The sequence below is a fragment of the Triturus cristatus genome, chromosome 12 (genome assembly GCF_964204655.1).
Source record: "Triturus cristatus chromosome 12, aTriCri1.1, whole genome shotgun sequence".
In the NCBI taxonomy this organism is placed as follows: domain Eukaryota; kingdom Metazoa; phylum Chordata; class Amphibia; order Caudata; family Salamandridae; genus Triturus; species Triturus cristatus.
This window is the reverse complement of record NC_140595.1, coordinates 16,821,737-17,110,094: the sequence shown is the minus strand read 5'-3', so window position 1 is coordinate 17,110,094 and position 288,358 is coordinate 16,821,737. Positions and strand designations below refer to the sequence as shown.

The following is a 288,358-nucleotide window of genomic DNA, read 5'->3' as shown; positions in this document are numbered from 1 at the left end:
ATCCCAGCCTGTGGTGGTCCCAGTGCGATAGCACCACCATCAAATTGATCAGCACAACGTGGCCTTGCTTTTCTTGTCAACTTCCAGGTCCTCACCCTAAGTTGCGGGGGAGCTCAAAATCATCACCTTCCCTGCCTCCAGTTCTCGCTTGTATTGATCCACAAATTGGAGTGGTTTGTTCTTTATAAACGGTCTGCTTGGTAATATTGTTCAAGACAGGAAAATACATAATGTATTGTTCATGTAATTATGCTCTTTCACAGTGCAGTTTTATTGTCAAGTTTTGTTTCCCTTGATTTCTCTTCATTGTGTTTGAATGTATCTTAAGTTATCCACTTCTCAAATTTAAAGGTGTAGTACAGTTATTTCTGCAGAACACAATATTTACATGATGAGGTAAAACAGGATGTCATTGTGTTACTTTCTAATACATGATTAGAGTTGACCACTTTGCTACACAAAGCTATCAACAAGTCAATATCAACATTATCCAGCTCTCCAGGCACAGAACCGCCACTATGAATTCACTGCTTGCTGCAAACTTGCCCCATAATGCTTTGCAGGGCCTTTGGCTTTAAAATGCAGTTTCATCCATATCTCAGCCTGTGGTGGTCCCAGGGTGATGGGACCACCGCCAAATGGTTCAGCATGACATAGCCTTGCGTTTCTGGTCACCTTCCAGGTCCTCACCCTAAGCTGGTAGGGGGGACCTCAAAACTATCACCTTCACTGCCGTCCAATCCATTTATAAGTTTTATCTTGGTTGTATTTTTTGTTTTACAGTGGTTAGTTCTTTATTGACTTTGTATATAGTATGGTTGTTACAAACCTGGATGACCAAAAAAATATAAATTGAATTGGTCAGGTGGTTATTTTTTCTCTGCACTGATTATATGGTGGCAAATTACTGTTCTTTCTCAATGCAGATTTTTTTGTGATTTCTTGCCAAGCTTGATCTATCTTGAGTGTGTTTCAACCTATTATCTTTATTTATCCATTCCCCAAAATTAAAGTTGAAGTACAGTTATTTCTGTAGAACTCAGTATTTATATTGTGAGATAGAAGAGGGTGTCATGTTGCTACTTTCTAATACAGTACTAACAGCTAGGCCTCAGTTAAAAAAAAAACAAAGATATATCACAGGGGCTCTCTCCATCACAGCAGGAAAGCTGCTACGATAAAATTCACTGCTAGCTGCAAACTCGGCCCATAATGCTTTGCAGGGCCTTGGATTTAAATTGTCTTTTCACCCATATCTCAGCAGGGGCGGTACCAAGGCAACAGGACTAACTCCAAATTGTTCAGCATGAAGGGTCCTTGCTTTGTTTGTCAACTTCCAGGTCATCGTCCTAAGTTGGAGAGGTCGTCAAAATCATCACTTTCCCCACCTTCCACTACTCATTTAAGTTGTTCCAAGAGTGATAATATTGAGCTACAGTTATAATGTTATGTTTTTTTTGGTTAGAGTACTTGTGTATAGCCACAATGTAAATAGTTTAGAAAGTAACAAAAATTATAATGTAGTGTTTATGTTGTTATGTTTTCCAGAGACTGGCTGGATGCCTATAAATCATTAAGCTTTGGCAAAGCAATTTTAATGGTAAGTCTTATTTCTTTTAATCTAAACTTATTTATCCATTCTCTACAATGGCAGTGCCAGGTATTTCTGTAGTATACAATTTTTATGTGGGCGATGGTGGTATTTTCGAGTATAGAACTAGCAGCCTGGCCTCATTCTCAAAAAAACAAAAAAACAGCAAAGATATATCGCAGGGGCTCTCTCCAGCACAGCAGGAAAGCTGCTGCTATTAAAACTCTGCCTGCTGCAAACTCGGCCCATAATGCTTTGCAGGGCCTTACCTTTAAAATGCCTTTTCATCTATATCTCAGCCTGTGGTGGTACCAGGGTGACGGGACCACCACCAAACTGTTCAACATGACGTAGCCTTGCTTTTCCTGTCAACTTTCAGGTCACCGCCCTAAGTTGGAGGGGATGTCAAAATCATCACCCTCCCCACCTGACAGTGCATTTTTCTATTTGTTTGAATCTTGGACTTTTTGTTTTGCAACTGAGAGTTGTTTGTTTGTGAGGAGCTTTGTGTATAAACATATTGTAGATAGTCTGGAAGTTTAAAATCAATATAATGCTTTGTTCCTGTGGTTTATTTTCTTTAGGGTGTGAGTAAATGGTTATAGTTCAATGATCTTTCACAAAGCAGTTTAACTGTGATGCATTCATTTTGTTTGAATCGATTTTTAGTTATTCACTCTCCGAAGCTGAAGTACAGTTATTTGTATGGAACACAATATTTATATGGTGAGATAGAACAGGATGTCAAGATGTTACCCTATGATATAGAACTAGTAGCCAGGCCCCATGCTAAAAAACACAACAACAAAGCAACAAAAATATATCACAGGGGCTCTTATTATATTCCATATAGGTACTATAATATAAGCCTCAGTAAACTCGTAACCCCTCACCTATATTCTCTCCCTACATTACACTTGTCACGGTTTACAGGGACTGACCTTTTAGCTAGATATTACACTGCATTCTGCACGGGGGTTTCCCTAAGTTTGAAATCTCATACATTATGCATGAGGGTTCTTGGAAGCACAGCAGGACTGCCATCTCCTGTATAAAATCTATGTACAAAGTTCATGCCCAACGTCATCCTTAGGCCGACACAGTAATACAGCAAGTTAGGACCCCTGGGTAGACCTACGTTTATACATACATCACATCTATCTAAAATGGTTAGAGGAGACCGAGACTTTCCGGCCGACACACTGACCAGAGACGCTGAGGTTTCTGCACGCAGACACTCCAGTTCACAGTGGTCTAACATCCCTCGCGGGGTGTACAGCTCAAGACCAGGGCGGGGTCCCACAGTCTCACTTAAGGTAATGGGGTTGACTAGATCCTAGAGGAATTCTTGGCTGAACACCTACACGCATGATAGGTACACTTAGGTACATCTAGATAGGGAGGCAGCGTAGGAGTACGCATCTTTTATCATGTATTTTATATACTCGAATGTATTTATGATTTTAGTAAGATGGTAGAACTATACCATTCTTTTACATTTATAGTACTGCTGATCATTTATATCTTATACTGTATAACGGTCGTTGCAGCACATCTATTTGACACCAGTATAACAACTGTTCAATAAATGATTTTTGAAAGCACCCAGCTTGTTTCATTCGGTGTATCTCTCTGAGACAAGCTACGTAAGCACGAGTGACCGAGCGAAAAGTAGTATATTGTTTCCACGGTCCTGAGGGATCAGGGTTGTCATATTCAATGGTTGCCAAGAACTACTCTCTCCTTGGTAAGAGGAGATTCTATTGGCACTGTGAGCTAGTTGGTACCAAAGGGCCAGCATACCCGGTGGGGGTGATCAGAATTCGTCTGACACCAAACCTACAGTGTATGTTGTCTAAACGCGCAGATCCTGTCTATTTTCAATAGGAACTACACAACACTCTATACAGCACAGCAGGAGAGATGCTACTATAAAACTCACTGCTTGCTATAAATTCGTCTCACACAGCTCTGCATGGCCTCGCCTTTAAATTGCCTTTTCACCCATATCTCAGCCTGTCATGGTACCAGGGCGAAGGGACCACCAAATTGTTCAGCACTACCTGGCCTTGCTTTTACTGTCAACGTCTGAATCATCACCCTAGATTGGGGGGGTGACAAGGGAATCTGAAAATAATCACCTTCTCTGCTTTTCAAAGTCTCTTTAAGCTTTTCTGTGGTAGGAGTGTTTGTTCTATAGCTGGGAGAACTTTGGGGCCTATCATCAAGGCGAAGCGATAAAATTATCGCCGCTTTAGCGTTCGTTTTTGGGCGAAAAGCGGCGATAATTTTATCGCACCATCAGCAAGGACACGCTAACGCGTGTTCCTATGCCTTAAGCTGGTTTCCTTAACGACTACCATAGTAACGCTAATGATATGCAAAGTGGGCGTACCCGAGTATAGTAACATGGGAAAGGGCGCTAACTGACCTATCCTCTATCAACAATCTCGTTGATAACCTTCCTAGCGACGAGAGAAGTAGCGCTAACCGCGCTTATCGCTGGTTACATTACGCCTGCTATTATTCTTACTGTGGAAATATGGATTTCTATGATCAGTTATGTCCCCTATCTTGGACCCCAACGGTTTCATGTATAAGTCACAAGTACATGTATGTTCCCTCCAGTTCCAGTTATGAAGACGCAAACACATGTGCGTCCACCGTCAACATGTCCTCTTTCAGATCCGCCATGAATGGGCCGGATATTCTATTCCTAAGTATGAAAGGCCACCGGCTTTATATGGTTCATTTATCCCATTTTACAGTCCAGGCGAGTAGGCCCTGATTCTGCCATTAAGCCTTTTCCTGCCTTCTGCCTCTGAAAGCTCCAGTCTGAGCTCGCATCTGTATCCATGAACTTTGTCCTACTCCCTGCGCGGCTAACGGTGCCTGACTCGGCCTGTCTGCCTGCCAAAAACTGTATTTCACCTTCAAGATTATCTGCTCTGCTCCGCTCCTCATCCAATGCATTCCTGTCTAGCAGTTTAAGTAAACATTCCTCTAGCTACCGTGCAAAAGGGCCCGGCTTCTCTGTCTTTATGCAAGTAATTCATAGCCCTGTTACTATGGAAGATTTCTGCCCTCGCATCTAGTGTAGACACTTAGACGCTTGTACACGCACTAACAGTCAGTATAGTCAGTATAGAATAAGATTTTATCCTAAGAGACCTCTCTTTTTGGATAACACAGTTCTTTAAACATAGGATGTTAGATATGATTTGGGATTAGGTTGACTTGACCCCCAGACTTTTGTCTCCACATGTAGAGCTAAATGTCAAGTCCCCTTCACCCTCTAGTTGCACGTCAATCATACGTCATGCTGCTGCGCGCGCATCCTTGCCAAGTATTTTTGCTGACATTGCGAAATTCTTTCATGGAACCACCCATTTGTGACATCATACCTAATGACGTTCTTTAGTTACGCCTAGTTACACCCATTTTAGTTACGCATGTATGTTTTTATCTCTGTTATCAACTGTTACGCCCTCTGCATCTGTTTCACTGTAATGCCTCTTCTATAAAAATGATTACCTGTCAATAAAGTATTGTTCCTTCCTTCCTGAACTTTCGTGGTGATGGAATAGAAGGCCCATAATTCGAATTATGTTCCTTTGTATAGGAATAAAACCCGTTCCGAACCTCTAATACCACGGATTCTGCCTCTTATTTTACTGAGCTACTCTTATTAATTTTCCGCATCAAATTAAGTTCCGGTAATTAAATTATTTACCACATATATGGCGCCCGAACAGGGACACTTTCTCATCTCACGCGCCGGAGGTGCGTTGCAGGCCCGGTCTCCTGCCACAGCTGGACGGACAACAACGCGTACCCACAGGATTTCCTGTATCTCCCTCCTGCCGAGCGGGGGTAACTGAGGCTGCGATCAACACCCAGACGAGGCGGTGAGAAGTGCGAAGTATCCCGACCAGAGCCTAGCTGAGAGAGCAAGATCCGAGGTATACAGAGGCCCACCAGGTTCCGAATTTCCGAAGTTTCGAGTCGAGTCCAGTCTGGTCCAAGTCCAGTTCAGTTCAGTTCCGAGGCCTTCCGTTCCGAGCTACCCGGTGAGTACCATTGCCGGGGAGGCGTTCTGACGTGCACATAGGTTGTGCCGGTCAAGACGGGTTTGGGTACACAAATCCGGTCTGCACTGTTTCAGCAGTGTATCTGTACTGTTTAGCAGTATATCAAGTATGTCTAGTATATAATTCAGAATTACCTAGTTAGTGCCGAGTATTATGCTTAGTGACTAGTTCCCTAAATGGCCATCATTGTTGTTCATTAAATGTTAAATGTTAAATATTTTAAATACGTTCAGCATATTGTGGTATGAATGACTGTTCATTATTGTGTTTTGTTGTATTAAACGTGTTCAGAATTAGGTATCAGATCAGTTCTCAATATGCCGCTCTTTTCGAAATTAAGACAGATCAAAACTAGAAAAGGGGTACTCGAAGAAGCTGTTCCCATTCCTCCTAGGGACACTCCAGGGTACTTCATGTATCATAAACATGGCCTAGACGCCATATTATTTCTTGATTTATGGGTAGACTACACTAAGGAATTACCAGAAAGTCAGAGGTGGCCCGCAGCTGGGACCTGGGATGCAGATTGCATCATGAAAGTAGAGGAAGAATTATGGAAAAAGAAAGCTAGACAATCACAGAAAGATGCCATTGAATTATGGCGTAAAGAATCATATAGACGTACAGAAAAAGCACTCAGACAGGAAGAGAAAAGTAAGGAGAATTCAAATAAAATCCGAGAAAATCTATTAATTGAAGAAGGTACCCGAGTAAAATCAGAACAAGTAGACAGACAAAGAAATGCCCTTATGAATGGTATGTATCCTCTTCTGGCCGAAGGGTTACCTAAGGCTACTCCGGAGATACCAAAAGACTTGCCACCTCCATTGTTTCCGATAAAAGCACATCCCAAAGGGCATCCCAGAACCGCAGAAGATGTTTTCCTTTCCTCTTATTTAGACGACGCAGCTCCAGAGTATGCTAATACTGCACCACATAGACCGCCTGCCGAGGGGGTTCAACGCCAAGACCCTCCGTCGGTACCTCCGCAACAACAAACTCCGACACAAGTTCCGGCAAGCACATCTGTTTCTACAGCTGTACCCACACCTATGGTTGCTATATCACGTTCAACGAATCCTTTCACATCCAGCACCTCAGGCGGTGCTACAGGAGGTACAACAAACATTTTTTCCACGCCACCCAGAGTAAATAAACTTTCCTTTCAAGAATTAGCCCACCAACGTACGCCCAAACTAGTAACTCCCGACATGCTTAAGGAACTTCTAGTAGATTGTAGATATGATCCTGTGCCCGGCAAAGAGGACGAAATGCTGCTGGCATCATTACGTATCCGACGAGCTGCAATATATTTAGGGAGGCTACCAGGAATGACTACACATTTAGAAAATATATATCACTTTGTTCAGTCAGGGCGAGATTCTGAGAGTATTAATAGAGCCATGGAGTACCAGAAAGTGGACATACAGGGGGAACTGTTACGTTTCCTCATAAATTGTGTGATCAGAAATCAAGACCGACCAGGGGTAAATCCGGAAGAAATGCGAATTCTTACCACATGGAGTCGGAATATATCAGAGGGGAGACATGATAAACTATTAAGTATAGTAGCTATGTGCCGAAAGATCCGCAAAGAAGTAGAACGAATACACGAAGAAAGATTGGCGGTAGACCAGCTTGAACAAAACGAGGAGGAGGAAGAATTAGAACTGCCCACAAGACAGTTAGAAACCATGGCCTATGTAGGTAGAGGAAGATCTTGTAATAATACTAGATGCTTTACTGATCCGATACGTCCGATACGTCCAGATAATAACAGAAATTTCCAAAACCCTATAATAAATATAAGGTCCCCCGAACATTCGTTCCAAGCCGCTGACAAATTACTCCGAGAACGAAGGGGTTATCATATACTCGATTCTATGGATGAACAAGAATTAGCCAGGTCAGCCGTTCACTGGGTTGACAGTCCCGGAAAATATAGTGATGATACATTAGCACACACGTTTTTGAACCTCACCCCAGATGAACAGCGTTTAGCTGGTATCTACATGATTCAACAACTCCTTATATTATATAAAAGCCAACACTCCGATCCTGGTCCCTTACCTGATATATTGACTGAATTACTCACGAATAAATGGAGAAGTTCAGGTACTGAGTTAATTAGAGAAATACTAGAATCCAGAAAGCAGTACATTCTTTATGCATGCCCCGAACATGTCTCACTGCCCATCAAGGAAAGAACGACGTATTATATGGATAGACAGAATCCCTTACGCGAAGTGCACCCGATAAAAGGTGATGACAATCAGTTTAAACGTGTGTTTGTATACACACCCATATCTAAAATGGAACTATTAGAAATGAAGAAAGTGGTACCCAGTCATGACAAAGACCCAGCGGGTTTCCACCGTGAAATTAAAGACATGTTGCTCATGGGAGAGTATACCTATCCCGACATTATGAAAATATTAAAGGTATTAATGCCTGCGGGCATTTACGAAAAACTCAAGGAAAAGGATTGGGAGGTGGGAGACCAAAAGATAGATTGGACAGCATTAGAAAACGAAGAAACAGCTCGAGGCCCAGGTTTAGGGCTTGGGGAAAAGACCAAAACACTACCAGGTTTACTAGTACAGGTACTGCCACGTTTATTAACTACGAAAAAGGAAGACTGGGGTGCAATCTCAGCCTGTAAACAAAAGCAAGATGAAGACACTAGTGATTTCTATGCCCGATTCGAAAAATGTTTTGGTATAAATAGTGGAATAAAAGCAAGTAGCGAATCGTATCCACATCTGTTTGTGACAAAATTAGTTGAAAATGCCTTGCCCCAAGTTAAGAATAGAGTATTGAAATTCGAGAGTACCTGGCAAGGTAACACTCCGTCACAAATGTTACAAATGTTACAGTACCATCACAATAGAATTAGAGAGGAACAAGAACATGAACAAAGACGCATGAAAGACACGAAAATGAAAATGCTAGTTTCCCAGACAGTTCCAGCTGACGGTCATAAAAAGGGTATGACACAGTCCAGTGTTTCAGCAGGTTCTGTAAAAGGGACATGCAACTATTGTAAACAGCCAGGTCATTATGTACACGATTGTCCAGTTTTAAAACATAATATCGCCATAGGTAATACAAAAGAAAGACCACGGCCACTTAGACAGGATCAGAACCAACAAGGAGCCCCGCAGCATGCACAGTCCATGCCAGCTCCGCAACAGTCTATGCCAGCTCCACCACCGCAGCCTATTGCTGCCACACAAACAACGACACAACAGATGTACCAGACTGCACAGTATGACTATCCTGATTATCAACGATACTCATGAAACAGCCTAGAGAGGGAAGTTGGCTTACCCCTTATCGAGGTCCCTGTAGATCAAGAAGGACCTTATGTACACAGTGAACTATTAGGCCAAGATAGAAAATTTTTACTTGATACAGGGGCAAGCCGAACAACGATAAAACGTAGTGAAGTTCCAGGGGCACCCCTCTCAGGCTCACAGAATATTTCCCTTGGTTTTTCAGGAAAACCTATCATTAACGAAGTATCACAGCCTCTTCCACTTACGATTGGTCCCTTGACACGAACTACAGATTTATTACTTACTAAATCATGTCCAGAAAACCTGTTAGGTATAAAAACATTGAAAGCTCTAGGAGCTATAATATGTTGTTCTCCGGAAGGAGTAAGATTGTTTTTACGTGATTTCAAAGGGCACTATGTGTCCCGAGACATGGATCACCGACTGCAGACTTTACCCACACATTTATGGGCACAAGGCCCTACAGATGTTGGTTGCATGAACATTACACCATATCGAGTCACACTAAAGACAGGAGTGGTACTACCACGAATGCGACAATACAAGTTACCCCCAGATGCTGTAGTGGCTTTACTGCAAATCATTGACGAGCTTATTACCCAAGGAGTGGTTGTGGAAACCGACTCCAATGTATGTAATTCCCCGATAATTCCGATTCTTAAACGAACTGATCCAAAAGCCCCGCCAGTATATCGATTGGTTATTGACCTGCGCGAATTAAATAAATGTATTGTACCACAATACCCCGTAGTCCCAGACATTTCTTCATTACTGACAGCCATTGATTCCGAAGCAACATTCTTTACTGTAATTGATCTCAAGAATGCCTTTTTCAGCGTCCCAATAGATCCGGAAAGCCAATACTTGTTCGGATTTAGTTTAAATGGACGAAGCTTTAAATTCACACGCGCACCTCAAGGATTCACAGAAAGCCCCAGCATCTATAGCCAAGCACTGAAACGAGAACTTGACAGTATCCACATGCCAGTCAACACTGCCCTGCTTCAATATGTCGATGATCTGCTGATCACCGCTAGAAGCTAACCTGAATGTGAAAAAGCCTCACTGACGGTTTTACAATTTTTGGCCGAAAAGGGGCACAAGGTGTCCCCTTCTAAGCTGCAATTCTGTGTCCAGCGAGTTGTTTACCTTGGGCACTCGCTGTCCAAGGAGGGAAGGCAGCTTACGTCAGATCGCATCCAGTTAATTGCTAACATGCCAATACCCAAGACACAAAAGGAGGTACGGGCTTTCATAGGCCTCACTTCATATTGTAGGCAGTGGATCCCTCAGTATGCATTTCTAGCAAAACCACTCATTCAGTTGACAACACAGGAGGCAGCCACATCGACTGTCCTCCCTTGGACTCAGGAACATACACAAGCTTTTGAAAGCCTAAAGAAAGCTTTATGTCAAGCACCTGTTTTAGCAACACCATGTTACAATAAACAGTTTACACTCTTTGTTACAGAACGCGAAGGTACTGCCTTGTCAGTACTCACACAGGAACAAGCAGGATCACACAAACCATGTGCTTATTTTTCTAGTACATTAGATCCCGTAGCTCAGGCTCTGCCTGCGTGCCTGAAATCAGTGGCAGCGACAGCTTTAGCAATCAGACAAAGCGATGCCATAGTGTTAGGACATCCATTGACAGTACAAGTACCACACGCAGTAGAGGTTCTCTTGAACCGAACGCAAACACAACACTTGACTATAGCAAGACTCACCGGTTACGAATTAACATTGTTTCAGCCACACATAGAAATCAGACGTTGTAGTACATTGAATCCTGCCACACTTTTGCCAGTAGACGGAACAGACCCACTAGCACATGATTGTATTGAAGTTATTACTATCACGACGAAACCCAGACAAGACTTGACAGACGTCCCATTGTCAGACCCAGACCTGACGTTGTATGTAGATGGTTCATGTATGAGAACAAGTACAGGAGAGCTTGTGGCCGCGTATGCAGTCACAACAGTTACTGAAGTCATTGAAACAAATTGTATTAACACTTTGTCAGCTCAAGCAGCAGAGCTCATCGCTCTGACACAAGCCTGTATTCAAGCTACGAATAAGAAAGTCAACATATACACTGATTCACGTTATGCATTCGGAGTTGTACATGACTTCGGCGTGCTGTGGCGAGAGAGAGGTTATTTAACTTCTCACGGTGCCCACATTCAGCACGGACCCCTCATTCATGCCTTATTAGATGCAATACATCTACCCACTGCAATATCAATTATGAAATGTAAAGCTCATACGAAAGTTACTGATATCATTTCCCAAGGCAATGATCTAGCTGATAGAACAGCTAAACAGACTGCTCAAACTCAAACTCACACATCTGACATGACAAAGACAATAGTTCTGACACCAACACATTGCATGACGGTTAAGGATCCCGCTCTTGACGTAATTGACATACAGACACATGCTACACCAGAAGAAATAAAGAAATGGACTGAATTAGGAGGGATCCAAACAGATCAAGGATGGATGACGAAGGAAAAATCTATATGGTTTCTTCCCGACTCAATGGTTCAAGTTATCATTAATACAATACATAGTCCAGCACACCTAGGAGAAAAAGCTATGCTAGACAGCATTCAACACATTTGGTTCAACAAACATTTACGAGCAGCAGCTAAACAAAAAGTTCGTACCTGTATGATCTGTTGTCAGTTTAACCCAGGTAAAAGCATTCCCGTAGAACAGGGTGGATTTCAGCCTCCTGATCACCCTTTTGAAGTCCTCCAGATGGATTATATCCAGATGGAACGATGTCGAGGATTCAAATATGTTCTCGTAGTTGTCTGTGCTCTTTCCCGTTGGACAGAGGCATACCCGGTTTCAGATTACACTGCCCCGACTACTGCCAAACAGTTAGTTCGAGAATTCTTCCCACGGTACGGTTTACCACGTGTTGTCTACTCAGATAACAGCCAGCCGTTCTCATCCGAACTAATGAAACACGTTTCACTTTTGTTAGGCTATCAATGGAGATTTCACTGTGTCCGACACCCCGAGGCAGCAGGTCTCGTGGAACGACATAACCAAACTCTGAAAATAAGATTGTCCAAAATATGTAGGGAGAAAGGTGTCGATTGGGTAGTAGCCTTACCATGTTGCACTCTTTTACATGAGAATGGTGGCGCACTCTCGAACAGGGCTATCCCCTTATGAGGTGATCTTTGGCAGACCACCAAATATGTGGGGGACGCCTATACCACGCAAAATAACTGATGTTGACTGTAATATGCTGACAGATTACCTGGCTTCCTTGATGTCTGCACTACAATCTTGTCGTTCACAGGTAGCTGCAGCCTTTCCCGACAACACCGAGGTGAAACCCCATGACGTAGTTCCCGGGGACCTGGTGTTAGTGCGGAATTTCGACCGGAAGACTCAGCTGGATCCTAGGTGGAAATCGCCTCAACTTGTACTGCTCACCACGAGGACAGCCGTGAAGATCGAAGGTCGCAAAGGTTGGATACATTCAAGTCATATCAAGAAATTTCATGGACTACCGTCTGATGTAAACGTTACACCTCGCGTGTCTTCACCGATTGACTCAAAGCTTCCTTTGGTTGAACTAAGCGATAAGGAACTATACAAACTAAAATTACGGTCTAAGAAGTCAGACAATTTGATTGTTTAAGTCCTCTCCAAGGTGAATCGGTCGAATTTGTCTCTGACATGTATCCCCTCGACCTGAATAGAGAAAGAAACCGAACGATGCAGTTGAAAAAACATGCGTACTGTAAATCACTGCGTAGTCATTGCACAGTGACGTTATTAATTTTGTTTTTCTTAAGTCTTTTAATAATGACTGCAAGTATATTGTTGCACATATATTATCCTATTTCTAAACATGTTTACAATGTTACTGCTGAACATTCTTTTAGTGAATTACCCCCGCATGAGTTGTCCTATAGATTTGCGCTGCGCAATAACATTTTCATTAGTATGTTACATCATTCCCATCAGACTAGCAATGCTACAAATTGTTGGATATGTGGCCGACTCCCTCCCTATCAGAACTATAAGGGAATTCTGCCTCTCTTTCCATATCCATTCACACACAATGGCTCCTGTGGAGCATGGTTTAGTTTAATTAATTCCCTAGATTCGAATTCCGCAGTTTATCAAGACAACTGGGTATGGGGAAACCTGAACTTAGTTTTGCTTAAAGTCTGCTACCCTAACAAGGAAGGACTTCCCAAAAGAACAGGAACTGATCTAGAAAATGAAGTATATGGATTAGGTAATTTCACGCTTAATCTCATGATCCTGAATGTTGAATCCGAAGCTGCACCAATTTTGCCCGCCATGTCAGTATTTCCAGTTAAAGGTGAATTGTGTGTAAGAAAGAATGGTTCCATACATATGGGCCATAGTAGATGCACCACTGTAATAGAATTCAGTGATCAAGGCAAGTCTACATTTAGAGCTTCTCGCCATTCCTACTTCGTATGTGGTCAGACTGCATATATACGTTTGCCTCTAGATTGGGATGGTACCTGTTACATCGGATTCCTTTTGCCACCTGTTTTCCTAGCTCCTCCTGATTATCACAGAAATACTCATTTAGTACACAATAGACAGCAGAGAGATCTCCCAATTGTCGATTACACTGAAACAGCATGGGAAAAATACACAGATTTCAATAAAGGTTTCTTCCCCTATATAGGTACAGTCACTAATAGTAAGTTGATACGTAGATTAACCAGAACCCTTGAAGCAGTAGTGAACGAAACTATTTCCGCCTTAGGCAATTTAACAGAAGAGCAGTCTGCTATGCGGATTGTTGTGCTTCAAAATCGTCTTGTCCTTGACGTCATCCTGGCCGATAGGGGCGGAGCTTGTAGGGTCATCGGATCAAGTTGTTGCATTTTCATACCAGAAAATTCGCCGTCAGTATATAAAGCCATAACTCGCCTTCATAAGATTGTAAGCCAGATACACCAGAGTCCAGGCACCTGGACTTGGTCCGGTTGGTTCTGGGGCGTGTTGTCAGCCTGGGGATGGAGGGTCCTATCCTTCCTAGGTATTGGCTTTCTCATACTATTCAGTTGCTGCTTATGCCTACAATGTGGACCAGCGATTTGTGGTCTGTGTGCCACATCGTGTATTCCACCACCAAGATTTCATTCATCCCGGAAGAAGAAAGAAGAACAAATGATGCTATATGAACAGATCGACGGATTGATGAAGATTGATATCTCCTAAGGGCAAGTAGGGGACAAGGAGGGAATGTGGAAATATGGATTTCTATGATCAGTTATGTCCCCTATCTTGGACCCCAACGGTTTCATGTATAAGTCACAAGTACATGTATGTTCCCTCCAGTTCCAGTTATGAAGACGCAAACACATGTGCGTCCACCGTCAACATGTCCTCTTTCAGATCCGCCATGAATGGGCCGGATATTCTATTCCTAAGTATGAAAGGCCACCGGCTTTATATGGTTCATTTATCCCATTTTACAGTCCAGGCGAGTAGGCCCTGATTCTGCCATTAAGCCTTTTCCTGCCTTCTGCCTCTGAAAGCTCCAGTCTGAGCTCGCATCTGTATCCATGAACTTTGTCCTACTCCCTGCGCGGCTAACGGTGCCTGACTCGGCCTGTCTGCCTGCCAAAAACTGTATTTCACCTTCAAGATTATCTGCTCTGCTCCGCTCCTCATCCAATGCATTCCTGTCTAGCAGTTTAAGTAAACATTCCTCTAGCTACCGTGCAAAAGGGCCCGGCTTCTCTGTCTTTATGCAAGTAATTCATAGCCCTGTTACTATGGAAGATTTCTGCCCTCGCATCTAGTGTAGACACTTAGACGCTTGTACACGCACTAACAGTCAGTATAGTCAGTATAGAATAAGATTTTATGCTAAGAGACCTCTCTTTTTGGATAACACAGTTCTTTAAACATAGGATGTTAGATATGATTGGGATTAGGTTGACTTGACCCCCAGACTTTTGTCTCCACATGTAGAGCTAAATGTCAAGTCCCCTTCACCCTCTAGTTGCACGTCAATCATACGTCATGCTGCTGCGCGCGCATCTCTGCCAAGTATTTTTGCTGACATTGCGAAATTCTTTCATGGAACCACCCATTTGTGAAATCATACCTAATGACGTTCTTTAGTTACGCCTAGTTACACCCATTTTAGTTACGCATGTATGTTTTTATCTCTGTTATCAACTGTTACGCCCCCTGCATCTGTTTCACTGTAATGCCTCTTCTATAAAAATGATTATCTGTCAGTAAAGTATTGTTCCTTCCTTCCTGAACTTTCGTGGTGATGGAATAGAAGGCCCATAATTCGAATTATGTTCCTTTGTATAGGAATAAAACCCGTTCCGAACCTCTAATACCACGGATTCTGCCTCTTATTTTACTGAGCTACTCTTATTAATTTTCCGCATCAAATTAAGTTCCGGTAATTAAATTATTTACCACATTACTAAGCCATATAAACCTATGGTAGGTGGACTGTGGGCATAAGCACATCCTCCTCTATCAACAAGGAATCACCTATCACTGTGCGATTATCGCTGGATTTCCAGTGATAATTGCACATTTTGCAGCTATCGCTTGGATTTTTATCACTTTGGAGATAAGCGTTGCTGATAGCACGCTATCTCCGTGATAAAATCAAGTGATAGCCGGTGATAATTGTCCTCGCGCTAAGCGCGCTTAGCGATAATTATCGCCGGCTTTTGCTGATATGCCCCTTTGTTTTCTAGGGGTTGTGCATGGTAATGTTATAGAAAACCTGGACAACTGAAAACTGTATAAAGTATTGCATATGTGAGTATGTCCTTTAGGGGCCCATTGTATTTTAGCTAATTAATGGTTGTTTGCTATGCAGTTTTACTGTGATGTCTTATTTCTCTTAATTGTGTTTGAATCTAGTGTAAGTAGTCCACTCCCCAAAGTTCAAGTTGAAGTACAGTTATTTCTGTACAACCCAATATGTATATGTCGCGATAGAGCAGAATGTCGTGGTTTTACGTTCCAATATAGGACTGGCAGCAGCCAGGCCTCAGCCTGAAAGAAACAACACAACAACAAAGACATATCACAGGGGCCCTCTCCAGCACAGAGAAGAGCTGCTGCTGCTATAACATACACTGCTTGCTTCAACCTCGGCCCATAATGCCTTGCGGGCCTTGCCTTTAATTTGCCTTATCACCCATATCGCAGCCGGTGGTGGTACCAGGGCGACGGGACCGCCACCAAATTCTTCAGCACGACGTAGCCTTGCTTTTCCTGTCAACTTTCAGGTCATTGCCCTAAGTTAGAGGGGGTGTCAAAATCTTCACCTTCCCTGCCTTCCAATGCCCTTTTGAGTTGTTTCAAGGCTGGGATATTTGCTCTACAGCTAACGGTTGTTTTTTTGTGTAAGGGGCGTTGTGAATAATCACATTGTAGGTAGCTTTAAAGGCGGAAAAATATGTAATGTATTGTTTATGTTGTTATGGTTTAAGGGGGTTAATTCTTTGCTAATAATTCAATGGACAATGGCAAAACAATTTTTCTGTGCAGTTTTATTTCTTATAATCAATTTTTCTTTCTTCCCTCTCTAAAATTGCAGTACAGTTATTTCTGAAGAACACAATTTTATGTGGGGAGGTATTACAGGATGTTGTAGTGTTACCTTCTAATATATAAATTACAGCCAGGTCTCATTCTCAACAAAACAACAAAGATATATCACAGGGGCCCTCTCCAGCGCAGCAGGAAAGCTGCTGCTAGTATAACATTCCTTGCTTGTTGCAAACTCGGCCCATAATGCTTTGCAGGGCCTTGCCATTGAATTGCCTGTTCACACATATCTCAGCCGGTGGTGGTACCAGGGCGACGGGACCACCACCAAAATGTTCAGCACGACGTAGCGTTGCTTTTCTTGTCAACTTTCAGGTCATCGCCCTAAGTTAGAGGGGGGGTCAAAATCATCACCTTCCTTGCCTTCCAATGCTCTTTTGAGTTATTTCAAGCCTTGGATAGTTCATCTACAGCTCAGAGTTGTTGTTTGTGTAAGGGGCTTTGTGAATAATTCAATTGTAGGTAGTCTGAAAGGTGAATAAGTGTATCATGTATTGTTTGTGTTGTTATGATTTAAGGGGGTTGAATTTTTGCTTATAATGCAATGGTCATTGGCAAAGCAATTCGGCTCTGCAGTTTTATTTTTATAACTCATTTTTTTTTATTCACTCTCTAAAATTGCAGTACAGTTATTTCTGAAGAACACAATTTTTATGTGGGGAGATATTACAGGATGTTGTAGTGTTACTTTCTAATATAGAACTAACAGCCAGGCCTCATTCTCAATGAAACAACAAAGATATATCACAGGGGCCCTCTCCAGCACAGCAGGAAAGCTGCTGCTATAAAATTCCTTGCTTGTTGCAAACTCGGCCTATAATGCTTTGCAGGGCCTTGCCATTGAATTGCCTGTTCACACATATCTCAGCCGGTGGTGGTACCAGGGTGACGGGACCGCCACCAAAATATTCAGCACGGCGTAGCCTTGCCTTTCTTTTAAACTTTCAGGTCATCGCCCTAAGTTGGAGGTGGTGTCAAAATCATCACCATCCCCTCCTGCCAATGCATATTTATGTTGTTGCAAGTCTGGGAATTTTGTTCTACGGTTGAGAGTTGTTTTTTGGTCAGAGGGTTTGTGGGTGTTCTCATTGTAAGTAAATTAGGAAATGCAAAAGGAATTGTTTGTGTTGATTTGTTCTCCAGGGGTTGATTCTATGCCAATAATTCAATGTTTATTGGCAAAGTAATTTCATTGTAAAGTTTTATGTGGTGAGATAGAAAAGGGTGTTATAGTCTTGTTTTCCAATCTAGAACTAACAGCCAGGCCTCATTCTCAACAAAACAACAAAGGTATATCACAGGGGCTCTCTCCAGCACAGCAGGAAAGCTGATGCTATAAAACTCACTGCTTGCTGCAAACGCTGCCCATAATGCTTTGCAGGGCCTCGTCTTTAAATTGCCTTTTGACCCATATCTCACTTGGTGGTGGTACCAGGGTGATGAGACCACCCCCAAATTGTTCTGCACGATGTAGCCTTGCTGTTCCTGTCAACTTCCAGGTCATCGCCCTAAGTTGGAGGCGACGTCAGATTCATCACCTGCCAATGCATTTTTTTATTTTATTTTTAGTTTCAAGGCTGTAAATTTTGTTCTAGTGCTAAAAGTTGTTTGTTGGTGAGTTGCTGTGTGTATAATCACATCGTAGCTAGTCGGGAAGTTGAAAAACTATATAAGGCTTTGTTCATATGAATTTTCTTTTTAAGGGTTGATTAAATGATCTTTTGCAAAGCAGATTTATTGTGACGTCTTATTTTTCTTAATTTCGTTTTAATCTATTTTTAGTTATTCGTTTTCTAGAGCAGAAGTACAGTTATTTCTGTAGAACAAAATAATTTATATGATGAGATAGAACAGGATTTCAATGCGTTACTTTCTAATATAAAAGCAGCAGCCTGGCCCATTCTCAAAAACAACAAATATATATCATAGGGGTTCTCTTCAGCACAGCAGGAGAGATGCTATTATAAAACTTCCTGCTTGCTGCAAATTCGTCCAATAATGCTTTTCAGGGCCTCGCCTTTAAATTGCCTTATCGGCCATATGTCCGCCTGTCATGGTACCAGGGCGACGGGTCCACCATCAACTTGTTCAGCACGACTTGGCCTTCCTTTTACTGTCAACGTCCGAATCATCACCCTTAGTTGGGGGGTGACAAGGGAATCTGAAAATAATCACCTTCACTGCTTTTCTGTGGTAGGAGGTTTTGTTCTATAGCTGGGAGAATTCTTTTTAAAAAAAATGATTTGTGCATAGCAATGTTACAGAAGATCTGGAAAACTGAAAACTGTATAAAGTATTGCATATGTGAGTATGTCCTTTAGGGGCTCATTGCATTGTTGCTATTTAATGGTTGTTTGCTATGCAGTTTTACTGTGATGTCTTATTTCTCTTAATTGTGTTTGAATCTAGTGTAAGTAATCCACTCCCCAAAGTTCAAGTTGAAGTACAGTTATTTCTGCACAACCCAATATGTATATGTCGCGATAGAACAGAATGTCATGGATTTACTTTCCAATATAGGACTAGCAGCCAGGCCTCAGCCTGAAAGAAACAACACAACAACAAAGACATATCACAGGGGCCCTCTCCAGCACAGAGAAGAGCTGCTGCCGCTATAACATACACTGCTTGCTTCAACCTCGGCCCATAATGCCTTGCGGGCCTTGCCTTTAAATTGCCCTCTCATCCATATCTCAGCCGGTGGTGGTACCAGAGCGACAGGACCACCACCACATTCTTCAGCTCGACTGAGCCTTGCTTTTCTTGTCAACTTTCAGGTCATCGCCCTATGTAAGGGTGGGTGTCAAAATCATCCCCTTCCCTGCCTTCCAGTGCATTTTTTTTTTTTTTTTTTTGAAAGCTTTATTGAAGTTGACATAACATTACAAACAGTAACCAACAACACAAGCCAGCAGAATCACATTCTTATTACATCTGTGGTACATGTCAATGCATTCACTTATACGTATCCAAAGCGTTGGGTGCGTCAGACAGCGTGTTCAACGTCACCTCAAGAGCCTATCCCCGCGGGGTCAGATCTGACCTATTAATTCTCCCAGCCAGTTGTACATCCCAACAGACCCGGCCGTCCCCGTGTCTAAGTGTGCGACCGCCACCCGAAGTGCCCTCCCACGTCGCCTCCCCACTGCCCCCGGCAATCTCCCCTCCCCCGTCCTCCAAGCCCACCGGGCCCACCCCGCACCTCTCACACTCAGTCATCCAGTGCAGCCTCTCTCTCCCGTTGTTCCTGAGCCCACCGCAGAAATGGCTCCCAAATGTCTCGCGGGCGAGAGGTGGATGGCATCAAGTCCCAGAATACGCTAAGCTGCTCCTGACCGTAAGCGACATCCGCTAGCCATCCCTTCACCGAGGGCACCCGGCTTCTACCCCAGTGGATCGCCACCTGTCGTTTAGCAAACAATAGAAGCATGGCATGCAGTTTGCGCTCCTTAGGTGGCGTATGTTTGACATATCCCAATATCCCAACTTCAGGGGAAGGGGCATCAGTGCGACCCAGCATCTGGTTTACTATCGCGAACACCCGGGACCAAAATTCCCAAGGCTTGGGGCAGGACCACGCCATATGCAAGAACGAGGCAGGTTCACCCCCGCATCTCCAACAGCCTACCCCCTCACGCAAGCCCATCCTATGTAAAGCGATCGGTGTTCTGTAGAATCTATGCAAATACTTGAAATGTATTAGCCTCAATTTATAGTTGGGGGAAAGGTCAGCCAGCTGTCCACAGCAGAAGAGCCATTGCTCCTCCGATAGGGGAGAGTCAAGCTCCTCATTCCAATGCTGCAAGGACTGGGGCTGCACCGCCGGCGCCACACTCTGCATGGATCTATATAGTCTTGTGACCAATCTTCGAGGGGATGGGGATCCCACCACTCCCTCCAGTGCCTGGAACACCGGGGGGGCCGCCGGGAAGTCTACGCTCAGCGCCCGGCATGTCTCCCGTAGTTTGTGATATAGAAACAACTCAGAAAAAGGCACCGCCCGCCCCTCCTCCGCCGTCGGCGGTTCCAGGAATGTGTCATCCGGGAAAAGATCCGCAAATGTACGCAAGTGTAACCTACGCAAAAGCGGCGGGCTGAGTCCGTCTCCAAGACAGGGCAATAGCGGGTTGCGTTCTAGGGATAAAGACGGTGCATATAGAAGCGGCACACCCGCCCTGCGTCCGAGTTCCGCCCAGACCCATCGCAGCATCTCCGCAGTGTCCACGTCACCGCGGGGGCGGCGCGCCTTCGCGCAAATTGCTACATTCAGTGGGATCGGCGCTACAGCGTCCTGCTCCACCGCCACATGCGGCTGAAAGGGCGTCTGATGCACCCAAAAGTGCAAAAATTGGGCCTGCGCACATAGGGCGTATAAACGCATATCCGGCGCTCCCAGCCCTCCCTGTGCTAACGGTAATGTCAGCATGTTCCAGGATGCGCGCGCCTGGCCGCCAGCCCACACCAGCTCAATCAGATGCGACCGCAGCGTCATAAAAAACTGCGACGTCAACGGAATTGGTATATTCGCAAACAAATACAGGAATTTAGGCAAAACCACCATTTTGGCCAGAGCTATCCTACCCGTCAATGACAGGGGCAATCTCACCCATATCTTTATCCTCTCCTCCAGCCACGCGACCGCCCGCCCGAAATTTAGATTCCAAATGTCCTGAGGCACTCGACTCACCCAGATGCCGAGATATTTAACAGCTTCCATTTCCCACCGTAAGGGGTACTCCGACCGCATCCTCGGGGTGCTCTCCGTCAAGGGGAAGATCACCGATTTGGACCAATTAATTGCGATACCAGCAAGCCCCTCAAATCTAATGAATTCCCGCAGCACTACGTCCAAGTTGTCCTCGGGCCTAGTGAGATAGAGCGTGACGTCGTCCGCGTAGAGCGATATCAACAAACTCCGCGCGCTGAGGCCTATGCCACGTGCGGTATGGTGTTGGCGAATACGGGCTGCAAGCGGCTCCATCGCAATTGCGAAGAGGAGTGGGGACAGCGGGCATCCCTGGCGCGTTCCCCGCGAGATTGGAAACGGGTCAGAGATCATACCATTCACCCTAACTCTGGCACAAGGCATATTGTAAAGTAGGCGGATTTTGTTAATTAAGAGCTGACTAAACCCTATGCGAGTCAATATCGTGAACAAATATGGCCATTCCAGTGTATCTAAAGCTTTGGTGGCATCCAAGAATACCACTGCAGCATGCACATCCGGATGTAAGTAGTGCAGTATGGAAAAAATCGTACGGAGGTTATGCGACGTTGACCGCCCTGGGATGAACCCCGACTGGTCCGGCAAAGCTATCAGGGGCAGCATCGGCTGTATCCTGTTAGCAAGCAGTTTGGCCAGAATCTTTACATCCACATTAATTAAGGACAGAGGTCTGTAGGAGTCCAGCTCAGCCTCCGGTTTGTCCGGCTTTAACAGGGTGATGATCGACGCTTCACGCATTGTTTTGGGAAGCATGCCCACCTGCAAAGCCTCCTCGTACACTGCCAGCAGCCTGGGGGCCAGTTCCTCCGCGTACGCCTTATAAAAGGCCGTCGTCAGGCCATCTGGGCCAGGGGCCTTGTCAAGCGGCAGGCTTCTGATCACCTGGGCCACATCTGCGGCTGTGATCGGGAGGTCCATATATTCTCTATGTTTATTATTAAACCAGACCAACGCTATAGACTCTAGGAAGGAGTCCAGCCCCTCAGGGCATCCCCCCTGGGTGGTGGTGTATAGATCGGCGTAAAAGTCCGAGAAGGCATGTAAAATGTCCTCCCGACCTTTGATCACGTCCCCAGTCCGCGAGCGGAGCTCATGGACAAACGTCGCAGACCTGGACGGCCTCATCATATTCGCTAGGGTGCGACCCGGTCTATCTCCCTCCCCGTATCTCCTAGCCGTTGCATGTTTACCCAGGAACCTAACTTCCCGCTGCGCCTCCGCATCATACTCCAGCAACTTAGCCTTCAGCAAACCCAGTATGTCCGGGGTGTTCGCCTCGTAGAAGCGGCGCTCCAGATCTTTAATGTCGATTTCCAGCGATGCGAGCGTACCTCGTATAGCCTTCAACACCCCGGCCTGACGTGCAATACACTGTCCGCGGATCACCACTTTAAAGGCCTCCCATAGGGACGCCTCAGTGCCCACTGATCCCGCATTTAGCTCAAAATAATCAAGGATGTCCGCCCTTATCTCCTCCTTGAATGCCTCGTCCAGCAGGGCATGTCGCGGAAGGCGCCAGGAAAAGCCCCGCGGGGGCAAACTAGGCAGCGACAGTCGCAACAAGCAGGGCGCATGGTCTGAGAGCGAGCGTGTCATATGTTCGGCCTCCATCGTCCACAAAGCCGCGTCTCTGGACAGTAGCCAGTAGTCCAGTCGGGACCAGGCGCAGTGATGGTCTGTTATGCAAGTGCCCTCCCGCATCTCACCATGTCTAGCCCTCCACACATCGACCAGGCCCTCCTCCTCCACTATCGCCCGCAGGGCAGCGCCCGCCGCAGGGTGTAGGCTGCGGACAGTACCCTTCCTATCCAAATCATCATTTAACACTGCGTTGAAGTCCCCTCCCCAGAGAACGGTGTTGCAGCCAGCCGCCCCCACCCTCGCCCAGACATCCTGAAAAAACCCAGGGGCGTCAACATTCGGACCGTAGACGGTCACAAGCGTTACCAATATGCCACATAAAAGGCCTCGGACTAATACATATCGGCCCTCTGGGTCACAGTGCGTTAGTTCTTCCCTCCAATCCAACCCGCGGCGAACTAGAATGGCCACCCCTCGTGCATAAGTGGAGTACGTAGCAGAGTACACATGGCCCCAGCGAGCATGGCGAAGCCGGGGAGACGAGGATGAGCTCAGATGCGTCTCCTGTAGGAGGCAAATATCCACCTTATGCCGGACTAAATATGCATGCACTAACCTGGCCTTTCTGCAGTCATTCAGACCCCGCACATTCCACGTCACACAGCTTAAGACATTAGGCAGTTGTTGAGTCATGACCATAGCTGAACAGCGCCCCCAGTATTCTCCACATTTCTATGCATTCGGACAACCACAGAGCAAATGACATGTAGGCTTGAACCATGAACGAAACATGAACACCCCAACAGCCCCCCCCCACCCACTCCAACCCCCCAATTAGGTCGTGTATTACCCACCCCAGAGTCAAAAACCTCCAACATAATCGGGAACCTTCCCAGGGGGACATGCCCAAGCCAGCGTCTAACCCTGGTTGTAACAGGGCGGCCAGAAAATCTGCAGGCAGCCCGGCCCGCACGAGATCACATGTATAGAATAAGGGTGCATGGCAACATAGCAAAAGTTCCTATAATGGGAAGCGGACGTTTACAGACCCACATCAGACCTACCACCATGCGGCAGAGGCAGTTAAAGTTCTACCTAGCAATACGATACCCATATCAGTCATTGTCACTCAGGTGTCCAACAGCAAGCTCCGCTCCTTCCATCCGTCTTTTGGGCTTCTTTCCGCCCACATGCTTGGCAAACTTCATCGCCTCCTTAGCGTCCGCAAAGAAATGTGTGGTGCCTTCAAACGACACCTTGAGCTTTGCCGGGTACAGCAACGAGTACGGGATCTGCGCCTGGAGCAGAAGTCGTTTGGCCGGTGCGAATTCCCTCCGCACCGCTTGCACTGCAGGAGTGAAGTCTGGATAAAATGAAATTGCGTTACCCTGATGCGTGATCTTCCCTCTCTCTCTCGCAAGTCGAAGGATAACGTCTCTATCCTGGTAGTTAAGGAGTTTGGCAATAATGGGCCTCGGAGGTGCTCCAACCGGCGGTCTCTGGCCCAGCGACCTATGTGCCCTCTCCACCACGAAGACCGCAGAGAGATGCGGGTCAAACAGTTCGTGCAGCAGGTCGGTGATGTATTTCTCCATTTTGGTGATAGCTGTCGTCTCCGGGACCCCCGTGACTCGGAGGTTGCTGCGGCGCGATCGGGCCTCTAAATCGTCATTCTTGGCTCTGATTACGTTCAGCAACCGGTCCATGTGCAGGAGCTGCTCCTTAGTCTCGACTCGAAACTCATGGAGGTCCTCCACTCGCCCCTCCAACGTGTCCAGGCGCGCCTCGTGAGTCGTAACCTGCGTTTTGACCGACTCTAGCTGCGACGTCAGGGTGTCCAGCTTGGTGTCAATGTTGCGGAGGCTGGATCTCATCTCCAACATTAAGGTCCTCAAATCCTCCCCTCGATCTTCCACCACCAGGGCGGGCCCGCCCTCCGCCGGGGCCTCCGCTCCCGCGTCGACCTGTCGCGTCGCCCGCTTGCTGTCGAAGGTTAACTTCGATTGCTTGGCATCGTGCTTCCCCATGACAGCCGCCTCAGGGGCCCTGCCTGGACCCCCAGCACATGGGCGGCCCTCCCAGACAAAGCACAGGACCCCGCACTCCCCGCGGCGATATCCCAGGTAGGCTCTAGTCCGTGATAGGGCTCAAGACGGCAGGATAGGTGGCCAACTTCTCCCTCTCAGCCGCCAGCGGACCGCGGGCCTCCCGTCGCTCCTGCCTCCCCGCTTCACAGTTCAGACACAGCCCCACAGCTCCAGCCGCGACGGCTCCGGGCAATCTCAGCTGCAACACCCCGGGCCATACGACACTCCCCTCGCTAGGGCCACCGCTCACCTCCGTAAACCGCTCCGATGCGTCGTCGCAGTCCCGCGGCCCAGCCGCACAGGGTCGCAGTCCCTCCGCACAGTTCGCTCTGAGGTCACTTCGCCCGGGGGTCTCTCCGCATCCGCCACGACCTCTCGCCGCGCCAGCTGGGCAGGTCTTGGGCTCCGACGGAAGACAGCGCCTCGGCCAAACACTCCAGGGCCCCAGGGGTACAGCGCTCGCAGCCTCCTCCACCTCAAGTTCTCGTTCAGTTATGGCCGCTGAGCACCTCCCCCACTCGGAGCGCACACCAGCGCAGGTCCCAAGCCGTCACCGTCTCACCTCGCCAACAGGGCACTCCAATCATAAGGGTGTCTGGGCAGCAGTACCCCATCCAGCTTCTCAGCAGACAGCCAGGTCCCGAGCGATCCGCCGATCAGAGCCGACAGGCCTTCCGCCTCGTGGGCGCCCCGGTCTCAGTTTACTCTGTGCCGCCTCCCTGTCCCGGCAGCAGTGGTCTCGCGCTCCGCCTCAGCAGCCGCAGCGTTGCATCTTCGCCGTCTAAGCCTCCCGGCCGTCAAGATTGCACCGGCGGGTGCCTTGTTCCATGCGCTCACTTCGTCGCAGATCACGGCGGTCTCAGGGCGCCCAAACGTGCAGGATTGATTAAAGGATTAGGTTCCGGCCGGCGGAGCTCGCTTAGGCAGCGGCCATTCCGCAGCTCGGCAAGCCACGCCCCCCTTCCAGTGCATTTTTAAGTTATATTAAGGCTGGAGTTTTTGTTTTACAGTTGAGTTCTTTTTTTTGTCAGTGAATGTGTATATAATCACATTGATGGTAGTTTGGATGGTTGTTAAATAAATAATTGTATTGATTCTGTGGTTATTTTTTCCAGGACCTGATTTTATGCTTGTAATTCAAACATTTTTGGTAAAGTGAGTTTATTGTGAAGTCTTACTTCTTGTTATCTATCTTAATTTATTTATTCATTCTCTAAAGTTGCAGTACAGTTATTTCTGTAGAACACAATTTTTATGTGGGGAGAAATTACGGGATGTTGTGGTGTTACTTTCTGATATAGAACTAACAGCCAGGCCTCATTCTAAAAAAAACAAAAAAACAACAAAGATATTTCACTGTGGCTCTCTCCAGCACAGCAGGAAAGCTGCTAGAATAAAACTCATTACTAATTGCAAACTCGGCGCATAATGCTTTGCAGGGCCTTGCCATTGAAATGCCTATTCACACATATCTCAGCCGGTGGTGGTACCAGGGCGACGAGACCACCACCAAATTGTTCAGCACCAAATGGCCTTGCTTTCCTTTTCAACTTTCAGGTTTTCGTCCTAAGTTGGAGGGGGTGTCAAAATCTTCACCTTCCCCGCCTGCCAATGCATTGTTAAGTTGATTCACGGTTGATACTTTTGTTGTGCAGCTGAGCATTGTTTTTTTGTTAAAGGCTTAGTGAGTAATAATAAGCTAGATAAAGTTAAAGACTAAAAAATACTTTATGTATTGTTTGTGTTGTTATGATCTACAGGGTTTGATTTATGTCTATACTTAAATGTTCTTTGGCAAAGCAATTTTATTAGTAAGTTTTGTTTCTTTTAATCTATTTTTGTTTATCCACTTTTTAAAGTTGCAGTATAGTTATTTCTGAAGAACACTATTTTTATGTGGGGAGAACATGTTGTTGTAGTGGTGGTGCTTTCAATATAGAACTAACAGCCAGGCCTCATTCTCAACAAGACAACAAAGGTATATCACAAGGGCCCTCTCCAGCACAGCAGGAAAGCTGCTGCTATAAAACTCACTGCTTGCTGCAAACTCGGCCCATAATGCTTTGCAGGACCTCACCTTTAAATTGCCTTTTGGCCCATATCTCAGTTGGTGGTGGTACCATGGTGGCGGGACCACCACCAAATTCCTCAGCACGAAGTAGCCTTGCTTTTCTTGGCAACTTTCAGGTCATCGCCTTAAGTTGGAGGCGACATCAGAATCATCACTTTCCCCACCTGCCAATGTGTTTTGTTTAGTTGTTTAAAGGCTGGAACGTTTGTTCTATAGCTAAGAGTTGTTTGTTTGTGAGAAGTTTTGTGTATAAGCATATTGTAGGTAATCTGAAAGTTTATAAAAAATATAATCTTTTGTTCATGTTTTTTTTTTTAGAGGCTGCTTCAATGATCCTTTACGAAGCAGATTTCCTGTGATGTCTTAATTTGGTTTCAATCAATGTTTAGTGATTCATTTTCTATAGATGAAGTACAGTTATTTTTGTACAACACAATATTTATATGATGAGATAGAACAGGATGTCATGGCGTTACTTTATAATATAAAACGAGCAGCCTGGCCCATTCTCAAAAAACAACAAAGATACATCACAGGGGCTCTCTCCAGCACAGCAGGAGAGATGCTACTATAAAACTCACTGCTTGCTGGAAATTCCCCAATAATGCGTTTCAGGGCCTCGCCTTTAAATTGCCTTATCGCACATATCTCCGCCTGTCGTGGTACCAGGGCGACGGGTCCACCATCAACCTGTTCAGCACGACTTGTCCTTGCTTTTACTGTCAACGTCTGAACCATCACCCTTAGTTGGGGGGGGGTGACAAGGGAATCTGAAAATAATCACCTTCTTTGCTTTTCATTTTTTTTTTAAAGCTTTTCTGTGGTAGAAGTGTTTGTTCTATAGCTGGGAGAACTTTGGGGCATATCAGCAAGGGCCGGCGATAATTATCGCTCAGCGCTCTTAGCGTGAGGATAATTATCGCCAGCTAGCATGGATTTTTATCGCTGAGATAGCGTGCTATTGGCAACGCTTATCTCAAAAGCGATAAAAATCCTCACGCTAACTGCTTAACGTGAGATTATCACTGTAAACCCAGCGATAATTTCACGAAATGTGGCGTTAGCTTTATGATAGGGACTCACAAACTTAGCCATGATATCCACCCTCCATAGGATATCATGGCTAAGTCAGTCCTGAAGCAGGCGTAAGGAAAGTAGCGATAACAGGGGTTATCGCTACTTTTCCTGACGCTATGCTTCATAGCGTGGGGCTTGATGATAGGAGAAATGTCGCTTAGCGACATTTCTCCTGTCATGTTAGGTCAGGAACGCCCACTTTGCATCTCATTAGAGATGCAAAGCTGGGCGTTAGGAATCCCCACGCTAATGCAAGGTTTCACGCGTTAGCGTGACCTTCCTAATTAGGTGATAAAATTATCGCCGCTTTTTGGCCGAAAACAGCAGCAAAAGCGGCGATAATTTTCTATTGCCGCCTTGTAAATATGCCCCCAAGTTTTCTAGGGGTTGTGCATGGTAATGTTACAGAAGATCTAGAAAACTGAAAACTGTATAAAGTATTGCATATGTGAGTATGTCCTTTAGGGGCTCATTGCATTGTTGCTATTTAATGGTTGTTTGCTATGCAGTTTTACTGTGATGTCTTATTTCTCTTAATTATGTTTGAATCTATTGTAAGTAATCCACTCCCCAAAGTTCAAGTTCAAGTACAGTTATTTCTGTACAACCCAATATGTATATGTCGCGATAGAACAGAATGTCGTGGTTTTACGTTCCAATATAGGACTAGCAGCAGCCAGGCCTCAGCCTGAAAGAAACAACACAACAACAAAGACATATCACAGGGCTCTCTCCAGCACAGAGAAGAGCTGCTGCTGCTATAACATACACTGCTTGCTTCAACCTCGGCCCATAATGCCTTGCGGGCCTTGCCTTTAATTTGCCTTATCACCCATATCGCAGCCGATGGTGGTACCAGGGTGACGGGACCGCCACCAAATTCTTCAGCACGACGTAGCCTTGCTTTTCTTTTCAACTTTCAGATCCTCGCCCTAAGTTGGAGGGGATTTCAGTATCATCACCTTCCCCGTCTTCCAATGCATTTTCAAGTTGTTTCAAGGTTGGAATTTTTGTTGTACAGCTAAGAGTTGTTTTTATGTTATGGACTTTGTTTATAATTATATTGTATGTAGTTTGGAGTATTACGAAATATGTGATGTGTGGTTAATATTTCCAGGGGTTGATTTTATATTTTTGATTCAATGTTTATTGGCAAAGCAGTATTACTGTGAAGCCTTATTTCTTTTAATTTATCTTTATTTATCCACTTTTTACAGTTGCATTACAGTTAATTCTGTAGAGCACAATTTCTATGAGGTGATATAGAACAGGATGTTATGGTGTTACTTTGGAATATAGAACTAACAGCCAGGTCTCATTCTCAAAAAAACAACAAAGATATTTCACAGGGGCTCTCTCCAGCACAGCAGGAAAACTGCTGCTATAAAACTCACTGCTTGCTGCAAACTCTGCCCATAATGATTTGCCTTTTGGCCCATATCTCAGCCAGTGGTGGTACCAGGGTGGCGGGACCACCACCAAATTGTTTGGCACGACTTGGCCTTGGTTTTACTGCCATCTTCCAAATTATGACCCTAAGGTTGGGGGGTTGTGGGAAGGGATCGCAAAAATCATCACCTTCCATGCTTTTCTAAGTGTTTTTAATCTTTTTTTCTGGCTAGAACATTTGCTCTATATTTGGGAGTTAATTGTTTTATAGTGGTCTTGTACATGGTGATTTTGTAGTATTGTGTAGTTTCTACCAGTCTGTAGCATCTGCGGTTTGTTTCAACAACATACATTATGGGCTTGTTGTCAAGACCGATTCGGGGCACTCCTGCAGCATATGTTGTCCTGTGGACCAGCTATCTCTAAGTGTCAATGTAAGTTTTTCTAATCTACCAGAAAGCAAATGTTTTCTGGCATCTACTGAACATGACATCCCTGACTCCTCAGGGATCGTCGAAACAGTACAGAACCTTTCACTCAGTCACTCGTGCTCACTTATTATCAGAGAAATATATAGAGAATACACAGTGGGATGTTTTCAATAATATTTATTGAACCAATGTTATTCTTGCATAAAATAAATGTGATGCAATGATTAGTAGATAGAAGCACATAAACGTGATTACAAGCACCAAAAGCGTAAATAGTAGATATAGTTCTACCACGGTGCTAAAGCTGTGTATATATACAGGTCTATAGCACAAGACAGTAATCGAGGGTACTCCTACGACGCGAACCCTACGCTGAGTATATCTAGAGATGGTGAAGGTGTAGAGCAAAGAATTCCCCCAAGGGACAAACCAACTCCATTACCTGATGGGATAGAGTGCAGGACCCGGTCTTGGTCACGAACCGGACACCCCTCATGAGATGTCAAACTGCTGCTTGGTGGTTTCTCAGCATGCAAGGACCTCGGTGTCTGCAGAAGTGCCTCCTCTGCCAGTCTATCGGAATGCTCATCTTTTATAATGGAAGCAGCCTTGCGATGTTTGTATAGATTAGCGATGTTATGGATGTGTGGATAGCCATGTTGACCTGTGGATGAAGATAGTGATGACATTTGTACATAGTGTGAAACGAGACCTTGTACATGATGTTCAGGGCGTTGTGATTATGTTGTGTAAAGTTAGATGTGAAAACAAGTTTTGTTTCAGAGAAGCTAATCCAACATTGTCATGCATGCAAATATGTGTAAACGGTCACAGCTGAAAATGTTATTCGTGAGGTCAATGCCTGAAATAAGCTGCTTCGCTACATGAGCCTATCTTGGGAATATAACACCTAGTCCTAATACTAAGGGTCGATATCTAAAAAGCAATCTAATAAGTCAGCAGATGTTTTAAAAACCATTATAGGATGGCTCTAAGAATGCATTAATCATCAATGGAATACGCTGGAGACAGCAGTATGCATTGGCCTTTAAGGGGTACATCAGTACATCAATGTCCGGCGGCGCAACCAATTCTGATCCGAGACATATATCCAGGATGCATTCATGGCTGCAAAGCAGACAGTGGAAGACAGGTTGTATGCTGCCATGCCAGACCGGCCTGAACGATAAGATCCAATGCTTATTTCGTTCTTGAAGCTGAGGTGTGCCGAAGCAGTGTACCATGCTCTCACGGCAGCGCCGCACTAGCAGGGCTGTCTCCATTCTCAGTATTCCTGCCACAAGTAGCAGGACAAGTGGGAGCCCTCCAAAAAGCGCTTCTCAACACAGAGTGCATGAAAGATGGTATAACGCCGATTATTCTGCGATTATTGTCTGAAAGGTGCTAACCAAACCAGGGGGTATATTTACAAGGAAGTGGCAGAGCACGGCATTATCCTCCTTGGCTTAACGCCGCGCTCCGCCACTTCTGAAACGCTGGGCTGCACCGCATTAACAACAATACGGTGCAGCCCTGCGTTTCCCCCTGTGCTGGTGCTAATTTTGCTGCCTAGCGCCAACTCAGGCACCCTTGCACCATAGTGCAAGGGTGCCTGCATTTAGGGGCACCTTCCCGCACATAAACAATAGTGTTTTGCTGTTTCTATGTGTGCTGCGAACGAGGAGAAATTAAACATTTCTCCCCATTGTGCCAGGGTAAAACCAGGTTTTCCCTGGTCTTAATTTTGTTGCTGTCCCATATTTGCACCACCCTTGTAAATATGGGGCAGTTTAAAAAACAATGGGGTATATGTACCGGAACTGTCGCTAACTAGTGTTAGCGTTAGCAGCAGTTTTCTTAAAATCACCAAAAACAATACATCGCTAGTAACAGCTAGCCGCGGTGAAAACTGCCGCTAACACTAGCGTCAAGGCGATAAAAATGTTGAAATTAACAAGAGAAGAGTGACGAAAGGCCAATTAGCAGCAAAAAACTCGCATTAGTAAGCCCAACGTGACTTTTTTTGCCTGTGAAGGTAAAAATAGCCTATAAGTCCAACCTCCAATGAAAAATAGGAAATAAAACCAATGGAATGCAGAATGGAGCAGCCAGGGCCAAGTGCAACACAGATCAACAACCTCCCCCCCAACCCTCCAACTGCCGAGATGACCAGCCTGAGTCCCAGGGGAAGAAGAAATGCAGATTCAGGGCCACAGTTATGAAACGAGGCACATAGCTGGTGAAAAACGAGTGATACTTCACTTTTTATCGCGCCCTCCTTGCAACTCAATGGCAGACAAAACCTTGAAAGTGGCCCGGAAGCCTCGCTGGGCCCGTGCCTGTGACTCGGATTGGGAGGCAGAGGTGCTGTGGAGTTGCTGGGCAATGGTGGTAGACATTAAGGTGTCAGCGATCGCCCTTACCTGGTTGTGAAGTCTGGCAGGTCGCATGCAGACACTTTGCTGACCTGTGTGAGAAGACCGCCTGGTGGACCTTGGAGTTGTGAACAGTAGAGGCGCTCCTGCGCACCAAAGTAGGGAGGTCTGCATCGCATACCAGGCGCCACCACTACACCGGAGTGCAAGGAGGAGATTACCAATGGTGGGCAGTGACTCTCTGCATCCCAGGCCAGAGGATGCTGCACTGGCCGGACGCTGTGGAGGGTGAGGCCCATGACCTGCACCAAGCTTGTGTGCGTGAACGCTGCAACTTCACGCCTAAGGGGGCCCTGTTGCATCACCTGCATCGGGAGGTTCCCCTGCAAAATTAGCGGCGGCCGCTGTACCCAGACTTCTGAAATCCCACCTGGCTTAAGCTCCTGCTGTCTGAGTCACAGATATGGAGAGAGTGCAGCGCATTGAGCCCCGGTGCCAATGTCAAGGTGAGGAGAAGGTGGGACGCATAGCGGAGGAGGCCCGGGGGCGAGTCAGGCCCAGGCCTAGTGCCTGTGGGTGATGCACACCGTGCCCTGAGCAACCCCTGCTATGTGGCTGACCTACATCACAGAGGGCAATGCACAAGACTGGTGGGGGACTCCACTAACTAGCTCAAGTCACTGGGATCGGCAATTGGTGGCGGTGGGTGCTAGGGGCACTGGGGCCGGTTCTGGCTCAGGCCCTTAGGTATGCAGCTTGATCCGCCATTACTCACTAGGAAACTGGGGAACACGGAATCTGGTCACCACTGTCAGATCGGAAGAGGCAACCGGGTGGTGCTGCCTTTCCTTGCCCCTGTTAGTTTGCTTTTGGGTGTACAGAGGACTAACCCTCAGTGGACTTCCTCTTCCCACAGCGCTGCGCAGTCTGGTTGCTATTGATGCTGTCCCGATCTGCTGCATCTGGTTCCTCTGACCCGAAGGTCAGGTGTTCGAGTTCCTCCTTCACCGCAGGCTTCTGCCTTCGTCTCATCCCTGGTGGTCGAGTGGTAGAACTTCACTGCTCTGCAGCTTAACTGCCCTCCTGTCCCTCTTTTCTGCTGTTGCTGTTCATCTTTCTGCTCTTCTCCGTTGCTTGTCTACCTCTGTCTTTTTCTAATCTTGGCTTTGTTTTTCCTGTGCTTTTTTGCAGTTCCTTTTCCCCTATTCTCTCCCTTGTTGCCGCTGCGATCCCCAGCGCCCCTGCCCCCTCCAGTGTCCTTTTCCATGTTTCCTGTCTCCCAGCTGTCCAGCCCCCCTGCAGCACTACTTAATGGTGGATGCTGTGCAGCCATGCGCAGCAGGCATGCCACTGGTGAGCCGAAGGCAAGCCCATCTGTACCGCACCCAGCACCAGGGACCCTACCTCTCGGACATTCCACAGATACGACACCAGCATCCTCCTCGCCCTCAAACCTGGACGCCATGCCACCTGCCATCTAGCATAACCGAAGAATACCCTTGCACCCTGAATCTGCCATAACTGCAAAAGCACCAACTGCCACATCAGCACACCAGCACCTCTTGCTGCCCAGCCGACCAACAGCACACCCGATCAGCTCAACTGCATCCTCCTCAATGTGCAGTCCCTCAACAAATACGCCACAGAAGTCTGTGACCTCCTTAAAGCCACCTCTTCAGACATCGCCTTTTCCAATGAAACCTGGACCAACCTCTGCTCCGGACCGGACATCGCCAACCCCGACGGCTACAAAATCACCCGCAAAGACCCCTCTGACCGTGCAGGAGAGGCATTGCCATTGTCTAAAAAAAAGCACACTCGACTGACCATGCACTCTAATGACGCAACGGTGACCATGGAACACCTCCACTTCCAGATCCGGACCGACCCCAACAAAACCCTCTGTGGCACCCTCATCTACAGGCCCCCCGGGCCATGAGGCCCCATTCACCGATTCCATTGTAGACCTCATCGCAACCCAGGCTCTCCCATCCAACGACTACATCCTACTCGGATACCTCAAGTTCCATCTGGACAACCTCAGTGACAAGAACAACACCCCCCTTCTGGGGAACCTCGCCAACATCGGACTCAAGCAGCTAGTCACCGCACCAACCCACAAAGCCTGACACACACTCCAGTCCATCTTCGCCACACCACAGGACTCTCCTGTACCAACCATCATTGTTTACATCACGCCTTCACCACGCCCACTGTACACCATCGCCATCATTGCCCCTCCGTCGCAGCTGGATCAAGGCCACCGAAGAACTTTCCATCAACTCCCTCAGCATCACCACTCCGCCAACGCTTACAGACACCAACACCGCAATGCGCAAGCTCCACCGATGGATCTCCAACTGCGCTGACATCCTGGCACCCCTCAAGAAAAGACCAGGCAAACAACACTCCAAGAAGGCCAACTGGTTCACTCCCACCCTCCACTCGTCCAGCCCCACCTGCAGACGTCTCGAGAAGAGATGGAGCCACAACATCAATCAACTTCTCAACACAGTCACCCTTGCACCATGGTACAAGGGTGCCTGCGTTGGCGCATGGCAGCCACTGTGTGCCAAAGTAGTGGAAAAAGACAGGAGGGCTTATTTATGATCCCTTTCTGACAGTTTCACCCCACCGGTGAGTCATTCTCTTGACATACTTGCAGCGTGATTCTTGCACCTCATTGCGCCGTATTTGCAAAATGACGCATCTAGGCATATGTGTGACCTTGTGAAACCCTGTGCCACATTATACGTGCATCAGGTATGATGTATGCAGGGTGGGTGTTCCCACGCAACAAAGCCTCATAGGAGTGGTGCAGTGAAATCCATCAGGTTTTACTGCAACAATTGTAGAATGCCACTGAGTCAGTACCTTACGCCTGCCTCATGGCAGGCGTAAGGGTGACGCAGTGCCACAGGGATAGGCTGGCCCCATGCATTGCTGGAGTAGTGTCATGCTTGTGACACAACTGCAGCAATGCATGACTTTAGCGCTGACAGATAGGCCAGGATTCCAGACGTATCTGCCATGAATTGCGACATGGAGCGCCGTACAGTGAATACAGCGCATCCATTGTGTCGCAAGAAGGGCGTAGTGAAAAGTGTTGCAACACTGTTTTGTAGCAGCGATGCAACACTTTTCATGAATGAGGCCCAGGAATGCGCCCTATTTTATTGATGGTGCGCATTCCTGCCCTGTAGTTTTGTCACAGGGCAGCGCAGCAACATTCCTTGCAGCGCTGTCCAGCACCAAAACCTTCTGAAATTAGGCCCCAAGTGTTTGCACCATTTTTAAGACCAACTATTTACTGGTCTTAAAAAACTGCCTCTAACTGGAGTTAAAGGCAGTTTTTTCACCATACAAGGAATTCCTTGTAAATATCACAAAGTGGGGGGTTAGTGGCAGTATTTGCACGGGTACGCCTACCTTGCATCTCATTTTCGTTAAGTCTCACTAACAGAAGTGGTGATCCTAAAAATTCATGTCTATGCCTGAAAACTGCCGCTAACTGGAGTTAGTGGCAGCTTGTAAATACAGTGATTAAAAAAAAGCCGCGTAATGTCAAAAGTTGATGCTACGGCGGCGTTAACTCCTTGTACATATGCCCCCTGGTCTTACCCTGGCAAAACGAGGAGAAATGTTTAATTTCTCCTTATTTTTGCCGTTTCCATGTGGGCTGCGTTGTGCCACGCACATGGAAACAGCAAAATGCCAATGATTTTTTATGTGCAGGAGGGTGTCCCTTCCTGCACATAAACAAACATTTTAGAAAAATGACGTTTTGCAACTTCTATGTGTGCTGCATAGAGCAGCACACATAGAAGTTACAAAACACCATTTAAAGATTGTTTATATGCAGGAAGGGATACCTGCACATAAACAATCTTCCCCTGCAACACAGACACCCATGCGCGTTGGCGCTAGCGGCTAAATTTAGCACCAGCGCAGGGGGAAACGCAGGACTGCACCATATTCTTGTAAATATGGTGCAGCCCTGTGTTTCTAAATTGACGGAGCATGTTGTTAGCCTTCTTGGTTTAATGACACGCTTTGCCACGTTACTAGTAAATATGCCGCTAAATCTTTTTCAGCCAAAGGTAAAAAGCATACACTCGTAGCTTGAAAGGGAGAGGCAGTTTTGGCAATTCACGTTCACTTGGATCCGATGAAAAATCATCATAATGCACGAAGTAGCCATCTGGTCTATTCTTGGCAGCTCAGCAGGTTTTGTAAAACTGGTAGATGACTCGATCTTGTAGTTGTTTCACCTGGGAGAAGTATAATTTCAGCTTCTCTTTGGAAAGTGGAGTCTTCAGTCGTTAGTAATGCTTCCATCTGAACTTCCTGCACGGTAACGAGAGGAATGTGGTGGCTATCCAGGATCCCACGGGGCCTACTGTTGAGAATCGGCCACATAGTCTGGTATGATCAGATCAATTGAGACAAACCTCTTGTCTCGGCGACCGGCTAGTGGCGGAAGAAGTACAGTTCTAGTACCTTCGACAGCCAGGACAGGTACAGGCGCTCTGTAAGATGGCCCAAATTATTTCTTGTCCACAATTGTCTCTCTGACCAGGTACCCAATCTTCGGGACCCAGGCAGGTCTTGTCGATACTGTTTTCACTTCCCCATTGGGGTGCGTTTTACTTGGATGTTGCTTTGTAAATCTTGGTATTCTTTAAGGTCCCTTCAAACATCCAAACGGTCATTGATGTCAAATGAGGTTTCAGCCACCACCATGCTAACACTATCGAGGTCAGGTACCCACATCCTCACCCTAAACAAGAGTTCATAAGGTGCACGGCCCCCCAGGGATTTTCTTGGCATGTTATTAAGTGCCCTCTGGACCCCATATAGATGATTGACCCAACTACCAACTGAGCTTAATACTGTTGCCTGACAAGGATTGCTTTAACTCAGGGGTTTTCCTCTCAAAGACCGAATTTACCTCAGGATGGTATGGGGAGGAGTACCCCAAGGCCGCACTCAAACCTCCCATGGCTTTTTTGTAAGCCCGAGAGCTAAACGCCGGACCCTGGTTGAAATGTAGTGGGCAATTGCATACGTGCTGATAAAGACTTGCAAATCCTTTACAACAGTTTGAGCGTCAGGCGAGCGCTGGGGCCAAACCCACAGGAATCTGGAACATGAATCTACTGCCACCAAAATGTACTTGTAAGCCCTGTCTGAGTGTAAGGGGCCACAGTGATCAAAATATACATCTGTGAGAGGTTTGTCTGAGATCAATAAAGGTGTTTGTGGTGGACGTACTATGGTGGAGCCCTTCATCTGCTGGCAGATGTCGTATTTGAGGACAAAGTTCTTGGTCTGTTTACTAAGATCTGGCCACCAATAGCGTTGCTTTAGTAGGAAACTGCGGCCCTGATCCCTGCATGAGCGGAACCCAGATCCTCGTGTGCAGCTAGTATCAATTCCAATCTGCGATCCATGTTTGGCATTAAACCAGATTGGTCGCACACTGCTACACCTACCAGGCGTGTTCCCCCAATGAAAATGGTCCCTGAAGGTCAGCGTCGGCGGATACACCTATGCTCGAGTGTGAATGCAAGTATGCGTGGCGTGTGCCATCCCTGGACACGTGTTTCGAGGTAGTTGCCTCTCGTCAGCAGGGAGTAGGAAAATGTGTGGGGTTGCTGTGTAAGCTGCTAAAATCGTATCAGGTCTAGTACCTCTCGTAGCGCGCAGGTGCGTAACCATGAGTCCGTCGACTCCACCGGCTCAAGGGAGCCTGAATATAAAGTTAAACCAGATTGGTCGCACACTGCTACACCTACCAGGCGTGTTCCCCCAATGAAAATGGTCCCTGAAGGTCAGCGTCGGCGGATACACCTATGCTCGAGTGTGAATGCAAGTATGCGTGGCGTGTGCCATCCCTGGACACGTGTTTCGAGGTAGTTGCCTCTCGTCAGCAGGGAGTAGGAAAATGTGTGGGGTTGCTGTGTAAGCTGCTAAAATCGTATCAGGTCTAGTACCTCTCGTAGCGCGCAGGTGCGTAACCATGAGTCCGTCGACTCCACCGGCTCAAGGGAGCCTGAATATAAAGTTAAACCAGATTGGTCGCACACTGCTACACCTACCAGGCGTGTTCCCCCAATGAAAATGGTCCCTGAAGGTCAGCGTCGGCGGATACACCTATGCTCGAGTGTGAATGCAAGTATGCGTGGCGTGTGCCATCCCTGGACACGTGTTTCGAGGTAGTTGCCTCTCGTCAGCAGGGAGTAGGAAAATGTGTGGGGTTGCTGTGTAAGCTGCTAAAATCGTATCAGGTCTAGTACCTCTCGTAGCGCGCAGGTGCGTAACCATGAGTCCGTCGACTCCACCGGCTCAAGGGAGCCTGAATATAAAGTTAAACCAGATTGGTCGCACACTGCTACACCTACCAGGCGTGTTCCCCCAATGAAAATGGTCCCTGAAGGTCAGCGTCGGCGGATACACCTATGCTCGAGTGTGAATGCAAGTTTGCGTGGCGTGTGCCATCCCTGGACACGTGTTTCGAGGTAGTTGCCTCTCGTCAGCAGGGAGTAGGAAAATGTGTGGGGTTGCTGTGTAAGCTGCTAAAATCGTATCAGGTCTAGTACCTCTCGTAGCGCGCAGGTGCGTAACCATGAGTCCGTCGACTCCACCGGCTCAAGGGAGCCTGAATATAAAGTTAAACCAGATTGGTCGCACACTGCTACACCTACCAGGCGTGTTCCCCCAATGAAAATGGTCCCTGAAGGTCAGCGTCGGCGGATACACCTATGCTCGAGTGTGAATGCAAGTATGCGTGGCGTGTGCCATCCCTGGACACGTGTTTCGAGGTAGTTGCCTCTCGTCAGCAGGGAGTAGGAAAATGTGTGGGGTTGCTGTGTAAGCTGCTAAAATCGTATCAGGTCTAGTACCTCTCGTAGCGCGCAGGTGCGTAACCATGGTGATACATGTTTGGCATTACTCTAACCCCCCCTCCTGGAATCTGAGCATACGGAATTTTTTGTGCATCTAACTTGTAGGAGTACTTGAGTGGAAAGCCTTTCAGTAGGACTGAGCTGTTGCGCATGGCATTGACAGCTATCATAGTTGTTACGTCTATTCTCATACTAGAGCAAGTAATTGCAGCAAAGGCAGCAGTACAAACTGTTGCCATGGCGGCTTTATATGCCATTGAATTCCCTTCAACGTGGATACCAACACTTTGATGACTCAATATATGGTTAACATGAGCCTGTGGCAGGCCTTCTTTCAGCTTTGCCACTTGCTCCCAAAGCATCTTGGGGCAGATTTACAAGAACTGACGCATCTCGACATTTTAACAGAGATGCGTCAGTTCAATTGCGTCGCGCAAAAAACCCCTTGCGCCACCATGGATGCGTCGCATTTACAATGCGGCGCACTGTGGCGCAAGGATTGACAGATGTGTCACGCATCTGTTGGCGTAAAAGTAACGCATTGCTGGAGTCATGTCGCAAGCACGACGCAACTCCAGCAATGCTAGGAATGCCTATTCCCATTGTGCTGCGTCACTCCTTATGCCTGCTTCAAGCAGGCGTAAGGTTTTGACGCAGTGGCATCGTAGAACTGACGCAGTAAAATCTTGTAGATTACTGCGTCACTTTTACAAGTCTTTATTGCATCAGAACACCCACCCTGCATACATTATACCTGACGCAGGTATAATGTGACGCAGGGCTTTACAACGTGACGCATCTCCCTATATGCGTCATGTTGTAAATGTGTTGCAACATGGTGCATTGTTTACAACACCGCTGCATCACAAAAGTGACACAACGGTGGCATAAACATGTCGCAAGGGGCTTGTAACACTGCCCCCCTGTGCTTTACTGTGCATACTTTGGAATCCCTAAATCTATTTTGGCCCCAATAATGTAGACATTCATTATAGGACTGGACACAGTAAAATGAATCACACACAATGAGTGTGGGGAATTCACGATCCGTATTTTGTAGTGTCAGTACCAGAGCTTTTAGTTCCGCCAGCTGCGCCATACAGTCCCCTAGAGATGGAGTGTGTGTTTTCCCAGGCAGAGCCATCGGTGTAAATGATACATTCATATCGATCTAGAGACATTACTTCATTCGTCAGAGGATAATCTTATTTGTACTGCAAGAATGCCTGTGTTTGTAATGTAGAGTCACATCTCTAATCTACATCTGTTACAGTGAGAGACTTAGCCCATTGAATCCATCGTGGATGTAATGCTTTACCATTTGGGATACTTGCCTTCGCAAAGGCCTCTAGGGCCGGTACCGGGGTCATGACAATTATGCGTTTCCCCTGTGCTAGTGCTCTCTCTCTCACTACAGCAGTCTGTACCGCTGTGAGTATCTTCTCAGTTGGTGCAAAACGCATTTCAGTGTTCGTGTACAAATGTGATTTGTATGCAGTAGGGACTGTATCACCTTCATTGAACGTGATGTATGTGTACCCAGTTGGACCAGTGACTACGCGGATCACCTGGTTAGTTGTGTTGACACGTGTGTGTAAACGTTTGGAAGCTATCATGTCAGCTTGTACGGAACATAGAAAATCTGTATGCTCCTGTGTCCAATGATATACTGAAAAATACGGTCTAATTAACTCATAGAAAGGTTTCACCCTTTCTGAGTAATCCAAAATGTATGTCCTGCCAAAATGTAGAAATCCTAAAATGGATTGTAGTCTTTTGGAGGTTGGAGCAGTGCACATTTTTTTAAAAATTGTGCCGCCATACTTTTGCCTTCACTTGACAATTCGTACCCTAAACATAGGACACTGAGGTGGGTAATTTTTTTATTTTTTTTAATTGAATTTGCTTCCCAGGTGGGCGAATCCAAGAATTATGTGGTTCACGCTAGACAATGATTCATCATCCATCAGATAGATTTCATCTACATAGGACAATGCCTCCTTGTTCAAATTTTGAAGTAACTCTAATACTCTGGCTGAAAACAGTCCGGGATGTTCTTGCACCCTTGTGGTAATCAACAAAATTGGCATTAAGAGCCTAGCGCTGAGAATGCTGTCAAATATCTGCTCCCGGGCACTATATTTAGGCAGAAAAATCAATTTGAGAAGTCTAGTGTTGTTTTGTATTTCTTCCTCACAATATTATTCATTAGTGTGGCACTATGTGAATTTAGTTCTGCAAATGTGCATGTGGATGCATTTAAATGTCTATAATCTAAGACCAGACTCTATGAATTATCGGGTTTCATTATAGGAAACAAGGGATTATTCATAGGTGAGGTGCAATTCTCTATCACACCCTGGTATTCAAGTTGATCTAGCATCTCCCTGACTTGTTTCTTTGCCTCATGTTTAATCAGGTTTTGTCTCTGTAGTTGAGGAATTGATTTTAATGGGATTTCGTGATGAGGTGACGTGTTATCCCATCCAACATGATTGCAGTAAAGTGCAGGAGCTAACGTATTCATTTTTAACTGATTCTGGTACAAGGTCGGAGAAAGCAGGTAAAATAACTTCTTTTCCCCTTGGGCAGTCAAATTACGAACTCGTGGCCAATCCTTTTCGGCCAAAAGAATACCGTAACCATATGTCAAGTTGTCCCAAAAGAGTCACTATACTTGCCTGGGTATGTCCCCCTCCATTTTGAGCGTTATTTCGTATAAACAATGTGGGACACTTACCCTTGTATCAGTTGTTTCGACCGGGATATGCTCAATCAGCGCTACTACCCCCAGATAATCCATCAGGTTCTGGCAAGCTATTGTGACTTCTGCCGCACTGTCCAGCATTGTCACTGCCCATTCCCCATTCAGAAGCAGAGTCCTTAGTAGCCTGGAAATTTCTAAGTTTAATCCCCGCTAGCTTCTTCTTCTTAAATTGAGGTTTAGAAGTCTTTTGTTTATCTTCTTGTTTAATTATATAGTCCAAAGTGCGATGTGTCTCCCTCTTTGACTTGACTCGCTCTTCCGATCTGTACTCTGACAGTCATTATCTCTCAGAACGTTTTTCACATGACTCCTGAAAAGAACGAGTGGAACGTGTATCAGTATCCTGATACCTGTCAGGCTTTCTATCATTGTCATGGTTTCTCAAATTGTGTGCTCCTGTTGAGAAGACCCACCCCGTGACTGTGATTTGTTTTATTTATTTATTTGTTTATTATCCCATTTCTTCTTTGAAGAATCAGGTGCTTGCTTTGAGTTATTCTTTTCAGAATTGCTCTTAACTATTGATTTCCCAGGTCTGGCTCCCAGATTATCTCTACCAAGTGAAGCATATGTGTCTTCGATAATCTTAGGCAATTCTCCCTTAGGCGTTGGCATATAGCCACTGCTGCTGCCTCCCCTTTTATGTTACACAACATAATGGCCGATACCTGGGCAAAATTGCCCATTATTTTCATCCCCAGATCTAAGTCAGGCTCTGCCCCGTACTCATTCTGAATCTGTTTCAGTACATCTGGTATGACTGCTATTGAAGGGGTACCATGTGTTCTGGAATATACAGCAGCACAGATTGTACCCCAAGTGGCAAAATCTTCTATCGGGGGAGCCATCTCCATTGGCAAGTAAATTGTAAGTATTCTGTGTTTTTCCTGCGGACCCAAATGGGCAAAACCTACTTCAAGATGTGCCATTTTTTAGTGCTATCCAGAATGGGATTTGCTTCCGGCTGGTGGGAACCTTTCCCATAATGGCATTTGGGGTTTGTGGGCTAATACCTGTAGTAGCCATGTCTGGTTGTGTAGCCTGAGCAGCCCTTGCAGGTTGAACTGTTGATGTTCTCATTATGTGTTGTGGAAGATTTCTGTAGATTTTTACCAAATCTCTGTAGAGTGTACGCATTCCTGCTGCTGATAAAGCAGCAATGTCTGGATGCGGTGTATATGAGGCTGAGACCGTCCGGTCGCTCCTTCTCTGCTGAGCGGACTGAGTCTCACGTGTTCTGTGGTATGGGATAAGGCACCTTTAAACCAATTAATGTGCTCTTGGTAAGTTAATGGGACTTCTAAGTCCACGTATGGAAATACTCATCTGGTGGTTCTACTTCAATGTATTCATGAATTAACCGTGAGTGTGCATCTGCAGGCGGGAACTTAACCCAAGAGTAGAATAATTCTGTTCTGAATGCTTCAGGTGCCCCAACCACGAAGGTAATATCTCCACCCGTTGCCGGGAGGCCATGTTGTAATATTTTCATGGTAACTGCCTGTCTGCAATTTTCTGAAATATTTAGAGTCACTACCTGCTCTTCAATGTCCTCCGTTTTTTCGGTCACTGTCAGAGGGGTAGTATTTTGCTAAAATTAGAGATATGGCATGCACAATGTGGGAACTTCTAAACCTTCAAGCTTGATTAACCTACAGCCTATTCATAGGGTACACCTACTCAGCTGAGGCGGATTTTTCTCCCTTCCCACTACGGACGTCTCCTGTTAAAATGAGAGTAGGGGTCTCTGAGAAAGCACAACTGAACTACTCAGATTGTTCATTAAACAAAAACCCAACCAACATTGGTGGAGCCATCTCGTGTAGTTCCTGCCAATCTGTAGGATCTGCGCATTGTTTGGACAACATAAAGTAAGGGCTTGGTGTCTAGACTGATTTCTGACACCCCGCAGAATATGTTGGCCTGTAAAGCAGCTAGCTCACAGTGCCACCGTAAGCCCCCCTAACCTACAAGGGAGCAAATGGTTCCTGGCAACCACTGAACATGACAACCCTGACCCCTCAGGGATTGTGGAAACAGTACAGCACCTTTCGCTCGGTCACTCATGCTCACTTATTCTCAGAGAAATATACAGAGAATACACAGTGAGACGTTTTCAATAATATTTATTGAGCCAATGTTATTCTTGCATAAAATACAGAAGCAGATAAACATGATTACAAGCACCAAAAGTGTAAATAGTAGATATAGTTCTACCATGGTGCTAAAACAATATATATATGCAGGCATATAACACAAGGCAGTAATCGAGCGTACTCCTACGAAGCGGACCCTATTCTGAGTGTACCTAGAGTGTGTGAAAATGTAAAGCCAAAAATCCCCCCAAGGGACAAAACAACCCCATTAACTGATGGGACAGAGTGAAGGACCAAAAAGGGGAGGGTCCGAGGGAGAATTTAAAGACCAAGACAGACTCAATCCCCCATCCAATATACTAATACAACAAAGGAATCTGTCAGTCTGAAAAACAAGGGCACAGTCGCTGGGAAGTTTAGAATAAGCGAAGAGTTTGAAAAGGGAGCCTCAGAGTGCTGTAGGATTCATTAGGATTTCCATCAAAAACCAGTGATTGGTGTATATCATCATCTGGATATCCACTCCTTCCCACCACTGTGATTCACTCCATCTTGGAGTTTCATTCGTGGTTAGTTAGTAACCGGAGCACATTTTTATGAGGCCCATGGAAAGGGTAGGAGAGAAGGGGAGAAGGACAGCCAAGCCACTAGTCAGGGCAAGGTATGATATATATACCAAAAAATGATATATAAGTGGTGCAGTGCAGTAAGGTGAAATGTTAAAAAAGGATAAGGAGGAAAAAAGAAAGTTTATTGAAAAATATTCCTGCCAGTCCTTAACTAAAAATGGTGCAGAAACAGCTTCTAACAAATAGGCTGTTTGACAATAGGGTCGACATGTTTCAGCCTGCTTGCCTGGAGGGTCAAATGGCTTTCGTCAGGACCTTCATTTTATTATCGCTACTGCAGCAAAAGTGAGTGGGAAAATTATAAATTGTGAGACAGTGTTAAAAAATACAACCTTATTATGGTGTACAACTTCTTCGTATTGTCAGTGTGTTTATGAACATCTGTGGAAATACGAAAAGAGAATCACAAAAACAACACAGTCAGTGAAACTATCTGACAAATTTTCGCTTGAAACGCTGTGCCTTAATCTCAAGTGCTTACCTGATCAGCACGAGAAGTGAGCCTCACCTCACCCGGTAAAGACTCAGGGTAGAAGGAGGCCCCGCCCTACAAAATTGAATAAGATGTGGGGAAAATTCAGTACAATGAACCATGAGATACGATGGTTCAAAATCTATAATTTGAGACATTCTTCTGAAAGTCCGTTGTATGCTCAGCTTTGAACGCTGCGGTGACTTCACTCAAGAAAACAGAACCACAACTAAAATGATAGACTATGCAGACGCGCAAAAACTAGGGCACCGGTGGAACACGCAGTGCTCAATTGCGCCGCATCTGTTACAAAGAATAAGAGTTTCAAAGTTTTGAACTCTAGATCGCTCACCTCTCCGTCGGTACCTCGATGTGGAATCTGAGCCGTTTGGGAGGTAACCGGCAGCACAGGTGAGAGGTGTTAAAAAGCATGCCCTTTGGTTAAGCGACGACCTGATTCGTCAACGCTGGGCCAATGGGTTACTGTGTTTGATTTGGTATGGTCTCTGATTGGGCCCTGGAAAAGCCCGAGGTCACGCGGGATTTCGAGAAAAACTACAAAGTGATGTCAGCGTGTCAGGAAGGTGTAGTTCCAATGAGGTCGAGGAAAACTCGAGGTCACGCGAGACTAGAGAATGACTACTGAATGACATCAGCGTGTAAGGAAGGTGTAGTTCCATGTATCTGATAAAGCTTTATCAATCAGTGGGACGCAAACATACTTTCATATGAAGGATAGAAGGGGTTTAGCAATTAGTGCATATCTAGATGAGGTAGTCCCAATCTTTGATCACTATCTCTGGATGAACCTAGATCAGTGGAGAGTTATAATGAGCTCCACGGAATATCATCGTTCAATCCTGTTTGAAAAGTACCAATTTTAAACACCCAGCGTTGTTCCTTTAAAAACAAGAAGCGAGATGTGTCACTTACATGTGATGGAATAAAGGGTTTCTCTAAGACTGTCCACCAAAAATCATTGGCTTGGTGCTTCACTTCATGGAAGTGGCGTGTCAGTCTCGTATTGGTCTTGTTGCAGCGAAAGGTGCTCTTGTGTTCTAGCATTCGCTGTCTGACTTTCCGAGTGGTCATCCCTATATACCGGAGTTTACAGGGGCATTCAATCATATAGATTAAATCTTCACTGTTGCAGTTGGTAAAAGATCTTTGCTCCCATGGTTTGGGACTACCTCATCTAGATATGCACTAATTGCTAAACCCCTTCTATCCTTCATATGAAAGTATGTTTGCGTCCCACTGATTGATAAAGCTTTATCAGATACATGGAACTACACCTTCCTTACACGCTGATGTCATTCAGTAGTCATTCTCTAGTCTCGCGTGACCTCGAGTTTTCCTCGACCTCATTGGAACTACACCTTCCTGACACGCTGACATCACTTTGTAGTTTTTCTCGAAATCCCGCGTGACCTCGGGCTTTTCCAGGGCCCAATCAGAGACCATACCAAATCAAACACAGTAACCCATTGGCCCAGCGTTGACGAATCAGGTCGTCGCTTAACCAAAGGGCATGCTTTTTAACACCTCTCACCTGTGCTGCCGGTTACCTCCCAAACGGCTCAGATTCCACATCGAGGTACCGACGGAGAGGTGAGCGATCTAGAGTTCAAAACTTTGAAACTCTTATTCTTTGTAACAGATGCGGCGCAATTGAGCACTGCGTGTTCCACCGGTGCCCTAGTTTTTGCGCGTCTGCATAGTCTATCATTTTAGTTGTGGTTCTGTTTTCTTGAGTGAAGTCACCGCAGCGTTCAAAGCTGAGCATACAACGGACTTTCAGAAGAATGTCTCAAATTATAGATTTTGAACCATCGTATCTCATGGTTCATTGTACTGAATTTTCCCCACATCTTATTCAATTTTGTAGGGCGGGGCCTCCTTCTACCCTGAGTCTTTACCGGGTGAGGTGAGGCTCACTTCTCGTGCTGATCAGGTAAGCACTTGAGATTAAGGCACAGCGTTTCAAGCGAAAATTTGTCAGATAGTTTCACTGACTGTGTTGTTTTTGTGATTCTCTTTTCGTATTTCCACAGATGTTCATAAACACACTGACAATACGAAGAAGTTGTACACCATAATAAGGTTGTATTTTTTAACACTGTCTCACAATTTATAATTTTCCCACTCACTTTTGCTGCAGTAGCGATAATAAAATGAAGGTCCTGACGAAAGCCATTTGACCCTCCAGGCAAGCAGGCTGAAACATGTCGACCCTATTGTCAAACAGCCTATTTGTTAGAAGCTGTTTCTGCACCATTTTTAGTTAAGGACTGGCAGGAATATTTTTCAATAAACTTTCTTTTTTCCTCCTTATCCTTTTTTAACATTTCACCTTACTGCACTGCACCACTTATATATCATTTTTTGGTATATATATCATACCTTGCCCTGACTAGTGGCTTGGCTGTCCTTCTCCCCTTCTCTCCTACCCTTTCCATGGGCCTCATAAAAATGTGCTCCGGTTACTAACTAACCACGAATGAAACTCCAAGATGGAGTGAATCACAGTGGTGGGAAGGAGTGGATATCCAGATGATGATATACACCAATCACTGGTTTTTGATGGAAATCCTAATGAATCCTACAGCACTCTGAGGCTCCCTTTTCAAACTCTTCGCTTATTCTAAACTTCCCAGCGACTGTGCCCTTGTTTTTCAGACTGACAGATTCCTTTGTTGTATTAACAGAGTGAAGGACGCCATCTTGGTCACGAGCCGGACACCCCTCACTAGATGTCAGAGCGCTGCGTGGTGATTTCTCAGCAGGCAAGGCCATCGATGTCTCCGGAATCGCCTCCTCTGCAAATCTATTGGGGTGCTCATCTTTTATAATGGAAAGCAGCCTTGCGGTGTGCATGTAGGTTTGCGAAGTTATGGATAAGTAGATAGCCCTGTCGCCCAGTGGATGAAGATAGCGATGACAGTTCTACGTAGTGCAAAATGAGAATTCTTACATGATGTTCAGGGCGTTGTGATAATGTTGTGCAAAGCTAGATGTGAAAACAAGTTTTGTTTCAGAGAAGCTAATCCAACATTGTTGTGATGCAAATATGTGTAAAAGGTCACAGCTGAAAAGTTATTTGTGAGGAAAATGTATGAAATAAGCTGCTTCGCTACATGAGCCTATCTTGGGAATATAACAGTAGAAGATCTGGAGACCTGAAAAATGTATAATGTGTTGCATATGTGTCTACGCCCTTCAGGGGCTGATTGTTTTGTTGCTATTTAATGCTCCTTTGCTGTGCAGTTGTACTGTGATGTCTTGCCTTCCTTGATTTCTCTTAATTGTGTTTGAACCTATCCTTAGCTATCAACTCCCCAAAATTAAAGATACAGTACGGTACAGTTATTTCTTCAGAACACAAGGGCACAGGGGAGAGCTACATTAAAATTCACTGCTTGCTGCAAACTCGGGCCATAATGCTTTGCGGGGCCTCGCCTTTAAAATGCCTTTTCAGCTATATCTCACCCCGTGGTGGCACCAGGGCGAAGGGGACCACCATCGAACTGTTCGGCACGGCGTGGCCTTGCTTTTCTTGTCAGCTTCCAGGTCATCGCCCTAAGTTGGAGGGGACATCAAAATCAATCATTACATTCCAATGAATTTTCAAGTTTTCCCATGGTTGGGCTTTTTGTTCTAAACTTGTTTATTTCTCTAGTTGTTTTTTGTTTGACAGCTAATTAAAAATCCTGAAAAATGTATAATCAATTGTTCATGTGGCTGTAGTTGAATACTGTTTGACCATGCAATGTTAGGCAAATGTCTTTCCTCCCTTGATCTCTGTTAATTGTGTTTAACTTATTTTTAGTTATTCTCTCCCAAAATTAAGGATGCAGTACAGTTATTTATGTGGAATAAAAGAGCACAGGGTAAAGCTACTATAAATTTTACTGCTTATCGCACATGTGGCCCATAGTGCTTTGGAGGGCCTTGCCATGATGTAGCCTTCCCGGGCATCTCAAAGTCATCACCTTCCTGCCTTGCAATGCATTTTCATGATTTTTCATGGTTGGATCTTTTGTTCTTCACCCAGGAGTGGTTTGTTTTCTAGAGGCCTTGAGCATGGTTATATTGTAGGAGGTCTGGGATGCTGAAAAATGTATAATACAATAGGAATGCTATTTAGGGACCGATTGTATGGGTGCTATTTAATGCTCTTTCACTATACAGTTTTGCTGTGATGTCTCACCTTTCTTTATCTCTCTTAATTGTGTTTGAACCTCTCTTTAGTTATTCACTCCCAAAAATTAACAATGAAGTAGTTATTTTTGCAAAACAGAAGAGCACAGGGGAGAGCTACTATAAAAATTCACTACTTGCTGGAATCTCGCCCCACAATGCTTTGTGGTGCCTCGCCTTTAAAATGTTTTTTTCCCATATCGCAGTCTATGGTGGTCCCAGTGGGAGGGGGCCAGCCTATGGTGGTCCCAGAGTGACATGGCCTTGCTTTTCTTGTCAATTTCCAGCTCCTCACCCTAAGTTGGTGGGGGGGCCTCAATATCATCACCTTCCCTGCCTTACAATGTTTGTTCAAGCTATATCACGGTTTGATTTTTCCAGCTGATAATGTTTTTATTTATTTAAATGCTTTGTATTTAATAATATTGTTGCAGCTTTGGAAAGCCAAAAACTGTATAGTTTGTTGTTGAGGTCTATATAGGTTTATTATTGTATGTGTAACGCCCTGAACGTCTCAGGATCGTTTAACAGACACGATAATGAGAACGCAACCACTTGTGAAGGTTTAGTTATTTTAATGAAGGCAAAAATAATACAAGGAATAAACAAAGGTTATAGTCACTGGAATCCTCCAGGCTAAGTACGTTACCAGCCCACAGCACGGATGGTCCTAACCGTCCTCTGCATATACGCCGATCCCGGCGTATGCCAACAGAGGGCAGAAATGAAATGGCCGACAATGCCAATCGGTAGGCTGTGAGGGGCACCAAGAGTGTTGGGGAGAATCGAGGAGTCAGGGAAACACCCAGCCGGGGTCTCTACCTGAAGGGAGCAGCCGCTCAACCTCTTCCTCAGACTGCACCGGGAAGCGGAGTCACCTCCTGGTGATGCGTCACCGATACCCCAATCACAAGCAAAGAAGACTGAACCGAGAGCAGCCGCTCGATCGATCCTGTGGACTTCCGAGTCTGTAATGCGGCAAACACCTCCTGGTGTGCGTTACAGCTGGCAGTCCCTGTATCTCTGGTCGGGCTGGGAGTTACGACTCCAACCAGCAAAAGCGCCACTGCGCTTTGACTCAGCCGAGTCAAAAAGCGAAGCTCAATGGTTATCCGGTAGAGCTTCCGGGTCCTTCACAGGTGACGATGGGGCAAGACACGGCCCAGGGAGTAACGACTCGACCTACCTCCGTTCTTGCCTTACTGGAGCACCACTCCGGAACACTGCTTCTTCACTAAGCAGTTACGTCGGTGTAAACACAATATCCGACAGCGTTGTACCTCCCGGTTCCTCCCTTTATAGGGCGTGTTTTCCTTGAGTTATGTAACAGCTCTCCTGTTTACATAAGGGCGTGTTTTCCTTGAGTTATGTAACAGCTCTCCTGTTTACATAAGGGCGTGTTTTCCGTGAGTTATGTAACAGCTCTCCTGTTTACATAAGGGCGTGTTTTCCTTGAGTTATGTAACAGCTCTCCTGTTTACATAAGGGCGTGTTTTCCTTGAGTTATGTAACAGCTCTCCTGTTTACATAACCTCTCAACCGCTAAGCATCCTGGGAGATGTAGTCCGTTTTCGCTGGTTACCGTTTTCCTCCCCTCGCATGACAGGAATTCTTGACAGTACATCCTCCCTCTCAGCGGCTCCCCACGGGTCCAGCGCTGGCAGGAAAACGCCGATGGAACAAGGAGACCAAGCGCGGAGCATGAACCCCTTCAGCCGGTTCCCATGACTGCTCCTCCGGGCCATAGCCTTTCCACGCAACCAGGTACCACAGCTTCCCCCTGCGCCATTTGGACGCCCGTATGCCCGACACTTCATACTCCACCTCCGACTCCACGCATACCGGCCGAGGTGTCCCAGACGGCTTGGAGGGGGCTGGTTTGAGCAATGATACATGAAAGACAGGGTGTATCCGCAATGACTGGGGCAAGCACACCTTCACGTTCACGGGACCCATACACTTGGTAATTCGATAGGGGCCCATGTACTTGGGATGGAACACACTGTTCTTTCGAAACTTCATGTTTCTTGTGGATATCCAGACGTAGTCTCCAGTGCGGTACAGTGGCCCGGGCCATCTCTTCCTGTCTGCCGCAGCCTTGTATCTTCTCTTGGCCTCTATTAGGACAGCCCTTGAGCGCATCAACGTGTCTTTTATGTGTGCCACCCTGTCCGCTGTGGCGGGAATCCTGTCCTCTCTGAACGGATGTAGAAATGGCAAGAACCTGGGATGTTGGCCATAGTTGCTATAGAACGGAGATGACTGTGTGGAGCTGTGAGTGGCGTTGTTATAGGCTATCTCTGCAACCCATAGCAAGTCGACCCATTCTTCCCTGCCCTGGTCCACAAAACATCGCAGATACTGTTTGAGCGTTTGGTTCAGGCGCTCGGTTTGGCCGTCCGTTTGAGGGTGGTAGCTGGTGGACAGGGCGGTCTTAACATGCAGCGCAGTGCACCAAGTCTTCCAGAATTGCGCAGTAAACTGCGACCCCCGGTCCGACACGATCACCCCAGGTAATCCATGCAGTCGTACCACATTCTTTAGGAGTAGTGACGCCAATTCCCCGGCCGTAGGGACTCTCTTGCAGGGGATGAAGTGCCCCATTTTCGTCAAGTAATCCACCACCACCAGTATTGCCGTCATCCCCTGGTCTACCGGTAGGCCCACCACGAAGTCCAGTGATATGCTATCCCATGGTCTATCCGGGGTCGGAAGTGGATGTAAGAGCCCTTGGGTTCGGCCATGGTCGGCCTTCATGGTAGCACACGTAGGACACTCCTGTCCCCACCTCCTGACATCCACTCTCATGGTTGGCCACCAGAAATGCCGTCCCATGCTAGCCACCGTTTTTTCAAAGCCCAAATGACCTGCGCATGGAGAGTCATGGCACCAGATGAATGCTTGTTTCCTTAGCCTAGGCGTGGGTATCAATAGGCACCTGCCCTTCAGGGGTATCCCGTCCTTCAGCTGCCATTCTCTGTGACTGAGGAGCCACCTCCGCCATGCGAATGACCTGATCCCTCTCTTTATTCCCCTCAGGAAAGTAGCCGGTTGGATAACCCCCAATACCATCCTCGGGGAAATGATGGAATGCTCGGTCGCAGGCAATGGTTCCTTAACTGCAGATTGACGGGACAGGGCGTCCGCCTTCCGGTTTTCCGTCCCCGGCCGATATGTGATGCGGAAGTTGAACCCCGCAAAGAAGATCATCCACCGCAGCTGTCTGGGAGAAAGGTGTTTTGTGGCCGTCATGAACTGTAGGTTCCGATGGTCCGTGTACACCGATACCACATGTCTTGCCCCCATCAACCAATGCCTCCATTCGGTGAAGGCGTCCTTGATTGCGAGAAGCTCCTTCTCCACAATATGGTAGTTGCGTTCGGCGTCGTTGAGTTTGCGGGACATGTACGCAACGGGATGAAGCACCCCTGTGTCGTGGTTGCGTTGGGACAAGATAGCCCCCAGCGCCACATCCGATGCGCCCGCTTCCACCACGTAGGGGAGATCCGGATCGGGGTGAGCCAACACCGGCGCCTTACCAAAGGCGCTTTTCAGGGCCTCAAAGGCTTTGTTCGCTTCAGGGGACCAGACAAACTCCTTGGACTTCCTCAGTAGCTGTGTGATTGGGGCCACCAATCCTGAAAATCCATCTATAAACCGCCTGTAAAAGTTGCCGAAGCCAATGAAACTTTGGACGTCCTTCACGCTTTGGGGCACCGGCCATTCTTTCACCGCCTTGATCTTTCGTTCTGCCATCTCCTGTCCCTCTGGACTCAGCATCACTCCGAGGAATTCCACGGATGTGACGTGGAAGTCACACTTGCTGAGTTTACAAAACAGCATGTTTTCCCTCAGCTTTTGGAGCACAGCTTTGACGTGGTGTACGTGCTCCTCCACACTGGACGAATAGATGAGGATGTCGTCGATATATACGACCACGTAGATATCCAACTCCTCTCTGAATACCTCATTCAAAAAGTACTGAAAGGCTGCCGGGGCGTTGCACAGACCGAACGGCATGACGAGGTACTCAAAAAGGCCGAACCTGGTCTTAAAGGCGGTCTTCCACTCGTCTCCGTCCCTCATGCGCACCAGATGGTATGCCCCTTTCAAATCCAACTTGGTGTAGATACAAGCTTTCTTGACCTGTTCCAGAAGTACACTGATGAGAGGCAAGGGGTACCGATTCTTTACGGTTATCGCATTCAATGCCCTAAAGTCCACACAGGCTCTCAGCTCCCCATTAGCCTTCGGGATGAAGAAGAGTGGCGAGGCGGCCGGAGACTTGGACGGGCGGATGAATCCTAGCTTGAGGAGTTTATCCAGGTACCCCCGGAGATGCACGTTTTCAGGCTCCGTCAGGGCATACAGCCTGCCGCTGGGAACGCTGGCCCCTGGCACCAGGTCGATCTGGCAGTCAAACTGTCTATGTGGTGGTAGCACTTCCGCCTTCACCTCATCAAATACATCCTCAAAACTGTGATAAGCCTGGGGGAGAGCCACATCTTTTTCTGCCGCTGTAGCCACCGTCTGACTCCCGCTCTCATCTGCGTCAAGGGATTCCGTTCTTATTCCACAATGCAGGATGCAATACGGTGACGTCAGTTCGATGCGATGTGTTGGCCAATCCACAGAGGGGTTGTGTTTCTGTAGCCACGGCAATCCCAATATGACGCCATATTGGGGCGCTCGGATGATGTTAAAATCGATTTGTTCCAAATGGTTCCTCCCACATCTCATCGGAAGGACCCCCGTGTGCTGCCCGATGGGCCCCGTCACCAATCGCCTTCCGTCTACAGCATAGACGTCTTCGGGTACAGCTTTGGGAAGAAGCACTAGCCCTAGCCTGCATGCCTCGTTGTGGTCCATAAACATGCCAGTGGCCCCTGAATCCACCATGGCCACAACGGGTATCCACTGGTCATGCACTCCCACGTGCACCGTGAGAAACAGGTGTCGTTGTCCCTTAGTGACCGAGTTGGAAAGTGAAGGGATGGATGAGTGACTCCGAGATGCCCCTTCTTTGGTCTGGGAGTCCTCTAGTTTTCTACCGGTACGTTCACCACGGCTGTTACCGCCCGGTTGGCCCGATAACGTGACGTCTTCGGTTTGGCAGGGCATTCACGTACGTAGTGGCCTTTTTTGCCACAATATAGGCACAATCCTTGTTTACGGCGTGACTCTTTCTCCGTGGCTGTGAGGCTCGCTCGTATTGCGCCGATGTCCATGGGTTCTCCCTTGGATGCGGTGGAAGTTTCAGGACTTCCCACTGTCACATAGGATGGAAGGGATTTTCCTTTTCTCCCATGATCCCCCTTTCTTTCACTTAGCCTATGTTCCAGCCGTAATACCAGGTTGATAAGGCCCTCACATGTCTTGGGTTGTGGGTCAATATGAGCCACGGCGTCCTTGAGCTCATCGCACAGCCCGTGATGGAAGAGCGCCGTCTGTTTAGCAACAGGCCACTTGGTTTCCGCAACCAGCCTTCGGAACGCATTGAGATACTGCACCAGGTCGTTGGATCCCTGTCTCAACTCAAGCATTTCACGGTCCGCCGTGTACGAGTCAGCCCTTCTGTCGAAGACTTTCAGGAATTCCTCGCGAAAAGCACCCCAATCACATAAGATGGGGTCGTCCCTGCTCACCAGAGGTACGGCCCATTGTGCCGCGTTTCCAGCCAAATAGGATATAAGGAAAGCCACACGAGCCTGACTCGTGGGGAACGCCCTTGGTTTGCACGATAAATGTAGCGCCACTTGTGTGAGGAATACCTGCACTGTGTTAGGATCCCCACTGTACCTCTCTGGTGTTGCCAAGGGGACGGCTACCGGCATTTCCACTACTACCGCAGGGGTCTGGTTCGTGAGGGAGGTGCTGGGCGTGAGCGGGTCCAATTGGATAGCATCCAGTCTGGCTTTTACATCGGCTGTTTCTTGCCTGGAGGCAGCCAATTCAATTTGCACGGTCGCTAAAGCAGCCAGCACATCATCAAGTGTTGCCATGTCTGTTATCGACCGGGAGACAGTTAGTGTTATTAAGGTCGGATATTTTGTAACGCCCTGAACGTCTCAGGATCGTTTAACAGACACGATAATGAGAACGCAACCACTTGTGAAGGTTTAGTTATTTTAATGAAGGCAAAAATAATACAAGGAATAAACAAAGGTTATAGTCACTGGAATCCTCCAGGCTAAGTACGTTACCAGCCCACAGCACGGATGGTCCTAACCGTCCTCTGCATATACGCCGATCCCGGCGTATGCCAACAGAGGGCAGAAATGAAATGGCCGACAATGCCAATCGGTAGGCTGTGAGGGGCACGAAGAGTGTTGGGGAGAATCGAGGAGTCAGGGAAACACCCAGCCGGGGTCTCTACCTGAAGGGAGCAGCCGCTCAACCTCTTCCTCAGACTGCACCGGGACGCGGAGTCACCTCCTGGTGATGCGTCACCGATACCCCAATCACAAGCAAAGAAGACTGAACCGAGAGCAGCCGCTCGATCGATCCTGTGGACTTCCGAGTCTGTAACGCGGCAAACACCTCCTGGTGTGCGTTACCGCTGGCAGTCCCTGTATCTCTGGTCGGGCTGGGAGTTACGACTCCAACCAGCAAAAGCGCCACTGCGCTTTGACTCAGCCGAGTCAAAAAGCGAAGCTCAATGGTTATCCGGTAGAGCTTCCGGGTCCTTCACAGGTGACGATGGGGCAAGACACGGCCCAGGGAGTAACGACTCGACCTACCTCCGTTCTTGCCTTACTGGAGCACCACTCCGGAACACTGCTTCTTCACTAAGCAGTTACGTCGGTGTAAACACAATATCCGACAGCGTTGTACCTCCCGGTTCCTCCCTTTATAGGGCGTGTTTTCCTTGAGTTATGTAACAGCTCTCCTGTTTACATAAGGGCGTGTTTTCCTTGAGTTATGTAACAGCTCTCCTGTTTACATAAGGGCGTGTTTTCCTTGAGTTATGTAACAGCTCTCCTGTTTACATAAGGGCGTGTTTTCCTTGAGTTATGTAACAGCTCTCCTGTTTACATAACCTCTCAACCGCTAAGCATCCTGGGAGATGTAGTCCGTTTTCGCTGGTTACCGTTTTCCTCCCCTCGCATGACAGGAATTCTTGACAGTATGGCTGCTTTTTAATACTCATTCGCTTTTTTTGCTCCAATGCCAAATATCACAGGGTCTCTCTCCAGCACAGCAAGAGAGCTACTACTATAAAATTCTGTGCCTACTGCAATCTCGCCCCATAATGCTTTGCGGGGCTTTGCTTTTAAAACACCTTTTCATCCATATCTCAGTCTATAGTGGTACCAGGGCGATGGGACCATCACCAAATTGCTCAGCACGTTGTGGTCTCGCTTTTCCTGTCAACTTTCAGGTCCTCATTCTAAGTTGCGGGTGACCTGAAAATCATCACCTTCCCTGCCAGCCAATAAATGTTCAACTTTTTTCATGGATGTAGTTTTTGTTGTATGGTTAGCAGTTTTTTTTGTTTTTTTTTAAAATGGGGTTTTGTATATGAAACTGATAAAAACCTGTAAGAATCAAATTTGTTTACCGTTTCTACAGGCTGATAGTATGATTGCAATTCAATGCTCTTTCACAATATAGTTTTTTTGTGATGTCTTGTTTTTTTTTAGATTCGCCTTACTTAAGTTTGAAACTATCTTTAGTTATCCACTCCCTAGAATTAAAGATGCAGTACAGTTATTTCTGCAGGGCACAGGAGAGAGCTGCTATAATGCTTTCATTTACCAATTTCTCACGCAGCACAGGGCAGCAGCCACAAACAGCGCACTGTGCTGCGTGAGATGGAGAAAGCAGGACCGCGCCAAAATTACAAATGGCACTCTCCTCCCCTAACCCTAGCTCAGGCGCTGAAATTAGCTGCAGTGCACCACGGAGACACCTTTGCGCCATAGTGCAAGGGTGTGTCCGTGAGTCAAGCTTAGGATTTGTACTGGAAGGATACACTTCCAGTACAAAATACTATGCATAGGCTAACATTAAACATTTTCCCAATTTGTATGTGTGCTGTACAGTGCAGCTCACATGCAAATTGAGAAAATGAAGGAGAAAAAAAGCATTTCCCCTCCATAGTACCTGGTTAAAAGGTGAGTTATTTTCTGACGCTAAACCCTGGGACATATTTACATCCCCCTATCGCCATCACAACGTCACTTTTCTCGACGTTGTGGTGGCGATAGGGGCTTCGCCTTATTCAAAAGATGGCGTATTAACGCCACCTTGTGAATAAGGCACCATTTCACGCTATACTTAGCGTGAAAGGGGCTGGCAATGGGTGTTGTGGTGGGCGTTCCATCGCAACACTTATTGATTTTGATGCTGCCCCATATTTACAATGGTGGCATAAATATAGGGCAGCATCAAAATTAAGACCAGGGAAAACTTTGGGCTTATTTACTACAAAGTGGCGGAGCACGGTGTTAGCCTCCTTGGCTTAACACCACACTCCGCCACTTCTGAAACGTAGGACTGAATCATATCTACAACAATATGGTTCAGCCCTGTGTTTCCCCCTGCGTCGGTGCACACAATTTTTTCTAGCCTAGCACTAACGCAGATACCCTTGCACCATAGTGCTATGGTATCTGCGTTGAGGGGTAGATTGGTGGGGCCTTATTTATGAAGGCCTGCGATACTTTTACAATGCCATTGCATCACTTTTTGTGATGCTGCGGTGGTGTAAATAATGCACCACGTTGCGCCATATTGACCAAGTGACGCATCTAAGCAGATGCGTCACTTTGTAAACCCCTGCACTACATTATGCCTGTGTCAGGTATAATGTAGGCAGGGTTGGCATTCCCCCACAATAAAGGGTCATAGAAGTGGTGCAGTGAGATCTATGAAAATTCACTGCAACACTTCTAGGACACCACTGCGTCAAATCATTACGCCTGCCTCACAGCAGGCATAAGACTGATGCAGGCCCCTTCACATGGGGCTTGTCCCATGTGAAAGAACACATTGCTGGAGTTCCATCTATTTTCAGACACACCCCAGCAATGCACCACTTTTGCACCTGCAAATATATCACAAGTACTGAGGTATCTGTAACTCCTTGTGACATACAGCTCCGTACAATAAATACGGCGCATCCATCTTGTCGCAAGGAGGGCGCAGTGAAAACTGTTGCATCACTGTTTTCATGCAGCGATGCGACAGTTTTCATAAATAAGCCTCTTTATGAGCAGGAAGGTCTTCCTTCCTGCACATAAACAATCTTTAAATGTCGTTTTGTAACTTCTATGTGTGCTGCTTAATGTCACCTTCCTGCATGAAAACAATCAATGGCCTTGCACAATGCAGCACACATAGCAACAGCAAAAACGAGGAGAAATGAAACATTTCTCCTCGTTGCGCCTCTTTAAGAATAGGTTTTCCCTGGTCTTAATTTTGGCGCTGCCCCACATTTATGCCACCCTTGTAAATATGGGGCAGCGTCAAAATCAATGGGTGTTGTGGTGTAACGCCCACCGCAACACCCATTGCCCTCACCTTTCACGCTAAGTGTAGCATGAAAGCGAGCCTTATTTACAAGGCAGTGTTAAGTCACGTTAAGTGGCTTAACATTGCCTTGTGAATAAGGCGAAGCCCCTATCTCGACCACAATGTCGTGGAAATTGACGTTGTGGTGGCGATAGGGGCTTGTAAATATGCCCCTCTTTTTCATATTCCGATACCACCACTCCATGGGAGTACGTCTTTCCCTGCTTTCTCACTTTCGTGAGTCCAGGTTGCTTTTTCTCCTACCTCCCCAACTTAGAATTACATGTGCACACATGCACAACATCGCACATTTACTTTTTTCTGCTGATACTGAACAATATTGACAAAAAACAATAGAAAAACTAGTAGGTCTGCATTCACATCTGAGAGGTGAGACCTATTGGCCATGCCAATGCTTGTGTTTTAAACTGAATGTGGAAGTGACAGGTGAAATTATTGTGTATAAAAAAAGTGCTGAAGTTACTACAATAGATTATTATATTTTTTTATTTGACTGTTTTTGTGTTCGGACCTCGATAATCCTGATACATAGTGTCATTCAAGGAAGATACGACCAGAAGGGATGGTGTGTGGCAGCAAGTTGCATCCTGTTTCACCAGTTATCGATCTTATTAGTAAAATTTGTGTTCACACATGGGTCATAAAGACTCATCACCTACAAGACGAATCATGCAAGCACCCTTGGCTAATAACCCAGGACTGGTTGAAGGTGTTAGGGGCTTATTTACAAGAAACTGACGCATCGCTGCATTAAAGCAGCGATGCGCTTGTTTCCTTGCGCCTGCAAGTGATACCCTTGCGCCACCATGGATTCGCTGTATTTACAATATAACACACCATGGCGCAAGGATTGACAGATGCATCAGAAATTCTCATGCATCTGTCGGCGCAAAACCCACACATTGCTGGGGTTGTGTCGTAAGCCTGATGCAACTCCAGCAATGCCTGGGGGAGGCCTATTCTTATTGCACTGTGTCACTCCTTACGCCTGCACCAAGCAGGCGTAAGGTTTTGACACCCTGGTGTCCTAGAAGTGGAGCAGTGAAATCTTGTAGATTTCACTGTGTCACTTCTACGAGGCTTTCTGGAGTGGGAACGCCCACCCTGCATACATTATACCTGAAACAGGTATAATGTAGCACATGGGTTTACAAGGTGACAACAGCAAAAACGAGGAGAAATAAAGCACTTCTCCTCGTTTCGCCTGTTTAAGACCAGGTTTTCCCTGATTTTAATTTTGGCGCTGCCTCCTATTCCTGCTGCCCTTGTAAATACGGGGCAGCGTCAATATCAATGGGTGTTGCGGTGGAACACCCACCGCAACACACGCTGCACGCCCCTTTCACGCTAAGTGTAGCGTGAAAGGGAGCCTTATTTACAAGGCAGAGTATTAAATAAGAATAATAATCTCTTTTGTATATAAGGTCTTTTGTGATATTTCGTGGTACTATGGAATTGGAAATCTGTATATACTATTTTAACATATTGTGGATCTCGGAAGAGGTCTGTACCAATTAATTTCATTTCATTTCATAGATAAGGCAGCGTTAAGCCACGTAAAGTGGTTTAACGCTGCCTTGTAAATGAGATGAGACCCCTAGCGCCATCACAACGTCACTGAAAGTGACGTTGTGGTGGCGATAGGGGCTTGTAAAAATGCCCCCATGTGTGCTAAATTTTCCCTGAAGGCGCAAGCAATCCTGATGCATTCAGTCAGTCAGTCAGTTCGTTTTTATTTCGATAATTAAAAATCATCATAAAAATACAATTTATCACATTTCATTCCTGAACTTCAACAATTTAAAAAGAGAAGGATTAAAAACATATACTAGGGACATGATTTGTGGGTCAGGGGCAGAAAGAACATGTAAATACGATTATATTAGTTCCTTGTATTCCTAAGTCTAACAGTAATTTTTAGGAAATTTGAGATAGCATAGAGAGTATACATATCATTTGCTTTTTGTAAAAACAACAGGGCTGCTTTTGCTTGGCGTATTTTCTGGTTTTTCAGTATTTGGACCAGGAAGCGGCGCCTTGGAAATTGATAAAATGGACATAAAAGTACAAAGTGAAGGGTGTCCTGCGGAGACTTATTGTCGCAGCCGCAGGCACCCTTCTGCTCAATCGTTGTGGTGAACCCTGCGGGGTAAGCTAAAATGTTAGGTAAAAGATTGAGCCTAAAACGGCACATTAAAAATCTGTCCTGTTGGTTGTGCATTAAAAACAAATATGGTTCCATGCCTGCCCTGTTTGCTACCAAACCATGTGCAGTTACTGTTCTCTTAAGTTGTCCCACTTTGAGTCTAGCACTTGCAAAGTTTTCCAGTAACAGTTTCTTTACTATAAGTTTAGACATGGTTGTAATCTGCGTATGATCTAAGAACAAATGTGTCTGATGAATACTTTTCAAGGTATTTTTAACATATTTCAACCATGGAATTTCAAGTGCGTTTTCCCTTAGCAAACAGTCTTTTACAATTTCCCTGGTTAATTCCGCCTCTGGGTTGGTCCATACTCTTGTCCACATAGTAATTGGTCTGATCTTTACCTCGTCAGAGATATAGCCCATCCCCAGTTCAAGATGAGCAATGTCCACAGGGGTGGATTTTGGGATTCTGAGAATTCGGCGGAGGAACTTGTCTTCTTCGATTTGCAATTTAGTCACATCCGTAAATCCCCACACCTCTGCCCCGTATAGGGCCTTTGACTTAGTGATGGACCCATAGAGTGTCATGATCTGTTCCGGGCTCCACCGACCCAGTCTGTGTGCAAAGCTTAAAATTGCCCCATTGGATGATGTAAGTTTTGAACAATGTTCGTCTACCAAAGGCTTAAAGTACATGTTAGAGTCCAGGAGCAGGCCCAGGTAAGGGAAAGTATTTACCGTTTCCAGGACATGTGGCCCTATCTTGAACAGTGGTTTCTTAGCTGGTTTTTTCCCTGCTACCAAGACAAATGATTTTTTCAAGTTCACTGCCAGATCTAGGTCAGCCATGAATTCAACAAACCCATTCACCAAGATTTGTAGACTCCTTGGTGTGCGGGCCAGCAGGTCCGCGTCGTCCGCGTACAAAAGGACAGGTATTTGTCGTGATCCTACTCTTGGACAATCTGCGGCTAGAGAGATGAGGTGTCGTTCCAGGCCATTTATGTATAGCGAGAAAAGAAAAGGAGCAAGGATGTATCCTTGTCTTACTCCTCCTGTGCAGGGAAAAGCATCCGTGCAGCCCCCATCCGAGGTGAAACGTACTTTAGCCGTAGTATTCCAATGGAGTTCCTTTAGAATGTTAATCAACTCCGCCTCCATACCCAGGTTAAACATCATGGCCCAGAGTTTAGTTCTATTGACATTGTCAAAAGCAGCTGCCAAATCCATGAACCCCATGAAAACGGTTCCAGTGGAGGCTTTGGTGTATTTAGCTGTTAACAAATACAGATTCAGGCACTGGTCGCTTGTTGACCTCCCCCCTCTGAAACCATACTGGGTGTCCACTAAAGTGCAATGTTCCTCTGTCCAGTTTGATAGCCTGTGCAATATCACCCGTCCCAGAATTTTCGCTGAGACGTCGATTAGAGAAATCGGCCTGTAGCATTTCGGGTCTTCTCGGCTCCCTTTCTTGAAGATAGGTACTATTAGGGCGGTGGACCAGGAGCGTGGTAGACCAGACCTAATCGCCGCATTTAGGACCCTTGTTAAAATAGGGGCCCACAGGTCTATATTGCTTCTATACAGGTCTGGAGGTGTCCCATCTGGTCCCGGTGCTTTGTTGGGGGTGAGCCCTTGAATTGCTAATTTGAGCTCTTCCAGGGAGAAAGTTAAATCTACACTCCTATCCCCTTCCCACCTACCCTCTTGCAATACCCCCTTCGCATTATTGTACAGTCCCTCGAAGTGACTAACCCATTGTTCTGGGAGAATGTTAGTGCTAATAGTTGGGGCGGAGCTATCTTGAAAACAAGGCCTATTTACTATTTTCCAGAATTCACAATAGTCCCGGTTTTCTCCTGCCTCTCTCAAGTCTGCCCATACCTCTGCCTGTACTACTGATTTTCTCTCCTTAATTTTGGCCTTGTAGATTTGCCTCAGTTTGGCCACTATTGCCGTGTCCCTTGGTTTGCTTTTTAGTGCTTGTTTCAAGTTCCTTAAAGCTTTCGAGCAGTTGGAGTCAAACCACCGTGGATTAGTTGATATCTTGCTGGGGCCTTTTGTTTCTAAAAGTGTGTCTGCTAATTTTGTTAGTGATTCAAAGGAGGACACTAGGTCTGAACCTTCTATTTGGAGGTCTAAGCAATCCTCAACGTATTTCCCCCCTTTCAAAATTAGAGTTTTATAGAAGTCCTGTGGGTTTATTTTCATCCACTTCAGGCGCCTTCCTCGAGCTTCAGGCTGCAATCTCCCCTCCCTTTCATTTGTGTTGTTCCTACGGTCCATGTGTGTCAGTTCTATAGTTAAAGGGTTATGATCACTAAAGGGACTCCATTTTGTTTTTACCTTAGTGACTTTAGATAAACCGAAGGTTGATAAAATTATATAATCAATTGTGGAGGAACAACCTCTGCCTTTAAATGTGGGGATATATGAGTCCTCCCCCACCCGAGGTATCATGTCCATCGTGTGCGCCAGTGAGTAGGTAGCCAACATTGAGGATAATAGTGTGCCCTCCTGCGTATGCTCAAAATGCGGTCCTTTATGCTGCGGACAGCTGTCCCAGTCTTTTTCTAAAGTGGCGAGGTGAGGGCAAAGGTGACAATTAAAGTCCCCTAGCAAAAAGATGATTGGATTTCCCCCCTTATTTGTCTGTTCTACCTGTTCCCTCAGTTTGCTATCTAATTCCCTTAATACTGGATTTTCCCCTAGTGTGGGCCCAGGATTATAGAGGTTAAAGAATTGTGATTTGTGCCTTCTACCCTGGTGCTTGAGTACCTGGAGCGTATGTGATGTCCAGTGTGGAATTGTCCACTTCCCTTCCAGGGTTAAATCGACATAGATAGATAACCCACCTCTCGCTCTTCCTGATCTACTTTCTTGTGCGGGGACCCCAAAGCACTTATAGCCCTCTATTTGATACCTTGCCGGATCAACTGCCCAGGTCTCTTGGAAAACTAATATATTATAACCTTGCAAATCCTTCCTCCATTCCTGATCTTCAAATTTACCAGCTAGCCCTGCAATGTTCCAAGATAGGATTTTTGTCTTGGTCTCCTGGATACTACTTCCGACTTGGCCCTGTCGTGCTGGACTTATACAATTCCCTGACCCCGCTTTTATAGCGTTAAGCGTCGGGGCATCTGGTACTTGCTTCATTTCTGGGTTCATACGTTCCATAGATCCTATCACTATACTCCTCCCTCCATTATCAGTAGCTATGCTAGGCCTTCCTGGAGACCCTAGTCATTCTGTTCCATCGAGTGAGTACAAGGGGGTATATCTATTTGTCCACTGAGGGCCTAGTTGATGTAGGTAGTGCTGTGTACTGGTATCATTTTGCCTTGCCCAATACTCGTCCCCATGTCTGTCTCTATTCCCCTGTTTTGGATTTTGTGGATAAGCCCCCAATTTTCTGGGATAGAAGTAGGCTACCGGCATGGTCCTAATTGTGCTTGTGGCATTCCTATTGCAATTCTCTAATATGTACTCCACCAAATTTGGGTTTTTAAAATGTGCGATGACGCAGTTACCCTCCCTGTCTTTCCTTCTAGAGCCTACCCAGTAAACCCTTCTCACGTGTTGGATTTCTCCCTCTTGGCCTGGTTGTAGGGGTCTGTGAAAATTTAGCCAATTAGCAATTTTACCATTCAATTCCAGTTGTGATTCTCTCTGCCCTATTCTATTTTCAGGGACCCCTGTAAATATAACTACAAAAGGGCTTGCTTCCGGGGGGAGGTTGACTAATGGGAGGTGAGCTTGGTGTCTCTCGTGATCTTTGGAATCATGTTTAAATGCAGCAGAGGGTCCTATTGGTAAGCGCGTAACTAATTCCTGTCTTGGTGGTAGCTCACTTCCCCCATTCCCTTGGTGTTTCCCTATTCCCTCAGTGCCCCTCTCTTCTGCTGTGTTTGGCTCAGTGTGTACCTGTATGATGCTACACTTGGCAGTGCTTACGCAATTATTTATCTGCCGGGGTCGTTGCAATGGGGCATTCGTATCTGGTGTGATCGTACCTCCCTGGTTTGAGGTTTGTATGTCCTTCACTTTAGCCTGTTTCTGGATTTCATGTGTTATTTTGTCCAGTTTGCTAATCAGTGGTTTAATTTGGTTGGCTATAAATGCCTCTAGATGGTTTTTTAGGTCTAAGACTATCTCATTTAGCCAACCTGGGGGGACAAAACGGGCATTCGTTTCTTGTCTGGAGTGCTCGTGGTCCATAGTTCTCTGTTTGGACTTTCTAACGGGGCACTTCTGATGACGTGTTTTTGTGTTTTTCCTCCCATCTTTCCTCCCTTTCGTCGCCGGGGCTACAGTCCCTTCCCTGTTTGTCAAAGGGTCCTCTTCCCTGACTAGCTGGGCACATGGAACCTCATCACCTGATTCCTCATGACTGACCCCATGCATTAGGAGACTCGAGTTCTCAGCCCCCGGCTGGGTAGGTGAAAGTGGCACAGTGATTAGCGACATAGATATGCGTCTTTCCGTTCTCTCTATCTCCCCCGCCACCTTCTGTAACATTAGGTCTATTGCAGTGGGGGTACTCTTGTGTGGAGCGGCAATTACATTCTCAGACACTGACTTTTGGGGTTTTGCTGGGGTCACTAATTTGCTTTTGGTTGACCTGGTTTTGGGTTTAGTAGATATAGTTGTTGAAAGCACAGTGTTATCCTCCTTACTCCTTGAGTCTCCCTGGGTCTTTAACAGTATTTCACTAACCTCTTGCACTGGCGAAAATGGGTTTTAGTGTCACTGTCACAATTACTACCAGATGCAGAGTTTAACCCTCGAGTTATCAGAGTGTGGATACCTGTGCAAGATGTGGTCCGATTCAACCAGGGTTCGCGGCCCGTCCCGTCCACGGACGGCCACAGACGGTCCCGCCCTTGTCCCGGGCTTAGCCCGGCGCCGCCCGCGCGCGTCCCGCGACGCGGAGGGAGCCTGCCGGTTAAGTAGCGCCTCCGAGCGCACTGGTAGCAGGAAGTGACGTGGGATGCGTAAGCCAGGAGCAGAGGGTGATGGGAGCTGTAGTCCCCCCAGCCGCATCCAGCGAGGTGAGTAGCGGCGAGGGTGAGACACAGCGTTGCTGTCCCGTGCAAGTTACCGCTGCTTTTGCCAGATGAGTCCGCCTCCAGGTAAGGAAGAGAAATGGCTCACAGCAAATGTGACAAGATAAAAACTAAACTTAAATGATCTTGAAGGATCGTTCACCTTTGGGACTCCAGCAGGGTTATTTTAGGGGTGCTGCAGGACACCCTGCACCCCTATTTCCAGCCCTGGGCCAGCCCGAGAGAAGAGGAGGCTGCTGGGGTAAAGAGGCTGGTTTAACCGTCTTCCTGCTCTGAAGCCTAAAAGTGAAAGTGAAAGTGCGTATCCACAGCAAGAAGCAGCCATGTAAGGTGTAACAACAGGGGATCTCCAGGCTTCCTTTCTTCTGGGGCGGAAGACTCGATGTTACCGATGGGAGCCCGCCGCGGGGTCGTCCCAGGGGCCCCTCTCGGACGCCTTCTTCCAGCAATCTTGGGTCTCGTTTTTGCTTCCCCGGAAGGTGAGTCTGACAGCCTGGCAGGTTTAGGGTTTTACGTGGTGCGGCGGGTAGTGCTCCCAGGATACATTCAATTGGCCCTGGTGGAATTTTATGAGCACAAAGTGAATGTGCAACGGCTGGAATTCCAATATTAGAGTGGAATTTCTCCATTTGCAGATATAGAAATATGAGTGGGTTTCTGGGCATTATTGGGAGGGTATCCCCGAAAAGTAGATCAACACCCCAAACTCATAGGTTGGCCAGAAATCATGTACCTCTTACAAAGTTTCCCACCATGGAAACGTGTTCAAATGTATTCTTGTTAAAAATTGTGCCTGCCTTTCCAGGGGAGGCTGTGGAGTGAACACTTCCATATTTCATGGGGTGCAGGGGGGAGATATTTCCCTCATGAAGAAAAAACACAAACGTTTAAAAGACGTTTTATGGCAGATTTACACATCACTGTTTTTCTCTTGGTGGAAGCCCTGCCTGCATTCTTGACCGCTGTAGGTTGTCTGAGGACACCGGAAATCATTTGGGAGTCGCACCAAAGTTATACATTTACTCCTGATGGAAGAATATTCCATGGGGAATAGATGCGCCCTCTCCCCGGACCTCTAAGTGACACGCGCCCAACACATACTAAGGTGGGCACACTCCAAGGAGAGGCTCCGTGCACGTCCAGCACTCTTGCTAACCAACGCACCGGGCATCGCAGCTTTGTGGCACGTGCTGCTGTTTATTCGGTGAACCCATTTAACAAAGAAGTTCGTTCATCTGCACCCGCAGGTGTACTACCTGACATGGGTGTCGATGTGTAGCGTTCAGAAGGCTTTCCAGAAAGAAGTATGTGTACCCAAAAATTGCACCAGTGGCGAATTGTTTATATATTAGCGCCCATCAGTTCCCACTGTGTCCACAAGATGGCGGCAGCCGACTGGGAATGTTTTTCTTGGCCCGCTGTATGGCGCTGGGGGGTGTCAGCTGCTGTTACATGCTGTGCAGCGCCTCCCTGCACACTGGGCCCCAGCAGGCACCAGTCTCGCCTGCCAAGCGCCAACCTTAGCCAGGGGCACCGGCTGCTGCGAACAGAATTCCTGCTCCTTGTCGGACACCTGGCAGTGGCACCTTCCGAGCAGTCTCCGAAGGCGTCTGCTTGGCGCACAGGTTCAAGGCGCTGCATCTTATTACATAGAAAACTCAGGCGTTAGCAGAGAGGGGGGACTCGTCTCCAGCCTCAGCTCAGGTCCATGGGCTTTTTATCTTATGACCCCCGCGTTTATTTACGAAACGTTACATGTAATTGTATTTCTGTCTACGTTGTTGATTTTATTTGTCAGTAGTTGCACTTAAGAATGATATCGCCACGGCTCCTGGTAACGTACTTTCCCTGGTCCTTTTGTAAAGCGCTCTGACACCTTTGGTTAGAGTGCGCGCTATATAAAACTGCATTAAATAAATAAATTAAACAGCAGATCCAATGCTTCTCCAGGGGCGGCTCTCGCGGGAAGTTCCTTAGCGAAGAGTGAGGACGAAAGGGTGACACGAAGATATAAGGGGGGGGGGGGGGGCAGAGAGATAGAGGGAGAGAGAGGGAGGGAGAGAGGGGGAAGAGAGACAGAGACTGAAGGATGGAGAGAGAGGGGAGGAGAGACAGAGAGGGAGAGAGAGAAGAGGGAGGGAGGGAAAGAGCGAGTGAGAGAGAGGGAGCTAGAGAGAGAGGGGGAGAGAGAAAGGGAGAGGGAACGGGTGCGAGAGACTGAAGGATGGAGAAAGAGAGAGAGAGAGAGAGGCTGAAGGATGGAGAGATAGGGAGAAAGAGAGAGAGAGACTAAAGGCTGGAGAGAGGGGGACAAAGAGAGATAGACAGAGAGAGAGGGGGCAGAGAGAGATGGAGGGAAACAGTGAGCAAGAGAGAGGGAGCTAGAGAGAGGCAGATAGAGCGAGAGAGCGGTGAGAAGAGAGAAAGGGAGAGAGAGAGGGAGAGAGAGAGACTGAAGGATGGAGAAAGAGAGAGAGAGAGACAGAAAGAGAGAAAGAGAGGGAGGGAAAGTGGGAGAGAACGCAGCGCTTTAAATGGGCCGGTACTCACCGGTACGGAGTACCGCCACTTTTTATTTTTCTCCCTTTGAGTCTGAACGTTTCCTTCGCCAAGGACAGTACCGGTACTCAGGGGAAAGTCAGGCAGTGCAGGTTGGATGGCACTGGAGACTGTGCTGCGCAGAAAGTGCTCTGCTCGGCTGCTGCCGAAAAAGAGAAGGCAGAATGGAGGGAGGGGCAGTGAATGCCTCTGAATGGAGCCGCTGCTGAGCAATCCAGCAGCGGCTCATTAGCATCACTTAAGGGCTGTTTAGGGTTGTGAATGCCCTGTGGCCCTCTGTGAGTAAAAGTGAAGGGTCCAATGAGACCCTGCCCACTCAATCACACTGCAGGTGCGGGATTCTGATGAATGCACCTCTCAGCAGGAGTCTGCAAAGGGGGTGTATTACACGCCCTGAAGCTATAGTTTGCTGGGAAAGGGGAAGAGTCAGTGAATTGGCCTTGCTGTGTGCCTGTTGTTAGCACCTTCGCTCCGGTGTCTTTCAGGGGGGGGGGGGTTATGTTTGCATAGGCTGTGAGGCATCTTTCCCAGATAGGAAGATTGAGAGGATGTAACGTTAGGGCCGGTCAGAGCTGCCTAACAAGGAACTATGAAAATAGGTTTGAGTCCCAGCTTCAGCTCAACATCCTGTGATTCTGAGCAAATGACTTCATTGTCCTCGGCCTAAAACAAAAATGAATGTGACTTTCTGTAATGTGACTGGTGCTCATGCAATCTCTGCCCTTGCGTGTCTGCTATGTTTGTGTGTTTGCCTGCATTTGTGCGCCTGTTTTTGTAAGAAAAAAGTGAGAGAAAGAGAGAGAATGAAGACACCCTCAGGAGGTATTTTAAAGAAAATGGGTGGCACTTTGTGTGTACATGTCTGCTCGGCGACAAAGATTTATAAATAACGAAAAAAAGGGTTGGTGGGTGGGTGAGTGAGGGGATGGATGAGTGAGCAAGGGTGGATGGATGGATAAATAATCCACATTTGTAAAGCGCAAACAATCTCCCGTAAGGGTCTCTAGGCGCTGGGGGCCGTCGGGAAGATTAAGCAAGCTATTGCCCAGAGTCACATGATGCTGGGCTAATCTGCCGCCGTGCCGGCGATCAAACTGTGATCCCCAGATTCTGGAGTCAGTCGCCCTGGCCGCGGCGCCACACCTCTGAATAGATGGATGGATGAGTGAAAGCATGCATGGGTGAAAGAGGGTGGATGATTGGCTAAAAGGGCGGATGACGGGTGGATAAGTGAAAGATTGGATAGATGAATGAAAGGGTGGATGATGGATGAGTGAAAGGAGGGATTGAGTGAAAGGGTGGATGGAATGAAAAGGTGGATGGAATAAAAGAGTGAAAGGGTTGATGGATGGATGAGCGAATGGATTGATGGATGAGGGAAAAGGTGGATAAAGAGATGCATGAGTGAAAGGATGAATGGATAGGTTTGGAGATGGATGGATAAGTTTGGATATGAAGGGTGGATAGACGGAATGGTGAAAAACGGAATGATTGATGAAAGACTGAATAGACAATAGAATGTAAAGGTTAAATGGTGGACATCAGCAGGTAAATGGTAGGATGAAAGGATGAATGGATAGATCGATGGAAGAGACAAGAGATTTCTTCTGGGGAGGGTCATGATTGTTTTCTTCATTTGCTTGGTGCCATAAGATCTTTTGTTCGAAGTGGGGGTATTTTCAGTTTCTTCCTACTCGTATGCTTAAAAATATATAGTATTGTGCCATATAGCAATTAAAAGTATGATATTAAAAAGGTGCAACTATTGCAAAAAAAAGGAAATGTTAACATATTATCGCATTTCTCTTTCCTTTTGTGTAATAAGTTAACTTGCTTTGTTTATATAACCACATTTCTCATGTGTTTTGGTATGTGCTGCAACTAATATAGAAGTCGTTAAGTATAATCATGTCTGGCCTTTAGCCCCGCCCCCTCACAACACCTGTAGCTCATTTTAATGAGTACCCGCACTTATTTTTTCCCATTTAAAGCACTGGGAGAGAGGCTGAAGGATGGAAAGAGAAGGAGTCAGAGAGAGAGAGAGAGAGAGAGAGAGTGAGATAGAAAGAAAGAGAGAGAGGGGAGAGTGAGAGAAAGAGAGGAGGGAGAGAAAGAGAGCGAGAGACTGAATGATGGCGAAATAGAGAAATAGAGAGAGAGAAATAGAGAAATAGAGAGAGAGAGAGCGAGAGAGAGAGGGAGAGGGGGAGAAAGAGAGAGAGAGAGAGAGAGACAGAAGGACAGAAGGATGGGGGGAGAGAGAGGAGAGAGAGAGAGAGAGAGAGAGAGAGAGAGAGAGAGAGAGAGAGAGATAGTAAGGCACAGTTAAGTAAGGATGATGTACATAGAGTCTCTCAAAATTGGTCAAATTGGGAAGCTGGAATTTTAAACCAGATTTCCTAGTCTCACTCTCTTTTACAACCAAAGCGTCATGGGCTATGTTCAATTGACTACTACAGTATGGCCGCTACCATCATCAGAACACTAACTAGAGACTCGACACCTCTTCCCCTTTACACACCTTATTTTACTTGCATTCCACGCACAGGCATGGCAGCGACCAGATGGAGCTCTCATGTCCTCAGTACGGTGTTTAGACGTGAAGTATTAAGAGCATCTCTGCCCCTTGCGTGCATGTTTTTTAATATCTGTTTTTTTAGTTGTTCTTGCATCGTTTGTAATACGTTGTCATGTGTGTTGCACATCAGATTACATACTAAGTATATGCGAACCCAAGGTTACTGCTGCCAATGACATGCACATCTGTGCATTTTATGGTGCACTCGCTCTTAGACGCTTCATGAGATGTCAATCCTCTGCTCAATATTCTGACACCACCACTCCATGGGAGTACATCTTCCCATGCTTTCTCACTTATGTGCTGCATTTCATCAATCCATGTTGCTTTTTCTTCCACCTCCACATCTTATAATTACATGGGCACACATGCACATCACACATTTACTTTTTTTCTGCTGATGCTGAACAATATCGGCAAAAAACAATAGAAAAACGAATCGGTCTGCATTCACATCCAAAGGGTGAGACCTATTAGCTATTGCACTTTTCCAACGTCATTCATTTCCCTTCTTCTCACCAGTTATCCTGAGCCCAAAACAAATGCTACTTCCTGTTCTGTCTCCATGTTCTTGCCAATTTTTACTATTTCTTGGGCTTCATGTTTCCTGCACATAAACAATCATTGATGGCAATGCAATGTTTCTGTGTGTGCTGCACAATGTAGCACAAATAGAAACAGCAAAAACAAGGAGAAATGAAGCATTTCTCCCCGTTTCACCTTGTTAAGACCAGGTTTTCCCTGGTCTTAACTGTGGCGCTGCCTCCTATTTACGCCACCCTTGTAAATAAGGGGCAGCTTCAAAATCAATGTGCATTGCAGCGGAATGGCCACCGCAAAACCCATTGCACGCCCCTTTCACGCTAAGTGAAGCATGAAAGGGGGCCTTATTTACAAGGTGGCATTAAGCAACGTTAAGCGGCTTAACGCTGCCCTGTAAATAAGGCGAAGGGTTTATTGCCACAGGAACGTTACTAAAAGTCACGTTCCAGTGGTGATAGGGGCTTGTAAATATGCCCCTACATGTTTTCATTTTGCTTATACACTCAATGAGAGTGCACGTGTTTTCTAGCTCTTTCCCTTGAGTGCTTTTCTCACCCACCACATACCCACCCATCACCACTCCATATTGCTGCCTCCCTTATGAAGCAAGGTCTCTCACGTATTCCTCACTCTCATCGCCTCGTCAGCTGAAAGATGAGAATTGCAGAAGCAGGAAGGCATCATTCTATTTTGTTTGTGAAATAAAAGTACAGTTTCTCTAAGCTACTACTGTATCACACATGATTCAGTTATACACAATCAGTGCCTCAGCTGGGTTCCAGTAGAGAGAGAGTCGGGATGACAAGGGAAAAGCTCAATATGAGCCCCTTTGAGAGCTGAGCCCAAGTTTTTTTGACTTTTCAAATTGTTTGAGAATATTGCTTGCCATGCTGGGTCTATTGGTGGTGGCATTATCAATACATGTTGTGCAGCTTCAAAGTCATCCAATAGAAATCCAAACACTGGTCTGTGGGTTCACCGTCACCCGGTTCTCAAACAAATACCCAGAATATATTAATCAATTAAAAATAAATCAAAGTATACCTTATAATCAAAGCAAGTACTTGAGAGGAGTTGGAGACAGACTCAAGACTGTTTGTCTAAATGGAAACATAGACTCACTACAGAGAATCTTGAATTTTGGAACTTGAATTTGGGGATTTTTGCTCAGGATAAAGCTTTTTACTACAGTGCATGAAAGAATATCGTAGACAGAAATATCTTTGGACATAAGTATTGTGTCGTAAACATCCTTTACAAAAATATTGTCCTAGTGTTTGTGGATTTTCTGTTATTAATTCCTTTAGGGTAGACAACATATAGGACACAATACTAACGTCAAATAATATTCTGACAACGCTTTGCCAGACGTCATTCTCTCCATGACAGCCTCCAGGCACATGGGCAGAAAGCGAAGTAACTGAATCTTAAGTCACAGGCATGATAAGTGCCCCTAGAAGGGAATGAGCTTAGCTTCCAGTTTGCATCACCCGTCCTACTTCTTTACAGAGTTCTTTGAAAAGACCTATCACCAGGCAAGTGTTGCGTGTTGCTATGTGGATCCCAACAATACTGTTGCTTATTGTCCTTTGCACGCACAGCTCTCAGAGTTCTAAATCCCCTCTATTTCTTAACTTGTCTGTATTCAGCGAATGGGTGGGTGGAATTTTTCAAAGGAGAAGTTCTACTACCCAAACAGGTCTAGCACGCACTTGACGTTCCTCTCCAGATTCACTGGCTCTATCTACAGCACATTTTCACTTCTTATCAAAGTATTCTCCAGATGACAAGCCTGGTACACTCTAAAAGAAGAAAAAGCAAACATCTATCTATGCTTCTCTGCTCAGAGGGCAAGGAATTTACTCTCACGAGAAGAGGTGGTTTTGTGGAGCATTGTAAGCCCTTCTACATCCGGACCTATAACAAGGTTCTAAGAGAACCTGGTCTGGCAGCTTGGGCTGGACTGTTTCTATGGGGACCAGGGTCAAGAATTATTTGTATATGGCTGGGTCCAATCTGGAATGGTATGGCATAGTGAGCAAAAATGCAATCAGTTTAGGCCCAGATCTCTGGACTGCGGTGAATGTTTGACAATGTTCACTATTGTTTCCATCATCTTTTGTGTTGTTATAGTCGCCCTAAGGGGGAAGGGTACGGCCAAACGTAGTTCCCGTTCTCCCTAAGTCATTGGATTGACGCTAACCTGGTTGATGAGGGATGATACCCTGAAACCAGTCCCAGGATGCTTGTTTCCGGTATAGAGAGGACCTGGCTGGGATGCTCGGCCTGGACTGTTCCCATGGGCAGCAGGGTCGACTGATTTGCATATAGTTAGGTCCACACTGGAATGGCATGGTGAGCAAACAAATGATGCATTTAAACTAAGCTCTCTGTATTTGCAGAGAATGTTTGACAATGTTCAGCATTCATCCAGCACCTTTTGGTGTTATTATAGTCACCCTAAGTGGGAAGGGTAGCTCCAGGCGTGTGTCCTGTGATTACCATGCCATTGGATTCAAGATACTTTGGTTGACCAGGGTTTATATCCCGAAACTGGTGCTTGAATGCTTGTTTCAGGTCAAGAGAGGATCTGGCCAGGCAGCTCGGGATGAACTGTTTCCATACGGAGCAGGATCAACACTGATTTATATATGGCTAAGTCCAAACTGAGAAGGTGTGGTGAGCAAAAAACTATGGATTTATACTCGGCTCTCTGTACATGGTGGTGAATATTTGACAATGTTCAGCATTATGTCCATCATCTTTTGGTGTTGTTATACTCACCATAAGTGGGAAGGTTATGCCCAGACATGGGCCCGTTGCACACTATGCCCTTGGATTCAAGCTACTCTGGCTGATGAGAAGTGATACCCTGAAACCGGACTCAGGATATTTGTTTTCAGTCCAGGGAAAATCTGGCTTGGCAGTTCATGCTGGACTGTTCCCATGGGGAGCAGGGCAAGACTGATTTGCATTTAGCTGGGTCCAAACTGGCATGGTGGACAAAATAAATTATTGATTTAGTGCCAGATCTTGGTACTGGGAGTGAATATTTGACAATGCTCAGCATTCTGGCCATCATCTTTTTGTGTTATTATAGTCACCTTAAGTGGGAGGAGTATGCTCAGATGTGGGTCACATGCTCCCAGTAGCGGTCCGTGGAGGGAGTTCCGTAGGGCGGTGAGGCGGGGCGGGGGAGGGACAGGGTGGGGAAATGTAAACACCAGAATATGGATGAACGGAGGTAAGTACACATTTAAATAAATAAAACGAATTTCGTTGCGCGGTCCAGGGAGGATTTGGCCTGGAAGTTGGGGCAGGACTGTTCTCATGGGGTGCAGGTTCAAGAGTGATTTGCAAATGGCAGGTTCCAAACTGAAACAGCATGGTAAGCAAAATAATGATGGATTTAGGCCCAGATCTCTGTACTTGGGGTGGGGGGAATGTTTGACAATCGTCAGCATTCTGTGCATTATCTTTGTGTGTTGCTATGATTGAGCCCTCTCATTTGCTCAGATTCTGGATATTGCCCCGTATTTCTTCCACCCAGATGTCATACTACAGCCTAGTAGAAGTGGAATCCTTGCCACCTGATAACAAGCCCTTTACTATCCATGACAGCATAACAACAGACTAATCACAGAGAGAAACGGATATCAACTGGGTAACAGCAGCAGAATGGGTACAGAGTGCTGGAAGTCCTGGTTATCTACCTGCAAACACCATGTGACCTGGGGGCTAAAGACCTTCTGGGGCTGGTGGTGCCTCCTACAGCTGACAATGCTGTGCTGTTAGCTACATGCTCAAGGTCAATTGATGCTGCTCATCAGCTCAATGTCATTGTAAATGTAAGTCTCCACCCTCAAAAGGGGATTGTGGCTCAGGAACCAGAGTGTCACTGCTGCCAAGTCTGAGGAAGTGCCTAAAGTAGCAATCCTTGGGTAAGGGCAATGTGTACAAGGCAGCTTCCCAATGGATGGAGACTTTGCCTACAAGAACCAGGTATCCAACGCAGGAGAAATATGTACATAGGTCGAGGTGCCTAACCAATAAAGGAAATTGCCTTTTTCCTTGTCTTTGCTCATCGTTGTATTACGCTAACATGTGTTTCCCCTTAATGTCAAATTTAATTACATCTTCTAAATTTCCACCTTTTCAAAAATAAATTATAGCTGTATTACTCCCCACCCTTTTGTTGAGTCACTATCTGTTTCACATGGTATAGGTTTACTCTGAAATCCCCTATGGACTGTGTGATGTCTTCAATTTTCTTCTCAGGGACATTTTGTGTCATCACACAAACAGTAAGCCCTTGAAGCTCAGAATCCTCCCACAATTAACACCACTTCAGGGGGAAGGAATGAACAGGAAGTGGTGAAGGAAATGGACATTTAGAGCTCCATCAGCTAAGGGAGAACATGATGGGAGGTGAGGTCTGAAAGAGGACGAGGACAAGTAAGAGCAAGGGATACAAGCTACAGAGATATATTCTTGAGCATTGCTGGAGTATAGTTATTCACCCCTACAGTGTTCTCCGTTCGAAGATACCACAACATGGTAGAGTTACCTTTTATTGGATCAAATGTGTGCTCCAACTGGATGAATTGATACATAGATTTGTAGATGGGATGTCTGACTTTGACTTGATCCATGGCATCTTTCAAGGATTATTATTGACTATGTCAAGCTGGAGTGTCATAGGTAGGTCCCAAAGGGTGGGATCTGTAGCATCTTCCCAAGCCCAGGAGCATGCAAATTAATATGCTAAACACAAAGCTCTGTAACAGACGTCTTTATTCCTCAGCATACGATCACACACTGATCACTCATTATGTCATCACCTTTAATTTTAATAACCACACCTTAACACCTCCCAGCAAGCTATGTAATTCCTCTGTTGAATCCACCCAGAACCGCAAGGGCCCCACCATACATAGTCTCAAGACACAACATCTCTCCCTTTGTTAAATAAAAACCACACACAGCAATCACATCATATTTCTTCAATAAGTTGTTGAGGTGCTTGCACTGGTCGACCAGATTGAAGGGTGTGAGGTAGTTGAGATGTATTCTGATTTGGCCCCGATGGCACAGGTTCTGATGCTTGATCTTGACTGTTAGGCAGGTTTGCCTCATTCATGATTGCAGGAGCTGACGATCATCGAAGTAGGTGCTCAAAGTGTGGCGAGTCCCGTGTAATGGACTTTTCGGGACGATGTGCTGTCACCGTGTGTCCTTTGCATGTCACAACCCTCAAAGGATTGACAGCAAATGAGATGTCTGTTTTCTGTTGTCTTTTCTGCTTGATCAGCACACAGTCATCTTCATAGAAGACTGTTTACTGAACTTGTTGATACCGATTGGTATATGTCTTCATGTTGCACCTTCGGAAGTGTCTGTGACACAAACCTTCTCAGTGTTCAAAGATCGACCTGATGTCCACTGTGGCAGCTTGATTCTGATGGCTCTCCCAGATAGCAAGGTGGCAGACTCTCACCAGTGGTGGAGTGATGAGTTGAACGATAAGCATGGATGGCTTCACACAGGTCCTGGTTTAATGAGATTCCCTCCATTGAGGCTAGTTGAATAACCCTTTTGAGGGTACCCATGAATCGTTCCACAACACGATTGGCATGGGGCCACAAAGGTGTCCATTTTCTATGCTTGACGTTTAGTCTGACTATAAACTCCTTGATTTCTTTGCTATTGAATGGTGGACCATTGTCAGATTTAAGAGTGGTTGGGATACCCCACGCTGCAAAGATGTTATCCAGCCGCTCAATGACCTTGTCATGTGTTGTTAATGATAGCTCCTCTACTACAGGACTTTTATATTAGAGTCCACACAGGAGCAATAGTCAAGAACATTCTCACTGGAGAACACGTACACTTTTGCCTCAGAGATGATAAAATAAATGTAATTGATGATGAAGCTTTGAAAAACTGACTGGTCTGGCTCTTAACCCCACAATGTGGAACACAGAAATGATTTGCAACATTATTATGATAGTGTAATATTCTCCAAATGTTGGTTGTCTTTACTGGGTCAAGAAAGGCCTCCTTTATAATTATTTCCAATGTAGCAGAACACATCTGAAAGGTTACACCAGATTCTAGTTTGCTTTCTAAACTTCAGCAAACACACTCTGACAATTACTGGAAGTAAACTTCCACTATGGCAGAGTATGGCAATATATTCAACAAATGTTTTAAAACTTGTCTTGCACTTAACACATCACTATTTCCTAATATCATGTTTATTCCAAATGACTTTTCTGCAGTGCACAAAATCTCCACGAACAAAAGGTCCCCCTTTCTGCACATACACAAACTTTTTTTAAAAATGCTGTTTTGCAACTTCTGTGTGTGCTGCATTAAGAAGCACACACAGATGTTACAAAACAGCATTTAAAGATTGTTTATGTGCAGGAAGAGGGATCTTCCTGTACATAAACAATCTTCCCCTGCACGCAGACACCTTTGCACCATGCCAGAGTGCCTGCGTTGGCGCTAGGCTGGTAAGTGTAGCGCTAGTGCAGGGGGAAGCACAGGGCTACACCATATTCTTGTAAATATAGTGGAGCCCCGCGTTTCTAAAGTGGCGGAGTGAGGCATTAAGCCAGGAAGGCTAACGCCTCACTCCGCTACTTCCCCACTTTTCAAAGCTGTATCACCCTCCAAAAAAGTGTTAATTCTCTATTCACTTTAATGGGATCACAGTCCAAAGCATGCCTGACTTCACCCGTATTTTTAAGACAAAATGTTGATAAGTGATGTGAGCGAAGGCGGAGGGGAAAACTGTGGTTTACATCGAAAAATGTACTGGGGTGTTGGACACTTTAGGAACAATCAAGCACTCAAGGTTGTAGACCCCTCCTTCACTCAACTATGAGCAGTCAGATGCATACCACATCCATGAATGTGAAAAATGGACACACTGTGGAAATTTTTGCAAGTTGGCTCATCTGAAACTTTGAAAGTCTTTGTCAGTCTAGACATTTTTGGAGCTTTTTAGCTCTTGAAAAAGGTCAACAAAGGGTTTACTTCCAGTTGTTTTTGCAGATGATCTAATGCTCGCCCCTTCCCCCCATAGGGACCCACATGCCCCTCTCTCAAACTCCCTTTCCCCCTTCCCATTTGGGAGACTAATGGTGGAAGTCCATGGAGGAAATTTCCTGTCTGGTGCCCATAGAACCCTTTCCATGCCATAGCCCTAGCCTTCTGCCTGCTGTTGCCATGGTTACTGGCTGAGCCCAGCCCCAGGCCTTGGGAAACCGGAAGTGGGAAGCAGGGAGGGCGGAATCTGCTCAGTCCTCCATGTTCCCACAATCCCCAGCGGCCACGCCCCGGCCGAGTGCGCTTTCGATCCTCGCACAGCTCAACCGACCTTGATGGCCCCGCCCTCTTCCTCCCTGCCCCGCCCCTGCCTGCCCTCATGGCGTTCGCAGGCCTGAGCCGAGCGCTGACGTTGGTTAGGAGGCGGGGTCGTGTCGGCTGAGCGCGGGAGCCCATTGGCCTCGCCGGGCTGTCGCTCAGGGGCTTGTTTTGAGGCGCGCGGTCGGGTTAGGTTGCGCTCGGCTGGGCTCTAAGGGGAGCGGGGCTCGGGCCGGGTGTGCGGCGGGTGGTGCGGGTCTCATGCTCGGCGGGTGAGCATCAGCGGGCCCCCCCGGACCTCCGGAGGGATGACTCTGGACTCCATGATGGCGTGCTGCCTGAGCGACGAGGTGAAGGAGTCCAAGCGCATCAACGCCGAGATCGAGAAGCAGCTGCGGAAGGACAAGCGCGACGCCCGGCGAGAGCTCAAGCTGCTGCTGCTGGGTGAGGGGGGCACCCGGGGCGCTGGCAGGGGAGGCACCGGGGCGCTCCCGACAATGCTGCCGGGAGGGAGGCCTGGGGTGAAGGTGGCACCGAGGGGGTGAGGCGTGGTGGGGAGACCCGGGGTCAGGGCCGGGACGCTGCTGCATGTATTTACCTTCTCGTACCATAACTCTCCCCATAGGCTGCAGTCCATGGTCGCCTTCCCAGGGCCTGTGCCCACCTCCCTCCCTGAGGGATTGCAGCCTGTGCCAACCCTCTCTGCAGACTACTACCTGTGCCCACCTCCCTCCCTGAGGGAATGCAGCCTGTGCCAACCCCCTCTGCAGTCTACTACTTGTGCCAGCTCCCCGAGGGAATGCAGCCTGTGCCAACCCCCTCTACAGTCTACTACCTGTGGCCACCTCCCTCCCCGAGGGAATGCAGCCTGTGCCAATCCCCTCTGCAGATTACTACCTGTGCCCACCTCTCTCCCTCAGGGAGTGCAGACAGTGCCAACCCCTCCCTGGAGATTGTAGCTTTTGCCAACTTTCTCTGCAGACTACTACCGTGCCCATCTCCCTCTCTGAGGGATTGCAACCCTTGCCAACCCCTATATAGAGATTACAGCCTGTGCCAGCTCCCTCTGCAGACTATCTGTGCCCACCTCTCTCCCTTAGGAATTGCAGCTCGTCCCAACCCCTCTTTGGAGATTGCAGACTACCTGTGCCCACCTCCCCCCCTGAGGGATTGCAACCTATGCCAACCCCTCTCTCCAGATTGTAACTTGCACCAACCTCCTCTGCAGAATGCTGCCTTTGCCATACTCCCTCACTGAGGGATTGCAACCTGTGCCCACCTCCCTTCCTGAGGGATAGCCGCCCACGCCAACCCCTCTCTGGAGATTGCAACCTATCCCAACCCCTCTCTCCAGATTGAAGCCTGTGCCCATCTCCCACCCGAGGGATTGCAGCCTGTGCAAACCCCTCTCTGGAGATTACAGCGTGCCCCCCATGCTAATTCTGCGGATTGTTGCTTGTTCCCACCTTACATTCTAATGGTTTTCTGCCTGTCATCGTCTCCTTGCAGATTGCAGCCAATGCCCACATCCTCATGTAAGGAGTACCAGCCGGCGCCCACCACCATTTGGTGGTCCTTGCAGCCTGTGCTCACTTCTCTTTCGAGAATGCCACCTCCACTCGCTCAAAATTGCAGACTGTTCTAATTGTCCTACCAATCTACTTATTTACATACAAGCGCTTCGAAGTAGATGGGACATGGTAGTTCCAAGGCTGGAATAACCTGCATGTTTTTGCACACCCACCAAGTTACATTTTTAGGATTATTCACTAACTAACCTCCAAATTCTTCCCACACTGACAAGCATTGAACATGTACTGTGATAAAGATGGGCATAAGTGTTTAACGGGCTGCGGAAAACGTTTGTAGTGAAGGTACATTTGCAACTGCTCAGCAGACTTCATTGTGTGCAAATGTGCACACGTTTGTTTGTTCATGTGAAAATGGAATTTATAAAAGTTTTGCTAGGAGTATGATTTCCAGACACTAGTGAATTCCTAAAGGCTGCTACTCTTCTCCATTGTAAGAGCATAATCATGCGAGTGAACTTTGACTTTCTTTAAGAATTGAGTCTCTAATTCAGTGTGATGTTGTAGATAATGTTGTTGCACTAATTGTCCATTCACTCTGTTTTTTAAGTATTGGTATGTACGCGCTTCAAACACCTACTTAATCAGGGGTCTTCAAACTGTGGGCTGCCTACGGAGCCTCAAGTGATCCCAGAGGGGGGGGGGCGGGGGGGGGGGGGACCAGGCTCTGTCTAAAAGAAGCATTATGCTGACAACTGCTTTGTTTTAAGTGGAAAAAATGAGCAGCAGTAAAATGCTATGCGAATTGCCCATCACTAACCTTTTATCATTTATTTCCTAGCTAGGAGTATGTGTCAAAAGGGAAGGGACTCCAAATATTCATCACCCCCCCCCCCCCCACTCCCATTGTGAATATGTGCACTTGAAACGAGGGATATGAGAAAATGTTGGTCTCTGGTAAATGCCGGTACGGCAGAACCCAAAGCTGCAGTGGAGCCAAACATTGCAGCATCTATATGGGAGGCCCACTTTGGACAGCTTTATCAAGAACCATTTCAATGCGATGAAGAGGGGTATGTGGCTTCTACAATTGTCCATGACTCTACACCTGATCTGGAATTCACTCTTGACGAGGTGGTTAATGCTATCGGGGGTTTGGCGAAGGGCAAGGCACCGGGTCTTGATAGGTTGCCTGGCGACCTTTTTCGTCTTCATCCAGACATTTGGGGCCCTTATTTCCTCATATTTTTTAATTCCATTCTGGGTGGGATGGAGATTCCCTGTACTTGGCTGGGGGCGGAGATAATTCCGATTTTTAAAAAGGGTTCTCCTCTTCTCCCAGCCAACTACAGGCCAATAAGTCTCATAGATGTCCCGCAAAAATTATTTTCTCGCCTCCTCTTGAACCACCTCTCGGAGTGGATGGAGGATAATAAAATTCTTAGCCCTCTCCAGGCTGGCTTCAGGAAAAAAACGTCCACCATGGACCAGATCTTCCGCCTCGTTCTCCTTTACTGGAAAACTGTAATCATCGAGAGGGGAAGGCTGTACATGGTGTTCGTGGACCTGAGGTCAGCATTCGACCTAGTTCCCAGGAAAAAATTATGGCAGACTTTAAAGGAGTTAGGCGTTCCGACCCACATATTAAATGCCATTATCAGGCTCCATGAGAATAACTATGCACAGGTCAGGCATGGGAGGTTGGGAGCACTGTCATCAAAATTCCCGGTTCTCAGAGGGGTCAGGCAGGGCTGTGTTCTTGCACCAACCCTGTTCTGTCTTTACGTTAACAGTGTCATAGCACATCTTGACACTGTTGTCGACAATGATGCCCCCTGTTTGGGCAGCAGGAGGGTTCCCGCCATTATGTTTGCGGATGACACCCTCCTGCTGTCGAAATCTCCAATGGGGATCCAACGGATCCTAGATGGATTTGGCCTTTTCTGCAAACAACATGGTCTTGAAATTAATACAGGAAAGACCAAGTTCATGATATTTAATCCATCACCTAAGACCAGACCTAATCCTTCTCTGAGCACTGAAAGATTGGAGAGGGTGAATACCTTTCAGTATCTGGGGGTAACTCTCCATGAGAATCTATCTTGGGAACCTCAGGTGACTAGAAGCCGGCTCAAGCTTTCTCAACTGTCAGGGGGAATTTTGAAAGTGGCAAATTCCTCTACATACAAACCTATTAGTCCGGCAGTTGAGATGTATAAAACGCAAGCAAAAGCCGCCGCATCCTACGGTGGAGAACTTTGGGGGCATAAAGTGGGTTTAGGAATTGTAAAAGTAGAGAACAATTTTATAAGGCGCCTTTTGTCCCTTCCTTGTGGCACACCCCTTCTCCCCCTAAGATTAGACTTGGGTCTACCCTCTATAAGAGAAGACCTGGAATTAATGCCACTGAGATACTGGCATAGGCTTTGGTCCACAGCCGAGCTCGAACATTATAGACAAGAGCTCGCCCATGTCATGAACTACAATCTCTGTGATAAAATCCCGTGGCTGGTTTTTATAAAGAAAGAACTTTACCGACTAGGTCTTCCCGAACTATGGGATTCCCCCGAACAAGGCTGTTCCAGGGTGTCACGCAAACGCCTTGTGGGTATTTATAGGGAGAAAAGTTTTGCCTCCCTTGTTTCCGCTCCCAATAAAGGTATTTTGACTGTTAGATTTTTGGATTTTAAGGATTCATACCAATTCGAAGGGTTTATGGATATCATTTTCCCCATACTAGCTAGAAAATTGTTCATCCAATGGAGGCTAGGGACTCTTCCCATCAAAATATTTACCCACAACTGGGCAAAAAGGACGGATAAAATCTGCCCAGGATGTTGTATTTATGATGAGGAAGAAGCCCATATTATGTTTTTTTGTCCTGCATATAATCGACCCAGAAAATTTTGGCTAGCTCCTTTATGCAGAAATTTGGGCTTGAGGAGCTATCTCCATTCGCTTAGAATATTAAAAACGAGCACGGCACCCCACATAGTATTTGCAGTTGCTAAATTTTTAATGGCCATGTGGCAGTTAAGGTCAAAACATCTTAAAGATTGATTCCTTTGGTTATGAACCTTAACTCTTTTTGCAATCTGAAATTCTTTTTACATAATGATGGTTTTATGTATTTTATCATGTTCTTATATCAATGTGGATGTATTTTAATAATTGTTTTTGTATCTTTTATGGCCTAATCGGCCGAAATAAAGAATTTGATTGATTGATTGAATAAACACACTGTGGATACTTGTACGCATTAGTAAGGCCTGCATGACCAGAATAGTATGATAGGCAATCATGTATTTTACTGCATTTTTAAAATGGTAACACTACTTAACTGCAATGCTTAAATAAGTCCAGACATATTGAAACATTGCCAATTTAATAGGATCATTGAGAACAATTCTGTGTGGGGGGGTAATGTTCCCCCACCCACTGGGGGAGTGCAGCATTAAAAAGTTTGGCGACCACTGTACTTAATTATGTCTAAGAGAAAAGGTATATAAAGCTTTACAATAGTTTAGCAAAACCGTTTTTTTAAGTTTACTATTTGTTTTCTCATTTTTTTTGTGTGAAAGCAATCCTCAATCTCGCATTAATGCTTATACATGTATTTGCATACACTCGGAGTATTTGAGAGCAGCGTAGTTTGCCTCACATTGCCAAATTATGTAAGTAAGTACACATTTTGTACTGTAACCACTGGTAGTAATGCAGACTGACCTCAGTATTTCTTTAGAGGGCTTTGCATAAATACTTGTACTATAAATGTAAACCTAGCTTTGGTGGCAGGCAATCCTCTTTTACACATCCATGATGTTGTACTGTAAATTAGTAGCCAAAGGGTTTGTGCTGCAGGGGTAGTACTATAAATGTAAACCTAGCTTTAGTGGCAGGCAATCCTCTTTTACACATCCATGATGTTGTACTGTAAATTAGTAGCCAAAGGGTTTGTGCTGCAGGGGTAGTACTATAAATGTAAACCTAGCTTTAGTGGCAGGCAATCCTCTTTTACACATCCATGATGTTGTATTGTAAATTAGTAGCCAAAGGGTTTGTGCTGCAGGGGTAGTACTATAAATGTAAACCTAGCTTTAGTGGCAGGCAATCCTCTTTTACACATCCATGATGTTGTACTGTAAATTAGTAGCCAAAGGGTTTGTGCTGCAGGGGTAGTACTATAAATGTAAACCTAGCTTTAGTGGCAGGCAATCCTCTTTTACACATCCATGATGTTGTACTGTAAATTAGTAGCCAAAGGGTTTGTGCTGCAGGGGTAGTACTATAAATGTAAACCTAGCTTTAGTGGCAGGCAATCCTCTTTTACACATCCATGATGTTGTACTGTAAATTGGTAGCCAAAGGGTTTGTGCTGCAGGGGTAGCACCTACTTATTTTGTGAACAAAATGACCATGAAAGGAATCTTGTTGTCCCTAACCCTGATAATATGACCTAGGCGAGAGAACTGTGAATTTCAGACCCCTTTACAAATTATGGCTGTGAACCCCAAGTGGGAGACTCCCTTGTCGCATATCTTACACCCTTTGTGGTCCTATTGGCGGAGCCCACCCTGGATTCCATAGGGATTGTCTACTCAACCTTTTCTTCACCCATGCATTTCAAACATTCCTTTTTATGCATCTATAGAAACATGATTGCAGTAATCCTAATATGCATGCATGGCAGAGGCTAATACCCTTTCTGCAAGGTGCCATACCTGGCTGTTTTAAACAATAGGATTTTCTTGCTCGCTGTCATGGTCTGAGAAGAACTCCTCTATTCGCTTGGGTGTGCTTGCTTGATGTTGTTGTGTTTTGAGAAATACTGGCCATAAATCAAGGAAGTACAAGTGAAACTGAAGTCTAGTGTCTGTGACTTGAGAACTTTTCTACTGTGCTTTAAGAATTTTATAGGTGCTTATATTGTTGAAGGGTGGGCAGGTGGGGCGCTGCAGGCAACACTTGGCATACTGTGGCGGATTTCTTTTTCCCAATCATGTTGAGATTCGCACCACCTGAAAAATGTCAAGACCAGCGATTATTTTGTCAAAGGGAAGAAAGATATCCCCTGCAATTAAATAATTAAGGATAATGTTGACTGTCACGTTTTCTATATGTATTGATACAAGAATGCCCTTCTCTCCTCTTTCCATCCATAAGCAGATTTTGCTCCCCTTTCTAACTTTTAGTCGGCATTTCTGATAGGGTGCATGGCGTCCTGCATTTGCCAGGACAGTCTCGATTTTTTTTCACTAGCTATCATAGCCGACTTGGTCAAATTTAGCCCATGTTTCGATTTTCAAAGAGGATTGACTTAAAAGGAGGGAGGCATAATTTTTTGTTTTCCAAGACAGGTAAAGTTAGCAGCTCTTATCACAAATCAGTTTACTTTACATGCATGGGACTGAATTTAATTCAGTGCTTCATTATTTGAGTTTCTATGTTGATGAGCGCTGTCATTGAGGCCCCTCTGCTGATGTACACTCGCTGTCCTTTTAATTGTAGTCCTTCTTTGTTTGCTGAATGTCCCACTGTTTGGTTTCCAAAATCTGGTCACCCTAATTTGAGGTTCACAAGACCTTGTTTAATGTTTATAATTGAATAATGTAGTTCAAGATTCTTTTAACATGTTGTCATTTCACTCTGATCTCTCTGAAGCTTTATGCAAATGACCATGTTTAATATTCAGTCTAATTTGCCTTATGCACAGTTCTGAATGGACATTTAAGTCTGACTTGGTGTGCAGTGCACATGCTGCAAGAAGACGTTCCAGACTCCTGTATTCCGGTGCATGTAAACATACTTGTTGATCTCTTGCTTTCATTTAACACCAGTGCCCCCTCAAACATTGGCCGATTGGCTACAACACGCGGTATTGGTGGTTTTCATGGCGCTACTTTTCTAGCGTACTGTATTTGATTTAGGCATGCTTACCAAAGCCAGTCAACACTGTGGATGAGGGCCTCAATTTTTGTCTGGTCTTGTCTTGAAAAATGCACCTTCTACTCCACGTGCTGGACTGGCGAGATCTTTAGAAATGTCTCAGCTACACTACTGAAATGTGGTATGTTTCTGAATAGATTTTAACTAGTCACCAGAACTGGTCATGACAAGTAAAGAATAACACACAGGGGTCAAGTCTTACAGTCTCCTGCTGCACCAATGATCCTGGACATGCAATTCGAACAGTGGATCATTTCAACGTTATCACAAGGAGATCTGAAACACAGTATAAAACTCCTAAATTGTACCACTTGCACTTAACATTTGTGAAGGGTCTTATTCGCTGGTTTGCGTTCTTGTTGCACAGATTCCTGATGGTTGCTGATTAAGATAGTTTGTATGTCTACATTGTTGTTATGCACTCTGTCTGCAGTTTCTAGAAGCAGAACATTCTGTGTAATCATCCAAGACAGTAGAAGGCAAGTAGCATTACCATTGCCTCTTAGCAGTGCCTCAAACATGCTGGGAGTCTCTGGAGCTTAAATGTTTAGGGTGTATAGGTTTTGTACGTATTGATAACTTGCAGTCTTAGCCTTGCTTTATAAAGTATGCAGGTAATAAATCACCTCACATTAAGGGTGTGACTTATTTATTTTTTATCTCTTAAGTTTCTGGTGTTTGCCATCTGAGGTTACAAGCGGCAGATGTGAAAAATAATCGGTCTTTGAGTGAGTTAAATTATGTGGTTTTTTATTTTTAATTTTTTTATTTTTTTATTTAGGGTTAGATGAGAAATCCCTACCTCTTCAAACAAAATACTCTGGGTTTTCCGGCACTGTGCTGCTCACCATAAGCAAAAGATACCCTATATCTGTCTTGCGCTTGCATGTGTAGTGATATAGGAGGCCCAAAATGCTGTTCCTGTTAAGTTTTTGAGTTACATTATAGCATGCTGCTAAGTGCTATACAAGTTGGTGGGGGCCTGTAACAATAGTGAGGGAGGGCCTTTAACAACGTGAATACTCCGAGGCAGAAGGGCTCTTAGACTATTGGAACATTCCACCCACTAAGGTAGAAAGTTGTAAATTGAAAAGGAGCAACAGAAAGGCAAACATCGGAATGTTAGAGCAGAAGGCTTATACCAGCCACTATAAGCTAGAGCCACTTAATTGTCTTTAATGGAGCTCACAACATTCCAATGTTCAAAATACATTTTCCTACACTTTTATGATTAAATTCAGAGCTTTTGCACATTGTCCTCCTCCCCCTGTCAGTTATAGGAGATAAAAATACAGCCATTCTATTGAGGACGCAGAGGCAAAAATAATGCTTCTTTATTTACTACAAGAAAACACAGCAGCCAAAAAACATAACCAATACTCGTCAATATTGGAACTGAAGGAGTCTCAAAAATGGCTATCGATCCCAGCTTCCCCCAAAAGCTACCGGACCCACCTAGGTATGGTGGCGTAAGACACATGATGCAAGGGTCGATGGAGAGAAATGAGCAGCTGCACCCTCTGTCTCTGCGAAACTCTTGTGTAACATCCCCATAAACCTCAAGACATTTAACACCCAATTTTTGAGTATCTGGAAGTGCTGGATAGCTTACACGATGTGGATTTGTTTTCATGCGATTTAGAAATCCAAAAGGAAACTCCAGAAGGTGTACCTGTAATGTCCAGAGCCTTGACATCCGGCACTCATCTACACGACATCGGGCATTAAAGTAGTCTGCTTAGCTGAAAGCTGCTTCCTAGAAAGATTTTCATTCGCAGGCCAGGCACGCAAAAATCAAAGCACTATGTCCACATCCCATAGGACGGAATACTTGGGCTTAGGTGAATGAGCCATTCTGATCCCTCTAAGGAGTTTCCTAACCAAAGAATTCTCCACTACAGGCATGCCAAACCCTGAGCAGCAAACTTTGACAAACAAAATTACCACTAACGGCATTCTGGCCCCCAAGCGGTCCACTTTCCTTTCACCGCACCAATGAACCCATCCCTGCCATGGGGAGGCATACCTCTTATGGGTACCGGGATATCACTCTCGGGAAAGAAATAACTTGGTTTGCTCCAAAATGCCTGGCACTTTCATCGTCTCCCGATACTCTCCAAGCAATGAGGGATAACTGTCCCTCCATGATCAGAGTATGTTGACAACCGATCGGATACAAACTAAGTTCCTGGAAAGGCTGTATATGTACTGGTGGGGCACATGACAGGCATTGCCACTAGGAGCCATGACTGTGCCCCCAGCAAGGGGTCACTAGAATCAGCTCGGCACGCTGTCGACATACATGGGCCAGAACCCTCAAAAGTTATAGCGAATGGGAGGAAAACCGCAAAGCAAGCTCCCAGTCCAAGACTGGAGAAACCCATCCGCGCTCATCGCTAGTTCAACACTTCACCACGTGAGTTGACAGGCTTCACCACAAAAGAACCTGCAAGGAGCTTGAGGCAGTTTATGTGGAGTTGAAGCTCCCTGGGGGTCCACCTGACCACACCTTGCTCCCTAGCCCCACCGTCTGGCATCTGACTCTATGCTCACCTCCAGAATCAAGGCAACAATCTCCTTGCCTTTTCAGACGTCCATATGATCCAGCCACCTGGAAATGTCAGTGTGAGCATCCTCTAATATGCTCACTTGCTCCTAATAGGCCAATCCCCTTCCAGGGGGGGAAACATTTTCAACCTCTGAAGAGCCCAATAGTGGAGAAGACATGGAAAGATGGCATGGATGGAACAGGCCAGGAGACCCGCCAGCCTGGCCAATATCCGTAAGGATATTATCCGAGGGTTAAGGGCTCGTCTCAACTCTTTCCTGATGGAAACCATTTTTGTCAAAGGCTGCTTGAGTTGGACCAATACGGAATCCACCTGAAATCTCAGGAATTCCCACAACTGGGACGGAACCAAAAGGAGTTTCTCCGGATTGATGATGAATCGCCCAGAAAAGATGAAGGACCGATAATTGGTACTGGGCCATATCATCGAAATGAACAAATGCACCTCCCTGAGGTATTGAACCACCAGCCGCAACAACTTTGTGAAACACCAAGGGGCCGAGAAGAGACCGAAAAGAATATACAGTAAACTCATATCATCGTTGACAGCAACAGAATTAGAGAAACCTGTGAAGAGAGAAGATCAGGACTGTCAAGTCACGTCCTTCAGATCTAGTCTGACTATCCATTCTCCTTCGATTAACCGATTCTGCAGAAGATGTATACCTTCATTAGACCATCCAAGAATTGAACTGCATGAGATTGAGAACCAGACTGAAACCTCTGCCCTTCTTCTGAACAAGAGCTAACAAAACCCTTGGGTGTGGGCGAAAGGGCCCTATTGCTTCCTTTGGCAGGAGTGACTGGGTACTCGCTTCCTTGACTTGGACGGTCAACTCCAAAACTTTAGTATGGGGATCAGATGTATCCAATAGCTTATCCTGACATCTACGCTAATATCGGTCGATTCCTTTTTTGGGGTCTTCGGCTTATTTTTTTTATTTAAAGAAAGATGGTCATGTTCAGATCCTAATCTGTGAGAGATGCCAATTTAGTCTGTAGAAGACCTAGGGCATTCAGAGCACAGGGTTGCATATCTCATTCTCAAGTCCCTTGCAAAGATGTGACCTCACATCTTCCGCCACTTCAGGGCATGGAACCCAGTTCGTGGCGTGAGGGTGGATGATGTCATCCGGGTAAAACCCCAGGTTCCTATAGTAAGGAGTTGCTGAAGCGCCAGACACATTATGTGTCTTGTGTTTGCGCTTACCGGGAGGCTGCACCTCTTCTTGCGATTGCCCATGAGGAGGGATGAGGCAGAGTCTCCGCCGTCTGACGCTCACCAGCAACACGCTCTCCAAATCGGGAGCCAATCTTGCTAGTTTTTCAGTACGCACGCAAGGCGTTCACAATAGACAGAGGACCGAGCACCACATGTTCTCAGAAAGATCCCCACTCCATGCTGGCATAAGGTGGGGACCAGCTATCCCACGCAAGGCGCCAAGTCAGTAATAGCATGCAAGGCGTTCACAATAGACAGAGGACCGAGCACCACATGTCCTCAGAAAGATCCCCACTCCATGCTGGCATAAGGTGGGGACCAGCTATCCCACGCAAGGCGCCAAGTCAGTAATAGCAATCACATTCAATCACCATATCCGTAAAAGACTAAGAAATCAAATGTACTGTGCTGCACTAAAGAAAAAAGACTCTGGTACCTTGGGGCTGTATAGGGGCTACTGGGGCTCTATTGGTAAATCAATATGTTAGAGACTCATGGGAAATGAAGTGTTTGATATTTGAAGATTTGGATTTGGCTGCTGTGTTTCCTTATAGTAAGGAAAGAGAAGCATAATTATAAGACATATAATTGTGCCCACAGTTGCATTTTACAATTGATAAAGAATGCACGGTGCTGGGAGGATGCTTTTCCAAATTTTCTGGGCATTGATTTCGTCTTTCAAGCTGAAGTCCTTGGCGCTGTGATGTAAATTAAATAGTTGTATGGGATATCATAGAAAAATAAATTCATAGCATTAGTTTCAGAAGAAAGTTTGAAGAGGGATTGCTATATACCATATGGTACAAACAAATTTGCCGAATAACTGTTCCTGACCCTTGAATCCCTTTCCTTTATCTTCTAACACGGTCATTAAAAAAATGGGCTCGCGCATCTTCCTTCTTGCAAAGCATGGTGACTGCAAGGCTAGGTAGGGTTTTGCTGTAGCGTGAGTGAGAAAACAGGTAATCTGATTTCTGCAGCGGTCTTTGTGTTCATGGATTTTGCAGCTGGCGACGTTTCTTTATCCAGATTTACTACAAATTTAAGTGCTTTGGATCAAAGGTAGCTTCTGTATTGGGGTGGTTTCATAGCATAATTAAATTATTTTTCTTTTAAACCATTTTACAAGTTGTATTCTGTTTTTAAAAGCCTGTTCGGGCCTTGTAGCTGTTTGAAGACCAGCAATATGATGGCTTTTCATGTAAGCAGCATCCTACATCTTTAGACCCTGTGCTAAAAGTTTAAAAAGTAGGATATGTTCATCAATGCCCGAGTTCATCGTCCGGATCTTTATTTGATACACAAAAGTGCCCTGAGTGAAAGTAGAATATTGCGTGCTGTATGAGTTAATGGGCTGTTTCAGGCCTGCTTCCTTTATTAGTGCTACTGCATAACTCGGTGGTATGTGGCTTGTTTGGCTGCTCGGTGTTGGCAAACTTGCTGCACAGTGGGCAGTCTTATCACGGTTTGTGGTGGCAGTTCACGCCCTGTAAATGCAGTCCATTTATGATGCTTAAAGTCCACAGAGCGGTGGATAAGCCCTGGTCTTGCTGAGACTAAGCAGATTCAAACCATTTGGGGTCTTGGTAGACGAGTCCTTGGAAAAGCCTATCTTGGGAAACTTGGCCAAACTGATTGCACCGGAATGCCATAAATAAATGAACTTATGTACATCTGTGCATTCATATCTGAAGCTGAGGTGCATAAAGGCAACCGACCTGCAGGGACGTGCAGTTCTGGGCGCAGACGCATCTTGCTGTGCTTTCTAGCTTGGCTAGCTGTTCTTTGAAGACGTATGCTTGTGAGAGAGCAGGTACCGTGGTGTGCAGAGAGAACCAGTCGCGTAGAACCCCATACACCGCCTTCCTTTTTAGTTTGTTTGTTTGCTTCTGTGGTGAACCATCAGGAAGTGTTTGCCAGATATCTAACCAGTCTTGGTTTCTGATTTTTGTGGTGGTGTTTCCGGTTTCTGTAAGCCTAACAAGACACAGATTTTGCATGTTTATCACTTTCTAGGCGCAGAGACGCGGGTTAACTCTTTTGTTCTTGTTGGTCCTCTGTTATAACGTTGTCTTTGCATAAATGTTCTTCTTGGGTTTGTGCCACTAAATGTTTTGCAAGAGGTTACTCACATTTAGGCTGTTTACCTTTTATCCACTGACTTCTATAACCATCAGTCTTCTGTCTCTTAAACATGGTCTCTGTGCTGTTAAGTCTTGCCAATTTCTGCTTACTGAGAGTGTGTGAACTGTACAACTATTAGCACCTACTGGTATTGCATGGCAGCCTCTCACACATTTTTTTTTTTTGTACTGGTTTGCTTTGTGTATTGTTTTCGCATATCACATCCCAGGTAAGGGTTTCATGATGTGTCCTGCTTGGTTTATTACCAGCAAATATCCTTTTAGGTCTGGCTTGCCAATCTAATAAGAGCTTTCAGGAGTATTACACATAGAGTGAGTGACTTTGGTTGGGTCTGTCCATATATTGGTTTACCTGAGTACAGATTTTGATTAGGCAAAAAGTTAGCTTCCACAAAAAGAGTGCCTCTATCACCCCTACAGGACGTAACATGGCCATTTAGTTACATGATGATGTGACAACAAACAAGGGGACACCCTCCATGCAGCTCAGATAAGTTGTTTTCATGCTGCACGACCCAGTAGCAGTAAAACTTTTTTTTTGGGCTCTGAGGATGTAACAAAAAAAAGGTGGAGAAACTGTAACAAATGAAGTGAACGTGCCATTGAGTTAAGAGTAATGTGTACATGTTTCACATGAGATCTCTAGCCATTACATCTTGAAGGTTGTCTGCAAATCTTTGGAACTAGGTGTCTAATTCACATTGACTGAGGCTGCGGTAGTGACCTGAGATCGTTATTTTTTGGATTCAAGTATATTGTTGGCAGAAATAGAATTTAAAAAAAATGTATTGTTGAAAAATATTTTTCAAATTGCATAGTTATGAGAAATAATGTAGTCGATGTAGGAATGCTTATTTTCTTTGTAATTTCAAAAAGGCTGCTACGTTCCCTCTTGCCCACCGAGAAGATGCTTGCTGTGCCTGTCTTTCCTTTGTTAATTAAGATATAAGAGTAGGAGAACGCAGGTCATCTAGTGCAGGAGTCTCTCACTCTTTCACTAATCAGAGCTATGTGTTTGTAAACAGACACATGCTTTACTGCTTCTTGCTTGGATCTCTTGCAGTGTTTGTGCTCTCTCGTTGAATTCATGACTTTCTACAAGCCTGCAACTCGGCTCAGGCAGGAGTTTTGTGCTTCCACTGAGAAAGTGTGCATTTATTTTACTTCTTGCCTTGTGGGGAATCTCATTCTCACTACAACAGCTATGGTGTGAAGCTTATGATCAAGGTTAAAGGGTTGATATGTTTATTATGAAAAATTACGATAGACAGTTTGCCCTGCACTTCTTGTGAAAAGCATGTTGGTTGGTATTTATTTAATGATGGGTTGTTATTACTCTATATTAAAGTGTGTACAGGGGTATGTTGCTACATTAAATCTCCAGATTACCCCAGTAGGCAAGGGTTTTGCTGTTGGTTATCCTCTGATCTTTTGATGGAATTCATGCACTCTGATAATTCTCCTTAGGCCCTCTTAGGAGAGAGATTATTTACAATTGCCAGCTGCATTTAAAAAAAAATATATTTGACTTTACGATTTAATGCCTGAAGGTTGGCTTGTAGGAAAGCGAGCATTCAGTACAGTAGGCCGGAGTTGGTGGTGATGAAGAGCCAGTAGTAAAGACTATGGGAATTAGTAGTTCATTGGGATAAGTTATGTTGTATTCCAGTTTTGATCTTTTTATTATGAAATTGTCCCTTAGCCGTTGCCTCCTAGGAAGAAGTGGGGTCTCATTTGATGTTTTTCCCTGAAGATGAAGCGGGTCAAGGTGTGCATGTGATCACTGCTTTGAAACTGTATGTGCTTACACGCTCTACGTCGGATGCCTTCTTTAGCTTCAGAATCTCAGCAGTTTAGTATTCTTGTTGGCTTGTGACTTTCACTTGCTATTTTTGTGCTGGTGTTGACTGTTCATCTCGGTTTTAGTTTTCCTCCTAGAAGACACAGCAGCTCTAGTTTATTAGGGTCACTCCGCCAAAATTGAAAGGCAGTAGGTGAAAGAAGGGAAAACTCTACGTTGTGAAAACATGTCCCAGGCAACTTGAAGTCTACTTCCGAAGAAAATTCTGAAACTAATGCAGTGAGTGAGGCGACAATTTGTGTTTTGTAGCGATAACGTAGAAATTATATGGTTTCATTTTGTAGGGGAGAAACTGGTCCCAATAACAGTCCCAGGTTTGCCAAACCCGTAATCCCACTTCACCCTCTCCAAATCCCTTAGAATAACTATAAGAAGTTTTTCTTGTGATATTCCAGTAATGCGTCCTGAACTCGTTGGCATACTGTAACAGTACTACAACAGAAACGTCTGTTCAAGTGATCCTGGTGGATTTCTGTTTATAAGTGCAGCTATTCCATCTCATAGTTCTGCGACTACTTCTTAAACCACTTAATAGACATTATGCTCTTTGATTTACTGTCTAGTTTATACCTTCTACTACCATCTCCTTGGGGTTTAGAACACCTGTGGGAAGAGGTCGTTTTTTTTTTTTGCATGTGGTAAGCTTTCTTCTGTAAATCATTGGTGGTGGTTCATTTTTAGTTCACTTGGGCGCAAGTGACTATATGCAATCACCTCATCTGATGCCCCAACGACCTCCGGTAACATCATGGGCCCGATTTATAAGACCTTGTCACACCTCTGGGCTCATCCCACCTATCTTGGAATCCAGAGAAGCCTTAAAACAGAATTGAGTTTGGGAATTGGTTTAGTCTGAGGACTTGTCATCACAAAGAGAATATGTGAGAGCTGGTGGATCTCGTATGAGTGTGTACTTCCTGCTGGATTCCATCTCCGTGAATGGCATTTCTTTTTATAATGTGCTCTTTTTCAATTGAGTGCTCTGTAGCGGTAGTTGACTAAGTGTGTTGCACAAAATAAAAGAACACGGGATAAAAGACACCATCCAAACAAAACAATCTTAACATGTATTTTTAAATCATTTTAATGCTCTTTTGTCTGTCTACTGGATATTTGACGGGTTTTGTTTGAATGTATTATGAATTCACTGTTCATGTTTTTCTAGGGCATTGATGCTGAATTTACCACAGTGAACTTAGGGACTACAACAAGCCTCATACTATATCTGACGGAATGTTTGTGGACCATAGCATCCATCTGATGTCTCTAAAGGCTATCGGACTAAACATTTCCTATGGGTTCCTATAATGAACATATCCCTAGTTGTGAGTTGTTTCTGTGAAGCCTGAGAACAATCATTTAAAAAGACGTGTATGGAAATGTTATTGTTGAGACATTTTCTTTTCCCTCTTGAAGTCCAAACTTTTAAGTATCGATTTTAAGACAAGTCAAAATAAAATAGGGATTGCTCTCTCTTTTTTCTTTTGATTAAACTATTTTTGGTAGTCTTGACGTATGTCTTCTTGGTTGCGAAGCTTTTTATCTCGAATGATGCTCAGATTCATCTCTTGGCAGATTTTTCTTCCCATTACGTAACCATATAACAATGGCGTACTATTGGAGCAATCTTGCCCAGTTTCCCCAGCACTTGTTCATTGAGTAATACTGCAGGGACACCTCGTGCATGTGTGGATTTGGGCTAAACAGATACTAGAGTTGCTTCCTCCCGGTGAGGCGTTGTCCAGGTTGTTTTTTTTTGGTGCCATTCTCACTGATTGACCATTTACAGAACTCAGCAGTCTGACTTGCTTTTCTTTCACTGCTTCAAGACCTTGCCAGACTTTTTATATTTATCTGAATGAAAGATTAAAATTTCTCAGACCAGTCTGGTACCTTCAAACTTTATTAGGTATCCTGCATGTGATTTATGTGGGACTTTCTAGAACTCAACGTGGATTGAAATATAAAGAGGTCCATTTCTTGGATGAGTTGGAGTATCTAATTCTAGTGCGTTGGTTACTGGTTTAACTTTCTATTTTTATTGTTCTGCGACCATTTGTTCCCAACCCTGCTTTTTTCCAATTGAGAGTCAAGCTGCGGTTGATAAACGCAGTGGCATGTACTTCTGTTTATTTTGACTGATAGGTGGATACACACAATCCGAAGATATTAATGGATCTCCTAAACCGGTCCACTCCAGCCCGCTCCTGGTAAAAACTGAGCTGCCAGTGCTCCATGGTCTGCTAGTTACTAAAGCGGAGTAGTTGTGCATTGACATTTTTAGTGGGCAAGAACCAGGTAAACAGACAGCTGGCAGTTGTACTATGGTAATGGCGTAGCCACACGTAATTTCCTAAAAACTTCAAGCCCAATTGTTCATTTGTTTTACGTTGTTAAAAAAAAAAATCATTGCTGCTGCTGCATGAACAAAATACGTCTGTAAAAAAACAAAAAAGGAAAAATATATGAGAAAGCTAACTGAAGTGTTTAGTAGTTTGCTTCGAAGAAATGTATATTTTGCTTCTGGTGTTCACTTCTCAATAGTCCTTGTGCTCGATTTAGTTGGGATTGCCTTCTGCAGTTGATTGCCCCGTGTCCTCGTTGTGAGGTTGGACGCAAGATACTAGAGATTTCACTTGCTCTGTGATCCGAGTATGACTTCAGATTGCGGCAAGTTACCCTCCTGAGATTTTTACATTCACACTGGCCATTGAAGTTAATCGTTAATTCCTATAACGGGTGGGGTAGAAAATTGTAACCAATGCCATAATGTTCTGGAAAATCCACTGGGGGTATTTCTCAAAGTATGCTCCTATGGTAAGTAATCCTTTCCCTTGATCTCTGTATTGCCGTCTAAAACTCTATTGTTCTAAGCATGGACCTGCTCAAATCCATGCTTCTTTCAGTGACTTCCAACCGCATTAGTGTTGTGGTTCCATTGGTGACCACAACTTACTAATTTATGATGTGGTATTTCATTCTAACCAGCACTCCTGGCTTTATGGTATTTATTTTGTTACATTTCTGTTTATATCCATATTAATTGGGGTTTTATGAAAAAAAATAAGTTGAAACTAGTAGATTGCAATATTTATTTAACCAATCAATGTACACTTATACTTAATCATCTGACATGTTTCAGTGGCATGAATACCCATTAGTGATAAATCAATACATTGGTATAAAAACATGTAGAATTTAGAATCCACTTTTTACACCTCTACAGCGGTTTATGCCTCATTAAGAAACGTCCTATCCTGTTTTGACTCCCTTACATGTCAATGTTCATGGCCATTGGCCTGGAAGTTATGATTGTCAGCATTTAGAATATTCCCCCCCCCCCCCCCCCCCCCCCCTTATATTTATCTGTAAAAACCGGGCGCCTCGAATATAACCATAAATGTTCTTCAGTTTTGTCACTGAATTTCTTTTTGTTATCGTCTTTAGGAGGCCTTTGTCCTCACCCCGAACTCCCGATGGAAAAGGCTTTTGGTCACGCTTGGCATGTGCTTGGTAGAATGCTTGGTTGTGAACGGCGCCCATTGGACAGGGTTTTTTGTTGTGCCCGCCTGCTGCTGGGTGTGCAGACCAGGTTTTCTTAACTCAATATCTCCTGTGTGCCACCGACGATAAAAAATTAGCTTGAAGATTTCGTATACACCACTCTGTTATGGAACCTTCATCACCACCCTTTAGGTTTAATTAATGCAAGACTTGCAGGTTACATCTTAATGTGAATTACTTTTTTATTTCCCCCTCCTCTTTGTGAGTTGAGTGCATCAAGTAAACCAAAAACTTTCACTGTTGATCAACTGGTGTAGGCATTGCTACAGATGTGCTAGTGAAAGAGCGGCTGAGCAGATTGCTACATTTCACAGGCACTCAGTACCACTATCTTCAATGCATTTTATTGTCTTTATATTTGAAGGAATTCTCTGAAATGTAGTTATCTGTAATTTAGTAAATGAAATTTATCTACATCTAGGTGTTGGTGGAGAAAGATTCAGACGTTGGCCGAACTCAACGTTCTGTCTCTGGTAGTTTTGAAATGTAATGTTGTCATTGTCAGCCACTTATTTAAGCACTATTGAAGTTTGGAAACTGCAGCCAATAAGCCAGAAAATGTACCTGTCCAGTGAATGCTAATCGGCTCTACTCCAGAACCGTCCGTTCCGTGGTCAAGTCAAGCTTTGGAACTCTTCACACCGAGTGCTCTCATTTTGCTGAAAAGAACCTTCTTTGCGAGCTATGATTTTCTGTTTTCCATTTCAATCCTGACATAGTCATGCGTTGGCGGATATTTAAAGAAAATAAACTTCAAATTGTACAGTGTTTCTGTGCTTGTACGGTCGCTCACTCTTGCTGATGCAGCGTTTGACGCAACTATACATACACGTTTCTAAACCATGATTGGTTACGGAACCCACCAGAGGTGTAACGTGGTCTTGCACAGACAGCAGCAAAGGTTTGAAGTGCAGAGTAGGGTAGAGTCAAGGGAGCTTAACTGGTGAATATCGGAGGTTTGCATTCTTAGATGTAGACCTGACAACATTCAGCCTTACTTTAATGTTAATACATTTATTGAAAGTTCCAGTCCATCACATGTGAAATGCAGATGTAAACTGAATGTTCAAGGCTTGCTGGTTCGTTTATACCTGCAGCAGCGTGTGAGCAGTGAAAGTTGTGTATCCGATGTCAAATGGTAGCGGCAAAATGATGGCAAAGCTGCACCAAAAATTTCCATAGTAGGTGGAAAGCTCCTGTTGATAGAATATTTTTGGGCCCTCATTACAAGCGCCTTTTAATTAGGTAATAGCAGTTACCAACCCTCTTGGAATTGTACTTTTTCCACTTTCAAACTGAGATTTTGAGTACTGAAAACAGCTATAATCTGTGTTGGTCTGCAGAAAAATGGGACATATGTCCGGGAATTGTCCTGTTTAGTTCCTGATTGTGTTGTGGACCCTAATGGTCCACCTTATAATCTGCCGGATTTTCCACATTTTTGGAGTTACTGGTGCTTCCGATTCGGTATCATTTACTACAAGAGTTGCAAGATTACTGCCCATTTTCCAGGCCAATGAGCGCCTTAATGGAGGCATTACTTTCCTGCTGCAAGAAGTCTTAAGACTGAAGCCCTTGGGTCTTGCATATTAATTTCTCTCCCTACCCCACTGTATTTGGCGATTTTTTTTTTTTTTTTTTTTTTTTTTTTTATTAAAAAATATATTTATTTTTTTCGTACAGTAAAACTCAACATTGAAGTTCCCTTGTTTAGTACTGGTATTGCAATCCCCTGGATAAGAATGTAGGAAGACGTGGAAATCCTCTCTAGGTGCGGAAGTTATGGTCGGAGTCCTGAAGCTACAGCCTCCATAGCTGCCCCTGTGCATGCTTCACACGAGCATGTAGCACCATGCCACAGCTGCTTCATTTAGTCTCTGAATGAAAAGTTTCGTTGAAGGCAGTGTTATTTGTTTACATGTAATTCATTATACCTGTACCCAAGGTGAGGAAGTACCATCCACTTAAGAGCCTTGTAGAGTATCCTAGAATCATTTTATGAGGAACCAAACCCTTTCACTTTTACTGCAGCATGAATCCTGCCCTTGTACGTTTGAAGAGAATCTCTAAAGTGAAACCATGCCTGGCATGGTCTTACAAACTGCAACAGCTTTCTTAAAATGGTTTCTGGAACTGGATAAGACAAGCTTCTCCGTGATCCTGCAAGCAGTATCAGGATATGGTCAAATATTTCTGCCCCCTTGGATTGCCTTAGGCTAATCCAGAGAGTGTCTTTCTGGGCACTGGAAATGTTTGTGGTTCTCAAGGTTTCTTGCAGTTGAGCCGATTTGCGTATAGTCAGTCTAAGGCTTGAGTGGAACCTCGGAGCCATTTTAAGTCACGCCTGACCCAGCGCATGCGCTGGTCTGGCGAGACTTATTGAGAGGGCTCCAAAAAGAGCTACCAGGCCAGCCTAGAGCTACAGTGCATGTGCGCGGGCGCACGCGCCGCGCTTGACCGCGATTACTTTCACGGCCGCTTGGCATAGCCAATAGGTCTGGCTTTTGGGACCTTATAAGTATTTAGTTTATGCAACTGTTGCATGGCTAAACACTTATAAGGTCCCAAAGGCGAGACCTATTGGCTATGCCAATGCTTGTTTATGTTCTGTTTGTACAGGCTGCCGGCTCTCGTTTACTTCTTGTCCTCATCGCCTTTTAATATAGCGCAGTCTGAACCTTGGAGTAGAAATTCTCATACTAAAGCCGTCCCCATATCCTAGCAGATTTGAGACTGAGTGTGCCCGCCTAGTTAGACTCTCAAGCTTACCATTCAACTTTACCCAATTTCTTGGCTGACTCCACATTTTTATCCCAAGGTGTGTGGCCTCCAGAGCATACCATTAGCTTGTCCGTGGAACTGGGTAGTGGCCACTTTAGAAGTGTTACCATAATCTCATCCAGATATCTCTTCAAAGTACTTAATGCCTGATCACAAGTTTGACGGTGCTGGAACGAGGGCCCTGCTCCCGCACCGCCAAACCCAGCAACCAGCTGCCCGCCTGATTAGGAGTTTTTCCCTGGTCTGGCGGTCGGTCATTTGACGTTCCCACGGCGGTGCCTTTCAAAAAGGTTCTGCAATGGGAACGTCCAAACTCATTCCTGCACGACTTGGACTGTAAAGTTCATGCCGTACAGGAAAGGGGTGCATGAACACACGGGGGCACACCATGTGTACTCTGCATGAATCCCATGGGCCATGTGGGGGGGGGGGGGGGGTTGTTTCCTCTCTGCCACCCTTACAAATGCACCACCAAGCATATTACAGCCTCAAGACCGCTGCCCCAGTGCAAGGGATTGCAGATCCTTGGTGGCTGCAGCGGTCCACTCAAGGTCTAACCGCCGTACGGTGGTCGGACTCTAGTGTGGCGATCCCCGACTAACACCAAACTCGTAATCAGGCCCTTGGTGAATATGATATACTTGACGTATGTGAATCCTTTCCTTCATTTCGTGTATTAGGTGTGAAAACATGCAAAAATAAGTTTGTCAGTGCTGGTAATGTCAATCAATGATGACTTTTTAACAAAGCATATACTAGCTGGATTGCCTTTTGATGCTATTAACAGGTGTTGCGTTTATCATCAAAGTTTAAACACAACCTTTTTGCTCACAATTGCAGCAATGCTTGCATGTAAGCCTTCCCAAATATCGTGTTCGTAGAATTTGCCCACAATGTGAAAGTGTTGCATTGAAACAAGGGAAGACGTTGTCCCTTTTTTAATCCGATGTCCATGTGATATTGACCTGCCGTCCCAGATTTATGTTTCACGTTGCCTACTTTTTAATTATTTGAATGCTAATACTTAATCTCTATTGGTTTGTCAAAAATTTCAATGCACTGGAAACTTAGTCTTCCATATTCATGGATCATGGTTTGGCTCTGCCATGTAAATTTGTATTTCCTGTGTTGTCCAGCCACCAGCCCTGCCGCCTTGTGTTTAATATACTTTTGTCCTTTCATTTTAATGTTTCCTTGAAGCATAGCATTTCCATTCTATAAGCTACAGTTTCACAAAGTCCGTATTGGTTTCGACGTGGCATTTCCACCTTCATATTAGTTTCTGTGTGAGCTTGCTTCCATTACCCTTCTCCTGCATCTGCAGATTCGACCACTGCTGCTGTTCAGGGATGATTCCTTTGTAGATTTGTGTTTTAACCCCTTCAGCGCTGGGCGAATTCCGCCGCGGTGCTGAAGGGTTCGAGCGCGGGCGGGCTCATGACGGAACGGTTCCGTCATGAGCACAGCTCAACCGTGGCTCATGACGGAACCGTTCCGTCATGAGCATGGAAGGGGTTAAACCTTAGTAACCTTCCATATTTAGCCGGGAGGAGCTGCTGCATGGTTTCCTTGAAAGGGGGATAGCGAAAGGACCAGAAGTCGCTATCTAAGTTTTTCTTGCCACCCAGAAGGATCATGACAGCCCAATATCTAATCATTTGCTTCTCTCAGTAGCTGCTGTAGCTTTCTTGATAGGAGCTGTCGATGTATCTCCAACTATCTTGCTTTCGTTTAATATTATAATTTTTGCATGAGCCATTGCTTTAGACTCTTCAGTGTAAGATCCCATCGGAAGCTGAGAGTCTTCGGCATAGCTCCTTGTATCTCTATGATAAGATGTAGCTCAACTGAAGGCTTTCTCAGCTGTTGGGCTCTTGCCTTGATGCCCTAGAACATTCAGAGTGACAGACACATTGGATCCAAATCTGGTTATACTTATCCTGCCTCACCACTGAATCATTAATCTGCAGCAGTGCGATTATTGATAGAACCTTCAGACTTGAGCTGCTCTGGAAACCCTTCTTTGAACTGCAGTGGGATGTCAGGCGGTCTTGTCATTAGCTTCCAAAATACTCTGCATCTGGTTTTTGTGAGCTTTTGAGGCACAGGAATGTTCTGTAAAACACTCAACATCCTTTTTTCTAAAAAGGTTTATCAGGCTTGCTTCGGTGTGCACCAGCTTGATGTGGATTGTCTTGCCTAGCTGTAAAACAGTGTGAGAACGCACCTCTATTAGTGATGTTCCTGTCAGCCTCTCACCGTTGGTAGTGGTTCCCCAATAGTCCCTAGTCTGCGCTTGTAGAAGCAGAGATACAAATGGGTGGATGTGATGTACTTTTCTGAAGACCTTGGTGAACGAAAATCTGGTGTAAAAGCTCTGGTTAAAGAATGCTGTTTATTTGCCTGTATGGGAGAGATTTTCTGGTAACCACTGAATTACCTTTAACTGATAAATTATCCCTTCTATAAATGGTATTAAATGCATCTCATGGGTATCTTTAAAATGAACATGTCAAGAACATTCCTGCACCTATGTTTGACATCCCTGATCTAGTCTGCTAATACCGGCTCATTATACAGCTTTCTAATACTGCTTTGTGTTCTTGATGCAGCAAGGATGTTATGACGTTTGTACTGTTTCTACTACACCACCTATCTCTTTGATTTCGTGCAAATATGATGAATTCTGATCTGTACACTGCATGCCGGAGGTAAAATATTTTAACTTGAAGTTTAACTGTTTATAACCTATCTGGGGGAAATATCACTTTAGCATGTTCACTTCTGTGACCATTTAACTGTCGGGAGTGCTCACAGCATGGTTAGGTGGACATACATGCCGAGTTTCGAGCTGGTCTACTGTCCTAGTCACATTTTCTTTTTCTTTCTGGTCTTAGGCACAGGCGAGAGCGGGAAGAGCACATTCATCAAACAGATGCGGATAATTCATGGCTCGGGATATTCAGAGGAGGACAAGAAGGGCTTCACGAAACTGGTGTACCAGAACATCTTCACTGCCATGCAGTCCATGATCCGTGCAATGGAGACGCTGAAGATCCTGTACAAGTACGAACAGAACAAGGTTGGGCCTTTCTAAGTCTCTTGCCAAACCCTAATTTACTTCGGGAACATTGGGCCAGATTTACAAAGATTGCATTCACAAAGTTGTGGCACATCGTTTTTTTCGAATTTGTATCTGATTTTGAGAACTGACTTATGTACTATTAAGTTGGTTTGCTAAATCACCATTTGCAGGAGGTCAAAAGTCCTCTGCCTAATTAATATTTATTAGGCAGTTCGCAATTTGCAACACCTTGTGATTGGGTGTAATCATCCGGATGGTTGCCTGCAAGACCACTATCCCTGTTATATTTCAAAACAGGATTTATTTTAATTCTTTTTTTAAATTTAATTATCAGTCCATGTTCCTGAAGGGAACTGGTTCTGCTCTCCTCTTCGGAATACTTCATTTAGGATCAGTCATCGGTCCCCTGGACCCCTGAATACTTTCCCCAAGGCTTGCACCTTGAGTACTAAAAGGGAATCAGTTACCACCTCCTTGAATGAGGTAGTTACTTTTCAAGGGTTTGGGCCCGGATTTGTGATCACAAGTAATTGAAAGATACTGCTGAACCACAATTTAGAAGGAACATTCCTTTCCATTTGGTACGGGTCCCTAAGCCTATTTTACGAAGGTTTTGTACATTATAAAAATGGATTTTGCAGTTGTAAACAGTGACTTTACGACCGCAAAATCCTTTTGTGCATCGGCTGAAACGCTGCTTAGTGTGAACTCCAGAAATATTAGGGGACAACATACACCACAGAAGTTTGATTGGAGCATTTGAACACGGACGATGACTGCTGAAAAACAAACACATGTCCTGGACGGGCCAGTCCATTTTGGATACCATTTACCTTGTGACATATTGTTCTTTTCTGATAGCTCAAGATGATTCTTGAAACTGCTTTTAATTTCATTACTTGTGGGGCACGCTCCCATCAGGAGGCTGTGCATTACAGTGATGGGAGAATGTAAGATAAGGACTAGAGTTTAGGAGTTCGAAGAAGCGTAGCAGCTCAGGTCAGTGCCTTAATCAGCGAGGTGGCATGAGCCGCGAAACCATTAGTGTGAGACTGTTGCCAACGAGGATGACACTAGCAAGTTTTAGGTCGCCGTACAAATGATTAAACCCATCGCCTATCTCCCGTGGTGGCATTTGGAAAGGATCTGAGTGACATGCGCCCTGTGATGTGAAGGATTTTGTAACCCACAAGGCCATATATACCCCAACTGGATAGGAGGGGTGTGAACACTATTGACAAAGTCTGAAGATTACGATCAGTTGATGATCTGCCTTGTATACAGGAACTACAGTGCTTGATAGCCTAACCTCATAAATTTTAATGAGAAAACGGGCATTAAATGAGAAATCCTCAAGAAAGTTGTTACAAGTCATCGAGGCTACAGGAACTTGCATTGACTGCTGGAGTGTCTTCAGGGTGTGTGGCAGTGTATGCTTGGTGTGGATGTGAGAACTGACTTGCATTTGTTTGTTTCATTCTTTTTTTATGCTGTTGAAATTATGATGAAATAGTGTTTTTAATGTATTATTAGAAGAAGTAATCACTTTGGATATATAACTCTATGATGATTCTTATACTAAAAATATGAATATTTCATAAAAAAATGAAAGTTAAATAATAGAAACTTTTGTGATGCGATTGGTGAGTTAAAAATGGCTCAAGATTTTTCTAATTTAAAAAAAAAAGAGAATTAAATGAGCTTGCGGGAATCTTTTTTGCGATGTTTGTTGGCTTAGAGAAGTACCATGTACCTCTGAACTTTGACGGCTTGTATTGTGCTGTATTTTTAGGTGAGAGCCACTCCACTGCGTGTGGTACAGTGGTGGTTGTGTATCTTGAGAGGTTGAGTTAAGTCCTTGTAGTGAAATTAAGCACCTTGACTATTCCGACAGTCTTGTTGAGCTCATGGCTACCAGAAGGCCTCAACGCGCTGGAACATTCATGTAATCGTAGTCGACATAGGCATTTGCCAAAAAGCTAGGTTTTCAATGACCTTGAAAGGAAAGCTTGCATGATAGCCGGCAAAGATCGAAGGGAAGGGACTTCCACAGACTGGGACCCTGATGTGAAAATGAGCAGCCGCCCCAACAAGATCTTATTTTTGGGGACCTGCAGCAAATGAGCTGAGGAAGATCGCAAGGACCTTCCAGGGATATAAGGAGTGGCTACTGATCTCAAGAGAGCAGGGTTTTTCTTTGAGGAAGTACAGTGGCAATATAATCCACACCAGACCCAGAGATTCCTTCATTTGAGACTAATGCATGCACTACACACCCACAGCGACGCTTCTTTCCCGGATTATTCCCCATTAGAGGATAGGTTGCTACTAGACCCCATTCCCCATAAGGCGACCTCCACGATTTACCATGAATTGATAAACAATGGACCTGACCCCCTAACAACCCTCAGGGTGGCATGGGTTAAAGACCTAGGAAGCATTAATCCCGAGGAGTGGCAGGAGGACATTCAGAGCCCAAGAGATCGCGGTTCGATCCAGATTTAGGTTGGTACAACTTAAGATATTACACCGCACCTATTATCCTCGTACACACCCATACACCTGGGCCAAGGCCCCCACAGCGTTGTGCGTTAGGGGATGCCAGCGGGAGGGAACCTTCCTACATATTCTATGAGAATGTCCAGAGATCGTCAGATACTGGTAGAAAGTCACAGATACTATGTCCAGGGTGGTAGAAGTGACGGTTCCAATGGATGCTAAATGGCTTCTATTAATGATTAAAGGGGACTCCAATTGGTCCAGATATATGGGTATTTGGTTGGCTCTTGCGGGGATTGCTAAGCGAAATATTGCCAGGGGGTGGGTGGGGTCGTCTTTGCCTCCGACACTGGAAGAGTGGGGGCGAGATCTCGACTGGTGCCAGCGGGCTGGACAAACAGTGTATAAAAACATGGGGGGGGGGGGGGGGTCAAAAAATGGGAAAGAGTATGGGTGCCCTGAGGAAGATACAGAGGGATGTGCATGAGAGAATGACATGCAAACAGCTGAAATGGGGTGGAGTGGCGGTGGGTTGTAATGACCCGAGCTGTGACACTAGCTACACAAATTTATCATGGTATGTAGGCTTACCCGGGAAAACTTTTCATATGTTCTTTTAGTCTCCTGTTCCCTCGTGATGTTATTATTGATGTAATGTATCAACTCACTGTGTATCAATGTGAGTAATTCCTGTAACGTATGGTCTATTGAGCAATGTTAATAACGAGAGTTTACAAAAAAGAGAGAGCAGGGCTTTTCTTGTGAAGGGACCTATGCATAAGGCTTTAAATGGAGATCGTCTCTCAGGGCCGCTTTTGCGGATTGATGCCGGGGAAGATTCACCAGGAGCGGAGCAGCAGCATTCTGTAGAGGCCGGAGCCTCTTTGGCACATAATGGGAGGAGCCCAAATCAAGGACATGGCCGTAATCAAGCCGGGAGATGAGAGCCTGAACAATTAGTGTCCTGGCCAGAACAGGAACGAGGTTTAAGACTAGTGGCGTAAAGGATTACTAAGGGTAAACCGCTAGCAGACTGTTGCAATACTTCTAGTTTTCCAAGTCCTAGTGAATTAATTATTGCCTTAGTGATTCGAATGGGCAGGCAGACTTGTATCTTTACATCTTGATTACTTGCAGTAGTGGCCTTAGGAATCTTTCCATGCACATTGAAGAATCGTCCATCTACCTAGAGGCCTGCTCTCCTAGGAAAAGATCAGGCTTTTGGGAGGGAATTGAAAGGAGGCTGGTTAAGTGATGTAGAGAACTTTTATTTTGGAAGAGTTGAGCTTGAGGGCCCCCAACATCAAACTTCAGTGAGACTCTCAGATGCTTGATTGGAAACAGGATTGAAATGAAGGAAAGAGGTGATACGTGTGTTATGGGTGTAGAGATGGTGACCTCTCCACAAAGTGCGAATATAGGAGAAGCCCATAATTTGATCCTTAGATAACCCCTACGGGAAGAGTTCTGTTGGACCCCTTCACCCTATTCAATTTATCTTAATACTGCCCTGTGACTGCACTCCGTGCTTGGGCCTTTTTTTTTTTTTTAGAGATGGTGTGTGTGTGTGTGTGTGTGTGTGTGTGTGTGGTAGCATGAGAATAGTTGTTTACGATCGTTTATATTTTCCAGTATAGCTTGGTCATACTCACTGGGGCATGCAAGCTTTACAAAGTGGCAAGAAAGTCAAAGATATGACCAGAAAATGTGGAAAAGCCAGAAAACGTCAGGTGAATTAGTAATGAGTGGAGGAACTGTTCATGCAAGAAGGGCTGGGTGCTGTGTTGCGATTGTTTGTAATGGTGAGCCTTTGATTTCCTAAGACTAGGTATGCTCCAAAGTGCTGATGTTTTGGTCGCGTGTGTAGGTTCATTAGTTGGTACGTGTATTTGTTTGATGCAGAAATATTAACATGGGGGGGGGCAGAGAGGAATCTTAAGCAATTAATGGAGTCTGTGCTTGATTGCTGTGACTTGCTTACATTAGCTCTGGCATCCCAGCTGTGTTCTAGAATAGTCTTACCTCTGCAGAGTTCTTTGATATTGGGCAGAATTCTCAGCACAGGTCGTGTAAGACACTTGATTTTATCCCTCCACCGCACACAGACATGTAATACTCAACTCGCATCTCTACCAGCACCCCATCCCCAGCAACCTTACACACCTCAATCACTTTTTTCATGCTTCCTCCCCACTCTGCACCCTTATGCACACACACAGAAACACACTCCGGCTTGCTCGTCAGTGGATGGTGCACTCATTCTCCCTCATGTCCTGCATCTGTTTTCTATCATCACTGCAATAAAAAAGTGGGAAAATTCATCATCTCCTCTTGTGTAATTCAGTGACTTTTCACAGAAATTACGCAAAATCGCAGTCTGGCATTTTCTGCTATATTTTAGTGTATAAAATTTTGGATGCGTGTATGCCTTTTGTGCAAAAAAATAAACTGGTGCCATGCACAAGAGCTGCTCGCTTTTTGACTTGACCTCGTCTTACTGGCGCAAACGCCAATTGGTTTGCAATGATTTATTACTGAACTTGGAGCCTATACCACCTCGGTCCAATTGACCATCAACTACAAACCAGCATTTGCAATGCAATAGGTCTCGCATTTATGCGAGTTTGAGCTATTGACATTGCAAATAGCAATGCCTTTTATTTTTGTTTTTAAAACCTAAATAAAAGGCATTGCCATTAGCTTAAACTCTGGTAACTGCGAGACCTATTGCATTGCAAAAGCTTGTTTTTGCTGGTGCTGCCATTGATGAGGCCTTGGGGGGCTGTGCGCTTGGTCTTCCGGATTTGCTGCTGGTCGCATCTTAGTGTGGATTTGAACATCTTTGTCTGCAGATTATGGCTCACTCTCCGTGTGTGCTCCAGTTTCTTCCAGTGTCGTTTCGTCAGCCTGAGTAGGCGACAGTCATATAAACTTTCACTGGAGCACAAGCTACAGAATGCAAATGTTGCTTTGAAAGGCTGTGCACTTCAGCTGGCACTCGGTGTGTTAGCATCAGTGATGGTGAAAAACAATTTAAATCTGTTCTTTCCCATGTTGTCCAAGTACCTCTCACTGTAAATCAGTGACTAAGGAAATACATGAGTCTGTAACGGACAGTGTTTTGTGAATGCGATTACTATAACTTTGTATGTGCGTGAGTACAGATGTGTGTACACACACACACGTGCACAAACACCCTTCACGATTGCCCATTATAGATGGCTCCACCAATTATATTTGTGGCCTGTTGCATCTCCTTCCCCTGTCCCCAAGCCCCTAGAAATCACTTCTAGAGATACCACTGTGTCTGTCAACATCTGCGCTGTTTCAGGTCCAAATCCCACTGAGGTCTACTCAGCATTTCATCCTTCGGAGGTCCATAAAACGAGTGCTCTGTTTTTTTTTGCGAGCGTAGCTCTGCAGCACCGTTTGTAAAGCGCCTAGGCAATTTGGAAAGAGTGTTTCGTGGTCCGTGGGAGTTTCGAGTATTAATAAAATGCCCGTGGGTATTGAAAAGTAGTATGGTGACTCGCACGTGCAGGGTCCTAGATTCCTTCCCACTGGCCTTTATCTTAGCATGACATAAGTCGCCTAGGAGCTTCGTACAATACAGGGCACGGGTCCTAATGTTGGCAGGGCTGTTACAGCCTTTCATCCTTTCACTGTCCTGTGGTTGCCATTTCGTTACGGAACAGCCTACCTATTGTCTAAGTGTGCAACCACGTTCCGGTTTGGCGATTACTCCTCTGCTATCAGAGACGCACAAAGGAGCTGTCACATTCCGGACCCTAATGAGCCCCTCAGGAAGAAGAGGGGGAGCAGTGAGAGCCCCCCCGCGAGGAGATGCAAGCAGGGCTACTGTACACCCTGGCGGGGGCTGAAACCACTCACTTTTGTGACGGGCCGGTGTGGGCATTGGGGGATTACACAGCAGGTGTCGACTCCCCAAAAGAAGATAATATGTAAAGAATAGGCTTTCTTTACTTTGGATAATATAACAACCCCCCCGCCACCAACCCCCGACTCCTTTCACCCCAAATCTTTTATGTAGCGCTTAGAGCAGGGCTGAGCGCTAGTTAGATGCCAGGGCCGTGGAGGAGGCCCAGCCGGGTTGGGAGGAGAGTGACTGGGTTGGGGGGGCAGTGGACTGTACTCCAACCGTTGCTGCTAGATGTAAACCTTTGTTGTTTGATGGTCTGAAGTCAGTCAGGGACAGCAGAGCTTGTATAATATTAAACCGAGGCGGTCTTTCCACTTTGTGTTCACTGCGGTTAAACGCTCCCTGCTGACCCGGCTCATAACAGACCGTGGGACCCTGGCAGGGAGGCTGCATGAGGGTCTCTGCCCATGTCACCTTCTGACAGCAGCTCCAGGCCTTGTAAATGTGCAAGGCCACTCCATCTCCCAGGTTACTCATCACAATTGACAACAAGCCCTTGTGACGTAGCACGTAAGGATCAAGTGCGCCTGCCGTAAGGGGTGCGTGCTCTGCGCATGGCGAATGTGTGGTATGGGTATTTGAGTACACAGCTGACAGTTGGGGCAGGTTCAGAGACCAGACTATAGCGGACCTAACACTTTGAGAGCAGTACCGGGGCAAGTCAGATCACTGTATTTGATCGAAGGAGGTAGCACCTGGGAAGCCTTCACAGCAGCGAGAAAAAGACACTACTGCCGCCATGTACGGGCACTTGGACCCGCAGCGCTCCCCGTCCCGGGGTTTTAACTGCATCGTCCAGATCTGCAGCGCCAATGTACAGGAGCCGGTAAGTGGGGCATGCTGTACGTGTAAAGCGCGCCGAGCTTGGAGCGAGCGTGCGCATTAAAAAAAACAAATGCATGAGGCTTGCGAGGACGGAAGGGGGACAGGAGATGTGCACATCACGTGTCTGTACGTGCGCGTTCACAACCTCCAGTCAGCCCTGCATGTGCCCATCTCCTGTCTCCCTTCCGAAGCAAGTCAGTACGAGGTGTGTGTGTGTGTGTGTGTGTGTGTGTGCGCGCGCGCGTTAGGTGGATGCGGTGAGTAGGGTCGGCAGCGGCGGGGTGTGTGTGTGCGGGTGTGTCTGTGTGTGCGTCTGCGCAAGCGCGTCCACAGACCCCGACCCCAATTTCTGCGCGTGCCCCGGTCTGTCTCCCTTGAGAGGAATCTCGGCGTGGCCTTTGGCCAAACAAACATCTAGGCTATGGACATAATTTAGAATTGAGTGGTAATGGAAAATTCTTGAATTTTTGTAGGATGTGCTAAATCCGTATGATACACCTGTTGAATTTCCACGGTCTATGAGCAGAGTGACCAAGCAACTAAGCGAAAAAGGTCATTATCACAGCATGCCGACAGGCGCCCCACGCTGCAGACCTATAATTAACTCCGCAGGTCTTCTGGAGAGGAGCACTCCACTCGCAAATGCTGTTCATGTGAAGCGCGTTCACAGACAGCAATCACAAATCACAACACTCTGCGCGTGCCAGCAGGTCTTCCGGAGAGGAGCACTCAACGCGCAAATGCTGTTCATGTGAAGCGCGTTCAGACAGCAATCACCACAACACTGCGCGTGCCCCAGTCTGTCTCCCTTGAGAGGCATCTCGGCGACAATAGGTCTCGAGACCTAAAAAAACGAAGGTGATGTGCTTTAACAAACATCATAAAGCCGACCGCAAATGTACTTGGACTTTGGACAAGCAACCTTTGGCCGAGGTGGATTCATACAAATATCTTGGCTTCCAAATTGATCGCAAACTCATCTTCAAGATTCACCTGTCCCAAGGTCATACGAAATCCAAACAGCTGCAGTTTGCCTTCAAAATTTAAAAAAAACAAACTTGCAGGTGGATCTATTGGGCACCTATTAAAGGTTATAGCAGCAAAATTCCTGCCTTCTATCTCATATGGTACAGAAATCCTGAATGGTAAGGACGCTATAGGCTTGAACCTGGAACAATCAATCCTTTTTAAGAAGCTGTTTGCAATCCCCGCCACATTCCGCAAGCCCAAATTCGACTTGAGTATTGTCTAAAAAACCAGATCCCTGACAAACAAGGTACACTAGTCGAGTATTATTGGAGGATGCGGGATGCAGAGGAAAACACACTCGCACATTATTGTTGGGTAGAAATCGAAAAGCAAGCAAGCTTCAAAAAATTCAATCTTCGAAGCTCTGAAGGCCTCCCTCTCAGCACTGAAGTTAGAGGAGGCATGGCTTACAGCTCCCACCTACTCTGGCTTTAAATTATTGGTCAACAAAGCCATAAAACGGCATTCCATATTATTAGACACAACTGCCTTAGCAAAAAACAAACACGCCTGGGCCGTGATTCAGTTTTACCAGAGGTTGCAACCCCAATCCTACCTGCTAGATCACTTTTCGCACCAGAAAAACATTTTTTCAGTTTATTAAGGCTTGGGTCATACCCATCAGAGGACCTGACCCCAAAATGGAAATATGTATGGCAATCAAAGGAATGCCGCTTGTGTGGAGCTTGGGATGAGTCCTTACTGCACCTACTATGCATCTGCCCTGCTTTGGCATAAACGCGCAAAATGGGCCTTTGGGAGCTCTTTAGGAAGGAACAAATAAGAACTTGTAGAGCAGCAGTGATTCACTGTCTCACGGGCTCATCTATCCCATTGTCCTGCAGAGCCATAAACATTTTTTAAAACGCGGCAAGAGACCTGGCCAATGCAGAACCTGTTAACCAACTCATGCAGCATTAGAACATCTGGCTTTGAAACCATCCGAAAGTTCTGCTTGCATGTTAACTTTTTATATTTTTTACAAAAATAATTCTAATGTATATTCTTGCAAGTTTTATTCATGGTGATTTTTCCACTCTTTTATGGCTTTTTACGAAATCTCATAAGTATTCTTCTTCTGACTTGCTACCCAGCTGCCATAAAGGATTTTTAGCCGAGCAAGTTCCAGTTACCGCATGTTGCATAATGGCATAATTACACTTCAATAACTTGAGCGTGTGTTTTGCGCTGGTGTAATTGTAATTTTGCTCAGGCCTACTAAACGAGTACTCTACAGTAGTTTAGATTTCATCAGCCAGGCTGTCTCCTGATTCTAGATCAGCTACTTAGTAGTTCAATTAAAAGTAGATCTTCTCGTGCCTTCTGTCTGGCATGCATGCCCCTTACCGATGACTAGCCTTATGCTATGTGTTGTGTAGACGATGGGATGGAAGACTCCTATAGATGTCTCCCATACATGTTTGACCGGGAGAGAGCGCACCGTTTTTCACAGTTACAGATCTGCTGTAGTTTGAAGGCAGTTGAGATTTCTTGAGTTCAGAGAACACCAGAGATAAGTACAGCCAGGGCAAGGTTCAACATCCCTTTACACAGTTGTCATTCCAAAGAGGGAGTGTCACTGTAAAGGTGTTAGTTTTCTATTTCTTTTGTCTTGCTCTTTAAATTTTACCGGTCTCTCTGGAGTGTTTTTGTGGTGTTCGACCGGAGAGCTCATTTATTTAAGTTTTGTGGTAGTTTGCATTTATTATTATTTTTGGGTGTTAATAGTGTAAGTGTCAAATGTGCAGTCTTGAGTAGGATTAGATCGGACAGCAAGCCAGTGGCATATACCAAGCTTGACGACTGCCATGGTCCACCTCGTTGCATAGTGTGGAGAGTTACTGGGAAGAGAGACTGTCCATTTGCCTGTTATCGGAGAGAGTAGCAGTGTATTACTAATGGACTGTTCACTCAACCCCGATCGTAACAAACCTTGGCCGAGATGGTCCACTGTGTCAAAGCCCAGCACCCCTAGCTTGGAAGGACTTTCTTGTGCTATCTGCAGTCTGGTTGGGTTATTTCTTTACTGGACCCATGATTTATGGTTCAGTCTGTTTGGAATTTTACTGGCCATCACGCCATAGAAATCCAAGTGGCTATAAATGAGTAATGCTTAGTTGATCTCTTCTTACTGCCCTGGTCCGGTGGTGCTACCTCCAGAAGAGACCGGTTTCTGAAAAAAAAGTTGACTTGTAAATTAAACCAGCAAAAAACGCTCAATCAGTTCTCTTCTGGTAGTTTACAGCTAGTTGTCCCAAAACTGACTTAGTAAGGTGTTGCTCTCCAATGGCAGGAAGGCACACCTACATTTTAAACACCCCCTTTTGCTCTCTCGTGTGCCGTTTATTGTGCCCAGGCGGCCCCAAGTAAGTAAAGTACAGATTGTTGCTTGTCTTGTAACCGTCTTGTGTCTGTTGATCTGAGCGCAGGAGTGTGCCTGCTCTTAATGGCCCGTGAGCCATGAACATTCTCTGTGATCATGGCCATGTCGTGTCTGCTGCTCAGGGCAACTGTTGGTTTTTTCAAAGCTCTTTGCGGATGCAGTACACAGGTAATTATCTGCTGCTGCTTTTCTTGGGAAGTCTTGGCAGAGACCGCAATAGGTTGCTATGTTGCCCGGGGCACGTCTCTGAAGAAATCTTGTGTAAGGCCTTGTGCCAGATGTGAACCATGTACAGCATTAATGGATACTTTTGAACTCTTCACTATCATGTGCACCTACTAGACAGTCCTCATTCTGGTTGTAGTTGGTCAAAGCCAGAAGTAGCTATAGAACTAAAACATGAGTTGAAATGTAATTGGCATATTTCTAATGCTGGTTTTCTGTCTCTTGTGGTTCTAGCAGGCCTGTATATTGCATCCACTAGGCTTTTTGTTACATGTACGCATGAGAGTGCACTCATTTGAATGAGATGACGTTTGATTAATTAAGAGTCTCACAATTTAAAATAAAAGTAAGATTTTGTCAGGTAATTGGTTAACGGACAGTATTCTGTTGTGGTATTTGGTTTGTAGAGATGGAGATTGCTTGTGATTTCGACTTGAGTATTGTCTAAAAAACCAGATCCCTGACAAACAAGGTACACTAGTCGAGTATTATTGGAGGATGCGGGATGCAGAGGAAAACACACTCGCACATTATTGTTGGTTAGAAATCGAAAAGCAAGCAAGCTTCAAAAAATTCAATCTTCGAAGCTCTGAAGGCCTCCCTCTCAGCACTGAAGTTAGAGGAGGCATGGCTTACAGCTCCCACCTACTCTGGCTTTAAATTATTGGTCAACAACAAAGCCATAAAACGGCATTCCATATTATTAGACAAAACTGCCTTAGCAAAAAACAAACACGCCTGGGCCGTGATTCAGTTTTACCAGAGGTTGCAACCCCAATCCTACCTGCTAGATCACTTTTCGCACCAGAAAAACATTTTTTCAGTTTATTAAGGCTTGGGTCTTACCCATCAGAGGACCTGACCCCAAAATGGAAATATGTATGGCAATCAAAGGAATGCCGCTTGTGTGGAGCTTGGGATGAGTCCTTACTGCACCTACTATGCATCTGCCCTGCTTTGGCAGAAACGCGCAAAATGGGCCTTCGGGAGCTCTTTAGGAAGGAACAAATAAGAACTTGTAGAGCAGCAGTGATTCACGGGCTCATCTATCCCATTGTCCTGCAGAGCCATAAACATTTTTTAAAACTCGGCAAGAGACCTGGCCAATGCAGAACCTGTTAACCAACTCATGCAGCATTAGAACATCTGGCTTTGAAACCATCCGAAAGTTCTGCTTGCATGTTAACCATGTACAGCATTAATGGATACTTTGGAACTCTTCACTATCGTGTGCACCTACTAGACAGTCCTCATTCTGGTTGTAGTTGGTCAAAGCCAGAAGTAGCTATAGAACTAAAACATGAGTTGAAATGTAATTGGCATATTTCTAATGCTGGTTTTCTGTCTCTTGTGGTTCTAGCAGGCCTGTATATTGCATCCACTAGGCTTTTTGTTACATGTACGCATGAGAGTGCACTCATTTGAATGAGATGACGTTTGATTAATTAAGAGTCTCACAATTTAAAATAAAAGTAAGATTTTGTCAGGTAATTGGTTAACGGACAGTATTCTGTTGTGGTATTTGGTTTGTAGAGATGAAGATTGCTTGTGATTGGTCCAGTTCTTGTGTCTTGTTGCAGGGCATACATTTGTTTGGTTTAGAGCAGGTGTTCTTGATTAGTAGGTCTTGTTTGTGTGACTTGTCAGTAATGTGTAATTCCTTATTGTCTTAGGCCAATGCACTTCTCCTGCGGGAGGTGGATGTTGAAAAGGTCTGTACCTTCGAGCAACCCTACATCAGCGCCATTAAGATGCTGTGGAATGACCCTGGAATCCAGGAGTGCTATGATAGAAGGCGAGAATATCAGCTGTCCGACTCCGCCAAATAGTAAGTATCACTCTTCTTGCCTGACACTAAGCTGCATTTGCAAGATTAGCAGATGTCCTGTTAGGTTTAATCCTGCTGCTGTTTGATTTTGTACCATAGCTGCCACTTTAATTTTCTAGAGTCTCCGTCGGGGAAGATATGGTCTTGTCTTGCTCATCCCACCCAGAAACCCTACACCGTTGCAAAAATAATCCTGTCTGCCATCACCATGTTTCCACCTGTATTTAATTTTCAGTTTTGTAGCTTACCCTTTAACCAACTCTTTACATTTTCCTTGTTTTTTTGTTAATGCAAAGTCAAGCTGACCAAAAATGTAGCTGAATGTGAAAAATTAGAGTAGAACTTCTACACATTGCTGAGCAGGAAGGTCTCCACCCAGGTCAAACGCTTTGGAATGATAGTGGTATTTGCCTAATGCTGGAAGTTAGAGGACCAGATGAAGATCTTAAGCTCGCACCCCCTTGCTTGGCTCATGGGCATAACGGAAGAGGAGTGCAGACTATTTAAGATGCAGATCTGTTATTGGAAGAAGTAATTATGTCCTGAAAGGAATTTGCCAGGCAGCTGCTTTTCTGGAGGTATTTTTTTCATTCCTCTATGCACCTGTTGCTCCAAAAGGTTTGCAGAATGTACCTTAGTTTGGGGGTCTTTACTCTCTTTGTTTTGTGAACTGTTAAAAAGCACCTTTTGTATATACCACATATACATCTCTGCCAGTCCAGAATCTTTTCAGAGGATTTGTTTTCTTGTTCCAGAACAGCTAAAGTCTCTTCTGTGGGCAGTTGATCGGGTAAGGATTAAGGGTTGGGTCTGAAAGCACTTTTGGGTTCCGAGTGTAGGGTAGGTGTGTGGCCGGTTTCATTCACTGCGGCATGGGTTCTGTCTTGGTAAACATTCACTGTGAGGGTCCATATTAGTAGATGTCTTTCCATCTGGTGTTCTGCTGGTCTGGCTTTTCTGTCCTTTAAAATCCTGTTACATTTTTCTGCTGTGACCTCAAATGTAAGTGGGGAAAATGTAGGCCCTGAGACTGACTTGATTCTTGTTTTTCAGTTACCTTACTGACGTGGACCGAATTTCGTTGCCAGGATACCTGCCCACCCAGCAGGATGTACTGCGTGTCAGAGTTCCCACAACTGGCATCATAGAGTACCCTTTCGATCTGGAAAATATTATTTTCAGGTACAGTATAAATGGGCACTTTTTTTTTATTTTTATTATTGTTAATTACTTTCTGCTGTGCTGGTTTTGATGGTAGAAGCGTGCATGTGCTGTTGGATACATGGAGTATGCCGGAGGATGAGTGCTTTCACATGGTGCCTTCTTGTTGTGCTGACCGGCAATGCTGTAGACTGTGCCGAATGGAGGTTTGTGGTGGATGGGAAGAATTGCCATTGGCAGGGTAAGATGCTACATGAGGGGTTGATATCCAGTGTTCAGGCTGCACTGTTGCTGTTTGTCAGATTCCATGTTCTCCTGTGTAGTTTGTTCTTTATACAGGTTCTCATTTGCTGCGTTTTATTTCACCTGACATTTGAAGTGAAATGACAATTATCAAATGGTTAAAGGTCATGAAAACAAAAAAAGCACCTTTTATTAGGTAACAATATTTAGTTTCTTTGGCTGTTAGAGAAAGGTGTCCAGTCCTGTATATTCTATAAATTTGAGCACATGTTGTCCAGTTCTAAACCACCTGCTGTTTTGGAGATGGCGCTGCACTTGGTTTGCATTTGTGTATTTTTTGTAGAAGAGGCCTTGAAAAATGAACAAAATGCCCGACTTAAATGCCAAGGAAGAAACTAAACAGTTACTAGACCCTCAAGATCTCTGTTCAACAATGTTTTCTTAAAGTAGAATAAAATATAACGTCGTCAGATTGCAAATGAATATAGATTTCATTTTCATGGTTTGATTCACTACTGAAAATGTAGAGTCATTAATGTGTTTGGGGATCGACTGACTTTGCCAAGTCTATTGCCCTTTTAGCCATGTAAGCATGATTAACATGGCTGATTCTGCCTCAGCACATCCTGCCAGCCTTTCAGAGGCACACCTTATTAGTGGGCCCTAATGCCCTTTGTTGTCCTGTCTTCCTTTTTTTGGGTGTTGGGGGGAGGGGGAGGGGTGTACCAAGTGATCCTGGTATGTTGTGAACTTATTCCTTGCTCTTGCCAGCCTGTCAGTGTTAAAGCTGTTAATTGAATGACTCTCCTCAAAGTCTGCCTGGCAGATAGATCCTGGCATGTGAGTTGCAGTGCTGCCAAGTTGCTGTCATATGAAACATTCAGCTATTGTGGGCTTTTCAGCCATGAGTCAGTGTGGTTCATGGTGTCGACCTGGAGTCGAAATGCATGACAAGCATCAGCAGATTCTTTTTTCTGCTGAAAGGTAGTGACATGTTTCCTGCTATACAAACCTTTTGTAGTTCAATATGCAGAGAAGCTGTGATGCATGAAATGAAAAGCCAGTCAGAAAAGACCTATTACTCAAATCAAATATAAATAATTGTATTTGCTACTGAGTGAAGGAGGTCGGGGAGTGCCAAATGTTGCAAGATGCTATCGGGCATCCTGAAATCGACCCATGATACAGCGGGGCACAACTGAGTCCGAAAAGTATTGGTGTATAGATGAAACCTTATTAGGTATGTAAATAAAAAAAGAGCTATGCAAAACCCGTCGCAGCTGGGGACTTATCCAGTGACTGGGACCACTCCAACACGTGGGAAGATCTGTTTGCGGAATGGAAAAGGATAGTGTCTCTGGTTGCAGAATTTGTTTTGAGGACAGTGTGATCAAACCATTCTAAAAGCTGGAGTTTCTCACTCCCAGAAGGAGAATGATATTGATATCAGGTGAGTCATTGGATCCCGCACCCAAGCATTCTTTTGAGGACTTTAAGGCGTCTCGAGCTGTTTGAAAAATTACACTTCACTAAGGACCATGACAAAAAAATGGTCTCTGACCTATTTTGGCTGCAATTGCACATCAAGCTGACCTTTAAGTCCCTAGGGTAGTTCAGTGGGAGGAGCAATTGGGAAGCTACTTCATAGATCGAGGCTTGAGAGTGGGAGGACATAGTCCCTGAGAGACAGACGCCAGCTCAATGCATCAAACAAAGTGAAGCTGTGCCTTACCTAATACTTCACTGATAGCTCACGCCCGCTTAACTATACAGATGGGAGGGATGCAAAACTTTATGATGCATGCTGGAGGGAATGCGAAGGTGGAGGATTGCCCCAAGCTGCAGCCCTGGTTGAATATTTTGGATACTACCGATTGCATGTTTAGAATGATTATTGCCAGGTTCCCAGCTTGCACACTGTTTAAGTCACCCAAGAAACAAGCGTATCCCTTGCTCATTACAAGGGCTGTGCAGGAAGGCAGCTGATCACAGCACAGTTAACGGGGGGTGCTGATGCTATGACTGAATGGCACTCGACGACATTGTATTTTCTAGGCATGAAGAAGATCATTCCCAGCCTGGAGCAGAAATGGGCAGAATTTGACGCGAACCGGGCACCGTTTTTATAAGTAGACTGTTTTTTTTATTGTCTTTTGAGCTGCATTTGACCATGCACATTTTTTTGTGGTAACAGTTTAAAGTACTGCCGTTTTAGAATTTTTTTTCTATATTTTTCACTAAACACTTGAAAATGTTTGATGTTTTGGTTGATCTTAAACTCCCTACCATAAGCTTGATAATGAAGAAACTGCTTTTCTCAAAGTTCTTCTTAGTGTGTTTTTTTTTTTTGGGGCAATCTGCCTTGCAGTTAAGGCTGACTGTTGTGAGTCAGTGTAACTCGTGATAGCAGGGTACGTTAGATCCTGTGTGATATGCCTGCATTCTCATGTCTCTGATAAGATGGGTGGCTGCTTGTAGAATTGGCGTCTGTGATTATAGGCTAAAGGGTGTGCATGACCGGAACCCGCTTTCTCATATTGAATTCAAAGGGTTCGGATTTAGTGAAGCGATGTAAACGCCTTTTCTCCCTTTAGATAAGAACAAGATTTTGGGCAGGCCATGAATAAAGAATAAATAAATATGTCCTACTATAAGTAAAGCAAGCACTCGATTCCTTGAGTTTAAGGTGTTCATTTTGGCTACCTGTAAACTAGTCTGGATCATTCCCTCTGACAAGACGTGCCAATTGTGGACGACATACATTTTTCTAAATGTTAATTGAAATTGACTTAAGTCCGCTAACAGAGTGCACTAAAATGTAAGTGATATACATTGCACTGCATGTGCGTTAGTAACTTGCAAACATTTAGAGTATTTGAAAACTTAAAGTTGCTACCTTTCGGTTAGTGTCTACTAAACGCCAACACTAACCTGGAGTGGTAAAGGCTTTCCTTTGCTGTATTGTATGTTTTACAACTTCTAGTGAGGGCTTGCCATGCTGGAAAGCAGCATGGAATTCTAGGAGTTAGTATATAAGCTGCAAAAAAATAAGTGCAAAGAAACTGTTTTTTCCCTTGCAAACCCATCTCCTTATGCTCTTGTTGTCATTTACCCCTTCTACTAGGATGCTTAGTCTTGATTTCCCCCTCATACTTCTTTCTTCCACCACACTTAAGCTTAGTGTCTCCATCCCATAAACACCAATTCTGTCCATTCTTGATTTCCCCGCCTTCCTGCTCCTTCCACTCTCTTTATATCAAAAATTCCAAGGTTGCCTACTCTTCATCCCACCTCATGCCCCACTCTTCATCCCACCTCATGCCCCACTCTTCATCCCACCTCATGCCCCACTCTTCATCCCACCTCATGCCCCACTCTTCATCCCCTGTACATTTCCAGTCTATCTATCCCATGAATTTCAGATAAGTGCGGTTATCATGTGTCTGCCTAAATTGGCATTCACATTAAAATGTCTTCCTATACTCCATTTTTAGAAGGTGGCCACCCTTAGTTCTATTTGAGAGCCAGAACGTTTCTAATGAATTTATTGGATTGCCTTTCTGATTAATTTATTGGATTGAAAACAATATTTCTATACTCCTTGAAATATTTAAATGTTTACCCTGAAGAAGCAACATATTTTAGTTAATAAGTTGCGAACTCATATTGACTTGGCTTTGGTGTTCATCAAAATTCCAAATAAAATATTTTGAACCTTGAAACAAGACTCCTTTTTTCCTACAAACTTCTGAATTCTTTCTTTGACTGATCAGGATTTGCAAAACTTGGAAGTGATTTTTGCTTGTCTTTTCTGGAATTTTTGTGGGCTGTCCACAGAGGGTTCCCGTCTGCCATTGAATTGTAGACTATGGTAAGTCTTATTGGAGGAAAAATTGGGATGAATAAACGTTATAGAAATAAGCACTGCCAGTCATTCAGAGCTGTAGAAATCTGTACCAGCTTAGAAGTGCACCATTGGGGGAGAAAAAAATGTATTTCTAAGTTCGCATAGGAAACCTCTTCACATTCAGAGTTTCAGTGGAAGGGTAAGCGAATGTGGAAAAATGAACAGAGGCAAACTACATTTTAATGTCGAGGGAACATCCCCAGCAGAGTGGAGCTGCTTGCAAAAGAAAAATAAAGGAGATTGGGGCTTGTTGGGGAGTAAGTCAGTGCTCTTTCACGTCCAGTGCAACAGATACTACTGGAGCAGTTGAGCCAGGAAGCATTTACTCCAATGGAGTGCTGAAAGAAAAAAGCTAGTTCATGACTGTAAACAGTGGACGAATACAAGTCATCCAGTCAGAATGATGGTAACGAAGCTGTGCTTCAGGGGAAGAGACCTACCCAAGAAGGAAGGAAAGCCATGGAATACGATGCGTGAACATGTGATGGGTAATGAAGCCATTCAGTGGTAAGCAATGGATGATAATCCACATTTGAAAAGCGCGAACAATCCCCCATAAGGGTCTCTAGGCGCTGGGGGCCGTCGGGAAGATTAAGCAAGCTATTGCCCAGAGTCACATGGTGCTGGGCTAATCTGCCGCCAGCGCTGGGGATCGAACCTTGATCCACAGATTTCGGAGTCAGTCGCCCTGGCCCCGGCGCCACACCTCTCCCTCAGTGGATGACCAACAGCTATTCAGAATAGACAGGGTGCACAATAAAACTTTGACTAAGCTCCATAGGCAAAACCTAAATAGGTCTTTGTAGAAACCTTGCTCTAACCTTTGATCCCTACAACAGATGCCCTTTCTTTTTACATTTTTTACATAAAATTCTTATTAACTAACTTGAAAACCTTTGAGTTTTTAGTCCATTTTTATAGATTCCGTTTTTTCTGAGAGAAGCTTTGTTTCTTGAGCAAACTACTTGGGATGAGCCAGCTGTTAATTGTAGAAACCAGTTTATACGTTGAGAGCTAGCTCATTTGGAAGTAGTCACAGCTTTCATTGCCTGGGAGTTATGCCGCCCTAGTTTTACAGTCTGTATTCCTAAGGGATTCAGTTCTGATGGGCGAAGACCTTTTACTATATTTTGTTAATGAAAGAAAAATTAGCTGAAAGAGCCACAATGCACTGATGTTTTTCTTTTGGACTTTTCTCTAAATAAATGACTTGGTGAAAATCTAATGTGTTGACTATTTAAGAACTCAAAAACTAAGTGAGCACCTCTTTTGTGCATACTGGTTAGATCAATGGAATACTAGCAAGTTTGCTCATCTTATACCTGAGCTGGATATGTTTTCAGAGCACTTGTTTTGACCCTGGGGTTACTGCTGTTGGAAGGTGCTGATTTGTGTTCTCTCTTTTCCCTTTAAGAATGGTGGATGTTGGGGGTCAGAGGTCGGAACGGAGGAAATGGATCCACTGCTTTGAAAATGTGACATCCATTATGTTCTTAGTAGCCCTTAGTGAATATGACCAAGTCCTAGTGGAATCCGACAATGAGGTAAGAGTAACAAGGTGGAGCCCCCTTCCCACCCTTTTCTCTTTTGTTCCTTTTTGCTCTTGCTTAGCTTGAACACCAAACCTCTCATGTCCGCTCAGAAAAATAAACTGTTTATTCGTATTGTAATACTTTTTTTGTGCAGTTGTGTTTATTTTGTTTCAAACTAAAGATCATTGGTGCCACGCCTGCAGTATACCCAGAAAGCAGTATTCGGTTTGGGCCTCATACCAGTCCTTCATATTTTGCCCACTGCACCACAGGGAGCAACCATATGTAAATTGGTCTTGGTCTTAATCCAGTCCAAACAGTCAAGGCTGTGCCCATTCCGAATTTGAACACAGGCAGCCCTAAATTGTTCTCCGCTTTGTTGGGTCTCGCCATAGTCGTCCACCTTGTTATGGTGCAGGGTGTCCAGGACCCAAGCTTGAGTGCACCCAAGACTTGCATGTATTCCACTTATTACCTTTCTGTTTTCTTTGACAATGCTGGCAATGTTGTAGTGTGAAACGGGAGTGTGTGTTTCCATTTGACTTCCCCTGTAATCATTTAGAGTTTTTTCCAGGTTAATGGCATGTTAACAGCACACTGGAAATTAATTTCCTAATGCTAGGACTTGGAGGCTGTTGCCTATGTTATTTCTAACTAGTCTATCTTTGGTGTAACATGGGTCTCTAAGTGCGTGTAGTACAGGTTAATATCTTCATCCACATTTGATGATTCTGCTTGAAATTAAGCCACATACTATTGTACAGCAAAAATTACTAGATGTATTTATAACATTGCTTTGTCCAGCTTGAAATTCCTTTCTGGTTTGGGGTCAACCTGTGTTGTGACAGATACTTCTAATCGCAGATTCCTCACCATATCTCCAGGCGCCCAACTGAATCTGGAAGATTTAACCGCATTGCTTGAGCCCTCCAGTATGTATAGTGTCATGGCTCTGCATTTACTTCGCTTCATCCCTGAAGTGATGAACCAAGTCGCATCCAAGCGCCACACTTCGATGCTGATTTCTGGTCCTTTCTTTCCACACCTTTATACCGGGATCTACAGCTCCCTCTCTACTTTTTCTTTAACAGTTGACAATTTCCTTTTTTCCAATGTGTAAGGGAACTACGTCCCATCATAAATCTCTAGGTGTTGAGCCTTGTAGTGATTGTCGCAAATAGATCTTTGGCAGATCTCCACGTGAATCTTAGGCACCGTTCTGGCTCCTTGTTGCATGCCTTTGGGTCCTAAGGTTCTGCAGAGGTTTTTATTAGGATACGACCATCGAGTCTACCCTCTGCATATTCTGTGCCTCCTGAACCCGCCTCAGGTTCTGCTGTGCCAGAGCTGACTTCATTCCGGCACCAAGATCCACACTGGTCCCGGCAACATCAATGCGGGTGCCAGAAAACCCCACTCCTATCGTTCTCTCCAACTCAAAGGCAAATCCATCTCTGCCTCAACCTAGGTCTTGTCTAGACACTGCACCAGCTCACCCAGATCCATCCGACTAAGACAGAACCATGCTCCATATCTTGGAGCTGCACCACAGGGCTTTAACAACCATGATCAGAGCCATTTACTTTTGAGAATGACCATACTGAAGGGGAGAGTATTTTCACCAACATTCTGATAATTTATAGCTGGACTTGCAGGATGGGTGCCAGTAGGCTGGGCACTTCTCTAGACACGGGTTTGTTTTCTCCACTTGGACCACTAATAGAAGAGTGCCTCCTTTGCCGTAGTGATAAGACTTGCGGCAGAGATTTTAGAAGTCAAACTACCCACTAAGGAAGCCAAAAGCAGTATCCTAACCAAAGTTTTGCAACTGGCGCAGACTCCATCGGAATCCCTACTCTATTTAATGAGGCCCTGACTTGACATCCTTATGGGCACCTAGGTTAAGTCCTGTTCCTGTTTCCTGGTGAATGGGTCAGTTGCTAAATGCCACAGGGTAAGGCAACACTCTACACCAGAGTAAGGTGCTTCAATCTTCCACTGGTAGAGTAAATCTCAATTCTTTTTCCCTATAACTCTTCTGACAGAGTTGAAATGGTTTGAGACTTTGGAAAGCGGATGTTTTCTTTGATCAGACTACCCAGCTGTTTGGTGTGTAGATATACCCGTGCTCTATGGGACATGGTTGAATAGGTCTTGCCGGCAGTGCATGGGGTATGTTTGGTCAAGTTGGCTCACACTGCATCCATGATGGTCAAGATGCTGTAAAGTATATTATCCTGTCTGGACTGAACACTGAGTGCTGGGGCAGAGCATTTGGCACGAACGTGATTTGGATGGCACGCTTGGATGAAATACATGGGCTTTTCTCTGGGAACATGCAAGCCTCTTTGAGGGATGTGCTGGTTGATGGGTCTTGCTGTTTGGCAAGAAGGCCGATTCTGCATTGGAACATTTTAGAGGTCCCTCTGCCTTTATACCAATTTGTCAGATAGTATCCCAACCAGAGTTTCAATTTTTCTAAGTTCAGCAGGTTGACATACCACCAGTGTCTCAGCAACAGCTACCCCAGTCCTTTCTGAGTTTGGAATTAAGTAGACAAGACCAAGGCTATACAGGACAGTGAACTTCTAACCAACCCCCCCACCACACCCTCTCTGGCATCAACCTTCACTGTGCTTTAGTTTGCCCTTTATGGTACACAACCCTCCTCTGGAGTCCGGAACAAATATTTCCTCCAAGGATGGTAAAACATAACATCAGACGGGTTGATCCTCCATATAGTCTAACACAACTGTGCTCTGCCATACCTTTTCGACTTGCCGCACCTTCCAACCACATCAGAACATCTCTGAGGAGCACTAGTCAATTTTGCTCCAGGAAGTGTAGGCTATTTTGGCCAAAGGGTCCATAGGGTTTCAGCCCAAGAAATAGGAATTTGTTGTTACTCCTGTTATTTCTTCAAGCTGAAGAACGGATATCTTTGTCCTATTGTAGATCTCTGCCCTGAGTCTAGAGCATCTTCTTACGGAAGAGTAAATTAAAGATGCCGACGCTGACCCAGGTCTTTTCTGCCTTAAATCAAGGTAACAGAATAGTGGCTTTAGATCTTCAGGAAACTCACTTTCTTCTACCCCTTCTGCAAACCCACTGGAGCATTTTCAATTTGTCGTGCTCCCCTATGACTTCATCAGCGCCTCCCAGGTGTTCGCAAAAGTTATGGCTATGATCGAGGCACACTTCCGAAGGTAGGGGAACCCAGTATTTCCCTTCTTCGATGACTGGCTGTTGAAGGCGGGCTTGCCACAGTCATTCATAGTCCATCTCTTGATGGCGGCGAACCCCTTGACAATGTTGGGGTTCAGGATCAGTGTGCCGAAGTCACACTTGACTCCTTCAGAGACGCTGTTTCACTGGACCTATCCTGGATACAGTGCAAGTTCAGGCCTTCGTTCTACCACCACAAGTCCAGGACATTAAGGGTATTATCCTGATATTTTAGCCTCAGTCATCTGTCTCATTGAGAGTGGCTCCGAGGCTTCTGGCCCTCTTTGTAATCCTGCTCAGCTGCTGTGCCAGTTGGCATTTGGGCTCTACAACGGACCCTGAAGTCTTAGTGTCCCCATCAACAAGAGGACATTTCCGATTCCATCCAGGTTTCGAAGCAAACTGCAAAAGATCTTTAGTGGTGCCTCGACACAGTAGGCAGAAGAACCCTCTCCCAGCCCCACCAGAGCCGATGGCGCTGGCTGATGTGCCACTGGTGAGGTGAGGTCATTTGGGAAAGATGGTGATCATATGTAAGAGGTGGGTATCAAATGACTTTGCTCTACAGCAGGGACCAGTCTCCAAATCAGCCTGTGAAAGTTGCAAGCTGTTCGCTTGACTCTGATGGCTTTCCTACCGTCTATAAAAGGGAGACATGTTCAGAAACTCATGAACACCACCATGGTGTGGTACTGCAACAAGCATGGCGGGTTGGGGTTCTGTGTCCAGTGCCAGGAGGCACTTCGTCTCTGCAGCTGACTGATCACGAATGGCAGTTACACTCAGAGGTCGCACATGGTATCTTTCAGCAGTGGGGAGAACCCAGCCTTGAACTTTTCGACCACACCGAGAACATTCAAAGTCAAACATTCTGCATCTTTGAGTTTCCCAAAAGGCTGTCCTGAGATGCATCCTGACTGGAGTGGAGCACTTGACTCCTTTGCACTGCTGCCTCCCCTTCCCCAAGTTCTGAAGAAGATTGGGAATATCTGGCCCCAAGTCATCCTAATTACTATAGATTGAGCATAGCTTGGCATGAGCTTATGTCTTCTGATCAGGTGACCACTTCGGCAGGGTATCCTGTGTCTGTAGCAAGGCACGGTCCTGCACCAGAATCTGCACCTGCATCTCCATTCATGGAGATTGAGAGTTGGCAGTTTACTGCATTCGATCTTCCTCCCAAAGTTGTGGATACCTGACCCAGCAAGGACTCACTGCGGTCACTCTTCAAGGTTGCGTTTACTGCACAAGCCGCGCTTGTTCAAATCACCTGTTATGTTTCCAAAAGCTTTAACTCATTTGTTTCTTCCCAACCCCTTTGTCATGCCATGAGAGGGGAGCTTAATTTGGTCCTCACTTTCTGTATTTTCAGGCTATTCAAACCCCTGCACCGCTGCCCACTAGGTCTACCCTAAACACTCTGTTTGAGGTCGCAGTGATTACCACTGGTCTCGTCTGCACCCAGCTCTCCCAACGCAGTCACTTTATGTTGCCTTTTTTTCCCTTAAAGTGGCACTATGGGCCAAAGCGACATTTTTGGCCTAAAGTTGTCACTGCTTTTCACGTAGGATTAATCATAACTCCTTCAATATTTTTTGCCATGCCTCACCCTCGAAAGGCTAGACGCTAACTATTTTACGCTTTAACCAAGATAGCACTGGAGACCATCTGCTGCACAATCGGCTTTTTTTTGTGGGGTTCTCTGGGGCGAAGACAAGCAAGTCAGTGCAGAGAATGAATTTCTCAAGGCAGATGGTAATCTGTATCAAGATCTGCTGTGCACTGGCCAAGAGGCAGCGGCTGGGAGGTTTGAGGGCCCATTCCGTCAGGGACAAGCTGCTACCACTACACTGCCATGCATAATGGCTGTATTTGACATACACGTTCACCAATCACTACTGGCTTTACAGCTACTTTACTGTTATTTTTTATTTTTTATCTATCTGTGTTAGAGGCGTCCATCAGAACACATTAACTAACTTTGGTTAGGTTCTTTTCCTGGTGGATAATTCATCTAACTGCAGATTCCGCTCTACCCCCTCACACCTGCACTTTTTGTGGAACGGCTTCCTTTCCAATCTAAAAAGGTCCCAATTTAGGAATCTGCAAACTGGTGTAGCAAATTATTTGTGGGCATCTCATCCCATGTACAGAGTTGAGAAAGAAACTGTCAGTGCACAGGGTAAGCTGGCGCTCATATATGGCTCCGTTCTTCACTTCCGGGGCTTAAAGTTGGTGCATAGCTGCTTGACACCACCTACTTGCCTTCGGGAGCAATACTGTTAGTCTTCAAGATCCAGACTGGCGTCTGTGGATTGTTTAAAGGTGAGGAATCTGCAGTCAGAGTATCCAACAGAAAGAGCTGTACCCAAGGTAAGTAACTTGTTCTTTGCAGCATGTGGTGCTCTAACTCGCATGCAGTGTGTTCTCCTGCCACCTAGTTCTGGGAATTTGAAAGTGAACTTTGAATGAAAAAGTAGTTATGATTTTGTCAGGTGAGCTGTTGCAACATTTGCAAGCCTTTCACTACAGTTCCATATGCATTAAAAGTGTATGTGCTGGGGGATTCGGGCTTACCTGTGGTGGAGAGATGTTTTCCCAGGAAGAAAAAGGTTCGAGAACCAGGTTCAGCAGGTCCTTTATTAGGTCTCGCTTGGCGTTAGTTGCGCATGCGCTGCTCTCGCCATGCGAGGGCTTCTTGGAATCCATATGGATTCCGAAGCTTTCAGAGGCGACTTGAAGCCCCGCCCATCTTTTTCATTCGCTGGCGTCATCCTCCATGCTAAAGGCTGGCGCATGATGGAGGCTTTTTAAACCTTCCTTGTTACCACCCTGTCCACTTTTGGCCTCGCCCACCGGGATTGGATCTCTCACTTCCGGCGTTACACGGTCTACTTCATTAGCTGGGACGCATTATATTTTTCGCACCACGCCTACCGCTTGTTTAAGGCGTGCTCCTGTTGCCACTACACAGGCTAATATACTGGAGATTACAATGTGGCAGTCCTTCGGCAGCGGAACGACACCAGCTCGCCGCTTCCCCTCCTAAACCCCCCCTCCCCCCACCAGGCTTTCACCCACACCTCCCGCACTTCTGAGGCTCGCCAGGAACCAATTGCCAACAGGAACCAGGGAACCACCAAAACACTCGAAACCAGATCGTGCTAATGTCGTGGGAGGGGAGGGGAGACAGCTGCCAGGTATGTCTTAGTCACCCATGCGGAGGGGTTGCCGCATCAGTCTGACCATAACGTCGTGATGCACAATAAGTATGTTGTCTCAATGCATCGCATACATGCAAATAGATCAGGGGGCGACCACCGATGCCCTGCTGCATAACTTCAGGCGGTGGGATGGAGGTAGCGGTGTGCTTTCGGAGTTGTTTTTTTCTGCCTCGCCATACTTTCTTTTCCATCCCTGTAAATATAACCCCTTAAATGACAGAAAAATTGTCTGCCAGCCCAAGTGTAAGATCAGATAAACAGACACCATTTATCTCCTGTGGATGTTCTGGGAAGCTGCGGGGGGGGGGGGGGGGGGTATGGCAGGGGCTGCGGTGAGTGAGAAGCGCTGGAGCGCAGCAGCAGCTCTCCAACTTCTGTCTATTTTTTCACTCTAGCCACTCAACCCCCTCCCTGGCTCCTCTTCTGCCTTTTGTTCCCCAGGTCAAATTGTAAGCGTTCTCTCCCCCCTCCGTGGATGGGTGTTTACTACAGTCTTCTAAATGCAGGAAAGCCCATCAACGATGCGAGGTATGGGACGGAGGGAAGGTGAGGACTCCTGGGGGTAGAGGAGAGGGAGAGAGAAGCACCTCTTTCACACTTCTGATTAAGTTAAAGCAATTTAAATTCATCACGGAGGGATGGATGTGATCTCCTTTACCTTTCCATGCACGGAGTGTGGCCATGTTGCAATGCCTAGCAATCCAGTGGACCCATAGTTGCACCCCTGAGCCTCAGGCCACCCACCAGAACATAGTAGTTCAAAAAGTCTTCTTTTCCTGGGTATTTTTTATTCACGGTAGATGGTTGTTTAGTGGAGCATTCACCAATGTATTTGCCTCTTGTTGCTTTGAGGTTTAGTGGCAGATTGATGCCTTCGTGATTTTTCGCATGTGGCTTATCCATAGGGCGTACCCTTTCACCGTGCTATCGAAGTAGATGGGTGTCATGAGCTACTGCACTTTTGTATCCGCCCTATATTTCTAGGGCTAGAGGTCGCAGTTTGGTATATATCCGAGCCACAGTGTTGCCATAACGGCTTCTGTTAGGCTAGTCCTTTCCACCGAAGAATATGGATCAGCAGCCCTCGCATAACAATTTTATTTGTTCTAACCCTCCCTCTGACGACAAGGTGCCTCCAAAACAGCAAGCGAGGTGAGACTCTGGGACACGCGTTCGTATGCACCATATTCCACGTTGCAAGTGTAAGTACCGAGTGAAAAGCTGATTTTAGGAACCCTTCCTTGTCGGTCCCACTTGCGTACCTACAGCCAGATTAATGTCCTCGCACGATAATGTCAATAATCCACAGCATATTTACAGGTAGCAACCATCCCCTAGCCCAGTAGAGAGGTCTTTTCACAAAACTCCTTGTTCTTTGGGGACTACTTGTGGTTTTTTTATATAGCATGGGCACATTTGGTGTTGAGTCTCATATTTTTCTCCGTAATTCGCCCTCCATGTGGAACAAAAGTACATGGTTTATACAATTAAATGTTAACAATTTGTTGTCCGATCCAAAAGGCTCATTTACCTAATGATTTGTTTACAATCGGAAACAGAAGTAAACACATTGGGAAATAGATAGGAATGTGTGGCAGCGAGCCATCCGCATCGCCTCGCATCTTTATTCATTGATTTCAAAACGGCGACGCTCTGACCTTAAGCTCGCCTTTCATTCTTTAAAACGGAGTTGCTTTCACAACGTATTTACTTTTCTTTATTTCACACTGGCAAACCAATTGATTTGCTTTTCCGAAACTGCTGAGCCAGCAGCTGGTGGTTCTCCAGTACCCAGATCACCCCCACCCTCCCTCCCCGCTGTTCACTTGCTCTCATGTCCCAGCCTTTCATCTCCCACCCTGAACCACTTCGCTTCCCGCTGTCTCCTGAGCGCCGATCGCTTGATTTACAGCCTCAATATAGCTTTAACTCTAGTATACTTTAAAAAAGAAAAAGCTACACTGCAAACAAAACGTGTAAAAACATTACCATTACTTCATTGCTGTCTTACTGTCACACTGTCACTTCTTTCACATCGTCACACTGTACCTCCTCTTTACCAGAGGCTCTCATTTTATTAGTGGACTCCTCCTTTCACCTCAGCCTTTAACTGTCTTCTAATGGCACTACCCTCCGTTACTTCATGGCCTATCTCTCCCCTCTTCATTCTGTCACTCCTTTCACCAGAATGTCTCGGTTTCTCAGCCTGTCCCTTTTTTCATCCCAGCCTTTTAGTCCCTCCATCTTATCCATTCAGTCTCTCTATGCGGCTCTTCCACCAGTACTTCATAGCAGTCTCTTCGCTCTACTTGTCACACTGTCCCTCCTTTAGGCTCGCTCTTTTTATTGCCCATTAACTTGTTCTCCAGCGTCGCAAGCTCATACCATATCAATAGCACTATGCAAATATATTTACTCTACTGCAAATAGAAAAGCACAAGTAAAAAATATTGTCCTTTTCAATGCCAATTGCTCCAAGTTTAATAAATGCGAGACCTATTGCATTGTAAATGCTTGTCTAAATTGGTCTGGAAACAGGCAGGTAGTCATCCGAGACTGGGAACTGAAAAGCCTCTGTTCTTCCAATGCAAGTGTAAAATGTAATGTGGTAAGGGGTGTCTTCATGCAAAGTGTGTTCCTCAAAATAGAACAAATATATACATAATTTAAGTTTGGGGTAGGGCTGGGCAAAGACCCTTGCCAAAACGGGTTCAGAGATCTGGTCCCAAATTAGGACTCTGTACACTGCTCAAGACCAGTCTAATTGATTCCATGTTTGTGGGCCTGAAAGTGTCATGAATGCAAATAGTGGCGCCTGTGTCTGCTACTTGCAGATGCTCAGGCTTGCTGCTCGGGGTTTTGCAGCATTAATCTTTTACTGGATTCACATGCTGTGCATTATTCCGCCATCTAGTGGTTTGGCCCAGAATGTCCTTTTTTTTTTTTTTCTTTTTTGTGGGTGTTGTCGACCACCCTTTGTTGGTAGGCCTGTTCCATGAATATCATACGGCACCCCGGGTGTTCCTATGCGTAGTAGTCCTCTTCATAGATTTTTTTGGTTGGATCTGGAAACCACGGAGGAGCTCTGAAAGGTTTTGGAAAAAAAATTGTTTTTAATGACCAACGAAGACTGTGAAGGAAAAGACGACTGCGAAAGAGAAGGATATCCCGCTGGGCTGCTTAGCTAAAGAGCCAGGTCTTGAGGGTCTTTCTGAAGGTGTTCAGGGAGGTCTGCCGGTTGCTCGTTCCATTTCTTGGTTGCGATGCGGGAGAAGGATCTTTCGCTTTCTCTGGATTCACGGGGTTTCGGCTAGTGAGGTTGGAGGAGATGAGGCTTCTTTTGGGTACATGGAAGTTGACTCTGTCGTTGAGGTATTTGGGTCCGTTGTTGTGTAGGCGTGGGTGAGGATTTTGAAAGTAATTCTTTTCTCTACGGGTAGCCAGTGGAGTCTTCGTAGATGTTGTCTGATGTGTTCTTGTCGGGAGATGCCAAGGAGGAGTCTGGCTGCGGTGTTCTGTATGGTCTGGAGTTTGTGTAGTAGGGACTTGTTGATGCCGGCGTAGAGTGCGTTTCCATAGTTGATGCCGGCGTAGAGTGCGTTTCCATAGTCCAGCCTGCTGCTGGTGATGAGTGAGTGGGTGACTGTCTTTCTTGACTCAGGGGGCAGCCATTTGAAGGTCTTGTGAAGTATGTGGAGGGTGTAGAAGCAGCTGGATGTGACTGCTTTGACTTGTAGGTTCATGGTGAATGAGGAGTCGAGGATTATACCCAGGTTCTTGGCGTGGTCTGCGGGGGTGGGTGGGCTCCCGAGGGCGGTTGGCCACCAGGTGTTGTCCCATGCTGAGGGGGTGGTTCCAAGGATGAGGACTTCTGTCTTCTCGGCGTTGAGTTTCAGGCAGCTGTTGGTCATCCAGTCAACGACTTCTTGCATTCCTTTCTGGAAATTGAGTTGAGTTATAAGCATAACACTACTCCAATCTTTGCAAATAAATAGTAGCGAGCATACATTGTTTGAAATTCTGAATCCATGGCTTTGTATAACAGAATAATACATTTCTATTGAATTTACACATAAAATGTGTATAGTGCTTTGCAGAGAATTTTCATCACTTAGGCAAATCCTGGGATACCTCAACCAAATCATGATTAGCGACTTCTTGATTTGCCTTAATACGCATCAAAGGCGTCATAAAAGGAGCACAATACAATCAATCGAGTCATATTTTCAATTCATCAAAGCATCGAATCATTTGCCCACCATGCCTTTCAGCCTTACTGCAGCCGAAATAAAGTTATAGAATATGCATACAAATTCAGACTGAAGTACTTTAAGGTGCAGCTGGGCAGGTCTGCATTTCTTTATATAAAAGAGACCTCAGCAAAGGAACTAAAAACGTTTCCTAAGTGATGTATATTAAATAGAAATTTTTAAAAAAATGCAACACTGAGCGGATTTTGAATCACAAGGGCACAGGTCTCTATACGTATCTTTAGGGTAGGAAACTAGACGGGCTTTAATATAATGAAACCCAAACAAATAAAAGGTTTGCCAGGAATGCAGTATGAAACGCAGATAAGGTTACAAAATATGTGGCAGATTATAAGTTGATCGCTCTCCACCAACTTCTTACTGCAGTGAAAGTGTTCTCTTTTGCTCATTTAACAAAGATAAAAATTCAGATTTAATGGCATCTTGGGGTTAGAAATAAGTTTCAACTTCCTCAATATGGAAAATGTCTCCTTAATATGTCAGCCAGGGCACTCTTGGGTCACAATTTGATTGAGGTTAGTGTTGCTTTTTGACCAGACAGATAGCCATAAAATTAAAGGGGATAATTTAACATAATCCTCAAGATACGGGACACCCCTTTCAGAGTGACCTTCATGAAGTCATTTTCACTGACCTGTAAAGGAGATGAGTCGCCAGATCCCCAAATGCTTGCACCGTGAGTGGCCACAGATCTTTACCTTGCTTTATAGATGTTTATCACCGTATCCACGGGTTCAGAGCCCACTTTTGCAAAACTCCTGAAAGTGCAGAAAATGGTCTGTTCAGAATGGGACTGCCTTACTTATATAAGGTGTTACCAAGTACCTTTATTGTGTAATGGTATGCCCTGGTAAGTAAATGTTGCGACACACAAGTCTGGTCACTTTAAGAACATGCATTTTCGATGTGCCATTCAGCTGACCACATAGAGTGGAATACGATTTTGATGCATTTGTGGACAAATCTAGTTGGTCCATAAACCGGTTAAATTCATCCAAAAGCTTCCAAAGGCCCACTGCGGTTCTTGCTATTTGGACACAGTCGTCAACATATAATACTGGGAGTGGCCTGTTCCCTTCTCTGGGGTGGTCAGCCCCTACTCCTATAAGAGGGTGTTAGATGAAAAGAGGCCAGTGCCCCCCCCCCCCCCCCCCCCCCCCATCTAATAGGAAAAATGCACTGGCCATTGTGGCTACATCTGACCCATGCTGTAACATCAGGGTGAAGTTGCCTAAGAGAGTGCATTACAGGGGGCTCAACTCCCATTGCCAGTATACCTTGGTATAGCTTGATCGGTTCACACAATTAAAGGTAGAGTTCAGGTCCATGAATGCTTGTTGGAAATACCCCTTCTTCACCCTGGTATATTTATAGATTATAAGGTAGAGAGGTCAGTGGTGCAAACTCCCTCCCTGGACCCATATTGAATGCCAGGCAGAACAGATGTGGCCATGGTTCACCCGCTAGAAGAGCTAATAAAATTCTGCCCAACATCTTAGTTGTAGAGTCTATCAGAGATGTGTTTATAATATTTTAAGTTATAAAAATACACAAATTAGCTTCACATAAAGCTTCAGTTTTCTACACTTGTTTTCTCTGTAAGAAAGGATTTAATTCTGTCATTCCCAGCAGTCTCTGCCATTGGGACAAACCGGTTTCATGCCTCCACCAGCCATATCATCCCACGCTGACTCCCACATCGCTGCACTTGCTCTTTTCCCTCCTGCAGACAGACTACACCTTCCAGCAGCCTCTGCCACTGGGAGGAGACCTGCTTTCTCTTTCCCGCCTCCTGCGGCCATATCTTCCCGTGCCGGCTACCACATCACGGGGCGTGCACAGGTGGTACCCAGGCCAAGAGTGGACCATTCCACGCCCGGATGAGGCTGGGCCATCCCTCTTTCACCATAGTTCCAGGTAAGTTACCCCTCCCGCCCTTGCCCTCGTCCGCCCCTCTGCTTGTCCGGCACCAGCTTTTCCTACCTGTAGCCCCACAGAACCACCAGTGCCCCTCCAACTGAGCAACGAGCCTGAAGTCCCATCCCTCTCTCCGTCTCCCCCTCTCTTCAGTTGCGGTCTCACACTGCCAGTGAGAGACAATACCGTTGGGCAAAGGTATCAGAGCTGCGATGGACTAACGACCTCAACTCACACCTACCCACCACGACCGAAGACCCAGAACGAGCGGCAGACAACTTCACTAAGTGGCTCACATCAGGCGCTGACTAAGTCGCACCTAGGAAACCCACCCGACTAATTCACTGCAGAACTGAAAAACAAGAAACTGAACTGCAGACAGAAGGAGAGAAGATGGCTTGCCAGTAAGGCCCTTGAGGACCTAAAACAGTTCATAGACGCCCTCAACCGATCCTAATGTGTCTTGAACACCAAGAAGTTCGCCCTAGCCACCTGCTGTCAGAAGGCACACCGACAAGAGCCAAACTTCAACAGGAGCAGATGCTGAGTCCCAACTCCCTTCTGCAGCTGAGTCCACAGACCGTTTACTAATCTATACAACTCACGCGCATGGGGTAAATGGGAAAGAAAGACAGACTGCCGCCAGATCCAGTAACCACCAGTGACTTCTCATGTGACGCATGTGTTAGGATAGTGTACTCTTATCTGGTAAAGAAATAACAGGACCTGTACAAAACAACAATGCACTTATCATTAGATCAATCCTACTTACATGAAACATTGGAATTTTGTTTTTTTTAACACAAATTTGACTGGAAGGTATTGGGTATCAGAGCGCTTTATGTGAGCACCAGTTGCGTTACATAAGGACGCATTCATTTTTGTTAGGCATGGAGATTCATCACAGGATGTTGAGCCTCTTTGCCCAGACTCTAACCCAGTTCACCCACTTTTGAGATCCCCTGACCTACCCTAGCCATTAGGCTACATCCTCTACCCCATCCTTTACATTGAAATAATCTCTTACACACTCCCTTTCTTCAGTCTCACTTCACATCTGAATCATTTGGACGCTTGCCCCACTCTCTGGAGTCACGTAAATAGTCTTTTCCTTTTTCTTCTGTCTTCTTGCTGTCTATTCATCCACTGTTCCTATTCATTGCAGTTAGTAGAGATGAGGAAAATATCTACAATTATCCTAGACAATTAATGAACTGTTCTGCTGGACTTTCTACTGATAAACTAAAAATAACACGTTTATATAGTTGGTTCAGAACGTCTTGTCAAAGAGATGAATCTTATCTCTAAAAGTACAAGGGAGATTGAACTCTTACTGTCCTGGAGAGAAGATACTCGACTATGTTCTTTCTTACGGAATTCTCCTGAGACAGATCGCAGGTGCTCAAAAAAGGATGAGACACTAATCTCCAAAAGGGGGAATGCCCCCTGGTGTGCCCATCAGTTCGACAAGGGAGGAGCCCAAAAATCTGGAATAACTAGGATTAATTATCCGCGAAGCAGGCGCTAATATCTGACGCAGCTCGTGGAGGCTGTTTCATCGCATGCTGGTGGTATTGTCCGTGCGAACTGACATCGAATATTCTGCTATCATTGGCAAGAAAGCTTGGAGACTGGTTAGATGGTTTTGAGCGCCAGGCGATTGATATGTCTGCTCTTTTGGTGTGTAGACCACTTTCCTTGAATTTGAAGGTTCGGTAGATGACCGCCCAGCTCTCCAGCAAGGCATCCGATAGTCATTATGAAGTGATGTATTTGCGGTAGGAACGGGAGGTCCTTTAACAGGTGGGAGGTCTCGGACCACCTGACTAGAGCTTCCATCATACCTGTGTGACCACCAGGCCTTTGAAAGATTCCTTTGTTTGAATCTATTGTTTTTGTAGCTGTATCTGTGAGGGTCTCATTTTCAGGCGTGCTAGACGGATCATATTGATCGCTGAGGGTATGATGCACAGAAGCTAATTGAACAGACAAACACATATTTATATATATTTATTTTAAAAAAATGTATTTCGAGAGCCAGTTCCTAGAGTCTGCGTTTCTTGTCTTGCATAAGAAAGTCTGTCTTGGACAGTATTAAGTTTTATGGCACAGGAACAGTATCTTCTTGGGTGGAGGAGTTTATCTTTGATAATTCACAAACAGACCTAGTTTGTGCAACCACTTTAGGCAAGCCTCTGTGCCCCTTGACACTTTAAATGACAGTGCTTTTATCAACCAGTTGTCAAAGTAGGGTAATACCCGAAGACTGTCCTTCCTGAAAAAAGCAGCCACAAGGCTATGCAGGAAGCTGATTTTAAGCCAAATGGGACAACTTTGATGGGTGGGTGGAAATGTGGAAGTATGAATCCTGCAAATTCAGAGCGGTGATGTGGTGTCTGAGAGTGTGACTATGTAAAAGCATTGTTTCCAAACAATTTGTTTAATTTTCGGAGGTCTATGATGGATCGCTACTCCTCTGTTTTCATGTCTATGAGGAAAAAGCGAGAATAGAAGAAGCCTGTTCCGTGCTAAGAATGCAGGCCTTTCTGTATAGAACCTTTGGTTAGCGTAGCTAGCACTCTCTTTCGATGCAGATGGAGATGGGTGCCCTCATTTTGGTAAAGTGGTGAGCAGAATCTGGGTGAACTAGAACGTCCATGTGTGATTGTAGGAAGGTGGAATCTGACTAATGGTTGCCCCCACGTTTTGCCTGGTATTTGAGTGGTTTTTGACTAGTCTGGCTGGGATCCTGCTATCCAGGACACCAGCCTATCTGCTTTCTCCCTAAAACTAATGTGAAGTACCCTAGGTACAAACTAATTGGATGCTGAGGATGCCCCGACAGTCCCTTGTAGATGGTACCCAGGGCATGGGTCCCTCAGTAGGCCTACCAGGGCTGCAGCACTTATTGTGCCACCCTGGGACAGCCATACAAAATGACACCACCAGACCACTACTGTAGTCTGGGTAAGGTGGTGCTAGCACCCCTTACAGGGATATAGGTATCCTATATCCCACCCCATTACAACACATATACTCTCATAGGTCACCCGTATAGCAGGCCTTGGTAATCCTACAAGGCAGGGTGCTGAGGTATGTGTGAGGGGGGACCCCTACATGAGTAGGGCCTCTCTGCAACCTTCGTAAAATCGTTACTGGGTTGTTTGTAGTGTAGCCATACCATATACTCTTAACCGCATTATAAGTATTGTGATATCGCGATAACTTGAGAATGGCTACACAGAACCATATCGTGTTTGGTGTCAAACATGTAGGAATCATACCCCCAGTCCAGCCGTGGGCATGAGGGTACGATTCCCCCTTGCTAGAAGGGCGATATGGGAAAAGCAGCAGAATTTAGACACCAATTTAAAAGTGCACAAGTTTCACAAAATGGCTACTGCCCGCCACCTACACGACCCTGGCTGGCTGTTGCTGGGGAAAACCCCAGCCTCGCCAGCTGGACAATAGGGCTCCTGTGGCAGGGAGGTGCTAGCATCTCCCCAGACAGGATAATGTGGATTGGAACAGGGTGGGTGCACCAAATGTCCTTTCAGAGTTGCACGTAGGCAGCTGCAGAGACCTAATTCTGCATACACCGCTTGGAACCGGTTCAGGGGCATCCTGCCCCTCGCCCTGGCGGAAAACACACAAAGGGGAGAGGGTGTAGCCACCCTTTCCCGCCTCACCCCTCATTGGTGGACACTACTCTGGACACTCCCCTAATCTTGTGGATAAAGGTGAATAACGTGGCCCCAGAGCCTCAGATTAATCTTGAACTTTACAGTCTTGACCTTCGACTTGCTGCTGCCCAGCTCACGGAAGAAATCTCCCTTGGGATAAAGGAGTTATCCCCCTGCTTGGCAGGCACCTGAAACACTGCAAGTGACCCGGTTGGAACTTCGCTGCTCTCATGAACTTCGACGACTTCCAGAAACCTTGAGGTGGGTTTCCAGCGCATCCCAGAGGCCAGTGAGTGTGCTCAACGAGTTTGGGCACCGAGGACCGCGTGGGTGCCGAGATCCCCAATACCCCGAGACCCCGGCCACCTCTTGCATAGCACACGACCCTGACCAGTGGGGAAGTCGTGCTTTGGCCCGTTTACGAGCCAACCACTCTACAGCAATTGTGCCAAAGATCAGCGCCCTAGTCTCCTCCGGTGGCCCGTGGGTGCCCTTTTACGCACGCCAAATTGCCCTCCCGCGGTCCCTTGTCTCTCGACTTGTGGGCCCTAGCTGAGGTGTATCTTTGAAAACAAGAGTTCCCCTGGTTGCTCCAGGCCTGCTCTACAGTCTCCTCGAAGGAGACCTCTCCCAGACCTCGTGGGTCTGCACTGTAGCATATTTGTTCATTCTTCGTGGGTTGCGGTTGCCAAGGCTTAGTGGATCCATTCCGGACACTAACACCGCAGCGACCCTCATCCGACGTGGGACAGTCGCCCTCCAGAAGCTGGCCTTCCTTGAAGCCTCCCGGAGCCCGTGTCTGCAGATCCAAGCTACACCACTTTCCACCTGAAGCACCCGACATCGAAGGGCTCTTTGCTTTGAGCCTCCTGGTCACTTTGCCGTGACCCAGACTCTGTCCCCTCTGCTTTCAGGTTCTTCTCTACATTCTTCACATCTTTGATCTTCACGGCATCGACGCTTTTGGCTAGCAGAACTTTTGACTATTTTCCCATTGAAAATCAGCCCGCGACCCGACAGCAGAAACGACCTATACACCCGGCTTCCCTGGGGCAGGTAACAGTGGTACCTCGGTACTCTCGTGGTTGTGGGCATCTCAAAGCTTAAGTCTAAAGTTTTAACTTTGTACTCCTGCTAGAAGTATTTTTAAACTGTTTATTTCCAACTGCGACATTCTCCATAGGCTGTAATAGAGATCCCGATAGCAGCTACTTGCACTGCACGCGCCTTCCGTGGGTCCCCTGCCTCATAACCTGGGGTGGATTCTAAAGGGGCCAGCGATCCTGAATGCCCTAGGCATTGCCTGTAGAATTGTCGTGGTTCTTATACCACTTTTTTAGTATATGGTTTGGTCCCCCCTGGGGCCCAATGTTAATAGTGCTATTTATTGTGTCTATCCATGCTTGTTTGCTATTGTAACTTTGCCACTGCTTCATAAAGAGACTGTGGGATTCTGTCTAGAATACATATATTTTATATATATATATATATATATACCTGTGTGGGCTACTCTTTCATTTGGTTATTCAAGAGGTTATTATGGTAAAACAATAAGCTTAACACTCCTTCAAGACTTAGCCTGAAGGCTGCTCTCCACAGCTACCACAAGGATAGCTTTCTTTAAAGGTTGTCTTAAACCTATCATCAATAAGAGTCGAATTGGACTGGTGCAAGGTGTCCCTATAACTAGGAGACAGCATATGCAAGGCCAACTTTTCACAGTGATGAAATACAGTACTTATTTGTCTGATGCGTTTTCTGCAATAGATGACTTCTTTTTGTAATTGTCTCCTACAGGATGGCCTAAGCAGCACCAGAACGTTGTCACTGTAGTTAAGCTACCTAAGGGCTACTGAGAGGGTTTTTTAAGTCTGATACTGCTGGTATCCTCCTTGTTACAGACCGGTCTCTTTTGCGGGTCCCTCTAAAGGGTGCTGCTTTTGAAATTGTAATGTGCCAAAAGATCTTGCGGTGTCAGTCAGCCTTGACTGCTTGCAAGGCGTTGTGGATGTGCTTGCCAAACAGAGCATCGCCATGACAAGGTAAAATATTAGATATATTTGTACCTCCGGTTCTAAATGTTGTGGCCTTCAGCCAACCTTGGTGTCTAAAGGACCACTAACCCTGCCAGTTGTAGGAAACCTGTTGAATCAATATCTATAGCGCAATATGTTTTCTGATGAGGAAGTTCTGACCCCTTGCAGAATTTTCTTTTTTTTCTCCTTCACTTTCTGTTTAAGGGCAGAAATTCTATGTATGTTGCAATGGCTAACCACATCTGGTGGAAACACCTGCCCCCTATTGCCAGTGATTTGGCAGCTTGTACAGTAGCACCGGGCATAGTTGAAAACGTCTCCTTGTTGGTTAAGTGGGGTTATGAGTGACAGGGATTTCCATGATTGGAATTCCTCTCGGATATAGCAACAATGGGATAGGTCTCGCAGCTTTTCTATTTAGAATCCTGAAGAGCACAAACAGATTGCTTATTTGCTATTTGAAGTTGGAAGCGCTTGGCCGCTCGTTTCCTAAGAATATGAAAACCATCAAAAATCATCTGGTGGGGAATCCGCTGTTTGTGTGCCTTCTCTCCATCACCAGATGTGAACGGGTCGTTCCCAGGAAGCATGGTAATATTTGACACTGCGATCATTTTTGGAGTGGCAGAAGCATCAGAGTATGCTGACCTATCGGGCACGATATGACCTTGTTGTGTATTTCCCCCCTAAGCCGTAGGTTCTGCGCGTTTGTTGGACAACAAACTTTGGGTTAAGTACCTAGACAGATTCCAAGCACCCCGCAGGTTATGTTGGCCTTGAGACCAGCTAGCTCAGTGCCGCCACCTGCCCCCTAACCGGGAGCGAATGGTTTCTGGCAGCCACTGAACAAGACAACCCTGACCCCTCAGGGATCAAATCTAGAAGATTTCCGCTCAGTCAATCCTGCTTGCTTGTTCCCAGAGAAATATAGACAATACACAGTGGGACGTTTTCAATATATTTATTGAAACCACATTCTTGTATAGAATATGCGTGCTGCGATGGTAAATAGACAGAAGCAGGTGAAAGTGATTACAAGCACCAAAAGATCTAGTTACACCATGGTGCTGTGTGTGTGTGTGGGTGGGTGTGTACACACATGTTACAAGTATGGTAATTGGACGTACTCCCACTATGCAAACCCTATTCTTTGTGTGTGTAGCCATGAATTTCCCTCCCCCCGGGATGACCCAACCCCATTACCTGGGAGGAGAGAATGTAAAAGCCTGTCCAGGTCACAAACTGGACAACCCTCATGGAGCTGTCAGACCGCTGCATGGCGAAGTCTCAGCATGCAGGAAGCCTCTGTATGAGTGAAGTCCCTACTCTGTTAATCCTCTGAGATGCTTATATATATAATAAAAAGCATCCTTGCAATGTACGTATAGATTAGCAATGTTATGTAGATTGCCCTATCGCCACCGTGGATGAAGCTAGAATGACATTTGTACATTGTGCATAAAGGCCTTGTACTTGGTCTCTGCGACATCGTGACAATGTCTTGCGAAGCCAGGTGTTTAAACAGAAGTAGTTTCAGAGAAACGAATCCAATATTGTCATGCACGCGAACATGTGTAAAAGGTCACAGCAGTAACGTTATTGTGCAAAAAGAGGACAATGTAAGAAAATGTGCAGTTATGTTCCATGGGCCTTACTCTTGACACATAACCTTGTGGGCTCGGTAAAGTGTTTCTAGTGATCTTGTAACATGTCCTGTAGGTCTAGTACTAGAGCTACACAGACCTCACCCATACTCTGAAGTTGAAGGCCGAGCAAAATAGTGCAGTTGCTCCACATATTGCCTCCATATATTGCTCACTGTACTGTTGTAGACATGCTCATTTTAGTCCCCTTAATTCTTGACATTAAGTAATTCTGAATTATCTGACTTTTGTTCTTGTTGATGACTATATTGCTTTCGTTGTAGTTTGTATTGTCAAGATCGTAGTAGATGAGGGGGACGTAGACTACTAGGCTGACGTTGACCATGCTTGTCGCCGACAAGGCCAGTCGTAAGGCAGGCCAGTCGTCAACATGGTTGTGGTCATCGTTGTCATCATAATTGTTGTTATTCATTTTGACGGCAGCTTTGCAGTAGACGCCTCATTGTCCGGTTATGAGGATTTCCCTCATGTAGTGTCGGGGCTGACGAGGGGTTTGTAGGGTCTGCCTCGAGGACGTTTTTTTCCAATTTTCTCTCGCTCTCTCAAAAGTGCCTTATCAAGACTCATGGTAAATCTTTTTTCTGATGCACGCCTTCTGCAGACCCTTGGCACGACCTTTCCCTTTGACGTCACCAGTGAGGTGAAGGAATCCCCACTGTCCTCTTCAGAAGTGACAGATTTAAGTTTCTGTAGTCCCAATAATAGTCTCATCTCTCTGAACGTGAGTTTTTGAGGAAAACGACAGACCTATTTTTTAGTCCATTACCGTGTTTTCTGCTACTCTGACAAATTGGTGCCAGAATCCGAGAAATGTAATATAACCTGTGATGATCAAAAAATTAGTAATAGCGGAAGACTCTGAGCAGAGCTCAGGTAGACTTCCTTCACACGACATGCGGTAGAAAATCTGAGGGACTCTGGCTAGTGTTTTAGAGGACACAGGCTATTAAACTGACTTTTCCATTGCCATTATAGCCTATGATATGATACTGTTTTCTACAGTACAGTGGGACTCCCACTTTGATGGGGAATGATTCAAGCATGTGAATGTAAGAACGATATAATACTGGAGAACTTCTGGTATTTAGGGTCTGTAACAGGTTTCCAACTCAAGTGGATGGCCTGCTTTCGCTAGTGACATAAAAGGCAGAAGGGCCTCCCTTCTCTGAAGATAACTCAGCTGACCAGTAGCTACTGGACCCAGAGAGAACCCTGGCTGGAGAGAACTGGGGCCTGTGAGACAGTCCTTAGGATCTGAAGGCTGCAGGAGTACTTTTCCAAGCATTGTGAAGCTTTTGGTACTTCATCATTTTTAGGTCTCACCTAGGCAGCGTGCATGTGCTGCTCTAGGAGATGACCTTTAGAAATTGGTCAGCTCTTTTCAAACACTCGTGCTAGTGCTGGCATCCACCTTGTGGGAGCGAGCAGCGGTGCGCGTGCTAATTGAAAACTTATGGCTCTTGCGCTGTTGCTGCTCGCTCCCACAAGGCGGATGCCAGCACATTGCCAAGTGCTTCAAAACAGCTGCTGCTTGTTTGAGTTCCAGCAGGCAGACACAGTATACCTCCCCCACTTGGGATCAGGTTACTGCAGCCGCGTCATTAAACACAGCGCGGGTGGGCATCCACGCTGAGTGGTATCCCTGCTAATCACTGTCCATCAAATCGCCAAAAAGTGCTCTGCCTTTTGAGATCACACGCCAGTCTGATTGCTTTTCTTTTTGTTCGAGAAGGGCTTTCATAGCCGATGCTTTTTGGTGTTCTTTTCCTGTCAAAATCAAAGCCTCTGCTGTTGCGTAGGTCTTAAATAGATCGCTCGTTCTGTGGAGGCTGTGATTATGCTGGAGATTGTGTGACTGAGCTCACAGGTCCGCATAAAGATGCGGGCAGCACATTTAAAATGTTTTTACGCGCACACCTTTGGACATTTATGAAACGTTCGATGTTCTGATTGGTGGACAATTTTGCCCCGTTGCCAGAGGGTAAAAACATATTTTGAGGAAGATGGCTACCATATTAATTTATATGCTCGTTCTTTCCATTTGCACGACATTCACCCACTGAGGTTTGGAAGTGCTTGAATCTGTCTGTTTCCGGCGGTTGCATAAAATATGTGAATAAAGGATGAATTTCAATACCAACAGAACATATCGTGTCCTTTTTGGGAAAACAATTGTGCTGTAGACGTATTTTATTGTGGATTGTTCATATTTAATATTTACAAGTGTGCTGAGCTATTTTGTTGTATGGTATTACACTGTGCATTGTTTATGAAAATGTAGCGCTTGGCAGCCCTTTAGTGCCATGAGTGGCAATGCCCGTCATAGAGATGGCGCTGCCTTTTCTGCAAAGATTAGCCTTTTTTTGGAAGGAGCCGAGTAAGGGATGTAATTAGCGTGCTGAATATGTGGTGTGTGCAGACACCCTCTCTTGTCTTCCTACAAGTTAAATCTTTTAGTGCCTCCGCTTTACATAAGAGAGAAGAGAAACAAAGGGCCCACACATTAAAGGAACTCATTCAGGTGCATACTTTGCATGACGCACCTGTCATTCCACTAACTGTTTCTTCCATCCTATGTACTCTGAGATGCTACACCTGCTGGCGAACACCGAGGGACACATGGAAAACCGGACTCTAAATCTCGCTCACTCCACTGTAGAGGCCCTTCTCAGCCCAGCGTAAATTTTGTGGGGGTGTCATGGACGGGCACATCCTTAAGGAAGCACCCAAATCCTTACCTCTGACCTCTATGGCAGCAGCACTGTCACTGCCCCCTACTTTCCAAAGGACAGGGCCTTGGCATTCTTACCGATTCAGATTCTGGCAGTCGCTGTGAGCATCACCAATACCGCCCGGGGTAGACCTATCCGGGGCGAGAACGGTTTAGCTGATGAAGCGGCCCCTGGATCAGGAGATGGGGCTTCATGTAACTGCTTTACCCCATAGCAGAGTAATTCTATGCAAGACTGTCTTCTCCTTGTCAATCATCGAGACTCACTCCTGTGGCTACATGCATCTATCCATTCATTAATCCTGTAAGGTAGTCTCTAAATTAGTTTAGTTTTTTGGACCGCTTTCACGTTTGATATAACACCCTATCACACAAAAAGGCTGAGGCCTACTGTATGAATGTTTCAGCACCAGCCCGAACCCTCCATCCAAACCCAGGGCACTTACTATGGGTCTCACAAACTGGAGGTCTCTAGAACTAAAATAATACAAGAAAGTAAAACAAGCATTTGCTATGCAACAGGTCTCGCCTTTAAACGAGCTTGACCTATTGGCATTGTAAAGGCCTTTTATTTATGTTTTGGTTTTTGAAACTTAAATAAATCATTGTCAGTTACAATGCCAATAGCTTGAACTCGCGTTAATGCGAGACCTATTGCATTGCAAATGCTTGTTTAAAATGTTTTATTGCAGTTTTAAATATTAGTCATATGCAACTGTTTCTGGACACACATTTGTACTCAAGAGTGACAACAGAAGTTATTGTGTATTGAGCTGAAGAGTCAATTAACACATAACGAAAAATAAGAACTGTCAAGTTATAGGAACAGACTCTGCGCCCACTAGGATTAGGCAGTGCCCAACCACCAGCTTGCTGCGAAGAGCCCATGTCTGTCACCCCGGAGTTTCCTCCTCCGTGTCATTTCGAGATTCCCTTCGTCTGGAATTACCCCATCTGTTTCCCTTGGGTGTCCATATGCTTATACGCCCACCCAAAACTAGGATACAAAGAGCCCCTGCCCGCAAGGCTCCAATTATATCTAGTTCCTTGAGAGCTGTTGTCAACCTCGCAACTATCTTTATACAGTTCTCAATGCAAGTGCCCATCCCCCCTCCTAGCCCCCCCCCCTGCCTCTCCCACTCACAGGTTCAGGCAAGTGACAAGTGTAAAAGGGGCACATTGGGGAAAACTAAAAAAAAAAAACAGTTCCTGGTGCGGCTTTTTGCAATGCGCAGCGATCAGTTGCAGGGTCCAGTCTAATATAAAGCAACGTATTCATTTATGCATTTTTATTAAGTACGCCATTTACCCTGAGGTGCCCGAGCGCTTTACGAACAACATTCTCCAGTGGGCCGATACCACACGCACCGCTGTAGGAGATGTATTCAGAACTGGAGCAGAATGGGGTTACAGTAATGTCTGCAAAAATATCACTGTACCAACAAGCCCTCTGTTCCAGCAGGTGCACAGACTGGGAAAGGTGTAGTGAGTATGTGTTGGCTTTTATCTCGGCTTCACCACCCACCCCAACAAACCGTGTGAGTCACGGCAAATAACGTTGCCCTCCAATCCCTTGAAATGAAAAAAATAAACCAGTTCTAGTTGGAGATTTTCGCATGCTGGTTTGTTTCACCTGCTGTTCTTTGTACGGGACCTTGATTTCGAGACCTGATATTACCATAACTATTGCATGCAGCTAACTGTACTGATGTGATTTCTTGTACTGATGCACCTTCCTACAATGTACTCATGTTTTATTTTAACGGTAATTGTTTTTGTTTGTTGATAAAAATATGAAAAAGAAAAGATTAAAAAAAAAAAAAGTAACAACAAACTAAACACAAATAGATGAAGTCTTGCACGCCTTGCAAGATACTCATACAGCGTGACTTAAAATAGGCTCGATTTGAAAATATGGCCTACTTTTTTCAGCTATGTAGTTCGCTAACTGGTGCTCAGTCCTATTTTTTTTAATTTTTTTTTTTATCCCTGTCTGTCCCTGCTGTACACCATTCCTCATCGCAGTGGTACTCATTTTATCAACCTCAGATAGGTGAAGGGCAGAGTCCATTCCACTGGAACCGTAACCAGTGCCAAACAGGCTACAATCAAGGCTTTGTAGCAGATGCATTAACCAGCTAAGCTGCCTTGTCATCCATTGAAGTATGATGATGATTTTTTTTTTTTACACGTTTTGCGTTCAGTAGGCCTGTTTTCAGAATATGCCTGGCTTGCATTCCACGTGGCACTTGCTGCCAGGGTTGTATACGTTTGTAACCCATTAGTAGATTATGCTACCTCAGTGGTATTCTGTTAATCGTCCTCGAAAGGATGACGCACTGATCCGGACCTGTGATCTGCAGATTTATGAGGCGAACGCAAATGCACTGACCAACCCTACCCCACTACTGGCAGCCACGGCAGACTAGTCAGGCGCAACTCGGAGCAGTGTTGTGAATTGGCTTACAAGCACAGAAGAGGCAACACCAGCAGAAAGCCGCACACCACATGACGGCCAGACGGACCAACTGCAAGGCAATGCATGGGAAAGCGACAGAGGCGGGTGTCCAATCACAACAAGACCTGTGCCGGAGGGGGCGGGGGGGGGGATAACGTGCATTTACGTTGCTAGGACACACCAAGATGCAAAATGGCGCCGGGCTGTCCACAGTCACTACGGACAAGCGCATGCTGTTGTTTGCTATGGACACATGGCAAGAGCAGCCATGTTTGCCCATGCAGACGCGCGCATACAAGCCCTCTTCTGAATTGATTCCAAAAGGTGCTCTCCATGTGAGAGCAGCGCGTGCGCTGCTTTCGACAGGCGAGACCTAAAAACAACCAGCTGGCGTCCCCAGTACTTAGGCGAACATTCCACCAGCCTATGTCGCATTATGTACAAATGTCACAGTGCTCTAGTTATACTTTAAGATCCTAGTTTCAAGGCAGTGGACCGATCTACAGACACCAGGTTACGTTCAATGCACAGATCAAGTAATCCACACATCTGTGGGAAACTGCACCAATGTTTCTGAACAGTAACCGCCCAGCTGCACTTTCAAAGCAATGCAAGTTCGGCATCTCAGCAAACAGTTGCCTCTGAAAGCCACCCCTCACTGGGAGACAGCTATTTATCAGTAATCCAGAATGTCAGATTGAGTGAGAGCAGCATCAAATTCTCCATCACTTCCTTATAGTGCATCCATTCTATTAGCAGGCAAAACCCTGTATGTTCGTCATAGGTCCTTCACTCCTTATTGAGCCTTAGCAACATTACCATACCCAACAAGACTTCCATAAGCTTCCACAGTCGCTGCCAACCCACGGCCTCTCCAAAATGCAGTCCTGACCGAAACACCATTCTGGATTGGTAGATGAGTATGCTGGGACATCATTACGGTTTGTTGTTTTCTAGATAAGTCAGGACCTGATGCACTAGTGGTCTTCGAACGTTGCAATGCTAAATCTACTCCTGAACAAAATATTTTCAATCCCAGTTATCTTCACACCTTGGTAGTGGGATTAAATGATGAGCAGTATGGATAGGATTGAAAGCTTATGAAACTGTTGGCTCTGTGGGGATTGTACTGGGCACTAGTGGTGCTGGAATGGACCCTTACTCTCTTAACACTCTTATTTTACTTTCCATGTCTTTTCTTCTCACTGGTCCTCTCGCTCCTGACGGTGATCCTCCCAAATCCCTCCCCTACCCTCTGCCATTGCACATCTCTCCTGCCACCCACCTCACTGTGCAAATATCCTGGCACTCCATCTGTCCATTTGATTTCCATCTCTCCAATCTCTGTCAACGTCTGTCGCCGTCCCGTTTTCCTCAGTGTCTTAGCTCATCAGTGACCATTTCCTCAGCCAGGGTCTATCCTCTACCTTTCCCCTTCAACTCTGACCATCTTTCTCTTCACTATCTAAATGAGCTTGTAATAAATGCACAAAAAATGAGTCGTAAATTTTTGGTAAATTCCTTAAAACAGCTCTATTGAAATGGCATGTGGGGGAAAGAAAACGCTACTGGGAAATCCTACAACTACTTTGGGTGCTGGCTAAGTCAACCCGTGGCAGTTACATGGAGAAAGCAGTGGAAAAGTTGGGTTTAGCAATTGAAAATTGGGACCAAGGGTCGATAAATTATCTGGCCATTTAAAAACTCCAAAAAAATGTTACATACTCTGCTAGGTTATTTCTATGCGAAAGTTGGTAACAGGAAGTGGTCCACCAGAGCTGATAACATATGCAGGGCACAAAATCCAGCCCTATCTCAATCAAGCTCCGGGAAGGAAAGCAGTCAAAAACATTCTATGGGCCAGATTAGTGCAACTCCCAATGAAAGAATTAAACCCTGGGTGGAAGTCCCTTGAACACAAAATCAGATGTAGAATCTGCAGCTTCAAACATGAATCTGCTACAGTTGATTTGTTGCTTTCCCGGCATGCTTCAGCCCCGTCAACAACTATGGATGCGTAACTGGGTCCGGTCAGTGTAAGAAGCCACCTCGGTTTTGGGAGATGCATGGCCGAGCTCCGTCTTAGGCTTATGGGAGAAGAGGGGCCAGGCAATACAAAAGACAATCTGGTTTATTAAACAATAAGTCTCCAGTAACCAGCTTGTGATGACGCCATTTTAACTACTAAACCTTAGTACCTGGAACAAATTAGCAAAAAGGTTGAACTGGCAATCTCTCTCCGTTTTACTAATGCATATAACCCACCCTTTTATGTTTTGATAGTGCTGTACGTACACATTTTTTATAAATGCTTTTTAAACCATGATTGTTCTAACTCTTTTTAATTGTATGTAAGTCATATTGCAAATGGTTTTAAGTAACTGCAATATAAATAAACTCATTCATTCTGTCTACCCCCTCTATCATCGCCCATCTCTCCTGTTGTTCCGTCTCCTGTCACTGGCACCCTTCCTGTCATTGTCCATGTCAGTCTCAACCACTCTTGTCACTGCCCCCTCTCACATCACTGCCCCTCTCCCACGTGACACCTCCCATCTTTCGTCACTTCCTCTTTGTCCTATCACTGCCCCCTCTGCCATCATTGTGCCCTTCTTGCATGCTAATGCCCTCTTCTCATACAGTGTCCACCTCTTAAAGCATGGTCCACCTATCGTTTAGCTGCAATACATGTCAGAAGCCCATCCATGCCACTAGAACCCACACAAGCATGTCCCCCGGGTACCTGGAACTGAACGGACGCAAAGCAGACTCCTAAAAACCCATTCTGGAGAACCTATCCCGGTGACTCATAAATGAATAGCAGATACTTAATTATAAGTCTGTTACAACAAGCCATATCTTACTGGAGTTTTAAATGTTGGTCTATGCTTCTGTTAGCTGTTCTTTTTTTTTTAATTAGAAGCTCTTTGTTTATGTATATCAATCTTGTGTACAGCGCTCTGATACCCTTGGGGTCATGTCTGCGCTTTATGAAACACCCCCCAAAAAAAGGGAAAAAAAAGGTCGAGATCGGAACTGGGCACTCAAGCCAGACCTAAAAACGTGCTGCAACCCATCTGCCTGCTTGCACACCAGCTGGAGTGAGAAAGGCCTGCAATATGTATGCGCATCCCAGTAAAGAACTGGAGAAAAAGTGTTATAGAGCAAAACAGAACGAATTCTACACCTTGTGTCTAACACTTAAGAAAAGCCGCTTGCTGAGGTATTCATTCGGTGAATGGAATCAGTCGGGGGTCTCCAACCAGTAGATCGTGAGCTACTGTAGCTCTCCAGCTACCTCTGAGTATCTCATCTGTGTGCAGCCCAGTTTATTAAATTAGAAAGCTTTTGTTTGGTTGAATGAAAAGATATATTATACGAAATTTAAATTATACAACACTAATAATATTAGTAGCTCCCAATGTGTTTCATTGAACATATGTAGCTCTCAGTAGAGAAAAGGTTGGAGACCCCCGACTTAAAACTATTAACAAGCATTGGCATAGCCAATAGGTCTCGCCTTTGGGACCTTATAAGTGTTTACTCACACAACAGTTGATGTTGTTGCAACAAGGATATTGTGCTGCATAACTAAATACGTATAAGGTCCTAAAGGCGAGACCTATTGGCTATGCCAATTTTTGTTCCAAGTTGAAGTGCTAAGACTGAAGTAGGTGGGCGCACATCCTACATGGAAGTCTTCCAGGCTTATCATACTAAGAACTTTCTGCGTTGACTTAACCCACAGTGAAGGTACCTGGTCTTGTGAAACATTGACTGGCTACTGCTGGTCATCTTTGTCCCCAGGAGATTTTTGAGATCCAAAAGCATGACCATGCAAGGAGGTAAACCTCGACTTGGAAGGACTCTTGTTGGTATCCTGTCTTGAAGCCACTGAAGGATTTTGAGAAACTTAAAGGTTTTACTTGATCATGGTCTGCCCGTAAACGCATATAGATCACAGTCCACCCTGAACGTTGAGTGGTTCTTTAGCTTTCCCACTGTTTTTTTTCCTTAATGCTTTAAAAATCCATATTTTACCTAGCACTTTTTGGTTAATTTGTCTTTTATTATTTTTTTTTGCTATTTTTGGATTTGTTCTCAACTTGAATGTTTGGTACTGCTTGAACCTTGCACACGTCTGTCTGGGTGTTTGTCTGCTGCTTTTGCCATTGCTACCAGAGGATTGAGCAGGGGGTTGGTTATTCGTGTTTTGTGACTCAGCAAGTGTTTATTACATTGGTATATTAATCCACTTTGTGACACCTGTGGTTAAGGTGACGTGATGAGCCTAATCTGGGCATGGAAATGTATGGACAATCTCCTGGACAACACTTGGTAAACTGTTATTGTAGTGTCATCTACCCTGGTATGTTGAAACATGCTTATTGCTTTATTCTGGTTGTATTTATGTAGCAGCTTTTATCAGGCTAGTTCGGTTCTGCCTGGGAAATCTTTGAGGGACGGGACAGGGATAAAATAGAATAAGGGTGCCCTCAAGAATATAGGCTCACATGGTGCAACAACATATGCCTTTCTCCAACGTCCTGTGGAAATAAGTTCTATTTCCACCTTAGCCTCCCTGCTGGATCCCTTTGACCTTCAAAATCACCATAAAATCCACTTTTACTCTGTTGCTCAAGTGTATTTTTTTTTTGCGCTGTCTTTTAGTAACCCCACACACCTGTCGACTGAACGCTTAGATCTACTCCATGCCCCATTTATGTGGATTATTGAAGGACTTGATGTCGTTTCTGATAACCGAGAAAAGTGTTTCAGAAACTCCTACTAGTTCAAAAGAAAATATCAGAATGTCTTAGAAATGTCGAGCTGCCTGCATGTGGCCACATGATGGCAGCATTGCCTTTGTCACAGCTGAATTGAAACTCCAGCTAAAAGGATGTCATCTGAACTGTGTGTTCTCCTAGCTTGAAAGTCATTCACCTCTTTTATTTCCAGTTTCCGCTGAAACTTTTACCCGAAGGCTTTATTTTATTCCAGAGCCCAGCTACGAGTACTGAAGAGGATTCGCCACAGTTGTAGTATCTAGCCAAGCTGTGAGTGGTGAGCAACGCTGCTAACTAGTTTGTATCAGCCCACCCTTCGCTGGTATCTGCTTTTAAGCCTAGATGTTAGCTGCTATTAGAGCTCCGTGTAGTGTCACAATATTGTTACTTTCCAATAGAAAAGAACTCCTGGCTGCCAAATCCATACCCCGAGCCATCCCACTCTCCGCTCAAGAGGTCACAGTATGGGGAGAAAGTGCTGCATAAGAGTCTGTTTTTTACTCCGCAAATGGTATCAACAAAGGGTTTGTGTTCCTAAAATCACCAGCTTTTAGCAACAGGCAGACTTTTGTCAGAAAACAAAATTATTCTACATGGTTTTGGCATTTTACTGGGGCTTGGCCTAATTGTGTGTGTGTGTGTGTTCGTTCAACCTCCTTTCAGTTAGTGGTAGAAATGAGTATAAAAGCAATAATGAATCCTGGAAAGCTATACAAGTACACAAAATTCTGAGTTCAGCAAAGGATCCTTTGTGTAGATCCTTGAAGGTTTCCCTTAGGAAGCTAACAGTTAAAATTAAAAAAAAAAAAGTGATTGTGTTGGAAAAAAACAGCCCTTTGTTAAGATGTTTTCACCTATAACTTCTTCCAAGTGTCGCAGACATTTTTGAAAGCAGGATACCATTAGGTCCGCAATAGTCTTGTTGTGGTGATAAATAGGAGTTGTAGGTTCACCAAGAACCCGAGGAACCCAGAGACAATACCTGAGCCGCGCCTTGCTATGGTTTTTCATTGTGTAATGGGTATACAGCAATTTGGTAAAATATAAAGAGTGAAAAATAGGTATCAAGGACACGTATGTATATCCGAAATGGAAACAAAATATAGAGTTTAGAAGCAGTAGTTAATTGCACATCTCCAAAATTGTGGGTACCCGTACTAGCATGTGAATTGTAGGACAGTTTTCAAAATAAGATCTTTTTTACGCATTGTCATATATTTGGAAGGTAGAAATCTATAGAAAGCCAATTGTTAACACTTGTTCTACATTTCTGTGTCGTCCCCCCCCCCCCCATCCCAAGTCTCCTGATAAAAATGGTACCTCACTTGTGGGGGTAGGACTAGTGCCCGCAACAAGAAATGCCCCCAAAACGCAACATGGCCTCATCACATTTTTTTACAGTGAAAACGGACCCTTTTTTCGCAATGTGCCTAGCTATGGATTTTGGAACCTAGTTCAGCCAGGACCTGGGGAAACCTAGCAAACTTGTAAAATTTTGAAAACTAGACATCCAGGGAAGTCCAGGATGAGGTGAGTTGTGTGGGTCTTACTCTGGTTCTGTTACCCAGAATCTCTTGCAAACCCCAAGCTTTTTTTTAAAAAGGGCCGCTCCCTGCCATAATTATATTCAGTAAAGTAAATAAAAAAATCCCTGGTGTCTAGTGGGCATTCCTGCTGCACTATGATAGTCCCATGAACGATCGCGCAGCAGGAATGCTCCAAAGAGACGGCGCTGAAAAGGAAAACCCTTACCTTACTCCCCCCTGGTTGGTTGGAAGCAAATGGCTTCCAGCGCGACCAGCAACATCTAATGAGGTCCGCGCGCTGACGTCATTAGATGACGTGGAGAGAGGGATGGGGGTAGCGGAAGAGCTTCCGCTGCCATCCTTGGTGGGGGCAACAGGAAGGGCAGCCCACAGGAGGAGGGCCAGCGCATCCCCTGTGGGTGGGTGCAAGGACGTTTGGGAGCCGTCCGACGCGCATGCTTACTGTGAAGTCGGACGGCTCCCGGCTGTCCGACACACAAAAGGGGTTAGAATGCGAAAACAATAAATTAATGGCTGCTTCAGTTATTAATCAGTTTTGTCAATGTTAAATGGATCATACAAGGTGGCCACATGCAATAACACATTGAATTGGGCTCACTGCCCTACATACATACATGAAAGAATAATTTATTAAGAACTCATGCAAATGCTAAACATCAAAACAAAAATCTCAAGGTGCTCCAACATGACACTGCATTGCAACATGAGTTATTTAAAATAAAAAATTGATTTACATAAATCTTATTGGCTGTAATGTATGCTGGTAAGAGCACAGTAATGTGTAATAGATTATCTAACAGCATATATAATTAAAAAAAAAAACTGTTCAGTAATGAAGCTATAGTAGGCGTTTTGACCCCCGAGAAGCCATTACTTTAGCAGGACAATAGGTGCGCCTCGTGGTAGCGGACACATGGTAAAGCCACTGCATTGCACAAGAGATGTTAAAGGGCTTTGCCCCACTGTCCTAATAGGATTACTTGCGATCGAGATGTGGAAGCAAAAGATGATCAATAATTGAAGCGACGGTGGACCAATCACATCCTCACAGTGCAAGGTGAGCCATGCTCTGATTGTGTGTGCGTACCAGAAAAATGGCAAGAGAAGCCTTCGTTATACTTCACTAGAAAAGAATCGATGGCCAAAATCGGTTAAAAAAATATCAGTTTGAAAAGTCCTTGAGTGTAGGCTAAACTGCTGAGGAGTCATGGAAATGATTACTGAGCGTTGCAAAATGTGGGGGCCAAGGGCTCCCCTAAAGTATCTATGAAAAAGAACATTTCAGAATCAAAAATGAGTGAGCCAAAACATGTTTCTTAGACATCTGCCCTCAAGTGACACAATTGTTTTTTTTTATTTTTTTTATGCACTCAGATGTGTACTACTGCAGAGGAGGTGTTGGTGGGACATGCGTATGCCCTGTGTTTATAGATGTATGGCAAGAGACTTGTTAGAACAAGAAGCTCGAGGAACTGTCGAGGCATAGCGGCTGGTAAAAATGAATTGACACACTCGCACTCATCTTGACTTTCTCGCCACAAAACAAGTTTCCAGATAATATTTACCTTGCATATGCGTTTCGGCACTCATGCTTTTCTCAAAGCAGGTAAAAGAATAGGCGGTGTCAGTTGCATAGCCTTAAATGCATGATAAACTGTTCTCATTGGAGGAATTTCGAGGACATAAAAAGATGAGTGCCAAATCCATGTATAGTACTTACTTACATTTGGGCTATTAACATTGTTCATAATCAGATGTCATCAAGCCTTTTAATAAACTGTTAAGATGCCAGTATACATGTCCAAAGTTAGAATAACATGTTCCTCCTTCAATGGATGTCGCATGTAATCTGCACAACAAAGCCTTGTTTCACAGTCCTCCATTTATATTCAGCCGCACTGAGATGTTACCGCTTCACAGATGTGACACTGTTCACCCTTCGTTGTGGGAGGCCGTATACTTAAAATGGCCAATACAGAGCCGTAAGCACATATTAATGCCCGACTCCTGTCGGCAGATGTAGCTTGGAATTCTGGCTGCGGAAGAGTCTTTGTGGACTGGTGTTGTAAAGTCATCCTGTGCCCTGGACACCCCCATTTTTTTGCTGACTGGTAGTAACTGACTCTGACTGTCCCTGGGCCAGTGCTATGCTGAAAAGACATTTGGAATACAGTGAAAACACCTACATACACTAGGGTACACTATGGTTTGGGCACCCCTATGATTGGCATGACCCCCCATATAAGGCCCTAGTACATAATAGGGCAGGGTGTCTCAGGGGTCGGGTACGTATAAGGAGGACCCTTATAAAATACGTTTTATATGCCCTGGGGGTAATGAAATTAAACATTTCGCTTCCCTCGTAATAAAGTGCTTCCCAAAATCGAATTTTGTACTTGGAGCTTTGTGGTGTGAGGATCTGCAATTATTTTCTTATTCAGAACCCTTAAAGTCTCCCCAGGGTGGGGGGTCCTGTAGATATAGGGAGGGTCCTTATGAAAGATGTTTTATAAGCACTAGTATTGGAGAAATCGCCCAGTTCACTTTCCCTATTGAAGATCCCCAGCCATATTGGTTAACATGGTGAGAAGTTATTAATTAACAACTCCTACCAGGAAAAACTGAAAAATATAATTCAAGGACTTTGTAGAATGGTATTGATAAATCCAATATGCTTTTGCGGAATTTATTCTAAAATGTACAGACAAGAAGTTCTAAGACTTTCATGTCTATAAGTCACCATTCATCCTTCCAGTGATCTACCCTGATTGGTCAGAGTTAAGTGGATTAGCCAGGCTGCTTTGATGAGGTGATAAGTAGCCCCTGGGGTGAAAGACATTCTGGGAGGAGTGGGTTCTGCTGCATAGGAATACTAGAGCAAGGGGGAGGGGTTGTAAACCATGATCATTTACACCCCTACCCTCTGAACACAGCCAGATAGCAGGCATAAGGAAGGAATGTGCAGATGCCAGGGGGAGGGAGTCTGTGGAGATGAGCCATCCTGTAGGTTGGTTTAGCCAGCTCTTGCCCCTCTGATGAGACTTGAGCCATATTGAATTTTGACGATATAGTGCTTGCTAGGAGACCATTGTGCCACACTTTGGAGGAAATGGTCATGGTCTGGTGTGTTGCCCTGCACCTCATTGGGTAGGAATGTCCTCCTGTGTGACTCCATAAAACACTGAATAAGTATCTGAGAGGGCAATCAATCAATCATAGCATTTGTAAAGGGCACTACTTGCCCGTGAGGGTCTCAAGGCGCTGGGGGGGAGGGGGGATGCTGCTACTGCTCAAAAAGCCAGGTCTTGAGGAGTCTTCTGAAGGTCAGCAGGTCTTGGGTCTGCCGTAGGTGGATGGAGAGGGTGTTCCAGGTCTTGGCGGCGAGGTGGGAGAACGATATACCACCGGAGGTCGCTCTTTGGATGCGGGGAACTGTGGCGAGGGCGAGGTCAGCGGGTGGGGGGGGGTGTAGAAGCGGAGTTTGTTGAGGTACGCTGGTCCGGTGGTGTGGAGTGCCTTGTGTGCGTGGGTGAGGGGCTTGAAGGTTATCCTCTTGCTGAGGGGGAGCCAGTGCAGGTCTCAGGTGGGGTGTGATGTGGCTGTGGCGAGGGGTGTCGAGGATCGGGAGTGCAGAGGCGTTCTGAATGCGCTGAAGTCATTTCAGGAGTTTGGCCGGGGCTCCTGCGTAGAGGTCGTTTCCGTAGTCCAACCTGCTGCTGACGAGGGCCTGGATGACCGTTCTTCTTGTTTCGGTGGGGATCCACTTGTAGATCTTGCGGAGCATGCAGAGGGTGTTGAAGCAGGAGGAGGAGACGGCGTTGACCTGCTTTGTCACGGAGAGGGTAGAGTCGAGGATGACCCCTAGGTTGCATGCGTGGTCGGTGGGTGTTGGAGCTGTTCCTAGTGCGGTCGGCCACCAGGAGTCGTCCCAGGCCGAGAGGGTGGATCCGAGGATGAGGACCTCCGTCTTGTCTGAGTTCAGCTTCAGTCGGCTGTTCTTCAATCGGCGACGGCTTTCATTCCTTCGTGGAGGTTGGTTTTGGCGGTGTGGGGTTTCTTGGTGAGGGAGAGGATCAGCTGGGTGTCATCGGCGTAGGAGATGTTGAGGTCGTGCAGTCGGGCGATGTGGGCGAGCGGTGCCATGTAGATGTTAAACAGCAATGGGATGAGCCCTGGGGTACGCCGCAGATGATCTCGGTGGCTTCGGAGCGGAAGGGGGGGAGGCAGACACTCTGTGTTCTGCCGGCAAGGAAGGAGGAGGTCCAGTCCAGGGCATTCTCTTGGATCCCGGCGTCGTGGAGGCGTGTGCGTAGTGTGGGGTGGCAGACCATGTCGAAGGCGGCTGACTGGTCCAGAAGGATGAGGGCCGCGGTTTCTCTGTTGTCTAGCAGGGCCCTGATGTCATCGGTGGCGGCGATGAGGGCAGTTTCGGTGCTGCGGCTGCTACGGAACCCGGACTGAGACTGGTCCAGAATGCTGTTCTCCTCGAGTTAGCGGGTCAGTTGTTTGTTGACTGTCTTCTCGATGACCTTTGCTGGGAACGGAAGCAGGGCCGGAAGTTCTTTGGGTCCGCTTTGGGTTTCTTGAGTAAGGAGTGATCTCTGCGTGCTTCCAGCTCTCTGGGAAGGTTGCTGTCTCAAAAGAGATGTTGATAGCTTTCCGGAGATGGGGTGCGATGATAGTGCTTGCGTTGTTGAAGATGTGGTGTGGGCATGGGTCTGACTGGGATCCAGAGTGGATGGTGTTCATGATCTTGATGGTATCGTCGTCGTTTATGTTGGTCTAGGAGAGCAGGTGGTAGGTGCGGATGGTGGTCGTGGGGACGGGAGTCTCCGTGGTTGTTGGGGCGGTCGTGGCGTTGAAGCTGTTGTGGATGTCAGCGATCTTGCGATGGAAGAAGGTGGCAAGTGAGTTGCACAGGTCTTGCGATGGTGAGATGTCATTGGAGCTGGGGTTGGAGAGTTCCTAAACGATGTTGAAGAGCTCTTTGCTGTTGTGTGCCTTGTTGTCTAGGCGGTCTTTAAAGGAGGCCCTTTTGGCGGATCTGATGAGGTGATGGTGTCTGCGGGTGGCGTTCTTGTGGGCTGTGTAGCTGGCCGGTGTTCGTTCACGGTGCCAGTTCTTCTCTAGCTTTCGGCAGGTTTGCTTGGAGGCCTGGAGGTCTTCAGTGAACCAGCTGGCTTTCTTGTTGGTGTGGTTGTTGGGGGGGGGGGGGGGGGGGGGTTCTTGAACGGGGCTAGGGTGTTGGTGCAGTCGTCGATCCACTGTCTGAGGTTCTGGGTGGCGGTGGGGTAGGCAGGTGGGCTCCGGGCGAGGGTGGTGGTGAGCTGGTCTTCGGTTACTTGGCTCTAGCAGTGGCGAGGAATCTGTTGGGGGCGGTGGTGCGTGGTGGGTTTCTGGAAGGTGAAGTGAATGCAGCGATGGTCAGTCTAGTGGAGTTCGGTGGTGTGGTTGAAGGAGACTTGGGGACTTGCGGAGAAGATGGGGTCAAGCGTGTGGCCGGCCGAGTGGGTGGGTGTTGTGACGAGTTGTCTGAGTCCGAGGTTGTCAATCAGGGTGAAGCAGTTGGTGTCGTCGTTGTTCTCGAGGTGGAAGTTCAGGTCCGTGAGGAGGATGTAGTCCGTGGAGGTGAGGGTATGTGTGCTGATTAAGTCGGAAATGGAGTCGCTGAGCTGTAGTCGGGGTCTGGGGGGTCTGTAGACGAGGGTTCCTCTGAGGGTGGTGTTTGGGTCGGTGTGGATCTGGAAGTGCAGGTGTTCGGCGGTGCTGAGGGTGTTGTCGGTGTTGGTCGAGACTCTTAGAGTGTTCCTGTGGACGATGGCGATTCCTCCTCCTCCTCCTCCTCCTACTCCGTTGGTGCGGTCCCTGCGGGTGATCTTGTAGTCTTCCGGGATGGCTATGTCTGGTGCCGAGGTCTTCGTCAGGAAGGCGACGTCTGGGGAGGTTGAGTCTAGTAGGTCCCAGAGTTCACTGTTATGTTTGCGTGCGGAGCGGGTGTTGAGGAGACTGCATCTGAGGTAGTTGGGTTCTCTACCAGTGGGCGGGTTGGCTTGTCTGGGAAGCTGCAGTTCTGGCCGGAGAATGGTCCTTGGGTGCGCTTCGGGACGGCCCGGAAGCAGGTGTGTGATCGTCCGGTGTTGAGTGCGTGGAGGGTGCTGGCATCGTAGCAGAGGTGGGTGGCGTTTGCGGGGGCCAGGGATTCTAGCGCTGGGCGTGGACTGGTGCAGACGGGCTTGTCTTAGGCGCACCAGCGCCACACCTGCTGGGTGGCAGCGCAGCGGCTGCCATAGGAAGGGGAGGTGGGAGGCAGCTGGGAGTGGGGGGGAGCGGACGAATGGGGGGGGGGTGGGGATGTAGCGGCGGGAAAACAGGGCAGGAAAGGCAAAGGAAACAGAAGGCAAAGGGGCACAGAATAGAAAAACGGGCAACGAGGAAGAAGCGCTAAGCAGATAAGGCAATACACTTACGGAGGAAACTGGGCACAGAATAAGAAGTGGTGGGAAGAAACAGTAAACCAATAATGCAGAACAGGTTCAATTACGGAGGGAACGGGCACGGGGCACACAATAAAGAAGCGGGGAACAAGGGGGAACAAACGCTAACATATAAGGCAATTTACAATACAAGAACAGATGGGAAGCAAGACAATTACAGCAAGACAAAAACCGGCCTACCACTGGCCACCAGGGATGGCGCAGGTGGCAGCCTGCGGGTGGAGGCGGTCCTCGAATTCTCAGCAGCGGCAGCTGGGGCTAAGGGCAGGACACACAGACGGTGCTGTGCGGCGTGGGGAGCGACCTGCCTAAGAAGGGTCAAGGGGGCCTCTCGGCTCTGCTGCTTGAAACAGAGAAGGGGCATGGCTAAGCTGGACACTTGATTTTCACCATCAGGCCCTGCATTCTGACGGACTGTGCCTGCTACAGTATCTGGAACTACAGCCCTTTGGATGTACCTTGCTTCAATAGGAATAAAGATTGGACGGCAAGCTGGAAACTTGGGGGCAGATTTACAAGCCCCTTGTGCCTCTTTGCGCCACCAGTGCGTCACTTTTGTTGACGCACCGGCAGCGCAAACAATGCGCCCTATTTAGGTGACGCATCTAGGGAGATGAGTCGCGTTGCAAAGCCCTGCGTCACATTATACCTGCTTCAGGTATAATGTATGGAGGGGGGCGTTCCCACGCAGGAAAGCCTCGTAAAAGTGACGCAGTGAAATCACTTTTAGGACGCCACTGCGTCAAAACCTTACGCCTGCTTAAAGCAGGCGTAAGGAGTGACGCAGTATAGTGGGAATAGGCCACAAAATGCATTGCCGGAGTTGCGTCGTGCTTGTGACACGACTCCAGCAATGCGTGACCTTTTCCCCAACAGATGCGTCAATTTCTGACGCATCTGTCAATCCGTCCGCTATGGTGCGCCATATTGTAAATACGGCGCATCCATGGTGGCACAAGTATTTTTTAGGTTGGCGCAAGGAAAATGACGCATCTCTATAGATGCGTCACTTTCTTGTAAATCTGCCCCTTGATTTGCACCATCAGGCCCTTCCTTCTGACTGACTTTGCCCTCTGCATTATCTGGAACTACAGCCCTTCAATGTACCTTGTTTAAAGAGGAATAAAGAGTGGGCTCACTCCAAACTACAGGATAACAAAGCTTACCTGCATCAACTCCACCAACAGTCCCCTACCTGGAGTGTATGAAAAAAACTAGAGGGTCCCTGAGTATAAATACGTAAGAAGAAGGCAGGGAGAACAGGGTTCGAGGCATGTGGGCTGCTGAATTCATATCTGTGCATAGATCGCCGCCTAGTGTTGGGTCCGGATGTTTGCACGTTGTTGTCCTGGAAGAGTCTTCGAAGTATCCTTGGATAGGTGACTCCTCCCCTGGACTACAGTGCGCATGGGCATCCTCTCCATCCTCAGATTGTTTTTTTCCGCCATTGGGTTCGGATGTGCTATCTTAGCTCAAGTTAGGAAAAAATTTTGTCGAGGCCTTTAGTTCGCGTCGGTACTGTTTATCGATCGGTTTTCGATACTCTCTGTTAGTTTACTAACTTCCAGCACCGACTTTGTTCGCATTTACCTGTCCATCAACTACTTCGACGATGGAATCGAGGACGCCATTCAAAAGGTGTCTGGTATGTAATGCGAAGTACCCACACATCGACGTCCATCCGGTGTGCAACAAATGCCTTTCGCCGGACCACGACGAGTCGACATGTATGGCCTGTGCCCGGTTCCGTTCAAAGAAGACTCTGCGGAATCGTCGAGCGGCGAGGCTCGAAGCGCAGCACGCGGCACCGGCCCCAGCTGACATCTTCGACGACGCGGACGACGTCGAAGAAGTAGAAGTCTTACCCTCCAGTCCCGTTTCCGACCAAGAACCCGGATCGGACGAGGCCGACGAGTCACTCTTCCACAGAGGTGAAGACGACACCGAGGTAGGAGACGACGAGGAGGCCTTAGGGGCCGAAGAGAGTAGCTCCGATGATGAACAAGGCCTACCTGTTCAAACCGAGAATTCACCAGTGCCACAGACTATGGCTCCGGTCGAGGGATCGCCTTCGGGCCTTACCCGAGACCTATCACGCAGTCCTTCGGCCCCGCCCTCGGGCCCGGCCTCGGACGTTCAGCGGCAGCCATTACCGCTTAAGCCAGCTGGTTTCCCTTCCACGAAACCGAAACCGAAAGCTGCTCAGGTTCCTACGAAACCGAAACTGAAAGTGGCGCTAGTCGGATCGAGGCCTTCAACACCTTCGACGCCGGCGCACCGTGTCGGCACCGACCGCACCAAGGGGGACTTCGGTGCCGAACTCGAGACGGGCGACATGGGAGTCGACAAACGGAAGAAGGCCATCGGCGCCGAAAAACCTGCTCGGTTACCGGCGTCGACGCCACCGACACCGAGGGCCGTCCCGCCTGCTACGCCTCGCAGCACCCCCTCGACGACACCGAAACCTCACGTGTCGAAGACGTCGACGGTGATCTCCGCACCTCGGCTCGATGCACCACGGGCGCAGAAGATATCTGCAGCCGCCTCGACGACCCTGGCGGGGGCCACGACCTCTAAGGCGCCCCGAGTACGGCCTGGCGCAATGCCAGGCTGCAAAACCAAGGCTGCCCTCCAGGACCAGTCGGGTTCGATCGATCCAGCGGTTTCGTCGGTGCCGACCAGCATTACCTTCGGCTTGCCTCCATCCACAATCCCGAAGGCGTTTCAACTCAGGACACAGGCCACCAAAACTGCGGTTACGCCTGTCGAGCCGTCACCGTCACGCGTCATCGACGCCGACACTGGCAGGATGATTCTCCACGACCGAAGGATAACTTCGGAACCGCCATTGGAACCTTTCAGGATCCCGCTAAAGAGGAAGCTGCCTGTGGACACAGAACCTCTCCTGTATGAACCCTTTCATTCACCCTACCAGGATCCACACCGGGCCTCCCCCACACGCTCCGACACGGATGCATTGGAGGACTACATGGGTGAACAAGTCCCCTACCATGTGGACACGGACCCTGATGACCAGCAGGACCCTGACCAAACTTGGGGCGACCCTGCAGACCCCAGTGCACCTCTTGATGCACAGGACCCACAACTATATGGGGCAAAAACGTCACCCACAGAGGATACTGCGGCGTTCAACGCTCTGATTGAACGGGCGGCGAACAACCATGATGTACAGCTTCACTCTGATATCATCGAAGATGACTTTCTAATGGACACCTTTGCATCCTCAGAAAGACATGTAAAGACTCTGCCAATGTTGAAGGGGGTCCTTAAGCCAGCCACTGACATTTTCAGGGAACCCACCAGGGCACGAGTGATAAACCCCAGGATCGATAAGAAATACAGATCAGCACCTGGGGATCCTACTTACATCAGAGGACAATTACCACTCGACTCCATCGTTGTGGCGAATGCCCGCAAGAGGGCACACTCGCAGACAACGGGTGACGCTCCTCCCCCGGACAAGGAGTCCAAGGTGCTGGAGACCTCCGGCAAGCGAGTTGCCGCACAAGCTGCAAGCATATGGCGCATAGCTAACACTCAAGCGCTCCTCGCTCGCTACGATAGGGCGCACTATGACACAATGGAGCAACTCCTTCAACACCTCCCTGACCCCTACAAAGAAGGTGCAGAAATCCTTATCAGAGAGGGACAGCTACTCACAAATGCTGCCATCAAATGTGCACTAGACGCTGCTGACACGGCTGCCAGGGCCATCAACACTAGCGTCATCCTACGACGTCACGCCTGGCTACGTATCTCAGGATTCAAGCCTGAGGTACAAAACAATATCCTTAATCAGCCTGTCAACCCCGACTTTTTGTTCGGGCCTGAGGTTGACGCCACCCTCGAGAAGATAAAAAAGGACACGGACACTGCAAAGTCCATGGGCGCCCTACAAACTCAGTCCTTTCGGAGCGGCTCCTTTCGTCGCCCCGGAAACAAGGGAGCAGGCAGAGGACAGGGGTCACAACAAACATATAACAAGGGTAATACGCAGACCACCTACGATAAGAACACCCGAGGTGGCTATCGTGGCTCCAGTACCAAGGGCAGAGGACGTGGCTACGGCAACACCAGGTCCTCCCCCAAGAACAAGCAGTGACGCCCTCTCCCTTCCTCCCGACCACATAACACCTGTCGGGGGAAGGCTACAACGGTTCCTGTCCACGTGGAACTCCATCACCACGGACAGGTGGGTCAAAGATATTATAAAATACGGTTACTGTCTGGAGTTAACTTCCACTCCACCCACAATACCACCAAGAAACCGTCCTATGTCTTCAGAGCACTTGACGCTCTTACAGCAAGAGGTAGAAAGTATGCTTCTAAAAGGCGCTATCGAGGTCGTACCCGTCCACGAGCGGGGCACGGGGGTTTACTCCCTCTACTTCTTAATTCCAAAAAAGGACGGGTCGCTCAGGCCTATATTAGACCTGAGACCCCTGAACCAGTACATTCTTTCGGAGCACTTTCACATGCTCACTCTACAGCAAGTCCTTCCGCTTCTCCAGCAGGGAGACTTCCTAGCATCACTGGACCTCAAGGATGCGTATTTTCACATACCCATCCACCCCTCACACAAAAAATACCTCAGGTTCACTGTTCAGGGGCAGCACTATCAGTTCAAAGTCCTTCCCTTCGGCGTGACAACAGCGCCCAGGGTTTTCACAAAGTGCCTAGCTACGGTGGCGGCACATTTACGGAGACAGCACATACACGTCTACCCCTACCTAGACGACTGGCTCGTTCAAGCGAGATCGGCCCAGCAATGTGCAAGCCACGTGTCCCGTACCATTCACCTTCTTCACAGTCTGGGATTCTCACTAAATTACCCAAAGTCTCATCTCCAGCCCGCACACGTACAACAGTACCTAGGTGCGACTATAGACACTCTGGCGGCCACAGCTCAGCCAAATTTAGTGAGGATCAACGGCATACAAGCGCTGATCTCCAAGTTCAGACCCAACCACTCGCTTCCAGCGCGAGTGTTTATGCAGTTGATAGGCATGATGGCCTCCTGCATCTTCATAGTCCCGCACGCGAGATTACATATGCGCCCACTTCAGGAGTGCCTAGCACGTCAGTGGAATCGGGCTCAAGGACAATTGAAAGACCTAGTGTTGGTGAGCGGTCGGGCATACAACTCTCTGCATTGGTGGAATCCACAAAACCTTTGCAAGGGCCGACCGTTCCAAGAGCCTGTTCCACAAATAGTACTGACAGCGGACGCGTCTCTCCAGGGATGGGGAGCTCATGTACTCCACTACACAGTGCAGGGACTATGGACGACACAACAGAAGAAGATGCACATCAACCTTCTGGAACTGATGGCAATCTTCCTGGCCATGAAGGCTTTCAAAGTACATCTGTGCAACAAGGTCGTGTTGATCCGGACGGACAACATGACCGCAATGTACTACATACAGAAGCAGGGAGGGACACACTCTCCACAGTTGTCTCATCTGGCTCAGAGCATGTGGAAGTGGGCCATTCAGAGGAACATGTTCCTCATGGCGGAACACCTCCCCGGCAAGGACAACCAGATGGCGGATCTGCTCAGCAGACACAGCCACCAGATGCACGAGTGGGAGTTACACCCATCGGTACTCCAACCGTACTTCCAGCAGTGGGGTCACCCAGAAATAGACCTATTCGCGACAAGCGAAAACGCAAAATGCCAAAGCTTCGCCGCCAGATTCCCACACCCGCAGTCGCAGGGCAATGCGATATGGATGAACTGGTCCGGCAAATTTGCGTACGCTTTTCCTCCAGCACCGTTGATACCGCTGGTGGCTCGCAAACTCCGACAACACTCCCTGACACTCGTCCTAGTTGCTCCCACGTGGGCACGCCAGCCGTGGTACACCACCTTCCTCGAACTTTCCGTGGTACCGCATCAAAGGCTGCGGATCAAACCCGCGCATTTGACGCAGAACCATGGAGAGGTTCAGCACCCAGATCCGCAACAGCTGAACCTGGCGATCTGGCTCCTGAAGTCCTAGAGTTTGGCTATCTCAATCTGCCACCTGACTGTATGGACATCATCAAGGAGGCCAGGAGACCCACTACAAGAGCTTGCTATGCAGCCAAATGGAAACGGTTCGTCATTTATTGCGGTAATAATGACATTAACCCGCTGGACGCATCCATCCACAACATCATATGTTACCTCTTACACCTATACCGATGCAATCTGGCGTACACCTCTATACGGGTCCATTTGACCGCAATATCAGCCTATCTGCAAACCAGGCAGCACCTCTCTCTCTTCAGAGTGCCTGCCATCAAAGCATTCTTGGAAGGACTCAAACGAGTCATTCCACCTAGTCACCCACCGGCTCCAATGTGGAACCTCAACTTGGTCCTCACACGCCTGATGGGTCCACCCTTTGAACCTCTACACTCATGCGAGATTCAATTCCTTACCTGGAAAGTAGCCTTCCTGGTAGCGATCACTTCCCTAAGAAGAGTTAGTGAACTCCAGGCACTAACCGTTCAAGAGCCATTTATTCAGGTTCACGCCAACAGGGTCGTACTACGTACCAACCCCAAATTCATGCCCAAGGTAATATCGCAGTTCCACATGAACCAGACTATTGAACTGCCCGTTTTCTTCCAAAACCCACAAACTGTTCCAGAGAGGGCATTACATACACTAGATGTACGGAGGGCCCTCATGTACTACATCGACAGGACTAAACCCTTCAGGAAGACAAAACAACTGTTCGTTGCCTTTGCCCCACACCACAAAGGTAACGCCATCTCCAAAGCAGGGATAGCCAGATGGATAGTTAAGTGTATTCAAATCTGTTATCAAAAGGCAAAACGCACATTAACTATTCCACCACGAGCCCACTCAACACGCAAGTTGGGGGCTTCCATGGCCTTCCTAGGAAACATTCCCCTGCATGATATATGCAGAGCAGCCACATGGTCCACTACACACACATTTACAAAACACTATTGCGTAGATGTGCAGTCAAAACAGCAGGCAGCTGTAGGACAGGCTGTTCTCAAAACACTTTTTCAGACCGCTGCAGCTGGCACGGGTAGCCGCCGCCAATAGAGGGCACTGCTATGTATTCTATGCACAGATATGAATTCAGCAGCCCACATGCCTCGAACTGAATATGCTACTTACCAGTATGCATCTGTTCTTGGCATGTAGGGCTGCTGACATTCATATCGCCCTCCCTCCTCCCCGGCGCCTGTCGCAGCTGCAGCTCTCAGAATTATTGCAAGCATGGTCATCACTTTCTGTATCTACTCCATCACTGCCACAATGGCGAAAAACAATCTGAGGATGGAGAGGATGCCCATGCGCACTGTAGTCCAGGGGAGGAGTCACCTATCCAAGGATACTTCGAAGACTCTTCCAGGACAACAACGTGCAAACATCCGGACCCAACACTAGGCGGCGATCTATGCACAGATATGAATGTCAGCAGCCCTACATGCCAAGAACAGATGCATACTGGTAAGTAGCATATTCAGTTCGAGGCATGTGGGCTGCTGAATTCATATCTGTGCATAGATCGCCGCCTAGTGTTGGGTCCGGATGTTTGCACGTTGTTGTCCTGGAAGAGTCTTCGAAGTATCCTTGGATAGGTGACTCCTCCCCTGGACTACAGTGCGCATGGGCATCCTCTCCATCCTCAGATTGTTTTTTTCCGCCATTGGGTTCGGATGTGCTATCTTAGCTCAAGTTAGGAAAAAATTTTGTCGAGGCCTTTAGTTCGCGTCGGTACTGTTTATCGATCGGTTTTCGATACTCTCTGTTAGTTTACTAACTTCCAGCACCGACTTTGTTCGCATTTACCTGTCCATCAACTACTTCGACGATGGAATCGAGGACGCCATTCAAAAGGTGTCCGGTATGTAATGCGAAGTACCCACACATCGACGTCCATCCGGTGTGCAACAAATGCCTTTCGCCGGACCACGACGAGTCGACATGTATGGCCTGTGCCCGGTTCCGTTCAAAGAAGACTCTGCGGAATCGTCGAGCGGCGAGGCTCGAAGCGCAGCACGCGGCACCGGCCCCAGCTGACATCTTCGACGACGCGGACGACGTCGAAGAAGTAGAAGTCTTACCCTCCAGTCCCGTTTCCGACCAAGAACCCGGATCGGACGAGGCCGACGAGTCACTCTTCCACAGAGGTGAAGACGACACCGAGGTAGGAGACGACGAGGAGGCCTTAGGGGCCGAAGAGAGTAGCTCCGATGATGAACAAGGCCTACCTGTTCAAACCGAGAATTCACCAGTGCCACAGACTATGGCTCCGGTCGAGGGATCGCCTTCGGGCCTTACCCGAGACCTATCACGCAGTCCTTCGGCCCCGCCCTCGGGCCCGGCCTCGGACGTTCAGCGGCAGCCATTACCGCTTAAGCCAGCTGGTTTCCCTTCCACGAAACCGAAACCGAAAGCTGCTCAGGTTCCTACGAAACCGAAACTGAAAGTGGCGCTAGTCGGATCGAGGCCTTCAACACCTTCGACGCCGGCGCACCGTGTCGGCACCGACCGCACCAAGGGGGACTTCGGTGCCGAACTCGAGACGGGCGACATGGGAGTCGACAAACGGAAGAAGGCCATCGGCGCCGAAAAACCTGCTCGGTTACCGGCGTCGACGCCACCGACACCGAGGGCCGTCCCGCCTGCTACGCCTCGCAGCACCCCCTCGACGACACCGAAACCTCACGTGTCGAAGACGTCGACGGTGATCTCCGCACCTCGGCTCGATGCACCACGGGCGCAGAAGATATCTGCAGCCGCCTCGACGACCCTGGCGGGGGCCACGACCTCTAAGGCGCCCCGAGTACGGCCTGGCGCAATGCCAGGCTGCAAAACCAAGGCTGCCCTCCAGGACCAGTCGGGTTCGATCGATCCAGCGGTTTCGTCGGTGCCGACCAGCATTACCTTCGGCTTGCCTCCATCCACAATCCCGAAGGCGTTTCAACTCAGGACACAGGCCACCAAAACTGCGGTTACGCCTGTCGAGCCGTCACCGTCACGCGTCATCGACGCCGACACTGGCAGGATGATTCTCCACGACCGAAGGATAACTTCGGAACCGCCATTGGAACCTTTCAGGATCCCGCTAAAGAGGAAGCTGCCTGTGGACACAGAACCTCTCCTGTATGAACCCTTTCATTCACCCTACCAGGATCCACACCGGGCCTCCCCCACACGCTCCGACACGGATGCATTGGAGGACTACATGGGTGAACAAGTCCCCTACCATGTGGACACGGACCCTGATGACCAGCAGGACCCTGACCAAACTTGGGGCGACCCTGCAGACCCCAGTGCACCTCTTGATGCACAGGACCCACAACTATATGGGGCAAAAACGTCACCCACAGAGGATACTGCGGCGTTCAACGCTCTGATTGAACGGGCGGCGAACAACCATGATGTACAGCTTCACTCTGATATCATCGAAGATGACTTTCTAATGGACACCTTTGCATCCTCAGAAAGACATGTAAAGACTCTGCCAATGTTGAAGGGGGTCCTTAAGCCAGCCACTGACATTTTCAGGGAACCCACCAGGGCACGAGTGATAAACCCCAGGATCGATAAGAAATACAGATCAGCACCTGGGGATCCTACTTACATCAGAGGACAATTACCACTCGACTCCATCGTTGTGGCGAATGCCCGCAAGAGGGCACACTCGCAGACAACGGGTGACGCTCCTCCCCCGGACAAGGAGTCCAAGGTGCTGGAGACCTCCGGCAAGCGAGTTGCCGCACAAGCTGCAAGCATATGGCGCATAGCTAACACTCAAGCGCTCCTCGCTCGCTACGATAGGGCGCACTATGACACAATGGAGCAACTCCTTCAACACCTCCCTGACCCCTACAAAGAAGGTGCAGAAATCCTTATCAGAGAGGGACAGCTACTCACAAATGCTGCCATCAAATGTGCACTAGACGCTGCTGACACGGCTGCCAGGGCCATCAACACTAGCGTCATCCTACGACGTCACGCCTGGCTACGTATCTCAGGATTCAAGCCTGAGGTACAAAACAATATCCTTAATCAGCCTGTCAACCCCGACTTTTTGTTCGGGCCTGAGGTTGACGCCACCCTCGAGAAGATAAAAAAAGGACACGGACACTGCAAAGTCCATGGGCGCCCTACAAACTCAGTCCTTTCGGAGCGGCTCCTTTCGTCGCCCCGGAAACAAGGGAGCAGGCAGAGGACAGGGGTCACAACAAACATATAACAAGGGTAATACGCAGACCACCTACGATAAGAACACCCGAGGTGGCTATCGTGGCTCCAGTACCAAGGGCAGAGGACGTGGCTACGGCAACACCAGGTCCTCCCCCAAGAACAAGCAGTGACGCCCTCTCCCTTCCTCCCGACCACATAACACCTGTCGGGGGAAGGCTACAACGGTTCCTGTCCACGTGGAACTCCATCACCACGGACAGGTGGGTCAAAGATATTATAAAATACGGTTACTGTCTGGAGTTAACTTCCACTCCACCCACAATACCACCAAGAAACCGTCCTATGTCTTCAGAGCACTTGACGCTCTTACAGCAAGAGGTAGAAAGTATGCTTCTAAAAGGCGCTATCGAGGTCGTACCCGTCCACGAGCGGGGCACGGGGGTTTACTCCCTCTACTTCTTAATTCCAAAAAAGGACGGGTCGCTCAGGCCTATATTAGACCTGAGACCCCTGAACCAGTACATTCTTTCGGAGCACTTTCACATGCTCACTCTACAGCAAGTCCTTCCGCTTCTCCAGCAGGGAGACTTCCTAGCATCACTGGACCTCAAGGATGCGTATTTTCACATACCCATCCACCCCTCACACAAAAAATACCTCAGGTTCACTGTTCAGGGGCAGCACTATCAGTTCAAAGTCCTTCCCTTCGGCGTGACAACAGCGCCCAGGGTTTTCACAAAGTGCCTAGCTACGGTGGCGGCACATTTACGGAGACAGCACATACACGTCTACCCCTACCTAGACGACTGGCTCGTTCAAGCGAGATCGGCCCAGCAATGTGCAAGCCACGTGTCCCGTACCATTCACCTTCTTCACAGTCTGGGATTCTCACTAAATTACCCAAAGTCTCATCTCCAGCCCGCACACGTACAACAGTACCTAGGTGCGACTATAGACACTCTGGCGGCCACAGCTCAGCCAAATTTAGTGAGGATCAACGGCATACAAGCGCTGATCTCCAAGTTCAGACCCAACCACTCGCTTCCAGCGCGAGTGTTTATGCAGTTGATAGGCATGATGGCCTCCTGCATCTTCATAGTCCCGCACGCGAGATTACATATGCGCCCACTTCAGGAGTGCCTAGCACGTCAGTGGAATCAGGCTCAAGGACAATTGAAAGACCTAGTGTTGGTGAGCGGTCGGGCATACAACTCTCTGCATTGGTGGAATCCACAAAACCTTTGCAAGGGCCGACCGTTCCAAGAGCCTGTTCCACAAATAGTACTGACAGCGGACGCGTCTCTCCAGGGATGGGGAGCTCATGTACTCCACTACACAGTGCAGGGACTATGGACGACACAACAGAAGAAGATGCACATCAACCTTCTGGAACTGATGGCAATCTTCCTGGCCATGAAGGCTTTCAAAGTACATCTGTGCAACAAGGTCGTGTTGATCCGGACGGACAACATGACCGCAATGTACTACATACAGAAGCAGGGAGGGACACACTCTCCACAGTTGTCTCATCTGGCTCAGAGCATGTGGAAGTGGGCCATTCAGAGGAACATGTTCCTCATGGCGGAACACCTCCCCGGCAAGGACAACCAGATGGCGGATCTGCTCAGCAGACACAGCCACCAGATGCACGAGTGGGAGTTACACCCATCGGTACTCCAACCGTACTTCCAGCAGTGGGGTCACCCAGAAATAGACCTATTCGCGACAAGCGAAAACGCAAAATGCCAAAGCTTCGCCGCCAGATTCCCACACCCGCAGTCGCAGGGCAATGCGATATGGATGAACTGGTCCGGCAAATTTGCGTACGCTTTTCCTCCAGCACCGTTGATACCGCTGGTGGCTCGCAAACTCCGACAACACTCCCTGACACTCGTCCTAGTTGCTCCCACGTGGGCACGCCAGCCGTGGTACACCACCTTCCTCGAACTTTCCGTGGTACCGCATCAAAGGCTGCGGATCAAACCCGCGCATTTGACGCAGAACCATGGAGAGGTTCAGCACCCAGATCCGCAACAGCTGAACCTGGCGATCTGGCTCCTGAAGTCCTAGAGTTTGGCTATCTCAATCTGCCACCTGACTGTATGGACATCATCAAGGAGGCCAGGAGACCCACTACAAGAGCTTGCTATGCAGCCAAATGGAAACGGTTCGTCATTTATTGCGGTAATAATGACATTAACCCGCTGGACGCATCCATCCACAACATCATATGTTACCTCTTACACCTATACCGATGCAATCTGGCGTACACCTCTATACGGGTCCATTTGACCGCAATATCAGCCTATCTGCAAACCAGGCAGCACCTCTCTCTCTTCAGAGTGCCTGCCATCAAAGCATTCTTGGAAGGACTCAAACGAGTCATTCCACCTAGTCACCCACCGGCTCCAATGTGGAACCTCAACTTGGTCCTCACACGCCTGATGGGTCCACCCTTTGAACCTCTACACTCATGCGAGATTCAATTCCTTACCTGGAAAGTAGCCTTCCTGGTAGCGATCACTTCCCTAAGAAGAGTTAGTGAACTCCAGGCACTAACCGTTCAAGAGCCATTTATTCAGGTTCACGCCAACAGGGTCGTACTACGTACCAACCCCAAATTCATGCCCAAGGTAATATCGCAGTTCCACATGAACCAGACTATTGAACTGCCCGTTTTCTTCCAAAACCCACAAACTGTTCCAGAGAGGGCATTACATACACTAGATGTACGGAGGGCCCTCATGTACTACATCGACAGGACTAAACCCTTCAGGAAGACAAAACAACTGTTCGTTGCCTTTGCCCCACACCACAAAGGTAACGCCATCTCCAAAGCAGGGATAGCCAGATGGATAGTTAAGTGTATTCAAATCTGTTATCAAAAGGCAAAACGCACATTAACTATTCCACCACGAGCCCACTCAACACGCAAGTTGGGGGCTTCCATGGCCTTCCTAGGAAACATTCCCCTGCATGATATATGCAGAGCAGCCACATGGTCCACTACACACACATTTACAAAACACTATTGCGTAGATGTGCAGTCAAAACAGCAGGCAGCTGTAGGACAGGCTGTTCTCAAAACACTTTTTCAGACCGCTGCAGCTGGCACGGGTAGCCGCCGCCAATAGAGGGCACTGCTATGTATTCTATGCACAGATATGAATTCAGCAGCCCACATGCCTCGAACTGAATATGCTACTTACCAGTATGCATCTGTTCTTGGCATGTAGGGCTGCTGACATTCATATCGCCCTCCCTCCTCCCCGGCGCCTGTCGCAGCTGCAGCTCTCAGAATTATTGCAAGCATGGTCATCACTTTCTGTATCTACTCCATCACTGCCACAATGGCGAAAAACAATCTGAGGATGGAGAGGATGCCCATGCGCACTGTAGTCCAGGGGAGGAGTCACCTATCCAAGGATACTTCGAAGACTCTTCCAGGACAACAACGTGCAAACATCCGGACCCAACACTAGGCGGCGATCTATGCACAGATATGAATGTCAGCAGCCCTACATGCCAAGAACAGATGCATACTGGTAAGTAGCATATTCAATATATAACAAAGAACACTTCTTCAAAACCAGTTATTTAGTATTGGGTATTACATCCAAGGTATAATTACACTTTTCCAACAGATCGATGGTTTTCAATTTTTATTATTAAAAATATATACTGTATTTATAAATCACGTTTTTCTTTGATATAATACATATATTTCATTATAAAAAATACACCAACAAACTCTGAATAGAAATTTAACACATCAAATGTTATTATGAGCATATTATACGTAAGTCAATTAATGAAACATGACAGGAGACATAACATCTTGTCAAGACAAATGAACAGACAACGAACAATATAAACACAAGGAAAATACACTAACAAAATTCAATATATGCCCAGCTAATCAAATCCTTATTCATACATGTTTCAAAGAGAAAAGCGCCGACACGCGTTTTGGAAGTGGCAAATACATAGAGAATTCCTTCATCAGGGCACTGAAAATACAACTAGATCAGTGGCTGAAAGCCATGCGTATAACATGCGCCGTTGCTGAATATGTAGTGCAGGGGGCTCTGTGTCAATACATGTCACCAAAAGGTCTGTAGGAACAGCAAAACATCATATTACAATTTTAAAAATGCACATATCGGTGCACTGGAGAGTTTAGGTAACCCAAGATAGCGATCTGAAACTAATTACCGATGGAGTATTTAAAAGTGGGGAGCAATCCAATCTGTGAGGGATCATAGTAAACGAAACCAAGCGTGACCCCAGTCTGTTATCACCACAAAAAGTATACAACAGAAAGCAAGATTATGAAAGTAAACTAAGTAGAGAAAAAGGAAAATAAATGACTCCTAAAGATACATAAATACACATACTTTCTAGGTATGAATTAGAACTGACTCTGCCGAATGGATCTTCCAAAAGTCACTTCTTCTGATGACATAAATATGCCTAGGGAGCAATCCCTAGTGAACTGCTTAGTTCTAAAGATGGAGATGGCATAAATGTGACTCAGAACAGCAAAGTGTGATATACTCATTGGCACCTCGTGATGTAAATGCGCACAAATTGCAGTTTACGGTAAGGTGACCCATAGGGTGTCCCCCCAATCCGGATAGAAGCGAACTCTCAATCTGAGTGAATACTATAAAACTATGCCCAAACTGGATTAATCTCACAACGACAGTTAGCAGCGGCATAAACTGGGGAGGTTAGGCGAGCCTCTAAAAACAGGAGAAAAGTTACCTTAACAAGTAACGAACTAGATACTACTGCAACCGGGTGGTGAGGTGCGGAGACTACAGGTGAAGATAAGCATCTCTAACCCCAACGAGTCTGTATCGACTGGATGGAGATAGCAGATGTGCTTACCCGTAGGTCAAGCTGGACACAATACAGTGTCCTATAGTTGGTCCCCAAGATCCAAGTTATTTCAATAAAAGGCTTTGATTTAAAAATCTAGAAAAATAAAATAGAGGGATTAAGTCATGCGGGAACCTATGAAGAAATAAAAATAAAAGGCTGAATAGGCAGACAGTTACAACAGGCTTCCCAGCCGTGAGTGTAGCTCCGTAAACTGCTGTGGTAATTTGAGCAACATACAATGTGGGTGGTCAATGAGGAAACTACTGGTCAGGAAATGCCAAAGATCTATAAAGTAATGATGGAGTTAATGAAGTATAAATAAAGGTATGCCACGAGCAAATGGAGCAGGTCTAACTAGAAAACACTCTGCACGAGAAGTACTTACTTTAAAAGATTCATGTGGAGCCCTCAGGGTCCAGCGCAGCACTCTGGTGTCAGCGTCCAACCAAAGTGGGTAAAAATAAGCGGGCCTAAGGCATTTTTTATAGTATAGTGCAACACCGAAAACATCAATTATCCAATGCATCGCACCTGGACCTATAAGTAACGCATGGAGCGCTTTATGCAATGCACCGTATGCCGTTTCGGTCGCCATCTTGGATCGGCGCTTGCCCTAAAATGGCTGCCATTTATAAATGTGCAAAACGAGACAGAAAGAAATAGATAACTACTGCTGGAATAGGTACTGAAGCAGCTAAATAGACAGGACGACGTAGTCATGGGGTCCAGGTCCTCACAGATTAAAAACCTACCTGGCGTGTATCCAGTGGACTTTTAAAGGTGTTCTCCAGGTGCATTGTGGGAATTGTGGTCCCAACCTTTCAAGGACCATCTTGTAGATCCCAGACCCTTGGATTGGGTTTTGGACACTTTGGATCCTCAAGAGGAACTTCAGGAAAAAGTTCCAAAAGTTTGAACTTTGGTGAAATAGCTCCAGAGGGTGACGGGACTCCCTGCAGAGGCAATCCGGCGAACCCTCACCGTATCCTTCCTGCTGGACGAGGCTGTTGAGAAATCCTCCAGTAAAGTTTCTAAGTTTGAAGGTAAAATCTTGACCGGGGCCTCCTGCTTAGTGTATCTGACTAGGACTCCAGCGCAGTCTGCCTCAAACTTTGACGTTGTCCCGGTCAGAGGCGATCAAATGTCCAGAAGTGGCACTATTGCTTTTTGAGGACTAGAAAATTGTTTATTCTTTAAAAATTCATATCTCAGGTTCCCTACATTTAATTTCATTCATGTTGTGGCATTTTAAAGACAAGAAAATGTCCTATTTTTATAAATTGGTTTTGTTTTTTTGTGTGTTGTCTTAATTATATACTGAATTGGTGTTTTTAAATGCTTTACATACCTGTCTGAAGTTAGACCCGCCTGCTCGCAGCCAAGCTACTGAGGGTTAAGCATGGAAATAATTTTCTGAGAACTATTCTGAGCCATAGACTGCGATCGTGGCCTTATTGCCAGAGGCAGATTCATATTTGCCACTGCTAATAACCCACCTTCCAACAAGTGGCTTTTCTTCAACAATACAAGTGTCCTGTTATGCAGTAAGATACCGATCTCCTCTTCCCCGTTGTAGACTGCGGGGGTGGGGGGGGGCTCTGCAGGGTGTAGCTCCATACATTCCTTCTTTTACACTAACTGCCGCAGTGCACCAGACCGAGAAGGCGTGTCTGATTCCGGTGACAGCAACTTGAATGCAACATCCACAATTACCCGCTTCCACATCTAGAGCGGGATCTGACACTGCTCAGGTGCACTACACGTGAATTCTTCGCCACAAAACCAGGCTCCAGATATTTCTCTACAACTGAAAAATTTTGTTCATCATGCAATACATATATTATTTGGTTTTTTTGTCACCCAAAAGCACAATGGTTATAGGGACGTTCTAGTTTGGTTCAGATTTTACACACACAAAACCACAGAAATTCAAAAGATCTAGTTAGTTATCTCAAATAGCTATAACTCGTGCCCCCACCATGCACAGTTTTCTTATCAATTTTATAGCAAATGTTGCAGCGATATTCTCAACGATGTTGTAGATGTTCAGTGATGTAATATGTGGGGTACTTAGCAGTGTGTGGAGAGGACACAAGTGATAGTTATCTTAAGGCTGCTGAATTTCTATAGTTTTGTGTGTAAAATCTGAACCCAACTATAACGTCCCTGTAGGTGGGCTTTTTCAGTGAATTTCTATGTTCAAAAAATATATATATATTTAATTACATTACGTTAATGCAACCGGCGCCATCCACTCATGTATGCAGCCAACCCTACACCACGCAAGTTATAGACCCACAATTGTCCTTACTGAGAACCAAACACCCCGTTGTAGCGCTGGACTCTCTCAGGGTCGTGAGGCTGAGCAGTCCAAGGCATACTCGGCGGAGGCGGTGTGGGCTAGTAATCACCATTCACGGGCACACAATAATAACACTCCATAAGGGATTGTCCGGTCAGTACTTTGTCTTCAGAAAAAGTAGTAGTACATGTACTTCACACACTATTGATTACTATGCAATAATTTACAAATCTGTACAATGGCAGCTGGAAAATACAATATATGACATTGTTTGATCACCTTTGACCTCATAAAGGGGCCACATTACCATACCAAGTGAGTATTGGTTTTGTCAATGGTTAAGAGCAACAAACCACATGTTATAATCATCATAGTGTACTTAGGTGCAACACAAAAATAATGCACCAGCATGAACGCACTCTTGAATACTGATAAAACATATATACTGTAAGTAGAAATCATAGCCCTCATCATGGTGAACCAATAAAGCATCTAGAATGAGTAAAACCCGTTTGAGTATTTTTGATACATTTTCAACTATCACATTGCACTTATAAAAGCAGCCCCAAGAGGGCATCACATTGTAATAATACTGTATTGCAACCATACACTTGGCCCCTAGAGGGTGCAGCACTCCTAGCTCCTGCCTTGGTAGTGCATCAAAATATAAATATGAGAAAAATCCTGGAGTGGTTACTGTCTGAGTTCCACCCGTCTTAGGGTGGGGACTGCTCATGTCTTTTGTGGCGCAAGGCTGCATCTTCCTGGTGTTGGTGGTGACCGAGTCGTCCTGGGGGCACCACAATGGAAGAAACGGAAGAATTTGAGGTGAAAACATTCAGGCTCCGCAGGGCATTATGGGGGCGCTCCTTTGGGTGCAGTGAATATAGTATCGGCTCTCCTGCTGAGCCAGGAGAGCCTTGATGGTTTTTTTTGTTTTTTGCTGCATCGTGCCTCTTTATCTCGTGCTGACCGGTCCAGACTGGGGACCCCTTGTGCAGAATTTCACATAGGGGGGGGTCGGCTTGGGGGATCTGGGGATGAGGTCCCAGCACCCTCCAGAACAGAAATACACAGGGAGAATGGGGTCCCTAAGCGAGGATGATGTGGGGGTAAGCATGCCCTCCTCCTTTCAGAGTCTGGTAACTTCCTCCGTGTGCCATCCCCTGGCCCACCCCAGGACATATAAAAACAAGCACAGAAAACCACACTTGCTTTTTTTTTTTCTTCTTTTTTTTCCTTTTATGCGAATCAACCATGGATGTGCCTGGAAATGGAAAAAAAATATAGATCACACACATTCAGCTAACGTGCTAATGGCAAGATACCAGAGATGCTTCATGACATCCTGCATGCGATAGCCAAAGAAATACCAATCTTTCCATTGTGCAGTTTTGGCCCCAGCAACTGGATCGTTTCCTCCTACACACGGAGTCCATGCTCTGTGATGTCCATCCAGTTGCACTTGCTTACATTAAAGGTCATTTTAACATTTCTAACTGGAGAATTGACAATCTGGTTGGTAACTTGATACCTTATTGCCGCTGAGTATGCTGGTTAACGTTCTTATGGTCCACCAGAAGTGCTCAGATTGTGTGCCTTATCTTATTTGGCTACAATGTGGAAGAATACGTAGCTTCACCTTGGGAGTTGTTGATCCTATATACATAACATTACACAAAGTACAGAAGTGCATCTACCTTGGTTACTTATTGGTTCAGACCACCATGCTAGTAATGTGACTCCGTGTAGACTTAAGGATGCTATGGCAGATGCTACGAATAGAAAGTCTGCATCCATGGAAGGGGAATACATAGATGTTGCTAGACGTTCTGTACCTTGAGCCTAGGTATGTCTGGAGTACGCATTGAGTTGTAGACTCTGCTAGTCACTGTTGTATGCACACCACCTTTTAGACTGCTAGACCCCTGTATTCATGGCTTCTGTACATTGTCCTCCAACTTGTGCAAGGTCTCATAGTAGTGCATTAATATTGGTAATATTTGTCTGCAGAACCGCATGGAGGAAAGCAAAGCACTCTTCCGCACGATCATCACCTATCCTTGGTTCCAGAACTCATCTGTCATCCTTTTTCTTAACAAGAAGGACTTATTGGAAGATAAGATCATGTACTCGCACCTTGTGGACTACTTTCCAGAGTTTGATGGTGAGTGCTTCATGAACTATCCATTCTGGCAAGCTTCTAGAGTAACTTCACAGCAGGTGCTGAAGCAAAATGGGTAACCTTTGTCATTACATGGCACCGCCTGACTTTCTTTGTTGGGAAAGAACTTGTATGTGTTCTGCAGTCTCAGTGTGTATCCCTGTTATTTTGACAACCCAGCATGTGCAGAGTCGTTGACCATTTGCTGTAATTTGGGTTCACAGTGCTGTGGATTTTTGTAATCTATTGGTCTCTGAATTGTAATGTGTTCATAGGTTAGGTGCTGGAATAAGCACCCGATGTCACACGACCACTGTTGAATCTACTCGCCCACAAATATCAAAATTTTAAGCTTCTATTTGAAGAGCTAATAGGCTCTCGGTGCTCCTGTGGGCATTGCAACCTTCAGACTGGTGGATCTGCGTGTGTGACCGTGCAACCAGTAGCCCACTTGTAGTGGTGTGTCAACTATGTTCATGAAATGCACGGGAGGGTTGTGTCATACTGTGGAAACAGGGAAGGTGAATACCTTTTACACAGGAGAACGTTTGAAGGATGGGAGGAGAGCCATGTCCTGTCTGATTGGAAGTTTGCCTGACGCGGTTGGTTTGGAAAGTATAGCTTGTTTTTGGGAGGAGACCGTGCAGTGGGTTTTGCAACCCTCTTCAGATAAACCACTCTGGCCTCTTTACCAGACTTTTGTGAGCACTAATATTTCCCTTGTCGCTGCAGGTCCTCAGCGAGATGCCCAGACTGCCCGCGAGTTCATCCTCAAGATGTTTGTGGACCTAAACCCTGACAGCGACAAAATCATCTATTCCCACTTCACATGCGCCACAGACACGGAGAACATCCGCTTTGTGTTTGCTGCTGTCAAGGACACCATCTTGCAGCTCAACTTGAAGGAATACAACCTGGTCTGACCCCATCGCAGTGGCAGGATGGGCCTGCGGGGTGTAAAAGAAACAGAAAATGAGAAATTATATATATATATAATATATATAAAATTTACAGGAAGTGAAATCTTAAATTTTTAATGATGTAATAATTGAGATAGTCTGATCAGTGACGTTGCGAAATTTTACTCAGTGTTATCCTGGGGTTTCACACCTCCACCAACAGAGTAGGTGATTAGTGTTTTTTTTTTAATTTTTTTTTTTTTATTAAACAAAATTACCTTTTTATTTTCAGCTGAGCCCAGCGAGCGAAAGGCAATGGGTGGGCAACTCTTAACTTGTTCTACACACCGAACACCTTTTCTTCTCATGCATTGCGCCAAAGGACTTTTTTTAATTTATTTTCTCCTTTATGTTGATTTTACCCATCCTCTTAATACAGTTTGCTTTGGGGGGCTGAGTTTTGTAAACTCACTGGACTACTTGGAGTGTGGAGCCCTGCTGGTTTTAAAAGCCCATCCCCAACCCTTCTCCACCGCAGCCAAGCCTGAACCCTGGTGCCTGATTCTTCCCGCACACACTTGGTTAGCTGTGACCATGTTAATTTCCCAGCAGTGGAGGACATATGGTGGTTCTGTTTTAAAGCCTGTTTTGTTTTAAAACAAAAATATTTGTCACATCAATATTAAGCACATTGATTTGTTCTGTTCATGGCCTGTATTGGGGTACTTGGCAGCCAGTGGGCCTAGTGAGACCTCAGGGCAGCTCTCATTTCAGTCTACCAGAGGTAGGCTTGTAGAGAGGTGCATAGTCAGCAATTTATTGTGGTTCAGATCCCTTTAGGGAGCATTTCCTAAGTTTTTAAGGCCAACCCTGATGGATCTGGAGATGCAATGCTTTATTTAAGCAAAATAAGTGCCGCGTGCTGACAGATCTGCTTGTAGTTGGCTCTCTTTTCGTTGTAGATGGGGATAAATGAGGGCACTTTGGAGGCAGAGTGGTGCCAATTGGCCAATACTGCTTCTCACCTTTTGCTGGCAACAGGAGAAGCAGGTAATGTTGCTTGCATGAAAAGTTATCCTGATGCCCATTTGTAGGAAAGCTGCAAGGAGTGGATGGCTTTAGTGAGGGTAACGGAGTGCATTTTAAGCGAAGCGCATCTGTGTCAGAAGACCTTGGCTGTGGAATGAGAAGTTTGGGCTCATGCCATTCTAAAGTATAGCTGCTAAATTCATTGAAGAAGCACTTAATAAAAGGCAGAGAGTGTTGCAGGGCTATACCCACCTCTGTATTTTTCTGGTGAAGGGCAAAAAGCCTTGGAAATTAAAGCACCATTAAAGTTGGTCGGGTGCCAGTGTAGCAGCTTATAATTTGTTTCTTTTGTGTGCTGGAGCACCTGGACTCGAGGTAATGTTTGTGTCATACCTTCACTGTCCCTTCTGGGTAGTTAGAAGGGTCTAGCAATGTTTAGGTGACTTGTGAAAAGCCACATCTAATCATTACTGCAGCTTTTTCTTTTAAAGCTTTGTAGTTTACTTTTTTGGTTTTGGTGAATGGCCCTGTATCAGCCAGGAATGGCTGTACTGAAGCAGCGGCTCTGGAAGCCATACCCTGGCTATGCAGGCGGCATGAAATGTAGGCCATGAGGAGACCACTGACATACCAACTAATAAAGGAAAGGAATGCCTATTTTTTAGGCTAACGAAAAGCATCCTTCAGTACCGGACCGCCAAAATAGTGTACTGATCAGGTCTCACCAGACTTTTTGGAAAGCATCAAATAAGGAGCTTGAAGTTTGCACTATTCAAACCATTTTAAACTGTCCGAGATTTGATTTTTAAAACAATTTATTTTAGTTGATTTTTATAAATAGTCATAATTGCGCCCCCCCCCCAGTTGTTGAGTGCCTGAGACGTCAACAAACAATATGATTGGGGTTTGGGTCACCCATGCGTACATTTAGTGGTAGCAAGATACATTTCTGAGAACACTAAGGGCTCTGGCAGCAAGACCCCTCTTCTGCTGCGTGCATCTTGTATGCTGGGCTTGCTGGGTAGAGATGCCATTGACTGTGAAGAAGTTAGCCTGTGCTGCTGACTACTCCACCCCCCTCCCCCGACCACCTCCACCTCACACTACTTCCTAAAGGGCTTTTCTTGGCCAAGGTCTGTGAGCTGCAACAAGGTGTGTGTAGCTTCTTGTGGCTGTGCTCCAGAGTCTTGCACTAAAAGTATGTCTAATGTGAAAGGGTGGAGAAGGTGCACATCCTGCTGTGGGACCATAGAAGGGCTTCTTTGGCAAAGTGACGAGCTGTTGGCCACGCAAGTTTATGTGGTTCTTCAGCCTGTAGAGCTTTTTTTTTATTTTAAAGTGGTTAGTGTGCCCTGGGAGGGCACACTTGGTTTCATATGAGGACTGGATATAGGAATTAGCAGAGGGACTTGGGTGTTAGTTGGGGGAGCACAGTGCAAACCGAGACTGGAGTATGCTTCTTTGTGTACTGAAGAGAAAACACTACTTTTAGATCTTCTAGAATGGGCCCAAGATTCCTGATTTGGTGTGAACTTCAACACTACTCTTAGACCAGATTTCAAGTAGACCCCCACTGCTACCCAATAATAGCCTGCAGTGCTGTCTGTTAGCTAGCTATTGAAGTGCTCTGGGGAAATGCATGCATGAGTGGAGAAGGTCTCTGGGACCAAAAGCTGAGAGGACAGCCACAAGCATGTGCGGAGTTGTTCAGAGTATTGTAGAAAGGGGAAGACTACCATCTACCTACAGGTACATTTCTCTTTCAATGACAGACTCCCAAAAATATCCTTATCTAGTCTTTTTCTTTGTAGCTGAAGCTTGAATTTCAAAATCCATGAAAAGATAAAAGTGCAGTCAGGATCTTTTGGATTTGCACTGCTGGGTTGCTATGCAGACTTGCATCGGAGTTTCTTAAACTTTTCTCTGTATCTTTGTCTATTAAATCCTTGTGTTCGGAGTGTGCACTTCTACCATATGTAGAACTTTTTTCCTGTGAAGAGGCTCTTTTCTCAGCCTCAAAGCAGTGAAGTGGATATGGGAGAATCTGAGTTCATAGTACAAAGAGTCTTTTCCTGCACACCAACAAACCTCCGTTCTCCTAAATAGTGGATTAAGAACCGTCTCACTTTGCGAAGTGCCTCTTCTGCACGCAGGTTTTGAGATAGTCAAAAAATGTTTCACAATAATTTCACTTCACAACCAGATTTTTCTTCAAAGGTATCTTTAGTACTTGGTTAGGAATTTGCATAAAGAAGATATAAAGTCATCTCTGGACTTGAAACATTCCTGCGATCAGGTAGCATCACGTACATTGACAGACATAGCTTGTCTCTCCAAATGATGCAAAACTCTCTGATTGGTAATGATCAAAAAGAGGTGTTATTTGGTGCTCCACGAGCTGGTCAAATTGAGTAGTGCCTCAGTCCTAGTTTCTATGAAACTAATTTTCCCAATTGTGGCTCTCCATGGGTTGTTGCCTCTCTTACAATTGACTGAGGCTTGCAGACTAGGGAGTAGCAGAAGAATCGCTGCTGTAAAACTTCCTGAATAACCGCAGTGAGGCCTGCTCGCTATCTTACTTAAGAGGAGATTATTAAACATATGCAATAGCCCCTGCATTTAGAGGTTGTCACACTTGGAACTATAGTATACGCGAACATGTTGCATGAACACAGGTGATTTTGATCTGCTATACACCCCTAATGCTACTTAAAAAGAAAACTGTCAAATATCACACCCTTTTCATATGTATTTTTTTTAAAAAATGAAGCCTGCAGCCTTCCTCAAACTTTAGGTCGGCAGCGCAAGTTTCGAGCATAGTATTTTGCTCCTCTACAAGTTTTTCGGGGAGTCGTTGTTTTTACTTTCTCCAGGGTGGAGCTGTGTTTGGTGGCAGTTTCTAAGCATGAAGACTGTTCCTGATACTGGATATGTTTGAGCTAGTTTGTAAGACCAGAATCCAAAAATTGGACCTCAGCCAATCTTGCTACGACATACATGGTGCACGGTTGTGATTGCCTGTCCTCCTGCAACATGCTGCTCATAGTTGTAGTCTAACTTTAACAATGTTGTAGTCTTTGAAACCTTTAAGGACTTTCTTTCAACACAGCTGATATTATTTTGTGCTAATGTGTAGTGAAAATATTGATGGCACACACACACTACAGAATCATATTCCACATAAACATGACTTTATTTCAAATATACAGCCATCTTCCGTGAAGTCCCACCCATAAACTGATACTAGTCTATACCTGCATCTGGGGAACTAGAAATAAACCTTACCCGGTCATTCTACTCCGCGCTTCTTTCGAGAAGTGAAAGCTGAATGCAGCCCGAAGGGTTGGTTTGTGCCCCATCACTGATATTATGACCCTTAATCATGTAGGTTGTTCTTGCCTGTTTGTGAATCATGTTTTTGTGCTCCTAAGGGGGTTTAGTGTGGCTGCACACTAACGGTCATCATGATGCTACTCAATCTTGATATGTTGCACAACTTTTGCCACTTTTGTGAGTGTTCTTTTTTGGAAGAGCCAATGTTGAACTGTCCTAGATGTCATCTGGTAAGGGATCATAAGCACAAAAGAAACCTGAAATCCAAGGACATATCGACTTTTATTGTTTAATTGTGGCCCACTTATTTTATTGTTCTATCTTGTGGCCCACTTATTTCATTGTTCTATCATTCTACTTCTGCAGTGTTCCCCCTTCCTAGGTTCTAGTACTGTGTACTTCTGCTACAAATTTGGTATACCGTAAAGCATATTAACGGGGGCTGTGGGTGCACTTTATCCCTCTCAAAATAGCATTGGTTGAAACCAGGTTTGGAAACACAATTGTGGGTGCATCTAGATAGATCAGCACCCACAGATTTGTTGCCTCTGTATTGTTTCCCAGCCACAGGCAGTCATTTGTCAGGCATCTCCTCACATGGTCCATCATGCTGCTATGAGGAGCAATGCTCTAGTTTTTTAAAAACATTTCACACTACTCTTCAGCCTCATCCTAAGGTGAGAAGCCTGCGTGATGGGTGGGATCCCTGGTTTGGAGGTGACCAAGGTGCTCCAGCATTATAACATGACTCCTCTTCGCGGTGGACTTTAAATTCAGTGCCATCATGGTTACAGTGAGATGAGGGCTTCTTCATCTTGCTGCGATGCACTACATCACTAAGTGTTTTGCCAACAGTTGAGAGAATTGTCTTTTTCAAAGGCTATTTAGTGCCATTTATTTTACAGTATTCTTATGGTGTGAAAGCTCATTACTGGCTGTTTGTGAGGTTATTTTAGGGCAATGTGAGATGCCGGTCATTTTTTTTAGAAGAAATTGCTGTAATCAATGCTTCACCCTATACCTATGGATGCTGTATAAAAAACAGTTGTTAATTTTAGGTAGAAATATAATCTGGACGGTAAACAGCGTATCATGTAATTGTTACCCCAGAAGAAGGCACAGCATAATCTGCCAAAGTTGATCAGTCTCTACTGCCTCCCCAACTGCTAGTGGAAGCTCTTTTCCATTCTCATAAAGTGCCAAATTCTAAAGCTCCATCTTTTGCAGACTAACCTTGTTAGCATATCTGAAAAATGCTCTCAATCCATACGTGGTGTTCTGGAGGCAGATCTGATGAATATGTGGGAAAGGCAGCGTTAGGCTTGAGATCTTTAATTAATTCACAGAATTTGGGAATATGATTCAACTACTCCATTTCACATGCTGTTGGTCATACAGCTCAAAGCTGTGTGCGCCTTCTTCTGTATTTGGTTACTTTCTGCGGGCCCAATGGGACTGCAGTGCTCCTGGTGCAGAGAGGTTAATTTTGCAGTTCCAAAGTCTTTCATTCCTGGTGTCTGAAGCCAGAGGGCCTTTCCAAATCTCCACCACAATAAAAAAAATATTCTGATGTGCTCTGTACTCTTGTGACAGGCTACGTAACTGGCGAGCATGCCTTCCAAATTGAGTAGGTGACTGTTTCATACCTATCCCTTAGTTACTGCCCCTTCTCAACCAACATTTCTGTCTGATCTCTTTATACACCACTTTCAGTCAACTATCTTAAACTGTCTTTTCTTCATCTTTCGGTTATTACCTTGTGTGCATTAAAGTGCTACTGGAAACTGTTCACCCCTTCTCCCGGCTTACACTGTGCAAAACCCCAGGTTGTTTTACGAAGTCCCTCTTAAGTATGAACACAGCGCCCAGCTAAAAAAAACAAAGGAAAAAAAAAAAAGGAACAGTTGTGCCAATTCCCCTTTTTGTTTGTGCCGAGTCTCTTTACAAGTGCCAATGTGGTTGAGATGCTTGTATAATATAGGACCTGATCACAGACCATTACACTTTATCCTATTTAAGATGCTCTATAAAATGCTGTTTTTAAATCTTTTGTCATTTGAAATGCATGTATTGTTTGTTGTGCGGGGGGATGGGGAACGAAAGCTGGGTTTGGGGGTTGCAGGAGGGAAGGGGGGGTTAGTGTTTCTGGATAAACGCCCTTGCTCCAGTTGTCAAACCTCTCTTGGTGTTCAAGGAGGTGGCTTGTGCCCCTGCTGTGCTTCGATGCCTGGAGCTGGACTCTTATTCCAGAAATATGCAATGGAAATTGATTTTCATACCTTTCTCCTCAGAATAAACTGTTTGAAATTGGAATAAATTTTGTTCCTATAAACCTTGTTTGTGGCATAAAATGTTATTTCTTGCTCTTTAACTCAGTTGCTTTTTGTTCAATGTCCACAAATAGATAGGATAGTTCTTTGTATTCAGTTATAGTATTCATCAGTCAATATCTCCATCTGTACACAGTATCTTTGAACACCTATTGGAAGAGAAAACTATATAAATATTAAATTGCGTAGCTAGTTTCTTTCTGTTTTCAGTTTTAAATAACCAAACATGATTAAAAAGTAAATCTAAAACAATACTTGCTGTTTCCTTCACTTTTCCACATATTTATTAAGTTGGGGAAAATCGAATGGAAACTAACAACAAATCCTTAAACTAAGAAAATGGGAGCTGCTACATTAAGGTAGCTACTGCTTAATGAATCCCACGAATAAAGAAGTTGAATTGAATCCCACAGTGGCAGTTAAGTACACAATTCATTTATTTCCCATGTGGAAACAAGTTTTCTGCGTTTAGCCTTCTCCTGTAACGCTTTTTCACTTCCAAGATTTAGCAAAGTATTTACTTTTTTTCCTCCAAATTATCTTTCCTTTCAGCCAATATCTTGATTTTCGGGTAAAAATACAGCTTATGTGGCAAGTCCACTATGGGCGTCCCCACACTACACATTTCCTATCTTCCATATTGTTGCTGTCTAGGGAACTGATCCTTTTTCAGAGAGAGAGAAAAAATGTAAGTTAAAGCGATAGGTTCCTGTTAGGCTTTTTGCTGTCATTGTAGAACTCTTGTTCACAGCATGTCAAAAGGCCAAGAAAGTACTTGACTTCTTTAAGAGACACGGCTGGGGCTTTTTCGACACATTGGCTTGTGCCTCATGGATTTGAAAACATTGCCGTGGTGGCTTTGTCATTTCTTTGTAGTTTTTAATAGATATGCTTAAACCAAAAGCCTCTTAATGTGACGATTGTGGCTTTGGTTGTTGCAATCAGTCCTCAAAATTGTCATTCAGTTGTGAATATTGATCACCCTCGGGGGTGGGGGCAAAGGTTTTTTTTGCAGTAGGAACCTGCTGACATGTTGGATGCTCATTCTGGTACAAATCTTCAACCCATATCCAAGCTCAGAATAGAGTGAGCCACTTCCAATTGCATAATTTCCCTTTTATTAAGCATGTTCATAATCAATTCGATCTACGAAGACGCTCCTTGACCGCCGGGCTCGACGTCCCGAAAATGCATCAACAAAGCGGCTCTACATCGGACATCTTCGGAGAAGATTCCGACCAGGAAGAATTCCACGCAGAAGGAGCCAAAGAAGAGGAGGAACACATCTCCGTGTCCAGAGCCGACTCAGACACGGAAGAGCAAGTAACACCAGGTCTGCATACACGGAGTACTGACACTTTTCTGCCCCAATACTTATTGAAGAAAAAGGCTCCGGTCCCTCCTCTGCCCTCGGGTCAAGGTCAACGTCAAATCAATAAAGGGTTCTGGCCCTTAATCAGTAAGGCTGGAACTATCTATACTAAACATACCAAAACGAATGCCAATACTGATGTCTTTTCACACTTCATTCGTACCAATCACACGTGGCACTCATAGTGATTGTAAAACAAATGTTTATTTTCTTTTTGTGTTTTTTGTCTGTTTTAAACAATTAATTGAAAGATTGGGTTCATGTTATTATTTTCATGAACATGCCTGATATTTGTAGGACCACAAAACAATAAAACCATATAATACAAATCACAAATATGATACTACATTACATTTCATATTTAAAAACATTTAAGACGTGAGCAAGCTCAGATTCCAATGAAAGCTGAAAAAGATAGATCAAAAAGAAAGGATGGAGAAGAAACCCAAGGGAAAGGTTAGAAAGATACACCGATATATCTGGAATATGTGAGAGAAACTCAAATCCAGGGAAACAGTAAGCCAAATAGTATTGTATTCAGGTCAACAAGAAAAGAAACTCAAAATCATTAGTTGGCATAATCAACTGTTGACTCGATACTCGAATCATTTTGCAGAACACTTGTTTGGTAACAAACGGTCTACGCGTTTTAAACCCCTATAATGTATTGGCGGGGTTATCCTCAGAACCAGGAAAATGAGCTAAAAAACAGAGAAAAAAGGTGCACGTGTTACCACCACTTCAGTCTTCAAACACTCCAACCAGCTTCAGCTCTCTTATAGGTTTTACTGATTTACCTTGTGTAGACCTTGTCCTGGCACCAACTGTGCCACTTGGCGATATCAAGAATGCCAATATCACTATCTGCACCAAAAAAGGAGAAAACTATGAATATTTTGGCCTGGGCTCCCTCAAAGCAAAACGCTGACTGTGACTTACTTGGAGGTCAAACATGAATCTTTCATTCAATGCGGCCAGGGCGAACCCCAGCGAGCAACCTTTCAAAAACAAGCCAAAATGCAAAACTTAGAAGTAAAACAGCATCCACCATTAATTGCCTCCAAATGAAAGTTCTATACACACTGAACCACATACCTTCAAGAAATGCTGTGATTGCCTAAGAATGAATCCATCATTTTACACACCGATAAAAAGTTTCGATCGTTGCGGCTCGGCACCGAAACGTACAGCAAAGCATTCCGGCTTGGGATCGAGTCGGCCCCGTTCGGGCACTGATCCGAAATCTTCAACATAGAAATTCAAGCATGTACTAGTGACCATCCCTTCGACACCGAAAACTACATCTTCAGGTCCGAAACCCTTCGACAATTCTGGCCCCAAAAACCAAACCGCCTCCTCTTCCATCCAAAGAGCCTCGTTTAAACGTTCCGCCTTTTAACACGGACCTGAAACAAAAGGAACAGGCCATCAATCCAGACACTGGACATATTCATGTGAAATTACCAGCTAAAAGGAAACCACAATTACCAGAGGACTACCACATTCCTCCTAAAAGCAAGAATGTGGGTACTAATCCTTCTCCTCCTATTACACTTCCTTCACCCATTGACCCAAATTTATTGATTACACCCACAAAATCGCCACAGTCACCTGATCACCAAGATGATGGGGATATGGAGGGTGATCTACCTCAGGACATTATTCCTGATCCATGGGAGAATTATATACAGAACTTAATACTGATATAAATCGGATCTATACCCTTCCAAACCCTCCCCAACAGATGACATTATATGACACGCATACAACTTCATAAGGAGGCTCTTGAAGAGGATTTTCTCTTTGAGACCTTAAGTTCCTCTCAAAGAGCAACAAAAACACTTCCTCTGCTCAAGGGAATGCTTAAACAACCAGATGAGATTTTTAAAGACCATGTGCGTGCAAGGATTGTCACACCCAGAGTAGGCAAGAAGTATAAGGCGGCACCTACTGACCCTGTCTACATCAAGGGCCAAGTTACATTAGACTCCATGGTAGTCTAACGCTTGCAAAAGACCAAACTCACAGACCACAGGAGATGCCCCTTCTCCTGATAAGGAGTCCAAACTCATAGATGCCTCTGGCAAAAGAGTAGCTGCGCAAGCAGCCAATCACTGGCGAATTGCAAATACCCAAACTCTCTTAGCATGCTATGACAGGGCTCATTATAACTAGCTAGAAAAATGTATAACATTTTTGCTAGAAGCTAGTGACTTAATTCAAGAAGGGGAATTAATGTTCGAGGCATATGAGCTGCAGATCACACACTGTGCATAGATCGCCATCTGGTGTTGTGCCCGGATGTTTGCACTTGGTTTTTGTCCTGGAAAAGTCTTTGGAAGTCACGAGATACGCGATTCCTCCTTTGGACGATATAGTGCGCATGGGCATCTGCTCCATCTTCAGATTATTTTTTCCACCATCGGGCTCGGATGTGTTTCTCGCGCTCCAGTTCGGTACCGTGAACAATACAACTCTTGACGTGCAATCCTTCACCTTTCTCCGGTATTGTTTTCGATCGCGATTCCTAATCGACGCGTATCTTCAACTTCGAAGTCTTCGGTTCCGGTCGTAGACCAAGGCCTTCGGGCCTATCTAGGCCACAGCACGTGGCTCATGCAAAGGACTCCATTTAAAAAGTGTCCTCAGTGTGGATCAAAGTTTCCACACACAGATCTTCATGAGGTGTGTAACCTGTGTCTTTCACCGGAGCACGAGGCCAGAGACTGTCCCGCCTGTGCCTTCTTCAGCTCCAAAAAGACTATTCGGGACCGTCGCTTGACGAACCATGGCTCGCTCGTTGACATCCATTCCCGACGACATCTTCCACGAGGACGTAGATGTACCAGAGAAGGAGCAGGCCAAACAACACCTCTGCAACGACTCCGAAGATAACTCCGACGTCGAAGACATCATTCCTGGGCAGCGGGTCGTAAGTACGGACGTCGACCCCGACCCACTCCCTAAAGCACCCAAAAAGGCTTCGGTGACACCTTCTCCTTCGGGCATAGGTGCTCACCGGGACACTACTTCTCACGACCCGCCTCCGGGCCCAGCAAAGAAGTCTACAACTAAGCCTTCAGGCCACTCGGGCTCGAGTCAGCCTGCTGTCGGAGCAGACACCAAGACCCCGGCACCGAAAAAGAAAGCCTCTTCCTCCACCGTGCCGACTACTACATCAACACCTAAACATACTGGTACCCAGCCATCTGCTCAAAAAAAGCCATCAGAACCTAGTTCGACACCACCGGCACCGAAAAAACCCTCGGAACCGAGACAACAACCAGTCCCGCAGGTCCCCTCCGAGACTAAAAACCTCACACTCTCAAGCCAAAAGAGCACAGATCTGCTTCGGAATCGGTGCCGCGTAAGCCTTCAGCACCGAAAACAATCGGCACCTAAAGGTCAACCTCAAATAGAAGAACATTTTCAACCAGATCCACTGCAAAAAACGCTTATTAAGGAACCTAAAACGGGGCAACTCCCTATAAGCCCTAAAAAGAGACCAATGGACATGCCTCTACCGGCTCGCATCTCCACCAAAGAAGAGAGACATTGCAACATCTCCTCTCTGAGTCCCTTTACCACCACCACCTTTGCCTCCCCCTCCACATCATTTCCCTTCTCCATCTCCACCCTCATCTCCACCACCAGCAGATGATGATACCACCTCAGGTGCGGGGGGGGGGGGGGGGGGGGGGTTGGGTGCAGACGATGACCCAGCTCCTAGTCCGCCTTCAACCCCGGACCCATAGGACTATTATAATTAGGGCTCCCGGTTTTGTGGTATTTATTTTTTTGTCATTTCCGTCTGTATTTATCCACATTTATTTTTGCCACAAGTAGGCCACGCTGCAGCTAGTATTTCCCACATTTATTTAAATTGACAATGCACACATGCATTCGATTGTTATTGGTCAACACATCACATTCATCGGAAAACTTTGCCATTCGCAGAATGTCCCAAATACGCTTAAAAGTGCTATCACAAGCCATTTGTCTCAGAGCCTTGCAGTTTGTCATCGGCACAGAGTGCTACATCCTCTCCCCCACTGAACACCATCCTGCCCCACTGAGATAAACTCACACTTCCTTCAGCTACAACCCAATTGTTCCCGCTATAAACACCTAGAAGCAACTCAATTCAAACTATGCACTAGAGAAGAGTAAATTGCTGCCTGAAAAAAGTAACAACATTCTGGCAAAATTAAACACTCATAGGGAATACAACTTAAAGCTTTTACACTCATTATTCAGAAAGCTAAGGACATGAAAAGAAAAGTAGCGTTTGACTGGCAAACTCTGTAAAGTGGCGCTATTGTGTTTGGGTGTGAATAAAACCAATCTGGCCACTTTGCAACTACTTAGTCTTGTTTTATTTAGTTATGTGTTTATTGTTTGTATTTTAAAACTTTTTTTCTCTCCTCCTGAGGCCTCGTTTTGGAATAGAAAAATGTCAGAAAAAGACTTTTGTAAGACAAGTGTCCTTTTTTTTGGATCCATTTCACTGGGGAACGAATGACAGAAAGGAGAGGAAAGTACAGTCACGGTTTTCTGCAAGTGAGGAGGAGCACGACAAAGAGAGGGAGGAAGAGGAAGAAAGAGGGGGGGCAGCAGAATTGGACACTGTCTTTTTCTTGTCTGGGCAAGAAGGAAGAGACAATGGTTATGGGCTATGCAGTCCAGTTACAAACTCTGCAAATAAATGTTTCTGAGTCTCACTTACACCCTCTTCCTTGTGTGTGTCTGACTGAGCCCTGCCTTCCAGCGCAGCCCGGGCTGAAAATACAAGGATTGGGTTTCTTTACTCAGCTGCCCACTCCCCCTGTCCACCACAGGCGTGTCTGCGAGGGAGAGCGTAGCCTGAGCCAAGGGAAGGGAGGGGGGCTGAGAGAGTGATTTACCTCGCAGATGTGGGGCGCTGAGAACAATGCAGGCCTCCTGGCGCTGGCAGCCGCAGATCGTCCGGGAGCTCAGGGCACCGCGCCTCCTGCCACGACCCCCCCATTGTGCAGGCACTTACTGAGTGCGAAAACAATGAACAGGAGTAGCAGGTGTTGTGAGGGTGAGACGGAGGGAGGGGGCCTGTACACAACACAAGCCGACGAGCTGAACAGGACAAACAGCAACGCCAGAGTGAATTATTTAGAAGTGGCCCCTGTGATTACAATCTAATCTATGTGCCTCGGGCTCCGCTCTATGCGCTACCTATTGCTACATAGAGAAGAGGCTGGTGCTGCATAGATTACTGGGCTTGTGTTGTTTCAGCTGGCCGATCAGTGTTGGGTTTTGACTCTCAAATTTCCAGCAAAACTGAAGCTGGTGTTTCGTGTTCCTGAAGGCAGCCACAGCCCTAGAATCAGCAAGAGGGCGTGGCGAGGAAACTCTGCTGGAGCACAGCAGCACAGCAAAATGTGCTAGTATTTTCCCATTTTTACATATAAATACAGACAAAGGAAAACTTGTTTTCCGTCTGTATTTATGTGTAAAAATCTGTTTAAACGGAAAACCGGGAGCCCTAATTATAATGCACCAGACGTCCCCAATATACCACAAGAGGACATCTATCCCTCTAGACCTTCCCCTCCAGAGGACACCATGGGTTTCAACCAACTCATTCATAGGACTTCACAATACCACACGGTGGATTTACACACCGACCCTGTGGAGGAAGATTTCTTAATGAACACATTTGATACAGCCCAAAAGTCCACTTCTGTTTTTCCTATGTTAAAGGGAGTCATTAGACACGCCCCAGAGGTGTTCAAAGACCCTGTTAGGGCTAGGGTTATTAATTCTAGGATTGAGAAAAAGTATAAATCTGCCCCCGCAGACCCTATATACATCGGGGACAAATACCATTGGATTCCCTAGTGGTCTCCACTGCCAGAAAAAGGGCCAATTCACAAACCTCTGGGGACGCACCACCACCCGACAAAGAATCAAAGCTCTTAGACGCCTCTGGCAAGCGTACAGCGTCACAAGCAGCTAATATATGGCGCATAGCTAACACTCAGGCAATGTTGGCCAGATACGATAGGGCACACTATGATGAATTAGAAACCCTATTGCAACACCTCCCTGACAAATCTAAAACTAAGGCCAATGACCTCATGCAAGAGGGTAAGCTCATCACCAACACCTCCATTCGGTGCACTCTAAGATGTCGCAGACACCGTCTCAAGAGCCATCAACACAAGTGTTCTGTTACGTAGGCATGCATGGCTACGCATTTCAGGGTTTAAGCCAGAGGTGCAAACTTCCATCCTTAACCAGCCATTTGACCAAAAACACCTCTTTGGTCCTGCTGTGGATTCATCTCTGGAAAAGATGAAGAAAGACACTGACACAGCCAAATCAATGGGAGCTTTGCAATCACAAGCTCCCAGACGTTCTTTTCGTCGCTCCTCTTACAGAGGCACCTCCAGAGGCTATTACTCTGACAACCCCTCCACGTCTTATAAGGCTCCCGCCCAGACCACATTCACCAAAGGTTACCAAAGAGGAGGCTATAGAGTAAACAATAACAAAGGTAGAGGCAAAACCAACAACAGTCGAGCCACCCCTACCCAATGACCTCCTTCCACTCCCCCCTACCATCCCACTCCGGTCGGGGGAAGATTACTACAGTTCCTACCTGTCTGGAACAACATCACTACCGACAGGTGGGTGAGACAAATAGTTCAGTCAGGTTATTGTCTGGAACTCACTTCTACCCCCCCCCCCCCCCCCCCCAAAGATACCACCCAGACAACATCCAATGTCAACAGAACATTTAGCACTATTAACCCCTTCCCCGCTCATGACGGAACCGTTCCGTCATGAGCCACGGTTGCCGTGTGCTCATGACGGAACGGTTCCGTCATGACAATCCTGTTGGCGGCCGCTCCGCCTGCGCGGCGCTGTTTCCCCGCCTGTGCGGGGCGACAACGCAAATGGGCGGAGTCATGACGGAACCGTTCCGTCATGAGCACAGCTCAACTGTGGCTCATGACGGTGCGGCTCCGTCATGAGCACAGGCCCACCGCGCTGCCCCCCTGCCCCCCCCAGCGCTGCAGCGGAATGTCCGCAGCAGCGAAGGGGTTAAAGCAGGAGGTAATCTCCCTCCTACAAAAACAAGCAATAGAACCAGTTCCCCTGTATCAGCAAAACAAAGAAGGACAAGGCTCTCCGAGACCCATCCTGGACCTCCGACCCCTAAACCTGTAACGACAATCAGACCACTTTCACATGGTCACCCTTCAACAAGTCCTTCCTCTTCTCACACAGGGCGATTTCCTTGCCACTTTAGATCTCAAGGACGCCTACTTTCATACTCCCATTCACACCTCTCACAAGAAATATCTCCGGTTTGTAGTGGACGGTCAGCACTACCAATTCACGGTACTCCCATTCGGGGTCACAACACCCAGGGTTTTCACCAAGTGTCTAGCAGTAGTTGCAGCTCACCTGCGAAGACAACAGATTCATGTCTTCCCCTACCTAGACAACTAGCTAATAAAAGCCAACTCGTATCATCAGTGTGTACATCACACTCGCGCCACAATCCAACTACTTCACAACTTAGGGTTTATCATAAACCACGCAAAGTCTCACCTACAACTGTCCCACATACAACGGTACCTCGGTGCCACAATAAACACCTGAAAAGCACTTGCATATCCCACCGCTGCCAGGATAGCAAGCATGCAAAGCCTCATATAAAAATTTCAGCCGCAACACTCTCTTCCAGCTCGAGTGTTCATGCAACTGATAGGGATGATGGCCTCTTGCATATTCATAGTACCTCACGCAAGACTCCAGATGCGTACCCTACAGGAATGTCTCGCACGTCAGTGGAACCAGGCTCAAGATCAGCTGACAGATCTGGTGTTGGACGGTCGCACACACCGCTCTCTGCAGTGGTGAAACACCAAAAACCTTTCCAAAGGGCGACCGTTCATCGAGCAGGTTCCACAGGTTGTGCTAACAGTGGATGCATCGCTCTCCGGCTGGGGAGCTCATCTGTTCCATCACACCATGCAAGGCAGGTGGACCCCTCAACAAAAGTTACTCCACACACTCCCTACAGCTCTCTCAACTAGCGCAAAGCATATGGAGATGGGCTATTCCTCAGAAAACTTTTCTCCTAGACCAACATGTCCCAGGAGTCCAGAACAGCATAGCCGATCTGTTAAGTTGTCAGACGCAACCGATTCACGAGTGGGAACTTCATCCGCAAGTTCTTCAACCATTTTTCCACATGTGGGGGCAACCGGAGAGAGATCTCTTCGCCACACACGAAAAGGCAAAATGCCCAAGCTTCGCCGCCAGATATCAACACCAATTGTCCAAAGGAAATGCGATCTGGATGAATTGGTCAGGCAGATTTGCGTACGCTTTTCCGCCTCTCCCACTCATTCCACTGGTGGTGCGCAAACTACAACAACACTCCCTCTCATCCTAGTTGCTCCAACATGGGCCAGACAACGGTGGTACACCACATTACTGGAACTATCCGTAGTCCCGCACCAAAAACTACACCTCTCCCCACGCCTATTAACCCAGAACCGTAGAGAGATCAGACACCCGGACCCAGCACAGCTCAACCTAGCAATCTGGCTCCTGAGGTCTTAGAATCGGTTACCTTAACCTGTAGAAGTGGGCCTCAGCTAGGCCTACCAGTGCAAGGGGTTCGCCTTTCTCTGCACAAAGTCCTCAGACCAATAGGAAGACGTTGGCACAGAAACTGGAATAGAAAAAATACAAAGTTTAATAAACCTCATGAGGTGGAACTACATTCACACAGCACCCTTCGGTAGTGAATGAAGTAGCACACCAAAGAGAAGGAACATGGTCCTTTTATGAAAGAGGGCGGTACAAGTACAGGAGAAGGTTTTATGTACATATAAGGTCATATAAAAATGCACAGTTGACAAGTAGGAGGAGTTAACAGTTTGCCAATGCTAGTAAACACATCCTGACAGTTACATACTACTAACAGCTGCAAGGACAGCTGAAAACTCACTGGGCATGTGCAAAGGTGGAAGGTGCTAAATATAGTTCGTTTCTAGGCAGATTACAAGAGCAGTCCACACTGAGGGAGGACAAAGCACATGGTGAGCACGTGGCAGCACATGGCAAACAAAATGGCTGCCAGAAATACAAAATGGATTCCACAAAATGGACAAGATAGCCTCTAAATACAAGATGGATTCCGCTTATGCTAATCCAATTGCTGCCAATTTACAACGGACGACCCTTTTAGCATTAGCTGAAGACATTCGTTCCTCTGGGGTAATCTAAATATGCATCCCGTACATCTATTAGCATTATTTCGGCCACCTCTTTATTCAACATTTGTTGGGCCTTTGTTTCTGCAACATTCCTTTTGACAGGTATACAGACAGAGATGCAAATGGAGCAAAGCATTGGACCACACTGGATACATACACAGCATGTAAAAAGTATCGTAATCATTACACACAGGATAGTCAGGAGCTTCCAGCCCCAAGCAGAAACAAGAGTCCAAAACCATCCAGCAAAAGTCCAAGTACCAGTCTCTGGATGAATTTCTGCAGCAATTTTATGCAGTTTGATATTGCGTCATATACTGAAGGTGAGTGATCCGGTATGAATACGCAACAGCTGCTACCGATGATGCGACATGCACCACCTCGATCAGCCAGAACCACATCTAGAACCATTCGGTTCTGGAGAGCTACAATCCTTGAAATTTGCAGCTCCTCCGTAATGTTCCCAAGTGCCATAGCTGTCTGATTGGTAACAGCTTCCACAACTCTAGTCCATCGTCTTATTTTCCTACTGTTTAATGCGGCACCCACAAAGAAATTAAAATCGACATATTGTTGCAGAGTGGTATCAGTTTGGTCTACTTTGTCAGCATTTATTGTCCTTTTATATCTATTTCTAGAGATATCGTTGAATAATTAAAGGTCCCGGTGGTATGATGCAGGTGCCAGAAACACAGGGGGCAATAGAAAGGACACATAGCACACACCTGACCACCCAGCAGGTAGTTGATAATATCCGTGGCTACCACAGATAAAGTAAGTATTATGTGAGGCTATAAAACTACTGTTGTTTACACCTTCAATAGTCAGAATTATAGTACATTCGCTTTTCCCCACTGGAAACCTTCCAATACTGCTTACACATACATCTGCTTTAGCCTTAGTAACAGAAATCACAAATTGTTCATTACTGGTAAAAGTTCTCATATTTCTGAAGACATGGTGTTGAAATATTTTCCGGTTGATACTCTTCCCATTCGGTCCCTTTGGCTTGAGGATAACCATCTTTATCTTGGTAGCATACTTTATTAAGGCGAAAAAGAAGCCCGCCTACTGTACGTCTTCCAGATGCAAACAAAAGCGCATACCAAGCTTGACAAGAACCATTATGAGAAAAGGGAAGAGGAATAAAAGGTGTTCCTCCTTTCTTTTGATGTGCAGGTATCATCCCACACACCCAACAGTTGGTAGTGTTTGTGGCATTATGAGTATGATGCAACATCTGGATAAATGTATTATTTAAGTAGGATTGTCGATGCTTCCGCTCATGGTGGGGAAGCGTAAAGTAGTGGTGTTCAACTGATACTGGAGTAGTGGCGATCAAAAGCTCTCGAGCAGGAGCCACTTTCTCAACGAACCAAGTTATTACTGCTACAGCCACCATAGCAACAACAAACCCTATAGCACAAATAATCTTTCTCTTAGCAACAGTTGATCTCATTGTGGGCATGATCAGCTTGTCGTTGGAAACAATCGTTGGAGCTCTTATCCCTGGGCAGCCGTTGGTTTCTTCACCGAGGGTCAAGACGGGTGTCGCTACACTATACAGGACTGATCCCCCCCCCCCCTTGCCACATCGGCATTCCGTTTCACTAACTCAGTCTATTTCGACGATGCAGGCTCTTTCCATTGTCTCAGTTGGTATCGGGATACTATAGGAATCGTGTGGTCCGGGAAGACTCCCTCAGGTTCGTCAGGTGATATGGCTTGGCCTTTCTCTGTATCCAGGATGTCCCGGTGGTCGATTAAGGCAGCAGGATCCCCCAAGGTAGACGGCAATTTATTGCAGTGGGTGGAGTGCACCCAGTTCCTCCTGTTCGTCACTCGGACCGCAGTTCTCGTTGAAAGGAGCACCTGCTCTGGGCCGCGCCACCTCGGTTCCAAGCTGCTCGACCTCTGGAATGATCGGATCATCACCTGGTCTCCAGGTCGAAGTCCATGGCCTTCACCTGCAGACCTATCAGGAAGAGCTTCTCGAACCTGTTGATGAATAGAAACCAAACTGTCAGTTAATTGTGATAGGTAGTCACTCATCAACACACATGGTACATCATGTATGGGACATAGTTTAGGAATTCCCCAAATGTTCATAGGCCTTCCAAACACCACCTCATATGGTGTAAGACCAGATCGGGAATGTGGCACTGATCTAACGGACAACAGTGCCAAAGGTAATGCGTCTGGCCAATTCAAGGATGTGGAAGCCAATATTTTCGCCAGTTTCAATATAAGTGTGGCGTTATACCTTTCCACTAGCCCTGCTGATTGTGGATGGAAAGCAGCGTGAAATTTTTGCTTAATTCCTAGTCCCTTCAGGACATATTCGACAACTTGCCCAATAAAATGGGGTCCGTTATCACTCCATAAAAGTTTACAGACACCAAATCTAGGGAAGAATTCCTTCAAAAGTACCTTTGCTGTAGTGAGAGCTGTATTGTCCTTCGTAGGGCATGCCTCTATCCATTTACTGAAGGCGCATACCACTACTAGGACATACTTTAAGTTATTACAGCGCTCGAGCTGGATGTAATCCATTTGCAAGACTTCAAAAGGTGCAGTTGGCATAGCAAACCCTCCTGTTGGAGTTCGTGTCCCTTTACCAGGATTATGCTGAAGACAAATCAGACAAGACTGCACCATCTTTTTAGCTGTGCCGGCAATTTCTGGATCCTCCCAAACTTGCGTGAGCAATTTCGTTATCGAGGAGGCTCCAACATGTGCCGGCCCATGTGCCATATGAATCATAGGTTGTAAATAGGCTGTAGGCAATCTCCACTTGATTATCTCTCTATTCCTCCAACAGCCCTCATCGTCCAATGTTCCCTCCTTAGACCATTGCTCAATTTCTTCTGCAGAAGCAGATCTCTGCATATCTAGCACTTCCTGTCTGGTATCATGCCAGTGTTCAGCATGTGACTTCACTACGTACATAGACGTGGTGCTTCGCTGCATGGCAGTTTCACGGGCTGTTTGGTCTGCAAAAACATTGCCTTGTCCTATCTTATCAGTTACTTTCTTATGTGCGCTACATTTAACAATTGCTATTCTCTTCGGGTATGTTAAAGCAGTCAAGAGATTATGTACTAATTCTCCTTGCATTATTTGCATCCCGTGGGATGTAAGAAAGCCCCTCTCCTTCCAGAGTAGCCCAAAATCATGAGCCACTCCGAAAGCATAGCAGCTCTCTGTATAAATGTTCACAGATAAGTCGGTACTAAGTTCACATGCTCGTGTTAAAGCTATTAGCTCATCTGCCTGAGCTGACTTCTGTGGAATACGAGCTGTCTCAACTACCGTCTGAAGTGTTGTAATTGCATATGCAGCTGACGTTGTACCATCTGGTAACTTCAAACAGGACCCATCAACCCATAGTTCCCCATCAACACTTGAAAGGGGCGTGTCTTGCAAATCGACACAACCCTTTGTCTGTTCCTCAGTAAGGAATATACAATCATGAGACTCCTGAGACTGAGTCACCGGGTATGGCAACAAAGTGGCTGGGTTTAGTATCGCACATCTCTTTAGTGTAATGTGAGGGGCCAACAATGTCAATTCGTATCCTGTCAGACGAGCACTAGTTAAATGCTGCGTCTTTGTCTGATTTAAAAGGGCATCAACCGCATGGGGTACTAGCACCAACAGCTTATGTGACAAAACTATCCCTTCACTCTGACGTATTGACACAGCTGTTACTGCAACTGAACGGAAGCATCCAGGTAACGCACGAGCAACAGGATCAAGTACTGCTGAAAAATATGCACAGGGACGCTGTTTGTTACCGTGTGTCTGCACTAAAACTGACAATGCGCATCCATCTTTCTCATGTACATAGAGTGTAAAAGGCTTCGTATAATCTAGAGTACCTAACACTGGTGCTGAACAAAGAGCTTGTCGTAACTGTCGGAAAGCAGTCTCACATTCATCTGTCCATGGGAGGGGCATTGGAGTATCTTTAGTCAAAAGTGCTAGCAAGGGTTTAACAATGTGTGAAAACCCTAATATCCATTGCCTACAAAAAGATGTAAGACCAATGAATGCACGGACGTCTTTCTGAGTACGGGGCACTGGTGTGTCTAAAATAACTTGAATAAGATCTGGTGTGAGTGCACGGCCCTCCTTAGACAGAAGGTGACCCAAGTAGGTTACCTTCGGTCTACAATATTGCAATTTCTTTCGTGACACTTTGTGATGATGGGAAGCAAGAAAAGAAAGCAAGGACAAAGTACATTTTTCACACTGTTCAGGGGTATCGGCTGCCTACAAGATGTCATCGACATATTGTATGAGAGCCACACCTTCAGGCAAAACGAAAGAATCAAGTTGTCTTTTTAATGCCTGACTGTAAATACTAGGACTCTCAGTATAGCCTTGAGGAACTCTACAAAATCTATACGATCGATTATTCAAAGTGAAACCGAACAAATCAGCTATCAGGATGAATAGGGATCGAAAAGAAAGCATTCTTCAAGTCTATCACAGAGAATGTAGTTGCTGTCGGAGGAACCAAAGTAAGAAGTGTCGTAATGTCAGAAACCACGGGGTATTGTGGTACTACAATCTTGTTAACTTCTCGCAAATCAAAAATGAATCGGTAAATCCTAGTGTCAGTATCTTTTTTCAGAATAGGAAGAATCGGACTGTTACAAACATTGTAAGGAACTTCCTCAACAACCCCCACTTCAATGAGATCATGGACAATATGTAAAGAGTGCTTCTTCACCTTCCTGTGAAATTTTGTATTGAGGCAAACGTGGCAGCACAGCGCCCTCCTTGACACTAATATGTACTGGTGGAATAACCATTTGCCCTACATCAGTGTCTGAAGTAGCCCACAAATTACTAGGGAGTGAAGCTAATGCAACATCCTCTTTAACAAGACAAGCTCTCTCCTTCACAGGATGGTTGTCATTCAAGATAACATGTACACCTTCTGGAGAACATCGTATCGTAGCCCTGAAATACTTGAGCATATCAAGACCCACAATATTGTCTGGTGTATTCGGGGAAAGCAAAAATGGACATGGAGCAGTAAATTTATCCAAATGGAATGCAAGTGGTTGTGACAGTGGGCTAAGGGAAGGGCTTCCATCGAAACCTATTGATGTAATGCTTAAGCCACACAGGGGAGCCCTCTGGAACCAATTGTTTAGACAAGGCGCCACGAGTAGCTCCTGTATCAACCAGAAACTGATCAGTAGAACCCAAAACATTTGTTGTAACATAGGGACCTCTCTGATCTACTGGAACTTCAACTGATTCCTTACCCCATCCTAGGCAATCCTATGCATACGCAGAATCTTGAGAATCAGACGGCACATAGTCGGACATTTGATATTGGTTCCTTCTATCAAAAGTGTTAAACCCATCCTGCCCACGTATATTAGCATCAAACCTAGCACGATCACCTGTGCTTCTGATGGAGCAGTGTTTTTACTTTAAAACCGAATATCTGTTTCATTTTCGCATGTTATAACTAAAAAGTACTACTGATTAATTATTAAGTATTAAAAGTTTGTTGAATGTGGTCTAACCAACCTTATTAACACGAGAATTACACGTGGGAATGCTATTGCATAGCTAAAATAATAAGTGAACTAAGTTGGTGAGCAAATTGACAGAAATCGATGTTGCTTATGTGATGTTATTGTGTTCGCGCTTTTAATTAATATGCATTAATGGCTTTTGATGTCGCAAATGGCTAGATAAATACACACACATAAGGGTATTAGCAGGGGAATAACACTGTATATTCATTTCCGTGCAGTAATTCTGTTTTATGTTTATTCTTGCTTAAGTTGACTGATGTGGCCTACTACAAAATGGCCACCACCCGCAGCCTGCATTCGAGTAGATGGAAATTTTACAAAAAGGCTTTGCGCTGCCTGTGATCTTGCACCTCCGATGAACTGAAAAGCCATGAGCATGATGACAAGTCCGGGAGATCTGCCAAGTGCCCCTGGAAGATGGAGATGTTACAAAAATGAAATATTAAACTACATGAACTTATTATGATCCCACCATTTGAAACAAATTTTACCCAGTAGAGACATCCGTAAATGTATCAAAATTAGTCATGAACATTCAATTTTCCTATTCATTATTTGGGACAATCTATGTGTGAGAAAATTTCGCACAATATCGAAAATGTACCAAGATGACATTATTTCCGCCATTCATCCGTTCTGAACAAAGAATTGTTACTTTATAGAATGTAACATCTAGTATAAATATTAGCAGACTAGAGAGGTCTAGCGCCACTTCTTCCCGAGCTGATGATCCGAGGTCCCTATGCTGACGGAGAGGACGGTGACTCTACATGACTGCAGAAAACTCTGTTTCTTCTACTGAGGACCGGTTCTGACTTAGGATAGGTAAATATGAGAGAAATGAAATTTGCATTTAATTGGCTTTTCCTATAATTTTAGATAAATGAACAATCTGTTTGAATTTCTGTCTCGGGTGGTTATTTCTTGTCATGTTTATTGAATTTATTTGTGTAATCTATGAAATGTTCTCGCTAGATTTATAAGCAACTAGCTGGTCGCATTGACCTCAAGGTATATGCAGATTGGTTAGGAATATTGAAAAGTGTTTCCCCTATGCAAGGCACAGATAAGGTGGTTTAGGTTTGAATGTTGGTGTAATGGGCCCCACCAGCGTGTGATGTGTGTGTGCGTGTGTGACTGTGAAATCACTCCGTCCGTGGAAGTAGAGGGGATTCAGAAGCTCCAATCTGCACCAGTTTCTTGGTAGCAGAATGATGGTTAGCTATTGTCTTGATCTGGCGAAATTGCGTGTATATAGGCTTGTTGATTATTGATTGATATTTGTACTAACACTATATATCTGAAAGAAACACGTTAGTTAGATTCCTCACCTTAGAATATCCCCAGGCGTCAGACTGGATCCGGAAGATTTTTTCGTCAGCAATACCCCTTGCGCGTCGCTAGGCGTCGTCTGCGGCTCCGCGTCCGTCGGCGTCGTGCGCCGGGATGACGTCGCCGGAGTACTTAGACGCCGCCCTCGCGCGCTGACGTCAGTTCTTCTTTTTTCCGCGCCAGTAAGCGCAGATCCGGGAGAGCTACCCCTTTTAGTCTTTTTTGACTAAGTTTTTTGATCCTTTTTGATCTTGTCTCGACTCCGGTGCCGGTAGGATGCCTGGTTTCAAAGCCTGTGCTGACTGTAACCGCTTGATGTCGGTTACGGGTCATCACCGCCGGTGCCTTTACTGTTTGGGCCTCGACCACGACGTGGAGTCGTGTTCGGACTGCAAGGCCCTGACCTCGAAGGCTAGACGGGAGCGGTCCCGTAAGCGCCTCGAGATTCGCCACTCGGCTCTGCGCCCCTCTCGATCCCGGTCCAGGAGGAGGTCCAAGGATCGGTCGCGGAGCCGCAGCCGACGTCATCATCGCTCGTCTGGCTCCAAGTCTTCGGGTAAGTCGAAGCACTCCAAGAAGTCCAAGAGGCGACACCGCTCTTCGGACTCCCCTCGCCGGTCGCGCGACTCGGCCGAGGGTCAGGGTGGTTCCACCCCCGCGGCTCCAGCGGAGCCGCAGGTGCCGCGCAAGTCCCCATACCCGCCGGTCCCTGGGATTGACGCGACGCCGGCGGAAGTCAGTGCCTTCCTCTCGGCCATGAGGAGCCTGGCTCCGCCGTCGATGTCCGCTGGCGCGCCTTCGAGCCCCGCGGACCCGACTGGGCAACCTTGCATGCCAGCGGCTCCGGCCCCGTCGCCGGCTCCGGCCCCGACGCCGCAGGTTCCGGAGGGACTCGCCCCCGAGTCCCCGTCGACGCCGGTCGACCTCGTCACGCCTCCTCCGCCGGCGTCGACACCGGTTCCACCTCCGACGCCGGCTCCGCTCGGCGTCGAGCCCCAGTTCAGCCCCGCTCCGGATCCGGCGCCGTTTACCAGGAATCGGATGACGGGGGCGAATGGGAGGGGTCCGAGGATCCTATGGCCGTTCAGGCTCAGCTGTCACAGGACTGGGCAGATGAACTGGGGGAGGCCAGTGGTCTGGATACCTCACCAGACACTGGATTCATCTCTCCTCCGACTGTGGCTTCGGAGGAGGGTGCTGCTTTCTCTGTGGTGCTGCGCAAGGTGGCCGCAGCCCTTGGGCTCGAGCTGCCTGCCGTGGCTTTGAGGACTAACGTCCTCACTGAGGTGCTTCAGTCTGCAGCAAGCTCCACTGAGCCTCTGCTGAAATTCAACGAGGCCCTCATTGACGTTCTGCAGGGCACCTGGTCCAAACCCTCCACAGTTCCTCCTGTGGACAGGAACGTCGCCAGGCGCCACCACCCTGCTCCGGGCGACCCCAGTTTTCTGTCCCAACACCCCACCCCTGAGAGCCTGGTTATCCAGGCTTCTACCTCCCAATCCTCCTTCCCGACCGCTCCGCCGGACCGGGATTCCAAGAGACTGGAACAGTTTGGCAAAAAGCTGTTCTCCTCCCTTAGTTTGGGTCTGCGGTCCTTGAACACCGCCTGTCTTTTGGACCATTATTCCCACTCTCTGTGGGTTACGGTGGAGGACGTGCTGCCCCTGTGCCCGGAGGAGGCCCAGACACGACATACCCAGGCTCTGGCCGATGGGAGGGACGCAGCACACCATGCAATCCGATGTGGGCTTGACACTACGGACTCGCTGGGTAGGGCGATTTCTACCACGTGGCGCTTAGACGGCACGCCTGGCTGCGGTCCACGTCATTTTCGGGGGATGTCCAGAGCACTCTCATGGACATGCCCTTTGATGGCACTCGCCTTTTTGGTGAGAAAGTGGACAGTGCGCTGAATCGCTTTAAGGACTCCCGGGCTACGGCCAAGTCCTTGGGCCTCTCGGCCCGCGGTCGCAAACTTCCGCCTTTCGCCCCTTTCGTGGCCAAGGAAGGGGTGCCTCCTCACGTCCGCCTAGCCACCAGCCGCAGAACCAACCTGCGCGCAGTCGCGGACGTGGTTTCCGCCGAGGCAGTTCTGGAGGACGACGCGGTCAGCCCACATCCACCCCGGCAGCATCCGCCTCCAAGCCTTCCTAGTCCGAGCTTTCCGGCCCATTCCTCGCCAGTGGGCGGCAGAGTTCGCCATCACCTGCTCCACTGGCGTACTGTCACTTCGGACAGGTGGGTGCTGCAGATCGTCCGAAGGGGCTACTGCCTCCCCTTCGAGACGACCCCTCCAGCCATGCCACCGCAGCACCACCGTATTTCGGAGGATCATTTGAATCTTCTGCGAGAGGAAGTTTCGGCCCTCTAGGCCAAAGAGGCCGTCGAGCGCGTTCCGAGCCCAGAAGTAGGTCGTGGTTGTTATTCCCACTACTTTCTGGTTCCCAAGAAGGGCAAGGGGGGCCTACGCCCTATCTTGGACCTCCGGAACGTCAATACCTTCCTTCGGAAGGAACGGTTCAAAATGTTAACTTTGGCTCAGGTTCTAGCTGCCCTAGACCCTGGAGACTGGATGGTAGCGTTGGACTTCCAGGACGCTTATTTCCACATCCCCGTCCTGCCGGCCCACCGGCGTTACCTGTGGTTCACGGTGGGCCAGGAGCACTCTCAGTTCACCGTGCTCCCCTTCGGCCTCACCAGTGCCCCTCGGGTGTTCACGAAAGTGATGGCGGTGGTCGCAGCTCATCTGCGCAGATCAGGGGTTCCAGTCTTCCCCTATCTCGACGACTGGTTGTTGAAGGCGGGCTCGCCCCAGGCAGTCGTCTCCCACCTCCAGACTACGGCGGATCTCCTGCATTTGCTGAGGTTTTCCATCAACGTGCCGAAGTCACACCTGAGTCCCTCTCAGAAGCTCCTTTTCATCGGAGCGGTTCTCGATTCGGTGCAGTTCCGGGCTTATCCTCCGGAACAGCGGGTCCGGGATATACAGGCCCTGATTCCCATCTTTCGGCCTCTATCCTGGGTTTCGGTCAGGCTAGTGTTGCGGCTTCTGGGGCTGATGGCCTCCTGCATCCTACTAGTGCAGCACGCCAGGCGGCGCATGCGGGCTCTGCAGTGGGACCTGAAGTTTCAGTGGGCCCAGCATCACGGGAACTTGTCCGACCATGTCTTGATCTCGGAGGGCACTGCGCAGCAGTTGCAGTGGTGGCTCATGGACCGCGATTGGGTCACGGGCAAGAGCCTCTCCCTTCCCCAACCGGAGCATGTCGTAGTGACGGATGGGTCCCTCCTGGGATGGGGTGGCCATATGGGAGAGGCGGAGATCAGAGGCCTCTGGTCTCTGGCGGAGTCTCGTCTCCACATCAACCTGTTGGAGTTGAGAGCGATCCGACTTGCACTGAAAGCCTTCCTTCCCTCTGTCAGGGGAAGTGTCGTGCAGGTGTTCACGGACAACACCACCGCCATGTGGTATTGCAACAAACAGGGCGGGGTGGGGTCGTGGACCCTTTGTCAGGAGGCTCTGCGCCTCTGGACATGGCTGGAACACCAGGGCGTCACCCTAGTGGTTCAACATCTGGCGGGCTCTCTGAACGCCAGAGCAGACGAACTCAGCCGCCGGTGCATGATGGATCACGAATGGCGTCTGAACTCTGAAGTGGCGCAAGGTCTTTTTCAGCAGTGGGTAGAGCCTTGGTTAGATTTATTCGCCACCGAAGAGAACGCGCAATGTCAGCGGTTCTGCGCGTTGGAATTTCCAAGGCGGCACTCGCTCGGCGACGCTTTTCGTCACGAGTGGAGTTGTGGTCTGTTGTACGTCTTTCCGCCTATACCACTTCTGCCCAGAGTGCTGAAGAAGATCAGGCGCGACCGGGTCCCAGTCATCTTGGTGGCTCCGAACTGGGCACGAAGGTACTGGTATCCCGAGCTACTCAGTATGTTGACCGATCCTCCGATACGTCTGCCCCTTCGGGAGGATCTTCTGTCGCAGCAGCAGGGGACGGTCCTCCACCCGAACCTGTCCAGCCTCCACCTCCATGCGTGGAGATTGAGCGGCGGCAGTTGATGCCATTTGCCTTGCCTCCTGAAGTCTGTGATATCATTCTGGTAGCCAGGCGTCCCTCCACAAAGACTGTATACGCCTGCCGGTGGAACAAATTTGTGGCATGGTGCACAGCAAAGGCTGTGGATCCCCTTTCCGCCCCTCTTTCTGAGGTTCTCCTCTTTCTTCTTTCTTTGGCCCAGCAGGGCTCTGCCTTGGGCAACTTGAAAGGTTATCTTGCTGCCATCTCTGCCTTCTTGCGGCTTCCTGATCAGCCTTCTCTTTTCAAGTCCCCTGTAGTTACACGCTTTCTAAAAGGCATTACTCACACGTTCCCTCCTGTCCCTTTTGTAATGCCTCAGTGGGACTTGAATCTGGTCTTGACATTCTTGATGTGCGCTCCCTTCGAGCCTCTTCACAATTGTCCCCTTCGTCTGCTGACGCTTAAGACTGCTTTTCTGGTAGCCATCACCTCGGCTAGACGGGTGAGGGAGCTCCAGGCTTTATCATCAAAGCCTCCTTTTCTCTCTGTTCATCCGGACAAGGTTGTCCTTCGGCCTCGTCCCTCCTTTCTTCCGAAAGTAGTGACCCCCTTTCATCTTGGGCAGTCTGTCACCTTGCCCACCTTCTTTCCGCCTCCACATCCTTCCAAAGAGGAAGAGAGGCTCCACCGTCTGGACCCAAAACGTGCGCTCTCCTTTTATCTGGACCGCACAAAGCAGTTCCGGGTGGACAACCAACTTTTCGTTGGATACGTGGGTGCTAAGAAGGGGAAAGCTGTGCACAAACCGACTATCTCTCGGTGGGTCGTTTTGTGCATCAAAATTTGTTATTCCTTGGCAAAAAAGGACCCTCCTGTTGGGCTGCGCGCCCATTCTACTCGGGCCACAGCGGCTACTACTGCTTTGGGACGGGATGTCCCTTTGCAGGACATCTGTCAGGCGGCAACGTGGGCTTCGCTACACACGTTTGCCAGGCATTATTGCCTTGACAGCCAAGTCCAGAGGGATGGCTTCTTTGGCCGTTCTGTCCTCCAGGACTTTCTGGTTTGATCTTGGTTCGCAGACCCACCACCGGGGATGGTATTGCTTGGGTATCTATTCTAAGGTGAGGAATCTAACTAACGTGTTTCTTTCAGATGAACAAGTTACTTACCTTCGGTAACGATGTATCTGTAAGAAACATTAGTTAGTTAGATTCCTCACCGACCCACCCATCCTCCCCGTTCTGCGAACTGACATCTAGGGTTAAGGTTATCCTTTTCAGGCCCCTAGATTTTATTTTTGGCACCAGTGTCGGTCTCTGCGTTCCTGGCGCGGAAAGCTATGTACAAGAACTGAGGTCAGCGCGTGAGGGCGGCGTCTAAGTACTCCGACGTCATCCCGGCACACGACGCCGATGACGGACGCGGAGCCGCAGACGACGCCAGGCGACGCGCAAGGGGTATTGCTGACGAAAAAATCTTCCGGATCCAGTCTGACGCCTGGGGATATTCTAAGGTGAGGAATCTAACTAACTAATGTTTCTTACAGATACATTGTTACCGAAGGTAAGTAACTTGTTCGTTGAAGTCGTGTTGAGTTTTATGTATTGTGAACGGCTTCTGGGATGTAGGGAGTCGGTGACAGTTCCGTAGTAGAGCAGAGGGAGTGTTGCTCTCGGAAAAGGCGGGATTGTTGGCCCTGTATGCAGGCAGGGGAAAACGTGTGACAATAGAAGTTGCGCGTCGCATTGTCTGGGTTTGATTCGGTAGCATCGCCGTGTTGCCATTAGAAACGTATTTTCTGTGTGAAAGAAGTGTATATGGTAGCGAAGGTTGTCTGTGAAGTTCTGGTCTTAAGTCCCAGGGATCCGTATGGTATTCCGTTAAAGATTATCACTAGGAAGGTAATAGGTATTCTCTGAGCTTGTTAGAAGGACAGAGCAGAGGTAAGCGCTGTTTTGTTAACGTGTGATATAATTCTGTAGTAGGACAGACTGTTCGCTGTTCTCGGGAAAGACAGAATTCTGTGTGAATATACTACATTTTCTGGTGTGTAAGTGCGTGAATGAGAAGGCATTCTGGTTAATTGTGAAACTCTTAGGAGCATTCCGGAGGAAACAGTTAATTGGTGCTTGTTAGAAGGGTAAAGTAGAGGGATGTGCTACTTTATCAACGGAAGTAACGATTCTGTAGTAGGGCAGAGGTAAGCGCTGTTCTCGGGAAAGGCAGAATTCTCGTGGGAAAGGTCTTTTGCTGTTTTGTGGCTAGCGAAGCAGACAATGGAGATGTTTGTATGTTGTAACTAACAGACTCGTAGAAGTTGAAACAAAGTCTACCAAGTAGTCTTGTAAAGGAGGGGTAGACGAGAGAGACAGGAGACAGGAGCAGAAGCGACTGCAGCGACTGCTGACGTCAGGAAGACCGCGCTGTGATTGGACAGTGGGTTAGAACGGTGGAAGCACAGAGATTGGTGTGCTAGTGTACGCCGCGCTAGGATTGGAAGACGTACAGGGTGACGTAGACGCTCCAGGATTGGTGCGTTGGTGTGAGTCGCGCTGGGATTCGCGGACTGAGTCAGTGACGTAGACGCTCCAGGATTGGTGCGTTAGTGTGAGTCGCGCTGCAATTGGACAAGAGATCGTACAGTTGTAGAAAGAGTAAACAGCTAGTGGAAAATAAGAAAAATGTATTACCACGCTGAGGAAAAGAAGAAAAAATCCTTGCTTAGTAAAGTAAAGAACTGGCTTGACAAGGATAAAGATATAGTGACTAGGGAAGGACAGTTACTGCCCCCGATAAGAACCCCGGCATCCTTCATAGTTGCAAAGTATGGGTATCATACCTGTATTTGGTTAGATAACTGGGTGAAGTATACCAAGGACGATGGAGTGTTAGCGTTCCCAGAACATGGTTCATTTAATCTGGCCATACTGAGGAACTTACGGGAGCAGATGATGAATCTAGAGCCTCGGCCTAGGCCGACGCAGTTTGAGGCATTGACAGAATGGGAAGATGAAATGCATGAACGAGAAAAGCAGAGAGGTGGGGGTAGCTACCGGTACATGTTTGGGCGAAAGTATGATCGCGAAACCCATCATGACCGGATGAGAAGGTGGCGTGATGCCAGTATGACTGAGGGATTATATCCTGTAAGAACGGCAGAGGAATCAGGAGGGAGAAAGTGTACAGAGAAAGAACATAATGTAGAACCCAGGAGATATGGGGCAAATGAGTCTGATGATGATGTCTTAGAGGACATGCTCTATAAAAGACCACCCACGTATAGACGAGAACCAGTGGTAGGAACAGCAGAGACCCCGATGAGAGACACCCTGCGGATTATTAAGACAGAGGGTACCACTCCTGGGTTGAAAAGCAGTTGTTCTCTGGCGGAAAGAGAGAGAGAGAGAGAGAGAGAGAGAGAGAGAGAGAGAGAGAGAGAGAGAGAGAGAGAGAGAGAGAGAGAGAGAGAGAGAAAGGGAGAATGAACTTGAGGATGAAAAGACCAGAGAACTAGCAAGAACTACCTTTGAACTGACTGAGAAGATCAGGGAGCTGACTAAAAATCTTGAGGCAGTTACAGTGCCTGTGACAATAGGCCCGGTTATGCCAATTTTTGACAAGCAGAGGACGGGCGAAAGTGGTTTGACGGTACCATATGTGGGCAATAGATTGATTGTTCCTCCGGAGCAGACAGAAATGAGAGCAGGAGAAACCCAGGGGAGAACAGGAGAAACCCAGTGGAGACATACCATATGTGGAGGAGAATTGAGTGCGCAGACTAACTCAAGTTTGAATTCTGGATGTGTGGAAGGGAACAGAGGATCGATCTTAGAACCACAAAGAATGATAGAACCAGGGGGTGCAGAAAAATCTGTGATAACTGCTGAAGATTTGAATGATTGGCTGAAGGCTTTGCAGAAGAAAGAAAGAGAATCACAGGGAATTGATGTAGCCAGGCTACGTATGGAGATGGAAGAGACGATAGTAGGAACAATCCCTACAGAAACACTAAAGAATTATCAGGAAGGGGAGATCCTTTTCCTTTGCAAGAGTGTCACATGGAGAGCAAAGAACATACATGACAGGTTGAAAGGAATAGCCAGTGAATTGGGGATTGACATGGACAAGGTAAAAGCTTTACAAAAGCCTTACCGAGTGGATTTTACAGATAAAGATATTGAGAATCTGAACAGTGCAGGCCGAACACGGCAGATTAAGGAAATGATTGCTTTGCTGAAGAAATGGGGAGATGTAGAGAAATGGAAAGACAGATGGTACCGGAAGCGTGAGGATGGGGCAGATAGAACTTACTCGGCATTTCCCCTGAAAGAAAAAGAGAAAGCAGTGACAGCTTACCCCATGAGGGAGATTCCAGGAGGTGGGTACGTACATGTCCCATGGACCAGACAGGATATTTTATCATTTACAAATGATTTCCCTCGACTAAGGGAAAAGCCCGTTGAGTGGTACAGACAAGTCGACAGATTTGTAAAGCTGTCAAAAGTGCTGTGGATTGACCTGAATAGTCTGTTTGATATTATTGTACCAGCAGACCTATGGGCAGAATGTAAAATAGTCATAGACTGGCCCACTAAGGAATACCCAAGAGATCCAAAAACAGGAGCTCCAGACCCGGAGGTAATGAAGTATGAGCAGGTTATGGCTTTCTTGAAAAATAAAGTACCACCCAAGGAAACAGACTGGGTTAAAATAGATCGAACACACCAAGAGTTGAAAGAATCAGTCCATGCTTACTATGAAAGACTGATACTAGCTTTTAAGCAGTTCAGTGGAGATGAACATCTGGGAGACAAGGATCTGAGCCATTTTGTATATAGATTTGTGTACGGTTTGCGGCCGGAAATCAGTGACATGATAAGGCAGCACACCGTAGACAGGCAGAGTAAGAAGATTGATGAGATTCTGAGACATGCAAAATACTTCAGTGATGAGATTGAGGCAAAACAGAGGAAGCTAAAAGAAAAGGCAATGTGGGCACAGGTGAAAGTTGCAGAAAGACAGGAAGCTCAGTTGGTTGAACAGGCAAATAACCCAGGAAATAAACCCAGGTTTGGTCCAGGAAAAGGAAAAGGGAACATAGAAGAAGCCAAGAAAAAGTTCCCATGCCACAACTGTGGAAAATTGGGACACTGGAAATCCGAGTGTAAGAATCCACCATCTACTAATGATGATAATCCATCATTGAATTCACAGGTGCAGAGTGAGGGGTGTGGTCAGCATCGGCAACAGCAGAAGGCTGATAAGCAGCAGAATCAGGTGCCAAAACCACCCTTGCCACAGAGAAAAGGATCTCAGAAGTACAGCCAAGAGTTGGGATTCTACGATGAAGAGCAGGTAATCAAACCAAAACGCGCAAGCGCAGTTTCTCAGTACTGGCTGAAAAATGAGGGAAGCGACTCTGAGAGGAAGAGGAGTGCGTACTTGGCGCAACTCTAGAAATAGACCAGGCAGGGCCTTTTGTAGATGGGAAAATTAATGGTGAAAGTGTCACTTTCCTAGTTGACACTGGGGCCACGAGATCAACTGTCAGGTCAGCTGATATAAAGAATCTTCCTCTCTTGGACGAAGCAATCCAAGTGGTTGGTGTGTCCAACACACAGATTAAAACTCTACTTACTGAACCAGTAAGGGTTAGAATAGGGAAACTTTCAGATATGCACCGATTCGTGGTGTGTGACACAAGTCCTGTGAACTTGCTAGGCAGGGATCTGCTATGCAAGATGAATTGCACTATTTTCTGTACTCCAGATGGAATAACCTTTGAGACACCCGATGAGGATGTTTTATACAGAATGACCATGGATAACAGAGAATGTGAGGCTTTGGGAACATATGCAATATTTAATCCAGATGCATTGCCCCCAGAATTAAAACAGACAGTGAAAGCAGCAGTTTGGGATTTTACTGGAGAAGATGTGGGTCTGATGAGAAATGTAGATCCAGTAAAGATTACTGTAAAAGAGGGAGTGGTTTACCCAAACATACCGCAATACCGATTGACACCTGAAATAATTGAAGGAATAACACCCATAATTGTAAAAATGATCCAGCAAGGGGTGTTAAGAGAAATACTGAGCAGCCCATGTAATTCACCAATAAAGGGACTAAAGAAACCTAATGGAAAGTTCAGAATAGTACAGGATTTGAGAAAAATTAACAAGATTGTTGTGCCATGTTGTCCTATTGTGCCAAATCCATCAGTGATTTTGTATCAGATTCCCCATGATGCAGAATGGTATACTGTCATTGATTTATGTCATGCTTTCTTTTCAATTCCTTTGCATCATGACAGCCAGCCAATATTTTCTTTTAGATTTGGAGAACGGATTTTGGCATGGTGCCGAATCCCACAGGGGTATACAGAGAGCCCGTCAATATTTAATCAATTGCTAAAGAAATCTCTGGAAAGTCTGACAATGCCGGAAAATTCAGTCTTGGTCCAATATATTGATGACCTACTTGTGGCATCAAAAACACGTGAAGCTTGTGAAGTAGACACCATTGCATTACTGAATCACTTGGCAGATGGAGGATTAAAAGTATCTCCAGCCAAATTGCAATTCTGCAAGAAAGAAGTCCAGTATCTGGGACATAATATTGAGAAAGGCCTGAGAAAAGTGACCATTGACAGGATAAAAATCATTAGAGGAATGAGAGCTCCAATGACACAAAGAGAGGTGAGAATGTTCCTGGGAATGGTGGGTTACTGTCGTCAGTGGATAAGTAACTTTTCCCTGATTGCCAAACCATTGATTAAATTGACCAAAAGTGAGGTGAAAGACCCATTAGAACTAAACCCAGAAGAAATGGCTGCATTCAGAGAGCTAAAAGACAGACTATGTGAAGCTCCTGCCCTAGGAATGCCTGATTATGAAAAGGAATTTGAGCTGTACTGTAGTGAGAGAAATGGATGTGCACTTTCCGTGTTAATCCAGAAACATGGACGTCTGAGGAGGCCCATTGCCTATTTCTCAGCAACTCTTGACCCAGTAGCTGTGGGTTTACCAGGTTGCCTGAAAGCAGTAGCTTCTACCTGCAAAAGTCTGGAACAAAGTGAGGGAATCATAATGGGATACCCTGTACGGGTATTCGTACCTCATGATGTGGCAATCCTTTTGACAAGGCGCCGGACACAATTCATGTCTCATAGTCGGCTGACTAAATATGAGAAAGTCATTCTTGGTGCAACTAATGTAAGCCTGGAGAGATGTGTGAATGTGAATCCAGCGACACTGTTGCCTGATGCTGAATGTGTGGGAGTGAGAAATGATGTTGATCATGACTGTCTGGATGTACTTGATTACTGCACAAAGCCAAGGCCAGACATAAGAGATCTGCCACTGCCTGAAAGTGATCATGTGTTGTTTATGGATGGATCTTGTCTGAGAACAGATGAAGGAGTGTTGAGTGCTGCATATGTTGTGTGTAAAGTCTCAGAAGTTGTGGAAGCATCACCTTTAAAAGGAGTTAAATCCGCTCAGGTGGCAGAATTGGTGGCACTGACAAAAGCATGCAAAATTTGGAGGAGTGTGAGAGTGACTGTGATGACTGACAGCCAGTATGGCTTCGGAGTTGTCCATGATTTTGGCCAGCTATGGCTACAAAGAGGTTTCCTGACCTCAAGTGGAACTCCCATAAAGAATGTTGAGGTGGTTGGAAAACTGCTAGAGGCGATACAGCTGCCTAAAGAACTAGCAGTTGTAAAATGTGCTGCTCATGGTGATGATTTTGTAACTGTGGGAAATAAGTTTGCAAACGACATAGCACAGTACTGTGCAAGGAACAATCACTCAATTAACAGGAGTAAAGAACGGGAAATGTCTTCTTGTTCCTTAATGTTTACTAATGAGGTGGGAACATGGGAGGAAGTAAAACAGCTGCAGGATGAGGCAGGAGATGAAGAAATGAGAGATTGGGTGAAAGCAGGTTGTGCACCTAGAGAAAAAGATCATGTGTGGGTCTATAGGGATGGAAGACCAGTCATGCCAAATAGCATGCTATCAACAATGGCAAGGATGTATCATGGCCAAGGACACCTGGGGAGGGATGCTATGATAAGAGCCTTTAAGCAAACCTGGTACAGTCCAAAATTTAGACTGATAGCAGAAAGTCTCTGCCAGAGATGTCTGATATGTCAGCAATTCAATCCTGCAAAGAAAACAGTGGTGAGTCTAGGAACAATAGGCAGGGAGGGAGGACCCTTCACAAGAATGCAGATAGACTTCATTGAAATGCCCCCAGTCAACAGATTGAGGTATGTCCTGGTGGTGGTCTGTTTGTTCTCCAGGTGGGTGGAGGCATATCCAACAAGAAGAAATGATGGGATAACAGTGGCCAAATTACTGTTAAGAGAGTTCATCCCAAGGTACGGGTTCCCAGTAACCATTGAATCAGACAGAGGAGGACATTTTTATAATGAAATCATGGGTCTAATTTGTGAAGCATTGAGTGTACAGCAGAAGCTACATTGTGCTTACCGACCAGAGGCTTCTGGTGTGGTTAAACAAATGAATGGTACCATCAAAAACAGAATTGGCAAAATGTGCTTAGCCACAGGAATGAAATGGCCCGATGTCTTGCCTCTAGTCCTGATGACCATTAGGTCTACTCCAGACAGAACAACAGGTTTGAATTTCTGTCTCGGGTGGTTATTTCTTGTCATGTTTATTGAATTTATTTGTGTAATCTATGAAATGTTCTCGCTAGATTTATAAGCAACTAGCTGGTCGCATTGACCTCAAGGTATATGCAGATTGGTTAGGAATATTGAAAAGTGTTTCCCCTATGCAAGGCACAGATAAGGTGGTTTAGGTTTGAATGTTGGTGTAATGGGCCCCACCAGCGTGTGATGTGTGTGTGCGTGTGTGACTGTGAAATCACTCCGTCCGTGGAAGTAGAGGGGATTCGGAAGCGCCAATCTGCACCACTTCCTCTAGGCCCTGAATATCCTGAACGATTTCTCATTTGTCCCCGACCACGTGGACACTGCTAAGCACGCAGTGCTGGACAATCGGAAGCCCAATGCCTAAATTTCTTACAGTACGTGCACTGGTCAACAGACAAATTCGAACGAGTATAAGAAGGGAAAGACGAACCATAAGATCCACGTCCACCTCTATCACTACCTCTAAAAGGCGGACCATAAGCCTGAGCCAACCTAACCTTCGTTTTTAATTCTTTAGTCTTTTTATCCTCATTACCCTTTGTTTCTAATTCCTGGCGTTCATAATACTGAGCCATAGTCAAGAGAGAAACCGGAGAAGAGGTAGTCCATGAACTCTCACTGGCTTTTAGGCGACTAGCTATTCCTGGCAACAGGTTAGCGACATTATTTATCTACAAACAGATGTCTGCCCGTATCATCTGTCAATGACTGGCCACTAAAATCGTGGAATGCTTCTTCAAAACGTGTAAAGAAATCAGAGACCGATTCATCTTCCTTTTGCTTACAAGACGCTAAAACAGTCCAATCTATCTTTTTAGGGGGAATAATCGTTTTTAACTTAACTAATATAGCTGCGGGAAGATCTAAAATTAACTGACATGGCTTCTGTGCGGGTTCCCTTTCTACATCCATTTGTTCTAAGTCTTTCCACAACGCCCCAAAAGCTGCACGATCATCAATTTTACGAACAGTTCTCCACATATCAGGTGGTAATATCAATCCGAAAAATAAATCAATATCAGGCAAAGCCATAGTACAAGAGCTAATAGCACCCTCAACTTCCTCATAAAAAGCGGCTGGATTTTTCTGCGGATCAGGCAATGTAGTTTTAAGTGCCATGACATCCGTCCTATTCCAAGGAGTGTAAACCCAATTAAAAATAAAATAACCCTTTGCATCGAGAGAAGCCTTATCATCACTTGTACCCTGTCCTTTAGGAGGAACATACCAAGGGGCGGCCTCCCGCATAGGTTTCGCATGAACTATCATAGTCTTATCTGTTCCGAAGATAGAAGCTTGTGCCATGCTGGTCTGAGATGTCTGTGCAGCTACGTCTGCAGCCTTTTTCTCCTCTCGCAAACGGACTGCATCAACACGCAGTTTAACCAAACGCCTGATTGTATCATTCACCTGGGGGAAAACAAAAAGACCATCACGCATTTGCTTACAATTTACTGCTACATCGTCGGGCTCTAACTCCTCAGAATATTTCCTAAACAGCTCAAGGACCTCTGCGGCAAACACCTCAGAAATACAGCTGCTCCCTTTCCTGCCACCCTTTCATACTATCTAGAAATTCAGAGGCGGGGGCAGTGCTACGAACTGCTCTACGAGCAGCAGATCTAAGCTGGGACGCACGCTCAGCGGTCAACATAGAACGAGTTTCTCGTGCCTTGTGTTCCTCCGAACTAGAGTCCTCATCTGACTCATGAGGGGCAGAAGGAACAGTATACGGAGGTGGAGGACGATCTAATAATAAGAAATCATCTTGTGGTTTATTAAGTATAGGATAAAGGGGCCGCCGAACAGCGTATTGGCCAGTTACCTGTAAATTGCGCTCCCTATCTTCTCTCTCTTTTAACTCTTTATTTCTTTGTTTTTCAACTCTAATGCTTTCGCATAAATGTTCTTTCGCTGTTCTTTTTCAATCAAGGCTTGCTCACGCTTCATTCGTTCACGCACTTCTTTCTCCCACATTCGTACACAGTCAAACATCTTTTGCCTAGTCTTTCGCTTAAACATACATTGTTCCACATACTCAATCTTTCGTAAATCAAATGACCCATGCATAGGCCAACGCAACTCAGGATCCTTACGAGTGTATTTATTCCATAATGTGCTGTACATTATAGAAGAAAGACCATACTTAATATACATATCCCTATTACGTGTCCCCTCTGGGGGGGCCGGTTGTGCTTCATCGAGTCTCAAATTGGTACCACTACAAAAGCAACACATCCTACGAAGTGTGCTGAAAACAGGCATGCCAAAAATAGTGCAGAATATGCAGTATTATAATCAAAGTAGCACTTAAGGTACCTTTAGTACGATGTGCCGTTCAAATCAATTCAGATAGAGAACATTCTCCTCATTACCTGCCTATATAAATTGCAATTTATATATGAATCACATAGAAATCTAAGTTGGCCAACACAAATTCCAAAATACAAAAGCCGCAGTAAGTGTTACTAAACTACCTTACCAATCCCAGGCATAAAAACCAACAGCAAGCGCCGCAGAATGACACTTACCAATCACTTGGTGTCCAGGTTCCAACTGGCAAGTTCTAAAATCGACCAAATGGTCACTGCACGGCGAATCAACAGAAGAGATCTCAATCGAGGGCCGGCACCACCTGGATGGTCAGATCAGAAAGAAAGGAAAAACGCTGTGGTTGCCAAGACTCGGGTCTCATCGGGCAATGATTGCGTCCAGAGCGAGATTCCAATCCTTCGTCGCGACCAATCCTTTGGGCATCCGAGTCGCCGATGAGCCCCACTGGTTGGGCGCCAATTTGTAGAAGTGGGCCTCAGCTAGGCCTACCAGTGCAAGGGGTTCACCCTTCTCTGCACAAAGTCCTCACACCAATAGGAAGAAGTTGGCACAGAAACTGGAATAGAAAATACAAAGTTTAATAAACCTCATGAGGTGGAACTACATTCACACAGCACCCTTCGGTATTGAATGAAGTAGCACACCAAAGAGAAGGAACATGGTCCTTTTATGAAAGAGGGCGGTACAAGTACAGGAGAAGGTTTTATGTACATATAAGGTCATATAGAAATGCACAGTCGACAAGTAGGAGGAGTTAACAGTTTGCCAATGCTAGTAAACACATCCTGACAGTTACATACTACTAACAGCTGCAAGGACAGCTGAAAACTCACTGGGCATGTGCAAAGGTGGAAGGTGCTAAATATAGTTAGTTTCTAGGCAGATTACAAGAGCAGTCAACACTGAGGGAGGACAAAGCACATGGTGAGCATGTGGCAGCACATGGCAAACAAAATGGCTGCCAGAAATACAAAATGGATTCCACAAAATGGACAAGATAGCCTCTAAATACAAGATTGATTCCGCTAATGCTAATCCAATCGCTGCCAATTTACAACAAACCTTCCCCCTGACTGTATGAACATTATCAAGGAAGCTAGATGCCCCACCACTAGAGCCTGCTATGCAGCCAAGTGGAAACGATTCGTCAGAAAATTATCACAAAAACACCATAAATCCTTTAGATGTGTCTATTCAACACATCATAGGTTATCTACTGCATCTCCAAAGGTGTAACTTAGCATACACATCTATTAGGTTACACCTCGCTGCCATAGCAGCCTACTTGCAAAATAGACCACTCTTGTCGCTATTCAGGGTACCTGCCTTCAAAGCATTTATGGAAAGGCCTCAAAAGAGTAATTCCCCCAGGGTACCACCCTCGCCTGTGTGGAATTTAAACATGGTTCTCACAAGACTAATGGGCCCCACTTTTGAACCTCTGCACAAATGCGAGCTACAATTTCTGACATGGAAAGTCGCTTTCCTAGTGGCCATTACTTCACTTAGAAGAGTCAGTGAGCTACAAGCACTCACTATCCAAGAACCTTTTTTACAACTCCATCATAACAAAGTGGTTCTCGGAACCAATCCAAAATTCCTCCCTAAAGTTATTTCTCCCTTCCACATCAACCAGTCTGTGGAGTTGCCAGTATTCTCACAACCACAAACCGTCGCAGAAAGAGCTCTTCACACTTTAGATGTAAAAAGAGCACTGCTTTATTACAATGAAAGAACAAAACCTTTTCGCAAGACAAAACAACTTTTCGTGTCCTTCTCACCACCACATAAAGGCAACCCCATATCAAAATCTGGGATTTCAAGGTGGATTGTCAAATGCATACAGATATGCTATCACAAAGCAAAACGTACATTATCAGTTCCCCCTAAAGCTCACTGTACCCGAAAGATGGGGGCTTCAATGGCATTTTTAGGAAACATTCCCTTAGATGACATCTGCAAAGCAGCTACATGGTCCACACCCCACACATTCACAAAGCACTATTGTGTAGATGTGCAAACAAAGCAGCAAGCTAGTGTGGGCCAGGCTGTACTCAAAGCATTATTTCAAACTACTGCAGCAGATACTGGTGGTCGCCGCTAGGGATGGGTACTGCTATACAATCTATGCACAGTGTATAATCTGCAGCTCATATGCCTCGAATGGAATATGCTACTTACCAGTATGCCTCTGTTCTTGGCATGTAGAGCTGCAGATCCACACACGCCCACCCGCCTCCCCGGCTACCTTGATCTGTTCCAGTACTATCTTATTTAAATACAGCATACATGGGCATCTTATCTGTTTCTCACAAAACTCCATTATTTCCCTGCTGGCGAAAAACAATCTGAAGATGGAGCTGATGCCCATGCGCACTATCGTCCAAAGGAGGAGTCACCTATCTCGTGACTTCCAAAGACTTTTCCAGGACAAAAACAAGTGCAAACATCCGGGCCCAACACCTGATGGCGATCTATGCATAGTGTGTGGATCTGCAGCTCTACATGCCAAGAACAGATGCATACTGGTAAGTAGCATTTTCCTTTCAACGCATCCATTAGGTGCGCTTTAGACGCAGCTGATACTGCACCTCGCGCAGTGGACACTAGTGTTCTGTTACGGAGACACGCTTGGCTCAGAATTTCTGGGTTTAAATCCGAGGTCCAAGCCTCTATTTTAAATCGGCCCTTTGATAAGTAGCACCTGTTCGGGCCTACAGTAGATACTTCTTTAGAGAAGGTGAAGAAAGATATAGAGGTCGCATAATCCATGTGGGCTTTTCAGCTTCCTTCCAATCGGGGCTCCTTTCGCTGTTCCTTTTACGAGGGGGGGCTCAAAGAACATATCAGAAAATCCCTCTTCTTTTTACAAAGGCAAAAGTCAGTCTCCCTCTTCCAGAGTTTACTTTAGAGGAGAATTTAGAGGTAATAATGGCAAGGGAAGAGGTAAAGACAACTCAACACGTACTTCCCCCTGCAAACAACAAACCGTTACTTCCTTCCTCTACCCTTGATCATTCTACTCCTGTCTGGGAACGTCTCTCCCAATTTCTTCCCGTCTGGAATACAAGATCCTCAGACAAATGGGTTCTACAAGTTCTCCAATATGGTTAATGCCTGTTACTTATCGCCACTCCCCCAAAGGTTCCTCCAAGATCACACATGTCCCAAGAGCATCTCAACCTCAGACAAGAAGTTCTCCCTTTATTGGAAAAAGGAGCTATAGAGCCAGTCCGACTACAGTATCAAGGGGCCTGCGTATACTCAGTATACTTTCTAATACCCATAAAGGACGGCTCTCTCAGGCCTATACTAGACCTGAGAGACCTAAATCTGTACATCCAAACTGACCCTTTTCACATGGTAACACTTCAGTAAGTGCTCCCACTCCTTCAGTAAGGCAACTTTCTGTCTATTCTAGACCTCGATGCATTCATCGGCCAGCAGCCGTCGCGAGCACTACCTCCGTAGTGCTGTGCACGTCCGTTGGCCGAAGCGGCCCCGCCCACGCACGGAAACACCCGCACCGCGCCGAATTTTACGCCGCGGTTAAAGGATGCCTATTTCCATATTCCAATACATCCCGCTCATCGCAAATACCTCAGGTTTGTGGTAGCGGGACAACATTACCTGTTCAAAGTGCTTCCATTCGGAGTCACCACTGCTCTCAGAGTATTCACCAAATGCCTGGGAGTAGTTGTAGCTCATTTGCGAAGACAACACATTCACGTCTTCCGGTACTTAGACGACTGGCTTATCAAAGCCAGCTCCTGTCTGCAACACACTCGCAGAACAGTTCAGCTGCTCCACGGTCTCTGATTCTCAGTAAATCTGTCCAAGTCCCATCTCCAACCCTCCAACACGCAAACGTACTTAGGAGCCACTCTCAGTACACAAAAAGCTCTAGCCTGTCCCAATCCAGCCAGAATCCACAACATTCAGTCTCTAATTTCCCAGTTCAAGCCTCACCACTCATTGCCAGCTCGGGTATTCATGCAGTTACTGGGAATTATGGCGTCTTGCATCTTAATAGTTCCCTATGCAAGACTGCAAATGTGTCCCCTTCAGGAATGCTTAGCGCGTCAGTGGACTTAGTCTCCGGGTCCGTTATCAGATCTAGTGTTGGTGGGCGGCCGCACTCATCGCTCTCTGCAGTGGTGGAATCCACAACACCTTTACAAGGGGCGGCCATTAATCGACCCGGTTCCACAGACAGTGCTAACAGCAGACACATCACTCACTGGTTGGGGAGCTCAGCTCCAAACTCACACAATTCAGGGCATGTGGAGTAAACAGCAAAAGCAGCTCCACATCAATCACCTAGAGCTACTAGCAGTATTTCTAGCGCTCAAAGCCTTGCAAGTTTACCTTGTAGACAAAGGCGTCCTGATACGTACAGACAACATGACAGCCATGTATAATATACAGAAACGGGGGGGGGGGGTGCATTCTCTCCAACTGTCGCAACTTGCAGAGGACATTTGGAGGTAGGCCATACGTCACAAAATCTATCTCCTTGCAGAACACCTTCCGGGAGTAGACGATCAGATCGCAGACCTGCTCAGCAGGCAGAGACAGCAAATCCACAAGTCGGAACTGCACCCTCAATTCTCCCCCCATTCTTTCAGATGTGGGGCTTTTCAGGCATAGATTAGTTCGCCACTCACCAAAATGCCCAACTCTCCCTTCAGGTATCCACACCAATTGTCCAAGGGCAATGCACTATGGATGAGCTGGTCAGGGATATTTGCCTACGCTTTCCGCCCCTCCCACTCATTCCACTAGTGGTTTGGAAGCTCAGGCAAACGTCCCTCACACTAATCCTAATAGCTCTGACATGGGCTCGTCAACCTTGGTTCACCATGAAAAACTACATCTCACATCCACTCTTCACACAGAGCTGTGGACAGATAAGCCACCCAGATCCCAGACATCTCAACCTAGCAGTCTGGCACCTGAAGTCATAGAGTTTGCTATCTCAATCTTCTCCCAGACTGTATGAACATTACTAAAGAGGCTAGGCGTCCTACCACAAGAGCTTGCTATGCAGCAAAATGGAAGCGATTTGTTATTTACTGTAATAACCATATCAACCCGCTTGATGCTTCAATTCAAAACATAATTTGCTATTTAATGCATGTACAACGCTCCAATTTAGTGTACACATCCATACGCTTTCATCTTGCTGCAAAAGCCACATACCTTCAAAACAGACATCTGTCTCTTTTCAGAGTGCCTGTTATTAAGGCCTTTATGGAAGGACTCAAGAGTTATTCCCCCTAGATTTCCACCTGCCCCAGTGTGGAATCTTAATATTGTTCTCACCAGATTGATGGGTCCACCCTCTGAGCTATTGCAAAAATGTGAATTACAATTTCTCACTTGGAAAGTGGCTTTCCTCATTGCGGTTTCATCACTTAAGAGGTGGGTGAGCTTCAGGCACTAACCATAGAAGAACCATTTTTACAAATAAACCACAACAAAGTGGTTCTTCGTACTAACCCTAAATTCTTACCCAAAGTAATATCTGCCTTCCACATCAACCAATCTGTTGAGTTGCCTGTGTTCTTTCCTCAACCAGATTCAGTGGCAGAACGAGCCTTACACATATTAGATGTGAAAAGAGCATTACTCTTTTACATAGAAAGGACAAAACCTTTTCGTAAGACTAAACAACTCTTTGTTGCTTTTGCTCCACCGCATAAAGGCAATCCCATTTCAAAATCCGGTATTGCGAGGTGGATAGTCAAATGCATTCAGATATGCTATGCAAAAGCAAAAAGAACTTTAACAATTCCCCCTAGAGCGCATTCCGCTTGCAAACTGGGGGCTTCTAAGGCTTTCTTAGGAAACATCCCCATAGCTGACATCTGCAAAGCTGCAACATGGTCCACACCTCACACATTCACAAAACATTATTGTCTAGATGTGTTAGCAAGACAACAAGCTAATTTAGGCCAGGCAGTTCTACGTACACTATTTCAGAGCACTGCAACAGCTATAGGTTAGCCACCACTTTTGGGAGATTGCTGCTGTATAGTCTATGCAAAGCATGTGATCTACAGCTCCCATGCCTCAAACGGAAAATGCTACTTACCCAGTATGCTTCTGTTCTTGGCATGTAGAGCTGTAGATTCACATGCGCCCACCCGCCTCCCCGGATACCTATACCTGGTGCAGTAATATCTTAGATGCATACACATGGACATCTCTATTCTTACTAGCTCCATTCTCACCCTCTGTGGGAAAACAATCTAACAATGGATGCCCATGCGCATAATCACCGAAAGGAGGAGTCCTCTACCTTGTGACTGGAAAAGACTGCTTCGAAGAAAAACAAAGTGCAAACATCCGGATCCAAAACTAGATGGCAGGCTTACGCAAAGCATGTGAATCTACAGCTCTACATGCCAAGAACAGAAGCATACTAGCTAAGTAGCATTTTCCATTCATAGCACATGTGGCTGTAGATACACATGCTGTGCATACTCCGGCCATCCTTGTTGGGCTTGGACTGTGCAAGTTGTTTTTCTTTGAAGAAGTCTTTCAAATCACGAGGTCTCGGTGGCTCCTTCTTTACATGCTCACGTACCCCACTGTTAGATTGTTTATTTCTGCCATCGAGTTTGGATGTGATCCAATGTGCTCCCAGTCTCGAGGAGTTCATTGGTTCCTGTTGTGGCCTCAAGTTCGCTGACTCCCACCTGATCGTGAGTAGATTCTTAGACGTATCATCTATCTAATTCGAGCTTCTGGGCCTTCCGAGGCTGAAAAACCTCGAGTTGATGGAATGGGTGCCCTTTAGGAGATGCCTCGAGTGTCCCTATAAATATTGCATAACCAACGTCCGCACCATTTGTAACTTGTGCCTGTGGCCGGGCCATGATAGGGACTGCTGCTTGGCGTTTCTCAAATAAAGATTCCCCAGGGGTGTGGCCAACCAAGATGGCTGACGGGACACGACTCCAGGGAGCTCAGTCTCCCCATCACCTAATCCTGTGTCATCCTGCAATGCAGAGTGGATTTCCTGACTCCATGGTGCAGAGCGAGCCACCTCCTGCCGCCACAGTATCGAGCTTGCCCCCCCACCTCTGTGGGGAGTTTGGGCACCATTATGGCAGTGTGATTGGCTAGTGAGGACTCCGTGCTCTGAGTGGCTGCGGCCCATGGGTGCCATGCTGGCTGCATCTTAATCTGTGGCAGTGGTCCTGGCTTCCGGGGGAAGCTCAGCCCTTATTGTGGGGACCAAGCAGATCTGTAGCCTGTGCAGGGAGTACTGGCTTTGCCCCACTGTTGACGTGAGTTGCTGGTCTGGTGGAGGCAACAGCCCAAGTGAGGCCTGAAAGCGCCCTGTGGGCCATGCTGCCCTGAGGAGGAGTGTTGGAGCCTCAGCCATGGTGTCTGGGTCCAGCAGCCCTACTTGCTGGGTGTCTGCGAGTGAGGGGTGGTGGTGCTGGAACATCACTGAGTTTCTGGGCCAGCCCCCAGGAAACTTTGCATGGGACTACGTGATTGGTAGCTGTCCTGTCCGGGATCCTGAGACTGGAGCTGCCTGAACAGCCACACTGTGATGGCAAGGTGGTGCAGGCTCTTTGGGGGGGGCATATAGTGGCACATGAGGACGGCTGGAGGTCCGGCCCGGGCTCTTAAACTTCCTGAGGGAGCAAGGCGGTGAGACCTAAGCTGTGCAGTCGGCAGGGCTGGACACTACATTTTTGGCATTCATCCGCTTGTGGGGGTGTCAGGCCCCCTTGACGTGGACTGGGGCTTGCTCATTGAAGATCGTACTTTGCGATGGTGATTGGGAGCGTTGCGTTCACTGCCGGGGCGGGGGTAATTGACCTGCAGAGCAACTCCCGCGTGATCCACTGAGTATTTGGATTAGTGTTGGTTGATGCCCCGCACTTTGGGTGAGAGACTGACTTTGGCGGTGTCTGGACCCTGTGCTGAGGTGAGGGTACTATGTGCGGGCCCTGGATGCGGGAGAGCCTTGGTAACCTGTTTACCAATGGCCTCCTGCTCCAACAAGACCTGGACTCCAATCCCTAGAAGCCTCTGTAGCTGTTCAGCTCCCTTGTGAAAGGACTGAGGACATGGACCGCAGGGTGTGGCCCCCTTTTGCTGGAATAATATTGCACCTTGTGTACTGCTGGCTTTGGGGCAGACCCCAGTCTTTAAGAGGTGCTGAATTGACAGGCCCCCGCCCTACGCCCTCCAGTGACCTTTGTGAGTGATTAAGGTATTTGGTCCCAGTACTGCATTCCTGCGTTGGATCTTGGTGTTCCAGACAAGTGGAAGTCTTGGGACAGCTGAGGTGCGCTTGTTTACATGTACTCTGGGTAAAGCTTGAGCTGATATTTCACATAGTTGTTAACCATGGGGAACGACAGGCCCCTGAGGTATAGGTTAACACTATCACCCAACACAATACCCCGTGCTAGACCTCTGAGGATAACCAGGCTGGGTCCTCCAGTTAGGTTGAAGTGCTCGCCGGAGCATCTAGGGGAAGCAACTTATGCTGCTCATTAGACCAAAACGACTGACTCCCAAAGGCAGGGCAAAAAATTCACAAACCTTACAAGACTCCTTGTTGCGGGGGTTTTATAGGAGTAGTGTAAACCTTGACCCTATAAATTTGGTAGCATGTAGTCCTATTGATAAACCATCAGACGAGCTGTCAAACAACGTCGGCAATGCCTATCCCAGGTTGGATGAGGTATTTGATTTAGGTATGGTTGTTAAGTCTCCTTTAGTACGGTCAGAGACTAAACAAAATAATGATGGTAACTTAGTAGAAGAGATTATTTCCCCAGTCACATTTGAGGATGCTACTGACAGTGATGACATATTTACAGGAACATCTCGACCATATGTAGAAGACAAAAATAATATTAGACTGATTTCTTGGAATATAGCTGGTTTATCCAGGAATATAAAAGATCGAGGGCCTCATGTAGGTAGCGAAATACCGGTCGGTAACGGCCGATTTTCGGTAAATATGCCGTTACCGACCGGTATTCAGACAAGTGAGATGGAGGAGTCCAAAAACCACTTTTCGGTAAATATGAGGCGGTAAATACCGATTCATAGTTACCGAATTCTAAAATACCGATTCATATTTACCGAATACATTATTAACGAATCGGTAAATATGAAGTGGTAAATATGAAGTGGTAAAAATTTAAAATGACATGTAGGAGCAGTCGGTAATTAAGAAATCCAGGAAAATCGGTAAATAAGAGTCGGTAATTAACACGGATGGAAAGCAGGTGGTAACCATCAACAATGCACATAAGCAATCCCAAAATGCAACAGCGTGGACAACATGGCCGCCATGTACGTCATTGCAAGGCGCCTACGTCTACAGGCAGCAGGACTGAGGGTGTGGCGACGGGAGGAACAAATCTACAGACAGCGCATCACACTATTCCAGCTGACTGATGCAGAGATACATGAGAGGTACAGGCTACACCCCGAAACCATCATGGACTTAATCAGGGACCTTCACCCACTCCTGGACCAGCCAATAAGAAGGGCGCACGCCATACCCCCACATGTGCAGGTGCTCTGCAGCCTACATCTGTTGGCATCCGGCAGTTATCAGGTGGTGATAGCTGCGGTGGGTGGGGTATCCCAGAGTTGCCTGTCACGTTTCTTCAGGAAGTTCCTGGATGCCATGATGCAGAGAATGCACCACTACATAAGCTTCCCAAACACACAGGCTGCACTGCAGAAAACAAAAACAGACTTTTATCACATGGCACAGTTCCCCCATGTCATCGGCTGTATTACTGGTACACACATCCCAATCTGTCCTCCAGCTGACACAGAGCACATCTACAGGAACAGGAAGTCCACCCACTCCATCAATGTGCAGGTGATCTGTGATGCAGGGAACATCATCACAGATATTGTTGCAAAGTTTCCTGGGAGCACCCACGACTCTTACATCTTCCAGAATAGTGGGATCTACACACGACTGAGAGCCGGAGAATTCGGAGAGGGATACCTGCTGGGTAAGTAACAGTGACGCCCCTTGAAACCTGCAAATCAGAGTGTATAGAGGCATGTAACTGATGGTTCCCTTTTACTCATCCAGGCGACAGTGCATATGCATGCCGTTCATTCATCCTCACTCCCTACCTACACCCAGCAACCCAGAGTGAGAGACGATACAACGTGGCCCACAAATCTACACGCAATGTGGTGGAGCGCACGTTTGGACTGCTGAAGAGCAGGTTCCGCTGCCTCCACAAGAGCGGAGGCGCACGCCAGTACAAACCCATCACCTGCTGCAAGATAATTGCCACTTGTGCAATGCTGCACAACCTTGCCACGAAAAAAGGTACAGATGTGGAACTAACATATTTTGAGGACAACGAGGATGAGTCAGGCCAGCCAGAGGGCAGCGCAGCTAGAGTGCCAACTGCAATCGATGGGAGAGAGAGACGGGCAGAGATCACATGCAACTATTTCTGAGTAAGTGAGGGGACACAGCGAGTCGTGAGAAGTCATGACGTAGTTTAATGTGGCACCACGCCATGAACACATGAACAGGCCAATCTGGCAATATGCCATCTATACAATGAGTATGTCCAGGGTTACGTCACCCAATGGCAAGTGGATAAGCAGGGCCACATCAATGTTTGCGCATACGCGCTGCAGTGGTGGATTGCACGGCCTGTGCATCCTCACTAGAGCCAACCCCAAGCCGCCTGCTGCTCCTGCGTGCTTCTGGGACGGGGGGTGTGATGCTGCTGCTGGTGTCGATGCTCTCCGCAGCATCCCCTGCAGCAGTTGTCGACGCCTGACTTGTCAATAGCACCCCTAGTGCACTTGTCACCTGCACCATCCCCCGTGACAGGTCGCTGCAGCACTGTGTTAGGCCCTCCTGCATCGTCACAGAGCGCCGGCAAAGTAGGGAAGTCGCAGTTGCCAGACGGTTGAGTGCCCTGCTGGTAGTGTCCCTTCTCTGGCGTTCCCGGCGCCGTGCTTCGATGTCAGCATCTAATTTGCTGCACAACTGCTGGATTGACTGGGACATGTCCCGAATGCCCGCAGCCATGCCGCCAATGTTTGTGTCCATGTTGACTAAGCTTGTCCTCATCACCCGCATGTGCCTCTGGACTGACATTACTGCCTTTGATTGCAGGCGCTGTTGCTTCAACATTTGGCCCTCGAGCCCCAAGAAGACACCATGGCCGTCAGTGGGTGCTGGTGGACTCTGGACACGCGACCTGCGGCGCCCTCTTGCTCCCGTCTGTGCTGCCTGTGAGGTATGGGGCACAGTGGGATGGCTCCCTTCCTGGGGCCCGGTGCGGTCTTCTGGGCCCATGCTGTCGTCTGACGAGGTGTCTAAGGCTCGTAGCCTGGCTGCTGGACGCCTCCTCATTCTCACACCTGCAAGCGGAGATGTGGCCGGTGAATCGAACATGAGTGGCGATGCTGGCTCTGGTGGTGGTGATGCTGGCTCTCGGTGAGGTGATGGTGGCTCTGTGTGCGGCGCGGCTGGCTGCGTAGGTGGTGCGGCTGAAAGTGGGCCTGCTCCCTGGTCTGAACCCGTGCTGGCTAGAGGTGATTTTTGTGGCCGGTGTGCCGTCTCCCCTGCAGCATGCCCTGTACTGCATGATGTCACATCTGTGGACAGAAAAACAACATTGGCTCAGTGTCCCCGAAGGGCTGCATTGCAAGCGTCACAATAAATCATTTCACATTCCAATCTGTCCTCTGTCTCCTTGTGCCTCGAGTGCGTGACATGCCTTGTTGCCCTGTGACATTTACGTCATGGTTAGTGTTGCCCTGACTACATCTCCCGGAATGCATTGCCTGTCTGCACTGACACGTGTGGACTGCAGTGTGATTCTCGTTTCACAATGGGGGATGTGGGATAGGGGTAGGGGCGGCTACATTGCTGTGCTTTCGTCTTACCTTGGTGTGTTGCGGCTCTGGCAGAGCTGTCGGCGTCCCCAAGACCCACGACGCTCTCTTGCTCGAGTGTGGCCGCCACCAGCTCCTCCAGTTCGGTGAGGGCAGGTGCCCTGTTGGTTCCACCTCCGGTCTGGCTGGCCTCCTTCTGGATGTCGCCCATCTTCCTCTTGGTCACAATCCTCAGGTCATACCAGCGCTTTTTGAGGACCTCAATTTCCCTGTGGGTCACTCCCACAGCATTGACCTGCGCCTGGATGGCCAGCCATATGTTGCGCTTTTCGGCCTCAGGCACTTGCAGGGATTGCCTCCCAAACAGCTTCTGGTGCTGCTTCACCACCTCCTCCACCAGCACCTGGAGTTCCTTGGGGCTGAATTTGAGCTTCCTCCTCCTTTCCCCTCCGTCTTTCTGTGTGCTCTGGCTGGACATGCTGTTCGTTTCCCGCTCGCACATGCAACTGCTCCCTGCCTCTCCTCTGCACTCCGAGCCTCTCCAGGGTCGGCTGATTATGTACACCTGCCTGGGTGTGGCCACTTCGGCTAATTGTGTACACCTGCCTGGGTGTGGGCAGTTCCTGGTTGGGTGGGCTGTCGTTGCACAGGATTAGCTGTTTCGTCAAGTCATGTGATGTCATTTACCGAATCCGTACGTACCGATTCGGTATTTTCCGATTCGGTAGATACCACCTCGGTATTTTCCGATTCGGTAGATACCACCTCGGTATTTTCCGAATCGGTAATTATCACCTCGGTATTTACCGATTCGGTGAATTCCGATTCGTATTTACCGAATGTTACCGAATCGGTAACTGTTACCGAATTTTTACCTACATGTAACTTACCGATTCTAATTTACCGATTCGGTACGGCTCGGTATTTAAGAACCGGTAAAATTTATTTACCTACATGAGGCCCCTAGTATGGTATACATATATTGAGAATCATGATATTATACTTTTACAAGAAACCTGGATGGTAGCAACCCCCCATAGATTAGGTTACAAGTCATTTAGCTCTAACGCAACACCATCAAATAGAGGAAGGGCATCTGGGGGGTTGGTCATCTGGGTTAAAGTTACCTTGGAAATATGTATCACTCAGTTATCTATTCCTTCCCCTGATTTGTTAGGACTTAAAATTGTAACAAGAGGGAAAGAAGTTATATACCTAATAAATATTTACAATAGACCGTATCCATCTAACAAGGAATCAAAGGCTGTAGCGATTCTAGATTCTATTTTAGAAGACTTGGGACATAATGTTCAAGTACTAGTTTGTGGTGATTTTAATTGTAAATACGAACCTATTCAGGGCCTGGAAACACTGTTTGACGAACAAGATGCTGCTAATGATATTATGTGTTTGGATCTGTTAAGACCAGTTAAAAGCACAATAGCTGCCACACAGATCTTACAGCTGACAGTTTCGCATGACCTAAGGGCATGTAACGGACGCTTTCGATCTGATAGACCACCAGCCCCAACATATTTTAAGGGAACTTTTAGGTCACATATTGATTTTGTAATGGTTTGCCGGAACTTGTGGGGCTTATTATTTGACCTTAAGGTAGATCCGAGGACGAAGAGTGATCATTTTCCTCTCCAGTTATGGTTAGATTCTTTTCCTTTTATTAAAAGATCCCATAGAGAGGTTCTATTAAATTCCCCGGTCGGGGATTTACAGATAACTAACAACAGGCGCGCTCTAAGATGGTCTTGCATCCTGGGTAAAGAAAAAGTGATGTCCAACATTTATAATGCATTCTCTGAAACCATTGGAGCATCCAGTTGCCTTTACTAGGCACACAGGATGTTGTTGAATTACATTATAAGCTGGTCGACGCACTAACCCCGCTGTTGAGTAAAATATACAAAGAAGATGGGGACAGGAAAGGGATTCATCCCGAGTTAGTAAACCCATGGTACAATCATGACTGTAGAACAGCAAAATCAAGGCTGATTCAGGCAGTAAAATCTGGGAATAGACTTGATATAAAAAATGGTAGACAGGCCTATAACAATATTATGGCCCAATCTAAAAAAGCTTGGGATGCAAGCCTATGGGAGGATCTCCTGAATGCAGCTAGGCTACGTGATCAGAGTACGTTTTGGAACTTAATAGCCAAGGGAAACAAAAAGGGTAGGTCACCAAAGGATATTTTCTTGGATGAAGATACTTGGTGTGACCACTTTTCAAAGCTCTACTCCAACGGTAATGATGGGTTGTCTCCTGGCGATAAATAAATCATTATAGAAAAGAGTACTGTGCCTCTATATTTTAGCCTAGAAGAAACTAATCAGGCATTACAAGCTGTTAAATCAGGTAAAGCCCCAGGTCCAGATAAAATTCCCGGTGATCTATTAAAACATGACGTGGAAGTGTGGGGGCCTTATATAAATTTTTTGAGTAATTCAATAGTAGCTGGAACACCGATCCCTGAATCATGGAAAGGTGCAGAAATTATAACAATTTTCAAGAAGGGTGATCGCTACGATCCAAGTAACTACCGCCTAACTAGTTTAATAGATATTTTACAAAAAATTTTTGCCAGACATATTTTAAATAGGCTTTTAGACTGGATTGAGGAGACAAAGATACTAACTAAATACCAAGCAGGATTTAGATCCAAAATTAGTACAGACGACCAGGTGTTTAGGTTTATGTGTATCTGTTGGAAATATATAAATATTAGGAAAGGTAGCCTCTACGTGGCGTTTATGGATCTAAGGGCTGCCTTTGATCTTGTTCCGCGTAGTTCGTTATGGACTACATTAAGGAACATGGCAGTTCCAGGTGAGTTACTTTATGAACTCATCAAGTTACACACAGGGAACTACGCCAAAGTAAGATGGGGGAAGGGTGGGGAAACTTCAAGGGCAATTCCCGTAGACCGTGGTGTGCGCCAAGGTTGCGTGTTGGCCCCAACACTCTTCTCACTGTACGTAAATGATATTCCAAACTACCTAAGGAATTGTGTTCATGACTCCCCGAATTTAGGCGGTGAAACAATTACGTCCTTATTGTTTGCTGACGATACCATCCTTATTTCTCAGACACCGAGGGGTCTACAAAACTTGGTTAATTCCTTCCAAAAGTATTGTGTGGAGAAGGGGCTAGAAATAAACCCAACTAAAACTAAATATATGTCTATAAACCCCTACAAGACTCCTAGGAAAAATTTGTTTCTAGAGAATCAAAAATTGGAACAGGTAGGGAGTTTCAACTACTTAGGATTAATGCTGGACAATAATTTGACTTGGAAAGGGCAGATGGATAAAAGTATAATATCCCTCAAACAAAATTCAATGCCTATCCTAAAAATACATGCTAGCGGAGTGCGGTCCATTGCGATTGTTTCTAAAAATGGCTCCCTCGAGCTTTGAGCTGACGAGCTCCTGGACGACGCACCTGCGTGCCTGTGCGGGCACTGAGGCCTTTGACGGTTGCTTGGCGGCCCTCTCTTCCACCCCTAACTATTTTCTCTACTGATGAGGGAAGTTATCCCGAAACCCGAGCCATGTCTCGGGCGATATTTTAAAACCCGGGACATGTATCGGGTCTAGAGATCATCAGTTCAACAAGTACTTACTTGCACCCACTGGGGTGAACCACTCAAGAACTCCATCAGAGATCATCAGTTCAACAAGTACTTACTTGCACCCACTGGGGTGAACCACCCAAGAACTTCATGTACCAGCTTCCCTTGGGGCGACCCGGAGGAGGGGCAAGCGGAGTGCGGTCCATTGCGATTGTTTCTAAAAATGGCTCCCTCGAGCTTTGAGCTGACGAGCTCCTGGACGACGCACCTGCGTGCCTGTGCGGGCACTGAGGCCTTTGACGGTTGCTTGGCGGCCCTCTCTTCCACCCCTAACTATTTTCTCTACTGATGAGGGAAGTTATCCCGAAACCCGAGCCATGTCTCGGGCGATATTTTAAAACCCGGGACATGTATCGGGTCTAGAGATCATCAGTTCAACAAGTACTTACTTGCACCCACTGGGGTGAACCACTCAAGAACTCCATCAGAGATCATCAGTTCAACAAGTACTTACTTGCACCCACTGGGGTGAACCACCCAAGAACTTCATGTACCAGCTTCCCTTGGGGCGACCCGGAGGAGGGGCTAGCGGAGTGCGGTCCATTGCGATTGTTTCTAAAAATGGCTCCCTCGAGCTTTGAGCTGACGAGCTCCTGGACGACGCACCTGCGTGCCTGTGCGGGCACTGAGGCCTTTGACGGTTGCTTGGCGGCCCTCTCTTCCACCCCTAACTATTTTCTCTACTGATGAGGGAAGTTATCCCGAAACCCGAGCCATGTCTCGGGCGATATTTTAAAACCCGGGACATGTATCGGGTCTAGAGATCATCAGTTCAACAAGTACTTACTTGCACCCACTGGGGTGAACCACTCAAGAACTCCATCAGAGATCATCAGTTCAACAAGTACTTACTTGCACCCACTGGGGTGAACCACCCAAGAACTTCATGTACCAGCTTCCCTTGGGGCGACCCGGAGGAGGGGCTAGCGGAGTGCGGTCCATTGCGATTGTTTCTAAAAATGGCTCCCTCGAGCTTTGAGCTGACGAGCTCCTGGACGACGCACCTGCGTGCCTGTGCGGGCACTGAGGCCTTTGACGGTTGCTTGGCGGCCCTCTCTTCCACCCCTAACTATTTTCTCTACTGATGAGGGAAGTTATCCCGAAACCCGAGCCATGTCTCGGGCGATATTTTAAAACCTGGGACATGTATCGGGTCTAGAGATCATCAGTTCAACAAGTACTTACTTGCACCCACTGGGGTGAACCACTCAAGAACTCCATCAGAGATCATCAGTTCAACAAGTACTTACTTGCACCCACTGGGGTGAACCACCCAAGAACTTCATGTACCAGCTTCCCTTGGGGCGACCCGGAGGAGGGGCTAGCGGAGTGCGGTCCATTGCGATTGTTTCTAAAAATGGCTCCCTCGAGCTTTGAGCTGACGAGCTCCTGGACGACGCACCTGCGTGCCTGTGCGGGCACTGAGGCCTTTGACGGTTGCTTGGCGGCCCTCTCTTTCACCCCTAACTATTTTCTCTACTGATGAGGGAAGTTATCCCGAAACCCGAGCCATGTCTCGGGCGATATTTTAAAACCCGGGACATGTATCGGGTCTAGAGATCATCAGTTCAACAAGTACTTACTTGCACCCACTGGGGTGAACCACCCAAGAACTTCATGTACCAGCTTCCCTTGGGGCGACCCGGAGGAGGGGCTAGCGGAGTGCGGTCCATTGCGATTGTTTCTAAAAATACATGGTGCTAGCTATTCTAAAGCTATATCACCAGCACTAGAGGTATTCAAAGCGAAGGCTCAATCGGCTGCTCTTTATGGTGCCGAGGTTTGGGGTTACTGTTGTACTAATAAATTTGAGAAGGTGGAAAATAACTTTGTCCGTAGGCTTCTCAAAATACCGACCAGAACCCCCCTTGTCCCCGTATTCCTTGATATAAATCTCAAAAGAACAAATTATCTAGCCTTATTGAGACCTTTGTTGTATTGGGTCAGGTTATGGTCAACCCCAGAGTTGAGCGATTATAGGTGTGGATTGTCTGAAATAATCCAGATAGATGGGCATCTGAAAACCCCATGGCTAAAATATATATGCAAGTGGTATCAGAGACTAGGGCTTTACCATTTATGGGAGACCCCTCAGAACATGACCCTGACTACTAAAAAAACTGTAAAGGACACTTTCTGGTCTTATGTTAATGGCGAGCTACTACATAATTCTACAGTAGGCACATTGACTCAGAAATTCCTAAACATAAAAGATATACCCCATTTTGAAGAATTTATGGACGAGATTGCCCCACCACTAGCAAAAACACTATATCTACAATTTAGATATGGGGTTTTACAGATCAGTGCTTATACGTGCAGGTGGGGCGGGGAAGAAGGTTCTGATCTGTGTACTCTCTGTTCCCTAGGGGCAAAGGAGGATGATGCCCATCTACTCTTCTTCTGCCCGGCATACAAGAAACCGAGGGTTTGTTGGATAAAACCCCTATGTAAACACATGGGGATAAGATCCTACAAAGAAGCAGAGCGTATAATCAGGTCCAATACCTCTCAATTAGTCATGTTTGGTACAAGTAAATTTTTGTTTAATGTGTATCTCATTAGGAAACGGTTTGGTTACAAATTGTAGTGTAAGGAGGGGAGCCTACCTATTTCCTTGTCCACATAGAATCATGTATTACTGTCTCCCCTAGTCTTAATCAGTTTTTAGATATTTAAACTCTGGCTTTTAACTAATTTAAAAACTGCTATTTATATTTTTAAGATGCGGTATAGCTTGTATCGTGGAGATATATACCTTTTGTCAATTGTATGTAAAAAATATATATTGTTAGTCTGGGTTATGTATGTAAAATGTGTTATTATTTTGTATTTTGCTTTTATGGCTATGTGCCGAAATAAAGCTAAACTGAACTGAACTTATGCTGCCCTCTTGCTGGCCATCCAGGGGTTGAGGGTGGCACTGGAGGGACAAATTAATGAGTGTCCATTGAAGTGAATCTGCTGTGGGCGGATTTGCGAAAAGTTGCCAATAAGTTGGACAATGAGGAATCTAACATCTCCCTTCAGACCGAGGTGCGACAATTCAAGCAGCAGGTGGTGCACCTGACCATGGACACTTGCACCCTCAAGGGCTGAGCCGAGGATGCCATGGGATGTTTGAGGCAGAATAATCTATGCCTACTGGGGTTCCTGGAGGGAGCGGAGGGCCCGTCTGTGGAGCATGTTTTGGAGCAGTGGGTGAGGAATGACCTGCGGCCCATGGGCTGTCTACTACCTTTATTGAACAAGCGGAGGGGTGCGGTGTGATTGTGGGTTGAGTAATGTATTACTGTGACTGTGGTGGTGCTCCTTTGATTGCATTCCTTTGTTTCAACATTGTATTTTTATTGCTTTTGGGAGGGAGGAGGAGAGTTCCCGTTTGTGTGAGGTGGGACAGCCATGGTGCAAGTCCTGGCCCTTTGATCTCTGGACATGTGTGGTTTTTATTTAATGATACTTGTCCCGGGTGAGTTTTCAGTGTTTTTTGTTTTTGTTTTAGTGGTTCAGTGCCATCATGACATGGCGGGGATACGCGGGCTGTCCATTTGGTTTACAAACCGAATGACTGTCCTGCGCAAGTGTAAGCTCCTATCTTGGTGCATGTGCAGATTGAGGGCCTATAAACAACACTATCTGATAGACATCTAGCCGCAGATTCCTTAACTTAGAATATCCCCAGGCATCCGACTGGATCTGGAAAACTTTCCGCAGCAGCACCTCTGCGTGCCGGGGGCGGCGCATCATGGCGCTGCCCTGATTTCCTCCACAGATGTTAAGTCAGCGGAGCCATATAAGCCCCTCATGGCGTGCTGACGTCAGTTTTCTTCTTTTCCGCGTCCCAACGCGGATCCAGGAAAACCGGCGGTTCCTTGGCCTGTTTTTAAGGCCTTCTCGACGCCTTCGGCATCACGGAACAGTGTGCGATGCCTTCGGGCTTTAAGGTGTGTGAGACTTGTATGCGGCAAATGTCTGTCACGGACCCGCACGCCATATGTATGTGGTGCCTGGGAGTGCACTACGACTCCAAAGAGTGCAACGCCTGTCAACAGATGAAACCAAAGTCCATAAGGGAGCCTCGTATGAAGCTGCTGGCCGCCCGGATGTTCGGCCCTGCGCCTTCACGCCGCCGATCTCCCTCTCTGGATCGGGCCCGCTCATGGGGTTGTTCCCACAGATGTCGTTCGGAGACAGGTAAGTACAAGCTTAAGTCACAGAGGTCGTCCTCCCATAATCGTGACTCTGAGGCCCACTGCTCTCGGTCTTTGCCAGGCACAGGCCCCCAGCAGTCGTCTTCCCCCATGCCCACTCTTCCCGGGTGTCGGAGCGACAAGGACCCAAATGGAGGCCTATTCAAAGGCTCTCCAGTCTTTCTTTTGGTCACCTCCTCTCCCTGGTGCGCCTTCGGGTCCCGCAGATGAAGAAGGCACTCATGTATGGTCTTCGCCGGCAGATTCGTCCTCGGCGCCGGCTGCGTGCATCCGGAGTCGATGCGACGTCGACGGTACATGGCCCGGAGGGGCATCCCAGTCGTCCGTCCAGCCCACCTGTCCAGTCGCCGCATAGTCCTGTGCGGTTTCCTGTGCTGACATCGGCTGCGGCACAGAGTTCGACGCCCTGTCGACCTCTTTCCTCCCCGGAGGTCGAGTCGCCGTCGGTCCGCGCCCAGACTGAGTCCCCTCTGGAGGTTCTCGACGTCGATGCGACGCCGTCTCGGCGTCTGTCGATGCCAATGCCGGCGCCTATGTCTCCTCTGTTACAGGAGGATGAAAACCCTCTGGGCTTCCTGTGCCCAGGGTCGATTCGGTGCCCCTTGGTGCAGGTGCCTAGCGTTCCATGGCCTTTTGATCAACCTCAGGCTCCTCCACCTTTACTGTCTAGTGGATGAGTTAGCCTCTAACCGTCCGCGACCGATGGTTTGTTGTCGCCCCCCAGAATGGCGACAGAGGCTAGTGCGGCTTTCGCAAGGGCGGTTCGCAGGGCTGTAGATATCCTTCACTTGCAGCCCCCTGTGGTTTCCCTGCCCTCTGATCCTTTACTGGATTGCCGCCACATGGAGCCTGTGGACGTGGAGCCTTTGCTGCCCCTTGGTGGGTCTTTGTTTGACATCCTGCATGGTACCTGGGTACGGCCCTCCTCTGGTGACCCTGTTGATCGGGCCATTGCTCGCCGGCATTGCCCAGCCCCAGACGATCCCGTCTGCTTGTCCCTTCACCCTAGAGCTCAGGGTCTGGTTGTCCAGGCGGCTTTTGCCTTGCAGCCTTCTTCCGCTCTGCCGTTGCTACCTCCCACTAGGGAATCTCGGTGGCTGGAGACATGTGGCCCACACATTTTTGCCTTCACCAGTGCGGGCCTCCATGCCCTGAACACGTCTTGCGTGTTCGCACATGCTTCCTTTGCCCTCTGGGACTTGGTTGAGCTCCTTCTTCCTTCTCTCCCAGAAGGGCCCTGGGTTGACTTGCATCACCTTCTTCTTGATGGCCAGGGAATGGCACAATTTTCCCTTCAATTGGCCCAGGACGCTACTGACTCTGTGGGTAGGGCACTGGCCCGGTCGGTTGCTTTGCTCCGCCATGCATGGCTGCGCAGCAGTCATTTTCCCGACAACGTTCGGGACGCTCTTCGGGATCTGCCATTCAATGGCGTGGACCTTTTTGACTGTCATGCTGATTCAGCGGTCTCCCGCCTCATGTCTGGTCTCCCGTGATTTTCTGGCCCTTGCGGCCTGGCTTTCTCTCTTGTGGCCTATCTTTTTCATACATTGTATGACTTTCTGCTGTTTTTTCTTGTGCATAGGCAGCGTTGCCTTGTTTGTTTTGGTCCCTGGGTTCATGACGTAATACCCAGATGGTCTAGGTGGCTACTCCGCCATGTTTGCCTTTGTTCAGTACAGCTGGTCAGCTGGTTCTGCCTTCCTTTCAGTCCTCGGACTGTGAGCTTGTCTCAAGAGGAGCCCCATTGCCGGGGTTAAGACTTACCCTATGTGGGGTATTTGCTGGCTATTGTGTAGCTGCCTTTCTACAAGGAAGGCTTGGTACGCTCCTGTGGAGTCTTCCTCACAGAGAGTCTTCTGTGGATCACTCTGTCCTCTCTTTTTCCTGTTATGCGACCCACAGATTGGCGACGCTCTATTGCACTTTCAGTTAGGTTTGGGGTCTACGGTTTTCCGTAGTACTTCAAAACATCGGTAGAGGTTCCCTACCGTGAGGCTTCTGCCTCACCTGCCTTTCCCAGGGGCGTTTTTCAGCTTTGCGGTGTTCCTCTTTGTCCATGTTGGCTGCTCTTCTTTTCGCCAGACACTGTCCCTTGGGACCCCTTGTTCTGTTCCATTCTGGCACAGTTCTTCCGAGGCTGACGCCCTGCCATCATATAGCGCCAGGGCAGAGCCACTGCGTGGCACACTTCTTCAGTGTTTGTGCGTAGTGTGGTTGCACCCTGGTATGTTCGCTATCATGGGGTGCCTGCGTTCTTTCTTCCTCTTCTGTGGTGACTGGTTCTACCCTCCACTCTCCGGGATGGGTAATGCTTTCTCGTACTTCAGCTTTGCCTGGACTTCACTATAGGCGGTGGGGTCTTCGCCATGTACGTCTATGCTGTACACTGCCTTGTGCCCTCATTTTCTGGGCATTTCCCAAACAGGAGTTTTTCCTGTCTCTGCTGCTTTCCGAGCAGGTGTTTTCCACGCTTCTGCTTGGATTCCTGCTGTAACATTCTCAGGGGAAGTGTTCTGTCCAGGATATTCGCTTTCTTGGGTGGTCTCGTCTGTACATCCCTAGGCCATTACATTGGTCCGGACTGTTTTCACTTTCGTGTCCTGCTCTATCCCCTCATCTGTCTAGTGGGGGACATTGGCTCCTCCTGGACGGGTGGCTGATGTCGCATACGGATCTGGACATTGTCCTGTTCACCTCTGCTTCAACATGACTGTTGGTACTTATGGTGTACCCTTGTCTTGTTATATGCAACACACCCTTTTTAGATGTGTATCTTTCTTAATATATGTCAGCTCTGTGCTCTTCCCACAGCGGGGTCGCGCAGGCAATGTTCCTTGCTGCGGTGCCGTGGTCTTCGCCCCTGTTGGCTCATGGTGCGAGCTCTTGTGTGTGTGCCCGGCTTGCCGGAGGCCACTTTTTGCCAGTTGCCCACTTGGTGATGAGTCCTGCACATCTGGGCTGCTCACGCTACCCTACAGAGGGATTTTCCAATACTTGGTGTGGTTCTGCCGTCCACACTGTATGCTTATGTGTATTCCTGTCTTCCACATGAATACCAGTCTTACTGTGGTCCTGTTCTGGGTGCTTCAGCTTGTTGCCTTCCACCCTCTCACATGTCTTTGTGAAGGAGCGACTGCGTACTGGAGTGTCTTGTGTTTCTGGTAATGCCGACACTTTCTGGCCTTGGGTCGGCATCCTGCCGATGCTGCCCCACGTATCTTAGCTGGTGCACGTTCAACAGTGCTTTTTTCCACTGTTGTGCGTGCTCGACCGGTATGCGCTGACTCTGTCATACCATTTTGTCCTCTCTCTGGGTCTCGCTTCCTGTCGACACATCGGATCCTGTGGATCCATCGGACCCTAGGCTCAGTTCATCTTCTTTTACGAAGCCACAAACTCTCACTTCTGCACCGGCATTTCTGGCTCTGTGCTTTCTTTATCTCAACCCGGTATACACACAGGGGTTTTCGTGCTGTTCTTTGATGGCTTGTGGTGCCTTTGCCGCTCATTGTTTTCCACTCTTTTCAGAGCTTCGTGGTCTGGTGTTGGCTGCGCTGGCATTGCTGTCTCCACTGTGTTTCGTCACCTTGTTGACAGCTAAGTTCTCTAGAACTTGGTGGTGTTCAGTCGCAGACCCACCTCCTCTATGGGTATGACTTTGGTATCTATTCTAAGTTGAGGAATCTGCGGCTAGATGTCCCTATCAGATGAACGAGTTACTTACCTTCGGTAACGATGTATCTGGTAGAGACACAGTCTAGCCGCAGATTCCTTAAGGCCCGCCAATCCTCCCCGTTCTGCGAGGACCTTTTCAGGTTGGGTTTCTGCATTTGCCTCCCTCCGGGTGGCTTTGTCTTTCCGTGGGGTGACGTCTTCACATCCCTCCTCAACGGGATGCTTCATTCTGTTTTGCTTGCTCTACTCCACCCATTCTCTTGATTGGGCGGTATGCTCATGTGTCCTTTTACATCCCTACGCCCTGGGTCATCCAGTGTGGGATCTACTCATGTTCTCCCCCCCCCCCCTTTCTCTATCGGCTGGGGGGGGTCTCTTACCTCCCCTGCAGTCCATTCGTGTGAAGCCTATTGGCTCTGCCTCAGTCTATAGGTCTCTTACAGGGGATACAACGTCCCTTTCTGGTGCCGACTTGTGGTGGATTGTCAATGCTCATGTGTTCCGGACTTGTTGCCCTTCACGGTTATATTTTGTGGTTGCAGACTTTCTGTCGTCTGCCATGATGTTATTTCACATCTTCCTCTTCCTATGGGGAGGGTTTAGCCTCCGCTTTTGTGGGGTTGCTTTTAAGAGCGATGCTCTGCTCTTTCCCTTCACTATTTTTCAGTATACAGTGCTTAGCACTGTCCTTTATGGTGCTGTTTTTCACCATTCAATTTCTTATCTTTTTTCATCTTTTTCGCACACTGTTCCCATACTCTCACAGTTTTTGGTGGTGGCTCCGCGTTGTGGCGCGGAAAAGTTTATCTGACGAAAACTGACGAGAGCGCGCCAGGAGGGGCTTATATGGTTATATGGTTCCGCTGAAGTCACGTCCGTGGACGACGTCAGGGCGGAGCCGTGCGGCGCCGCCCCCCGGCACGCAGAGGTGCTGCTGCGGCAAGTTTTCCGGATCCAGTCTGATGTTTGGGGATATTCTAAGTTAAGGTATCTGCGGCTAGACTGTGTCTCTACCAGATACATCGTTACCGAAGGTATGTAACTCGTTCATTGGTTAGTATCGCTGCTTAAGAGGCACAGTGTGGACATAGCTTGTTTTACCCTTCTTACTGACACTAAGGCTTTGAAAATAGCACAGCAATGGAGGGGGCAGGTATACTATGCCAATTACTTGTTGTTTTCACGGGGGTACCGGTCTGGTTTGCGCTAGTGTGCTGTTTGCATTGACATATTTACGATGCTGCAGGGCAGGCTGGATGGAATAGAAGAGCCCTTTGTAACTCCTACAGTCCAAATATGAATGAGAAGTCCTTCTATCTAATGCTATGGGATGTAGTGTCTCCAGCTGTTGATTCCAGATTGACGTGGGTTAGGGATTCCAATTGTATTAGGAATGGGGTGCTTGATTATCGTCCCCATCGTCTGCACACTAATCCAAAGATGACATCCACACTGCTGGAGGTCACGATGCAATTGGAGCTATCTGACGTTTGGAGTGATATACATTCTACTGGGCAGAAGTTTAACTGCTATTCACCGACACATGGCACCTTTAGTAGTCTCGATTGTATCCTACTGCCAACACACTTTGCTCCCAGGGTAGTTGCGGTGACCCACCTGTCTCATTGTCTCTCTGACCATGCCCTGGTGAGAGGTGCGCTTCAATGGGGCAGAAGGGGGGGGGGTCTACACTAGTGGGTGCCCTTATAGAATATTTTGATCTGAATTGGGCTTCCACTCAGAGCCGGGTGAGGGAATGAGAGGCGAGGAAGGCTGTCTTGTGGGGGCAGTGCGTGGGTCTCTCCTGCAGGATTGCGACGGGCGCTGTAAGGAGAGCTTCTCCTGAAGAAGGAAGTTTTGGCTTCGATTCATCAGCCTCCCTGGATGATGTGGCGGGTAGTCTGGATGAGATGGGGCTACAGCGTCAAGTTGCCTTTGTGTGGCATACACTTGAGAATCATACCCTGAAGTCTTACCGTCAGTAACTGTATAGGGAAGTGGACAGTTCTGGACAGCTTTTGTCTTGGGTGCTTCGTCTGGAGCCACCTTGTGCTCCTATCCTTCATCTTAAGTCACCTCGGGGCAGGGCGCTTGTAGGAAGGTGGATATCTGACTATGGTTACCCCCAAATTTTTGCCTAGTGTCTAGCTGGTTTTTCGACTTAGTTGGCCTGAGATCCTACTATTCAGGATCTCAGCCTGGCTGTTCTCTCTTTAAAATGGACTCCATGTACCCTAGGTACATAACCAATTGGAAGTGGATCACCCTGTCAGCCCCTGTACCAGTGTACACTAGGTACCCAGGGCATTGGTGTACCCAAGGCCTGCCAAGGGCTGAAGCATGTATTATGCCACCCCAGGCTTGGCCTAACGATTTGACACAACTGGCTGATCACTCAGCTGGGGTAAGTTGGTGTAATCACCTCTTACTTAGGTGTAGTATACCTATACCTAACCTTAAATGGGACACCTGGTAACCTATAAGTCACTCCTATGGCAGGCCTTAACAATCCTGAAGGCAGAGTGCTTGGTTCCATGTGAGATGGTGCTCTGGCATGAGCTGAGCCTGTCTGCAGTGGTCGGAACAACTTCCTTCTACTGTTTCCAGATATCGTCATACCATATACTCTTAAGTGCATTATGAACCTCGCGGTTAAATGCTATCTTTGGTTTGGCTTTATCAAAACATGTCGAGTAAGGTGTCATACGAATTGGAATACTAACCCCTCGCCAATTCTGGCGACGGGGTTAGCATTCCACCCTTCTAGAGGGACACGACATGTACAGTACCTGAAACCCGGGTAAAATCAGACATAGCCTCAGCTCCACAAAATGGATGCTGCCACCACAGACACAAGTCTGCCCTCCTGCTGCTGGGAGTCCTTCCAGCTTGGGAGGTGTGGACAAAGGGTTTCCTGCCAGGGGAGGTGCGTGCACCACCCCAGACAGGATTTTGTGTATTGGTCAGGTAGGGCTTGAAAGAAACCAGACATGCCTGTGGCTCACAAGGAGCCTCGGTGCATATGCCAGTTCAAACCGGTCCTGGGGCACACCAGTCCCGGGCCTGGGGCGAGCTGGACAAAGGATTGGGGGTGTAACCACCCCCCTTCCTGGTCCCACCCATAGGGAGGGACCTAGCAGGTAGTCCGGCCCCTAGAATCCGCTTAAAGGTAGGAGCTGTGTCCTAAGACTTCAGACATCCTGGAATCAACTTAACACTAAGAAGAAGACGGGAACTTCGACGCTCTGCTGCACAGAGGACTGAAGCCAATCTCCCCTGTGGTCAGGGAGTGACCACCTTGCTAACGCAAGCACCATCCAGCGAATCAACGTCTGCTTTGCCGCCGCCTCCCGCCGGAGCCCGAGCCCAGAGACTGACAAGACCTGGACCTCCAGACCTCTCACTGCCCGATCCACAGTCCCTGAAAAGAGGAGACCCGTGGAGGCACCGAGACACGTGGAGCCAGCCATCTTGGATCGACTACGACAAGCTGACAAGTGCAACAACCGAGGCTCCCTCCAAGTTGTGCTTTGGGATCTGAGAAGCCCAACTCTCGAGCAGCATTTGCACCAAAGGTGAGCCCTCCAGCATCTCCACGATCTGCGTGGGGCCCTTCTGCATTTTGCCACTCAACGCGCCTAACCGGTTGCTGGCCTGCTGGCTAGTGGCCATCTTGGCGACGAACTCTACGAAAAACACCGCTGGTCTGGTTGCTCCAGACTGGCCCTTGCTCCTCTCCAAAGGAGCAATCCCTCTGACCTTGCTGGTCAGAACCAACAGCCGATTTCCGAATCCTCCTACAAGTGCTTTTGCCAAGGCTTGTTTGCTTCGACCAAGTCGCCGACACCGCCGACAGCGAGAGCCTGCGTGGGACAGCTCGTGAGCCGACTCCTGGACGTCGTCGACCTTCAGGGACCACGTGGCTGCGGAGACAAGCTACCCCTCATCACCTGTTTGCACCCGACATCGCCTGGTACCTACCTGGTGCCACGCCGGTCACTGGCTAGTGACTGTGAACACTGTCCCCTCTGCTTTCAGGTCTTCTGCAACTCCGATCCACCCTTGGATCCACCGCATCTCTCCCGGACCGACCGCCTGCAGCATCTTTGTCCCAGGCTCAACGGAACAGATAGAAGAAACCCGACGCACTTTGAGGCCTATGCACCCGCTTCCTGTGGGTGAGGTAAAGCTGGTACTCCGGTGCCCAAGTGTAGTAATACATCTCTAGTGCCTGTGTTCCAAATCTTAAGTTCCTAGTCAACCCGGAAGATCTCCTTTGCAGTAACTTTGTACTTTTTACGCACCCATTGAAACCTATGGGAGCACGCGTGTGACTATTTGCTCTGCACACGCCACCCGTGGACCTCCTGGTCACTAACTGACGTTAGCTCCTTGTAGGCCCAGCGATTCTAGAGGCCCTAGGCCTTTTCCCTTTTCTGTTCGTGGTACTTATACCACTATTTTAGTATATGGTTCGAGTGGCCACCAGGGCCTATCCATATAAAGTGCAACTTCTGTGTATTCTGTGATAATCTTGTTTGACGATTTGTGCTCCTGTGCTCATAAAGAGACTAGGGGTTACTTTGAGAAATAAATACATATATATTTTGAATATATATCTGTGTGGTGTCCTTTCATTGGTATAAAAGGGGGTTGCATTTGGTAAAACAGCTGGCTTAACACGCATCACGAGTTTAGCCTCAAAGACTGCTTAGCCTACGCTACCACTAGGGCAGCTAGTCCGAAAAGGTTGACTTACAACCACACCATAAGGGTTGCTTGGCATGGTACAAGGTGATCACTTTAACTAGTGAGCATCATATACCAGGCCAACTTCTCACATTGGTGAGCAGCAGTTGGATTTGAGCTTGCTGTGTTTTACCATTGTAATCTCTTGGTTACCAATTGAAAGATCACATAGGTACCTGTAGGTACATATAAAACAAGATTAGATATACATAAGTTCTACTGAACTTAGTTGTTGTAGAGCAAAGGGAGTAGCACACCCTGACTACAACTACTAGATAGGTTTAGTAGGTAAACCCAAGTGTAGGTAGATTGCAACACATCCACCCACACTTAAGAGCAATGGCCGGGGCAGAGGGGTCCACTGTACCCATCTCTGTTGAGAGTGACCCCCAGAGGGCACCATCCAGCTTTGCTACCCTTAACCAGAATGAGCTCAGGCATTTGGCAACTCTTAGAGGCCTTAAACAGCCCAAGAACCCTACCTCTGCTGAGCTCAGAGAACTCTTACAAAATGATGAGAATCAGAGAGAACTCAGGAAAGCTTCCCAGTTAGCCCCCTTAGGGTCAGGAACAGGAGGCCCCCCTTCTGAAGATGCTACAGAGGTACCCAGTTCCAATAGCCATCCCTTAGATGAGAATCATACTACAGGGGATGAAAGTGGTGAGGATACAGAAAGTAGTGATGATGAAGGGAGAACTAGCCCAGTGCCAAGTATTATACTTGGCCCAGCTAAACTAAGGCTATTGGGGACTGACAATGGGTTCACCCCATTGGATCTCCCCAGTGGACTTAACACAGGGCTTGGGAGGCAAAGGAATCGCTCAGGTGACTCCAATGCTTCTCATGGCTCTAGAGGCTCTCAAGGTCACTCCAGGAAAAGGATGACCACCCCTCAGAGGAGGGAACATGAGGCCAGAATGCAGGAAGCCCAGCTGAGGATCAGGAAGCAGGAGCTAGAAGTAGCCCTGATGGAAGAAAAACTGAGGAAGGCTAGGCAACCTAGAGAGAGTGGGTCTATACCCACTGGTGGCAGCATTGTCCCTAAGGACAAAGATAGGGTCTTTGATAATAGGAACCTGTCTAAGGTTGTGCCCCCCTACAAAAGTGGGGATGATATCCACAAATGGATAACTGCTCTTGAGAGAGCCTGCAAAGTACAGCAGGTTCCTGAAGACCAGTGGGCAGCAATCCTCTGGCTCTCCTTTGAAGGAAGAGGCAGAGACAGACTCCTCACTGTTAGGGAGGAGGATGTCAGAAACTACAGAGTCCTGAAGAGTGTCCTAGTTGATGGGTTAGGCTTAACCACTGAACAGTACAGGTTAATGTTCAGAGACACCCAGAAGACACAGACTCAGGACTGGTCTGAATATGTTGAATGTGCCACTAAGGCTTTGGAGGGTTGGTTGCTGGGAAGTAAGGTATCTGATTATACAGGATTGTACAATTTGATGATGAGAGAACAGATTTTAAGTAACTGTCAAAACCAGCTCCTCCATCAACACCTGGTAGACTCAGATTTGACCTCTCCCCAAGAATTGGGAAAGAGGGCAGATAAATGGGTCAGGACCAGGATCAGGCCTAAGAATCAGGGTGGTGACCAAAAGAAAGATACCACCAAACCTCAAGAGAAGGGTGGGGATAAAACAAAAGAGAAATCTTCCTCAGGGCCCCAAAACTCCACACAGGGTGGTGGGTCCCAAGCTCCCTCCTCTACCACAGGTAAAAAGCCCTACTGCCATGAGTGTAAAACTCCTGGGCATTGGAAAACTGACAGCAGTTGCCCAAGGGCTACAAACAAAACTGTTCCTCCAATTACTCCTGTCACACCACCTATTACTGTCAGCAGTAATCCCCCAGGTGGTGGGAGTGCCCCCAAAAATTTGGGTGGGTTTACTTGGGGAACACAGGGGGACCCTGGCTTAGCCAATTCCCCTGCAGCAGATACTCTTGTCTGTGATGGTGGCATGGGGTTTGCCAACTTCACTGCCTGTCCCAACACTTTGGGTAGGTACAGACAGGAGCCCTACATCAATGGTACAAAAGCTGAGGCCTACAGAGACACTGGAGCTAGCATCACAATGGTGGCCCATTGGCTAGTTCCCTCTGAGCAGCTTTTGCCTGGTTTCTCCTACCAGGTGACCAACATTGATGGCAAACAGAACAGTCATCCCATGGCAGAGGTATGTCTCAGCTGGGGAGGTGTCACTGGCCCTAAAAGGGTGGCAGTGTCCCCAACCTTGCCTGTAGACTGCTTACTGGGGAATGACTTAGAACTCTCAGCTTGGGCTGGAGTTGAACAAGACACCCATTCTAAAATGGTAGGCCTTTCACAAAAGGGTAGTGGGGTTGTGCCATTCACAACCCCTGTCCAAATAGATTTCCTCCCTGGAAAGGTTGGAAGGGCAGTGGTAGCCACAGCCCAGGCACAGACAGACTTCCCTGTAGAGACTGGCAGAGCTGTGACAGTCACAGCTCAAACACAAACTGAGTGCCCCCCTGAAAAGGTTGGCAAGGCTGTAATGGTCTCAGCCTATACTCAGACTGACATAGGTGTAGTAAAGCCTGAAACTATGGATCACTCCACACAAACAGAGAGTAGTGGGGAGGAAGAAAAGTCTCCCTCTCCCCAGACATTAGGAAAAAGTCAGCCTCCTCAGGGAGCTGACCTCACCCCTTGTGAAGGAACTGCCCCAGAGGTAGCCAGGCCTGGACTGGCAGAGCCTCTGATGTCAGTGGCCCCTTCCAAGGTGGGACCCAGTCTGGTGCAGGTAGCCTGCCTCTCTCTACCCTGCCTCAGTCAGCCCAGGGCTGCAGAGGTCAGGGAGGCCAGTGGACCCCAAGAGGGCCCCTGTCCACAAGAACCCCCCCATCAAAAGAATGAGGATTGCCTGGCTAGTAGCCCTAGTCAGGTGATGGGTAAACACATTCCTGAGGGATCTCCTTTACAGGTAGTTAGGGACCTCCCCCAGAGGGATTCTGTTGGGTACAGGCAAACATGGGACCTTAGGGCCCCAGACCTGACCTGTCCCTCCAGTAAGCCCACAAACGGGACCCAGCCTCCAGCTTTAGGTAGCCAGAGGCTAACCCTGAGAGCACAGTGCAACTCAGTTAAGGAAAGAAAGGCATCCATGGTGGAGGGGGATTGGAGGAAGCTGAGGCCTCACTTTGAGGACACTCACTTCAGTACTCCATCTCAACACCAGCCTTTTACTTTGCCAAGACACACCAAAGGTAGAGATTCCCTATGGTGGAGACCCTCTGATACCCTTAGGGTGAGGGATTGCTTAGTGGACCATGAGACAGGGGGTAACCATGCCAGTGCTGGTTCCTCCTTATATGGCCACTTGGGCAATATAGGCGTACCTGGTCAAGGTCAGCCTTATCTCCCTTCGTTTGGGGGGGGGTTGTGTAGGAAGGTGGATATCTGACTATGGTTACCCCCAAATTTTTGCCTAGTGTCTAGCTGGTTTTTCGACTTAGTTGGCCTGAGATCCTGCTATTCAGGATCTCAGCCTGGCTGTTCTCTCTTTAAAATGGACTCCATGTACCCTAGGTACATAACCAATTGGAAGTGGATCACCCTGTCAGCCCCTGTACCAGTGTACACTAGGTACCCAGGGCATTGGTGTACCCAAGGCCTGCCAAGGGCTGAAGCATGTATTATGCCACCCCAGGCTTGGCCTAACAATTTGACACAACTGGCTGATCACTCAGCTGGGGTAAGTTGGTGTAATCACCTCTTACTTAGGTGTAGTATACCTATACCTAACCTTAAATGGGACACCTGGTAACCTATAAGTCACTCCTATGGCAGGCCTTAACAATCCTGAAGGCAGAGTGCTTGGTTCCATGTGAGATGGTGCTCTGGCATGAGCTGAGCCTGTCTGCAGTGGTCGGAACAACTTCCTTCTACTGTTTCCAGATATCGTCATACCATATACTCTTAAGTGCATTATGAACCTCGCGGTTAAATGCTATCTTTGGTTTGGCTTTATCAAAACATGTCGAGTAAGGTGTCATACGAATTGGAATACTAACCCCTCGCCAATTCTGGCGACGGGGTTAGCATTCCACCCTTCTAGAGGGACACGACATGTACAGTACCTGAAACCCGGGTAAAATCAGACATAGCCTCAGCTCCACAAAATGGATGCTGCCACCACAGACACAAGTCTGCCCTCCTGCTACTGGGAGTCCTTCCAGCTTGGGAGGTGTGGACAAAGGGTTTCCTGCCAGGGGAGGTGCGTGCACCACCCCAGACAGGATTTTGTGTATTGGTCAGGTAGGGCTTGAAAGAAACCAGACATGCCTGTGGCTCACAAGGAGCCTCGGTGCATATGCCAGTTCAAACCGGTCCTGGGGCACACCAGTCCCGGGCCTGGGGCGAGCTGGACAAAGGATTGGGGGTGTAACCACCCCCCTTCCTGGTCCCACCCATAGGGAGGGACCTAGCAGGTAGTTCGGCCCCTAGAATCCGCTTAAAGGTAGGAGCTGTGTCCTAAGACTTCAGACATCCTGGAATCAACTTAACACTAAGAAGAAGACGGGAACTTCGACGCTCTGCTGCACAGAGGACTGAAGCCAATCTCCCCTGTGGTCAGGGAGTGACCACCTTGCTAACGCAAGCACCATCCAGCGAATCAACGTCTGCTTTGCCGCCGCCTCCCGCCGGAGCCCGAGCCCAGAGACTGACAAGACCTGGACCTCCAGACCTCTCACCGCCCGATCCACAGTCCCTGAAAAGAGGAGACCCGTGGAGGCACCGAGACACGTGGAGCCAGCCATCTTGGATCGACTACGACAAGCTGACAAGTGCAACAACCGAGGCTCCCTCCAAGTTGTGCTTTGGGATCTGAGAAGCCCAACTCTCGAGCAGCATTTGCACCAAAGGTGAGCCCTCCAGCATCTCCACGATCTGCGTGGGGCCCTTCTGCATTTTGCCACTCGACGCGCCTAACCGGTTGCTGGCCCGCTGGCTAGTGGCCATCTTGGCGACGAACTCTACGAAAAACACTGCTGGTCTGGTTGCTCCAGACTGGCCCTTGCTCCTCTCCAAAGGAGCAATCCCTCTGACCTTGCTGGTCAGAACCAACAGCCGATTTCCGAATCCTCCTACAAGTGCTTTTGCCAAGGCTTGTTTGCTTCGACCAAGTCGCCGACACCGCCGACAGCGAGAGCCTGCGTGGGACAGCTCGTGAGCCGACTCCTGGACGTCGTCGACCTTCAGGGACCACGTGGCTGCGGAGACAAGCTACCCCTCATCACCTGTTTGCACCCGACATCGCCTGGTACCTACCTGGTGCCACGCCGGTCACTGGCTAGTGACTGTGAACACTGTCCCCTCTGCTTTCAGGTCTTCTGCAACTCCGATCCACCCTTGGATCCACCGCATCTCTCCCGGACCGACCGCCTGCAGCATCTTTGTCCCAGGCTCAACGGAACAGATAGAAGAAACCCGACGCACTTTGAGGCCTATGCACCCGCTTCCTGTGGGTGAGGTAAAGCTGGTACTCCGGTGCCCAAGTGTAGTAATACATCTCTAGTGCCTGTGTTCCAAATCTTAGGTTCCTAGTCAACCCGGAAGATCTCCTTTGCAGTAACTTTGTACTTTTTACGCACCCATTGAAACCTATGGGAGCACGCGTGTGACTATTTGCTCTGCACACGCCACCCGTGGACCTCCTGGTCACTAACTGACGTTAGCTCCTTGTAGGCCCAGCGATTCTAGAGGCCCTAGGCCTTTTCCCTTTTCTGTTCGTGGTACTTATACCACTATTTTAGTATATGGTTCGAGTGGCCACCAGGGCCTATCCATATAAAGTGCAACTTCTGTGTATTCTGTGATAATCTTGTTTGACGATTTGTGCTCCTGTGCTCATAAAGAGACTAGGGGTTACTTTGAGAAATAAATACATATATATTTTGAATATATATCTGTGTGGTGTCCTTTCATTGGTATAAAAGGGGGTTGCATTTGGTAAAACAGCTGGCTTAACACGCATCACGAGTTTAGCCTCAAAGACTGCTTAGCCTACGCTACCACTAGGGCAGCTAGTCCGAAAAGGTTGACTTACAACCACACCATAAGGGTTGCTTGGCATGGTACAAGGTGATCACTTTAACTAGTGAGCATCATATACCAGGCCAACTTCTTACAGCGCTTACATGCAGAGTGATATTGTGAGGACCCTTAAAGATCATTTGATATGGGTCTATGCTAGCCCTCGGTGGCCGGACCTAGAGCATATTACTGATTTTTGGCGACTTTGCCAATTCCTAGATTGAAGGATGCGACGGCCCAAGAACCTGACGTGAATTCTGCCCTGGAGGAGGTCAGATGAGCCCTTGCTTCCCCGCCTGGGGGGAAGGCTCTGGGGCGAGATGGCTTCCCTGCCCAGTTTTATCAGGCTTTTACCCTGGTCCTCATGGAGTGGCTTCTTGAGGTATATCAGGAGGCCCATGACACCGACATACTGCCCTGTCTATGTGGGACGGGTGTGTCTCCATGGTTTTGAAGCCCGGTACTGACGCCTCGGATCCATCCGCCGCTCACAATGATAAATATGGATACAAAAGCTCTTTGTAAGGTTTTGGTGCTTGGGTTGCACCCGGTGGTTTCTCATTTGGTCCGTGAGGATCAGTGTGGGTCTATCCCGGGACTTACTACTACTGTGAACCTGAGAAGGCTGATGCATGTCCTGCAAGAGGTGAAGAGTAGGAAAGAGGAGTTGGCGGTGGTATCTATTGATATTGCTAAAGCATTTGATAAAGTGGATTGACTTTATCTTCTGAGAGTGTTGGAGGAAATGGTCTTTAGTGTACTATTTCGGGCATGGGTTTGGTTGTTGTATACTGCACCAACGACCTGGGTGAAGGTGGGTCGCTTGTGCCCTGATTCATTGGTGGTGGTCAGGAGCACGCGGCAGGGCTATCCCCTTTCACCACTGCTCTTTGCCATAGCGTTAGAGCAGACAATGTCGGAATGGGGGATCCGAGTTGGAGATGTTAATCATTTGATGTCACTATATGCCGATGAAACCCTCTTCTGTCTCACAACGCCTCAGGAATCACTACCCTTTGTCTTGCAATATTTCGATGTTTTCGGTGATCTGACCAGTCTTAAAGTCAATCATGGCAAATCGCTTTTGCTCCTGCTGGGCGTGTTGGCTGCCTGGGAGCCAGCATCCGTGGCCACTCTATCCTTCCGAGGGGAGGTCGACTGGTTCCGTTACTTGGGGATCATGGTGGCGCATACCTACCAACGACGCAGGTGATCTAATATTGATAGTCACTGAGGGTTTGAGTGCGTCTGTTCAGTTTTGGAAAACTAATGGGACGAGTGGCCGTGATGGTCTTTTTACCGTGGTTCCTGTATACCATGCAACATGCGTTTGATATCATTATCCGGGCAGCCTTTTGAAAGTTAGATTCTCTTCTTATCAAGGTGATCTGGGTAGGTGGCAGAAGCTGGGTAGCAAGTGATTTTTTGTTTTTGCCCTTGCTGGAGGGTCGGATGGCTGTTCCCAACATGTATTACCAGGCCTCCCAGCTGCAGCATGCCTCATATTGGTTATCAAACAGTGCGAACTGGGAGGAAATGCTGTTGGCATATGGGACACGTGCTCTTGGTTTCCCGCAATTGTGATTGGGGTGGGATGCATCCCCCTACCTCACACCTAATTAGGCATACAGCATCCCTTTAGGAACTGGCTGTCAAGGTAGTGCTGGGTAAAGCCCTTTTTGCGCGAGTTTAATTTTTGCCATCTATCAGCGTTTCATAGACTCGCTGACACGGTCAGTTACTGCTTGGTTGGGGTGGTAGTGAGACTCTTGAAGACCTGGATCCAAATGAGGATGTTCTAACTTTTGAGGTGGCACAGGAGTCTTATTAATTGGACAGAGGACAATTAATGCACTCTAATATAACTGCCATAGTTATCTTGTGCGGGTTTGCTGGTTTACAGACCCCCAGGCCCTGTTGGATCCTTTATCGAGGTGCTGGACGCAGTGATCTCGGTCATGAGCGTTCAATTTAAGCATTTCATTCTTTTGGGCGATTTCAACGTTCATTTTGATAATGCGGATGCGCCAGACACCATTAAAATCCCAGACATTACTACACCTCTGGGCCTCTCACCCTACGTAATGTTGCCCACTCATAATAAAGGGCACACATTGGATCAGATCTTTTCCACCTCTTTGGTGACAGTTGTGCCCCCCCTTCCGGTGTTATGGTCTGACCACCTTCTGGTGACGTTTAAAATCCAGTCCCTGATTACTGCGACTAGTAGAGGTGTGGGGTGTCCTGCCCGGCTGTCGCGTCCTTTCCATCTAGTAACCGAGGAAATGATTGAGCAGTATCGGCTCACCCATCCCTGCTCTCTTTCCGGTGATCTGGAACTGGACCTTGCTCGCTTTCAAGAGTGGCTTATACAGTGCCTGGAGGATTTAGTCCCGCCGAGGCAGTCGCATAAAAAATCCTCGCGAGCATCGACCCCATGGTTTACGCATTTGCTCAACTCTAGTAGAAGGCTCTACAAAAAAGCCGAAAGAGCTTGGCGAGCAAATTACTTGGATCCTCTGAAGGCGGCCTATAGAAGTTGCACCAAGGCCTACCATAAGGAAATTTTCCTGGCCAAAAAAGCCTACTTTGCTCAACGGATTGAGGAGGCCGCTAATACCAGCAAAGAAATCTTTGCAATTGTAAAGGAATTTACATCACCAGTGGCTATCACGCCTAGGTGCTCTTTCTCGGAACCTTGGGTTCTGCAATTAGCCAGTTTTTTTGCAAATAAAATCAAGAGCATCCAGGCAACTTTCCCAACTTTCGTGAAGGGGGAAATGCCTTGTTTTGAATCTAAGGCCGTTGTATCTGACCTGGAAAAGCCCAGTCTGGTGAGTTTTCCACCCATCACATCTCAAACCTCACTGGAATTCCTCGTTAAAATAAGATCAGGCTCTCCTCTTGACCCCTGCCCCGCGAAGTGTCTTGCTAAATTAGCTCACGCTATTAACCCGATGGTCAACCCTATCTTAAACTGCTCATTGTCAACAGGGATTGTGCCGTCTACCTGGAAGCAGGCAATGGTCATTCCCCTTCTGAAGAAACCTTCTTTAGATCGGGACATCCATGCTAATTATCGACCTATCTCTCTGCTCCCTGCCCTGGCCAAAGTGGCAGAAAAGCATGTTCATTCTATTCTTTCAAATTTCGTGGAGTCCCATGGCCTTCTCCACCACACGCAATCCGGCTTCCGTGCGAATATGAGCACGGAGACGGCACTGTTAGAGGTGATGGAGGCCATCAAGGAAGTTTAGGACTCTGGTGGGAAGGCACTGCTGGTGCTGCTCGATCTCTCGGCAGCATTTGACACCGTTCCTCATGACCGCCTACTGACGCGTCTTGCGGAGATTGGTATCGGAGGAACGGTGTTCAAATGGTTCAAGTCCTTTCTGACCAACCGCCAACAGACAGTTTGGGCCCCTCCGTATTCTGCGACAGTCCCGCCTCTGGGAGTGGGAGTTCCTCAAAGATCTATACTAAGCCCGACCCTTTTCAATATCTATATGTCCCCTTTGGCGGCGCTGGTCGAGTCTTTTGGAGCCCAGATCGTCTCTTACGCTGATGACACCCAGCTTCTTTTCACATGTGGAAAGGATGTCGACTTCAATGGAGATTGTATTAAGAGCTGTCTGGGCGTGGTTTTTACATGGTTCCAATGTAATCAGCTTAAATGCAACTCAGATAAATCTGAGGTTCTTTTCTTTGGCTTTCCTCCGGATCCCTGTTGGAGGTCTTGGTGGCCCGCTGATATGTTTCCCCCCTCAGACGTGGCCTTGGTGGCTAAAAATCTTGGTGTTAAGATGGACAATTGTCTTACCCTGAAACCTCAGATTATGAGCCTAGCTGGTCAATGCTTTAGCATTTTAAAAATCTTAAGAAAATTTCTCCCTGTTCTCTCCATTGCCCATAGGAAAATCACGATGCAGGCCATGATAGGTTCTAGGCTAGACTATGCCAATGTCCTGTATCTGGGTCTCCCAAAGTTCCTTCTTTCACGGCTTCAGGGTGTGCAGAACTCGGCCGCCCAGGCAATCTTTGGCCTTAACCGTCGCTCCCATGCTACGGGACTGTTGCAATCTCTGCACTGGCTCCCTATTCAGAGGCGCATCGAATTCAAGGCACTTACTATGACATTCAAGACCCTTCAGGGCTCAGGTCCTCTCTATTTGAGGAAGAGGATTGGTTTTCATCAGCCTGCCAGAGCCTTGCGTTCTGCGTCATTGTCTCTCACCACGGTCCCGGCAATCAGGCGTGCCCGGATCGGTGGGCGTTCTTTTAAATATCTTGCACCACTGGCCTGGAACGCCCTCCCACTAGCTTTAAGAAAGAGCGACAACTTGACGACCTTCAGAAAGAAGCTTAAAACATGGCTGTTCAGCCTATAAGTTTTCCTCCCCTGACGAAGCTTTATGGTCTCGGGTCTGTCAGCGCCGGGACACTCTGCTTGAGTAGCTGAGCGCTTAACAAAACCCATGATAACATAACATAACATAACATAGTTCGGGAAATATGGCCCACGTTCCTTGCTCTCCCTCCATGTCACTTATCTTTCAAGGACTGTTGGAGATTGAGGGTAGGGGGTTGTCATCTGTTTTCACACTTGTGTAGAGCCATGGTGGCTGACAGACCCCGGGCCCTGTTTCCTACCAGGGCAGCCTGTGAGTAGGACTTGGAGATACCGTTTCATGATGCTCAAAGGGGTAGATCCTGTGACCTGGTCCAGACTGTTTCTTGCAATGCACGATTTAAGTTGGTTCATTTTAATTTCTTGCACCGCACGCATATTACACCTGTGCTGCTTCATAGGATAGACTCTGGTATGCCAAGTGGTTTCCACCAGTGGCAGGCACAGGTGGCAACTTTGCTACACCATGCATCCCATTGCCCGCCAGCAAATTCATTCTGGACATCTGTTGTGGTGAGAGTGGCTACGGTGGTTATAGATTAATTAGGGAAGGACCTGGTTGTTTTCTGGGAGTGGAGGGGGGGGGGTGTTAGCCGGCATGATGGAGAAAAATGGAATCGAAGTTCTTGCATCTGCTCCTGTTATTGGCAAAAAGACGAGTTTGCAATTACCTGGATGGTGCAAATTTGGCCCAGTGTGGACGGATAGGTGAGAGGTGTAAATGAGTGGGTGGTCACAGAGAATGCATGCCTAGAAGTGTGATGATGAGAAGGTAGAAGAGGATGTGCAAGTCTGGGGGCTGAAGTAGGCTAAGATTGTGGCTAGGGGAAGATCGCGGGACACTACGTCAGATGACTGGGTGCATTCCCCTTCTGCGCTCAATGGCGCAGCTATTGTATTTCTTTGAGAGGAGAATGCTCGGAAATGATGCGTACTTTTTTTTGTGGTTTTTCCTATTGTGATAATATGCTACTCCATGTCAAATGTTTGAGGATGGTGGTAGTGTTTTCTTTGGTTCTTCTGTTGTATTGTTTCTGAACTGCAAACAATAAATGATGTCTTAAAGAAAAGGAAAAAAAAGGACTCTCCATCAGCGTTAGATAGACGGTGGGCTCACCAGGATTGCCCAGTCCACTTTGGAGTCGTCAGACATCTTTGGACAAGCCGACCCCCTAACTGCTGAAGAACAGGAGGAGGACAGCCCTCAGTCACCTAAACTCCCAGTCCAACTCTGAGTGCATCCCCTCTGACGCCTGAGCCCAGTGACGAGTTCTGCCAGGAGGAGGAAGAGAATGTACCCGAGGATGCTGTATCCACCTCGGTGGGCTCTGGACAGTGTTTCAGAACAGCACAAATAAGTAATGTCGATACCCATGTACCGATCGCCTCTCTCAAATGGACGCATGTCGGAGCAGATCACTGCCTAGCCAGGAGTCGGGTATCAAGCTCATTGCTAAAACCTCTGCCTCCCCCCCCCCCCCGCCCCCCATACAAATCAACACAAAAGTAAGGCTTCGGAGCAAAGGATGGACTTTGTCAAAGCCCTTGATGCTGAAACCACCTGTCAGCGCTCATAAGTAACACTGAAGCCGCAACTTTTCTATACCAGCCCCAACTGCCATTGAAGCCATCCTCTGCTCTGGAGACACCCTCGGTGTCTAAGCCATTGTAGGCATAGCAGTCTCTCACTCTCGACGTCAAAGAATGGTCTATCTTTGAAAGGTTCCAGGTGGAGCTGGTTTTCAGCACAAGATAGTCCTGCACTCAGGCAGGATAGTCACCCATCCGCACACAGGGAAGCCCTCTGAGAAGACGACTCCTCCACCCTCATCACTTCTTCTATCTTCACCTGCTCCCCATTTCCTATGCACTCACAACAGAGATCCCTAGAGTCATACTCGGACACGGACAGCCCAAGCCCTTATTTGCTGGTGTTTCTGGTGACCCTTGCTTAAACTACAGTATGGACCCTCTCACAGAACCAGGCTTAAAACTCATCCGACCCCCCACAGACACAACGGTCTACCATAGTGTCATTCAGCGTGCTGCCACCTACCTCAAGTTGGAGGTATACACTACCCCAGAGAGAGAGAATTTCCTCCTTGAGACCCTCTCCAAAACTGAGCATGGGGAGATAATGCATAGAGCGCTCAAAGGAATGGTTAAATGAGCTCCTGATGTGAGCCTGTAAAATCATGCGTAATTATGCCGCGTATTGAAAAGACATAAACCCGCTCCCTTGGATCCAATCTACATGAATTCTCTTGTGGTCACCATTGCTAAATGAGCAGTAGTCTAGGGTTCTGGTGACGCTCCAGCTCCTGATAGAAGAGGATGAGCATAGATGCTGCAGGAAAACGAGTAGCGGTAGGCTCAGCCACACACTGGTTGCCTACTCAGAAGGTCTCTGATCTAGATACGACGGGGCCCAATGGAATGAAATGCAGAGGCCTTTGCAGCACCTTCCAGACCCATAGAGGAAAAAAGTGGTACTGCTTGTAGAGGAAGGCAATGTCATCTCTAATGCCAGTAGTAGATGTGCTCGGATGCGGTAGATTTCGCTGCAAGGGGAGTAAATCCCTCTATCATTTTGCGGTAAAATTCCTGGCTTGAGGGTCCGGGTTCAAGCCTGAAGTTCAACAGCATCTCGTTTACCTGCTGTTCTTTGGGGAACACCCCTTCGAAACTCAGGTGGACACAATGCTTGAGAAGATAAAAAATTGGTACAGACTGCAAAAGCGACGGATGCCTTACAGACCCCTTTGGTCAGTGTCCTTTTGTAAGCGGCACTACAGAGGAGGTTCCAAAACCACCTCCCTGGAACCATCCCACTCATATCAAAGCAGGCAGCAAGGCTATCAGCAAATGTCCGATGCAGAGGCATCCCAACCATGGGAGCCTCTAGCTTTCAAACACTGACTAACCCAGCATTCCATACGCCCCTAAACCCTTCCCCCCACCGCCCTGATTACACAGCACCTGCTGTGGTAAGACTTCAGGGATTTCTTCCTTGCTGGGACGAGTTCACCCCAGACAAGTGGGTCATAGAGCACAGCTACTTTCTAGAGCTCATAGCCACTCTACCAAACATCCCCCTCTCGCAACCACACTCTCAGCCCCGAACATCTCCTACCCTATAGGAGGAAGTTCAGGCTATTCTCTCCAAAGGAGCCATAGAGACGGTACCCCTGCAACACCAAGTCAAGGGCATCTATTCCCAGTACTTCCTCATCGCCAAGAAGGGCAGCTCTCTCAGATCAATCCTGTCAACAAGTACATGCTGTCAGAGCACTTCTACATGGTTATCATACAGGATTTTATCCCTCTGCTGCAGCAAGGTGACTTTATGGCCACCCTCGACAGGAACGACGGCCGTTCACATCCCAATCCATCCAGCTTATTGCTGCTACCTCAGTTTTGTGGTAAGTGGTCAACACTATCAGTTCAAGGTTCTACCCCTGGAGTCACCACAGCTCCAAGGGTCTTCACACAGTGCCAAGCGGTGGTAGCCGCTCATCTAAGGAGGACAGGAATCCATGTGTTTCCTTATCTCAATGACTGGCTGATGAAGAGTGCAAACAAACACAACTGCTTGGTTCCCATCAACTCCACCGTATCCCTCCTTGACCCTTTGGGGTTGACAGTATTGATTCGCACTTGGAGCAGCTTCAGATCCAAGCCTTCCTATGGTCCATCCTCAACCCTGTGGAGAAATAAACCTTCCTTAGTGCTCAAACTTGTGGAAGCTTTCCAACAGTTGCTGGCTTAGTCACCTTCCAGTTTGCAGTTATATGCTTGCTAGGCATGATGGCATCTTGTATCAGTGTAGTCTCCCATGCACGATTTCATGTGTGTCCACTTTGAATGCCTTTCCAGTCAGTGGTCACAAGCGCAGGGTCATATGGAGGATCTAGTGCTGGTATTGGCCAGCAACCATCACTCTGCAGTGGTGTAACAGCAACAACTTGTTGCAGGCAGGCCCTTTCTAGACCCTGTTCCACAAGTGACCATTGCCACACATGCACCCCTAGGGGGTTGGAGGGGGCTGGGTGGCCCACCGCAACAACATGATAGTACAAGGTTTGTGGCCATCTCATCTTCAGGATCTCCACATCAACCACTTATAACTGTTAGCCCTCCACTAGCTCTGAAAGTATTTTTCTTTCATAAACAAAGCAAAACAGTCCCGGTGCCTCTATCTACAGAATCGGGGAGGCACCCACTCCCCGTCCTTGTCAACCATAGCTCAACAGATCTGGTGTTGGCCATCCATCCATCATGCATTTCATTTCCTGGCAGAATATCTGCTAGGGATGGTCAACGACTTTGCAGACTTTCTCAGCAGGACTAGTCCACGAGTGGGAACTGCACTTGCAATTCCTGCTTCCCAACTTCAGCAGGTGGGGCACATCAGACAAATCTGTTTGCCACAGCAAATATAAATAAATCCATAACTTCACCAAGTTTCCGCATACCCCAGTCCATGGGCAATGCTATGTGCATCTGTAGGGCAGGGATCGTTGCCTTCGCTTTTCCTCTTCTACTACTAATTCCATGTGTGTTCAGGAAGCCCAGGCAAGTTTCCCTCATCTTGGTGGCTTCAGCATGTGCGAGACAACAATGGTTCTCAACCCTACTCGAGAGGTTAGTTTTCCACACTAGAAGTTTCCCAATAGACCGGACCGTGTCACCCAAGACTGTGGCAGAGTCAGACACCCAGACCTGAGTTAGTTTAACATATACCTGGCTCCTGAGGTCATAGAGTAGGTGTACCTTGAGTGTATGGATATACTTGGAAGCGTGCAGACCTATCACACGCACCTGATATGCTGCCACGTGGAAGCGTTTTGTGCATTGCTGTAGTCAAAACACCATTAATGCACTTATCGCCCCAGGGCAGATATTATCGGTTATCTCCTTCACCTTCAAAAGTCAGGTTTGATCTATACCTCCATCAGGTTATATCTAGCTGCTATTGTGGCATACATGTAATACAAAGAACATTATTTCCTCTTCAAAAATCCCTGTCATCAAGCCTTCATGGAAAGCCTTAAGAGGGTTGTTTCACTCCGGACACTTCCCAACCCTTGGAACCTTAACAATGTCCGTACTAGACTAATGGGCCCACCATTCAAGCCCATGCATTTATGCCCCCTTCAACTTTTCCTATGGATGATTGCCTTTCTTATCGCAATTACCTCACTTGCGTGCATCCATGAATTGCAAGCTCTTGCACTTAAAGAACCCTTTTTCCAAGTCTGCAAGGATAAAGTGGTTCTCAGGACTAATGCCAAGTTCTTACCCAAGGTTGTTTCTGCCTTCCACCTCAATCTATCTGTTGAGCTCCCGGCCTTCTTCCCACAGCCTGCCTCTAGCTGAAAGAGCGCTCCATACTCACAATTTTAAACATGATCTCCTGTATTACGTTGACAGAACTAAACTTTTTCGTAAGCCACAACAGTTGTTTTAGCCTTCTTTAAACCCCAGAAAGGGCCTGCCATTTTAAAGATGGGAATAGCCAGGTGGGTCCCCAAGTGCATCCAAACATGTTGTATTAGCGCTAAAAGAATCCTACCCGGCCGCATTCTACCCGTAGGCAGGGGCCACTATGGCTTTCCTAGAAAATATTCCTGTAACAGAAAAATCATTAAACAATGGAGTTGGTGTGGTGACCATGCACATCTATACCCAGTGGAGGAGTCCCTGAGACCTTGTGACTTAAAAAGACTTATTCGAAGAAAAACAACTGGCAGCGTCAGAGCCAACACTAGATGGCAGAAGTATGCACAGCATATGCATCTACAGCACTACATGCAGCACACAGATGCTTACAGGGTAAGTAACATTCTTAATGGGTACACCTACTTGCAGATTCCTCTTTGAGTACACTGTTCCAGGCTTCAGATTTCTTCCCAGGCAATCACTTCCAGGTTCTGCTATATGGCTCCCTGAATGACTTTGCCAGTGATTGAGTGTTCTACAGTGTGCCGAGTACACTTTCTGTCTCATAGACAAATGCTTCGGCATTGTAGACTAGAGGTGGAAGGGGGAGTGATTAGGGAGTTGGCCTGTTCCTCCAGCCTTGATGATTCCATTGGCTTTGACCCAGGCCTTTCTCCTCCCCAGGCTTTGGCCAAACACCAGTTGCGAAGCTGAAACTAGCTAGGCTGCCATCCCCTGATCGGTTGTGTCCTCCTTCAGCGTCAATTTCAAAGCTGACAACCATGCTGCCCATGGAGCCGACGCCGGCCAAGGAGTTGATAGGGCAAATGGTCCTCCTTTTCAGTTCTAGCTCTACTATGAGAACGCTAGGACTTGCTGTCCCTTACTTAGGCCTTTCTGGTAGCACTCAGGCATCAATAGCCCTCAAGTTGTTAACGCTTGATTTGGTGAATGACCTTATGAAAATCATGCTTGGTGGCTGCAATGAATCCAGAATACGCCAACCATCTTACTCCTAAACCTGAGCAGAGCAAAATCACATTACCGTTGCTATCAAAGCTCTATACTGGTTATCATTAATAAAAAGAATCTCTTTCAAAATACTCTGCATCGCACACCGGTTAATCCATGGGACAGGGCCGAACCTCTTAAGTCAACACACAGAACTATCCAGTTGAAAGAGAAACAAACAGTGGAGGGCGTGCCTTCTCTTTTTGGATATATGAGCGCAGGAACATGGTCCCAAAGGGAATAAGGGTCATTAAGAACCACCTAGAGTAAGACAAAAAAAAGACCAAAATTATTATTCAACAACCTCACCCTCCAAGCTGTTCTGGTTTAGGCATTATGTGGTTTGGGGTCCGACATGGGCATCAGCACTGGGTTTTCTGCCTGGGTCCGAGTGATCGATATTGGTGCAAAGGGAGCCAACAAGGGTCTTTGGGCTTGTGTAGATGTACGTGGCTGAGTCAGACGGGCTGGTTAACTGTTCTCAAGTGAACAGACTGTGTCCGGGGCAGACCTGTTGTCTGTAATCTGAAAGAAGCCTCCTATGATCCTTGGAGCCCGAAGGTACGCTGGAAGTAGTCTGAATCGCCATCTTCTGTGGGGGAGGCGGCAACCCAGGCAACATATAGAGCACTTGGACCAGCCGAGAAACCAGTTTTAGAACTGGGACTTTGAAGAGGTGCAATGTTTTGCCTGCAAAAGTAGGAGGATGGGGTTGGATTCAACTTCGTCTTTTTGTGCTTTCTCCCGGACTTTTCTTTCTGCTCATAATCCCTGGGTGAGTCGAATTCTTCACTGGAATGGCCTCACTATCGAGACCTGGCCAGCGACTTGGAGTGGGACCACCCTCTCGTCTAATGTTCAGTGATGTAGAGCTTGCGTTTTTGCCCCGGATTGTCCGCGGGTGCACGGGGCATACTTTTCGGATACCATGCTGTAAAGAGACCTTTTGTGGTTCCATGACCATCATCTGCATTGTGTGGTGTCAGCACAGTTGGAAGTCTGTATTTTAAAGAACCCTTTGCCAGTTGGGGTTTGATGGTTCTTCTATTGAGCATATTTAAGAAAACTAGGGAATTCACACAGTGCCTATATAGCTTGGGGCGGGGTTTGGGATATGCCTCAAATCATTTTTAAGAAAAATTCAGCCAAATGGGGCATTTGATAGTAGGCCATCCACTGGCATTAAACAGAATTGCCGACAACATAAAACGAGTTTATCAGGCTGGTGGGAATGTCAGTGTTTCCATAGCTCTTCCCCGCGGTAGGAAACTGTCTGTCTCGTGCCGGAAACCACACCAGCGTGACGTCACTGTAGGTAACCCAAACACACTGATGGCAGTTCACTTTTATTTTCCTGTAACCTTTGACGCTGGTCAGGAGTGGCTCTCCTTGTTCTCAGATTTCTATTCATTTAACAGTTTGTTCTCAAAAAATATTTCTGTGCCGTGCTTACTCTGTCATCTCGTAAGAAATCAGGTTTCAGACTTTGCTGAATCTGTAATCGATAAATGTCAATATCCGGCCCTCAAGTCTATGGGTTGCTTGGGGTCAAAACACTACCTGGGGTTGTGTGACCAATATACCCTTATGCACCCCAGGGTCATCCAAGAATACAAGGCTCTCCAGAAGCCTCGGTCTCAACGTTGGACGTGGTTTCTCTCCAGGGCTCGTGCCTCATCCTTGCCCGAGTCTGAGAGAGACAAAGACGAGGGAAAATGACAATGGCCCTTTTTGTCTCTCCAAGTCGAGGTAGTTTGCAGTGATGTACTCTGCCTCCTGTGAAGACTTCCCCAGAGCTCATAGAGGTTTCCCCCTCAGAAGAGCCCTTCCCAGAAGTGGTCCTGACAGGCCCAGCTACTGGCCCTTCGCTGCCTGCACACTTAGGGGTTCTGATGCCGACATACCTGAACTTCCGACACCGGAGATGGATCCTGCCCTTTCCCTCCATATGATGATGAAGATGCTCTGGGGTGCTGTGGTCGCCCTGGCATGCCCCTGGGCCCAATGGGAGTATCCGGGGCTCCATTTGTCAATGTTGACCTCCAGGGTTTCTCCAGGGTTATGCGTGCCACCCCCCGCTGCAGCTGTTAGCTCACAGGTACTGTGTCTCTGCCACAGTCCTCAAACCCACGCCATCAGACCCACTGTTTGGGGACTGCATTTTCTGCATGGTGCTGTGTGTGTTCAGGTGACTACTTTTCTTGCGTCGTACTTTGTATTTACCTGTGTTGTCTTTTTGCTTTCTGTTTGTTTTCCCCCCACGCCATTGAATTTGGTTACATCCGTGTTTCTGTTGTTTTTCGCCACCCCGATCCCTCTATTTACCTGCTTTCTCACCTCCCTGCTTACCTCCCCCACCTAGCCCCTCCTACCTCACAGGTCATCTTATGGAGGCCGTGCAGCGGGCATGCCAAAAGCAAGCCCATCTGTGTCCAGACCGTGCCCAGTGCCAAGAATCCTGGCTCTTCCACTCCTTGCAGCTACACCGCCGCCGATCTCCGAGCCCTTGGGCCCAGACGCATCCACAACAACTACTACTACTGCTGCACATATCCATGCACCACCAAAGGACCTGTTGTCCTGTCAGCACAGCAGCTTCACCTGTAGCACCGAAGTGACCCACAGCACCAGAGACACCGCAAACACAGCTGCATCCACCATGCTCCCGAGACCTCCACAGCATAACTCCAGTGCATTCTACTCCACACACAATCACTTGGCAAACACACCACAGAGATCTGGGACACGATCTCATCCCTCACCCTGAACATCATCTTCACAGAGACCTGGCTGAGCCCCGCCTCTGCTCATGAAATCGCCAACGCTACCTTCGAAGGCTACAAGATAACGCACCGGGACCGAACTAACAAACACGGAGGTGGGATAGCCACCATCCCCTGCACGACCTTGCCAGACGACTCAACTCTGATAATGGAACATTTCAACTTCCAACTCCATACAGATGGAAAAAGCAAGATCAGAGTCACCTTCGCCTACAGACCATCAGGATCACGCCCCAACTACGCCATCCTTGACAACATCGCCCCGATCGCCATCGACTCCGAGCACTACATCTTTCTAGGTGATCTTAAATTTTACCTCTGACCCCCAGCGATAACAGCACAACCGACCTCCTGGAATGCATGAGCTCATTGGCCTCAAGCAACTTATCACTGACACTACCCACATCGCAGGACACGCACTCTACCCCATCTTCACCGACAGTGAAGTACAACCATGTCACACAGCTCCCCTGGAGTGACCACTACAGCGTTCACTTCATCATCTACCAACACCAGCACCATGCCCACCAGTCCCTTGTACAAAGACTGGAAAATATATCAGAAGACTAGTGGAACAACACTCAACTCCCACCTGTCAGACATGACCAGACACATCATCCAACCCAGTACAGGCTGCGAAGAATCTCTCCCAATGGATCACTGAACGCGCCGACACAATCGCCCTCGGCAAGCCAGCCAAAGTAAAAGGGCCTACCAAAAGAACCAGCTGGTTCATAGAGGAGCTGAAATCTACCAAATGCAACTGCCGGCAACTAGAAAGGAGGTGTGGGACCAGCAAAGAGGCAGGGGACCATACCATCTTCAAGACAGCACTCAAACAGTAACACTGCCTCCTGAAAGAAGCAAAGAACACCAGGGTAGGCCGCATAGGAGCCAGCACAAACCACAGCAAGGAGAAGGAGTTCTCCAATCCCGCAGTCGCAGAGAACTGCATTACTTCAAAGAACTGTGTGAAACCCTGGCGAGCTTCTTCCATGACAAGCTCTCAGCCATCTACGAAAACTTCAAACTCCAACCCCCCCGCTGACAACAGCATCGACCTGCTACCACCCCAAACACAAACCCTGAACAGCTGCTCACCCTCTGTGACCCTCTCACAACTCCAGCCACAGTCTCCATCATGAACTCCGTTCACTCTGGAGCACCCACGGACTCCTGTTCCTACAACTTCTTCAACCTCTGGAGCAAGACGACTGGCGACAAGCTCAATAAAGTCCTAAACACCTCCATCACCTCTGGCCCCTTCCCTGAGGACTAGAGACGCACTAAACTGTGGCCCCTCCTAAAAAAAAACATTCTCCGACCCAGCTGAAAATAAGAGCTACTGGCCCATCTCTCTGCTCCCCTTTCCAGGAAAGGTTCTTGAGAAGGCAGTTAACCACCTGAAAAACAACAACCTCCGGGACCCCTCCCAATCCGGATTTCGAGCCAACCCCCGCATTGAGGCAGCATTGATACCAGCTACTGATGACATCAGTGCCCTCCGCGAAATAGCAGAACCTCATCCCCCTGGACCTGTCAGCCACCTTTGACACAGTCTGCCATCACATCTTGATCAATAGAGTCCACATTGAAATCCAAGGAGACGCCTTGAAATCAATCGCCTCATGCCTCACTGTAAGAACCCAGAGAATCCATTTCCCACTGTTCACTTCGGAACACAAGAAGCCTGGCCCACTCCATCCCCCTCCTCCAGGAAGACCATGGCCGAAACCTTGGCATCACCTTGGACAGCAAGCTATCTAAGAAGAAACAGATAAGCACAGTCTCATCTGCCTGCTTCCACACCCTACACATGCTCTGCAAGATCTTCAGGTGGCTCCCAGTCAACACCAGAAGGACCGTCATGCAAACCCTCATCACCAGCAGACAGAACTGAGGGCACACATTGTACCTAGGAATCACTGCACACCTTCTGAAGAGACTACAGACAATATAAAAGTCAGCTGCAAGACTCATCCTCGACCTCCCTAAAAGGTCCGACATCAGACCACACCTCCAGAAGCTGCACTGGGTCCCGATCCAGAAGAGATGCTAGTTTTAGATGCTGACTCACGCATACTAAGCCCTGCACAATGAAGGACCAACCTACATCAACAAACTCGTAACCTTCAACCGACCTGATATCTACGATCTGCCTCCCTCTTCCTCGTAGACCTATCCCAGATCCGCCGAGCGAACACTGGAGGACGCTCCTCGCACCTGGCAGCCAAAGCTTATAACAACCTTCCCGTGCACCTAAGGACCACCCTATCACCCCACCAATTCAGAAAAGATCTCAAGACCTGGCTGATCTAATAAACAAATCACCATGCAAGCTGCTAGCAAATCCAACTCCCCCCTCTGTGCCATTCAGCTCCCGCTTTTGCACATGGGATGTCTCTGGTGCCAGCCCCTCCAATGGCGATGCTGCAGACTCTGGTGCTGACGTCAGGGCCACATTCAAAGCTGGCTTACTCAGTGATATAGCTCTGATAATGGGGTCTATTGGGTAGTGTAATGGAGTGACCCCGCACCCCAACCCAACCCTGAAGGTGGCTTCATTCCATGCTGTCCTAAGAAAAGCCAAGTCAACTGGAAACAATTGTTCGAAAGGAACTCATTTAAAGAAAAGTTTATTGCTTTTTCAATTATATGATTTTTCCAATGACTCTCTCATGAGCCTAAAGAAGGAACACTACAATCTTGGTTTAAATTAATTTCCACATTGTTCTGAGAACGGGTCAGAGCATCAACTCTCCACAGACCGTGCCGATCCGTGAATCGTGACAGCTTTATCCGAAATTCTTCCTTGAGCTTGTGCTGTGCCGGATTGATGGCGAGCAGAGTCTTGGACCTTTAGAAGAGGACATTTAATGCTTGCACAAGACGGGATCGGTTATCCCTGGAGGCGATCCCCAATATATTTATTGCAATTATGTTCATGGTTATTGCGCCTGCCTACACAAGACACATTCCCACCGGAAGGGCTCAAGCTTAAAGGCTTTAAGTCCTTCTGCATGGCAGTGTGCCCATATCATATCCGTCACCCAGATTTATTGAACTGAGGGTGCAGACCAATGGTAATTAGAAGAAATTGCCAGCAGTGACATAGCACTTACGACAGGAGCTTCCGTAGCATCCCCAGAATTCTCCATCCTGAAGAGACCCCCATTTCCATAGTGAGGTCGAAACGTCATTGGCATCCAATGAGGATAGTCTTGAGAGCTCTAGAAAAGACTCTGGTCCGTGATCTGAAATATTGAATCAGAATCACAAAACGACATCCTTCTCACTCCAATAACCTGGTTATTTTTTTTTAATACAGTTACCTGTGTTTTACTACATGTTGGTTATGGTCACTTCACTGGGGTCACATAATTCACCTTTTTTTTTATGTTTCAATATTTGCTCAAGCATTATCAATATGTTGTGTGAGTAGTTGTTTTTATTAAGCTTTTTGCATTTACAAATAAAGGTTACACACTTCGGCTGAAGCGAGTATTAACTAATACATCTTCTGGGCTACTTCATTAATTAACATTAGGTAAATATTACAATGTGGAAATCAATTTAAACCTCAAGATTGTAGTGTTCCTTCTTCAGGCCCATGAGAGAGTCATTGCAAAAAATCATATAATTGCAGCAAGCGAGAAACTTTAAAAAAAAAGTGTTTGCCTTGTGAACAATTGTTTCCCGCTGACTAGCTATTACCCAGTTCACATGGGCATATGGGTTGCTCTTGTGTTTTTGATATATGTCCTAAGAAAGGCAGTTGACATCCCGGAGTTGCCTGCTAACTGGAGAGTCAGAACAGATATACTGACAGGCGTGCTACCACCAGAAGCAATCTCAAAGGAGCCTTTTCTTTTTTTTGCCCTTCAAAGAGGAGCTATTAAATTCTGTTAAGCCAGCATTGGGATAAGCCCACATCTGCCCTGGCTGTGACCTGCCGTATTGCAAGGAGATATAGGGCGGCCGAAATGACTGGACAACCTTACAGATCATTTTGCTGCAGTTGTTGAAGCTGAACGAGACGCCATGTAAGGGCAGGATACAGTTGGCTCGGTGGTTGGACCCATAGGCTCACCTGGGACCTGAAAGACATGTAAGGCTCAGGTTTGATTGTTTTTCCGGTGATGTGTTAGTATTACAAATGGACAGGCCTTTGGACGGGTTGTGTTTCTTTGGAGATGAGGCTGCCTGGGAGAGATCCATGGCAGGGAGGGCAATGGCCTGATCTTTGGTTCTGCAGTTACGACAGAGACTGTTGACAATCTCGGAAATTCATCGTTTCTGAAAGGAAATTGAGTTTTCAACAGTCCGCCCTCGCTGACACTTTTGCAACAAAACCAGCTACCCCATCAGTATTGGGGCAGAGGTCATGGAAGGGGTTGTGAAACCCAACAACCCTTCCACTTCTCGCCACCTGTAAAGCAGCTTTGGCTACTAGTTGTAAGAACAAGTGTTGCTGGTTGGACTGCTATCCTCCTTTCGGCAGGTCTGGAAGGCCATAACCTAGGACCAACTTGCCTTATAGATTGTAGAGAGTGGGGTATACTCTACCCCACCAATGGACTCTGTATCCCAATCTTCACCCCTCCAGTCCCTTCAGTCAGAGGGACATCTCTGGATCCTGCAGCAGTAGGTGGGTCGCCGTGCTGCAGACAGGAGCAGTGGATTTGGTCTCAGAGCAGGAATTGGGGCCGAAATGGTATTCCCTGGTTCCCAAGAAGGACAACGCTCTGTGTACGACTCTACAATTCCCGCTCTCAAGATTCCATCTCCTCAAGGAAGAGTTCTGTATTTTGTCCTTTGCTCAGGTGTTTCTGGCACTGGAAGCGTAAGGTTGGACGGTGTCCCTCGTCTTGCTGCCTATGCATTTCCACATCCCGATCCTACAGTCCCACAAGGAATGCATCCATTTGTGGAAGGGTCCACTCGCTGCCTGTTTGTGGCCATCCCATTTGGATTCACATTGGCACCGTGAGTCTTCACCAAGGTGATGGCAGTGCTTGCTGCCCATCTCAGGAGGTTGGGGATCTCTATATTTCTGTATCTGAACCAGCAGTGGCTGCCAGTCAGGTTGCTACAAATGGTGTTGCGTCCCCTGCAGGCAGTAGTGTCTTTACTGTTTGACTTGAGGGATCCCACCTGTGTGCCCGTGCCACACCTGTAGCCCTCTCAGCACATCCTGTTCATAGTGGCAGTACTGGGCATTCCATCTTCACAAGCGCTCCAACTTGCTCCTGGGTCTGCGGCAATCCTGAGCGCTGATGACACTGGCACAGGACGGCTCTCCGATGGTGCCTTCGTTGCCACCGGTCCCAGCACCAGGGAGATCTGAGCAAAGTCAGTTTACAAATGTTAACAAATTCAAAGTTTTTATTAACGTAAAATATGGCATCTATATGCCGTAACATATTGCTAAAACCATTGGCAAAATCAATAAATCGGTCCCAAGGGCGAGACCTAGAGACTTTTGCCAATGGTTGTTTTAAGAGAGGTCGACTGAACACCAACGAAGGCAAGCTTTTATATGTTCTAGCGCTGGATCGGTTACAAGAATTTTCAGAAATGTATTTAATTAACACAGATAATCTGCGAAAAAGTTGCATTCAATGCTTTCTCCTTGTTGCTTCCTTAGCTGTGTTTCCGGTTTGTGAGTTCTGTCTTTGAAGTCATTCTAGGCCCCTCAGTCGATGTGAAATTGTAGTCCTGCTTCTATGTCTGTGACTTCTCTTCAGAGTGTCTGAGTTTGCAAGAGTGCCACCGATGCCACGTTCTGAGAATGAGAGGTCTCAAGAGGTGAACCGATGCCGAGGGCTGTTTACAGTGCTCTGCTGCTGAGCGCCTCGTTGTAATTATAAGTGTAAGTTGTATTTATAAAGCGCTTACTGTGTATATGTAAACTACACAATTCTTGCAATAGTAATGCCACACCCTTGCAGGGGCACTGGACGCCACTTCTGCCCTCAGACACGACTGGCCTGCCATTCATGTTGAGTATTGGTTTAGTCTTGCCCAAGGAAGATACTGACTGTGAATGGTTCTTACACAAGTCTGCTTTATGCCGTTTCTGCATGGCTTCCGCGGAATCATCTACGAGTATCAGCCCCTGATGGACGAGATCTTGGCAGTGCTCAGAATACTGGACCTCCGAGAGACATGAGGAAGCAGAAAACATGCTAAGGTAACAGCACCAAGGCGCGGGTAATCTGAGGGCAGCCGTGGTCTTGATACACAAATCCATAACTGCTCCTTATGCACCAGTGATGTTCCTGGTTACTCCATGTCCCCACCACTAATCTTCTGCGTTCATCATCTTCAGTTCACTTGTCGCTCGATGTCTTTATCTCCATTGCTGCCTGACCTTAATGAGGATGACCTGCAACTGAGTTACAGTAACAAAACCACCTTTCTCAAAGCAATGAACCCTAACGAGATCTCCAGTTTGACCTTGATCTTGGCCCTCAACCGACCTGTATCCTGTACACGCTTTCAGGACATTTACCCTGTGAACTTTCCCTCGACCGCTGAGCCTTGCTACCTGACCGATGCACGGTGGAGCTACCCCAATAGCTATAGGGGAGATGGACTGTGGATTCCCTCCTCGGCCGTCACCTACCCACATTGGACAGACCTTCATTTGTCTCTCCTGCCGTTATCTTCCCCCTTCCCCCTACACCCTTCCCTCTTACCCCTTTCCTACCTGGATCCTGCACAACCTTCAGGACATTTACTCTGTGAACTTTCCCTCGACCACTGAGACCTTGCTACCTGACCGTTGCCCGGTGGAGCTACCCTGATAGCTATAGGGGAGATGGGCTGTGAATTCCCTCCTTGGCCGTCACCTACCCAGCCGGACATTGGGCAGACCTTCCTTCGTCTCTCCTCCCACCTACACCCTTCCCCCTTACCGCCCTATTTATCCTTCCTCCATACTATTTAAATGTGTTTCGTATAACCGATGTAACCTGTAACTGTTTTTAACTGTGTAATAATGTGATTCCTAATGTAAAGCGCTCTGACACCCACGGGTCTAGCCAGCGCTTCTAGTAACTTCTAGTAACTGATGTAACATGTAACTGATGTAATTTTGTAATTTCTGTGGAACCTTATGTAAAGCGCTCTGATACCTCCGGGTCTAGCCAGCGCTATATAAAACTCTCAAAATAAATAAATAAATAAAGCACTGTAAGTGCATGGAGAAAAAGAGAGCAAATAAGGAGACAAGATAGAGGAAAGGAAATTATGCGGCAGGTTTGCCTAGATTATGCATTCAGAAAAGACAAGTTATGCGGCGTAATTAGGCACATATTGTGAAAGTATTACTTCATTATTTTATAATTTTTACACATAACACTGTCATGGAAAAGAGTTCACCTCTTAATACCAATTTAACATCCAAATGCTGCAGTAAACAACAAAAAGAAGGCTGGTCAACCGTTGTGAACGGCTTCCAGTGTGCAGGAACAGCTGTCGCCACATTTTTAGGTCGACCTTAGTGTTGCAGCGCGCATGCGCTGCTCGCTCTGTGTGGCGTGCTGTAGTAGGGTATGTTGTGGAAGTGATGTGGAAGCCTCGCCCACTCCACCCATATTTGTAATTGGCTGATGTCAATGTCCTTGGTAACTGCTGGCTTCTGATTCATTATGAGGCTTGTTAGCCCCGCCTCGGTAACGCTCTGTCTCCATTTGTTGCCGCCCATAAGGACTGGACCTTTTACTTTGCTCCTAACATGACATGCTTTATCTAGTGGGTGAGCACTATTTGCTTTATTGACAATGGCGGCTGTCTTACTACAGGCACGACGCGCTTTGGTGCCTTCTTTACTGCCCCCCCCTCCCCTGTTGTTATTAGCTTTTGATCTGTATGAGGAAGAAACATTTTTGTTTGCTAAAATCTGCAGATTATGCCGCAGATAATGGATTATGTGGCAAATCGCTGCAGCCACAGAAATACACAATTCCAGTGGTCCTAAATGGAGCACTGTGTGCCAGATGTAGACATTCAACCTTTTTGTGTGCCCAAATAAGTGTGTTTGTAAAGTGATGTATAAAGCAGGGAGTTTCCCAGATGTATTTGTGAGTGATCAGTGTGTGCACTGGTGGTATGAACATGAGATGTGTAATGGTGTGCTGAATAAAAAACACTGGATGTGTGTGTGTTATTTTAAATACTTTTTTTAACAGGTTTGTGTTAAAATTTGTCATACACTAAATGGGATTTATGTATGTGAGGTATTTGCTGTAGGACCACTGGAATCATAGGGCAAAGGGCGACCACACTTAGTCAGTATTGACTAAATTATGCACCATGAAAAAGCAAGTGGTGTCACGTGGCAGTAACATACACGTGACTGGAGGAAAGCCATATTTGGCCAATAAACTTTTGCTGTGTCAGGTGTGGCACCTGGTGTACAGCGAATGTAAAACATTTTGACGCGGTCGAGGAACACAACTGCTAACAATCTTCCAGTAATGCAACATATGATGGATTACACATGCTTTTTTGTTCGGAAAATATAAAGCCCTGTAATGACGTTTTTCCAGGGTCCATATAAACCTTGTGTGTGTGTTTTGTACAGTAATACACATGAAGGTGGGGTGAGGAGTGTATGCACAAGTGTACACACGGTGTGTGTACAGCTATAGCACCTGAGGTGCGCAGTTTGAATGCAAAATGAAGGGACGCGTGGGTGTATGCGGAGGTGTCATCGTGTGTGTGTGTCTGTGCACCTGGTTCCTTTAGGACTTGTTACAAAGGTACCTGTATGCATCCTTGCCTTTGTTGAGACCTGATCCTGTCACTAGAGTGTAGGTACAGGATGGGTGTGTCTTGAAGTAAAGTAGGTCACGTGCAATTTGATTTCGGACAGGGAGCCTGGGTTTGGTCACTGAGGCACTCTTAAGGAGTATCGTCTGTGAGGGGGGTGAGGCTGTATGATAATGCTCTGCCACACTCCGAGTGGTGGGGTGTTTCCAGACCAGATTCACCAGGTCATAGTTGGCGGATCTGGACCAGGTAAAGACCTCAGGAAAAGAGGGGACAGGGTCCCAGCCAACCCCCTCCAGCACCACACGTTTTCCCAAAGTGAGTAATATTCCTCCCCTCACCCAGCCCCTCCCTGCCAAACACCCTCCAACCATACAAGCCGCCCACCACTGAAATTTACCACCTGTTCGCACCATGGGGTAAAGATCCGGGATAGTCCCTGGAATTTAGGAAAACGTGTATTTTCACCCAGTGTTTGAGTTTGCAGTTTTGCAGCGTGATTTTTTCTGGATTCACATGCTGTGCATTATTCTGTCATATAGTAGTTGAGTCCAGAATGTCTCTATTTTCTCTTTCTTATTTTTTTTGGACAGACGTCGTTGATCATTTGGTGGAGTGTCCCTTCCCATGACATTAGATGTATGTCCTGAAAGCTCCATACATGGTCGCCATCTTTAGATTCTTTTTTACGCTGTTGGACCTAGATGCTGTGGAGAGAGCACCAGTACAGATTGGAGATGAAGTTTTTTTGACAAAAAAACTGAGAGGAAAACATTTCTAACTCTGAAAAAAAAAACCTGCGAGCCTAGAGGAACACAGACAAGGATCGCCGACAGCTCAGGATTGGATAACTCTGCAAGACAACAATGTCCATGAATGTGTGGTGCAGAGAATGCATCATGGGAATGGAGCATACACCATTTAGATTCTGCCGTAAATGTCATCACAAGTTAGCACAGAAGGATAGTCACCAAGTCTACAACTTGTGCCTGCCTTGAGACCACTTGACAAAGGGATGGCACACCTGTGCTGAGTTTCAGCCAAAGAACCTTAAAGTAAGGCAGAAGCAGGGGTGGGGGCACTACACCATGGCACAAGCTCAGACATATACCCACAGGATGGAGGTAACCAGCAGAGACACATAAATCGTGCAACAACAGAACTTGGACGTCGAGATGGTCGACGCAGAGAAAGGGAATGCGCCGAAGAAACCATTGTCAAAATACGCTGAGAGCAGGAAACACAAAGTACAGACGGGATTGGTGACTGAAACTCATAATGTTTGGATTTAGTTGTGAGGATACTGGCTGAATTAGAGACTCCAGGACCCCTGTTTGCCTGCACCTAAATCTGTCCTGCTTATGGTGTCTTACATTGAGGTGCTCCGTGCATAGTGAGTTTGTGATCTGTCATTAGAGTAGATGTCGAGTGGGTGTTGGACCCTGTGTGTTCAGCATCAGTCTATTGTGGGAGGGATGGCAACTGCTGGGATGTGGTGTGTATAGAGCAGGGGTCTCCAACCTTTTCTTTTGTGAGAGCTACTTCTGCTCAAGGGAAGACTTGCAGAGCTACTAGCATATTTTATCTCTGTAATATAGTGACTAAACGTGTCCATATTACACTATGACTGCCATAAACAGGACTACCAATAGTGACCAATAAGCATTCCAGACAAGGTGACCAATTGAAATGCCAGGAAAATGCTAATTCATATTAAAAGCCTCCACCGAGTAATGAATTAAAATTCGACTCTTCAGATGCCTTGTGGCACCAAGGACATAACCATAGCAGTAAGTCTCCTCAACTCACACTCTACTGTCAATAGGCTATCACATTTAAGGTGTTTTAGAATTGCAATAGTTTGTCTTTGTTAGCATATTAGTTATTAAAAATGCACATATTTTCCCATCAAATACCACCTTTCTCTTTTTGGCAAGCAAACTCAATTTTCCAGAACAAAACCTTTTTCAGAAAAATAAAAATGTTGTCTTCAAAAAACAGTTTTAATAAAAATAAATAAATAAACAAAATACAAAGTGCCCAAACATAAATACATCATTTTCATCAGGCACTACCATTTAAAAATTCCTCACATGGACAGATTCAGCTTCAAATACTCCGGTATTACAATCATAGACCATACGTGCTCACCATAACACAAAGAATGCTTGTGTTATGCTAATATTAAAACCACAATTATCCCAAAGCCATCACTATGCTAAGGCTGGACGCCAGACCATCCAGGGTCCCCATCCTATACCAGTCATGGTCATTATTATGCAAGAAGCTGTCACCATTCTGCCAGAGATGGCTAAAAGTATGCCGGTCATGCTTCTAATATGTGAATTGTGGTAGCCAGTATAGTCTAGCTTGACAAAAGGTGACCAAGGATGGCCATTATTATGCCATGCACTGACACAATCGCACCAAAGATAAAGCCCTTGACCTTAGACGTGGCTTCCGAGAAACAACACTGTTTATTCGGGAGGGGCACCATGTCAGACAGACACACACATAAATAAATGCAGATAAGGCTCTTAATTTTCTCTACCCTGGATCCATACCCTGCTCTTATCAGCTCCTGGGCTAATCATGCTCCCAACTAACACATGTTCACTCTGGTACCTGCAGTCACACAGTTTGATTGGCCAGCACTGGTAACTGCTGGCCCTCTTCTTTGTTGGTGCATTGTTTGCACATGTGGTGCAACTGATAGATCAGTAAATATAAGATGGTCAATCTCGTTGTGATTTAATTAGATTTAAAGTGGATACAGATGGTCATTTGGCAGACCCCATAAGCCAACACAGTGCATGTTTGAGTGTTATCATAAGACCCTGTCATTGATGTGGCTGGTCGTCACTCTAACGGTCTTGAAATGGGAATTGCTGCTTTGTTGAATGTGCACTTTGAGGGTGCTGGTGAGCTACCAGTAGCTCCTGAGCTACTCGTTGAAGACCCCTGGTATAGAGGGTCTTTGTGTGGGAAGAGAAGGTGATGACCACAAGTGTGGAGTGTGCTGCTGAGCCCCCCCCATTGGGTGCTCCATGTATGGGGAATATTGTAATTGTAAGTTGTATTTATATAGCACTAACTTCCCTTGTCCAGACATTGAAGAGCTTTGCTGCAATTAGCATGCTACTCCGGGATCCCAGGCTGGAGTTAAATAGGCAGTAGATTAGAAGTAGGTTTCCTTTTACTGTGCAGACGCTTGTGTTGGTTCTGGAGGTTTTAGCAGCCAATTTTCCAGATGGGGATATACCTGAAGACCCTGTTTTCTGAGAGTGGCTGGTACTGGCTATGGTAAAAATAAGATATTTGCGGTATTTGAAATGTATGGGAATATGGAAGTATGCATCCTGTAAGTCCAGAGTTGTCATAAAATCTTGGTTTAGGAGATGTAGTATGTGGGAGAGAGTGACCATGCAGAACGATTGTTTTCGCAAGAACTTGTTTAGCTTCCTGAGGTCTAAAATAGGTTTCTATTCCCCTGATTTCTTTCTGATTAATAAAAATGTGTAAAAACACATGCTCTCTGGGTGAATGGAAAATTTTCGATTGCTTTCTTGGCGAGCAGGTTGAGGGGAGTTTTAATTTGGAGTAAGTGAAGATGAGGAGGGTGCGCTCCCCTTGAGGGATTGTTGGGTTGTCTTTCGATACACAATAGGTTATGACCATAGGTGCCTAGGTCCAATACCCATCTGCCTGAAGTGATCTGACGCCAATAGTGGAGGTAATCAGTAATGTTTCACCCACGGGATGGGGGAAGTAGAAGTAGTCACTGATGTCACTGTCTGCGACCTGTAGGTCGACTCTGGGGGGTATTCTTTCGTTAAGGTCCTTGTTCTGTATATGCGGCCATCAGTGGTGGGCGGTGGGGCTGTTGTTGATATGGAGCTCTCTATTGAGAGTGGAAGGGCTGATATTGTTGTGAGTGTTGGTATCCTCCTCTGTATGTTGAAAAACCTCTCCCACATGCTCCCTCGAAAAAGCAGTGTGTACCGAGTGATCTGGCCGTGTCTGTGTCCTTTTTGATGGCCAACAGAGCATCATCTACATCCTTTCCAAACAGCTTCTCTCCATTTTTGTAGACTTCTGGTCTCAACATATTAGCATTTAGCCAGCCCTGTCGCTTTAAGACTGCTGCACCGGCAAGCTGGCAAAAACCAGTGGAGGCTATGTCCATTGCGCAGTCTATGATTTCTGCTGATGTGCGGTCACGCACTTGTAATATTTTGCTTGCTTCCAAATCTCAATCTTCAGGCACTAGGTCAAAAAGGTCACCAATGTTCGATCACATCAGCCTACCATATAGGTCCAGGAATGCTAAAGAATTGGCCGCACATTACCTATATTATCTAAACGCATACCCTCTATCTGGTGGAGAAGATATAGGTTTGGCTGGATTTTTAGACAGACGCACCACCTGTGATATGACTGAATCTGGTTTGTGATGACCTGTGAGGCAGGAGGGAGAATCTTCTGGATCCTTGTATTTTTTTTATCAATAGGAGGGAGTACCGCTGCCACTGTTGCCGGGTTATTCATTATTTTAATGCCTCCCTCCCATATATAATCTGTGCTGGGGATAGCTCTGGGTGATTTTCTTGTCGGCTCTTTGAAATCAGTCCAGACTGCTTGACTTAGAGTATGAGGTGAAACCATGTTGCAGCGTGTTACATTAAATTGTAAAAGCCTCCAATGTCCTCCAGAGGAGAATCTGCTGAATGCAGTGATGGAGTGGGGACTAGATAATCGTCCAATTCATCACGGGTAGGCAGAGGGACAGCATTTTGCCTTCCTCCTGATCATTGTCTATTGAAGATGGGTCGTCTCTTGGTGGTGCCACTTTGTTAGAAACGGGTGTCATCTTGGGTGTGATTGGTGGAGGAAGGGGCCTTGGAGTTGCAGAAGAGGCAGGTTGAGGCAGAACCACTGGTTGTTCCTGTGGAGATTCTGAAACCTCTTCCTATAGTCTTGCAACATTGCATGCAAATCTTGGCAAAGCGGAATAGGCACTTGAACATCTCCTTGTCTTGGCTGTGGTTCAGTATAATACAGAAAATATTGTTCATAATGCCTCTGCTTTGGCTGAGAAGCTTAATAATGTTCATGCTATTGTTGTTTTCCTGTGTCCTCATCCTGGTATTTAACCTGGAGCTCCGATGGGCCATGAGCTGGTCCAAAACAGCCGTCATTGTCTGAATCCTCCAGGTCCAACAGATGAATTGGGAGAAGAGTAGAAACCTTGCTGGGGTAGGTAACATCAGGTCTCGAGGACAGTTTTGTTTTCTTAATTTTTATCGTTGACGATGTCGAGGGATTGGGCATAGGCATGATGGCTGCCGAGAGGGTTGTTGTCAATGGTTTTGGCGACGGTGCCATCAAAGCGGTCTTTGATGGAGTCTTTGATGATTAAATCCTCATCAACGGGATCATATGTCGATGGATGAAGTACTCTTCACCATCAACGGTCTTGACGATGAGACTGTAGTGACAGTCATCGTTGTTATAGTCAACGATGACTGTATTGTCGACTGGGCTGTAAGGTGAGTTTTGTGCCTCAACGTCAACAGTTCAGAAGACTATTTATGAGGGTGGTCCCCAGCTCACGTAGTTGGAGTACCGAGTTCTGATGAGGCTGCCTCTCAGGGCATTCATTTGTTTTTATACTTTTTCAGAGATTCTATGTGGTGGGACATTTTAAGGGCCTTTTTGCTTTCCTCAGAGGTCCCTTGATCCTGGGATTGGGATCTTTTGTGAGTTTTTGACTTCTGAAGCCACAGTAGAAGCCTCCCCTCTCTGTCCTTGAAGGTTTTAGAGGAAAAAGTGCAGCACATGTTACACTCCACCTTGTGTAGGGGGTAGAGGCAGGAGATACAATCCTTATGGAGGTCATGTGCATGCACCCTTTTCTTACCGCAGATCTAGCAGGGTCTGAAAATGTTCTAAAGTTCATCAGAAATTGTAGAGAAGTAGTAGTAGTATGGTCCTTTTTTTAGAAGGACATAGAGAGGCTATCAAAGTGATTGTACATTACCATTATAGCCTATGATAGTGATACATACTGCTTTATTATGGTATTGCGGGACTCCAAATTTGCTGGGGAATGATTCAAGCATGTGAAAATATGAAAGATCCAATACTGGAGAACTCTTCACACGATCGTGACGGTGGAAAACTCAAAAGTGCTTTCACCCTAAGTGGATGCAAGTCAATGAAAAGCAATGGGTACTCCACATAATCAAGGAATGTTGTGTGTTAAAAGAAAGGGAGATGGATAAATTCTTTTAAACTAAATGGAGAAGAGAATTTTCAATACATGTTTCATTTCCCATTTACTACAGATATCTGGTTGTGCGCTGCAAATTTATGACACAAAGTATTCGATGTTTAGAAAAAGAAGATCATTTTTCTCTCTAAAAAACAAGGTGTGTGAAGTTTAACAATCATTACTATAGTTTATTGGAAACTGTTAATTTATTAAGTTTATAGAAGTCACTGTTGCCTTTTTCATTTGATGAGGGATGCTATGTATCATTAGTATAGGAAGTGTCTGTATTAGAAACAGGTCATTTAAACTAAATGTTTGTTGCATCACATGGTTTTGGTATATTGTGAAAATCGGGTATAAATTGTATGTTTATTTGTTTATTATTACAGCACTGATGAAGTCCTAAGGGAAGGACGAAACGCGTAGGCAGAAAGGCTGTTGATCTATAGAAAATACAACTGTGATCTACAAATCGATTTTGTATTGTTGATTGAAGCAACTCGTTGAAGAATCAGCAAATTTGAAAAAAATAAAAAAATAAAAGGTTACTGTAACCTGAATGAAAGATTTCATGGACTCTATTTTTTTATGTTCCTTCCTAACTGTACTCTTTTATTGATTGTGGTTTTGATGACAGTGAACCACAGGAAGTTGAGCATTTAACATTTTTTAATTGGGTGGTACTGTATGTGTTAGTTGCGCACATTGTGTTCCCTTACTGTCACTGCTCTCAGAGTCTCATTTTTTTTCCTTCTTGTGGAGGCAGCTGCATATTGTTGACACTGCTCGGTACGGATCATTTGCTCCACACCGTAAAACCCCTCCCTCCTGAGCCTCACTGTCCTCTTTATTAATATATATTTTTTAAATTAATTTTTGTGAGTGAGTATCAGCTGCATACTGCTACTGGGCTGCTCACTTCTGTTATTTTTGTGTGGTGTCCCCATTCATACTTTGTTTTCTTAATTTACCATTCCAAAATGTCCGTTCACTTTCTTCGAAAGATATGTTAAGATTAAAGTATAAAAGAAATCACTCCAAGAGGGCAACACCTTTGGCATTGGAACTATACCAATACAAACAAGCATTTGCAAAACTAATAGCACTGTGCCTGTATTTAAATGGAGCTGCAAGGAGTGTTGTAATAAAAGGTAATGCATAATGATAGCCTCCAGTCTTATAATGAAATCTCCCTCCGTGTATGCTGAAGGATCCAGCTATAACAGTAAGTAAAAGCGATCTCCTCCAATAACCGCTTTACTCATTCGTCCCTCCTTGACTTTGTTCCCTGTCCCGATGTACTAAGACTCCCAAGCAAAGACATGCATAAAGGAGTAAAGTGCTGCTTTGCACAGTGTGGGCATGGAAGGGCAGAGCCACCCTCTGTGGTTTCTCAGCCCTCACAGTTGTAGGGTACTTGCTTCAGCCCTGCTCATGGCAGGCAGATCCCATACTCAAAAGGGCGAAGGACTGTGAGTGGAAGAGTTACTACAGGGATTAACTTCGCCTTTGTTCCTCCACAGTTTATTTGTAGTTCATTAAGGAGATCTGCTTGATTGACACAGTTTAAGTAGCAGTCCAGGGAGTTTGTTCTGGTATCTGCGAGTGCGTGCATCTAATCCTCTCACCTGTAGGGGGCACTGGGTAGTGATGAGCAAGTAATAGGCATAAAAGCTTTGCTAGCATTAATATTACCCATGTAACCGACCTCTGAATGATGAATGGCAGCATGTCACCCCATCATTCCATGAGTGACCTCAGGTTTCAACACATCTCCACAGCAGGTGCATTAAACTAATCTCTACGGTGTTGTCTTGTGCATGATGGTGTGGCACTGGAGAGCAGGGGAACGCCTGTCTTGTGCACGGAGCCCATTGTGTTTTCGAAGCCCAGGACAGCAGGGCCTGTTCTACTAAAGTGATGAACACAACACCTTAGAATCCAACGCCTTGCAATGGACCAGATGTGGCCGGTGCCACCTAGCTCTGTTGGTCCGAAGAAGAGGGTGTGCACAAGACTCTCGTACACTGCCGCAGCCTGTACTGTATCAATTCTGTACAAATGAAGCTTGCAGTACTGCTGCCTTGAGCTGTACCTATTCTGCACCATTGAAGCTTGCACTACTGCTGCCTTTATGTACCTCTTCGGTGCAAGTGAAGCTTACACTGCTGCTGCCTTCACTGTTCCTGTTCTGTATAGGAGACACCTTCCCTGCTGCTGCCTTTATGTACAGGTTCTGTGTGTATCTGTTCTATAAAAGTGAAGCTTGCACTGCTGCTGCCTATGTTGTACCTCGTCATTGCAGGTAAAGCTGGCAATGCTGCTGCCTGGAGTCTTCTTGTTCTGTACAAGCGAAGCTTGCGCTCCTGCTGCCTGGAATGTAGCTTGTCTGTATAAGAGAACCTTGCACTTCTACTTCTAGTGAACTTGTGGAGTGGAGGGAGGAGTGACGCCTGGTGTCCACGAGCAGGAGCTCAAAACTTACCTCTGCTTCGAGCACTCAATACAAAACTGTTGGACTTCTCCTAAGAAAGTATGCACAACTTCGCCTTCTTTGGGGTCCTGATTCAGGGGTCGAAGCTCAGAGATATCCTCGTGGCTGATGGGACCTCGGAGAGAACCCCCATGGATAACCAGCATAGCAGGATGACTGGGGTCTCGGAAAGGAGTTGGGCACCTATGCGTTGGGCGGGCTTTTGGTGCAGCGATGAGAAGAAGCAGAGAGAAAGGAAAACCGAAAAAATGCAAACTGTGGCAGCCAGCAGAAGATGAGACCTAAGTTGTGCAAGAATGGGGGCAGAAGGCATGTGGACAAGGGGTGGATGGCAGGGAACTGTCGAGGAGACGCGGGGGGCCTGAAGACAAGATGGAGCCGCTCTCATCTGGCAGGATTTGAGGAAGAAGCAAAATGTCTCCCCACCAAATGTTCGGTGGTGAATGACCCAAAGAAAGTACAGGAGAGAAAATGTGCAAGAAACAACTGCAGAAGGGAGTTTTAGAGGTGCAAATTTAACAACTGTGGAGCATGTGAACCGCGTCACCACGTAAACCACGTTGTCAAACAGGAACAAAAGCAACATGGTTCAGCATCGAAAGAGTCTGAAGGGACCAGGCCTCTTTTGGATTTTAAGAAAGTCACAAATTTGCTCGGCCATCTGGTTCATACTAGACCTAAGAATCCGTGCCAGACCTACTTCTCGCAGGGACATATGCCTAGTCTCTCTCCCTTTGTGTGTAAATAATTCAGGAAACCCACAGCCCAAGAACACCCCATGTGCAAAAGAGTTACACTAGTTGCAATTCAAACCTACTAATGTGTCATTGCAAGTTTTCATTGGTATGGTGATAAAATGAGAAATTGCTTCCTTGAATGCAGGAGCGCTATAAAGTGTGGCTGACATCTCACCTCCTGGAAAAAGGGTACAGAGAAGAGGATCTGAGTTGGAAGATCATGGGTTGAACACCGAGCATGAACCCTCAGGGAGGACAAAGGCCCAGTGAAGCAGGGACCAGAGATGGATCCTCCACCTGGAGGGACTGTGGGCAGTGAGGAGTATACAGGTAGGCAGGAGTGTGCAGGCGGGAACAGGCGAAAGAGTAGATGTTTGTAGGAATGTGAAAGGATAGTTTATCCTTCCACACCTAGAGAAGCAGAAATTCACGCCACGGGAGCGATAGAGGGGGAAGGGTAGAAAATTAGGGCAATTTCCAAAAATGTGAGATGGGAGGGACAGTTTTTTTATTATCTATGGTGTGTGGGTCATTCCTCTTTGGGACCAGATGGCTGTGATTGGGCTAGAGACGAAGAGTGAAGCAGCCCGGGTTAAGGAGTCATCAATAGGCAGAATCTGGCACTGCTGGTTTGATAATATTTGCAGAGGCAGGCGGCGCTGAACAAAGCTTCTTCAAAAAGAAGGGGCACGCCAAAAAACACCCTCGAGCCCTTGCTTGGCTGAGTTTTCTGTTCCTTATACAGCCTTTTAAGTGGTGAATCTCTCCTGGCTCCCTACATAAACACCCTCTGCGGCTTGTGTGATCACCATGGTAACTGCCAAAGCGATCAACTATCGCTCTCTACTCACACCATACGTTGGCAGACAGACCAGCTCCATCACCTAAGCAACCACAGAACAATCCACTGCGCAGCGGCGCACACCGCCTGCTGTCATAACTGGCA

The 288,358-nt window shown here is 46.6% G+C and overlaps 1 protein-coding gene across 1 annotated transcript; it reads left to right on the top strand.

Moving 5' to 3' along the window:
- The first annotated feature begins 79,377 nt into the window (after window positions 1-79,377).
- Window positions 79,378-182,508, top strand: GNA11 (G protein subunit alpha 11). The gene is made up of 7 exons (XM_085636956.1): window positions 79,378-79,660; window positions 103,730-103,914; window positions 116,492-116,646; window positions 117,700-117,828; window positions 123,372-123,501; window positions 180,933-181,086; window positions 181,816-182,508. The coding sequence occupies exons 1-7, from the start codon at window positions 79,525-79,527 to the stop codon at window positions 182,004-182,006; spliced, it is 1,080 nt and encodes a 359-aa protein (XP_085493082.1). The 5' UTR covers window positions 79,378-79,524; the 3' UTR covers window positions 182,007-182,508.
- The last annotated feature ends 105,850 nt before the right edge of the window (window positions 182,509-288,358 follow it).

Coding starts and splice junctions, on each gene's coding strand:
- GNA11 (XM_085636956.1), top strand. CDS start 79,525: ATGACTCTGGACTCCATGATGGCGTGCTGCCTGAGCGACGAGGTGAAG. Junction 103,915..116,491: donor ACAAGTACGAACAGAACAAG/GTTGGGCCTTTC, acceptor TTATTGTCTTAG/GCCAATGCACTTCTCCTGCG. Junction 116,647..117,699: donor CTGTCCGACTCCGCCAAATA/GTAAGTATCACT, acceptor CTTGTTTTTCAG/TTACCTTACTGACGTGGACC.